The sequence below is a fragment of the Rousettus aegyptiacus genome, unplaced genomic scaffold (assembly GCF_014176215.1).
Source record: "Rousettus aegyptiacus isolate mRouAeg1 unplaced genomic scaffold, mRouAeg1.p scaffold_m13_p_8, whole genome shotgun sequence".
Lineage (NCBI taxonomy): Eukaryota > Metazoa > Chordata > Mammalia > Chiroptera > Pteropodidae > Rousettus > Rousettus aegyptiacus.
Window position 1 is genome coordinate 53,725,405 of NW_023416311.1, and position 243,793 is coordinate 53,969,197.

Here is a 243,793-nt window from a genome sequence, read left to right on the forward strand (position 1 = left end):
TGGTCAGAGCAATCGCAGGGCCCACCCAGGTCAAAAAGGGTGGAAAAATCATCCCTAATCCCTGATAACGGATTAGCAAATTCCAGTTGCTTAAGAGCAAACAGAATAGAGATTGATGCTGCTGTCTTTGGAAAATACAATCTGCCACAAGACTCTCTAGAGCACTACTTCTCAAACCATTTGCGTTGAGGGATGAGTTTCTTTTTTTCAACCTATCACGGATCCATAATTTCAAAAATTTCAAAAATATGAAGTAATTACCAGAAAAAGGAAATAAACTGATAAAATGTAGGCAGATTCCTTATTATTAGAGTTGAAGACGAAATAACTTGGTCAAATTGATATAAAGATTTTTAAACTTAACCACTTCATTTAAGTTTCTGTATCTTGTCACAGACTAGTAATAACCATTCATAGATTAGTATCAGTCTGAGTCACACTTAAGTAAAATTGCACCGGATTAAAAATACAAATTATAGGAAGAAATACCAAACTTGTAAAACTGGGTAGCTAATCTTTCAGCCAAGATTTCCCATTTCTAAATTATTCTCATGACCGGAACTGATGCGATTTGGTGGTACAATATAATTAAAATATGGTCTTTCTCATTTGCTTTTGTCTAGCTGTCCAGGGCTATCGGTTGACAAACGCAGGCTATGATTACCTAGCTTTGAAAACACTTTCTTCTAGACAGGTAGTTGAGTCTGTTGGAAACCAGATGGGTGTTGGCAAAGAATCTGGTAAGTGCTAACAGTACTATTAAATGCATTGTCTTTGCTTTAGTTTACATTCCCTTTGAGAAAGCATTCATCTTTTATTTTTTTATTTTTTCCAGTGGAACAGTAAATTTAAAAGTTGTTGAGAAACAATACAGATTATGAAATTACCCTTAGTGTAGTAGATTATTGTTATGTTATATCGCTAAAAATTCAGCATACCAAGAATTAGTTTTCTTCTAATAACCAAAATCTTTGGCAAATATTTTATTTGCTCTTATTTTCTATCTGATAAATTACATATTTGTAATAGTTAAAATGTACAAGGAAGTACTAGAAAGTGAATATCTAAAATCCACAAACATATTTTTCCTTCACAGCATTATGATCAACAAGGCTAAATTAGATATGTATAAAACACAGAAAAAGCATTCTTAAACAGCACCAAGCAAATACTTGTGTATTTATTTTTCATGTGGAAGACAGAAATGAAGAACAGAAAATGATTTTATGTATACTATGCTCTCTTATACACTGCTTTTTATCCTGTAAATTTATCCCGTATAGTTATATTATTTATCTAAACTGAGGAAGCAAAATTAAATTTGGAATTAAAAGAATTATTAGGAAGCCTACTCCAAGGGAAGCTGCTATGTATTTCAGATGGTTTGTATGTCTTTTGTTTTAATATCCAGATTATGGTGTATATTTAATAAGTAATAGAAGAGTGCTAAATATAGCAGTGTGTATGAAATGTGTAAAATGAGAATATGAAACACTTTTTGAGATAATGCTTCCTCTTAATTATTTTATGTCCAGTTTTTCGCAATTAAAAAAAATAATGGCTTTTTCACTTTAAGAACTGTATTACATACAAAACAATAAATAGTACAAAAGGGAGTACAATAGAAAGACAATGTTACCCCTAACCCAGTTCTCTTACTTCCTGTTATTACTTCCCAAAGCTATCACTGTTATTTGATGTCTTACATATCCTTCTAGAAGTATACCATGTAAATATAAATATATAATATACTGAGGATACATGTATACATTCACATATCATTTTAATCAGAGATGAAAGCCAACAGTACTTATATTCTGCACCTTGATTTTTTCCCACCTGATACATCTCTGGTATCACATTGTATGAATGCTTCTTATTAGATTTTACCAGGCCCAGTTGTTACGCACATTTAAGTTACTTCCAGTCTTTTTTTTTTTTTTTGTAAGTAATATGGTGAACACTCTAATACAGGTGTCTCTGAAGTTTCTTATGAATAACTAGGATATATTCTAAATGTCAGTATTACACATAGCAGCTTGTTCGATAGTTGGAATACTTATGGGAAGATCTGCTCCATTCTGATTATCGGATTATATTCCAACAACTGAAATTATTATTATTAGAGCAATTGAAGAATTGAACTTCATGTTGTTGAAAAGGAAGAAAACTATTATATCACTTCTCATACATATAGGGCACTGAGGAATAATTGAATGTTTTTCCACTATATTGAATTAAGCATTGAGTACCTCTGGAGGCAATAACCTTTGACACATTACATTCCTATTTTTTGTTTTTTTTGTTTTTGTAGTAGATATTAGTACGTCTTCTTGTTTTGGGTTGTAGTTAAAGAATTTTGCTGAATAGTAAGTAGTCCTCATTATTAGGAAAGATAAAATTTGGTACAAATAAAGTCAAACAAATTTAAAATTGTTTAATCTTATTGTCATAAAAATATAATAATGATCTTTTTAAAATCTTGGCTCTAGATATTTATATTGTTGCAAATGGAGAAGGGCAGCAATTTGCATTAAAGCTTCACAGACTGGGAAGAACCTCCTTTCGAAATCTGAAAAACAAGCGTGATTACCATAAACACAGGCATAACATGTCGTGGCTTTATTTATCTCGTCTCTCTGCCATGAAAGAATTTGCCTACATGAAGGTATTTTTTAAAATAATTTTTCATTTTTAAACAAATAATACATGTAGCTTAAAGGTTATAGTGACAAGCATCATTCTGTTGTCTCCGCATCTTCCTACCTTCAATCTTAATCCTTATAGTCACTTTTAACTCTGTTAATTCATTTTCTATTATTTGTTTTTCTGGTGATTTCTTTCTTTGTAAAAATATTTCTATTGTTTTAAACATATAAAGGCAACATAAAATCTACAATATTAATAGGATGTAGTAGCCTAAAATAGTAATGTAATTGCCTCACAAATATGTATGTGTTAATGTGTAATGTGTATCTAAATTATACATATGTACATAATTAAAAACACCAGATAATTTCCATCTGTAGAAACCTCGATGTCTTAGCAAGGTTGATTAGTGTTTTTATTTCATATAATACAAGATATGGCAATTTGCAAATTTATATGTATATTAGAAATAGTGAAAACTTTAGTTTTTAAATTTTCACCTTCAGTAAGTTCAGCATAGATTTTTAAAATATTTTAAATAAATTATCTTCACTAATATTTAAATTAAACAGAAAATAACATTGCGTTTTTATTACTTTCAGTAGGAGTTAATTGTTATAACTTCATTTTTTTAAAAAAAAATTCGATTTAGTAAAAGTCAGTGTATGACCAGTCTTCCTTGGGAGTCTCAGTTTGGTATTCTTCAAATAGGTTATTTTAATTTATGTGCTTAAATTTTTAGTAATCATAGGGAAAGAATTCTCAACAGTATAAATAAATGATACTGATACCATACATGTTTTGTATTTCATGTCTTGTACTAATGGTTTGTGTCCTATAATGGTTGGTATCCTATAATAGTATGTAAGCAGTTTGGTAGGAATCATTACACATTTTCCCAAAACTATATTAGGTGTTTTTGGGGGGATTTTGTATGAAGATACACAAATAGAACTTGGTTGTGCTTCAATATGCTTCTTAAATACATTGATACTTTCGTAGCAGAGAATAAGATAAAATTGACCTATACCTTAAGGGTTAAGCTATGGCACAAGGCCTAGAGCACTATGATAATATTTAAAGTTATTATATACTTATATACCAAGGCATGCTCAACATCACTTGCATTGGGAAAAAAAAAAATCTTAAGCCAAGCAAACAATCTTTGAAGAATCGAAAGTAGTTCATTTCTTGTCCAAAGAAGGTAGGAATTAGACAGTCTTTTAAAATCAGCACTGTTAATAAGTATATATTGAGTATCAGCTGTGTGCCTAACCACTGTATGAAGTACTGGGATAGGCTTGGGTATAGGAGTGGATAGCAAAGGAATAACCAGTGAGTCTGTGTCTTAAAGTTGGGAGGATAACATGAACACAAAGCAAAGAACAGTTTAAAAATAAAATTATAAATGTTAAGTTTAGAGAAACTTCTGTAGAGTAGAAGAATAGTTAATAAAAGGTTTCATGAAGTGAGAAAGAGTTGGGTAAAGTTATGAAGCATACATATGATTTGGCAGTAAAACTGTGTACTTTGCAGAGGAGCTACTTTGGGCTAAAATGAATGTGGGTGTGAGTCCTTTGTGTCTAGGTAATAAGTCACCTCAGTGACTGTCCTGACTATTCCAGAGTACTTACTAGAAAGAATATTAGGAAAATTAAGACAGATCAAGTGGATTAAAGAGTTGTAAATATATTTAGACTAAAATCAATATTTATAGCCAGCACTGACATAAGCATCTTAGTTCACTTTTGGTAAATAGAATAAAAGTAAGGTATGGTGGCAAGAGCTAGAACCACTGTTGCAGTAATCAGATATAAATGGTAGTATTCCAAGTGGCAGAAGTCATAAATTTTGAAGGAAGTAATAACGAACTTTGTAAGCGATAGGATATAAAAAGTTAAGCATAGTGGAAAAGATGGTTGTATGGATAATCTGAAGTAACCTTTGCCTCTACTACATTGAATATGTTGGTCATGTAATAGATTTATATCCTATATTGTGGTTTGATGAAAAGGTCAGTGCTTTATAAACTAAAATGCCTAATCTTTTGGAATATTTCATTTTCTAATATACCAGAAGACAGAGTACTTCAAAAATCACTTTTCATTTTATTTTTTTTAAGCACACTCCAGTAAATGGCAGAAACTTACAAAAGAGAAGAGGATATATCCTAAAGGCAAAAACTCTTTCACACTCAGTTTTGTGACCCTAACACAGGGTATAATATTTAGTAAATGTTCAATAAATGAATGATGAAAAAGTGAATTAAGTAAACTGGTTTAAAATTTTGTTTTTATGTACAGTTCATTCTATACTGTATATCAACCATATATATAAATAATCATGTGTTAACTGTAATTTCATAAAGTCTTGTATGTTTTTCTTTTGGTTGTTGACAATTTACTTGTACTGTTTCCTAAAAATTAATGACCTCTTCATTAGTTTATACCTTTTTTGCTATATTTTAGGCATTGTATGACAGGAAATTTCCAGTTCCAAAGCCAATTGATTATAATCGCCATGCAGTGGTCATGGAACTCATAAATGGCTATCCTCTGTAAGTATTATTCTTGAGCCATGGATCCTAGTAAATTAAAGTTGTTAAAAAAAATTTTTTTTAATTAAACAAAATACTGCTTCTGGGAGGTTAGAAATTAACACATAGCAGTAGACTCAAAAGGCAAATTGAAAATTCAGTTTCATTCTAACAGTATGTATTTTATAATCTCTGTGATTCATTCAACAAATATTAACAGTCTAGTATGTGCCAAGCATTGTGCCAGGCTCAGGAGTAAACAACAAAGTTTCTGCCCTCACAGAACTTACATTCTGATGGACGGAAACATACAGTAGTAAATAGCTAAGTAAGGATTTATATATCCGATGGTAGTAAATACTGTGGATAAAAATAAAATAGGATGGGGCAGGTGGGCAGCAGGAAGGACTGAGGTGGGTGTAGGACGCTGCTATTTTACCTGCAATGGTCAGGAAAAGTCTTATCAACAAGGTGGATTTTGAGCAGAATCCTGAAAGAGGTCAGGAGAAACCATGCAGATATCGAAGAGAACATTCCAGGCAGAGGGAACAGCAAGTGCATAATTCCTGGAATGGGAAAAGTGATGTCAGTGTGGCTGGAGCTGAATGAGTAAGAGAGAAATTATAAGAGAGAAGATCAGAGAAGCAGCAGGGGACCAGGTATGTCATTTAGGGTTTGTAGGATATTGCAAGGCCTTTTAAAAAAAATTTTATTATATTTGACATGAATATTGTGTAAATTTAAGGTATATAATGTGTTGATACTTTCATATAGTGTAGTGTGATCGCCATTTTAGTGATATTTAGCACAGGACTTTTAATTTCTACTGAGATAGGAGACCATTGGAAGATTTTGAACAGAGAAGAGACATGATCTGACTAATGTTTTATTAGGATCATTCTGGCTGCTGTCTTAATAATAGACTGAAAGGAGATAAGGACGGAATTAGGAAGACAAGTTAGGAGATTATTATAATATCCAGTCAAGAGATAATGGTTTGGATCAGAGGGATAGATGTCAGGGTGATGAAAAGTGGTCAGATTCTGGATATGTTTTTCAGGAAGAACCAACATGATTTGTTTGGGATTGGACATTGATATGGACGAAGGTATGAGTTGGGGGTAATACCAGGTTTTGGACCTGAATGATGAATTAATTGGAGGGATACAGTTGACATTTACAGAAATGGGAAAGACCGAAGGGCATTTTGAAGTTAGAGAGTGAGGCAAAATCAGAGGGTCAGTTTGGGACATGGTGAATTTGAGATGCCTAGGAGTTTGGAGACGTCTAGGTTAAAGTCAGTATACATGTGGTGTTTAAAGCCATGAGCCTGAAGGAGATCACGAAGAATGATTTTAAACAAAAAGCCCTAGGATTAACCTTTGAGGAAACTCCAAAATTTAAAGGTCTGGGAGAAGATAGAAAACTAGCAAAAAAGACTTTAAAAGGAATGATTAGTGTAGAAAGAGGGTAGCCTAAAGAGTTGATATACAAGAGTCAAGTGAAGGAAGCGTTCGAACGAGGGGAAAGAGGTTAACCGACAGACCAAATATGATGGAGACTGAAAATTGACCATTGGACTTAGCAACATGAAAGTCATTGGTAATCTTGACAAGAGCTATTTTATTAGAACAAGGTGGATGAAGAAAGCATGTTCGAAATGGATTCATTAGAGTGGAGGGAAACAGTTGGAGAAAGCACATGTAGAGGAGTGTGGCTATAAAGATCAAAGAAAGGATGTGGCAGTGCAAAAAAGTATACAGAATCAAGGCAGGATATGGATTTTTTTTCTTTTAAATACAAGATAGGCACTATTATGTCTATATGCTGATGAGAATGAAGAGGAAACTGCTAGGGAGAAAAGGAATGGAAATATATATATACACACACACATTAAAATGATAAATGAGTACAAATAACCTATTTTTATACTTAAAATGCCTTCAGATGTCAGATACACCATGTTGAGGATCCTGCATCAGTATATGATGAAGCTATGGAACTAATTGTCAAACTTGCGAATCATGGACTAATACATGGAGATTTCAATGAATTCAATCTCATTTTGGATAAACATGACCACATCACCATGATTGATTTTCCACAGATGGTTTCAACTTCTCATCCCAACGCTGAATGGTATATGCTGAAATTGATTGTGAATGTGGGTGTATTTATGTGTGATGCATTCATTTTTTATTTATAATTTTCCACTTTGTAATACGGTCATTTGGGTAACTGGTTTGAAGTGTCCTTTGTTAATGATCTAAAATTTTAGTTTTTTTATTAAATGGTATCAAGCTACTAGCATTTTCCCCCTAAGAAAATCTTTTTTATTCCATTTTTAAAACATATTCATTAAGCTTATGCTCTGTATCGGAAATCTGAAGAAACTGCATGCTTTTATAAACATCAAAACAATTTTAATTACTCTTATCTGACAGACTTTCAAAAGTCAAATTTTCTTAGCAATGGAACCCTTTATTCAAAAAAGTTTTAGTTAGAAGCCCAGTTTTTAAAACAAACAAAAACCTGCTCAGAAGAAGTAGGGAAATGGAAAGGGGAACCCTACATCCCCATCCTCTTTGCCTTTCCCCTTTTCTTTCTTTTCTCTGGTTGCCTCCAAGAGGGCTTCACCAAGCATAATTCGATAATCTTGATGCCCTGAATAAAAGTGGATTTGTACTGGACTCAATTGCCACCAATAATATCTCTCATGTCATTTTAGCTTTTATTTATTAGAAAATAATATACATAAAACCTGGCAAAGAGCAGAATTACTTTATATACAGTAATAATCTTATTCCTCATTTTAGCCACTTAAACCAGGCAAGCTGTGAAATATGACAGGATATTTTCCTTTGTACTCCACAATGCAATTGAGCATAATCATATTTAGGGTGTTTTTTCCTCCACCTGTTCCAAGTTATACTGAGAGGTTTCCTCTTTTTCACAAAGATACTTGTTACTACTTACATAATATAATATGAGCAAAGTTTAAGCTCAAACCAGTTTGTGTTCAGTGACGCTCTTCTTCCTGATTCTTATTGGAAAATGTCTATACTGATGCTAGAGAAAGAAATGTTATTTAAAAATAAAGAATATTTCCAACAAAACAATAGTAATAGGTTAATGCCTGGCACTTGGGTAGTTAATGTATCTTTGGATGATGACTCATTATCTTTTTTATTAAAATGGAATAACAGTCATGCATTGAAGGAACAGCTAGGAACAACCAGAATTACAGACAGAAATGATAACAGATTATGACATTCCAAGTTAAGGCTGCAGTATTTTTGAAGACATTGTGATTTAACTTGAACTTTTATGGCCAAGTACTGGGGTGAAAGAGTTATGCTAAGCACTGGAAATTAAGATATAAATAATGCCTATTTCTGCTTTTGAAGAAGTATTATCTAGTAGGTGAAACATTAACATATATAAAGATATAATTTTAGATTAATTTATTGAGATTTTTTCCCAGGGCGCCCTAAGAGCAAAGAATACTGGCATTGTCTTCCTATTTCAAAACTTCATCTTTCTCTAAAATAAGAATTTAGTTAAAATTCAAGGAGATAGTCAATTCCATGTCACCCTGTACATTAATTCTCCATTATCTGGAAATCTAGAGAATTTAATCTGTTTTTGCTACTTTATGGTTGCCTAAAAAGCAGCCTTTTACTCTCACTCCAGATTACATGTCTTCGGATCATTATTTATAAGCCACTGCATTATTTATCTCTTTTGGATGTTATTGCAAATCAGCTAATGGGTAGTAAAGGTACATAAACATAATTCAGTAGTCCTCAAACTTTTTCTAATGAGTCACTAATCTGTTTTTATCTTCAGTTTTCCCCGTTGACTTAACAGTTCTCATGGGCATAGCCGATGGGAAATATAACCTGATAGAGTAGAGACTGAAGAGGAAAAAGTGGAAACCTGCCCCCAAATTTTCCTGTTTGGCTTACCTTCTCTTAGTATGTCTGTTAACATTATGGGGAAATCTTGAGGTTACTAACTATAGGACCTGTATACCTTTGACAGCTTAGATTCCTTGTTAGTTCCTCTTCTTTTAATTTTCGTGTTTCAAATACACTGTTGACTAGTTCTTATTTTTCCTTTAGAGTAACATCCTTTTTCATGTAAGAAGTAGAAATGTCATAGCAAATGACATAAGGATATTGGTATAGACTAATAAGGAAAAAATTGAGTAACAAAACCTATATCAAAAATGATTCTTGTTTTTGCAGGTATTTTGACAGAGATGTTAAATGCATTAGAGATTTCTTCATCAAACGTTTCAGCTATGAAAGTGAGCTTTATCCAACCTTTAGTGATATCAGGTTTGTACTCTGCAATGCTGAAAATGATTGAACTCTGTTAAAGACCTGATTTATTGAGTTCTAAAAGTTAGCACTTTTATCTAAAAATTTTCCAAATAGTGACCTTCAACATATAATCATTGTTGAGGATCATTGCTGTGTCAATATATAAATGAAACTTAAAAACTAGAAAATGCCTGGTTTTGGTCCATTAAGGCATTGTTACTGAATTTGGGGGAGGAACATACCTAATTTCTCATAAATTCAAGAACTTTTTTTTATTCAATGTAGGATGCTATGTGAATAATCCATTTTAAGGGAATCAGACCATGTTTTTCTCAGAATTTGTGTTTTTCCATTGAGAACAGGAGATATCTTTAATTGATTTGTAGAACTTAATTATGTGTACATCCGCAAAGCCATATTTTCTCATTTATTTTATATACTTAGTTAAGATACTGTTTTCTGGTTCAGGATGATTGACATAATTTAAAAGAAGAAATCTTTAGTAAATATCAAAGGTTTTATAATCTTTCTACTAATATATATTGCTTTTCACAGTCATTTTATTTATAAATGACAACCAGCACATATCTTTTACATTTGTATACTTAAGTAATTTAAGTATTAATTTCAGGTAAAGAAAGATCTTTAAAATATATGAACTATTAAACTCATTTGAGAATTATAATTCATCAATAATATTTTCCATGTCAGATGGCCTTTTTCCTCTCTCTGAATGCTTGATATTCTTTTTTTTCTAGGAGGGAGGACTCTCTTGATGTAGAGGTGTCTGCCAGTGGCTACACAAAAGAAATGCAGGCAGATGATGAATTGCTTCATCCAGTAGGTCCAGATGATAAATATACTGAAACAGAGGAGGGATCTGAATTCTCATTTTCTGATGAAGAGGTGTCAGAAAAAGCAAAGGTTTGTAGATCAGAAAATCAAAGTGAACAAAACTCTATAGGTGAATCAGTTGACCTCTGTTGCAGATCATCTGGAGATCTTGAACAAATAAAGGAAGACAATTTGTCAAAGGAGAGTGATGATACTTACAATTTTGAAATGACTGAATTTAATCAAGCTGTAGAAGAATTAAAAGAGCAAGTTGTTGAAAACAATTCTGCACCTGAGTTTTCTGGGGAGAAAAACAAAACCGAAAATGACACCAGACAAGACAGCAAAATAGATCAAGAAGGAATCTCCGTGAGCTCTGAAGAGTACGAAGATGAATGCCCTCATCTGATTGCCTTGTCATCATTAAACAAGGAATTCAGGCCTTTCAGGTATAGATCTCTGTTGATTGCTTTTTGTGTTTAATCGGGAGAACTATACTATTCAGTTCTGGTAAATATTTTTTCAAATGATGTGACAGAGTTGTATTCTGTTCCACTATGTGTAAAATGAAAGCAAATAACCCTTTTGTTAAAATTCCAATTATTCTCTATAATTGACCTGATGCTAGATAGCATATTGATTCATTTTAAGCAGTCTGTCTTAAAATACAAACTGATTACTTTCAAAGAATTAATACAGATCATGTATTTTCATAATTATACACCTAATGTATATTTAATTTATGTATAGACCAATAAATCTGCAGTAAATATGCTCTCCATAAAATATCTACTTACAGTGAATTTTCTCTTACTTTGAACTTTCTGTTCTTATTCATTTTTGTAAAATTATATAATCTTATGTTTCAAGAATTTTTTTTCTTAGAAATATTAATCAGCCTTAGCCTTTAGCAAAAGATCTAAAATTTGATTTTTAGATTTGGGATAGTTTATCCAGAATTAAAGAACTGTAGTTTAATGAAATATAGTTTTATTTATTTCAAAATAGTAATATGACAATTAAAATTAAATCCGCAGTACTGTTTTCTCAATACATGTTCAAGCTTACATCCTAAGGCTGCCTTTATTGTTAGAGTTTTACTGTGAAGCAATACACAAGAATTGTGTTCCTTTTCCATATAACCGTATCTTGAGTCTCAAAGCTATTACCACTTGAATAATAAACATGTAAAATTAAATTAAAATCAAGAGTGGCAGTGGCTCAGGATTTTGAGTAAGTAAGAAAAGAAACTGTATAAGTTAAATAGTCTTCTAAATACAGAATAATTTGTTTGCTCCGAACACATGTTGGGAAAAATTTTTAATATTCAAAGTAAAAATTAAAGATAACGTTGCTGAAAAATATTAACTATTAAGGGTTAATATCTCTGAGTTTCTTACGCATTAAACTTTAAACAATGTATAAAATAAATTAGTTTCTATCATTGCAGTTTTTTTCTGCCTTGGAGTAGACCATGTAAAGTACTGTCTTTGCTCCCATTACATCTACTTTTGTTTAGGAAGATGGCAAGAAAGTGTCCCAAGGATTTAGATTGCAAGAGACAGATTTGTGGGGAAAAGACATGAATTGTGGCTAAGTGGGAACAAATTTTGATAGCCAAAATTTTTAGGTGAGGCAACCCTTGGTTGACCTCACAGATTGTAAGAACCTTGTCAGCTTACAATGCCTTATTTTTTAGGTCTACAGCACCTGGTCTTCCTAGGTGTTCCCCCAAGTACTAACCAGGCCCGGCCCTGCTTAGCTTCCGAAATCACGAGATCGGGCTTGTTCAGGGTAGTATGACCGTAGACCTATTTTGAAATTTTGATAGTGACTATCAGAATGCTGAAAATGAAAATTGTTAATATATTTAGCTGAATTGTGGGTAGTTTTACGTTCAGTTTTATATATAGTATTTCTGAGGTATTAAGTTTCATTATCATGTAAAGTGATATAAAGTAAGCATAATTAACTATAAAAACTAACTAGATAAATTATGATTTTAAATTTTAGAGATGAAAATATGGAAGATATTTGTGAACATAGGACAAGAACTCTGAGTGTTACTTCTGCAAGCAGTGTTTTAAGCTGTTCAACAATTCCTCCGGTAACTATTCAACATTTACAAATGTTTTTGGACAGATTACTGAGCTAAGGTGCTATGAGGATTACATGATGTACAACTCAGTCTCAGCCATTTGGACCTCACATGTTAATAGTGTAAAATCATAACAAATACAAATTTAGTAATATAGGAGAGAGAGTTCGCTTTTAGTTGGAATGATGAGAGCTTTCAGGGAAAAGGCAGCATGTAACTTACCTTGAATTTGAAGGGTAAAATCATAGAAATTTAGATCCACTCTATAGATTTTCATATAATCTCATCCTTACATTTTAACAATAAGGAAGTTGAGGCCAAGATAGGTTATGTGGCTTTGCTCAAGGTTACTCAGCTGGTGACACCACTGCAGCTGAAGTGAAGGTGTCCCGGCTTCACTAGTTTGTTCTTAAATTTCAAAACAGAAAATAGGTAATTTAAAAATTTTGGGTATTGCAAGTGTTTGTTGGACATTTAGCAGCAGCATCCAAAAGAATTTCTAAGGGACATTTTTCTGGACAGGGTAATGAGCATAAATAGTCCAGCTCCTCCCTGCTTTTCTGCCTGCCAGCCTTCTCCCTGGACTACCCCAAGAGGAAGAATCAGTTTGTTTCTTTTGTAGATTTTAAGGAGAGAGATAAATTTACATAATCTGTATGTTGGGTTTTTTCCTTCTGTTTAAATGTATCATGTTAAATACCATTGAAACCAGTTTTCAGTGATAACTTAAAATGAGCAAAAGAAGAAAATCAGCTCAGGAAGTAAAAAGGAGAAAATAAAATTATATGGAAAACAAATTCAAAAGAAAAAAAATTTTTTTGCCTGAACTTCCCATTTCCAAGTTCAGGTATATTGTCATTAAGTTAAAATGTATGTCCTATGGTGGGTAATAAGGGATATTTACAAAATTAAATCTGAATTATCAAAAACAAGCTGAAAATAAGTACTTATTTTACAATATAGCATACTTTTAGAAGTTCTGAGACCGTCACTTGATAATAGAAACTTGTCAGACCAAAGACAAGTTAAGAGCTTATCAGACCAAAATAAGAGTGGAATTCTAGAAATGTGTTGATTTTTATATATTCTTTTCTGATGGGCTTGCAGTTTACTAGCTTTCTAAACATAAAATTTAAATCTACGTAATCTCTGAAACATCTATTGATTATATTAAAAGATAAAAATCTTTTAAGTATTATCACCTGTCTTTATTAAGAATTTCTTATACTTTATGGTTTTCCTGTCCACTCTTGGCTTTGATATTTTCTATACTTATTGAGATTTACCCTCCTTTTTATGATTTCTCAGATTCAAAGCATAAGCACTTTTATATATTATTACAGTGGTGTAAAATTGACAATTACATGTAAAGAAGTGAGATTACTACTTCTTTAGATTCTAATTTATGCTGTCTTCTATATATAAAGGTGATGGCACTGACATTATCTTTAGGTCTTGACTTTTATCCCATTTCCCTTGCTGCTAACAGCAGGAACTTAAAGTTTAAAATAGTGTCAAGCCTACAATTGCATTATAAAATACAAATTTGCCTTCTAAGGAGGAAAAAAGATCTCTTTACCCTAGTTTGATCAACCAAGGTTTTTCTGTAGTCATTGGGGAAAAATTGATCATCTTAACTCTACATTCTTTTGGAAATTTGGTCACATTGGGATCACATTTTATTTTGTTAAAAAAATCAGGAGAAAGTAAACTTTATTTTGTATCTTCATTAATTTCACGATAGTTGTTGTAGGGTCTGTGCAGAGGTAAAAGATTTTTTCTGTGTTCTTTGAAATTATAATTGTTTTTAATATATATGCAGCCACCATCAACAACAAACAATAATATATATGTGGGTTTTGTTGACTTTTTTATATACTCCCTGAAATGGTTCACAAGAATTTTATTTCATATTTCATCATTTAAAAAATATACAGAATGGGATATTTCTCCCTCTCTTGTTAACATGAAGAAAATTAACCTTACAAGATTTGTAAAGTGGCCTAGATTGGGACGAGATACATGCATGGTAATCCATTATCTTATTTTCTTCAACTGCTTGGTCTGATTATCTTAAGGACTCCTTGAAGTGAAGAACCCAGGGGAAATTCAACAGAATATTTGGAAGAGAAAGTGATTTTTTTTTTTTAATTAAAAATATTCTGGAGGCCTCTCTGAATTCCTCCAGTTTAAACACAGTGTATGTTCTACTGTTGTTTTCCTAGAACTTTTCATCTCCTATCTATTAGGTGCCTTCTTTCCTAGTTCCTGATCTTTTTCTTTCCCATTTTAGTTCTTTACTGGCAGTATAGGTTCTCAATATCGAGTGAACTTTGCGGAGAGTTTTTATTACTAAAAATGTTTTTTTATTCTTTCCTCAAACTTGATTGGGAGTTTAAGTATTAGAGTTGTGGTTTGGAAATAATTTTCCTTCAGAATTCTGAAGGTTTTGCTGTTGTCTTTGTTGTAGTAAAGAAGGTGCTGTCTCCTGCTAGGGTGGGGATGATGTGAGTTCCTGGCTTCCTCGGGTAGGGAAGGGTCCTAGAGGCCAGTCACTCTTATTTTAAACTTTCAACCAACGCTGCTTTCAGTTCTGAAACTTCTGGGAAACCAGGTCCTTGTAAGTTGCTGGGGGATTGCATCTCATGGACTATCAGTCTCTGCGAGAACCTGAGTTGTGATTCTTTCACTGTTTCATTCTCCTTCTCTTATCTTTACTCCCATTGAAAATCATTAGACCGAAGTAAAGAAGGATAATTAATTAAAGCTTTTTAAGTGAATATAGTCTGCTTAATGTAAAGTAATCCAGTCTACATTTAAGTCATCTGAACTCAAGTTTTATATTATATATATGCAATCCAAGAAGCAGTACATTAGGCAAACTAGTTCTTCTAGCCCATTTTTACTTCTCAAATCATCATTCTTTAATTTTTTAACGACATTTTTAATAAATGCCCCTATAGAGTGGGGCATATTAAGAAGAGACCCATGCTTCAACCTTTGCACTGTATATCTTTTTTTAGGAGATAAGTTGGATGATGTAAGATTATATACAATTAAATAACAGGCTGTAATGCTTCAGGGGAAGAAAAGGTTATTGTGAATAGAATATTCAGAATTTTTATTCACCTTGGCAGTCTTGTGACATTGGCAGCCTATGTCCTGCATAACAAGAAATAATTTAAATTTATGATTATTTATTATGAGAAAGCATTTCGCATCTCCCAAAAAATTTTATGAAGACTTTTTCGTGGGTAACTGTTGCCATCAGGTCATTTCTACACCTGTGGTTATGAGGATATATTTTAGGTATATTTTTACTAGTACTGAATGCTTTTAAACAATCTTCCACTGCACTGACATGCCTGTTTTTATCTAGAAAGCAGAGGAACAAGCAGTTTTTATCTCATTGTTTTTGATTGTTTTGTTTTTGAGGTTTTTTGGTTTGTTTTTTTTTCCTTTTCTTGATGGACACTAGGTGGCACTATGCTGTTTTTCAGACAATTTTGACTACACTTTTTGCTATATTCTATATTTCTGTAATTAGGAAGTAATTTGTTTTATTGTATAACAATTTAGTGTTTTATTACTGGTTTGTATAGTATTAGTATTTTAAAAATTCAGGCACTTAACAGAAATTTGAAACATTAGCAGTGTAAAATATTTTATTGAATGTTTACTCCTTATCAAAATGGTCAGTTATCAGTGATACTAATTCATGAAATCTTTCCAGGAATTGGTGAAACAGAAGGTGAAACGTCAGTTGACAAAACAGCAAAAATCAACTGTCAGACGTCGATTGCAAAAAGGAGAAGCAAATATATTTACCAAGCAGCGGAGAGAAAACATGCAGAATATTAAGTCAAGCTTGGAAGCAGCTAGCTTTTGGGGAGATTAATCTATTTAAGATCTTGAATATTTTTCAAAAAGTTACTATGATCCCTTTTTAAGCCACCTTTAGTCTTCTTTAGGACCAAGGCAAATCTATAAATAGATAAATAAACCCTCTTTTATGTCTAAATTTGACTCATTTAATACATGTTTTCTAAGAAATAATTATAGTAATTCTACTAAAGCAATTTAGTTTTCCAATTAATGACTGGTACATCTGCTAAACACTGTTTTTCAAAATAATTTCTTAAGAATATTTGGATATTTAAAATATAAACATCACTTTTTTTGTTATTTGTTCTCTACCAAAAACAGATATATTACTTGGTTTCAAATCTTAGCTTTTTCACTTAGTGGTGAAAACAACCGTAGGCAAGTCATATTTCTCTGTCCCTCTTTCTCTGCTTGACCACATCGGTTTTTTGGACTGTTAAAATTGGATTTGTAAAAAATAAAATTGGATTTGTGCCTACTTTCTAGGGTTGTTTTAAGGACATGAGGCAGTACACAGAAAGGATTTAAAATAATGCCTAGCATTTTATAAGCATCCAGTGAAGTGTAGCTATTGGAATTATAATTTTAATGATGTTTATCTTTCTGAAATTCTACTTAATAACAGTTGCATTTTATTTAACCACAGAAAAAATTCACTGCCATCTATTTTTTTATTCCCTAGTATTAAGAATAAGCCAGTAATGCATAATTTTTATTTTCTGACATTTAAATTGGTAATATGGTCATGGGAACAGAAACTTATGGTAGTCTCACTGCAGTTTTTACAGTTGTCGGTTTTTCTTCAGGCCCGAGTAGGGGTAGAAAAGTTAGGGGTGTGGGAGGTAAAGAGAGAAATGAAAAAGTTTGTTGATATTCTTAGCTGGGTGAGTCCAGAATATGTTTTCACTTCAACATTAACAAATACTGAGTACAGTAAAGAAAGAAATGCAAAAAACATGGTTCCTCCCTCAGAGACTTTATAATCCAGTGAGTTGTGAAATGAGTGATTAAATAAATAATATGTACCCAATGATACTCAAATCCCTTCAACATCTCCCCAGTAGGCGTGAAGGGGACAGTGACTGCAGCAGAAAATGACCACTAGATGGCAATGTCACCCCACAGTTCCTGGACAAGATGTCCTTATATACTTGCACCTGTGATGATCTACTGGGGAAATAAGTTTTCCAAGATTAATCAAGATTACCTTTCAACTTTGCAAAATTAATTGTATTGGGTATGTGTAAGACCTAATTTTATTGGCTATGTTTATTTTAAAATACATTTTCTTAAATTCAGTGTCAAAAGCAAATTGGGAATAAAATTATGTAACTTCATACTACTCAGTTGACTTGGTACACTTTTGGGTACTTACTGCATAAAATTACTATTTAGAGTATTAAGAAGGGAAACATAGATCTTACCCTTAATAGCTAAAGATTACCTGTGGGTCACAGAACAAGTCATTCAAATGCACAAATATAAACAAATGATTCAGGGTTCAATAATTGTTTTTAAAAGATGTTTGTGAATAGTTAGCTATCAATTAGAAATTAAAGAATTTGCCCTATCAGATAAGATGTAATCCTCACATTTTAAAATACTCAATGAACATTTAAGTTTAATTTTAATATTAACTTGTGTATTGTGATTCTTAACAAAAGATTTGTTTGAATCTCGGAGTTCCAAGTCTAAATCCTTGTTCTACCACTTTCCAAACCTCAAGTATTATCTGTAGCACCTCTAACCTAACTTGATTTGTAAAATAGAGGGCATTTAATAGTGTCTGTCTCAGGGTTGTTACGAAGATTAAATAACACCTGTAAGGAGTTTAGCACAGTGTCAGATACATACTATATGTTTAAGCATTGCTCTAATGACCTAAGGTTATCAAAAGAAAGATTCTGGAGAAATTTTTCCTATTTTCAAGGTCACTGATATTTCAACTTAGATCCTTTTGGAGTTGTTTTTATCAAGATGCACAGATGCTTAATAGCCTTGCATCATCATCTCGCTATTTTTATTAGATAAGCTTTTGCTATAAGGTACGCAGTTTATACTTGCGCTGATTTTGTCGTGCTGACTGCTGTTGGTCTGTTCTTTAGCATATACTGGCTGTCTTTAAACTTTCCCTAGAACCATAAAGATCTTTAAAAAGTACTAGCCAAAGGGTTAGCGCAGCTCGAGATAATCATTCTCTTAGTGAAGTACTTGGTAAATTTTCTGGCAAAACACATAGTTGCCTAATTCAAGAACTCACATGGTAAACTTGCTGCCCTTGCTGCCCTACTTCCACAGGATAGAGGGATGAGTTCATCAGGTTCTCAGGAGAGCATGTCCCGAGGTGTAGGTTTATTCCATGTCACATATTTCATACTCTGGGTGGACTCAAGCTCACCATATTCATAGTTCATCCCTCCTCAGAACATCTTGAAGAGCATCAGACTATATCTCAGTTTGACCCTGATTTGCTTAATGAAGTACTGGAACCACCTCATATCTGCATAAGACTGGGGATGAGGTAAAGTTCAGAATAGCCATGAGCTAACACAGTTGTATAATAACCATGAGTGTGGGGATAACCCCAAAGCCTACAACACTTGCAAAGACTAATGTTAGATTTTAAAGATGGCAGGTTTTTCTTTTTACCTTAATATTGTAAATAATGACATTAAAATTAATATTTTATATAGCATTAGAATCAGATTATTGTAGGCTTAAATCCATAAGTAGGAATATGCCTTAATGCAAATGTTATATGCTTCCATTATTTTTAAATAACCACTGGAAATAAACTTTTTACTGTATCTGCTGTTTGTAGACAAAGTTTGGTCTACATTAGGAAGAAAAATATATATGTCGCACATCAGTTCTCTAAGTGATATGCAAAGTGATATTAAAAGAAAGTACACATTTTTAAGATAAATTTTTGTTGGCTGAAAGCCTGCACTGCTCTGAAAGAGACAAGAAAAAACACAACTACATGGTAGTACAAAGTGGACTATACTAAAGAGCCTAGTACCATTGACTACTGCTGAGGGGACAGTTTTGAAATGAAAGGCCGGAGTAATTTGGTGAGTCATTTTGGAAAAGGGATTTGGTTGAGTAGGGAGACTGAAAAAGAGCTTGCAAAGAGGAAATCATGCAGAAAATCCAGAAGACAAACGAATGTGGTATGCTTGTTATGCTGCAGTTAGGAAATGGGTATTGTGTGACAAGGGACCAAATTAAAGACAATTTTGAATTTTTAGGTTTAACTTGATGTATTAGGAAAAAGCTATTGTAGATTTTGAGCCATGGAATGATTCGATTGGGGAGAGGAGGGAGGAGAACTAGGGGACTATTGTCGATGTTAAACGGTGGGTTGGAGAGGGTTTGGAATAGAATCCGAATGGTTGCTCAGTCGGCCTAAGTGCTAAGGTTGAGACAATGTAGAACAGAATCCTATTATACTAGAGTTATGGAGGTTCTTTATGACCTTGTTTTTATTTTAGAGAAGAGAACATATATTTGTAAATTTACTTGCCCAAGCTCAGATAGAGTAAATAAGGTTGAGAGTGAGTGGGAGGGAAACATGGAATTGCTAAGTACCAGAAAGGTGATTGGGAGGAAAACCATCATACTCAGGCAGTTTAGAGCTTTGTATCAAGCCCCGAGGTGTCTTCTGCAGAATCAGTCAGATCCACAATTTGCCTTCCAGGTCCTATGGAAGTATGAGAGGGGACAGTCCTCAACCAAGTCCAGGTTGAATCCTCCAGAAAGTTTCCTTCCTTTTCAGAAAACGAAGTTGTGGGGGTAGTTTGTTGTTGTTTTCCATAATAAGCCTTTTTACCTTCTCACAAGCACAAGAAAACCCATTTCAGTAGACCAAAGCTTAAGTCAAATATTTCTGGTTTTTCATGGGGAAGTGGGAGAGGAGCAGGGTGGTACTGGGGGAGTAGTTCTTTTGCTTTGAGATCAAGGCTACTGAGGTACCTTCAGAGGATCAGAAGAATATATTATTCCCTCCTGGCCTTTCTCCAGTTTTCAGTATATAGAAAAATAGGTCTCCTTTCTATAGAGTTTTCTATTCCTCCTCCTTTAAACAAATTTTGAAAAATATTTCTTCTGTGTCAGCATTCTGCATGCTAAGTGCAGTGCTCTGGTAGCGACTGCATAGGAAGTGAAATGGAAATTACAGCTTACAGTGTGAAATGGACAGGCACAAGGCTTTTATCTTAATGTAAGTATATACATAAGTGTAGTCTGAATTGAATTAAAAGCATTCTAATGATGCAGGTTTTACAGGAAGCTTCATCTAAAATATATGGAGCTATGAAATAACTGGCTTGCTTGAATTTAACATCTCCATTAACCTCAGGTTTAAGTCATTTGTTTATAACCAATAAAATTCTGCCTATGTTTGTTTTATTCTAATATTAATTTTTCATAGTCCAGATTTTCATTTTAATATTCTCACTATTGATTGCAAATATTTAAACATTCCACACAACTACCCCCAAAACATGATTTTATCTAAAGAAGAACAAAGTAGCTCCAGTTAGCCCCTGTCATCTGGGAGTGTCATCCCTCAGCATGCCCCTTGTAAAAGATATCATCTCTTTTTATTTGAGGAGTGGCTCAGAACTCAGCTGGAGATCAGACACCTCTTTTAGAACCAATATCATCACCTTCTAGCCACAAACTTGCATAAAGGTTTTTCCTGAACACCTAACAAAATTAATTACTGTCCTGAACAGTGAGATCCAGTGTGTTTGTGTGTGGGGCGGGGAGTGGAGGGGTTGTGAGAAAATGCAGGGGGAGAGGAACCAATAATTAGATAAATTCTTATGAAAACGAAAATAAAGGCTACTGGTAAAATCCACTCCAAAAACAAACCAAAAAGTTTTAAACCGTCCTTTTAAAAATAGATATTAAGCTGGAAGTCAGCCAGCCAGAGTTAGGGTAGTCAGTTTTCACCAAACATAGCTATTGACCCAAGGGCTTGGCATCATTATCTCCAATCTGGTAAATCTGAACATCTAAATTCTCCTACGTTTAAATAACCGAGTTTATCCTTAAAGTGTTAACCTATGAACTAGCAAAGCCTCCCCCAATGATATCTTTGGCCTCCAAAGTATTGCTTGAAGAATTCATTGGAAACAAAATACCAATACAGGCCTGGGAAACTGGTTACATAAAATGAGATGACATGGGCTCATTTGGAATCCCCAAATAAATAACTATACGCACATTATATAATTAAATATATATTAATATACATTATATATTTTGCATATATAATGTGTGTGTATACATATATATAACAAAAACTCACATAAACAAGTAAACGAAAGTTTACTTTCGTTGTGCTTTCTGGTTAATAGTGTTGACTGACCGCCCTGGCAAGGAAAAAGGGCAGATCACTACTGGTTTTATCTGGTGCAGAGGATAATTATTTCAGGAAAGCATTTTCATAGTTTTCTATAAAAATGAGGAAATGTACATTTCTTTACTCTGTAGGTAAAGTATTAATCAATTTTCAAATTCATGTAGTTCAACAGATTAGTACTTATTGATGATTTCCTAAATGTAGTGATATATTAATGAAAAAAAGTCTGAGATTAAGTTCTTTCATGTTGTCGGTGATTTTAAACTTGTTTTATCTAGTAATCTGAAGTTCCCTTTCTAACTGTCCCTCTCATTAATAGCTTGATTCAAATACCTCATTGGTTCCTTCTCAATTGAGAGTAAAATTAACACTGAGTAGCCATTTCATTTTTGTTCCCTCTCAGTTGAAAAAAAATAAAGTTGATGCTAACAAGCCATTTATTCCTCCTACTGGTCATTTCCTAGTTGAGGCTAAACAAAGCTGATACTTATCAGTCATTAGCCATTACCTCTGCAATCTATTTTCTTCCTGGCCCTCGCCCTCCTTCATCCTCCCACACAACCCTAAAAGCACACACACAGTTCTAACCCCCTTTTGCCAATCCAGCATTTAGGCCCCTTCAGTTCCCTCCACCCATTTCCCACTGAAATCTGGAAGGAGCTGCTATCAGTCATTTCTCATTGCTTTTGTAAATTACTCGCTGTCCGTATTTAACTGCATGACGCCAATTCTTTTTCATTTTATATATCTTAAGTTGTAAATTTTTAAGAATCAAAGGCAGCATTAGCATGTAAATTAAGAAATTATTTCAGAGACCTTCCTAAATCTCAATCAGTAGCCTCTCTTTCCCTCAGTCACATGATTCCTTAGAGATGAGTAGTTACAAATTGACTCAGGTTCAGTTACTGTGGGCCTATTCTTTGGAGTCTGTGTGCCTTGTGCTGAAATTTTCAAGACTTATAGACTCTCCAACTTTACTGCAGCCTCACCTACTGGCCAATGTTCTGCTTCGCTTACCCCAGTCTTCTCCACGGCAGAGCAGATTATGAAGTGGGAAGCAAGAAGTATGGTGGGGATTCTTTCCTATTTTTGACTAAAGATGATTCTTTGATGCATTTATTATGTTTCTAACATTCTGAATGTTATTTCAATTAGTGGCCCCTGCTTCCTTATAATTTTTATACCTGAAATGAGCTACTTAACAACAAAAATATTACTGGAATGATAGGAATGCATTTTCTTTTCCTTACTAGCAAAATTATTGTTTCCATAGACTTTTTTTGTTACATTGTGCATGAATTGGTGCAAAATATACCACCATTATATCTCATCTTCTCAAAGAGTTCCGTACTCGCTGAGAGCTGGGTAAGTGTGCCATTGCATTGAGTCTTCCTCTTCTAATATTGGTTGATAAGTTTTGATCACTGAATATGTCAGTTCGATGTCATTTCTCATACTTCTGAGTAGTACTCTAACAGGATTTGTAAAAACATCATTTTGGTTTTCACTGTAGTCATCTACCCTTGTTCCAATACTTTGATTTTGCTTTTGGCCTATCCCTGTACAAATGGTTAAGATTGACAGTGAAATCTAACATGTGAACTGTATATAGAATCTCTGCTAAGTAAGATAGACACATTGCACAGAGATTTCTCAGGCTCTTCTATCTCTATCAGGTGCTTTCCACATCAGAAAGAATGGTAAGAAACCATGGAGTTGTTTTTCTAGACTGTCTTACAACAGCACTTTAAGGTGAAATGTCCTTATGACAGGCAAGGAAGAAATACATAAATAAGCAAAGGTTTCAGAAAACTGCTGAATGGTAGGGCCTAATGAGAAAGAAGAACTGTACTAACTGGAATGTTGTATAATCTACCTTTCTAGAATTCTTTTTGCATTTCTTACAATATAACATTAAAATATGATATTTTTATGACATTATCTTTGCAAAGCTGTTTTGGGGTTCTCGAGTTTGCTTTCTTTAGAAAAGTCTTTGTGGAAGTTGAAGATTAGTTTTCTTAACAAATTCTTGCTTTCCATTTAAGTTAGCATTAGTGGTATCTTTGAATTCACCCAATTAATTTGTGTCTCTCATATTGGTGAATGGATATGAGGTTGACCGTGGGAGTAAAAGTGAGTTGTTTGAAGACCAGTCCAGCTTTTAGGAAATAAGTACATAACTTTCCAGAAGGCTATAAAATGTGTGTTGATATTTGTGTTTGCTTGCAATATAGCCATGGAGTCATAGGTGTTAGTTGTTAGTTCAACCCTGTAATTTTATAGGTAAGGACTCTGAACCCAGAAAAGATGAGTGATTTCTTTAAAGTTATACAGATAACAAAAACCAATCCTAGATTTTACTAATCCAAGATTCAGTGTTCTTCCACCACACTACACAACCAAAATATTTTTATGTACTACTGGAATTAAATTTAAGCCATAAAAAGTCTATTTGTTGGTTGAAATTCCAGCATCAGTCATTTCTAATTTTTTTTTTTCATCAGTCTCACTTCTTTGAGAATTCTGTATTATTTTTCGTTTCTCTGATTGGAACCTTAAATATCTTCGTTTTCAATTCAATATCACACTGAAAGTAACTGCACTCATTTATACTTTGTGTCCAATTAATATATAATAGTTTTTGTCTACAAACCTTCCAGTTTCTCTTTTAAATGATAAACTCCTAGATGGCAAGGATATCCTGTTTAGTATAGCTCGTGTAAAGTACACTTTGGGACCCTAAATAAGTATCTTAACATGAAGTGCTGCTGCTTTCAAGTTCTTTTTTATAATAATATCTTTGCACTCTGGGACAACTCCAAGTCTCTGTTGTATGTAGTATATAATCCCTGTGGGCATTTGCTATAGTCATTATAATAAGAATTATAATTATGGCCCCATTCCTCCTGTTTCTTTTTATTAAGCCCATCCTTCTACCAACTAGGTGAAAAAGCTGATCACATGGAAAACATTTTCTTTTTATATAGTCTTTAAAGGAGTGGTTTCAGTTAATCATATACTACAACATAATTTGGAAATCTGAAAATTGGAAAGCAATCTTTTGTGCCTACCCTAGAAAAATACTTTAAATAAAAGTAAAGAAGTCCTCAACAAATCTTCAACAACTAACGCAGGTTATAGCCATTAAACTCAGTTCTTTTACATCTGCTACAAATCCTTATCACTGCAATGGAATCCCGTGACTTATATTTATGTCTCCTATGAAAAGATGTTGTAAATGGTGAAGGATATAAGTAGAAAAAGAATCTCTGTTTTCTTAAGATCTTTTAATAACTACCTATACTCTTTTCAAAAATATTTTTTTGCTTCTAAAATTTTCAGTAGAAAAACATCATGAAATGAAAGGAAGTGAGAGTAGACTTCGTTAAAGACAATCTTGGAAATGATTTGCTTTGAAGGATAAATAGGGAAACAGATGTTCCCAGGCAAGCTGAAAGTCAGTCTGTGAGGTTTTACTTGCCACTGTTCATCAGAAGTGACTATAATTTGAGCAGGGAATGGGGGTAGGGGTGCGGGGAGGGAATTTAAAAATTGGCTCCCAAAGAGATGTTGCTGAATTCAAATAGAAGGCATAATCTGGTGCGTGGCTACATTCACAATCTTTATAGCACTTCTTTACCAAAGAACAATATAGATTACACTGATTCTGAGCTGTAAGCCTTAAGCTGGAAACTCCTTGGTTACCAAGGAAATTTCCTTGAGAAGTAATCTTCTTTATTTTGTAATACCTGGGGGCAGCACATTTGAAGATGGGTACCAAAAAGAAATATCCAAGTCAGGAAGTTCCATACCATTCAGGCAAAATCTGGCTGGAGAGGAAAGCTGTTCCCATGATGAGGGAGCTTCCCCAGCTGGCCTGTAGGTGGGTGTGTTTAACAGAAGGAAGCAATGGGAACCAGCCTGTCAGGCAGCCTTTAGAGCTAATTAGCTCAGCACACAACAAAGATAAGTGAGCCTGGGAGGAGGGCCCCCTGAAGGGTCTTTAGATTCTGGGAAATGTCTGATTGGCAGATGTTAAAAGGGATTCTTTGGTAATCCTGTGCATCAATGAGCTGCACAAATTCAGTCCAGGACAGCAAGAATTCAGGCATGAGGACACTGTGCAGCAGGCTCACACAGGCAGACCCAAGATGGACAGAACCTTGGAATCCCTGAGACACATCATTGCCCAAGTCTTGCCTCACAGAGACCCGGCTCTAGTCTTCAAAGACTGTAAGTACGGAAAGGGAAAAAGTTTTTTTTGACTCTTTTAGAAAATAGTCTAAACGTCTAGTCACATCTTATTTAAGCATGATTTCTTCTAAATCTCTATAGTCGTGTGCTGTGGTCTAAATGATATTTAACTTGTTCCTGACTTAAGTCAGGAGAATGATTTCATTTCATTTCACCTACGGGTATTAGCAGCCGGGTTATTTTGTCAGTGATACATCTTGCTAACCATTTAGAAGTCTCTCCTAAAATCTAAGACTAGCTTAAGACTTAATGAACTTTTCCAGATGCTTTTTAAAAAAATAAAACAGGCTGATTGCTACTAAGATTAGAATTAAAAATACCCTGAATATGAAAAGAAAATATATATTTGCTAACCTGTTTTATCCTCCCTAACATATGTTATGTTCAATCAAGTTTTGTTTATCTGAAATTTTTTGTTACAAACAAAAGTTAATAAATTGCCACTGAGCTCTTAAATTTTGATAACAAAACATAACACTTTATTTAAAAGGCCAATAAAATTAGATGTCTTCCCACATCTGTAACATCCTTCCCTCCAAAAAATCTGAACAGCTATGGCAAAGTTATTTCAAAATCTTCTTTTAATGATTATGAAAAATAATTCAATCAAGCTTTTCAATTCTAGCAATTCTATTAAACCATTTGTCATGTAACTTTGTTTCTGGAACCAATTTGATTTCCTGATGCTGCAAAACAGACTATCTTCCTGTGGTATCTTATCTACAGTGGGTTTCATATTACAAAGAGCTTCTGAAATAGAACTTTGCTATGGAACTGCCCAAAAGGTAAAATGCATATGGAATTTTTTTTTTTTTTTTTTTTTTTTTTTTACTTCAATAGGTTACAGCTTTCTTCTTTGTACATCTCGTTATGTTTGTCTCCACCAAAACTTCAATGGTTTGGATTATTCCTTTCTGATTGCTGAATAATGTTAGTTTCCAGATGTCCTTTTAGTTTATATTTCTCATATGTGTAACGAAGAAAAAGAAATGGTAGACCATTTTATTCTATAAAATTTTTCTTAGAAATTAAATTATAACCAATCTGCCCTCTATGGCATAAAATGAAAGCGCTCTCTCCCTCTCTCTCTCTCTCTCTCTCTTTTAAATATTGTCTTGAAGTATGTGTCAATAGCTATGTTAGAACTAATAAAAATTACTCTTTCCCCCAGTTTAGCCTGGACTCAATTCAGGTTTGGAATGTTTCTTTAAGTGAAAAGGGAAGAAAAGAATGTCTCTCTCCTACAATAGCATTGAATTACTAGTGAAGGGTAAAGAGCTCTTGATCTGCCCAAGGCTTTGAATAAATTGTGTAGGACCAGGGGTCTTATGCTGAGGGTTAAGATAGTGGAAACGGTAAAAAGAAATAAAGGAGAAATTTTTTTACTGAGTTCATTGTGAATTTAAGAAATTTAATCTTAAATCGTATGACCCATATTTTAAGAAAAACTAAATCTCAGAAATCGTTTATATAGTTTAGCACAGAGAATAAAATAGAAAAAGGGAAAAAGGGTTAAAGTAAAACATTATGTCCTGTCATCCAGACTTGGCAGGAATTCTTTTACATTGAAAAACAAAGAAATGTCCCATTTTATGTATTTCATTCATTAACATGGAAACTAAATTCGATCAGACTGCATTGCCTGCTTACCCTAGAATGGGCTGCCACTCTGCTTGCATTAATAGATGTGAGTATTGAATTGCTGATGTTCTTCTTTCAGGTGTATCTAATCTGAAACATGTCTAAATGGAAGTAACCCAAATGGCAGATTTCTGTACCAGGAGTTTTTATAACATCAAAACATTCAACCTCTCACTATCTTCATGGAATAAATGGAAACAGGCTTACTTACTTTCTGGGGCAGGACATCAAAACCTGGCCTGGGGACCGTGCCGTGCCTTGGCAGCCTGTGGTGCACGTGCCAGAGTTTAACACGCAGACTCATTTTCTTTGGCACACCTATAAGTTGCTGCCACCATACACCCGTTTTACACAGCCCGTAAAAAGCTGCCGTCAGCCCTGAGCGGCAAGTTCTGAGCAGCCCCCTCCCCTCCTAGTCACTCCTAGCTCCTCTTTCCCCACGCGATCCAGCCTCTTCCCACCAGAAGGAAAGGGCTGAGCCCTTGAGTACATCACTGCCAGTTCCTTAAAAAAAATTGCTACCTAGTTTTCCTGCATGATGAAAAGTCAATCCAAGAAATTTTAAACCCAGCACAGTTGAACGAAGGAGCATAAAAACAAAATACTATAAAAGTGTTTTTCTAAAATTCTCTTCTATGAACGCAAAGGCAGTTTTTTTTCTTTATTCTTTAGAAACATAATACGGGATATGTAAATGATCTTTCAACTAATTTGTTGTGTTTAGTCGGCTTTTGATTTTTTTAAAAACTAGAAATAGTAAATTAAATTTTCTCATTAAGTTGGTTAGGAAAAGCACCCAGAGCTTTCTAGTCTAAGACCAATGCACATGGGGATAGTTACATTCATTTGAAGGAATAGTTTGAATGCTTTTCTCAGCCAAAGCCCTCCAAGTGGCATTTTGCAATGCATTAAATCCCTCATTTGCTTTAGACATAATGTTCATCTGGCAGTAGCTGTGATTTGTTTTTTATTTTTTTCCCGTAAGGAAATGAATTCCATGACAGTTTTGTTGTTGTTGTTGTTGTTGTTGTTGTTTTTACCTTTTCCCAGTTTTATAACTCAAATATAAAGTAATGGAAAGACATTTTAAATAAGATGGGCTCTCGATTTGAAGTTTGCTCATTTAAACTGGCGCCAAATTGTCCTTCACCACCTAAATGTCTCCATTTTATAACAAGTAGTGCTGGGAGTCTCCACATCACCAGACAGATTTTCTTTACAAATAAATTAAGGCCTATCTCCATGTTGCCTTCTACTCTTGCCTTTGTTTCTTTTTGTATGTCATGTGTCACAACCAAATATGAGCTATCCTAAAAGCAGCCGGTAAGCTCTTTCAATGAGGGTGTGTGCGAGCTTACTATTTGCTTTCCACTGTCTGACAGTTCCGCACATGCTTTTACAAAGGAAGTCACCACATGACTTCAAGATGGCTACACTTTCAGGTCCTACTCTGAAGGTTAACTCTTCAAATTACAAGAGCACAGTATGCTTATCTGCCATGTTTGAGCTCTTCATCCACTCATAGTAATGTCAAGTACTCTTTGTGTGATGACAGGCACTGTGCTAGGAACATTTATTCATTCTTCACAGCAAGAGAGTAATGTAGGTACTATTGTTATTTATAGGTGAGGGAACTGAGGCTCTTGGAGATTAAGGTAACTTTCTCAAGGTTACATAGCTAGTACGTGATAGAGCCAGGATTCAAATTCTGTTTTCCAACTCCTCACTTTTAGCCACTATAAGACATTGCTTCCCAGAGGTGTTACATTACCACATCATGGCAATATCTGTTAGGAAAACAGAGGAGAGATTGAAGTTAATTCTGGGAGTGTGGAGGAACTCATTAAATAGGCATATCTGAACAGGAATGTGACAGGAGATTGGTGGAAAGGCATTTTTGAGGAGAGAACAGCTTGCCCAAAAGCAGATCAGTCAATGCAAGAACAATGCATTGGGAGAGGTGGATACAAGGCTGAGAAGGCAGGTGGAGTCACTCTGAAGTGCAGGCAATAGGGAGCCATTGGAGTTAACAGTGATCCTAGATTAGTTCTGGAAGTTTATGGCCTTATGTTGCATTGGGGAAAAGATTATACTGACATCTGTTGGAGGTATACTTTCTGATGTCAAGTTGGGAGACAATTACAGCTTTTTCACAGCAAGAATCTTTTTGTCCACATAGGCAAGATGTAAGATTTGTGAATCTAAACATGGGGAAACCACATCGACTAACTGAAGGCCAAATCAAGGCAAACTTTCTCTAACAGATTTTTCAAAAACTATCTTAGTTGTTACTGAAGCCATGAGAAGGTTTTGATGTCTAGCGTTAACTTATAAAGTGACATTCAATTTCATCAATATGTTTCCCCAAATTATATAATGGAAAATAAGATGGAACCCTCACGAAACATTGTGCTATTAGAAGCAAATTGCTATATTTAAGGCGCATTAATCTTCCATTTGGGGAAACATTTTTCTGCATGAAAGGTTTTATTTATATCAGATAGGTGAATACATTATATCAAAAAGTACAGTTTTACCCTTTGGAAAAATTAAACCAGACTATAGAGCTATTAAAAACATCTTAGTAATCATGACTCTGGCTGTATACATTGTCAGAGAGCGAAAATCCTTGAATCAAGTACTTTTTCCATCCCATACTTTTTAGTGTAATTATCTGAAATCTATAAATTTGATGGTACATCTATGGTTTTTGCATTTCACAGAAAGGATATAAGGGTTGATGGTACTTGTGCAGTAAAATCTCTACACATATGCATTCCACCATGTAAAATATGCCTGAAAGAACATGGTTAAAAAAAATGAAAAACCTCCACTGCTTGCTAGCTCATTTCGGATTAATAATTGTACCTTAATTACAATAATTCGAACTCTGAATGTCTCCTCTACTGAAGTTTATTCGAATACTAATTTTATTTTTTAAGAAGTTTATACTAAGAGATAATACCAACTATTTTTATTTGAATTTATACTAAGAGAAAATGCAGATTTCAGTTCAGATACCACTGGGATAAGCACTGTTCTCCTCTCCTTTTTTCAGTAAGTATACATTTGGCAGAACTTAAATCCTGAAAGTCTCAGACTCAGAGGAAAACTTTTAAAAATGAAAAAAAGAAGTGGCTTCTTCATTACTTTTTGGCCATATCTGTCCTAATACATTTATTTCTTAATATGTAAGATTTAATAAATCAAAATAAAATATGATTGACACTCATCCTGTGACCAAATCTGGTACCTCTTCATGGTCTGCTGTCTCTTCTCACCATAGGCTTTTTTTTTTAACAGTTAAGATTTGTTAGCCTGAACTCAACTTTAACAACTTCTGAAACTCATGTGTTAAGTTACAGCCCATAATAGGATACAGCTGCACAAGGGTGAGTTTCTAAGCTATGAATTTTCTGTTTAAATGATACGGTTTTACTGATTATGTGCTACAGATTGATTTAAGAAAAGTAAGACAACTTTAGAAGCCTTTCATAAAAGAATCTTCTTTATTTAATACATTTCATATTGAAGTTTTAACCCCAAAGACTCTTATTTCTTTTCCTCCGTGTTCAAATGCTCATATAAGTTTAGTCTGTCAAGGTAGTTAAAACAATTATTTTAAAAGAAATGGAATAAAAAGAATCCTATTGAAAGTTTAATTTTGACAAAATAGGCAATTGTTACACTCCCTGTATTTCTGTTCTCCCTCTGGTGTCCATGGAATGCTGTTTGGATTACATTTTTTTTTCTTTTTCTTTTTCCTGCTGCGATGATAATCAGTTGATCCCTATTTTGATCTCATCCCGTTAGGCAGCTGTGGGAACCCATCATTTACTCACCACTCCTTAGACACTTATGGCCTATACTATGTAGTTTACATTTCCCTCATGCATTATAAGTTACAGCTTCACTGGCATGTTTTTGTCCACACCTAACTTGGAAATCCCAGAAGGGCAAAGCCATAGCTTGCACTTGTATGTAACCCCTAGGGTGCCTCCCATGGGGCCAGGGACCTACAGGACCAGAGCAGACCTGTTTTGACTATTGGTTTGGTTTCCTACATCACAAAAGGGGAAAAGTTTTTCCCATTGTCAGGTATTCTTTATAATGAAATAGACATACTGAGACCTGCTAAGTTCTAATCTACTGATACCTTAATCACAACCTAATTGCGTGGAGGGTTAAGTTGACAACCAGTTGAGACAGGATGGAGCATGGATGAAGAAGGGGCTCTGAGATGAACACAGCCAACTCAGGCAACCTCTCCAGAGTACTGCTTTGGGTTTGTCTTGGTAGAGCAACCTAAATCATCTCATACAACCACATTGGCATAGTGACTTAGATTGTCAATCCTTATATTCACTGTCAGATTCTATCCTCGATGGTGGGTCAACAGAGGCCCTACATTATGCTCTGTTGGGCCAAACTCTGTGCCTTGAACATAAACCCTGGTAAGATAGCTGTGGAGGGGATGTGAAGAGCTTTCTTATAATACTGTTCCCAGCAAAGGTATGTTACATCTCTGAAGCCACATTTGCACAGATTTGACCATTTTAACTAAACAGAACTAACTGGTCAGCAACACAACCTGTTTTTTTTGTTTGTTTGTTTGTTTGTTTTTCGTTGTTTGTTCGCTTGCTTTTGGAGTTTTTTTGGAGCCTGAGTTGGTTATCTAAAATCAATAGTCCTACAAAGTTTTTTAAATACAGTGCAATGTTAGTGCCTGATGGAACATGGGAAGATATATACTTCCTGATTGGTTAAATAGATTACATCAGGTTTTTATTTTATGTGGCTTTTGTGATTATGTGACATCATCTGACCCATGGTGCACATATAAACCACACATGGGAACTTAAGCATACTGCTGCTGTTTTAATTCTGATATACTTAATGACTTTTGATTTCAATATGTCTTTGTGAGTCTGTCTCTCTTGCTTCTTCCTACTCCCTCTGCCTTCTTTAAAAAAATCACCCTGTACTTCCAAAGATGAAAAAAAATGTTATTTAAATTTCTCCCCAAATGATTTACAGTTGAGCAATTTTAAATTCTAAAGGTGAAAATTAAACCAAGAAGAATGATATGCTTTTTGTATATGTTAGATAATTCCCAAGAAAACACCAACAAGATTATAATTCCCTTGGGAAAAGTGTTCAGGGTAGAGGATGGGGACCAGAAGAGAAGAAAAGAAAACGCAAACAAAAGAAGAAACGCAACCAGCTTTCCAGCTGCTGAAGGAGTTACGCATTGACTCTCCAGCATTAGTAAAAAGAAAATTCCTCTGCCACAAACAAAGCAAGACTCCAAAGCTGTCTCAGTCCTGCTGTGTGGCTGTGGCTTCCTTTGAAAGAATGTCTACACAAAAGAAAAAGGGGCCCAAGATCCCTTCCTACATGTTGTACCCAACACAGGAGCTCTGTCAGCAAGATTCCATTTAGCTCTATCAAAACTTGGCAAAGCCTGAGGGTGGTTATAAATGATTAAACAGCCAGTTCTGTTGGTCGGTGTCCTGGAGTTCACTGAGCCAAGCACCAGAACCAAAGGGGCCCGCATTTTGCAACCCATTTTGCATGAATGCCAAATTGCATCGTGCCTTGACCCTACCCCTCAAATTATTTGGGCGTCCTTTTCCTATTTTTCCTCAACCAAAGTAGGAAATCACATTGACAAAAATAAGTTGTGCATGATTGAATTACAATAATAAAAAATACTAATAAACTTTATTTTAAAATATTATCTGCTAAGGCTAATTTAAAGACTATGTTAAAATATTACAAAACATACAGCCACCTGTTTGGAGGCAATGAATCAGTTTAAAAATATGTTAATCATCTTGGAAAGGTTAATTTTACCCAGCTAGAAATTTTTCTCATGTACGGCATAAAGAAATTTTTTCTAATGGATTTATAATACACTTTTAAGATTCCTTTTTGCAGACAAATGATTGTCTTCCATGCAGGACTTATAATAATTGAGCTAGGCAATCAACTATAATATTTCTATATTCCTGAAGCATAAGCAGTCATTAAACATTAACTTAAAAGTTAGATCCTCTCTGTGGTTTTTGCTAAAAGCAGGTCTATAGCTTTTAACATCCATTAGAAAGTAAATAATTGAGACAAATGTCCAAGTTTCCAGATTTTGAGATATGTACTGTTTCATCCATTTATTTCCTGGCTATAATGAAGTTTTGGCTTACTAATGAATAGCATCAAAAGAACTTTCTCTTTTACATCTCTGAACTCTTCAGATAGTTTGGAAATAAATAGCACAATGTATACAATTAAAGAATTTTCAGGCTTGCATACTATTTTTAGAATATTTAATGATATGGTTTCCAATCCAGGAACAATCAGTTTCAAAGATGCAATACGCAAGCATATAATCATCCCTTTTCCTTTCTTCCTTCACCTTCTCTAACCACAAATAATAGCTAACACCCTAGTGCTTACAATGTCGAAGATCTATTGTGCGCATTCTCCATGTTAAGCCTTACAGCAATCCTGCAAGTACTATATTTTACAGAGCTGGACCAGTTAGATAGGTATCCTGCGGTGGTGGAGACAGGAATCAAACCCAGGCATTCTGGCTCCAGAGTCTATATTTTAACTAGTAAGTAAACTGCCTGCCTGCTGATAAAAGGTGGAAAGACAAGATGCAGCAGAATGCATTTTAATGTTTTCAAACCAGTCAGTGCCTGTATTTGAGGACTCTCCTATAACATACTTTATAATCCATGGGACACTTACATCATCTGGATCTCAGAATTCCCAGATGAAAACATAGATAATATGTCCCTACCAGCATCTACACAGTATCTATCCTGTGGAAATGACAGGTGCTGTATTTTTAGAATAAAAATACTCTGTGCATCCAGTTATTGATTTCCTTCTCCGAAGGGATTTTGTGCTTCTTCCAACCGTCAAAAGAGCACTCTCTTGCTTGCTTCATCTCCAACCCACTTATAAATATTTTTGCCGAGCTCCTCACAGAGAGCCACTCTCCTGGGTCTCACCCCGCTAAACAAGAGCAGCTGCTCATTCTCTCCAAGTGTCCAGGCCTTTGCTCTTCATGCTCGAAGCCATCACAGGCAGCACAGCACCTTAGCAAGGACAAAGGACAAGGGACTCTGTGTCTCTGCCTTTCTCTCCCACTCAGGCAAAGCTGGGACACCAGGACAATAACTTATTTTCAATTATTGAAAGAAGTTACGTTCCCTTACTTTGTCAATTGCCTAATCATACCCCTTTCCTGCTGGCACCCTTTCCTATCGGCCCCCTACATAATTCCTCAGCTGAGGCATTGTTCTTTTTCTTATTCTTTGTCAAATACCCCCTCACAACATTGGGAGCACAACTTCTCTCCCTTGTCCAATCCCAGTCTAAATCTTATTCCTCTGAAGTGGCTCAGTTTAGGCCCTCCTTATATACAAATTTTCTCTGATCTTTTCAGCCCACATTCATCTATTTTTCTCTTTCTTTTGATTTAATTATTATTTATTATGCCATAAATTTTTGTTTTACATATTTTAAAATCATCTCTGTTCTATAATATAGTACTCTTAACATTGTGTTCACTAATTATATTATAAATATATTATTTCTGTAATCAAACTGTAAATCTTTATAGGCAGAGGTCTGTTTTGAACTTTTTCATTCCATACTGTCAAGGTCAATGTTACCAGATAGACTATGCCAGTGCCACATTGCTGGTTTATTCTGGTGTTCTGTTTCACAAGCTACTTTTTAATCCTTTTCAACAGAGTGCTCCAGGCAGTCAACATAAATGGCACTCTAAGACAAAAGTACTCATCATCCGCCATTCAGGGTTCTTCTAAGCCCTGCTTTTTATGAAGGTAAATCCCCAGCTATCAAGTGACTAACAATCACTTGTCTGTTCTGACTGAGCTCCATCTTTGCGCTCCTACTCCACCATCTCCAACTGAGGCATGGCTGTCACCACCAAGTCCATGTTGTCTGGGCCGCATGGTGGTTTATACATAAAACTTGCTATTCCGGAAGGAAGTATTGACCTCTCCTTGAGCCTTCATAACTTCACCTACCTTCCATACATTAATTCAGCTGCACTCAAACTGCTCAGATATGTAGTTTTCTTAGATTCCAAATGAATTCAACAACTACCTCTAGATAAATATTCCTGTGCTGGAATAAGGGAGGCTTCAGAGAAGAATAAACCCGAGTCCTGCTCTCTAGAATCTCACAATCTTCTGTGAGTTAAATAACAGAAACCTGTACTCTGTGAAATGAATTGTTATCACAAGGCACTTCATTGCTCTGACCAGAAGGAAGTCCAGCCAAGTCTGACTTGATAAATTTATCCAGGAACACCACATCCATTTTATTAGCAGGAGATTAAGTCCTGATACATAGGACCATTTATGGAGTATAAGAGCTCAGAAAAGAAGATTCATATGGACTGCAAACCAGTGAGTAAGGCATGATGGAGGAGGTGGTATTTCCTCTGAAGTATGGGGATAAATTGGATGAATAGAGAGTAGGGGCAGAAACAACACTCAAGGTAGAAGAGACAACTTGAACCGAGGCATGGGTAGAAAGTAAGCATTATATGTTCAAGGACAGTAAAATCACTCCCTTTGCTGAAACTGATTGAGGATTTCTGCTAGAGTGAGTCAAAGATTCACTCTAGGTGTTATACATTGTAGGATATCTTCATTGGTCATCTGTCTTCTGCGAAAACCTCAATGTTGAACTTTATAGTCAAAAAGAAAGCTTCGGGAAGGGGAAAATGAAAACCTCATTTATGAGAGACTCGCTTGGGGATCTAATTAACACTCTGAAAACTGTCATGTTCAAATTTCAAAACACAGTGAAAAAGAAAATAGCCACACCAGTGTCTGTAAACTACAAGTAAATTATCTAGTTGATACGTAAAATATTCAAAACTGCCGAAGAGATTTGTCTTAGTCATCTCAGGCTGCTGTAACAAAATGCCATAGAATGAGTGGCTTAAACAACAGAAATTTTTTCTCACAGTTTTCAAGGCTGGGAACTCTAAGATCAAGTTTCTGGAAGATTTGGTTCTTGTGGAGAGCCCTCTTCCTGGCTTGCTGAACTGCCTTCTTGCTGCATCCTCACATGGCTGAGAGAGGAAGCTCTGGTGTCTTTCTGTTCTTATAAGGGCATTACAGAAGTCACAAGTAGGAACCAGCTTTTATGCTATTATCCTAGGATAAAGACCATATTCTTCAGTGTCCATTAAGATAAAGTAGAAACTTTTTAAAAATAAATTTACTAAACTTTGGAAGAAGTCATGCGTGGTCAAAATGATGTGTTACAGACTACAGCTTCCTAACCCTGGGGTGGAAGTCACCATCAGGCCAAGACTTGACCTTGACTTTGCTCATGCCCATCTGCCCAGGAAGCCTGTTTGAAGCCCTCCTCAGTCTTTTGTCATTACCTCTTATTCCTCTTCTGATTTCTCCTTTAGCTATTTTTCCTTGAAAGAACAGATTGGAATGGGAGGCCTGATCACAGCCCCTTTGAAGAATGCAACCAGCGGTTATTTACACCAAAGTGAAGTGTTGACTGAAGACTGAGCATCAGAATACCTACTCACATGGACACAGACCACTCATTCAGTGTGACAGTTCCAAGCTGGAAACATGTCATGTCATTTGTATGAAAAATATTGGCCTCTGCTTTATTCGACTTTGTCAAGAACAGGTGTCAGAAAAAAATAGCCTCTGGGAAAAGATAAGTGAAGTGATTCTTGTGAGGAGACACCTATGCCTCCCTTACCAATAACATTGCAAATGCAGCACATCATCCATATCGCTGATGATATTCCAGTACTCAGCTAACATTGATGCTCCTGCTATGTTCCAGACATTGTGGAAAAAATTATACAATTCTTTGAGGAACACTAACTCTAGTAGAGGTAGATAGACACGCATGAAAACAACTTAAATTCCATCATAATTAGGGAGTGTCTCAGGATGAACAAAGAGTATAGACTATACTCTCAGATAGAACCAGGTTTGAAACTCCAGTACTAAGACATAGTAGTTGTATGATTGTGCCCTGAGCATCTTTTCTTATCTATAAGTCATAGATGATAAAATCTATCTCTAGGGGATGTTGCAAGGATTAAATGAGAAAATATTTAGTGCCTGGCATATAAAAGTTACATGATAAGGGAGATGAGAATAGCAACTTCTTCCTACAGAGGGCTTATCAAACTTTAATGTGCATCAGATTGCCTGAGAATCTTGTTATTAAATGCAGATTCTAGTTCAGTAGGCCTGGGGTGCATCCCAAGATCCTACATTTATTTCTAACATGTCCCAGAGTTATATCCATGCTATTTCTCGGAGGACTGCAATTTCCATATCAAAGATTTATTGCTTATTTTAGTTTTGGTTTTATTTCTATGGAGCAGATACTGGGAGTGAATCTTTAAAAATTAGTAGGTGCTATCAAGGAAGAAAAGAAGGGCATTCCAAGAGGAGAATGGAAATATGGAGTTTGCCAGTGAAATATGAAGCATGAGAGTGTGAGGGGCCTGGAAGGTGGTGACTTGAAGAGAGAAATTTGGAATGACAGAGAATTTCAAGACGTAAGGTTTTCCATGCCTTGCCAAGTTGTTATTTATCCTGTAGGTAATGAAGGGCTCACAAAAAAATTATAAGAAGGTGTCAATGATTTGATCAGCTATAAGATTCAGAAAGATTACCCTAGAAACAATTGGAGGATGGGTTGGATGGGAGGGTGACTGGAGTCAGGGGGGTGTTATGATATACTTGGTGAGATACAAGCCAATGCGGCAATGACAGTATAAGCTGAAAGTAAGTGATGATGGTCAGGATATGAAATTGACAAAACTTGGGCATTTACCTGATATAAAAAGAGGATATTAAGATTAAGGTTCTTGTCAGGTTTCTGATTTCAGCGATTGGGTAGATGATCACATTACTAGGAAAAAGAGAGACGTTAATGGGGAGAAAAATGAGCTGACTTTGGGAATATGTTGAATTTGTGCAACACCAAATGGAACTATTAACAAAGTTGGAGTTGCAGGAGAATATTTGGGAACTGTCAGTGTATATTATGGTAGATGCAGTCAGGGAGATAGATTCTGCCATTCAGGGCTACCAGTAGGGAGAGAAGAAAGCAAAGACAAGGACAAGATGCTCATGCAAATCAACATGAGGGATGAGCAAAAGGAGAGAAGCACACAAAAGAGACTGAGAAGAAATGGTGAGAAAGAGAGAAGCAGAATCATGAAGAAACCATCAGAAAAGCCTAAGGACATGAGAGTGATCAGCTCTGTCAAAAGTAGTTTGGGGTTAAGTAAATAAGGAATGAAAATAGGAACTGGTGATATTTGTCAGAGTAGTTTCAGCGGAATAATGTAGAGGAAAGCCAGATTGTGGTGGGTTAAAAATGAACGGAAGACAAGGAAACGGAAATACTAATGTAGAGTATTCTTTCTAGCAGCTTAACTATAATGTGAAAATTTTAATATCTAGTAGCCAGAAATAGTCCCAAGGTTGACTGCTTCATTTAATTGATTTATTGGTTGATTGATTCATTCATTCATCTCCATGAGCATACTTATGGCAGTTGAGAAGGAGTGTATAAAGAGGAAATATTTAAAAATAGGAAGTCAAGAAAATGACTAATATACCAATACCCAGGAGAAGCAACACGAATTCATCTGAGAGTGGAGAAAATAAGGTGGAACTGGATACTCGTGCAGATGAGTCACTAGAGGTAGGAATGGGCATCTTATGCTTGGTAGTCCAAGCTTGTTTGTAACATGGAAGGCAGGATCATCGGCTGAGCACTGATGGAGCAACTGCATCTAGAGACTAAACTGTGTAGTGAGGTCTCTCAAACTTGGATGGTTTTCTTCAGCAGTGCTTGACCCTCTGCTCGCATTTTCTTTGATACTGTCCATGAACCTTGTTGTTGCTACTTCAAAAAATTGAGGAGCATATTTTTCATAAATAGAATCTCCTCTGATTTGCCGATCTTTGGAATGGAATTCCAAATAGCAAGCTGGCCTTCTTCCCTCTGCACTATATTCATCTGGTTTTTCAGTCATCAAGAAGAGATAGAGATAGAAAGATGAATCGTGTGTGTGCCTGGACATATGTTGTACTCTTTAGAAGTGATGACATACATAGAACCATCAAAGCAATCTTCCAAGGTTGAAGAATGAAAAATATGAAAACTGCTACTTTTATTCATGCAGAAATTTTACGTAGGACATGCCTTCAAACTCTTTAGTCCACATAACTTTACATGTCAAAATTCTTTTGTTCATTTACTTAAATAATCATGAGTCTTTATCTTACTCCACTCCTCGGCTGAACATCATTCAACAATGAACTTGATTAAAACAGTAGGTTAATATGCTTTGTTGACTATCAGAGTAACAGGGCACTGGTTTTGGTTTAGGCTTCAATTTTCAAGACACCTCTGCTGAATTCTGGAGGTCAAATGCAAGTAGAGACACAAATCAATCAGCTCAAAAAAAAATCCTTATTTTCTTGGAAATGGGAGGCAGGGGAGGATGAGGAGCAGAAATACAGTTTAGGGAATAAATGTTGTAATGTTATTTTGAGTTAAATCAACTAGTAAAAAACATTATTGTAAATATCTTTGAATGAATGAAAAATCTCTATATTGACCAATCTCATCTTGACCATTTAACATGCATTTTATTTGTTAATTCAAGTGTCCCCTCAGATAGGCTTACATGGGCCCAGTTTCTTTCTAAACAACTTCTTAAAAACTAAGCACTGCAGTTTTTAAATATACACAGGCTTCCAATTCCTTAGGTGTTTCGAGAAGTTACCTGAACTACACACTGAAGCTGATGGATGACCTAGGGATAAAGGAGCCAGGTGGTCCAGTCAACAACTTAAAGGGGGTTGTCCAATGTTTTTCCCTCCAGGTCAAACCGTGTGACTCTCCTGACTCTCTGAAAAATATCAAAGCTCAGTATTTTGAACCACATCCACCCAGGAATGTATTCCAGAGAATGTTAAAGGGTATAGACACTATTTTACACAAGGAATGTTTGAAAGAACAAAAACTATTTAATCTAGAATTTGAGGAAACCTGAGAGTTGTTTGTACTAGTATACTTTCATATGCAAGTGAGAGATACCAATTCAAAATGGTTTAAGAAAAAAGCTGATGTGTTGGTTCAGGGACCCAAACTATGTCATCAGAACTTAGTTTTTCTTTCTTCATCTCTTGGTTCCACCCTTCTCTGTGTTGGCTTTCTTGTCAGCCGTGTTTCCCCCTTCCTGGGGCAGCACCACATTTATCTCCTATCCCCCCAGCGACACTAGTGAAAAAGGAGAATTTAGTCTTCCAACATTTCCTATGGAATTCTTGGATTCAGTGGCTCCAAATGATTTGGTTTTGGTTAAATCCCCACTCTCAGCCCTGAAGAAGATACAGTCAAAGGAAAAGTGGTTCTTTAAGGAAAACCTTTATACTATTCACACAAAGAGGGGAAGGAAGCAAAAGGCAAGCAGGCAAAAACAGTAGATATCCTACGCTGCCTTCAAGTTATGTGGTGGACTCTCACATGAACAAACTTCTATGAGGCCCCCAAAATGGGAGGCAGACTACTTGTATGAACCTTACAGAAAAACTGATTCCAGCTCACCCCCCAAAAAGACCTTTTGACAGTCAGAACTATTAGCAGTTGAAATGGGCTACCTCGAGATAAGCTAAGTACCAAGTCCTTCCACATGTTCGGGCACAGGCCAGATGGGCAGCTGTTAGTAGTGTTTGCAGGGAATTCCTGCATTAGGCAGAGTGTTGTCTGCATGACCTGTAGGGTCTACAATTCTATTATCCTTGTTAATGTCCACAATTCAATTTGCAGTACAGGATAAACAAACCAACCTAATTTGATCTGGAAATTCTGCAGGCTATCACAGGTTATTTAATCTAAAACACATGGCTATAGCCATTATTATGTTTTCTGAAGTCATCTAACAGACGTGGTCCTTAACAAGGCCTCCATGTTATTAGTTTCACTTATGGCTTTTTCCAGCCTCCTGCTTATTACACAATTGCCTTTCATTCCCCTTTAGGTTGGGGTGGAGAGGAGCATGAAAGACTTTTCTTCTTTCTTCCTTTCTCCTCTTAAATCTTACAATAGGCGAGTTCCAATTAAAATTGCATTGCTTACAACTTTACTTCCAAATTCGGCTTTCACTTTGCAGGTTTTAGAATCTATGAGAAATGGGAATGGAGGCCACGGATAATGTAGCTCTGGACAAAGTTTATAAATGCAAATTTTCAAAGAAGAAGGAGTGAGATTTTTAAATTTGATATTAAAAATTAATTTATAAAGTAAACTTAATATACTGCAATGTTGTTGGAATTAGGGTACCAAACCACTTGAGCCATACTCATGAAGAAATAAATACATTGGTGTTAAATAGTATTTGCTTCTTTCAAAACTAAAAGCATTCCGCAAATAAAATTTTGTTTTGCCAGGGTGTGTCCATCCTTAATAACTGATTATGTTCCTTGTCTTTTTCAGTGAATGTTGTGTCAATGTTACAGGAATTTTGGGAAAGTAAGCAGCAACAGAGGGCTGCGTCCTTAAACGAAAGTGTGGTGGTCTATGAGTCCCTGCCATCTCCGGGCCCTCCCTTTGTGAGTTACGTGACCCTCCCTGGGGGAAGCTGTTTTGGCAACTTTCAGGTAAGACGTGACCATAAACTGATAAGTGAATGGTAATTGGGTTAAAACAGAGGAAGCCCTTTTATAAAATGGTAACATCATAAGTTTTCTTAATTGCAGTGAAAAAAGTTGTGGCATTATCTTATATTAGAGTATCCCCTGATACCTCTTCATGGAAAATGAACTTTATAGCATTTTATTTGCTTGATACCTGCAGCCTTTTCCCTCAAAATATTTTGGAGTATACCTTAAAAAACAAGGGAAGTCTTCCCATCATGGCGCTTTTATCAGTATAAAGTCTTCAATTTCATGAATTTTGTAATCAAATACTAATCAACATAATATACACCGAAGCATGAACCAACCACAAAGGTTGAAACTCACAGGACTGGGTTCAGGCACCTGTGCTCAGCCGCAGTTCTGCCTCTGACTAACTGTGTATCTTTTGGAAACTAATTTAACTTTTTGATTTCCCCAACTTTGAGATGGGGAATAATATCCACAGGATTGGACAGTAGTCATGAGATATACATGCAATGTGATTATGTAGTACATAGCAAGTATTTCAACTGTTGTTTTGATAATTATTATACTCTCCTAGTTGGTTAAATATCTCTTATGTTTATGATGGGTGTAAATGATGATGCATTTCTAGTTATATACCTACTCACATAAAAACATTTGCCTACATTAACTATCAACATCTGGTTATCCAAGTGTGTGTAACAAATACTCATTGAGTGATTAGGAAATATCAAGCATTGGGCCAAGTAATGAGGATATGGTCCATATCTTGAAGACATCTATGTATAAAACTATTATAGTAATTACATAGAATTATATTTGAGGGTCAATGAAAATATAGAAAAAGGAACTTCTCAATTTACCAGTCACCTTTATAAGTACCCCTTTAGTACAGTAAATCATCTCTCAATTTTCAATAACTATAATTGCTTTATAAGACAAAATCTTTTATTTATAGTTTATAAATAATGTGAAATCACAAGTATTAACATTTCTCTCTTAGCTTTGACAACTAGGAAGCTGAGAGGCAAATTTTCAGTGTATCTCCTTGTAGTATAAGTCTACAGAACTTAATGTCATGCATGCAGTTTTTAGAACTAACCTCATATTCAGTATTATTTATATTTCTACCTTTACTCTCCTTTTGAATGTAGTGTGTCTCACTCATTTATGTTATCCTGTTACCGTGTATCTGTTTTATGTTATTTCAGCTATTTTGTGAAGTGAGGGTGAGACAAAGTTGAATAAATAGACCCACAAACCTATGTCTGTCCAGGGGGAGTCAAAAGGTTCAAGGGGAATGCAATCACTATCTGAAGTGCAGTAGAGGATATCTTTGCCAATTGGTAAAGGGAAGGTGACATTCTTAGAACACAGCATGTACAAAGGCATGGAACAAAGGAAAACCACTAGCACTTTCAGAATGCTGTCTGCGGCAGCAAAATGGTAGGAGATGATGGTCAAGCACTCACATCAAACCATCAGGGATTTTCATGCTTTGCAAAGGAGAACAGGTTTTATTCTATATCAAATCAGAAGCCCTGAAGGGTTCTGAGCAAGAGAGCCATATATTCAAATGAGTTTCAGAAAGATTACTCTGGCTGTGGCATGGGGTAATTTTAAGGCTAATCAAAATATTACCTTCAAAACATCTGACCCAGCCAGCTAACAAGGTCCTGCCGTCTCCTACACTGAGCAACGGTCACCAGTAGATTTTGCCTTTGACTAATGAAAGTGAATTGCCCAATGAGGATGATTTCAAAGTGGGTCTAGAAGCTTTCGTACAGGGCTTAATGTAAGCCCAGACACTTAAACAAGGATGAGGAGCAGGTAAGGAAGAAAGGCAGCAACTGAGGAAGCCATTCCCTAATCCACATAAATCTGCTTTCCATTATTGAGCATCCTAAGGGGAAGTTTGCCCGCTCAAATGGAGCAGATTTCCCATTTCAGGCAAAACAGACCTACTCAGCCGCAAAGCAAGGTCTTACTAGCCACCTGAATGAATCTATTTCTTTGCGCATGAATGTCAGTAGGCTACAGATCACCAAACGTGAGGAAAGCTAAACGCAAAAGAGAAAAGGTCAAGGCGAGCAAATGAAAGAAGAGAAATGATCTACGCAGCAGAGGACATAAGAGAGTATTACAATGAGTATCCTCAAAAAATTATGGGAGGACATTTATCCCTAAAATAGCTATAGAAAATAGAAGCAAGCCGGAAACAAGAAATTTAAATATGATTGTCAAATTAAAACAATAAAAATAAATAAATAAAAGAGAAGTAAACAGATGAGTGGACATAGATCACAGCCAATTTAGTAAGGATAACAAAGTTAAAAAATAAGCAATAAAGTAAATTTTCTAAAACTTACAGCGAAAGACAGATGGAAAAAAAATAGTACAGATGTGGGAATAAATCCTGGAGGTAAATATTAATGTAAGTTCTAGAAAGAGACAAAGAAATGGGAGAAAATAAATAACAGAAGAATTTTTCTTTGAGTTAAAGAAAAGCACGAATTTTTATACTAAAATGATCCATTATATTCCAAGCAGGATCATGACAAAAGAATCACACAGCTCCATAGCTGTGTGGAATTTACAGATAGTATTCTGCTTAAAAGATGGATAAAGAAACTTTTTTTTTTTTAATACAACATTTGTGTATTGATCTCAGGTTTTTGTTTTCGTTTTGTTTTTTTTAACGCACATTGAATATATATGTAGGGTAGCTTTTGGGGAGTTGATGAAATATGGCAAAACCTGACAAACGTGTCAACAAAATCAAAAACTATTTCTTCAAAAAGATAAATAAGAAAAAAAATCTTTGACATTTCTGAGTAAAAAAAAAAAAAAAAAACAAGACGTATACTATACTAAGCATGAGAAAAGGGATCCAAATATAGGAGTATACTATAAGAATACTACATAAACAATTATATTTTTAAAACATGAAAAGTTAGATGATATTGACTACTTCGTGGGAACTCTCTGTATTATTACCTTTGAAACTCTCCTGTGAGTTTATATTTAAATTTATTTCAAAATAAGACGTTTTGTTTTGTTGTTGTTGTTGTTGTTTAAAAAAAAAAAAGCCTCAATGACTACCTATTACCTTCTTATTAAAGTCTTAAAGACTTATTCTGGCAACAAAGATTTTACAGTTGGCTCCAACTTTTCCTTCCTTCTTTATCTCCCTGAATTCCACTTCAGACCCTCAGCACTTCAGCCTGACAGTTCTTCATCTTTGCCTTGACCTCTTCTAGCTACTCCCACACTCACACTGTGACCTAATCGTGAAGTCCTGTTGCCACCTTCTCTGCATGTCTAAATACTGCCTATCTTCCAGGATTCTGCTCAAATGTCGTATTCTCCATGAATTTCCCCTGACTCTCCCTGCTCGATATCTCTGCCTCTTCTTATTTCCCAAAGCAGTTATCTCTGTTTCTCTCCTAGTGTTTTTATATTTTTGCCTTATGCTACAACTACTTACGTGTGTGTTCTGTCTCTGTAATAAAATGTAAGTGCCTCAGGGACAGGGTCTGTGTTCTTATATGCACAGCACTGTGCTGTGCATATAAGTGTTCAATAAATTTTGTTGAATGAATAGCTAAATGAATGAATCCCCAAAATTAATGAAATTAATAAATCCCAAGAATTCATGAAATTTATATTTGTCCTTTTTTTGTATATAACCACTATTGATTGATATATAACATAGTATATATTATTATATATAATATGATATAGAAACTAAGATATTTCACTTAAAAGTAGTGGGCTGGGAAGGAAAAGTCAGTAACATTAAAATCATCTGATTTATTATATTCCTAACTTTGCTTAAAGTTTTGGAACTAGATTAATATGGAAGCATTGATTTTCAAAACCTTTTATTTCTCCCTGCATTTAATTTATGCATTAGTAACTTCACCTCCACTCTATACCCAGGTTTGCATGTATTTGTTCATATTAATAAATACACTTATTATAACTATTTAGAATATAATGTATTTGACAGATCAGTGAATAAATCTAGAGGATATGAATCTAAGAAATTCTAGAATTCTTGTTTTTGTTTTTGCTATCTTGAGAATTATGAATTTCCCAATTCTCTCATAAATTTCTACCCAAAATGATAGGGCTTCCCTTAGGTAGTACATGAAACATCCTCTTTGTGATCTTTAAAAAATAGAAAACGAAATGCAAAAATGAAACTCTTCAGCAAGAAGGCCTCTTGGGGATCTCTATGATCATTTCAGGGTCTCTTTTTCCTTATGTTTAAATCATCATATTTTAAGGTTCTCAAGAGCATTGTTAACATCCTTGTTTTAAAAGATTCGGAATTTCCTGAATCAAATATGTTTTGAAAATGTGTTTGGGTGATTGGCTGCCAAATCTGGCCTCTTAACCTTTGGCCTTCCACAGTATGATTTTAGAAAGGAAAACCAGAAAGTAAAAAGAAAAAAGAAAATTATCCCTAAAGCAATATCCTTGCACTATTTTTTATCAGTTCAGAAACATCTTAAATGCTATTTTCACCATATAACATTTTATCACATTTTTACCAGCAGTTAGTCTGTGAGAGCCTACATGCTCATTCTTGCAATGCCTTTCACATAATCAAATGTCACCTTTGTGCATTGCAAATCATTTCATGATGGATTATTAATGCCCAGACCATGTGCTGAGACATGAAGAAACCATTATGCCAGCAGTAGCCTTCTTACTGAGCCCTGGACGTCACCTCCAATGGTGCCAAGTAATTGAAAATACTTGAAGTGGAGTATGAGACTGGATTGCAAGATTAATCCCTCTGGTTTCATGGAAACTGTAAGAGATTATGCTCATTCATTCTTTAGAAAAGTGGTATTCAGACTGAGTTCTAGTTTTCTGATTAATCAAAGGAAAGCAGTCAAAAGGCTCTGATGGACATAAACCACTGGTTTCAGGGAAAGGAACCTCCTCCTGAAGTAAATGGGAGGCTGTATCTAGGAAGACTAAAGAATTTTCAGTTAATCTTGACACCACAACCCACAAAACACAAAGGACTGGAGCGAAAGAAAGCAGCCATAGTCCTGCCTTTAAACCATGCCTTCATAAACTGCTATAGTATAGGAAAAAGATAAATAAAAATACGATTCATTTTTAAATTTCTAAACGATAAATAAAATGATCTGTCGATGCTAAATTATTTTTCTTTTAGAAAGTTATATCGAAACACATTGGTACTTATTGTGCCTTTTATGAAAGAAACTATCTGCTATTAAGTAGAAATTCATGGATTTTAGACATATTTTCTTATGCCTTTTTTGTCTAGCCAATTAATCTGTCCCTGGCAACATATTATGGCCATGAGAACTTGCAGTAATTTCCGTTTTTTACAATGAGAGCAACACACGTTCCATCGGGTCAACGTCTGGCTCCCCTCCTGATAAACTCAGGAGGAAAAGGCCGCCCGTTGCTTCAGCCGCTGTTTTTGTTTCCAAATCCAAAAGAAGAGCTTAATTGAGTATTTTCTTATTTCACATTTTAATTTTAAAAACTTAATGAAAAGGTTTGTGATTCAAATCTCATTTTCAAGCTGTGACATGGTCTTCTATATACTCTTCTAGAGTGATTTGGATTAATAAACTTTATTCCTATTTGAAAAAGAAGGAGAACTTCCCTTGGGTATAGTACTAGACCGACCATGAGATTATTTAGGTGCATGAGTTATGACTGAACAAAAAATGTATCCCTTGGCTAAAATTGATGCCATAACTCAATTTATTTGAAGTATAGGACACTAATTCATTGGGGTATTCTGTCTTTTTCATATAAGTATTTTGTCATTAAAATTGCTTCACAGACAAATAAATACGATGGTAAACATTGGGTCAGGTACTTAGGCTATTTGTACAATGCCAGGCACCACATGAAATGGAGATGTGTAATATTTCCATAGATAAGCTGTCGATTGATTTGTTTTATTTTGTTTTGTTGTCAGCCAATGTTTGGTGTTGCGTAACAGGGCTTCACAGGTGGGAGACATGAGATGGATACTTAGCAGATGAATTCCTTGCAAAGCTCTGTTTCTAAAGGGCCTTTAATTTTTATGTCACTTAATTTTCAAACCAAAGCCTTTGCCTATAAAGATATCTAGAAAACTACTTTTTACATGTACATTCTGGATAAAAGAAGAGTAGGAGATTTTAATTTTGCCTTGTTTTAGTTACTTAAGGCAGTAAGCACACTTCACTTACATTATCAGATATAAAACACATGTTTTATACTTTCTGCACTGAATGATTCTTTTTTAAATCTAGGGAATTAAAAGTATATTTAAATCACTATAAACTAAGTTTATAAAATTAAGTTTTTCCCAGGAGAGAAGGACTAAACGAAAATTCGATTAATTCATTGACTTGACTAAATGGAATTGTAGTGCTTTCTTTTTACCGATTATTTAATAAGATCTAGCCTTAACATTCCATACCCAAAACAGAGAGTTTCTGCAATAAAATTGCACTGCACTAATGCTGTTTTAATGTTAAGTATTTCTATTGTAAATCAACCTTGACCTCTTTCTTCTCTGCCTCTAGAATTGACTCAGATGCATGACCCACTATGCAGTACAATTTAACTTTTAAAGCAGGTATTTCCTGGTAGAAATCTCCACAGGAAAGCATTCAGTTTTGTAACTAATAAGACTTAAAGATAGGAAGATTAGTTATAACCCCTTCCCATTTGAAAGTCATATGTCAGCTAATGATCAGACTCTAATGACTTGCTCATGAAACTGGGAGTGCATATTATTTTAATGAGACCTCATATTTATTCCCCAGACCTTGACTCTGTGTCTTTTCTTATCAAGCAACGTGAATAAAGGGCTTGGCCTCCAAATAAAACAACAGTGTAGTGAAAGGAAAAGGCTCCGTAGTAAATAAAGATTTGGGTCTACCTCCGCAGGAGTCTCCCAGGCCTGAATTGATAAGCTTTAGGAAGATGCTCACTGTCTCAGGAGTTGCTGAGTGAGGAAGAAAGGCTGACTCCATTTTTCCCCAACCCCTCTCTATTCCTCTCAGTGCAATCAGAGCCAAGTCCTTTTACATCAAAGCAACTGTAAAAATAAACCAAAATTTTGAGCCCTGATCAATTCATCTTGTCTTCACCTTAACTTGAAAAAAGAAAAAGAAAAGAAAAAAGGGAAAAGAAAAAAAAAAAAAACCTCAAGGAGCAAAACACAACATGGTTTTGTAATAGTTACCAGGGACCTTGGTCTAGGTATGTGTATAGAATAGCATTTGCGGCAGAGGTACATGAGGAGGAGGCCAGGTGGTTTATATTATAAAAATAACATTCTGACCCACCATGTGCATGAAACATTTCTTTCAGTTGACAGGAACTGCTGAGTTTTCTCTGAAAATTGGACTCCCAGACCACTCCCCTCCCCCATACCAAGCAAAGACCCCCATTCCCAGCACACAGAGCTCCAAATTGTTCCCAATGTATTTACAGCCAGCCCGACCTATGAAGAAAGAGACACGATATCAATTTGGGTGACCGAGTTTCAGCAGTTGCCCTTTTACACATTCCCATCTGGAAGAGGGGAAAGAATGCTAATATATCAACAATTAGATAAATTGGAACACATGCAAATGTTCATGCTTAGACCAGGGCAGTCAAGGTCTTAAAGGACTGAAAGAGGCCTTAGCAGCAGAGCCTGGTTTGTGGCATTCTTTGTGCTGATGGCTTTCTGTCTGAATGAAACTGAGGCGCTGGTGACGCTGACCAGAACAGGCAGGCCGTAGACACCAACTCTGCAAGTCACTTGCTTGCAACTTGGACCTAAGTCACAAAAGCGAAACATTCCCTGAATGACAGACTTGACAGCCTAAAGGATTTGGGCAAGAATTCTCACCTCTCATAGAGTCAGTTTATTTGTTTTTGCCACCTGCATAGTCCCAGTTCTGGAGATCCCTTTGGGTATCATGTGCTGCTGAGCAAATGCCACTTAAATAACGCTGACCTACTCTTGACCCCAGAGAGGACATCTTCAGCTTTGAGTTTGCATGTAGATATAATCTGTTACATTTGCTATTACATTCCTATTCTTATTCAAAAAACTCACTCCTTGTAGACAATTGGCTACCGTAGGTAGGCACTGAGTGAAGTATGTCTAACTTGGTTTTATACATTTTGGATCTGCAGATCTATTTTTTTCTTGATTCTTTAAAATACAAATACGAATAATTATAAAAAGTCTGTCCGTTCAAAATGGAGAGAAGTTATTTATATAGATGTCTTTCCATGTGCTTTCCTCTTTTAAAAGCACTGTAGTTGGGAGGTATGTACAGTAAAATCTTGATGTTCAGAAACAGCTACTCAAGGCATGTATCCTGCCCATTTTCTTATACAAAGCATGAGAAAAAAATATTAATCAAATGAAGACTACCAGGAAAGTAATTGTTGAGAGTATAAATTGTGTCAGCCTGCCTATAAGGTTTTCCTGTGAACACATATCATGCATGGTGTATTAGCTATGTTTTAAAAAGAAGCTTTAAGTTAATAAATTCTTGGCTTAAAAATAAATAATTAGTTAACAATAAAATTAGTTTCTTATTAGGCATTTCTATTTTTATAACATGTACGTGGATACCAAATTTTTATTAATGTAATAACTTTTATACATCCTAAAAAATTGACTACCTATTATTCTATTTTGGGACAGCCTACTGACCCACAGATTAATCTTGGTTGATTAATTTTATGTTGCATGGCATGACATGTTGGAAAATTGTCATGGAAGACATAAAACTACTGAGCACTGACATAAAAACTACTGATAACATTTAGACATCAGTTCAGACAGCAATGTTTATATAAGTCCTAAGGGCCTAATTATAGAATTGTCATCAAGGATTTTTTTTTTTAGCCCTAAGACTGCTTTTTCTTGACCTGTGTAGAAGCAATTTCTCTAATAAGAAATTAGCATATTTGATGTTCACAGAGGTGGGTTTACCATTGCGCTATTGTGATTTATAATAAGAAATATATATTTGGCCTTTAGCCTGTTTCCTGGCACAAAGTTCCTAACACCCTTGGAATTCCCTAACTGATAAGAGTAATAAAGAGATCTTTTGTTATTCATAACAAAACCCCTTTCTACCTTACCTGAGTTTATGTCAATAAAGTGACTTTCGGGAAACCCCTAAAGATGGGGATTGGTTACTAGAAGAATCAACCCTGAGACTTCCTGGGAGGGGAGAGGGAGTGAACATTAACTTAATCACCAATGGCCAAAGATTTAATCAATCACACCTACATTAAAAAGCCTCCATAAAAAAAATGATGGGATTTGGAGAGCTTCTAAGTTGGCGTACATGTGGAGGTGCTGGGAGGGTGATACGCCTTCACCCTCAGGGGCTGGCAGGGGCTCAGAGAGGGAATAGAAGTTCTGAGCTCCTTCCCATATTCCTCGCCTCATGAATCTCTTCCTCTGTCTGTTTCTTTTATAATAAATCAATAAACTAGTAAGTAAACTGTTTTCCTGAATTGTGAACCATTCTAGCGAATGACAGAACCAGAGGAGGGGGTTGCAGGAACCTCTCATTTTCAGCTGGTAGATCAGAAACACAGGTGACAACCTGGACATGTATTGAGTGCCTGAAGTTGGAGCAGTCTTGCCGGACAGAGCCATTAATCCATGGGACCTGATGCTATCTCCAGGTAGTTTCAGAATTGAGTTAAACTGTAGGACACCCAGCTCATGTCAGAGAAGTGGGTTTTCCCTGAAATAATTGGTGATCATAAAAAATTCAAGCATAATAGTGTAGCAGAGAAGAGTTTTCCTTTTCAACTGTGAAGCCAATAAAGCTTCTGCATATTCTCTTTCCAAATCAGTGTCATTTTTTAAATTTATGATTTCATATTATTTTTCATAAACAAGATATCCCAAATTGCATAAGCTTCAGATCCCACAAAAACTGGTTCTGTCACCGCCAAATTAGAAATGAGATGGAAGGGACAGAAGGTAGAACAACATTCCTCTAAAAATAGTCCTGGGCTTGCCTGCCTTCGAATCACCCGAAAAGCTTGTTAAAATGCAGATCCCCTACCACAATCCATCTGAGGAGACTGATTCAGTAGGTCAGATTGGCACCTGGGAATGTACATGTTTAACAACTTGGCAGTCTTACTATGAATACTAAAATTTTCTAACCATTGTTTCATAATCCCGGACTAGGCTTAGCAATGATCTTCATAGTGTACTCAATGGGCTCCTAGTCACTTGTTCGGTGATCTATCATCCAAAATAAAATACAAGGCCAAATGAGCTGGTCTTGGGAGAATTTCTTATCTAGTGGAAGTTGCAACATTTAATTTTAATCACTTTTGCTCTTGAAGAGTTATGAAGTACTTTTTTTTTTTTTTGAGCAATCTTATGTGGTAAAATCCCAAATTCTCTTGGCTTCATATTTAATCAAGGGTCACTTCCAGCCAGCACGAGAAACTTTCTGCAGAAGATGACATTTGATCTTCTGGGCTAGTCATAGCTGGCCTTTCTCCATGTTCCTACTTCCAACAGTCTAGGTAGTGAAAAGCATGAAAAGGACAGTAGGAGGGAAGGGGATATTACAGTCAGCACATCACCCTCTTCATTGGGCACAGTTCCTTCTAAATGAAGTTGAGTTCATCAGGCCGAGGTGTGAGGAGACACTGCTGGAATCTTATGTCAGAATGATCCATGGAGCATCAAAGTTGAAGCTTTGGTTAAAGTAATCACTGATTTGAGGAACTGAGAGACTTTAGCCAAATTATATATTCTTTCCATCCCAGTGTGAGTGACCGTTTCTGTGAGAAGAAGAATAGTATAGTGGTTAAAAATCTGGACTCTCAAGTCAGACAGACTTGGAGTAGAATCTCGTTTCAGTCGCTTTTTAAGTTTTATGACCTCGAAATATGTAATCTCTCTTTCCTTACCTGCAAAATGAGGGTAACAACAAAACCAACCTCATAGGATTGTGGTAATAACTGAATGTGATGATAAACGTGAAGTGCTTAGTTTAGCACCGAGCACATAGTGTCAGCAGTGAGGTTGACTGTTATCGGACTCTCCTTCAAGGGTGGACGGAAAGAGTTCCTAATTACCTTATGTGAGCAAAGCCTTTATATTAGTTATCTATGGCTGGGTAACAAATTGCCTCAAAACTCTAATGGTCTCACAGCATTTCTGAGGATCGAGAATCTGGAAGCAGCTGAATTGGGTAGTTCTCGAGCCATGGGACCTCTCAAACCGTAAGGGCCTCCTGAAAATTTCAGTCACGCTGTTAGTTGGAGCTATAGTCATCTGAAGGCTTGTTCGAGTCAGCAGGATCAATTTTCAGTGTCCCTCAGATGGCTGTCAGGAGAAGGCAGTAGTTCTTTACCATGCATGCCTTTCTGTAGAGCTGCTCACATCATGGCAGCTGACTTTTCCCAGAGCAAGTGATCAAATGAAGAAAGCAAGTGTGACCAACGCAGGAGCCATAGTGTCTTTTATAACTTGATATCAAAAGTGACATAGCATAACTTGTGCCATATTCTGCTGGTTACACAGACCAACTCTGGTACAGTGCGCAAAGAGACTGCACAAGAGTGCAGGGGACAGAGATGACTGGGGGCCATAACAGAGGCTGGCCACCACGGCCTTTATATAGTTTTCCTGAGTCATGCCACAGACGCTCTTAATTTTTTTTTTCTTTAATTTTAGATTAGAGGCAGGAGGCTTTGAAATGATTATAGTGGTTTATAATCTACCAGCAAATGAAAGTCATCTGAGCATCAAGATAAATGTCTGAGTGGGGTCTGCTAGCCACTTGGAAAGCATGTGGCTCCACATGCCTAAGAAATCCACAGCTGACTTCAGTAAAATCTCAACTATTAAATATTCCAGCTCTGCACTTTCACAAAGTGCAAAGGACAGAAGCTGTCTCTCTATATTAACAAGTAAAAATGGTTAGTGGATAAGGCACGGTTTACAAATCTGTATTTATGATTGGGGTCTGGCTGAAAAACAGCAAGAATAAACCATACAATCTGGGAAGTCTAATTCTAGCAGGAAGTTGCTTTGAAATAACATCATACTTCACTCACTCCCCAACCGATGTCTTTGATGACCAGTTTGGACACATTAATAAAACGTCCTGTCATTTACTATATTTTATTTTCTTGCAGCGTTTCCCTCTGTTTGATGGTAACTCTAGTGGTGCCTGTTCTTACAGAAGAATCCACACTCTGATTTAGATTTGCCCAGTGGATTGCTTTTGGCTAAATTTTCTTGCCTAAACACAAGTCCTTATGGCTTGAGAAGTCCCATTAAAAGATCCCTAAAGAAAAATATGCAGCTTTTACTGGCTTGGATTTGTAGGTCCAAAATTTGGAAGAAAGCAGCTGGTTAATATTATAAACATTTTGAAGTACTTGTCTTTCAGAAATACGGAGAACAATAGCAAGAAAAACCCTTTGATGGCTCAGAATTTATTTTATTTTATGTACTTATTAATTGGTATAATTTCTCCCCTATTTTAACCAAAGATTCTGTACATTGAAACAATAAAATAAGTAAAGACATGTGTCTGCTTTAAAATTTCGATATTGCTTAAGTCTCCGTAGTTCTTTTCCATGCATTCTGAGTAAAGGCTCTTTCTGTTCTGTCAGCCAGGCTGCACTTTGATCTCAGAAGCAGTGCCATTTGGTTGTAAATGTATGTGGCTCCTTTGATCTAGTACTTAGCTGTCTTATTTAAAGTAGATAGTTTCTTTTATCTAAGTAGTGTTTACTAGGTCTCTCCCTGTGAAAGATGATGTAAATTGATATTATTTAGATAGAAAGTTATATAAAGTTTCCTAAAAGTACCTAGATCTGAATCTAATTCTCTAAATTCTAAAACCCCAATGTCTCTATTATAGATTTTATAAAGCAAATTCCTATTAAAATGAGCTGTTCCTATAGATGTCAGGTAATACTTGCAAAAATTCTGTTTGCTTTTTAATGAGAAACTGATTTTTCCAAAGTATAATAAACATATTCTACATTCAGGCAAAAGTGGTAATCGCAGAATGTCTGAACTTAATGGCCAATTATCCCTCTGAAATTCAGGTATTAATATATTTTTATATTACTGGGTTAGGCATACTATACAGGGTACATTGAAATGGGACTTTTTAAAAATAATAAGTACATAGCTTTAATTTTCCTCTTTAAAGGATTTCTTGAGCATTTTATCACGTGCATTAGTGACTTGTGTTTGAATTTCCTAGGCTGCAGTCAGTTATTCATTCAACAAAACATGTTGCAGGTGCAGAGACACAAAGATAACTGAGCCACAGGCTCTGCCCTTAGCTTGCTCATGGCCCAGGGTTCAGGGGCAAAGCACTAGCAGACAATTACATGGCAGTGTGCCTCTCATGGACAGTGGTCCTCTCAGCTTGGCCTTGGGAGTGATCAGGGAAGGCTTCCTGGAAGAGGTGGCACCCGAGCTCAGTGAAATACTGCTGACTCAGAATTTAGTGTCCCATAAAATCCAAGCCAAGTCCACAATGTAAAGCCAATGCATCTGCCCAGACACCCCCTTCTTCCCCCAGTTTAATACAGGTAGCCTAAACCTTGAGAGAGGTCTAAACTTAAACTGGCTTTGCTGCTTTCTGAAGCTATCCCAAAGCCTTCTTGGTCATCATTCAACAATAGGGAGAAAAAACCCAAACTACTTTTCACTTACATTATAGACCTTTAGCTCAGTTCTTTATTTGCAGGAGATATTGGAAATATCTTTGTGCTGCAAGTTAAAATAACTGCTTTTAATCGTTCTGCTTTGTTACACTCCTGACATTTTATTTCCTGTCCTCTTTGGTATCATGTTTCTATCATTTCAGAAGACTTGTCATTACTTCATTCATGGACTAACCATGTATGAGCACTATCAGGCACTCTGGAGGATGCTCAAGAGGAATATAAGGGCCTTTCTCAGACCTGGAGGTTGGGAGATGGGCAGGAAGAAGTAAGCTGTAGTCAAGCATAGGATTATTACAATAGCAGTCACGACTGTTCTAGTAGGCAGATTGCAGAGGGGAAATCAGAGGGGCCCGGGGCCTGACCTCAGGGCACTCATTCTGGGTTTGTGGAGATAAAGAGGCAAGGTTGACTTCTGCAGGACACGAGAGCATGAATTTGGAATGTTCCTGGGACAGTGCAGGAATCATTAGCACTAGGCAGGTGAGGTAGGGGTAGGATATGCTGAAAGAAAACTGGAGGGGTCTGGCTTTTACCTAGTGGTGCTAACAAGCCACCGAGGCCGAGGAACTGTCCAGTGAAGCAGGATCTTTGGTACTTTCCCTGTTCTTTCACTTCAGTCACCAACTACTACTGATTCTGAGAAGCATACATTTTAGGTAAGTAGAAGCCTTGAAGATCAGAGAGCCTCGCCTCCCATTTGTCCAGCTCCAAAATTGAGGCAGCCCAGGGCTCGCAGTCGGTGGCTCAGCCAGGGGTTTTGGCGGCCCTGCTGACCAGGACCTGGGCCTGGGCTTCTCTTCCAGGGGCTTGTTTCCCTCTAGGAGTCCTGGAGTAGAGCCTAGGATCCTAGAGAGTTCACAGGAGTTGTGGGAGAGAGATGCCATCACAGTCTGGGATCCTCCAACAGGAGTGGACTCCAGGGACAGTGCAGTTCTCGTAGAGCTTCATCCCTACTTATCTGGGCTGCTGGGATCCATGCCAAGCAAGAACTTGAATAAGAGGAATTGTCATTTATAAGAAAAGAGACAAGAAAGGACAGAAAAGAATCAGGATACAATAAGCAGAGCTGTATGAGCCATGAGAAAGCCAAGCTAGGAGGATTGGGAGCAATGTTACATTTGGGATAAATGACTTTTTTTTTTTTTTTTATGAGTTACTAATCATAGGCCTCCTGTAGCCCCTAACTTCAGAAAAGAAAATGGAGCATGTCTCACCCAAACCGCACAGCCTGACAGCAAGATGGAAGGGTCCTCAAGAAAATTAGGAAATTGTTATTAGAAGGAAGGTGAGGGATAAATGCTGGAAAAGCAAAAACAACAGATATTGACAGTCCCTCTCATTCTAACCTGGAGGTAAAAAAGTATGAGATTAGAATGTTCACATGGAGTGTTACACGTGCAAAGCATTCTCACCGCTTTATACTAACTAATATAGTTTGAGCCTGTCCTCGAACCTGTGACACAGGGACCACTATTATTCTCATTTACAGAGGAGGAAATTGAGTCACAGTAAGACTAACACCAAAGATCTTTCAGCTGCCGCGTGCCAGAGCTGGCATCTGAAACCAAGCACTCTGACTCCAGAAGCTATGTTCTTGAATTATTGTGTTAAATGTATCTCCCACTTTCTTTCTTTCATTACATTGTTTTCTTCTGAAATAAGGATCTGAGGAAGGCCCTGATAATGAATGTCATCACCTAGCATGCAAGAGTAGCCATTATTACTTTTGTTACTGTTTGTTAACAGAGTATGAAAAACCTCTGGTGCATGGTAGACATTCAATGACTATGAAATAAAACGAAAAGCATTTGAAGAACAACCAGGACATTCACGCGGGATCTAGAGCTGAAAGAAAATCTATGTGATCTTCAGAGGATTAGCAATAGACATAAAAGAATAGATACAGAGAGTAAATGTATGAATAGAAATGCCTGGAGACCCATTGAGGCAGGGACAAAATGGTGAGATGGTAAATCCTTTACTGACTCCTCTCCTTCCTTTCTCAAGTACTGCTTAAGTAGAGCTGAGGCCAGACGGGATGCAGCTAAAGTGGCCCTAATCAACTCCCTTTTCAATGAGCTGCCCTCTCGCAGAATCACCAAGGAATTCATTATGGAGAGTGTGCAGGAAGCCGTATCCTCCACCAGCGTGAGTACCCACCAGGGAAGGGAGGGGCTGGCTGCACTCAGAATACTGAGGCATTTGAATCTTGGGAGATGCAAAGTGAGCACATTCTTTAAGAATTGTGCAGGTTTAATTTTTACCCATCAAATCATTAATTTTCAGCAAAAATAGCACTTGGATTGGAAATCACAAAATTGGAGCTGGCTCCCTATTCCTCATCTCGGTAATGTTCTTTAACTTCCCTGGATTACAATTAATCAAGCTTTAAATCAAGGTAGATAATCTGATCCACCTTGATTCGTTTATTTGACTGTTTGCTGTATTGATTCTTTTAGGACCTGAGAACACATGCAATTGAATGCTGCTTTAATCTAGAGATAAGCTATCTTTTTTTTTTCCTAACCTTGACTGATCTTAAAAATTTTCTGAAGTATTTATTAAAAATGCCAGTTTCCCAGCTAGCGTGGGTGCTGCAATCTTTTTTAAAGAAAATCCTGACTGCTTAAATATGGGAAAAGCCATATGCCCAGTACTTATTAACTATTATAAGTGTCATGCTTAATATCAATTACTTCTTTCAGGGAGCTCTGAAAATTTTTATAATGGACATACTTAAATTTAAAGTGCTTTAAGAGCAAAAAAAATTTTGTCTTGGAAACTAAGATAGGATTTTTCTCGGCAGTCCAGGAGTAGATGATTTGTCCCAAGAATTATGTATAGCTCCTGATTCTTGTTATCTCCAAACTATCAGCCATGGAGGAAGCCTTGGGTCCCCACTGTGGCAGGGGTCTCCCTGTGGTTCCCCCAAGGGCAGGAACTTGGCATTAATCAGAGGGTTTCATCAACGCCTGGCTTGTCTTTAGCATGGATAAACCCCATCTGACATTTTCATTCTCTGATTCCCTTAATCTAAAAGTTCTGTCATTCTAGAGAAGCTTCTGATAATGAAGGAGACATTATCACACTAGCAGTTACATTTTTGCTCCTTTTCCTCTCATAAATGCTCTTATCATGCAGAAGAGAGTTAGAAGAAGGGGCAGAGAGTGGTTGACCTGGCTTGGAGACATCAAGGACCTCTATTCTACATCTGCTCTGAGGATGAAAGATAGCCTGCTTTCCTATTCTATAAATTATGAGCACCTTTGAGAAGGAGAACTTAGGAAAACGATGCCTGGTTTCTACGTATGGTATTTACTCAGGAGCAGGGAGGAGCCCTTAGTGTAAATGCAATTTATCATTTTTTATGAAAATTTCTAAGGAAAAAGAATATATAAGGTTGGCAGGCTTCTGGGTGGATTTCCTCTGGGATATTTAAAAGCCAACATAAATATTTCAGCAGCAGTGTGTTAATGTTATTGCATTCAAAAGCTATAAATTTGCTGCTATCTGGTAGTTATATGTTCAGTATCACAAAGCCATTGCCAACTTTCCCAGGAATCTAAGACCATGGGATGTTGAAGGGCAAGCCCCAGTCCCATTCTAGAGCTTGTGTTAGCTTTTTTCCTGCCAGTCTCTCTAAACAAATTAAAGGAGAATCTCATTTCTACCCATCACCCATCCACCTTGTTTGCTAAAGGTTAACTGGTTCAGAAGTAAAAAAATATAAACCAAGATCCATGTCTCCAATACAAACACCAGCATATTATGAAAAGTTCCCATTAGGAATCATAGCAGTAGAATGAATGGTCCATACAGCTGGAGAATTCTTTCCCTGTCAGTTACATCATCCTGCCTGGTTATCATCAGAATCGGAGCAAGGTTGTCATTCCAAAAGTTCAATAACACATGAAAGCATCCTCAAAGGGCAACCATTCTAACATTAACGCCACCACAACAAAAATCTTGTGCAAGGGTACGGGAATTTCTACTTTGGGATAATTATTCTTTCAGTGAGTATATAATCAGTTAACATTCTAATCAAAAGCCAGATTCAAATTGATCACAAACCTCTTTACTCTGAATCATGGTGAGATTAAGGGTTTTATCCCAAATCAAATGAAGACTGACTTGGTTGTACAATGCACATCAGAAGGGTTAGGACAATAATAGAAAGATATCTGCGGGACCACAGTGTTTATTTGTGACCACCCAAAGAAGAGGAGGAAAAACCATAATATTTTCCTTTTTTGCTTCCTTCTCAAGGGCACTTTGGATGACGCGGACGACCCCAGCACCAGCATCGGAGCCTACCACTACATGCTGGAGTCAAATATGGGGAAGACCATGCTGGAATTTCAGGTACCTGACTTCCTGCCACTTGTGTATTTTGCTACACAATTCAGATGCCTGGGAGAATGACACTCTTATCATTAACATCTGTCCCTCAAATCTACTTTGTGTTTGTTTGTTTTGGTCATTTAATCTAACCCTCTTAGAGTCCAGCATGATAGCTCCATCTTAGCCACACTTCAGTAGGCTAAAATAAACAAGACACAATCTTCGCTTTCTTAAAGGGAAGTAATAGACTTAAGTCTAAGAAACAGGGAACACCACTGTCTTATTACTGTAATTTTCCACCAGCTTTTCAGTATAAATGTCCCCATTAAACCAAATCGAACAGTGAAGTGTTGGTTGTGACTATTTGGTTCTTAATTTTCAGAAGTCGTAGACGAAGGTGCCTGCAATTTGTATTAAATAATGACCCCTTGGTTCTGTTATTTCTATTGAACAAAATCTGTTACCTCCTATCGTTAACTAAATAAAAAAACTTAGCAGGCTACAACCCTTTTTTCATTCACTGCAGACAAGCAATAATAGAGCCGAGGAACTATGCTATCTATTTCCAAACCAAATAATTATATCAATAATAAGGACAATAATAGCTGACACTTATTGGATGCTTACTTTTTCTGGCACTGTGCTAAGTATTTAACAAATATTATCATAATTTAACCCTCACAATAAACATCTGACTATTTATTATCTCTATGTCATCATTGAAGGAAGTATGCCATATAGCCTAGCCAATGGCAGAGCCACATTTCAGACCTGGGCAGTCTGATTTTTGAGCTGATGCTCTTGACTGTCATCCTACACTGGCCTTGGCAGATGAAAATTCAGTAGTAATTAGTTATAAAATCTTTGCCCTATAAAAAACTAAATTTGAATGCAGTTGAACATCTATATACATGCAGTGCTAGTGGAAATCCATATGCAATGTTATAATGAATAGACTTACCCCTAATATTTCAACTTTTTTAGGTTAGATTCCAAGAAGCAATCAGAGGTATATAGTTTTATTTACAAATCTATTCATCATGAAACAATTTACAGTGGTGTTCTAACTGACCCTTGAAGTCACCTACTTTCAAACACCTCCTTTGGTAGCTTTCAACCCCTTTTCCTGACTACAGTGACATAGCCACTTCTCAGGTAGATATGTCCTTCTTGCCCATTTTTTTAAATAATATTTTCCTCCTCAGTCCCTTGTTTGTTTGAGGCAAAAATGTTCTTTCTTCACCCTGTCCCAGGAAGATCTCAGTCATCCAGTTTTCTCCTTAATTGGCAATGGTCTCACTGACTTTGATGTTGCTTATCTGGTTTGGAAGAGGCCAGGTAGCCTTAAAGCATCCCCTCCCGAGTTGGCAGGGACATGCGTCGGCTCAGTGGTTCTGAGCCCAGGCTTTGGAGTGGGCCAGTCCCTTTCCACTTGTCTCTTCTCCTCACTTCTAAATCTGTTTCCTTGTCTGCATATAAATCAGGGAGTATAATAGTGGTGGACCCCACAGCACCATTGTGAGGATTAAATGGGATAAGAGTCCAGGACAGTTTCTGCCATGTGGTAAATACTCAGTGAAGGTTAACTGTTATTATATGTATTTCTGAAAAAAGACCGCTTTACCTGTAATGCCTGAGGCTACTGGATGAATTCCCTTGACAACGTTATCTTACTAAAGGTTCCAGATGAGGACAGGGTAGCTCCCTGCCCTAAACATTTCAGGACCCTTGCTGTAGAACAAAAAGGTGAAACTTATAAAGGGTCCTTTTCCCCCCATAACAATCTAAAGTCAAACAGCTAAAAAATAAATAAAAAAATAAAGGGAGGAACATAACACAAGAGAAAGAACACAAACTTTCAAAAATCATACAGACCTGTGTGTGAAGCCCGCTCTACCACTTGCCACCTGTGAACGTAATCAGTCTGAGACTCAGTGTTTCCATTTATAAAATAAAAAGCATAATGCCTGTTGCGTAGGAATTTTGTGGGACTCTCATAATGTTTATAAAGCATCTAGCATAGTGATTTCCCTAAAGAACCTCACTTTTTAAGATTTCTCCCCTCTCAATCCTGACAAAAGAATATTATACTTATTTTATTATAAAAAGAATGTTGCCTGCCCCACTACATAGTAGCTTGTATGTGATTTAGTTGCGATTTTCAGAAAATCAAGAATGATTTTTTAAGGCACTTGGGTTAGTGTGCCAAAGAGGGGGAAGGCAGGATTTGTTTAAAATCTTAAAATTCCATCTCAGTACTATGAAAGGCTGTACTTACTAACACTTTAATTGTGTTGGTATGGGCTGTATGTTTTCTGTGTGGTCTATGTAATAAGGTATTTAAATACGTGACATAATAATTTAAATCATAGTATGGAAATACTTCATAAATTCTTGTAGAGGAGGCTGGATGCAGGTTGGAGGACAAAGGAAGAGGAAGATGTGAGGGCAGGAAAAATCCAAACTCCCTCGCCCCAGTAGAGATGCTGGCAATCTAGGAGGAGGGCCTTGGAGCACATCCCTTTTCCTTTTGCCAGCTTTAGTTTGCCTACAGAGTCCGGGTTCCCGCACATTTTTTGGTGGCCTGGATTAAATGCATCAGCTAGCTTCTGCGCATAATGGGAATTGACCACAGATCTTGTCTGTTTGCAGCTGACAGCAATTCAGTACCCGCCCCTGGTGGATAATAGATGTATGTTTGTATCTATGGATGCCTATAACATATTAAAAAAAAAGACTGGTGTCTCCTGACCGCAGGCAGGCTTTCCAGGGGGGCCCTCAACAAGTCAGAGCGCAGAGGAAACGTGATAGGCTTCTGCTTACCTTCACTTCGTGGGAGGGAAGCCTGTTTTGAGGTAGCCTTGCCTTGGAGAAAACTGCTTGATGTTTGAGGGGGAGGGATAGTGACAGCACTAGCCACTGGGTCTTGTCAAGGTCATATTCAAGGCACTTTGACTGAAGCTGGTTAATATATTTATTCTGAAGCCTAATGCAATTTAAGGATGAGTTGTTTATTTACATCTTTGCTAAATTCTCCAGGTCGCCTTTTAAAACCTCATCTCATAAACAGATTTCCTTTTAAATCCATTCTCTTGGGTGGGGAGATGGTGCCCACCTGTTTTTCAAGTTCTCCATTTACAGTGTTTGTTTTTCTTATTTCTGATGAATCACAGAACCAAGCCAGTTTCCCAGACATAGTTCCAGAGAAAAACAGTGTGCATTTTCTCCCTGCAAAGTAGCTGAAAGGCCAAACATTGTTTCTAGTAGGAGGCAACACCAAGAAGCACTGTGAGGACAGAGCCCAGTTGTTGGCTTAAACTGAACGAATGAACCAAGAAAGCTGTGCAATGAAAGCTGCAACTGCAATTTTTCCTGATGAGAAAGAAAACACAGGGCTTGATTTTCCATTTGATTTTAAATTACTTGCTATCAGGACTAGCTACATAATTTGTGCGGGCCATTGCAAAATGAAAATGTAGAGCTTTTTGTTAAGAAATCACTAAGAATTTCAACAGTGGAACATTATATCGAGCTCGGGGTCCTGTGTGACTGCACAGATGACAAGCTCGTGAAACTGGCCTTGTCTCTGAGGCAGGCTCACGAGAAGGGCCCAGACTAGGAAAGGGGGATTAGACGTTCACCTCAGCTACAAAATTTAAAGGAGTGTCAAAAAACTCAGTAATCAAAACAGATAATATTATAATACAATATCGTAAAAACTCAAAATTAATATGTAAATTTTCATGACAAACAAAATATCAAAATTTTAAATAAGGGCAGACTTTTAAATGAAACGCTGAATGTGCATGACTCACCTTAGACTTCGTTTCACTCATGTCACCTTAGTCCTAACTCAACCTATAGGCCAGCTTCTTGTTTATCTTTCAGTGTACCCAGACTCCCCAGGGTTCTAGATCAACTCACATAACAAAGACTCCAGTGAGGAGCAGGACAGATAGGTCATATAATAGACTTCCTTTAATGTACTAAGACTTCGCCAGGTAGAAAACAAGACTAGAAAAACAGGCAGCAAGGAATCATGGCGAAACTAGGAAGTGCATCCTTACAGAAGTCCGCAGAAGCCCTCTCCTTGCCAATCTGCAGTAATGCAAGGATCTCCGATGGACTCAGTGGATTTCCTGGGGTTGAGACTAAGGTTCATACAGTTTGGGAAGATCTGAAGTTGGTGAATTTCGTCTTATGAGGGGAATTAAAGAAGTGGGACAGGAAGAATGCGGAAATATTTCAATATATTTTATGTGATGAAGGTAAGAGTACTATCTTCACAGAGGAGGGCAAGAACTAGCTCAGGACATAATGTAAGAAAGCAGAAAGAAGGCCATCTTCCCTGGGGGATTTTAGGAACAAGAGTAATACTCAGAAGAGGTCGTTGTGTTACTATAGAAGAAAGTGCTTGATGATGGAATAGAAGTTCAGACAAACCAGCGTGAGCGAGGATGATGACCGTTCTTCATCAGGCTAACACAGTCCATGTCTCTGTGGGGAAGCTTTTGAGAGATGTAGTTTGCCAAGGGACATGAGAAAGATTTCTGGTTCTGTTCACAGCAGAATTGTGGGTTGTAAAGTCTAGGGAAATTGCTGGATAGAATGACCGGCATTTACCTGGAGAGGAGGTTTTGTGTATAGATGATAATGAGAGCCTGGAAGACCTTGGAGGCAGAATATGTTACTGAGGCAACAGTTGTCAGAGGATGAAATTAAGAGCCTGTTAGCAGTAAGCTGTTTCCCAAACTGGGCCACAGGTGTGTAAGGACAATGCAAAAGGGCTATTGGAAGCACAGAATAAATTCAGTATAGCTTCTGGGTCGTCAGCTTTACATGAAGATTTGGTTGGGGGCAGGTGGACAAGTGGAAGTGGTACTTTTTTTAAAATTGGATATATACAATAGAATACAACATTCAAGCAGAGTTAAGATAAAACAGGAAACGAAAGGAAATATCCAATTTGTAAATATTGGCCTTCCTGTAACACCAGAGACTGTTTCATATCAGGACATAAAGAGTGTTCTTATTCATTTTTATGGCTACAAAGTATTCAGTGAATAGACTTAAAGGTAAGGTGAGAAGGGCAGCACAAAATTACCCTCCTCTGTCACTCGGGTTTCTTAGATAAGCACAGTGGTGAGAGCCAGATTAGGCAAAATTTAGTTATAAAATGAATCACTCTCACTTTTCCAAATTAACATAGGGATGTGACAGAGCAGAAATCTGCATGGGGAGACGTGGTAGAGAGCAGGCATGAGAGGGGTGGAGTCCCTGGCCACTGGACCCAGGACCCTAGGCAGACAGTGGGGTCTCTGTTTGGGGCAAGAGTAATTCAGCTGGTTTCCAAGTTGTATTTAATTAATGGAAACAGATGGTTTTGCTTTTACTGAGGTCTTTGTGACCTCTTGGGGGTGCTTACTGTGTAGTAGAACATAGACAAAATCCCAAACTGGATCCCAAACTACAATGAAGAAAAACATTACTTTCAGTGGGAATTTTCAACATGATAATAGTGCTATTTTCTCTCCTGATCATCTTATAGCTTTAAAATTTACCTAATAATTTTAAGATGTCTAAAATATCAGAATAACTTTGTGTCTCCTGATTTTCATAATGAAAGCGTTTTCCTGAGCAAGCAAAGGTAGGTTCAATAAAAACCATCTTTTTAAATGGACACTAAGACATTTGTCTAAATGTAAGGTTTTCATAACTAGTTTCATGACCAGGAAGTTCCCTAATTGTATTATTATTTCCTAATAATTATATGGTTGCTGTTCGTGTTATTAATCCACAATAAATGTCTCTCTGACCAAAAAAGAAAAAAAGGAAGAAAAAAAAGAAATGCAGATAATTTCAATGGAAGACTGATAATTCTAATCACATCAGAAAAATAAAATCTTCAATATGTTGATACACTTTAGCTGACGCGTGATATCAGGCAGGGAGAGGGCGATGCTGATAGAAAGCCTCAAGGCTATGCTCAGCCCTAACCATTGGATGTGGAACCTGTGGGTGGGTTTTAATATCAATGTAACCTTATTGTATATATTTTAAGGCATTTTGTTGATCGAATTTGTAAATCGAGGAGTATTTTATGGTTTTTATAGTTGTCCCATTATGTTTTATATTTATTTTGGGCCTAAATTTTTAAAAATTTAAAAATTTTTCTTTAAAATGGAAAATCATTACATGATTTAAAACTCAGAAGGTGCAAAAGACTGTCCGAGGAAGGTCTCCCTCCCACTTCTGTCCCTAAGGCCTTCTTTTTCTCTCTCTGGGGACAACTAATGTTGCCCAATTCTTTTGTGTCTTGCCAGAACTCTTCTAGGCATTTACAAGCAAACATTTATAGGGACCTTCTCTTTCTTTTTTTTAAAATCAAATAGTAGCACACGGTATTCATGTTGTGCACTTTGCTTTTATTTTATTTTAACAACACATCACAGAGATTATAGTAGAACCTAGAGAACTTTCTCATCCTTTCTTTGTGACAGCAACGTAGTCAGTTGTATTAATGTATTGTCAGGGAGGAAAAGTAATTTCCCTCTACCCTTCCAGTTCTTAGCTGAGATCCCTGTAATAAGAGACAGATTAACAAGAGCAAAACCTAAGTTTCCCTGCATGTATACCTCATGTATACATGAGAGATACCTAGGGAAAAATGAGTTAAGGTGGCGAAGGTGGCTTAGAATTCAGAATTAAATACCATTATAATAGGGAAAAAGGAGGAGGGATGTAGGCCTCTTAGGAGAGAATAAATGATTTTAAAGAAAGATGAATGGGAAATATAATCATTTGTGACGAAGTTTCCCTGGGTGTGGTGTGGACTTCCAGTTTCTTCTATGATGAGTCAGTCATTGCTGGTTGATGAAATTCCCCAGGAGGGGACTTATAACAATCGAGTTCCTTTTGGAGGACCTGTCTTCAGACAGATAAGAGGGGTTCAAAGAAAGCCTCTCCCTGCATTTGCCATTTTTCTAGTGCTTCCAGCTTAAAATAACCAATATACCAAAGTGCATATTTTGATGTGGCGTATTCTGATACCTTTCATTTAACCATTCCTTTAAATATGAACATTTAAAATATTGTCACTCTCAGGCAGTTTCAAAGATGATGCAATGTATAGCCTTGCCTATACATTACTCTGAAATGCACTAGTATATTTAGATAACTACTTGGGTAGTTATATTTAACTATATTTAATGTGAAAGATTTATCAATTATATAGTCATTTAGTGTGCAAAGATGGCTACAGCAGAGGAGGAAAGGAAGAATGCTCTGGAAGCCTTGGACTCTGGTGTTTGAAAAGTCTCAAAGCGTTCTGAAAATATCGTATATTCTATTTCTCTGATATAGTCAAAGATCAGAGTTATGCCCTGCTCAGCTATCACTGAGGCACTTTCTATGAGACTAATAACAGACATTTGTTTTGTTTTGTTTTGTTTTTTAGGAGCTGATGACCATTTTCCAACTCTTACACTGGAATGGAAGCCTAAAAGCTCTTCGTGAAACAAAGTGTTCACGACAGGTGAGATTTTTCAATCCGGAATGTGTTTGTGTTCTGTGGACTGAGCAGATGACTTGTCATCTTCTGAAGAAATTTTCTTTACTTGGATTTTTTTTTCTGTTTAAATTTGGTACTGTATTTATTGAGTAAAAGCAAAGAACACATGAAAAAAATATGTATAACAGTCCAGTTGAGTCAGGGACTAACCAAATATGCACACTAAGAAGAATGTTGGCTGGGCAGAGGACTGATTTAGATTCTTATACTGAATGCCAAAATGGAGAGATCATGAAGACAGACTTTGTTTCTAAGACAAACGCTGAATATATTCTATGCACCTGTCCTGCTTAGAATCTGTGCCCTCCTCCACTATCCAATATGGAGAGAAACTTAAGAATGCACGGCTTAGGAACCTCCTCACTGAGGGAGCTAAAGCTGGTTATAGTGGGAGGATTCTTCTCACTCCTACCAAAAGTCCCCAAAGGATGACAGAAGTGATTATAAAGATGGGCGAGCTGGCATTCAGTCACTCCAATTTTGGGGTTAAAATTTTCTTCCTTATTTTTCAGAGTCAGGATCTCACTATTTCTTTGCTACCTATGAGAAGTACCCCTCCCCTTTTTTAATGGCAAAGGCAAACCCCCTTCTGTATATGTAATGGTTTTCACCTACTGTCCTCCAAGATTTATCCTTCTTTTACCCACAATTAGACTTTGAAAGATGGTAGTTTATTTTTGAGAATTTGCTAACAGGAATTTAAATGAGGAACAAAGCCTCGTCTAGTCAGCAAGATGAAGGTGTATATAAGAGTTTTCCATGTACCAAAGCCCCAGGAGTTTCTAGTTGGTTTTTGCTTAGAAAGTCTGGCTTTCAAAATGTCAAAGATGGAAAAGAAATGAATAGTTGACAATGGCTTTGGTTATTTTTTTTTTCCTTTGATTTTATAAAAGGCCTTTGAAATATGCCGGGTTGGTTATAAACACTGTTCCATGATTGTTTTTAATTTGTTAAGGTCATAAATACCATATGTTCTTAAAAATAAAAACAAGCAATGCATCTGCTCCATAAGATCTTCTTAAAGTGTCTCCATCAAACCTATACATCATGTTACAATGTATTGGCAATTTTTCACGTGAGAATTAACAGATAGTGACTAATTTTTAATTATTTGCAGAAGAGACAATGTACATAAAGGTACCATTATGATATCAATAATGATAATGCCTACATTTCATAATAATTTTTTTAAGTTTTTACTGTTGTTTCTGCAAGCCATTTGGACTGTCATATTTCTTATGCTAACAACACATATTTTCTAGTGAGGTCAGAGTTCTGTTATGTGAACATTTTTGAGTGTTCCTGGTATTAGTGTTTTGACTCACCCTGGAGTGACTTTGCTTTGCTATACCAGTGTAACCCTTCATATCCTTTAAGAAGTATGTTATGGGATTTGGCTTCAATTTGTGAACATCAGAGAGGCTCAGTTGTAGGTAAAACTCCCATGGATATGGGGGTGGCAGAGGCAAAGGAAACAACCTGTCGGAAATGCCATGAGCACAGGTGCCTTTGTTGCTCTTCACTGACACTCTGGGCTTTGTTTCTTGGCTCCCAGGAAGTCATCTCCTACTATTCCCAGTATTCCCTAGATGAAAAGATGCGCAGCCACATGGCCCTAGACTGGATTATGAAGGAACGGGAGTCTCCAGGAATTCTCTCTCAAGAGCTACGAATGGCCCTGCGGGAGTTGGAAGAAGCCAGGAAAGCAGGACAAGAACTACGGTTTTACAAAGAGAAGAAAGAAATCCTGAGTTTAGCCCTGACTCAGATATATAGCGATCCTGACACTTCCTCACCCAGTGATGATCAGCTCAGTCTCACGGCCCTTTGTGGCTATCACTAGCAAGGGCAGGTTCCAACTATCCCTGGGAACAGTAGAGGCCAGATTCTAACATTAGAAAGCTCTTTAAAGGAAGTCTTTGGAGGCTTTGGCACCTATCTAGCTAATTAACACCTGAAGGCTATACTAACTCTCCCCACCTGTTCCATTCGTAGAATCTGAGAGTAGCAGGACCCTTACGGGACCAATATTCCACTCTATGTAGTTTTCTCCTCATGCTCTCAATAGAATAAAAGGATGGAGACAGGATGACTTGAAAATATTTTCCAGGCCTGGCTTCAACCCAGTTGACATGTGCCTTACTGGATTATATGTGTTGTTGGAAAGAATGGATCAGTGTAGCATCTCTCAGAAGAACATCAGCCAGGACTGTGGAAAGTAGCATGATAGCAAACTTTTAAAAAATACTTGGGATTAAATAAACAATGTAGATTGTTTTTGAAAATATCCAAGAGTCAGAGTTTCTTCTTAAGCTTTTTAACTTAGGAGATAGCTGATACTCTACTAACTGTAATCCAGACTATAGTGGCAATTTTATCTGGACATCCCATTATTAAATATCTTGAATTGGTAATAGTATGAAAATACTAGAAAAATTTAATGTGGCTTAAAATGCTTTTGTGATATTTTTTTTTTTAAATCCACACTCTTCTATATGGGGAAAAATGTCACCTACAATAGAAACCTCAAATTCTTCAGGAAGATTTAATATCCAGATTTTATGAGTCCTGCAGTCAGTCTTATTCACTGATATCTATTTGCAAATAGATAACTTGAATTGATTTGTTTTTATTTGTACAACCGCAGTCATATATCTGCAATAAATAAAATTACTGGTATTGTAAAGGTTAAAACATTTTGAAAAATCTTTAGCATTTAGCAGTGCTTGCATTTGACTAGTTTCTCTTTCATTAGTGAGAAGGAATCTTTGGCTGTTTTTGTTGTTGTTTAAGAACATAAGCCACCAGTAGCTCAAATCGTTCTCCCTTTGAACATGACCCATGTCAAACAACTGATTAGCAAACCAAAAGCAAATACACACTAATTTTTAGATGGTTCCTATTCACTCAGATTTAAGAATGGCAGCAATGACAATTTTAAACACTTGTAGGTATTTCCATATCTATAACATGAAAGAGATTATTCTACATTTAGTCCAATAATTCAAATTAAAGAAAACAATGTTCTCAATTTTATATAAGATTTCTTTTTCTTCTTGTTTAGGCAAATGCAAACTAAATTTCCTGGAAGCTAAAACCATTATAATTACATTAAAGTTTACAAAAATATGATACATAAACCTTATATATAAATATGTACAAAAATATTCGTCACTCCTTAAATCCCCATAAAAACTACTTGGTACTGATTATATTTTGGAATTAGCCTTAATAATAAAAAATCACCTTCACATATTACATTTCTTGTACTAGGGGAAATATTTAGCTACATAGCTGCCCTACTCTAATGTTTCGAAAGGTAATACTATATAATATTAGATATATTGTGTTTAAAAATATAGTTTTAACAAAAATCAAATTCCTCCTCAAAATGAGGCTAAATGTCACCCAGAAGAAATCTTTATTCCCTTATATTCCCAAAAAGGAATCAGAATTAATATTTATAACTTCAATAAAATTTGAGAAAATGTTCTATTTAAAGTAACTTTTTTCATAAAATCATTACTCTTTATTATTTCAAAAAAGCCACAATTTCCCATGTCGAGTATAATTAAAGGTAGGACCACCATTACTGCATTTTCAGACTTTGACAAGGACCACCTCAGGCTGACACATCTACTCAGAAGCAAGAACAGGAATCAGCTAGGAAAAATACCAAATTTACTCTTCGCCCTATAATTAGAAAACTGCAATCATTCTGGAAATGGAAAATAGACGTTCTCCCTTGGCCACTGTCAATGTTTTCTGACTAGTCAAAACTGCCCACTCTTCCTGGAATGGCAAGAAGTCTACAAAAAAAGAAAAGTCAGAACCTTGGCCACTGCTAGTCCCTTTGATGCTCATTTATAGCAAACCAATTTGAGCTAAGACATAATGGTTCAGAACATCACATAAACACCTATAATTCTGTCCCAGAGAAGAGCAGGGTTGAAGAGCAAAGTTGAGTATTATTATTTTTCCTTTCCTATATCTTGTTCTCAAAAACATACTGTGTTTAAGGGGACTAGAATGAAGGAATCTCTGTTTAAATATATGGAGCTCTGGGGCCTAAACTTCTGTGGTTATAAACACTTTGAGAATCTAATAAAAACTATGGACTTTCTCCTAGGAAAATAAAACTAAGCATATACATTTAAATTTTTACAAAGTTTCAGAGAGTATGTGAACCTCCCCAAATTCCATGGATTGCTCTGTCCAAGACCTCCCCCCCTACGTTCCCCCACCTCCCACCCCCGCCCACTCCACCACCACCCATTTTAGAACTCTTAATTTTGAGCACATGCTTATAGTCTCTTAAACGTTTCAGTAGGGATCTAACCTAGTTCAGACATAGCCCCACAGAACCTATTTCTAAGATAAATGTCATCATCCTTAAATACAGAATTGTACCATATTTAGACAGGAGATGTTTAATTTTCACAAAATCCAAATACACCAGATTATTATGGGAAAAAAAAAAAGCTTGAAGCAAACTGAACTTGTGTGAACATATCAGAATATCACAGATTTAATAAAGTCATTTTTTCTCGAGTGATCAGAATTCAGTTGTCCATTTCTTCAAAAGCTATAGCCCACTGACATATTAGCTGTTAAATTCATTCACCTATTTCTAGAAAAGAAAAAATAAGTAAAGTGATAATATTCTTAAAATACTGTACCTACATCAACTGTTAATCAGCTCAGCTAGGTCTCAGGAAAAAATTGAAATACAGCATAAAGTTTCAACACATTCCTGTTTCTTTAGGGAAAGCTTTTAGAGCCATGAGTTTTATTGTGATTGACTTTATCTCTGAAATGCTTTAAAGAATTCTATCATATCATGCCCTGTCTTTCATTCTTGTCAAAGGATGAAAGAAGACATGCTAAGACTGTTTTCAGTACCCTTGACTATGTTCACAGGTAAATACTACCCTTAATATATTGTTGATTTTTTGTTTTGTTTATTTTTTTCCTTGCAGAAATGCAAATATCAAGATTTCTTCTGTGTCCATCATGTTAAAAATGTAATATTAAGACTGTTTTTAGCCAGGGCTCCAGGAAAACAAGAGTCATTTTCCCTCCCACAGCAATTCTCAACTTTGACTGCACATTAGAAATACCTGAGGAGCTTTAAAAAAAAATCCAAATGTTTAGACTATACCCAAACCAGTGAAATCAGACTCTCTGGTGGTGGGCCCCAGGTACCAGTATTTTTTAAAGCTCCTTAGGTAGTTTCAAGGTGCAATACAGTTGAGAACTACTGCTCTTACGCAAGAAGTTCTGGCTCGGAGATCTATGGCTTAACTAGTGGGAGCTATGACTCACTTGGTCATGGCCCCAAATTCAAATGTTGAGCTCTTCTGAGGAAGGTAGGGGCAAATTCTTTGGCTTGGGCAAGAGATTCTCCTGGAACCCAGAATTAAAGCAGGGCAAGTGTGCACGTACACACACACACAACACACACAACACACACACACACACACACGTTATTTTAGCCAGAAAGCCAGACTGGCCCAGGGTCTAGGCTTTGTTTCCCAAATATGATACATGAACTCTCTGTACCAGAATCATCCGGGGGCACTTGTTTAAAAATACAAGTCCTGGGCATACACCCCAGACCTGCAGACCAAATTCCAGGAGAGCGACTGGATTAGTTACCACTTCACCAGGTGTTTCTGATCATACTTAAATTTTAGTTCTTTTGGCCTAAAGCTACCTAACACATTCTTTACCAGCCTCTTGTCAGGGGTGGAGTACAGAAAGGAATAAAGGTGGGAGAGGAAGGAAGGTTGCCTTTCTAACCCCCCTGGAAGCTAGAGAGAAGCAGAAGGGGCAAAGAGATACGGCCACTATTTCTCTCCCAAAAGAGCAGCTCCTGCTCTTTTATCACTTTGTCCCCAATATCCAGGGTTACTTTTATCCCTTTACAAGAAACCGTGAAAATCTCTATTAGCTCATGGCATAAGTCATTTTTAAACCAGACTGTAACCCCTGTTAGCACATTCTCCCTTGGAGCAAAATAGGTTGTGGGAAATGCAAGCAGAAGCTTCTTTCTGAGAGCTGTTGATTCTCTAGTGATTATTGGTTCCCAAGTGAAAGTCCCAGATTGCTATCTATTTATAGGCAGTTCCCAAATTTAGTAATAATTGTATTCCACAAGTTCATTTGTAAGTCAGTCAGTTGTTCAACCCTGGGAATGCATTTTTCTATAGGAACAAGGCCATAAATGATGGTAAATTTCCAGACTGGCCTATATAGGCAATAGGATACCTCAAGTATTGATCTATGGGACCTCATACAGCTCTAGGTTGCAGGTGGGGGCAGAGGAGGGTAGAACAAGGAAGGGGCAGCTGTAGGTCCAGGGTGTGGTATTGAAAGACCTCCTTGGGGCACATTTCTCATCTGAAACTGGTTTTCCAAGTAGTCCCCCATAGATTAGCTTGCCAGTACCATCGCTTGTTGCTTTTTTTGACTATGGTTTCTCCTACCTGCTGACTTACTGAAAAAGTAACTTTTTTCTGCCTTTCCTACAACATTTGAAAGTTTCTAAGAGCTAATATCACTAGAAATAGGAACATTTGTGTGACCTACAAATGGTAGCTAGTAAGCCTCTCTACAGGGTCTGTTTTCACTAGGGCCTGTGGGGCAATTCACGGGCACATGAAGCAGGCCTTGGAAGAGCTGCCCATGGAAGCTGTTCCGCTCACCCACCCCCTAAGGTTTCCTGCTTCTTCGGTGTTCTCATTTGGTTCCGCGTGGTATCACCCCATTCTAATCACAGCTGCCTCATAGCTAGACAGTGATTCTGGGTAATATGGCACAAAACTACAAACTTGACTGATCAGTCTGTCCCTCTCAAGAATGGGAACTAAGAAACCTGGAAGGAATTTGCCAGTTCAGGTTGGGAGATAAAGGGGAAAGAGTCGTGTCTATGAGTGTGTATTTGTGCGGGCTGAGGTGAGGAGAAATTAGGAACCATGGGTCAACTGAGGAAGCTGGTCGGTAGTAAGAGAAGCTAATCAATACAGATGCAGAGAGAGGCAGAGGCACAAGAAGAAGGTGAAGGCATGAGGTCCATAAGGGGATGATGAGAACTGCAGGCCCAAGTACCCTGCAACAAATTCATTTGTTCTTTATTTGTTCTTTAAGTGGACCACACGCCTTTCAACCAAAGAACTCTCACCTTGCTCATTTCAGAGCAAAGTCACAATCGATCATTCTGGACTTTTCATCCTTAGACCAGAAATAACTGACCTAAGGAAGAACCGAAGTGATAGCAGTGCTGCTAAGAAAACTAGACTGAGGACTGGTGACAGAGTTAGCTTTTCCCCCTCTCACTGCCCTTCCCACTCCAATGTAAGGTCTCACACCAGCCAGGGGTCCTTCCCAACTCTGAAAAAATGTATGTATCATATGCTAACCATCTTGTCCTTCCTCCCCTATGTAGAAATTCTTCTGTTCTCATGTTCCACAGGAGGTATAACCACAGAGGGAAAACAGGATTCTATTTTTTTTAAAAAAGATAAAAGTCAGACCTCAAATAATTGTTTTCCTAAAAAATTAATCACTTTGGGAAACTGATACCATCCTGACAATGCTGAAGAGTGCTATCTCTGCCCAAGGCATTTTTGTCATAAACTTCTCCTTTGAAATGGCCCTCTGAGTCCAAGTAAATAAAGGAAGAAAATGTGCACTGAAAGCACTTCGCCATCCTGAACTGACTAGTTTATTTCAGCACTTTGACTATTAGGCTTAATACTTAGCCTGCGCTCAATGAATGTTTGAATGGAACTTTATCATTCTTGTCTTGGTGCCTTCCTTACTCCTTGCTTGGTGAGTTAATTCATTCATCACACCTGGCTCTGTTCCACTGGATTAGTTAGAACTAACATCTCACTTGGTTGTAAAGCAGAAAAGCAGATCAAACTTACTGGCAAATAGAGTTTATTGACTTGTGACACGAAAGAACACCAGGATAGTTTTTGCTCTAAGCACATCTGGATCTAGAAGCGCAAACCAAGACTCGATCTCTCTTATTGTACAAATGCATAATTATGTGCACGTACACATGGATTGGTGCTTATTTCTCAAATCTGCTTTCTTTTGCATTGGACCCATTTTTAGTCAGACTCTCCCCTGGACTAATAAGATGGTGGCCATCAGTGTTATGCTTACATCATAGCAGGATTAGAAATTCTCTTCCCAACAGTTCAAATCCAAATTCTAGAACTGAGCGCTATAGTGGTTTTTTAGATGAATCAATCACAGTGCCAGTGTCGTATGTCTATCCCCCTGGAACTGGTTGTCAAGCCAGCCCACCTAAACAATTTAGACCTGCTGGAGGAGGAGTAAATATGAGGTAAATATGGGTTCAGTTACCAAAATGGGGAAAATGTGACCATTTCCCAAGATATTTTTGAAACTACTCCTTAAAGGCCTTCAGAAATAGAATCAACAATAGAAGAAATTCAGTCTCTCTAATCACATTCACCAAAGGACAAATTTTGTCACCATTAAAGATGTTCAAAAAATTTTTTTCCTACAGGAAAATCCAAAAGTGTTTCCAGACCAATCACGTCGCTGTAATGAGTACATAGGTTCTCTGAGGACCTGCGTGAAGGGATAACACTCACTTACATGTAAGAGGTCTGCTGTGTGGAGAAGCCTAATCATGCACATTACTCTGCAGCCACACTTCATATATCCTCAGTGCTGATGAATGGCTGCTATACAAGTCAGTCAGGAAATTTCCTCTGGTCTCTTTCTGGTGGGCCCTGGCTTTCATTATCAGTGGCTGCTAATGCTCCTTAATAGAAAAGAAAACACTCGAACCCAACAATTGAAAACAGTTGTGGCAAACTGGACCATTCAATAGCTCAGGTAATTTATTTATCCCTACTTATGTGACTGAGCAACTCACAAACCTTAAGTATATCTCCACCCTGATGATCCCTGAGTCATGACAGAGGCAGTCTTAAAATGATTTTGCAAATTTATTTATTCTGAGTCAATTCATTGTGTATCTGCCAGATATTTTCATGTTTCCATATAGTGATTTGTTATATGCTGTCTGGAAGTAAATAGGCATTACTTGGTGCAAAATTCATAGGGAAATAATTGAAAACACAAGGGACCCAATAAAATACCAGGAGAATTGAAATGCCAACCTGAAACCATAATAAATTGAATTTAAAAAGTAGAAGCTATTTTACCCTTCAGTTAATCTGTTCTCAAAGGATCTAGGAATTTTATTTATCTATTTATTTATTGTAGCTACTTGAAATTTTTAAACTTTGTCACAAGGCCACCAAAGCAAACAAGTCCAAAGAATGGGGGAGGGGATATCAATTCTCCTAAAGGCTGAAACATAGATCCTTTAATCTTAAATGATGGTTGGGTTCATTAAAGTTGTGAATTTAATTTAGACAGGTTTTCTTCATGCTGCCTTCCACCCAGAGCAGTCTTATTCACAACATGTTTTTATCCTTTATATTTTCTTCATAAAAATCCAAGGAAAGTATCTCTTTGTCTCATTTACCAGTTATTTGTGAAAAGCCAAGGGGGCTCAGCTCTCAGTCTGCTGAAAAGAAGCTTCGACAGGCTGCATCTTACCACCTGGATGACTCTGTCCAAAGGCAGCAGGTGTCACACACGTTGACAGTAGGATTTACAGTAGGATTTACGGGGCTTAAAATAAACGACCTAAAGGAAAAACTATCAACCTATCCATTTCTAAGCCCAATTTCAGTTTGCTCATGTTATTTATCCCCATAGTTAGAAGCGGAGAATGTCAGAGTTCCAGATGAAACTCAGTTGAGAAAACGACTCTCTGGAAGAGGTGGGAGCAAGTCCACGGAGGACGAATCATACCTATTAGCAAATAGCACCTTGCACCTGCCCCTCCTTCTCTAACTCCCCTTCGTTTTCCTTTTTCACCTGAGGAGGCATTTCCTCCCTGGATTCAGTCTTCATTTCCCCCTTATTTCTTGTCTTTATCTGCATTCGATTCATTTTACTCAAATTATTCTTAATTCACACTTGAGAATTAAAGTTCTGCGAGAAGTAATCAAAAGGAATTGACTTTGTGGTAATTAAGTTCTTCTCATTTACACTGAATCTCAATAAAGCTACTTTTGGCTCCAGACTTTCTTTATAGTAAACAGGCTTCTTATATGCTAATGGCATTTAAAAAAAGCTTCCTGGTGTGTTCTGGTTAACCTTTATAAAAATGGAGAATTGAGGTTGGCAATGTGTGTGCCAAACAATGTCAATTTTCGTATAAGGCACCAGAAGTCTGAAGGCCGCCTCGCTCTCTCCACCAGGCTGTAGAATGGGCTTTTCTGCAGGTTCCCAGATGCAAGTTGTGAGGTGCCCCACTGTGTAAGAGGAGGTAAGTCTCCAGAATCTAGACTCACAGAATGAAGGGTTGGTCTTACCTCCATTAACCCAGAAAATGAAGACAGGTTTATTCAGTTATGAAAAAGATTCAAGCTCAACAGGCAATTTACAGAAGAAATTCTATTTTCAATCTCATTGCTTACCAAACAATAATATTTTCACCAAGCAGACTGGCAAATAATAATAATAACTATTATTATTATTTTATTTTTTATGCCTACAGCACCTGATCTTCCTAGGTGATCTCCCATCCAAGTACTAACCAGGCCTGACTCTGATTAGTTTCCGAGATCAGATGAGATCGGGCTTATTCAGGGTAGCATGGCCGTAGACTCAAGAAATAACTATAATATCCAACACTGGTGAGTTTGTGAGGAAAGAACACTCTCATACCCTGTTGATGGGAATGTAAATCAATAGTCTTTTTTGGAGTCTACTCTATTAAAATTTGATGTGTTCTGTTCATTTGAACCAGCATTTTTCAATTCTATGAATTAATTCTGTAGAAACAATTCTACAAATACTCAAAAATATGTTCAAAAGGATGTTCTTTATTTCATCATTTCTATTAGTAAACTTTGGAATGTTTATCATTAGAAGACCAGTTAGTTTCATGATACATCTCTTACTGCATTATTCAATACAGTAGCCACTAGCTACATGTGGCTATTGAACACTTGACATGTGGCTAATCTGATTTGAGTACACACAATGAAATTTGAAGATTTATATTAAAAAAAGTAAAGTGTCTCATTAATAATTTTTATATTGATTATATGTTGAAAAGATGACATTTTAGATAATTAGGCTAAATATATTATTAAAAATAATTTTACCTGTTGCTTTTTACCTTTTTAATTAAAGTGGCTACTAGAATATATATTGACTATGTTGTTCATATTTAAACCTCATATTGTGTTTCTTTCAGACAGCATTGACATATACTATGCTGTCATTAAAACGTAGATTTCTATGTACCACCTTTTATAGAGTAATTGAAAAATAACTTTCAAATTAATACATAAATTGCATAAATACATAAATACATACATACGTTTCTGAAACCAAGTGATAAACATTTTTTACTTTTTACTTTGTTTTACTCATTTGTTTTCATTTTTTTTTAATTAAGCATATGTAAAAAACAAATTTAGGGGAATATGCCCTAAACATTGTTGAGGAGGTGAGGGTTGGGAGTAAAGAAGGAAAATTTTTTACATTATTTTAAATTGCAGTTTAAGAACATTTAGGAAAAAAAATAAAATTAAAGCTAAAGATTAAGAACAAAGTCAAGGGAGAAAAAAACATGGTAGTTTTAGGAATTCATGTTGGTTAATGTGTTTTGTTGACTTGGCATTTATTATCTATGGAACTCTATTTTGATGATATATTACAAAATCATACAATTTTTTCCCCCAAATACAAATGGTGACTTTTTTGTTTGTTTGTTTTTACTATTACTATTTGTTATGTTACCTCAATAAAGGAAATAGAAAAAACTAAAAGCAGATGAAATTTCTTGTCCTGGTAATGAACAGCAAGCCAGATTTCAGTTTCAATAACTCAGTTCCCTCAGGGGTTGACAACAATGGACAAAGATTTCAAATCCATCTCCATTTTAACCATCTGATGCTTCAAGTACTAAAAAGAAGCCATGGTTGAAAATTACTCAGGCAGGAGATGTTCTTCACATTTTATGAAACTAAATTTAGAGGGGGGAAAAGACTTAATAAACATTAAACTAGTTTACCTCACATTTTATTGGATGCTTACATATATATATTTATATAGATCTCATATGTGTTCATATTATTTTGTGTTCTATTTTAGTCATTTAACATTGTTTCATGTAAATCCATGTATTACCATGTCTCCCAAACTTGTTGTGAATGGTATTTCAGCAAATTTATATGACAAGTTTATTTGCTCTTCAGGGGAATTTTCATTGTCTTTAGTAGCATTATTGTGAACATACTTTTATAAATTAATTTTTAAATGTAATTTTATTTTCTCTAAGAGTAGTTCCTTTAAGTATTTCTGAGTCTTTAAAATAAAATCTTTATTCTGAGTACTTTTATGACAAATTTTAAATATAAATGTTCTCAATTCTTTTTCTGAAACCAAGTGATAAACATTTTTTATTTTTTACTTTGTTTTATTTTATTTTTTAGTTAGAGGGGAATTAACAAATGGTCTGAATATTTTAAAATCATTAACACATAAAAAATACTTAATATATATTACCAGATTACTTTTGAAAAATAGAAAACCATTTGCTATATTGTAACATATATGGTACAATTTCTGCACAATACCACCTACCACCTTTTTAATATATTACAGTTATTGTTCTGCTACATTAATAGACATTTCTTCTTACAGACCTATACATGTTCTCATTACTAAAAAAAAAAAAAAAAAAAAATCAGGCGTTAGATTTCAAAACCAGGCCTGTCATCTGTACTCAGGTAAGAAGCTTTATTTCTTTGTTCTTCTGTTTTTCTATTTTCACTAATAAATTTTACTAAATCAAATACAAAAATAAATAAATAAAATTTTAGACATGCTTAGAGATAGGAAGCAATTATATAGAAGTAATGTATATATTTACAAGGTGACTAATGTCATCGATGTTAAATAAAAAAATAGAATAAAGAGAGTGCGATCTAGATTAATGAATCAAGATTATTAGCAACTTTATACAAAGACAAAGAAGGCATAGTCCTTGAATAAAATGGCTATATAAATATGTAATAACAGATCCTGGTGTCTGAGCTATTTCTGCCAAATGCAGAATTCATACAAACATATTCCAGTTCTCTGTTTATCAAAAGGTTATTTTAAAATATTCAAATCAGTCAATGAGTCTCCCTCATATCCTTTCACCATACACCAGAACAAGAGCATGTTGCTGCCATAGAGAAGGAAGATACTAAAACATGTACATATCAACTACTCAGAGGAGGATCCCCTCCTCTGGATGACAGCTCTGCCTCTGTTAGAACTGGCTACTGCAGAAGGAACACTTGAAGCTTGTAAATGTCCCATTCGAATAATAAAAGTAATTTCTCTTTTTCTTTTTCCGTGCCTTTCTTCTTTTCACAAATCCATTTGTTTATTCCACTGGGTGTTTTTGTTTCTATTCTTTGGTTCCTATCAAACTATTATGTTGTTTGGCATCATGTAATGCAGATGTTCCATACGTGTGTTCTCTCTCTCCCTCCCTCTCTCTCTCTCTCTCCCCTCTCTCCCTCTCTTTCTCTCTCCATCCCTCCCTTCTTCCCTCTGTCTACCAAGGAAAGACGTGGGGCCCCAAAGAATAAAGTATAAAGAAAGAGACATGAAAAGAGAGAGGCTCACATGGTGCCCATGTGCTGGTTACATACTTATTTTCCTCCCTGGGGTTGGCAAATGTTGTCTGAATCAACGTATCATTAAACAAATGAGCTCCTTCACCCTCATGACAGATGTCTTGACAAAATCCACTTGGTATGGCAGGAGGGCCAAGGCACACAGCTGTGCCTCGTCACTGTCAACACAGAGGTACAGTTGGCAGTAAAGGTGAAGTTTTAAATCTGTTAACACCAAGGAACAAAGGAAACTGTGAGAATTTCCTCCCCCCTCTCCTCTCCTGGTTTCCCCTGGTACAAGTGAGCTATGTTATTCTGATTAATTAGACCTCAAACATTTAAAACAAAACCATTTTCTGTATTTAGGAGAGTCATCCCAGTTTACCCAAATAATTAAAAGAGAAAGCTCCAACATTTTGATGTCTGAGCAGTTCAATTTGAGCAAACCCTGGTGTAAGAAAATCTGTCAGAGATTTCTTATCAGCAGAGGACATTTATTTCTCATTGATTTGGTTACCTCTTGCAAATATTAGCTAGCATATAAACTAAATTCATTAAGTGTCTGCACAATAACCTATACAATCTCCCCTTAAATATCTAAATTATGTGTATATATGAACTTGTAGAAGAATCTCTACTATGTGAACACTGAAAGGAATTAATTGAATTTATAAAGATGGAGCAGATTTAAAAGACATATTTAGGTCAAATTGAAACCAAATAATCTACTTCGGTTAATGATAATTAATGCAGGAGGAAAATTAGATTAAATTGCAAGAATAATCAAATAATCATCTATAGCTTAGTACTACAATCTCACAAAACATCATTAACTCAAGTTGTACTCATTCTAAATGTATGATATAGAACTATTTAGGGTTTTTTCTCTTAATCTACTTAAATTTTCCCAACTCAACAAATTAGGGAATCTAATATTATTCTCTTTTGTATACCTTTTATGTGTACCTGTTCTTCTGCCCAACTAAATTGTCACACGATGACACACTTGTTAATCACGGCAAATTCAGATTCTACAATACATATTTTAAAGTTAATTGGCAATTAACTTTATTTTACTTGCAAAGAACATTTTACCAACAAAAAATACATATATGCCTTTATTTCAATTCCTAATTTACCTGCATCTGTATAGTTCTTTTATACTGGTCCAGTTGTTTATGTCCAAATCAGAGCTATACTAGGTCGATTATCAACATGTTAGAGTAAAATCAAATTTCTCTGACAAACATAGGTGAACAAGTAGAGTTGTCTATGGTAAATAGCATCATAAATGCTGTTATTAAAGACATATTCTAGTTCCAACCTTATAAGCAACAGTCATTACAACTACTAAAATAGACCTTTCAGTTTTACCAGGAGGCTCCTCTGCCCTTCTTAGCAAACAATAGAAACTCAGGTTTATGATAATAAAAGATAGAAGAAACAATAATTTAACTCAAATATTGGTATACAATAGGTATGTCAGATATTTGGTGACCTATCCCTATCTATCTGATAAGGTGTCATGGCTGACCTAGAAATTATGTTTTTAAAGCCACCTCTGTATCGACATTTTCCCTCCCTCAAGATTCTTCACTGGCAGAACCTCAAGTGGGTGGTCTTTAAGTTAAATTATTATGATGCTTTTAATTTCCTGTTTCTACTCTGTGTGACCAAGCTGAGTATATTAAGCTTTATCATCATCATCATCATCATCATTCATAAAACAAGAATACTTAGCTCCCTTACTATGAATCAAGTATTCTAGTCTAAGTACTGTATATTTATTAACATATATACTCTTTAACAGTCCTGTGATCTAAGAACTATTATTATTTCCAGTTTACAAATGAGAGAATAGAGGTTAACTAGGTCGCCCAAAGTCACAGGGCTGGGAAGTTAAAACCATCTATTGCCACCCTACTGACCTCCATTGAAGGTTAGATCGAAGCCCAAATGCTGCCTCCACGTGCTAACTCAGCACTTCTCGGACTGTAATGAGCACAAGAATCACCTGAAGATCTTTGGCAATGCAGTTTCTGATTTAATAGGTCTAGGGTAAAACCCAGAATTCTTAATTTCTGACAAGTTCTCACGTGATGCTGACACTGCTGATCTGAGAATCGTGTTTGGAGTAGGAATTTTTCAACCATGTCCTTGTCAAATCTCATGGCTCTGGGCTGCATTGTGGCACACGGGCCATGATATTAGTTGCCTAGCATAAATGTAAGATGTGCAGGGAATAACATTAAGATGCTTGTGAAGATTTTATGTGATCACCTGAGTCTTACTCTGACAATTATTAGCAATTTAGTGGCCCATTAAAATTCCTTAGAACCTCAGGACGTGAGCTGCTGGTCTCCTGTCAGAGCCATTTCCATCATCAGTGGAGAGAAGCAGAGTTACATAATAACTTTAGTCTTTTTCAATTGATTTCACACAGCTGTGCGCAAGAACTGAGGGGACTTAGCCAGTGTAAAAATATGCTTCTGCTCCTCTGGGAAACATTTTAGCTCAAAAGCTATTGATACGTCCTTGAATCCTCCAGACAATTACCCAGGAGCTGCTATCGGCTAACAATTGCACTTTTGACATTTGCCCATGAGAGAAAAAAAGCATTTTGTAAAAACGCAAGAACTTCATGGTCCTGTAGTCAAACGTCAGGACACTAAAATACCTTTTCTTTAAAAATGCTCATTGAGCTAAGCACTCTGCTACATGATTTCAAATTAAATCTCATATTTTAATTCTCACAAATGCTCTGTGAAGTAGCTTTCTTATCCTTGTTTTATAGATGAAAAATATGAGGTTTGAGAATTTTCCATGACTTAACCAAGGTCATACAGATGGTGTAAAATAGACCTGGGATGTGGCTTCAAGCCCAGTGTGTTCTCTCCACTATATAACTTGGATGTCATGTCAGTCTACCCAGGACCACGCTGTCAGATTGACCTGGATTTGCATCCCTGTTCTTGCACTTACTGGCTACATAACCAGGGACAAGGTGCTTACATTTTCTAAGGCTCAGTTTTTTAATATTCATACTGGGGATAATATCCTCCTTTCAGATTTGTTATACAGATTAAATGGGATTTATTTTATCAGATTAATTTTAGGCGATGAGAATTACACATGATACACAATAGGTGCTGGACAAATCACGGCATTTTAAAAAATCTTACAGGCTCATTGAAATTATCAGGGTTAAAAAGACTTAGTAAAACCTTAGACTGGGCTAAAAGAGCACACTCTCCTTCCTAGTATCTTATCTTATCTCAGAGGTCTCCATATAGATGATGTTTACTGAAATGACCTATCCATAGGTCTGTTTTCTCCTCCAGACTATAAACCCCAACATGTCTTATCCACAGTCCTACCACAGTTCTTAGAACATAATAGGTATGCAATACATGTGTATTGACAAATTACAGCACAATGGAAGAGAATTTTAATATGAGCAGCGCATTGCACAATAGTGCTGATAAGTAAAAGAACCAGCTCAAGAAAGTCAACATGTTCCTCTGGAGTATGGTCATTCATTTTATGGTCATTTTATGGTCATTCATTCCCTTTACTCAGTAAATATTTATTAAATAATACAGTACTAGGCACAAAGACAAACCTTATCTTCAAGGAGCTCAAAACACAGTGAGAAGCCAAACCTGTGCACAGTGGCAAGACAAGATACAGTGATACAGGAAGGATTCAATGGGAAAGCAAAGAGGCAGGTCTAGGAAGGATTAGGGCAAGAAGTTCAGTTGAAGCTGAGCTGAGTCTTGAAGGGTAAGTGTGAACTTTCAAGGCAGAATATAGGATGGAGCAGGTTAAGAAAAGTGTATTAATGGAAACATTGTGCAAAGACATAGCAACAAGAGAGCATGGAGCTTCAGGAGATAACAAATATTTCAGGATTACTGGCTCATGAATCTTCCTACCAAATGTGAGCCCCCAAACAGCAAAAATTTTGAATCTCTTACCTAACCTATTGTAAGTATTTAATGGTACATAGTGGGTAGTCCAGAAATAACAGTTGAATGAAATAAATAAACAATGAAAATATTTAACACCTATAGCTAAACTAGAGCAGGATCACTGGTCATGTATTGGGTCATAAGCTCCTATGAGGTTTAAGTGTTTTAAGTCAAGCAGAAGCATTAACTATACCCCCAAGTTCTCCAGAGAATACATTTACATCTATATAAATCACTTAGTTATCTGGCCTCTGCATGGGCTATGATAACACAATACCATAGACTAGATGACTTAAGAAACAGAAATTTACTTTCTCACAGTTCTGGAGGCTGAGATGACCCAAGTCAAAGTGCTGGTAGATCCCATCCTGGTGAGGGCCTTCTTCTTGGGTTGTAGATGACCACCTTCTTGCTATATTCTCACATGGCCATGAGAGGAAGCTCTGATGTCTCTTCCTCTTCTTATAAGAACAATAATCCCATTATGAGGGTTCATCCTATGACCTAATTACTTCCCAAAGAGAGTGGTCCGCTTGGCTGCTCGGACACTCTGGGCCCCTTCCGTGCTCCCCAGAGCTACTCTTTACCAATCAGGCTGCAAAGCTGTGACAATTTGAGTTCCGGCTGCCTTAGTAGACATCCAGGAAATAGCCCTTCTGGTTTTTACTCAATTTTTCTGAAGTCTTTCTCCCAAAGACAGAGGCATGGGTCCACTGATGTTAAGTATTAAACACTTCTCTCTTTAACACTGACCTGTTGAGTTGGGACCAAAGCTCTGTTCCTCTCCTCTTTTCTATTAGAAGAGACTAATTCACCCTCCTGAGCCAGCCAGACTGTGGCTGAATCCTGGTGCAATTCAACTCAGGCTGAGGTTGGGATTTCTGCTGCAAGAAGCTCATTACAGGCCAAGTCCATACTTCTTTTGTGCTCTTTCTCCACTCTATTATACTGGACATATAACTAATACTTGATCATACTTTTTAAATTAAAAACTGGTGGCATAACAGTGTAAGGGAAAGAGACTCCTAAAAACACTGTTTCAGGTGTATTGCAAGCAGCCTGGTTCTGTATGCTTAGCTTAACACTGTGTCTGCTTAAAGCCAATCCTCTATAAATACATATTAAATGAGCAGCCATTTCCAAGGTGTCCTGTGAAACAAAACAAATAAATTTTACCTGTGGCGGGTGTGGGCCCCAGGACATCATAGAAAGCCATGATCTTAAAAGAATGACTCTGAAGACTTTCAACATGTAACAATTTGAATCTTAAAGAAAATGATGCTCTCTTCTCCATTAGTATTCTTTTAAAAGGAACATGACATGATCTGAGAGATAATAGGAAGAGAAAAACAGAAAACACTGGATTGTTGTCAACCATCCTTCCTCCCGCTCTAGCCCTGCTGCTCTCTCGGCTATTTCTTGAACATTCCAGGAGTGTTCCCTTCTCAGGACCTTTGCAGTGCTATTCCTGATGCCTGGGATACATTTATCTCAGATAATTCACATGGCTTGATTCTTGGCTTCATTCAGTGTCTGCTGCACCTTTGACCTTTCTCGGCCACCTTTTAAAACTCGAGCTCCTTCCTTATTTCCTGTCGCCTTATTCTGCTCTATGTTTCTTCATAGCATTTAATTACCACTTGGCATAATACTATTTGCTTATTCTTCTCACACTGTGGTGTGAAGTGCACTGCTCTGTCCCTAGTATCTGACACAGAGTAAGTGATTTATAAATTTTTTTAAATTAATTAATTTATTTTTTATGGTGACATTGGTTAATGAAATCTGATGTTTTTTAAATGAGTTATGTGAATATCTAATGCAGCATGAGGTGCTGTTAATTATAAATATGATTAAGTAAAATATTTTAAAAGAAGTAAGACTTCTACTTCTGGTGTAATGGAGTAGTTTACAGCAGGTCAGTGTTCACTGAGAACAACTAGAAAGTTGGATTAAAGAATCATGTCTACAAGTGGTTTAGAGGTATTGGAGAGTTGCTGAAGTTAGAAAGTTCAAGATTTAGAGAAGGATGGGGGCAGAAGATCGTGAGGAGGTGGACTGTGATTCTGCTATATTTTCCCAGGGGGCTATATGCTGATTTCAGGAATACACAAGAGGCTGAAAATATAGACTCTGTGGGTAAAGAAACCAGAAGAACTGTGTCAGGCTCATAAGGCCGAAGCGATGTTAGAGGCCATGATCCGGGTGAAAGGGGATGGTAGAGAATTTAACCTGAAATATGACCTGCCTTTTCCTCTAAACATTTGCCGAAGTCTGAAAATGCTTGAGACAAGTATGGTTAAACAATGAATCATAACGTCTTGGAGAGTTTGAGTGGAATTTTTGAGTTTTGCCTAGCTGGGGAAGCAGATTAGGGTTTAGTCTCAGGGGCTTAGGAGACAAAGATTAGGGGAAAGTCTTCAGTGAATAAACTAGGCTATACCCGTGGTTCCTCAGCTTTGCTGCATCTTGGAATAAACTTGGGATTCTTAAAAAGTGTGGATGCTTTGATATCCATACTTTTTGTTTTTGGAAACTTTGAAACAATTTATTAAGTTGCTTTATACAAGATTAACAATTTCCACACCACTCCCAACACCAACCTATTGGCTGCGCCAAAACCAAGGACAGCCCCTTTCATACCTAAGAAATGGCCACCAAGGAAAGCCCGAAGCCCGCAGAGCTACAGCCCTCAGGTCTGGAGTCCGCCCTGCCTGCATATTTGCCTTGCCATGGCTGTTTAAATCATTCACTCCTTCATTACCACAAATAAAGCATAAACAAGAAAAAAATCTCCCCACCAAAGAAACATTTCCCTGAGGCAAGAGGCATCACTAGATTCCTACAAATGAGGATATTCTGCTCCAGCTGCGCACTCAACGCTACATGGGGAGGGGGGCATTGTAGGGGAGAAACTGGGTCTCTGGCAGAGACCTTTGTATTTAATGGGGATAAAGTGAGACCTGAGTAAAAATTTGTTGAGGAAAGTATACACCTTCTCCAGAAAAAGAGATCATCAGCTGAAGCATCTAAGATATTTTTATGCACAGTGTCCTGGTTTTAATATTTAAAAACATAAAAAATTCCAAATACAGGGCTATAAGATTTAAAACCAAGAGAAAAAATAAACCATAGAAATAGACCCTGTAGGTAATTCAAATACTGGCATAAGAATATAAGGTTTTTAATTGACTAATCTGTTCAATAGAATAGAGTATTATACAGTAAACGTAGATAAAAAGATGCAAAATTAAATCAGAGTTGGATTTATATACACATAAAAAATTGAATGGAAATTCTAGAATCAAAAATTTAATAACTGAACTTAAGAACTTTATATATAAATTTAACGAAAGATTAGATATAGCAGAGAGGGAATTGCTGAACTATCATAGGGGCTAATAGGCATCATCGAAATTGGGAAGGTAGCAAAAATATATATCCAATCTTTCATTTAAATTGGACAGAAATTCCTGAAAATTTATGACTCCTGAGTACATTTTTTTAAATGCCAAGACTGAAGTTCTAATTGGCTCCTTGTACAACAAAAGTAGTATATTAAATAATTATTAAATTATCTTAACTTACTTTTCTTATGAGTCTATCCCTCTCTCTCAGTCAGGAAAAGTGAGAAGGAGCTAAATAAATCAGTAGGCTACTATTCCTGTCACCATTCGGAGGCAGATCTTGTTTGGCTCAACATGGTAGCTGTGTGTTTGGGAGACATGGCCCTTGGGGGGATGGGGTGGGGGCGAAATTTACCCTTGGGCTTGAATGAGGTATTGAATCAATTGAGAAGCTCTGATTCCCTCTAGAATTGGGTCAAGGTTAACAAGAATCTCAGTACTCTCCTAAGCTAACTTACATAAACCTTACTGTCTAATGAGTATCCCAAAATATATGTTTGCTATTATTATAAGTGGAAATGGAGCATGGGTTCTAGCACTGCTTGGTCACGAGTCCTCAGGTGATATTATTTGCCACTTCCTATTTCTTGTCAGCCCAGTCCATGGATTTATTTTGTCCATGTCTTATTAGGACAACTCCATGTCCTTCAATGTGGTTTTAAAGGACTATTTATCAGAGGAGAGCCTTCAGATTATCTGATTTGATACTATCAAGAAACAGAGGTTCTCGTTTTCAAGATCTCTAAATCGAAGCAATAGGAAATAAGAGATAATGGGCAGAAATCCCAGTTATAACCATAACCATTTTAGGCATGATATGTATTTATAGCACTGTGTCCTTCAAAGCTCAGAATGTGTTTCCGTTGTGGTTTTCAATAACAAAGACTCTGGTATGTAAAGATTGGAGTGCCCTGGCGTTTAGATGATTCCAGTACCTCGAGTTTATTGGGCAAGTCTTCTGAGATTTCATTCACAAGCAGGGACCAAAAAATAACTGATACAGCATAGTTGCTATTTCTGGTAGGTTAAGATGTAAACTAGTTACAAAGAAAAAGAAAGCCTTTTCTCACACCCATCTTTCAAAATAAAGTAACTGAATAGCTTTAAAAATAACAGCAACAAACAGTGTATCACCAAAACCCAAGCATCGACTGAAACAATAAACTTCTTTACTCTCTCAGTGGGTGGGAGTCAAAACCAACTGTCAGACTCACATATCTGCTTCTTTTCCATTTTTAATTCAATTTTACCTTCAAATGAATCATGATATGGTCTTGGTTGCTCTGAGTAGCAGAGAAGCCAGAAAAAGAGACTGCTGTATACAGATACCAGTACAAGGAAACACCCTTAGATAATTTGCCTCTTTCCATGATTGCACAATCCTTCCTCCTTAGTCTGCCTTGAAGTCTCATTCTTCTGCATTTTAAAAAATGCCTTTTCTGCAATAGGAACCATTCAGCAAAACAATATATGGGATAAAATATATTCTGGGCTGAATTAAAAACATTAGCCCCTTGAAAAATCACTCTGAGGAAGAGAAAGGGAACAGGCATTTAATAGATGCAGAGGAAAAGGGATGCTGGGTTACCTGGGAATCCAATTAGACTTTAAAGGCTTTTCAATTTAATTATTTAATAACTTGAAAGAACAGAAGGATCATAGGTTAGAAAATGAGTCTACTTATTTTAATCAGGAACGATAAGAACAAATGAACCCAGGTTTTTAGCGCTGTTATTTTGCATAGGTTCTACTTCAAAATTTATTCTGGAAATCTAACAAAATAAAACCTTTAAGCACAGCTTTTTTTTCTACAAGAAGGGTGCCAGAGATAAAGAGGAGGGGTAAAAAAGTTAGGGAGAGTGTGTGTATAAGGTTCTTTGAAATTGGGTGGGCTAGGAGTATTAAAAAAGGACATAACAATGAAGAATGAAGATTTTAATTCCAAATAAGGTCACTATGGAAAAGATATACCAAACTCTTATTTTTTAATGTGCCTTTTGAGTACATTAACTGTCCTGTTTTGATAAATAATAATAACAGTGATATAATGTACCCTATAGTTGATTAATTTAATGGAGAAAACTTGGAAGAAGTAATGGGTAAAAATGAAAAACAGATTCTCTCATTTCTTCTTCCTCTTTTTTTTTTTTCTTAAAGGTGGTCTTTTCCCGTCCAAAGTGTAATTGTATGTGAAACTCCATCACTTCCCCCGTGCCTTTCCAGCCCCAACGCGCTTCATTATAGTCACCATCATGCCATTCATCTGACGTCTTTCACTAACTACCACAATTTAGTAGGTGTTTGGTTGTCCTGAAGGTAGTGTTTTTCATTAAAAGGCACATTTAAGCTGGTTCTCTTTACTCAGTTGAAGTAAAGGCTTGGTAATGAATCTATTGTTTAAATTAATAAACAGTTCTGGTACATTATTTTAAAATATTGATCTTATTTTAGAATTAAAGTGAAACACGGCCTGGTCTATTTTTCTTAAGAAAAATGTTTTATTCACTTTACAACATAGTTATTTGCATTTTTCTTCATCCACAATTCACTAGACTGGGAAAAAAATAGCAGGAGATTAAAAATGAAATAGGAAAATAAATATCGACATGTTAAATCTTTCAAATAAATACATACATACATACATACATACAACAAACAGGCCTGATTAGTTGAATATTTGGAGGCAAAGAGACATTGTGTGTAATGTCAGCAAAGTCACATCAGCAAGAGACCCGGGACACCGCTGAAGGGAATGTTTATCAGACAGATGTGTCTCAAAGATTCTTGTACTTGGAGGCACCTTTCCCACCCCTTTCCTGTTTGCATTCCATGGAGTCCTATTTCAGCTAAGGGAATGGAAATTAAATAAAGGTGCATTGGAAGAGATGTAATTAGTCCTTAAATCATAGGATCTCAAATTCGTGAAATTTCATTGAAAGTTTAGCTAGAAGTCTTTTAAAAAATGCCTCTGGGGCAACTTCTGTGAGTTTTTTTCCCCAAGAATTTAACATTAGCATGCACAAGTAATTATTACTCAATATTGCTTTTTGTTCCAAGCTAAGAATTTCCTTTAGCAGTCTTCTCTACCTGTGGAATAGAATTCATAGAAACATATTCACCCAAACCTGTTCCCATGTGAAGTTTGCTTCAAGTTTTCTCTTAGAGCATCCAAGGCTTCTCTCAATGTTTCTTGCAATGGTTCACATTGGTAAACACATCACTGAACAACACGTTACCAATCTCAGATTATTCTCAGATGTAAGTCCCTTTTATGTAGGAACCACCCTGTGAAGACAAAGGACATAACGTGAAGAAAACCTGAACTAATTTTGAGAGAAGCATAGATTTCAAGTTGTAGCATTTTTAGGATCAATTAACATTGTGGAATAGCTTAAATATGTACCAGTTTGCCCCTCTCACCATTCCTCTCTCCCAAAAAAAGACAGGAGAAGGAGAAAGTAATCTATCATTGTCTACTGAGAATTTAGGTTCAGTTGTAGAAAAGAAAACATGATTTGAAAAAAAGTCCTGAAAATCCTTATAAAGAGTTATAGCTAAAAGCTCTCAGACTCTTTCTGCTCGAAAGCCACTAGATCGTGAAGAATCCACAAGGGCAGGAATTAAATTCACCTCCATAGACCCAGAAGTCAGCCTAAGACCCACACACACATGGCATTCCTCAGTGAACACCTGAACAGGCAGCACTGCACAGAGGTACCCACACACAAACTGCACTTGTGAGAGTTAGAACCATAAGGGCCTGATGTTTCTGGTGGGTATTATTTTGCCATGTTTCTAAATAGATCACAAATAATTTTAATAAAGCATTTTATAATTCTCTTTAATGAGAATTTACTTCAAATCAAATACTAAATATAATTTTATAAAAGTCAAAACTTTTACATCTTTACCTTTTCTGGCACTCAAGGACAACTTTAGATTGCAAGGGGAGGAGGCTCTTTAGCAGTTAAAAAAAAGTTACCTATGATTTGGAAACTATCAAATGCATAAGGCAAATGAAATCTGTCAAAGGTAGATTGTGACACATGAAGTTTCAATGCAATTTCACCTGTAGAAAACATTCCAGAGCTCTGAACCTTCCCTCACTTATTGTACGTTAATATCGTGTGGATTTCCAATAGCCCACTCAGCCAGGCAGTGTGCATGGTGCTGAAGTAAGCAAGAATGTGCGTTTTTATTCTTGGCACTTCCCTATCCTGCTCTGGGAGGAGTCTCAGACATGGCAGCTAGGCCAGAGGCGAGAGGTCATAGACTGTGAAAAATATTTACTACTAAAGAAGATAAGGGAACAAACACCACCTACCAACGAGAGCTGGGGAGGTCAAGGGGAAAGGGCATGTGAATGCCTCCTATGTCATAGGGTCATATTTTGGAGCAACACTTCCAAGAGGGAGAGCCATCATGTACCAATAAGTTTCGGTTGCAGGTAAGAAAAATCATTCCAGTTACTTCAAGCAGAAAGAGATTTAACTTGAGGAATCATTGAAAATGCAAGAAGGATAGATTATAGGCTGGGCTTTCAGGAAGGACTTTCAGAATAACATTGCTAAGGGATCCATTGCTCCAGCTACAGTCAGAGAGTTAGGGATCTGAATGCTGTCATGGCAACTGCTGGCTCCAGGACCATACTTCCTTAATCAAGACCTAAGAATCAAGAAGCTGCCTCTGAAATTGTGCATCCCAGAAACACTCTGCCCTACTATAAATTCAGGGTCTACAAGTCATCACTAGAATTCTTGGTTCCAGAGTCATTCTGTATCCACTACATCTGGACTAGCTAAATGGATACCTCATGCCCCACTGCCTCTTGCCCGACTTAACTCAGTTCTGGACTCAGTCTTGAAATTAATTGATGACATCTACTTCCTATTAGAAATAATAGTGGCAAGGGAATATACAAAATGTAGTTTTTAGCTTCCTTAATATGAAAGTTCTAAATATGACCAATGTGTATCATCAGTCTCCAAGAATGGAACACTGGGCACAACAATCTCACAACTTAATTGACCACTGGCCCTTGTTTTCAGGGAGCACATTGCAGGACTGGACTAGAACTCTGACTCTCAATTTCTGGCTCTATGATCACACCATGCTCTGCAGAAGAAAATATATATCATGTTCAGGCTTTTACCATAGCTATCTTAGCTAGAATTTAGTCATACTCATAAATCACATTTGCCATTTACATTTAAGATAAATTTTGCTTTTAGATAAACTTAAGGCTTAAAATGATTTTGTCATAATTGTGTGTGCATTTTTAAATAAAGGAATGGAACAATTATCAAAATAAAATACCCTCAGAAATAAGTCTCATATATTTTTTTCTAAATACTGATTAGATAGTATCTAGTGATGGTATTAATATTAATAATAATAATAATAATAGGAGGGAAACACGCCATTATTTTTATTTAGATACTTTTCTTGTTTTCAGGCCATTTTCCTTCAAGGAACTTTTTGTAGAATAATTCTGTACTCTATGGACCACAATTCCTGGACACAATGAATTGTCTTTAAATTAATTGTGAGCCCATCAACATAGCACCTAATTACTTCCACAGGCAGGTTGCTCAGGCATGAAACAGGGCCCTGGGGACAGGCTCACCTCCTTTGCCTGGAATTCCCTTAAGCATTTGCAAATATCGGTGGAGTGTGAGCCAAGTCCTTGGCCCTGCCAATGAAAAGGCACTTTCGTCCCTTGGGCAAAAATTGCCAACCTTAATGGGTTGCAGCTGTTTCCCGGTTGAGTGCCTGCTCCACCAGCCTGCAGGCTGCCCTGGCATTTCAAAGGGCTCTTAGCAGACTTAGCAAGCTGTGTCACCCCATGCAGAAGGCAAATCTGGCCTTTGAACATGTGGTCCTGTGTGGTTGATGTACATTACCTCCAAGAGAAAGGAATGGCTTCCTTATGGCTGCACGGCCCAGCCAGGGGGCTGGGGGCTCAGATTACCTGGATCGCTCAAGAGGCTGACACAGGAAATCAACCCTGGATCAGCAAGAGCAGGGTGCTGATTTCAGCCACACAAGCAGTGTGCTGGGAGGACCTGAGGCAGGGCAGGGTTTTTCCTCTGCAAATCTCTGTAGCTCTTGGCGACTTTTACACTCCCAACATTATGAGGAGAAAATCCTGTGGACAATTGGGTTTCATAGGGAAATGATCAGTATTTGATATTCACTGCACAGATATAACTCTGTGTGTGTGTATCTGTGTGTGCGTGCGCGCGCGCGCGTGTGTGTGTGTGTGTGTATAAGCAAGAACATAATTTTGTATGCAAACTGGATAATCACCAGGACTGCCTTGTTTTGATAATAGGGAGATAGATTCTCTGCTGGTACAGCATCAGGTGAACCAGCACACTTCCCTCCCTCCACACTTAGCTGACATTTTAATCCTGTGTCTCTATAGAGAAACGGCTGAATTTCTTAGAAAACTAAGTCAGATATTCTTGTGTCAGAAAAAAATCTTTGCTCCAATCTATTAGACTATTTTAAGTTTCGAAATGAAAAAATATATATGTTAACAAGTTTTAATAAAATTATCCCAGGGTAAAGAATTCCGAGGTAAGCCATTTGTTCTATAGGTCTCCAAGTGTCAGCTCACGAGCCATATTCTGCCTGCAGAATGTTTGGTTTGGTCTGTATAGTGCTTTCAAAAAGGAAAAAACTGAGCCAGCATCTAGAAATCAGGAGATAGTACATTCTTTAAAAATGGAGACATCAGAGGTATGTTGTTTGTTTGTTTGTTTGTTTTAAGCCAGAAGAGCTAATAAGACTGACCACACTCTTCACAGGAAGGAACTGAATAAATGAATTGCTATGTTCAGTGAATAAGGCATATGAACTAAACTGAGAATAGATTAACAAGAGAAAAGGCATACAGATTTTACTGATGTTAATATATTTTTTTACTTTTTATGTGCATAGGGTTCTTCACAGAAAAGAAATGAAAACTCTAAGGAGCAGTTAGACTCGGGAGCTAATACCATTTTAACAGAGGACAAAAAAAAAGTGACTTAGAAAGGAAAGGGGTTTCGGGTATCTAAGGACAAAAATTGTGGGAACGTGACTAGGAAATATGGAGAGAGAACTAATGGAAGTAAAGGTTACCTTAGGAAGGTTTGCTTATCAGACTCATGTGCCGCTCTGCCTTCAGTGATAAGGGTCGCTTTCCTCAGCCTGGCACAACAGGAGAGGGGAGTTCATGGCCTACTTTTAGGCAGAAAGTGGGAGGGCAGAGAGTTCTTACACCTGCTATTTCCCAATTGCCTTCAGCTCAAAGTAATCAATATGCCAAGCTGACATTTTTTTGAGGGGTGCCATATTTGGATCCCCTTCAACAGCAAAGAAACTGCCATAATTTTTGCATTGGATGGATTAGGAAGAAAAAAATCCCTGAGAATCTGTAATCAGAAAGTGACCCTCATTCAGACTTACAGAAAAAAAATATATTGCTGAGAATTAATTTTAGAGAGACCCCAGGCTACAAGAGAGCTCAAGTACCTTGAAGATGAATTTACTAATTCTCTCCGAAAATAAACTTTCAACTTCATCTTCCTTTTCAAGCACATATGAAACATTCGCAAAAATTGAATGTATACTCAGCTATAGATAAAACTCAACACATGTTAGAGTTTATATTCCCTGACTACCATGCAAATAAATGAGAAATCAAGAACAAAATAACTAAAAAAAATCTCATACTTTTAGAAATTTTAAAAACACATACTTTAAATAAGTCATAGATCACAGAAGAGATCATAATGGAAATCAGAACATACTCAGAACTAAACATTAATAAGAAACTTTACATCAACACTCAGGGGATACACAGCCCCTTGTTTAATTTTCATCAATTATGCCAAATTAACAGATTGGAGGGGTTTTTTTTTGATACTGAATCTTTTGCTTGAATGTAATAGTTGACTTATATATTAGTTTCTCTAGAGACAGTTCATCAAAATTTGTTCGTTTTTCAGTGACATACTTTGTATCCAGAGTCAATTATTGTTTCCTATAAAAAAAACTAATTTATTAAAAGAACTTCAAAGCATAAAAACCAGAGAGTTTAGAAGACAGATCATAAATATGAGAGAGAAATGTGTAATATCTTAGTTTTATGGTTATTATTGACTCGGATAGATCATAACCTAACTTCCACCTAGATTCCGGACACTCTGCCTCACTTCTGACTGGAAGCCCCAAGAATTGTGCTTCTAACAGCATTGTCTCTTTGAACAATGCCTGAGTTTCCCAGGCTCCTCCTCATATGTGGTTCTGCAGAACTATCCTCTGCCCCTGCCACTCTCAGAGTGAGTACTCTCAAGCTATCTCCTGGTTTAATCTCTTCCATCTCTATTTCCTGTCCTACAATGCCTGGCACTGAGGGAAAACCAAAATATGGTTTCTATATTGAGTGAACATCCACAGAGAAAAGGTGCTGGGGATCTCCTTTGCTTCTTTTACTGGCTGTGAAGGGATGCACTTGCATTTTGTGGTTCTCACGATTAAGGACTGTTCCAAAGTGCCTAGAACACATCCCACAGGTTTTTTATATTTTTGTAGCCATATGTTTTATATTCCTATCTTTTAAATTTTCAGTTTAGCTCGTGTGTCTCTGTGGTTGACTGGTCATGTATGGACTGAGAAAAAGTAAATACTTAACACAGGAATTACAAGAGTTATTTAAAAGATCCGCTGGTCTTCGTTAGGCCTCTCACTACGTGCTCTCATTCATGAGCACAGAGAATTCTTATTCATAGAAAAGTCCATTAGTCCTTTTGATACAGATGGAACACTGTTCTCGCTTAATAAAGCAATCAACTATGAGAGGCATAGTGTTGAAGAAAACATTTTTAAAAAAAGCACTAGGTTTTGTTTTGTAAAAATCAGAAGAATGAGATCCTAGTTCTTTTTGCAAGGCCTTGGTCAAATCGTTTAACTTGATTGAGTCTTTGTTCCCTCATTTGTAAAATAAGGAGGAGGAAGGAGAGACTACATTAAACTACGTCCCAAATCTCCTTGTAAGTAGAAAATTCTAGAATTGTAAGAATCCTATCACTACACAAGCACTTTGGAATAATAGTTACAATCATAGCACCTGCCCTGGATGTGATGTGTGTGTCCAAGGAATTCTGGGAATTCCGTGTCCTCCATTGGAGCCTTTACAAGATGGGCCCTTTAAAGCTGAGGAGACACAGCTTTAACCACTGCATCCCACTGCTTGTTTTAGGGCCACCAATTTTGTTTTATTTTCAGTTTTCTGTTAATAAATTTCCACAAAGAGAATTAAAAAACAAAACCAACAAACAAAAAACATGGGTGTTTTTGAAAAAGTGCAGAAAAAAACAAAATTTTCACCTACTTGTACCTTACTGTAATCTTGAGGCTTCTTCCCCAGGACTTCTTGGCCACTCTTTTCACAGTGAGCTTTTCCAAAATGCTTCTGTCAAAAATGACACTTCAGAGCCATGCGACTGACAAAATCGTTCCCACAGCGGTCACGGTTATAGGATTAAAGAGCCCACATCCTTTCCAATGAAGTATTGGATTTAGATCCTATTGATGACAAAAACAAAAAGCATAAGCCCTTTGAAGAAAACGTAGTTTCTCAGTTAACTAGAATGAAAATAATATTATTTCTAAAGTACTAACCTATGCTCCACCACATGAATGTTTTCTAAGAAATTTATCCCTCACTAAAATCAAATACGACATCATGAAAATATCCATTTAGATCAGCTGCTTCTAACTTGGGTTTATAAACATTAGGGAGGTTGTAAAACCAATAAAAACAAATGTAAAATTGTGTGTGTAGGCATGTATATGAATTTTTCTAAACAGAGCTCAAATGGGTCTGTGACCCCACAGATGATACCTGCTGATTTAGATATTAGCTTTACTTACGGATTTTCCGAGAACCATTGTTTCTTCAATTTTTATCACCCAATGAATTTTCATATTTGAGAAAATTATCATGAGTGAGGATTTCTACATATCTTTTGAATTATTCTCTGAATATAAAGTAGTTAAGACAAAAAATGAATAAGTTTGTATCAAGAGACTGATTCTGGAAGAAGATATTGGCAATTCTAATCCCCAGCTGGCTGCTTCTGAAACTGTTTATTTTTCTTGTTGCCAAGTAACTCCACCTGTATTTGTAATAACTCGTCTAAAGCTTAGCGCTTCTTCCTCAGAGGTAAAAATTATGGAATTTGTAGTCACCAGTTTTTTAGCAAGTGATTAGATTCAGTTTTTCTAACTGATTCACAGATTATTTTGCATCTGCTGCTGTAAAAAATTACCACAAACTTTAGAGGCTGAAACTCAAAAAAATCATTATCTTAAACTGTGTGGACCAGAAGTCTCACATGGATCTCACGTGGGTCTCACCAGGCAAAACAAAGCCTTGGTAATGCTGCGTTTCTTTCTGTAGACTGGAACAATGCTCTCCCTTGCTTTTTCCAGCTTCTAGAGGCAACCTGCATTTGTTGGCTGGTGACCCACATCTTCAAAGCCAGCAAAAATAAATGGAGGCCTGCTCACCTCACATCACTCTGACCTCTTCTTCTGTCTCCCTCTTCCACTTTTAAGGACCCCCGTGACTCTATTGGGCCTAATTGGACATCCAGAATAATCTTCTAATTTTAAGGTCGGCTAATTGACAACCATAATGCTATCCGTAAACTTAATGCTCCTTTGTGATAAAAGATAACAAATTCAAAGTTTCCAGAGATCCGGACATGGACATCTTTGGGGAACCTTTTATTTTTTGCCTACCACACTGTAGTTCTAAACTTCAGTCAGAAATAGAAATGAATCCAAAATGCATCTGTATAAAATGTAAGAAAGGCAAATTGTTTCCACTTTTTGCAAAAACATCTGTGCTTAATTGGGTTTGGAGGGTTTTTTTTTTTTTTTTTTTTCCCAAACAAATTTAGAGTTGCTGGATAATCTGCTACTGAGCATATGCACTTTTCACTGAAGTGTGCAATCATTCTTTAGTTTTAGGTCCTGTCACATTAGGAAGATGTGAAAGCAATTTAGTGAGTTGTGACTAGAATTTTAAAAAATTAAATACAACAAAACTAAGGAATATCGAACATAATAAAGGTAAATAATGCTCTGTGAAACATCTGTTACAGTTAAACATGTGTGTGTGTGTGTCTCTCTGTGTGTATGTGTGTCCTGGGCTGCAAGGTAAAGTGGATTTTTAAAAAAAATCTCAATTACACTAATAGGTTTATTACATATCTTTACATTGGTCAGCATAATTCCTTCTCATGTTTTATTTCCCTTTTCCCTATTCTCCACGTCTATTCACCTCCTTGTTCCCAAGCAGTGTTTAATATATCCTTTTTTGTTGTACATATGTTTTTGCAAAATATACCTTACTGTGGATGCATGTTTTATAATTTATGTACAATTAAACAAATTAAAATGACACTATACTCTGGTCCAATCTTTTTAATTGCTACAGAGTAATCCGTGGTGGTATCTACTACATTATATGTCTTTCTCTGGGTTGAAGTCAAAAATGTTTGAAAGCCCCTGGTCTAGTACATCCTGGTGCATCCAGGTTTCATTGCAGAACTCCTGGAACAACACTGAAAGTTTTCTCCATTCAAGGCATGTGTCTAAGGAACCAGAAAATCATTAGGAATCAAGGCAGTTGCTTTCAGTGACTCCGGTTTGGCCCCATGATCTTATGTCTCTGCTTACATGTGTCTGCTTTCCTTGTCTGTTTCTGGATGGATGTGTATACCTGCTCTACAGTGATGCCCTTCTAGGGTGACCAGTCACCCAGTTTGTCTGGAATGAAGGGGTTCCCTGACACAGGGCTTTTAATGCTAAAACCAGGAGTGTCTTAGGCAAACTGGGATGAATTGGTCACCCTACATTGGCTTAGAAGTCACCTTAAAAATCAGCTTCATAAATCTAGCCTTGAAGCTCCTTTGAATTAATGGATTGAGTTCCTCCAAGAACAAATGTCATGAAGTTTGGAGAATTTCATTGTATCTGTCTAAACTGTGATTTGCTTCCCCTGAACTAGGTGTTTATCCCTAGTCCAATGAACCTTGACTGAGATACAGTAAAGGGGATGGGTAGGCACATAACTCATCCAAATCCTATTGTATCAAGTTCTCTAAGAAAAAGATGTTGAAGCAATGTTGGGCAGTTATAGTTCACGGAAGTGACCTAGCATGTCATTCAGAGGTTCCCATCATGAGCTATCCAGCCAGGATAAGAAGGTAAAGGAATGAGAATAGTGTGTTTCTCAAAGTGAGATTGTTGGGTCCTATGGTAACTCTATATATAACTCTTTGAGGAATAACCAAACTGCGCCACATTTTATATTCACACCGGCCAACGTATGAGGGTCCCAGTTCCTCCGCGTACTCACCATTATTTTCCACTTTTTCATTATGATCATCCTAATGAGTATAAAGTTGTATCTGGTTGAGTTTTGATTTGTATTTCCTAATGACTCATGATGTTGAGTATCTTTTCATATGCTTATTGACTATTTGTATACCTCTTTTGGAGAAATGTCTATTCAGATCTTTTGCTCATTTTTTAAATTGGGTTTGTCTTTTTATTGTTGAGTTGTATGAGTTCTTTACATTTTCTGGATATTAAACTCTCATCAGATATGTGATTTAAAAAGATTTTGTGCCATTTGTAATGAGTCCCTTCATTTTCTTGATAGTGTCCTTTGATGCACAAAAGTTTTAAATTCTGATGAGCTCAAATTTATCCATTTACAATTTTGGTGTCTTCTTTAAAAAAAACATTGCCTAATCCAAGGTTATGAAGATTTATACCTATGTTTCTTCTAAGAGTTTGTTTTAGCCCTTACATATAGGACTTTGATCCATTTGGATTAATTATTAATTTTTTGTATATGCTGTGAGATAGTGGTCCAAATTCATTCTTTTTCACATGGATATCCAGTTGTCACAGCATTGTTTGTTGAAGAGACTATTCCCACCTCCCCCACTCCCACTTTGGATTCTCTTGGCACCCTTGTCAAAAATCAACTGACTATACATGTATGGGTTTATTTCTAGCCTCTCAATTCTATCCCTTTGTTCTGTATTTCTGTCCTTATGCCTATACCACATTGTCTTGACTACTATAGCTTTGTATAGGTTTTGAAATTGTGTAGTGTGAGTCCTCCAATTTGGTTCTCCTTTCAAGATTGTTTTGGCTATTCTGGGTTCCTTGCATTTCTATGGAATTTTAAGATCAGTTTATAAATTTCTACAAAGAATCCAGCTGGGGTTCTGATAGAAATTGTGTCTAATCTTTAAATTAATTTGAAGAGTATCGTCATCTTAATAATATTAAGTGTTACAGTCTATGAACACAGGAGGTCTTTCCATTTATTAAAATCTTAATTTCTTTCAGCAATATTTTATAGTTTTCAGTGTATAAATCTTGAACTTTTTTTGAATTTATTCCTAAGTATTTTAATTTTTTGATGCTATTGTACATTGCATTGATTTCTTTTTTTTTTTTTCCCCAGGCGAGGCAACTCTTGGTTGACCTCACAGATTGCAAGGAACTTGTCAGCTTATGGTCCCTTATTTTTTTTACTTTTTACTCCAACAGCACCTAGTCTTCCTAGGCGGTCTGTTATCCAAGTACTAACTAGGCCTGACTCAGCTTATCTTCCAAAATCAGATGCGATCGGGCTTGTTCAGGGTAGCATGGCTGTAGACGGAATTGATTTCTTAATTTCATTTTTGGATTGTTCATTGTTAGAGTTTAGAAACACAACTGACTTTTGAATATTGATCTTTGTCTTCTGCAAATTTTAAACTCATTTATTAGCTCTAATAGTTTTTTTTTTTTCTCGATCCTTTTGGACTTTCTATATATAAGAGAATGTCTGCTACGAATAGAAATAGTTTTACTTATTCCTGTCTAATCTGGATGCTTATTTATCATTGTTATTGTTATTATTATTTTATTTTAACCGAATTGTCTTGTTAGAATCTCCACTACAATGCTGCATAGAAGTAGCAAGAGTAGACACCTTCATCTTGTTCTTCATCTTAGGAAAATGTTCCAATCTTTCATCATTAAGTGTGATGCTATTAGCTATGGGTTTCTCATAGATGCCCTTTAGCAGATTGAGAAAGTTCTATTCCTAGTTTGTTGTGTTTTTTATCATGAAAATATATTGGTTTTTTTTTTTGTCAGATATTTTTCTACATCTGGTGAGATGATCATCCTTTTCTTTTTTATTCTATGATGTTATTGATATGATATTTTACATTTAATTGATTTTTTTTTATATATTAAACCCATCTCGCTTGCATTCCTGTGATGATTTCCACTTGGTTATGATGAATAATCCTTTATATATGTTGTTGGATTCAGTTTGCTAGTATTTAGTTGGAGATTTTTGCACCAATAGTTATAAGATATTGGTTTGCAGTTGTTTTTCTCTTGTGATGTCTTCCACCTCTACTATTTTGCTAGGGCCATATACTTGAGATGTTAGAAGCCTTGACCTACCTGCTTTTCTCCATCTCATGCTCAGACACTGGCAGGCCTGCATGAAGCAAGGGAGAGGCTGCACTGCTCTAGCGATGGTTCTTGCATTCCCAGGAGGGTCTGCACGAGTGGATCATTAGTGTGTATGGAGCATCAATAAGTATAGTACTCTAAATCATAAAGCACTTGTCTCGAAATAGCATCACCTTGAACAAACACTTATGAAGACTGGAGCTGCAAAAAATCATACAAAGAATGTTTGCCAGACGGCTTTCTCCCATGAAGTCTAGAGCCCAATGCCTTCAAATACCCATCCTTCTTATTAGGTTAGTCTGGTCTGAATGTTCTTTCTATATTTTTCTGCCAATAATTTGAAGGGCTGTGTTGGTACAGCATGAAAGAGGACATCCTGGAGCAGCTGTAAGCTGAAGAGCCTTAGCTGCATTTCTCTTTTGTATACTTGGGGTGTTGTCATTTAAAACCATATTTTATGGCAAACTAGTAGCAGACTTGCGGGCTAACTCGGGACAACCGTCTGCTAGGTAACCAAGGAACACCTCTGAGGATCAGCGCTCTTCCTTCCATCCTGCCCTTGTTCCACAGATCCTAGGAAAGATCCCTTGCCTGCAGGGACCTGGTAGTATGTTCCCTTCCCACCCTTGGGATGAGGTGGCCTCCAGCCAAGCCCATGCACTGCCTCTCCTGGAGAGGATTCTGGCTGCCCTGGAAAAACACCACCATCCAGAGCTCCTGCTAGAGCAAATCTTGCTCGCCACAGCTCAACTCCCTTCCTGGTTGTTGGAGATTTCTGGGCTGCCTAAGTCGAACCATGGCTCTGCCCAGACAATTTTCAGGAAGGTGTAGTTACCCTTTAGAGCTAGCTAATCATCTCTCTCAAATTACAGAGGGAAATCTTCTGCTTATGGCCACTCTACCTAAAACTATTTTTCTTTAATGTTCCCTCACAAGGCACACATTTCCCAGGATTCCTTCAATTTCATCTGACTTTCCCCTACTACTGTGAGTCTGGGGTCCCTCCAATGAAGGCTGTGTGGACCCAAAGCCATCTCAGGACAGACAAGTCTTCCCAGCTGTTCTTTGCCTCTCCTGGTGAGCACTGGGCAAGAAAAGAGGCCACCAGGGTTTTTCCGCCACACCCCAGCTGACACTGCATCTCAGGCACATTCTCAAAGACTTCTGCAGACTGATCACAATTTAAGGCCAGGACGTTGGCAAGGTCAAAGATCAGAAATCCTGCTCTGATTACTAAGGCTAAAGGGCAATAATTGAAATAATTGATGCGGGTGCTTGTCATCTAGAAGCCAAGCAGCCTAGCAGTGCATTTCCTGTATGACACATTTCATTCATTATGCTCTGGGACGTCACCTACGGGTTTTCAGCGTACAGGCAGCTATAGACCCTCCACCTTTTATTGAATTCAGGTGTAAGTCAAGACCCCATACCTTATAAGTTTATCATGAAACACTCTTCTCATGCTTGCTTAGCCACACTGAGAGACTCGGACAAGAAATCACTTACCGCTCAGGTCAAGGGGAGATAGGCTCATTTATTGCTAATTAGAAGTTAGGAGAAACCTGGAGTGAAACTGAAACAGGCAATTAACTTGCCGCCTCCTGTCATTATAACACTCTTAGGAAGGAATACCTGTGAGGTTTTGGGCGAGATTCAAAGCACCTCTAGTTCCCAGTGACACAGGTATTAAATGTGGGCACTTAAGCAGCATCTGTTGCAAGGTCTCCATTTCTCACATTACATTGCACCCCTAGATGTGCAGAGAGAATTCTGGCTGAGGAATGAGTGTTTGCAACCCCGTGGCTGCAGCACTACCAGCCTCAGAGCTTAAAACCTCCCACTGTGACACCCTTTACTTCTGTTCCTCATAAACCAAATGCCCTCGACGATCTACCACCCACCATGCCGGCAGTGTTTATAAAACCCAGGTGGCATTCTCCCAGCTGCAGCCAGCTGCTCACATTATAGAGTCAAGCCTCATGTACCCACCTAGCCAGCACAGGGCCTGGTGCATAGTGGATGATTACAAATATTTATTGAATGAATGGCCCACGAAAAACGTTTAAAATGTATAGCCTGGCTTCCTTTTTCCACTGCTTCAATTTATGGCTGTTTCTCTCATCTAAAGCCAGTATGCTCAGATATTGTAAGCCAATTTTCATATTAGCTTAGAAAAACATAGTTAGGAAGAAGTCGGTTGCCAATCCAAAGAGGTACACAAAGTTTCCTTTTATGAGAACAATTATTTATTTGAAATAATTGATATGTGCCTGAAGTAAGGGATGAGACTCCAAGGAGTATGTCCAAATAGCAAAAGGCCACAGACCGGTCCTCTAAATCATGAGGCCAGGGGCTAACTACAGGCCGTTACTTTCATTGAGCTCCTGATGCACTTGGCCACGGGCATGTAAGCCAACTGTTCAACTCGCACACAAATTTTAGTAAGCATTGTATACTTTTGTGTGTGTTGTTGTTGGGGATCAGGGGAAGGCTTTATGGTAAGAGGTGAAGTAAAGCAAAAAGAAAATATAATCAGATCGAACCCTTCTGCACCATGAGCTCTAAAAATAATTTTGAAAAATGGAAAATGGCTTATTATTCTCCATCCCAAAAGTCCATTGGAATCAAAGTGGTCTACTCTACATTATTGTAGTTTTTAGTCTAATTGTTTACTGCAGATAGACTGAATTAAAAAGTATCAAAAATTTAAGGAAAAGCTTTTGATCAAAATCTTTGCAATTCCTAAGACCACCTTTTCCACTATACTGTTAATGACCTCCATAAGAGATTTTTAAAGGTTCTTTTGTGTACCAAGAAATAGGGTTTTGGGTAAGGGGATTAAGAGACACAGTCTGCCCTAAACTGCCCACATTAAGCCCTAACAATTACTATAAAATAGTGGTTCTATTTCCACATTTGGAACCCTCCCTAAGTAATTCTTGATCCTGCCTCAGGACTATTCATAGGGACAGAACAAAGAAGCACCTTTTGTAGACCTGACTAGGAGTGTGATTGGCAGTGCCCCTTAAAAAACCCTGTGCACTCACACTCCAATCAGATGTGAATCAAGGCCAGGGGTGCGCCCTGGTAACAGCTAACGTCCTTTCATCTTCGGATTTAGATAGTGAGTGTTCCTTGGTTTCACTGGCATAAGAAGTTACATGTCTTATACTGATTTAGATAATGAATTATTACAGTATCAACTGGCTACTCCGGTGACCCAGGGTTTACAAGAAGCACTTCAGTCTCGAAAGTAAATAATTGCCCCAGAAAGAGTTTTCATCTGTTGCTGAGCTCCCTGCAACCATGCACCTACTAAAAGTTTTAAGCACCCCCGTCACCCTCTGCTCTTCACCCCAGGGGACATTTGGCAATGTCTGGAGACACTTTTGGTTGTCACACTGGAGGTGGCGGAGTTTCTATTGGCATCCAGTTGTTATGTGCATTAGAGGCCAGGTATGGTAATTATCATACAATGAACAGGACAGCCAAAAATGTCAATAGTGTGAGTTTGAGAAACCTGGAATTAATTTGCAGTAAGGATACTGGGGTACTGGTGAGGTAGGAAATAAGTTATGAAAAACAGTGAAATATGGTCATTTGTAATCTGAGAAGATACAGCATTTTACTTATGTAATTTTTTCCATCCAAATAGTCCACACAGTATTTATATTTAAATACTTTTATTTTCATTTCACACACACAAAAGCAACAGTGTTTGCAATTACACATGCCTTTCAGTCAGTGCTGGTCATATGCAAAACAAGTTATCAGGAGTATAAAGAAAAATAAGCCTTTTCCCTTTACAAGTGACACAACACAAAATTTGCATACATAGTATTATATATATACATACTATTTCCAAAGTCTTCCACAAGAGACAGATTATGATACAAATTTAGAATTCCACCCTGGAGCTCAGATTCAAAGAATTGGAGATCTCTATAGGTGTTTAAATGCAAAAAAATGTAAGACCTTTACAAGCTTCCAAGTAATTACTTTTCAAAGTGTTTGAAAGAGACTATTCTTCACAGCAACATGGAACACTTGGCTTGAAATGAGACACCTGTAAAATTAAGTTTTGTCTCAATGTGAGTTTGCTGATTAATGCTAAAGCTCCAATTATGATGTAGTTCTCATTTTATATACGTTGAGCTCGTGTGCATGTGCGCGCGCGCGCGCACACACACACACACACACGGATATACACGAGTCTATTATTGTACTGATAACTTATACAGTTCAGCTTCTGGAGCATTTCGTTCAACTAAACCATGACCTTTACTTCCTTTGAAGTATTTCAAATTAAGAACTGCTCAGAAATATCACCAACTACCGTGACTAACTCCAAAGAGGTGCCCCCTTCTCTTTTATTTGTGATCAAAGTTAGATGTGTCGTGAATAAAACTTTTATTTTTTTATACAGCAGCAGGTATAAGTAACAGCGATGTATAGGCTAACTTTTCAACACTAGAACCTGAGAATTTGATATGGTAAATAACATCTCTGCAAATTTTCTAGAGTCTTATCAACGTTTCTAAAAAAAATAGTAATATGGCAAATCTTCAGCATTATATTCATTATAAATTGCAGAACAAACCAATAATGTTCAGAAGCTCAAAGGAAGGAAACAAGGAAGGGAGGAAGGAAGGGAGGAAGAGAAGAACAGAGGGATGGATTTTACACACGCATTCTTTGATACAGACACATGTGGAGTCATATTATTTGCCATGTGGTAGATGAAGAGTCAATATGATACATGATTTGAGAATGCTGAAAGCAAACTACAGGTCTGCATGCATGAAATGAATGCAAAAACATATAGCTAATGAGGCTTACATTTTTGTAAATGGCTTACATTTTTGAGTGCACTTGAAAATAACATCTAGCAGTGCGGGCACCGAAGAAAAAAGGAAAACAAAACAAAACAAAACAAAAATGGTCCAGCTAATGGAGAACTGAGGAGAGAGATGCAGCCACATAGAAGAGCTCTGGGTAGGAAAGGACCAATTTGTCCTTACTGTAAGATAGAAAGGTCTTGTCCCCAAATTCTTTTAAGATCAGTTTTTTGGCCGATGTTATGATTCACTGGAACCACAGCGATAACTCAAAAGATTCGTTACAAAAGTCAAAATAATTTCTACCAAGTACACAAGAACATGCTATTGATGGAACTGCAACAGACTTCCATAGATGAATCAGAATTCCAGGACTCAACAGAAGCTACTCACAAGGGTCTTTCATTGGCTTACCAGTCACTAAAAGATTAGTCAGCAATAAACTTCAAACACTATTTTACTCAGTACTGTCCTCTTGCCTTTCTGGAGCTTCCAAAGCATTGGTCCCTTTTCGTCATTTCATTCAGTTAGAATGGACACAGGAAATGCTGGATCTGATTAGCTTTCACAACTCAACCATATCCAAGTGTCTTCTCTCATCTTACTGGCTACATGCCTGCTGCCATTGGTGACACCATCACAATGCTACACTTTCAAGTCAGATGGCAGGGGTTTGGTGAGACTTTATTTGTTAGCTATATTAAGAGCCCTGCAAGGGACTAGTATTAAAGAAAAGTAATGGGAAAAAAGCAAATTATATATGTGCATATATATTTACATCTTTAAAGGCCTATATCCTAGAGAATAAAACAAAATGACTACAAAACAACAACTATACTAGCTACTGCTAAATGAGGAAATATGTGGGAAAGGAAGAAATGATCTTTCAATTTATGAAACTCAGTTTTCATCAGGTCCCTACATAGTCATGCAAAAGACTAAATACAAATGAAATAACAAAGAAAAACATATTTATATGTATTAAAAATATTCCCTTACCAAAAATATAAAGCCCTCCCAAACAATCTCAGTGAACAGCAGACAGCTATTCTGCTCCCCGTTGCCTACACAGGCAATAAGGGGAAGGGTGGCGAGGAGATCTGTCATACACTGATCCTCGATTTTCACTAGGTACATATACACCCATGCAAAGAACTAGGTACAAAATCAGTAACAAGAAAACATTTATATACATATATTTTAAAAGTTCATATCCTGTGCTTTTCCCTTAACTACTACTCACCCAAATAATCCATCTCCACAGAAAAACAAACCCAAGTTATAAAACTATTGCCCATGCAGGCAGTGAGGGAAGGGGAACAGAGGAGATTTATCATACATCTGGACCTCCATGTTTTACTATGTACCTATAAGTCCCAGCAAAGTACTGGGTACTAAATGAAATAATACACAAATGTAGCAAACATTTATATACATTAGAAATATATACATATACACAGATACACACACACACACACACACACCCCCACACACCCAGACCTCCCCCACCCACCCCCACTCTTACAAACACAGCAGCCAAACATCTATTCTACGATTGCCTACCAGGCAATAAGGGAAAGGGAATGTGGGAGATATTTCATAGAATCAATCTCAACTTTCATTAAGTACCTAAATAGTCATGCAAAGACTAGAGTTAAAATGAAGTGAACAAAATGAGGTAAAAACATTTATATACAATTAAAAAATTACATATCTTGCTTAACAAGCCCATTCCCCATTAAAAAATCTCAAAAACAAACAAAAACTAAAACCAAGCCCTAAAGTAATATTGCCTGTGAACACTGGTTATAGGTAGCAGGGAGAAAAGATTTACCACACCTCTGTATCTAGGCCTCTGCATTACATTTGATCTCTACAAGTCCAAACAGAAAACTGGGTTTGGAGTGAAAGAACAAAAAAAGTAGCAAACACTTATATACAATTTAAAAAATACAAACCCAGAAATCCTCTACCACTCTGCCAACAAACAAAAACAAAAACAAAATACAAAAACAAAATCCCTCTAAACAACTATGCTACTAGTCATTGCCCAGACAGGCAATAAGGGAAGGGGAAAAGAGGAGATTTTTCATAGAATGAACCTTAATTTTCATCGTGTACCTAAGTATCCATGGATAGGTCTAGGTACAAAATGAAGTAACAGATAAAAGAAGCAAAAACATTTATATACATTTTTTAAAAAAGTACATATCCCCACCCTCCCAGGAGACAGAGTGGTAGAGTAAAAAGAAAAAAAAAATCTAGACGACTCTAAGACTATTGCCTCCAGAGGCAATAAGGAAAGGGGAAAAGAGGAGATTTTCATACATCCGGACCTCCACATTTCATTAGGTACCTACATGTCCAAGCAAGGGACGGGGTACAAAATTGAATAATACAACATAGTAATAAACACTGTATATACAGTTTTCAAAAGTATGTGTCCTACCCTTAGTCCCTTCCCACCTCCCCAAAACTTCAAAAACCCAAACTACTTTAAAATTATTGCCTACGGAGATAAAAAGGGAAAAGGAAAAGAGGAGATTGCTATACAACCAGAACTCCATGGTTCAATAGGAACCTACGTGTCCAGAGGAAGGACTGGGTACCCAATAAAATACTATAGTATGAAAGTAAAAACATCTACATATATTTAAAAAAGTATTTTTTCCCAATACCCACAAAAGAACTGAAAATGATCAACTACTCTACTACTAGCCATTGCCCACACATGCAAAAAGGGAAGGGGACCAGAGGAGATTGTCATACATCCGGACTTCCACGTCTCATCAGGTACTTTCATGTCCTATGAGAAGGACAGAGTACAAATGAATTAGCGAATGTATTTATATACATTAAATACATATCCCATTCTCCCCCACACCATCAAACAAATTACTCTATAAGCTACTGTCCAAAGAGGCAATAAAGAAAAGGGAATTTGTTCACACTGAACCTCAAGTTTCATTAAGTACATATGCATCCATGCAGAGGAACACATATAAAATGAAGTATAAATAAGTAGTAGAATATGTATTTACACTTGAAAGAACGATAGATAACCCCTCCTCCATCCCCCTAAGACTAGATCTAAACAACAGCAACTACAACTACTGTGTTATTGTTTATGCACGCAACAAAGAGAGGGGTCAATGGGACATGTGTTATACTTTTGGACCTCGCAGTTTATTAGATATCTACATATCTATGAGAAGGATGACTGAGATATAAAAGGAAACGACACCCACAAAACAGTAGTGAAAACATTTGCACACATTTTTAAAAGAAGATACTCTGGTCTCCTTCTAATATCACCATCTCCTTCTAAAAAAGGCAATCATAGATAACTGCTCTATAGCTGTTGCCCACACAGGCAATATGGGGAGGCAAAAGAGATTTTCATAGGACAATTTTTCACTTTTCATTAAGACAAAATATACGAAATGAAAGAATATAAAAACACATCAAAAATACATAAGTACTTATGTATTTTTATTAAGTATATACCCCCCAAAAGCCACTCAAAGAAATCAACAAATTATTCTGTTAGCTATTACCCATGCTTGCAAGAAGGGAAAGGGAGAAGAGGAGATTTTTTCATGCTTTCGGACCTCTACTGTTCATTTGGTACTTACTTGCCAATGTAGAGAATGAAGAAAATAAAAGAATGCAAAAAAAAATTCCATCAAAAATATATACATCATTTTTTAAAAGTACAAATGGGGGTAGAGGGAGCGCTTTAAAAAGAGAATTAATTCCAATAAAAACAGATAACAAAGGTAAAGGGGAGGTCTTGTTTTGCAAACTCAGGCCAGGAACTGCCGTCCTCGGTGATGATAAATCTCCTGAGATGCACGCGCCTTCCCTGCAGCCTCATGAAATACACAGAGATTATGTGCATCTTCAGCCATCTGACTGTAGATTATGGTTGCAGATGCTTTAGTCTGAGTAGACTCATAAAAAATCAAACTCAGTAACGGGCTATCTGTAATCCAGCAAACTCAGCACTTAAATTTCATTTCTTACTTTCCAATATTCAGAAATAATTCTGTTCTGTACCTAGTAAGACTGATGTACATACCCAGGGCTCTTCTGCCAGCTCTTTTCTCCTACAGTGGCTAAAGTACAACAAAATTAAAACAAGAATGGCAAAGGATATTAGAGTTAAGTAGAACCTGTGATAGTAAGAAAGTTCATGAACACTGAAACAATGGCAAGCAACATAATTTCACTTAAAGAGAGTTATATACAACAGTGAGATGGAGGAAGGCACAAGTCTATGGTGGAAGCGGACGCTACCTGCAGTTTAATATATCCAATCACTTAATATTAACAAAACAAACTGGACTCTTTAGATTTCTACCTTCATAGCCTTTCAGGTCTGCAAAGCATATGTTTTTCTTCTACAATTCCAGATTTCCAGTTCTAACTTTCCTAATAACCTAGTGTAATCTGTCTTTTATTATTACATTCAGGTAGACTCTCTCTCTACAATGAATATAATACTTGTCAAACAAGTACTCAGTTGTGTCATGGATCTATGTGCTTATATGAAAAAGCATACTGTGATTGCTGTGCTTCAATCTATTTGAGTTCTTAGAAATACAATGGTTAAGATAAAGTTTGGGGGGAAAAATTTCAAAAGCTACAAATATTATACTACATGTTCTCCCTATTACTTAACCATATATTCCTGACTTACAGTTAGTATTTAGAAGTCCCATATACATGGGTTAGCATAACATTAAAAAAGCATGAAATTTGGTGGGAAGATTTGAGGTAAGGCCTACAAACAATTGAGGTGAGGCCCACAAATAAAACTAAAAATAGCATAGATCTGGTCTCATGGGAATGAATGGCTTTTGAGTACAAAAAGAGCAATGGATTGTGAGTTACCTTTTTGAGCCAATGTTTTGATAAGGTTTTACCTATAATAATACCCCCCACACCACATATACTCTCAACAGGAAAAAAATGCTGCAATTCAAGACAAGATTTGCCATATGCAGAGTTAACATATGTTACAGAAGCAATGTAAAGATGGGCAGGGATAACTTAAGGATATTAACTGATTTCGAGAAGTAGCAAAATTTAAACTCTGTATCAAAGTGGAATTTAGTAATATGGTAAAAAAAACAGCAACGAAAAAGCTCCTCAAAAGTTTAGTATTTTCCCCACTCTAGAAATATAAAAACACACTAACTTTCAATATCAACTAAATTATCATTCATTTACTAAAGCACAGGAGGAAAAAAGACTTACAATTACCCCAGTTTCAATAGGACATCTTTAGATAATTGTGTGATTCTCAGGATATAATATTTTCTACTCTAAAACAGAGAGGTAAATGTTTAGAAAAGACTAAATTGGGCAAAAAACACACTAGGATTAAAGAAAGCTATCTTTTAGCTTGCCAGCCTTTAAAATTTTGTTATATAAAAATATTTTCATAAAATAAAATATAATTTTATACACAATCCCACATATTTTCACTTTACACCTGCTGAATAAAAAAAGGTGACCTTTCCCATTGTCTGATTCTGTGGAGTCTTTTTAAGTACTTGAAAATGGGTAAACTACCCTTTTTATGTACATAGATGATGTTTTCAAACAAAATATGAAGTACTGAAGAATTATTAGGAAGAAAGCTTTTCTCCGAAGAATCAAAAAAACACAACGATCTAGGTATAAGTCTGCATAGCTCAAAAATTCAAGTACAGAATTTCTCCTTTAGAAGGAGTAAAAATGCCACACAATTTTGGATATCCTCCTCATTTTTCTTTCTTTCTCTCTTTCCTTGGCCACTCCTTTCAATCTGTTAGTTTGGCCATGAAAAAGAAAACTATAATTTTTCAACTACAGAAAAGTACTGTTTTTGATTATAGAAAAAATTCAAAGCCCACCATATTAAACCTGAATCAAGGTACTCCTGTCCCACATTCTCTTTATCCCTTTAAGGTACTATGGTGAACTTCAAATAAAAATGTTCAATTTCTCAAAGGCCTTATTTTAAAATATGTTTCTAATGTGCTACTCTATCATATAAAATGAAAATCTACCCATGGGTATGAGTAAGAGAATATCTATAATCTATCGTGCCAAAAGGCATCTTAGTAACAGTGATAAAGTCATGATAAAAGACACCAATATTAACAAAATGCTTGCCATAAATGTAGAAATACTTATTTATAACTATGGCAGGGAGTGATAAAGGTGTACAGATTTGGAGAATACTGAAATTTGTGAACAAAATAAGTATAATTAAAGCTAACTTGGTACGAAACATTTTCCTAAAAGATGAAAAAAAAAAGTGTTAAATATTTGGAAAAGTTAATCTTTTGGCCTTATTATTTAGCTTTTCAATATGACAAAAATTAAAAAATTCTGTAGCACCTGGCTATTCTGCAGAAAAAAATACAATAGTTATAGATCTTATTTAAACCTTTTGCAGGAAATAAAGGATTAATCCAAGCCCAAATCAAAGTAGATCTGCACACCTGAGATCAGTTCTCCACAGTCTCATGCCTCATCAACTTCACTGCCGTACTTTTTGAAGCTAACTTCGTACCACATTCAAATAACCTCTATCAACAAGAAGCAACAAATAGCTGACAAACCAGCAGCCCGCAAAGGCTCCCGTGGCAGATCTTTCCTTGTTTCACTGCGTCAGTACTTTCCAGTTATTGAGAAGCAGAAGAGAATTCCAAACCGGATTTTTTTCCCCATTTGTGTATCTTCGAAGTAGAAAAAGTACTCATTGTTTTTGTAGATGGTTGGCATTTAAGTGAATATCATTTTGTAATAAATAATTACACACTGCCCAAAGACAGTTCAGAAAAGACAGATGAAAAACACAGACAGGCCCTGAGCTAACTAGAACTCCTAAGAGTGCAAACAACTCGGCAGCGATCCTTGGCTTCACCTTGGCTTTTGCAAAAGCAGCAGAGCCCAAATTAACAAGCTCTCTGAATGGGCAACAAAATGAGGTGCAGTTGTGCATGCTACAACCACCATGTCAGAGTTTTAAGGTTCTTCTCCATCCACTGGATATTCAACTGAATGACTTCCAAAGCCTCCTGGACACAACGAAGCTGAAACGTTGCCTCTGACTGATTTTCAAAGAATGCCTGGACCTGTAAGTTGCACAAAGAAGTATTTCAAAAAAAAAAGAACAGAAAATCTCAGGTAACTCTGACTATCCTTTCCAAATAAGCTTTCACTTAGTGACAGCTACGATGGTGTCCAAAAGCAGCAGCGACAAGAAGTACTTTAATATTTGAGGTATTTACATCGAGTTACTGATCAAGTGCAGTGAAATCTGAAGTGATTTTAAAAATAAATTCTCCTCACTCCTACAATGATGACTTTTTCAAATTTAAAATAGAAAGATAAAATGGCCATGTACCAGCAAACGAGGTACAGTCTAAAGTTGGACTTGGTGCCCAATTTTACCTTTAGAGTAGACTTCTTCAAAATAATTTCATTACCACTTAAAAGGAAACTTGGCATATATTGGTCTTAATTAAAAAATTATATCAGGGAGACAAGGGAATATTGCTGAGAATAGAATCAGAATTTTTCATCAGATTTTTTTTCTCATTGCTGTGTATCTACCCTTTAGAAGTAATCCCAATGCAGAAACTTTAGCATTGTTGAAGGCAGACGGAGGGGGAGGACAGGAATTGGCATGAGAAGCCACCATCTGACTTAAACTGAGCAGTCGAAGGGGAGAGGGTTACCTACTCTCCCTACTAGCATTTTATACAACCAACCTCAGACAAATGAGCCTTCGTCGAAAACAAGTGAGTTGATCCTGCAACAATACTTTGTATGGTATAGGACCCCAGATGGAACCTGAAGAAAGACAAATAGAAGGGCATAAAGAACAAAAAAATAAGACAGCTGTTGGTGAGCCATGTTTCTGAGTGCAAAGGCAATGCTTTACTATAAGCTACATATGCCAAAGGCAGAGCAGAGCCCTGCTGCTGGGAACCACAGCTCCATACGTCGGGAGTCATCCTAGACACACTTACCGCCAGGGAGAAGGAAAAGTGGGCAGGAAAAGGCAGGAGTTAGGGATACCCAGAGGAACTGTTAATCCATTTGATCTATTCAAAAATCATATCAAACATCCGGAGATGTCAGTCTTACTTAAAAAGAAAAAAACCTACATGTGCTATCTACCTGGGTGTGAATCCTTTGACTGATCCCTTGGCAATGAGGAGGCATTTTTCAACACACATACTAGACAGCTATTCTGAAACGGTCTGTGGCCATGCTCAGCTAAGCGACCTGGTGTCAGCATGGTTGGGCTTGATTAATATTCACATGAAACACCACTGTTACGTGACTCGCATTATGGAACTGTGTCTACAAATGTGAAAATTTCTGGGTGTTTCAGTTAAACTGTCACTGAAGAATTTTTCCTCTCACAGCAAATCATAACTCCTGTAAACCATGACAATGCTGGGAACATTTTTCAAATGCAGAGCCTGAAAACACTAAAAGCCAGAAAATCTCGAAGAAACTTACTTCTGTACAAGCTTATTCCAGTTCTCTTTGACAAAATCCCACGCCAATAAATGTCCAGGAAAACGTCGGCCCACTGTCCTAATGATAAACGACAGCTTTTGTGTCCGGATGATGTCTCCGCTGAGGCTAGTTTTCATTAACCTGAAGAGCAAAGCAGATTTAGCTTCCAAAATAATTGTTCATGATGAAGTGATGATTAAACTTAAATTAGCGCTGGTCTCCTAACTAAAGCTCTGTAGCAAGTCAAGGGGCATAAGGTTCGGGTTACTCTAAGATTGATCAATTGATTGAAAGCTTGTCATTTTTTTAAATGAAGGAATAACTCACCAATGAGATAAGCACTTAAATATACTGTCACATAATAAAAAATAGTTCTTGAGGTAGTAAGGGCATTTGAGAAATAAATTCTGGTAGAATTTATTATAATACTGAAGAAGCATTTTTTTTGGTTAAAAACTGTACTTGATTTGAGTAGGCAGGTATATTAGTACTCTTAAAAAATGGGCTGTTTGAATGTGAAAATGCAGATACATTTCAGAATATACTTGTTATTAATACTTAATATTTATTGATACTTCATACATACTAGATAATGTTCTAAATCCTTAATACAACAAAGCTTAAAACAGGTAACTATTACCTGTCCCCATTTTATAGGTTGACTGAGATTATATAATTGCCCCGGTTACACAGCTAGTAAATACTAAAGCCTAGCATTTTAACATAAGCAGCTCTCACTTACTATGTTATAAAATCTATGTAGATTGAGAAAACACATACCCCCAAAAGAATGCAGTGCCCATCAAATGTGATGAATTGAATAAATGACAGATTAAAGACATACTATGGAATACTAGGCAGTCTGAAAAACCAGTGAAGTAGGCCTTATGAACTGATACGGCAAATCTCAGAGACTGATCATTCACCAAAAGGACCTTCACAAAACACTGGGTATAGTATAAACTTATGTTGATGTAGATAAATACACCATCTAGGACTGACGGTGTTAATAGAGGGAGTAAGAATGGGAGTGAAGAAGCATATGAGAGATACTTTCACAATATTCCATTTCCTTAAGTTTTGTTTAAATACTTTCTAATGAGAATTGTAGTGTATCGCTAGTTTAAAACAAATCATTACTAGTTTACAAACAAAAGCTTTATTTGCTTGGGTCAGAGGCGGGCTACTGCTTTAGAGAACATGATTATTTATAGTATATCCTTTGGGAAGTGGATCTGGGCAGGTGCTGAGCAAATGTCTGGGACACTATTAGGATTTATCTGAGCAAAATTATACAAGAGAAGCAGTGAGACCTAGGCCACCCTCTGTCCTTCCTGGTATTTCCCTTGGTTCCTCAGAGCTCCTCTACCTTACCGCTGACTGTTCTTCCTGTGAGGAGGCCCTATTCACTGACTGCCCTTCTTTCCCCATGTGTAACTGTCATTTCCAGGTCTTCATCAGCTGAATATTAAAAAAGGGCTGACAGATTCACATGAAGGTGAGCCTATAAGCTTTTACATGTTACCTTTATCTGAAGTGTCTGCATTTTCAAAAGGACAGCTTGGAGAGAACGATGCCTTGATCAAAAAGAAAGAAGCACTAACTACGGAATTAAAGACAGCGTGCTAAGGCGATAAAGAAGTGGTTAAGCAGAAAGTTAGAAGGGGGCTGTGATTCCTGGCGTCTCCCAATCTCTTTTGGGCAAAGCACCTCCTGTCTATATGTCCAGTCCCCATATGTGTGAAGCCCAGCACATGCGAGCTCCTCACCGCACTGTCCCCGTCAGGTCTGGACTGTGAGTAAAGAGAAGAAAAGGGAGATCCCAGAGAAAACGAGCTCCCCACCCTGAGAGCATGATGCTTTTATGCTTTTGGTTTCTACGTATCATATTCCTTGGGTGGTTTCATACCAGTAAAGTTTCCATACATCCTCTGAGCTGGCAAGAGCTTCAAGTATTTTATTCTTCTCTGCTTCAGAGCTGATCGAGATGTACTTGCTTAAGAGGAATGACCAGCCTTTTTCAGTTTTTGCTCCCACTTTGAACACAGTAGTCATGACATCGGTAGGCAGGCTGTAAGAGAGGCGGTTGAATATGAGAAGGACAAAAAAAAAAAATCCTGAGTACAAAGGCAAAGAGTTGACTAATGGTGGTATTTAGGGGTCAGAGCAGGTAACAATTAGAAAAGTTTTTACTGTACAACTAATAGTTAAGAAAATGGTTAATTCAGTGGCTGCCACTTTCCTCATGGTGGGACTATAAGGAATAGAAATTCAATTTGACAGAATAATTATTTGCTGGGAATCCATAAAGAACCAGGCAGGCAACTGTCTGGATGCTGCAGAGGCGGAGAGATGGTCTCTGCCCTTTAGGAAGGTGTGGGCTATGACATGGTACAGAACAATAAATACGTGTATTACAAAACTGTGTGGTGAGTTCCATGGTAGAAATATGAGGAGATGGATGAGAAGAGGTGAAGAAGCAGTTTTCTGCCTTTATTAAGATCTCAGAGCTGAAAGGAACCTCAATAAGATTATCCCAACCCCTGCTCCAAATCCTAACTCTTTATCTGATGCTTGAATTGTTTTCCATAACACCCAATAAGGAACTTGAAGAGAACCAACAATTTCTAATTGCTAACTCCACCTGTTATGTTTTATTCCTAAATAAATTAAAAGAGACATTTTTTTTTGACACCTCACACCCATTAAGATGGCTGCTATGAAAAAAAATCAGAAAACAAGTGTTGGTGAGGATGTAGAGAAACTGGAACCCTTGTGCACTATTGGTGGGAATAAAATGGTAGAGCCATTATGGGAAACAATATGGAGGTTTTTCAAAAAATTAAAAACAGATCCACTATGTGATCTAGCAATTCCACTTCCAGTTACATATCTGAAAGAACTGAAAGCAGGGTTTTGAAGAGATATTTGTGCAGCCATGTTCATGGTAGCATTATTTGTAGGAACTAAAAGGTTGAAACCACCCAAATGTCCATCAATGGATGAAATGGTTAAGTAAATGTGGTATATTCATTTGTATAATGGATTATTCAGCCTATAAAAGGAAGAAAATTCTGCCACATGCTATGACCTAGGTGAACCTTGATCATATCATACTTGAACTATAATCATATTATGTTAAGTGAAATAAGTCACTTGCGAAAAGACAAATACTGTATGGCTTCACTTATATGAGGTCTTTAGAGCAATAAAACTCATAAAATAAAAAGTAGACCAGGGCTGGGGAAAAGGAAAAGTGGGGAGTCGTTTGGGTGAAAAATTCAGTTTTGCAAGCTAAAAAAGGTCTGGAAATTTGTTGCACAACAATGTGAATATACTGACACTACTAAACTGTATACTTAAAAATTGTTAAGATAGTAAATTTTATGTTATATGTATTTTACCACAATTAAAAAAAAAAACAGTTTTATTTGACAAGTTCATAGAGTTCACCTATATTAACACCTAGTTTTATAACATTTATGACCCAGGATCAGAAGATTCTGGTTTCAGTATATGATATGAGGTAAAGAAGAAAGAGGTCATTTGAATAGAAGCACACGTCACCTTAGAGTTCCATTGGTTGCCACCCAATCGTCAAACAGCTTCATGGCAGTAGTGCTGCAGTTATCTAGGCTGTGAGTGCAAGCAAATTCTAGCAGGACTGACCGTAGCTCTCGAGTAGATGGGGTGCCCTCATCAGTCCAAGTTTGCTGTTGAATTTGGCTTTGAAGCAATTTAAATACCCTGGTCTAGAGAGACAAAATGGATTACAATAGAGTAGGACAACCAGAAAAAGGACAACTAGATCTCTTTTTCCCAACATTTACCCAAAGAGAGAGAGAGAGAAAAAAGGGAGGGGTCAATATCACTAAAATCAAGTGCCCACATACAGCTGAGATGAAACCATTCAATAAGAAGGCATACGTAAGGCTGCTATAGCCAAAGGGGACTTTACATGACATATCACAGAAAGAATTAATGACTTCTGTGCAGTAGGGAACCTTTCTTCTGTGTGTACTCAGCCAGAAGTTATTTTCCTGCCAAAAAGTATCACTTAAAACCACTGCTAGAAGGAGGTTGGAACTTTCTGACCTTGTGACTTTAGAATCCATAAATCCATAAAGCAATGAGAGAAAAATATATTTCTTTACTCATGGGTATATGCTTAAATGTTTCTGAATCCAATATTTAAAAAAATATTTTAAATAACTAGTTTGATGCTGCAACAAATTAATGTAATCAAATTACCTAGAAAATGGGGATTGCAGGAAAGCATAGTTATTTATAGTTATTCCCCAGCCCAACTTTTTATTTAAAAATGTTTTGAACCTACAGAAAAGCTATAAGAGTAGTACAATGAACATGCATATGCTAGAATCACTGTTTATTTTATTTTATTTTACTTGCTTTGTTTTTATGTATATATAATGCACATATATACACATTTGTTTCTCTGGTTTTAGGTGAACCATATGAAAGTAAGTTACAGATATCATGATATTTCATTTATGTATTCTTTAGCATCCAACTCCCAGAAATAAGGACATTCTCCTATATAATCACGATACATTATCGCACTTAAGGAAATTAATAGTTATTCAGTAAAATCATGTGCTATACAGTCCGTTGTTTTAGTCACTTCTGAATAAGATGTCATTCTTAAATGTATACTTATGGTATTAAGAAATCAACAAATCTCATTTCCTTTTCATATCTCCCCAACACAAAAGCGTAGAAGCTGTTCATAGCAATATGGAAGTATTTCTATATTTCAAGCTATGGTACACAGGCAGGGGTGAGGACATGTGGGATTTAAAAAAAATCATCACATAAAATATGCCACTAAAAGGAACAAAAATTCAAATTAAAAAATGCTTACATGTATATTTTAGAAAACCTTCATGGCTATAAATAAAGTGAAGCAAAATGAAAAATATCTACAGACATACCCTGCCCACAAGGTTCTCGGCACAGGGTATATCTTCCCACTGTTTCTTTACCACCACCACCCTTATCATGTCTCATCTCAAGTAGTGAAGGCCCACAGATGACCACATACAAAAACGCTTGACCCCAGAATATTAGCTCGAGTTCTTCACAGAACTTAAATTCTTCGAGAATACCACTGTCAATACCTAAAATGATTCCTAGTTGGAGATTTTTAAAATGCTGGGGCCATTTTCTCAGAAGAGCTTCTCTAAATAAGGCTCTTGTGAAGCCGATGACAAGGATAGAAAAAAGAATCTGTGCAAGGAGAAAGACTCAAAGTTTGTGATGACATGTCAACTCACTCTTGTCTGTTTGCTTCAAAAGGAATAGAGAACACAACATACACTTTGTAGAATGTGTGAGTAACAAAGCTTGCGAGTCATTTGGAGGACATGAAGTGGAAAAAAAACACTTGCCATGCTGGCTGGTAATGCAACGCAGGAGATCCTACTGGATACACATGACTGCACTGGTACATAATGTTTTTTACTGGCCTAACCTTCTCAATGGCATCACGATAGCAAACCATCCCAAATGAGTAAAGCATAAAAGAAATTTAAAAGCTACTTATAACTCTCAAATAGAAACGAAGGAAGAATGAGGAAAAAAGTTACATACTTGAAATACTATTTTAAAAAAACTCAGTAGAGAAAAATGGCAATGTTCCTCGACAGTTTACTGCAACAGAAAGAAGCCATTATGAAAAAATGTCACTTGAAAGTACTGGAGGCAAGGGGAACCTGACACGAAGATGCTAAGGCTAATTCCTGAGCAGTTACCCCATCAGAATTACAGGTGCAACCTTACTAGTTATTCCCTGTACCAAATAGTCAAGAGGAATTCCCCAAATAGCTTTAAATATATTTCAAATGATAACATAATGGAGAAAAATATTTCATTTAAAAAATAATAATTTTATTTAGAAAATCCCTGCTGTTATAAAATATCATTTTTTGTAAGTAATCCCGGTTATATTTTTAATATTAAAAAACCATAGCAAGCACTTCAAATCATCTTTCCCTTTTAGAAATAAAATTAAACCTATTTTTACATGGTTCTTAATTAATTTTGTGAAATTTAAACTCACTAAACAATAGAATATAATCCTCTGAATTGGATTTCACTTATGAAATCAAAGGATTTCATAAAGTAAAAATAACGAGTGGGAGAGAAAATGAACTGGTGGGTTATACTAGCTACCAACACTGGATATGCAATAAAATGCAATAACAATAACAAAATGACTTAAAAAATAAAACAGGGAGAGATGCTGGCATTTATGTTATATATTACATTTTGATTTATTGCTTTAATTTTATACTGATATGCCCAGGGAGTTCTTTCTTGGGTCAGCTGAGCTTCTTAAAAGTGAAGTTGTCAGCTTTTATTGCAAAAGGTTTATCCCACCAATCCTGCATATGTAAAAGAATGACAGGCTTATAAGTGATGAAATAGGAATGTGGTTGGGATTAGATGTTGACATTAGATGTGAACGATTTGACACAATTCAAATGCACCTCTAGACTATCCACAGAAACACCACAGTAAACATCAAAAAATGTGACATACGGGTATATGTTATGTAGGTATGTACAGCCTACCAAACAAAATGACCAATAAATATACACACTTCTCTGGTGACAATGACATAATGAATTAAGACATCAGTCTTAATCACATATACTATTTGAAGACTGGATCCAAGGACTCAGAAATGTTGGCCATTCCAATCTCCAACTACAGTGGGTCAGATTTCATATTATGAGAGTTTTGATGCTATCAGAATGCCGTAAGGTTAGAACAAGAACTAAAAAAAAAAAAAAAAAAAAAAAAAGGTCTCTCTCCTGACAAACTGAAGCTAACCTGCCTTTTAACCAACAATCGAGTGTATGAAGATCCATCGCAGTAAAAGGGCCATGGTCTTCCACGTGCACACTAAGCCCCCAGCCCTTGCTAACCATCAGTCCCCTGGAATCCACCCAGAAGCATGTTCTGAATAAACATATATCTGCCAGATAACTCGAAATCATCATCTGGAATGAAGATGCGTAGTTACTTGAGTGTCACGACAGAAAAATATACAAAAGGTTTAACTCCTTGAATTGAGTTTAGTATATATATTCTCAGCATGGGAAGAGTTTGAGGTGTCAAGTGCTTCCTGACACTGGGCCTTGACAGAGTTAATGTAGAGAGGCAGGAGGAAGAGTAGCTTCTGCTATCCTGGAATTCAACTAGTTGCATAGCTTCAGAGTGGACAGATATTCTGCCTCCTCTTAGGGTACATTCAGTTCCGACACTGTCCTTTAATAGTGAAAGGAAGTGAGTGATACATACTGATGTTATTTACTGCTACCTATACTGTGTTGAATAGTGTCTCCCCAAAACTCGTATCTGCCTGGAATCTATGAATGTGACCTTATTTGGGAATAGGATTTTTGCAGATGTAATCAAGTTAAGATGAGGTCATACTGGATTACAGTGGGCCCAAATCCAACGACTGGTGCCCTTATAAGAATAGGAAAATTTAGACAAAGAAACAGGTAGAATGCCAATGGAGACAGTGATGCAATCCATAGACTAAGGCATGCGAAGGATTGCTGGCAACCCTCTGAAGCTGAGAGATGCATTGAACAGATTCACTCTTAGAAGAAACCAACCCTCCCTGCCAACACCTTGATTTAAGGCTTCCAGAACTGTGAGAGAATAAATTTCTGTTGTTTTAAGACACTAAATTTGTAATTATTTATTATTGTGGCTCTAGATAACTAATATACTACCCCAAATGGTGTTGATTTGACATGGCCCTAATAACCCCCAAAGTAATTATAGCAATTCTATAATAAAAAATATATGTATACAATGAAGCACACTAGTACTGGATCAACTAGATATCCATATTGAATAAATATAAATCTTTGTCTACTTTGCACAGTATATAAAATCATTTCCAGATGGAGCATAGATCTAAATATAAAAGGTAAAATGATAAAGTTTTCAGAAGAGAACACAGGAGCATATCTTGGGTTAGGCCGATTTCACACATTAAAATCAAAACTTTATACTAATCAAAGAACATCATTAAAAGAGTGAAAAAGTAAGCCAGAGGGAAAGAAGATATTTGAAAATACACATGAGCAACAAAGAATTCATATATAGAATATAAAGAACTCCTACAAGTCGATAAGAACAAGACAAATAATCCTATAGAAAAACAAATGAAACACTTGGGTACTTCACAAGGGAGAACATCCAACCGTCAATAAACATCAAAAAGAACTAATCTTCCCTAGTCATTATGGAAATGCATATTAAAGCCAAAATTGCAATACCACTATGCACGCATCTGAATCGTTAAAAGGAAAAAGATTTACTATTAATATGAACTGTTGGCAAGGCTCTATAGAGCCAGCATAGAACTTGAATTCTCATACACTGGTGATGGAGCATTAAATTGGTATATCTTTGAAAAACAATTTGGTAGTACAGTATTAAGCATACATATGTTATGACTCAGCAGTCCCACTTCCAGACACATATCTCAAAGAAATGCATGTAAACATTCACCAAAGACATGTATAAGAATACTCATGGCAACACATTTGTAACAGCTCCAAACTGAAAACCACCCAAATGTCCATTTACAGTAGCTGAACTGGCTAACAAATGGCCTTCACTTAAATATACTAACAGTAGCGAGTCTGTGTTGTATTCTAAGTTTTCCCTAAAGAGACCAATAAGTTTTGTTTCTTTGTTCTCAATGAATGTAGGTAAATTTTAAAGTGCATTAAAGCAATGGTAAGAAAAATAAAGTGATGCTGTACCAAAAAAAAAAAAAAAAGAGAGCGAGAGAGAGACCAATATGTCATTTGCATACTTTTTGGAAGTTTATATAAATACTATAAGAACTACTGTTAGTAACATTTTAGATATAAAAGTAATCTCAAAAGGTAGTGGAAAACTTCATTTTCAGGAGAGCAACTAGATATGGGTCTGTCATCTTAAACCTTAAACACAGAGTTGACAAGCTTTCAAACTGTTTTATTTTAAAATCTTAGTTTAAAAAATAAAAAAAAATAGCAAGGAAGAAACAACTGATTTTTCCAACAAAAAGGTATCATTGGAAAGATGACATTGCTAGAATACACATTAATTTAAAATATAGCAACATACAAAGAATAGGCTTTGGAGTGAAACTAATCTGGGTTTTAATCTCAGCTTTGTAATTTATTAGTTTAGGTAAGTGACTTTGAGGAAGTTATTTAGTCTCCTCATTTATCTAATGAGGGTAGAAGTATATATTTAATACTGTGTAAATATTTAATGAGGCACTCTACATCAAGTACCAAGCACAGTGTACAGAATATAGTAAGCACTGAAATGTATTTGCTCTGGTGTGTTTCACTCATTTAGTCATTCAACATTTACTGAATGTCACTATGGGCTGGGTCACATTCCAGGCATTGGTTTTTATTAAGGTTGGGAATAAAAAGCCTTGTAAAACAGAAGAATGACAAAAATCTATAAACTAGAAGAAACTTCAGAAATCATCTAACTTAAGCATCTCACTTATGGGTAGGAATAGGGATAGTTTTTTTGGGGTCAGATCAGAAACTTGTGAGGAAAGGTGCTTTCCATGCTCTATTTGACTGATCTGCCCTGCGTTCCCTTCCCCCACTGACAATCATGCATGTGATGAAAGAATTCATCGTTGGAGAAGCAAACTAGGACAGTAAGAGAGGCAGAAAGGAATTTTTTTTTTTTTTTTAAAGATGTAATCCAACCCCTTCCTTTTACCAGGGAGGATACCAAAACCCTAAAAGACTTATTCTAATTCCTGGTCCAATAGTTTCTTCCTTTTCCTGAAAGCTGCCTTTTGCCTGGTCCCTGGAAAACGTGACTAGTTTATAAAGAAAATCCCTGTTGTCAGAATGTGCTGATTCAGAGAACTGGATAAAATAAAGAATTCATCATTTTCTCTTAAGCTTTTAAAGACTTGGTTGACAGTTTAATCCTGAAAGTGTCTCAAATAACGACTGTTAAGATCAGGCAACTGTTTTTTTAAAAAGGTAAGACAGTCTCCAAACACCAAGACTCCTTTACTGCTTTGCAGAGAAACTTATATCCACCAATCGTCATCCATAAGACAGGCGAAAGGCCTTCTAAAACAATATTCTCAATATGAATATACATATATTAATACTTTATATTAACCATAATGAAATCAATGGAGAGCACTAATTCACAAAAAGGCCTACTTAAAGCATTTATTATATAAAAAGAAAACCAGGATTTGAATTGAAAGATTTTTTTCATGTGACAGTATCAGAAGTCTATATTTTGATACTCAAACAAGACCACATCATCCTGAGCCTTTATCAGCTTTCCATAGTAAGCAATGACATTTTGACTCAAAGATTTCACAAGCAGGAAAGTGAAGAAAACGGAATTTAACTAGTTGCTTTTTTTTAACTACTGTTGAATGAAATTATTAGTAACACTATTAAAGGCAAGTAACAAAGAGAAGCTGGTAAATTGCAGACTTACCACTAGTCTTGAGGCCAGATCCATGTATCCCAGTTTGTCAAGAAGGTTGAAGATGAGGCTTGTCTGGAACAGGGCTTCAGTGATGGGTGCAGTATAGGTCTCATTTCCAAGGTAATCAATTAAATCAAAGGCCCTCTGAAGAGGCACTTTGCCTAGGCTAAAGTGTTAAAAGAACAGAAAAAGTAAATATGGCGAGAAAGGCAGATGAACTCTATGCATGCTGAGAAATTTTATGGCCAAGTGATGAGTCTTGAAGACTAAAATTTAAGCTTAGAGAGTCATTCTGTAAAGTTAGACAAAATATTATTATCTTTGATTAAGTTCATATGTGTGCTCCAAGGTTAAAGACACATTTCAAAAGAAAGATAAACAATAGCTCTGTTTTTACTCCATAAGTCACCTATAAATTGCTACTGAATTAGGAAAAGCATTACAATGTCTTAGGTGAGAAAAACTGAAGAGTACTAATTTTATTTATTTTTAATTACTTATAATTATCAGGTGAGAACGGGTGGCATAAAGAGGATCTGAATCAGAAAGAAATTTAGTTATTTGTATGAGAATTTGTCAAACTTAAGGTGAGGCCCACTATAAATTTACAATGAGTACATTTTAAAAATTAACCATTTTATAGAAAGCATAATAATGATGGCTGAGATGATACAAGGTCACTTCATAGAAAATGAAGCAAAATAGGAAGGTCGGGAGCAGTCAGAAGGAACCCTTTTAAATATTCTTTGTGTCTCCCGACCCATGAACAACCTACACTGGTAATCTTCCTATTCAGAAGATATTTATAACAAGGTCATTGCCATTCTTGGCAGTGGAATTCTGTAATGCACAGGGCGGTTGGGGAGGTAAGCAGTACACAAATGAGGCTCCACCTATCACAGATGCCCCTCAAACCAGTGAGGAAGTACTGTGCATCATGCTTAAACTAAATGCTGCTGGGAAAGAACTGTCTCAAGAAATAAAACAAAGCCTGAACTCCATCAATTTACCAAGCACCCATGTCTTGATTTTTGGCATGTACGATCTTGAAATATTGTTTAAACCTTGTTATTTAACTGTTCAATGTTTGCAGCTGATATTTCCATATAGATTATAAAGCCCTGAAGGCCAGGAACATGTCTTACATTTTCCCAATCCTCAAAAATAAATCATATCTAATAGGCAATATATGCTAGTTCTTTTAAACTGGTTTTCTAAAACGTTTTCCTCAATACCACTTTTTTTTTTTAAAGCACCCCAAACCAAGCATACTCTACCCTGCAAGTTCAAAGATGTTGTTGATGAGGTTGGCTCGGTCTCTGTCACTCAGGACATAAGGATTGATTTTCAACTGTTTGATTAGTGCTTCCCAGTCATCATCCGCATAGTGTACAATATAATAGCCAGTCATGTTTGTATTGACTTTGATCCACTGCACTTCTTCTGTAAGATTGATGACATCTAGTACAGACCAAAAAATGAGAAAGAGAGAGAGGGAGAGGGAGAGTGGGGCGGGGGGGGGGGGGTAGGGAGTGTAGGAGAAGGGGGGTGGGGTGGGAAAGAGACAGGAGAGATAATAGGACAAGAAAAATATTAAATGATGTTTTGTTTCAAAGTTAATATGGTTTATTTTTATATTTAATTCTACTATGAAACTAAATCTCTACCTTTTAGCAGTTATTTTCATTTTAACAAAGACTACTATCTATCTATCTATCTATCTATCTATCTATCTATCTATCTATCTATCTATCTATGAATCTATGAACAAGGTAGATATTTCCCTTCTCTCAGAGGTCTTAAAGTCTAATGTAACCAGGCAAGAAGAATAGCATATAAATGTTATTGACTGAAAAATAAATATGGTATTCTATGGGAGCACATATAAGAAATGCTTCACCCACTAGGGGAGATTAAAGGTTTCTTGAAAAAAGAAATGGCACCTAAGTTGAAACTTCAAGGTATATATAGGTCTTAGTCAGGTGAAGAGGGATCCTAAATGTTCAAGGCCCAGAGAGAAAGTATCCATGCATTGAACTGGCTCCCGATTTCATTGCAGCTAGAGGAGAGAAACGGGGAGAGTAGGGTGAGGCAGGAGAGGAAGATCATGACAGAACTATGTACATTGCATTCCACTCAGCTTTTGGATTTCATTATGTTAGCAAAGGAAGAACAAGGCCACTTAGAAAAGTCACATAACGAAAAGCTAGCAAAATAAACATCGGAGTAGAATTAAATTCTCATTTGGCACAAATAAATAATTCAGTTAAAATAACAGAAAAACGATATGTACTTTTTTGGGCCCTACCATTACATATATAAATGCTGAGAGAATTGTTAGAAATTTATATGGAATGATTTCAATTAATGTACAATCAATAAGGAGCTACAAGATATATGACTACAAAAACTGTATTACTACAAAAGCTGACTACAAAATATATGTAGGAATTTTAAAAATCCTGTAAACTACTAATCAATAAGTATTCTTCAAAGTTGGCAACAAAAATGTGAATATAATAGTTAAGTGTATGCTTCTAAGCACCTTAGAATTTACTATTTATTTGGATATAAACTCCATGAGCTTACTATGTTCAATGTTAAATTAATCCTTTAGAACCTAGAACAATGTTCCTGGTAGGTACTCAAAAAAAAAAAAAAAACTTCACAAATTAAAGAATAAACAAAACAACTACTATAAATGGTTTCAAAGCAAATCTAAATAAGATTTATAAATGTTTATAAAGTTTGGTTCCCCATTTTAAAATAAAGAATACCAATTCTCAAAATTATAAGAGAAAGAGAAATAGAGAGATAAGAAAAAAAAATCTAAACTCAAGACAATGACAGCATGCATTGTGGGGTGTATTTCCCAAGATTTTTCTATACACATTTTAATTAATGTAATATTCCATACAGTGGATCTATATGCATTCATTTTAATACTGCCTTTTTACCTCTCAGATACTACCCCCACCATTTTTCCATTGTCTTCATGTTCAGTGTTCATATAGTTTCATCATATTCTATTTCATGACCTGCAACAATTTAGCCAAACTCCTATTTGAAAACATTTTGGCTGTTTTAAAATTATCACTATCATAATAATAATTCTGTATGAAGGCTTTTGCACATATGTTTCAGAAACACATTTTAAACCTGAAGTCTTAGGGTCTATCAACTTCAAAAGCATGAATTATTAAAATTTATCAGATTCTCTTAATAACCTTATTTCCTCCAATTCTACTGAAACTGTAAAAGATTTTTAAGATGAAAAAGACATTCTGATGTCTTAACATGATGTCGTTTTCATCAAAAAATCCAATACTAATTTCCATTTTTTGCTGATTTAGGAACAGATGGGAAAGATCAATTACATGAATATAGTTTATACCTTTTTCTAGAGCAAAGTTCTAAGGAATCATTGTGATGGCAACAGTAGTTGCTTCAAGTTGGAGACATTTTTAACAAACCTATGACTAAGGAAATTAACTATCATTAGCTCATGCAAAAATATCAGCACTCTCCAGGTCACCAAATACAATTTCCTAAGGAGCTTTTATTAAGAAAGGACATTGGGAAGAAGGACTAAATAGCTCAAAATCTCCCTTTCCCATAAAAGGAGGCAAAGAATGATAAGTATGACAATTTTTTCCACTGGATAGATGCAGGAAAATACTGAAATACAGAGTATCTTGGCTGATAAACCTAGATACTTGCCATGTTGTAAACCTAGCCAAGTCCAGATGGTAGAAAGGAAGAATGCAGCTGGGAATGTACTTGAAATTATTACTGTCATTTCGATGACAGAATATAAAGCAGTGTAGCCAACAGCATGGAGAGGAAAGTTATCATTTAAAGAGTCAACACGTTAGTCTCTTTCAGGTCTTCTGAATGATCCAGAATGGAGATCCTTAAAACCACAGGTATCACAAAATAATAGCTTTGCTCACAGGGGAGCTTACTACATTCTGCGGCTCAAATGTGGATGAGGCCACTTTCATATGTTTTCAATTTATTATAATCATTAACAGATTAACAGTTCAATTTTCACAGTCCATTTAGTAAAAAAGAATGAGCAACTCCAATCTTCAATGGCAGAAGCCCAGATGAAGTAATCTAATATTGATTTTAAAAAGCCATTTGTCAATGAGTTATGAAGATCAACTACTGTTTTATAAAGAAACATTAAAGCATAGAAAAAAAACATGTTTCTACTACAAAGTTGCAAAATTTTCTGTGTGGTTTGCTCCACACTTGCTCTTAGCCAAAAGGATTGTGTGAAACGACTGTGTGTAGTTTGCTCCAGAGAGCTAGCATGAGACATGCAGTTGAACTGCATTCCCTCTTGTTCAAAAGCATTCCTTTCTGCAACACCCCATTTCTTCACCTTTATATTGTTGGGGGTGGGGTAAAGAAGGCAAGAGCAGAGAACAGCACATGGTAAATATCTTAACTATACGCTTGTCCTTTTTTCCAATTGCCTTTTGCTCTAATGACATGTCTTTTTGTTTCAGATACAGCCTTCAGAAACATTAATGTATCAAGTTGGATTTAATATAAAAATTCTTATAGTTAAAGAGCTTAGATCTGAGTAAGATGTGGAAGAGAGAGCGAGAGAAAGAGAGAGATGGGGGGAAGAGGAGGGAGGGAGGAAGAGGGTGGTGGAGGGAGGAGGGGAGAAAGAAAGGTAGAGAAGGGAGGGGGAGATACTCGCTTTTTAACATAATTTCCTCAATATGTAGCTTGAAAAAATGACCCCTTTCAGCTCTTCTTCTGCACAAGTCTTAATTGTTCAAAATTCACGTATGTGGGTAATAGTGACAAAGATATTGACCAAATGTAACTCCTATATCTGACTGAATGAATGGAATAACCCAGCAACCCTGGCATTAGAACATGTGGAATATACTACAGTTAACAAACCACCAAGATAACACACTGTACTAAAGTCATATGGCATAAAATAAGACTCTGTAGTCACAGCCTCTGCTATACTTCTTTTGAGAACAGAAAAAAATAAAATGCAATTAAAATAAAAGTGATTCTCACTGGAGAATCAGGAGCCAAGATGACCCAACTGTCCTTAGGGTCAAACAGTTCTCGTTGAGGACAGAACATTTTCAGTAGAGACTCTCAAAGCCTGAACTGCCAGGAATGAAAGCAGCAGCAGCAGCAGCAGCAGCAGCAGCAGCAGCGGCAGCAGCGGCAAGGTAAATAACATAGTGGAAAAGAGGAGGTAACAGACACTGCTTTCATCATACATTGGCTCAGTTCCAGCTCTAGGTTAAACCAATTGTATTTTAGTGCATTTTGTATACTCACGTTTACCAAAAATATTTTCAAATGAAAGAAAACAGAAGATATCATTTCATCAGGCTTTGAATGTTCTTTTCCTAAAACTTTTTACAGTAAGATTTCTAATTGAGTGACTTCTTTATAGACTAAAATATATTCATCGTGCAATAATTTTTTGTGTGCTTACTGGGTGCTAAGATTGCAAAATAGTCATACAACCATGATATCTACCTTCAGTAGGGGACATATCTAATGTGGGGATCGATATAAATAAAACAGTACTTACAGTATACGAAAAATAGAGAAGTAGAGAATGTTATTAAAGCACATAAATAGGGCATCTAACCTGTCTTAGGATGAGGAAAGACTTCCTGGAGCAAGCAATGGGTGACTTGAGATCTGAGGAATGAATAGGAGTAAATCAAGGGAGTGAGGAGCAAGAGTGTTTTTCTGGGAGAGAAAATAGCATGTGCAAAGGCCCAGAGACATGAATAATGACATCTTTGAGTTGCTAAGAAAACTTTTGTGCAGCAGAGGTATAGAGAGTGGCAGGTAAAGACTTAGAAAGAAAAGGCTTAGCAGAAAAATACGAGCTAGACTTTGGGGTGTGAATCTCAAAAAGAGTTTAAGAAGTTCATATATAAACTGAGCTAAAAAGTAAAGGGCTAATAAAAGCAGTTTTCTTATTGTCCAATTACTTCTAATATCACCAAGTCTTACATACTCTAGGGAGGTGTGCAAAATTTCCTTATTGGTCTCTTTCAAATAGGGAGATGAGATTATTTGTTTTCTCTTAGGTCAGAGACTATCCTTCCAGGGCCCATGTGATGTATGGAGTTTTGTTTTTATTAGACAGCACTTCCTTGTACTTCTAGCTATGCTATATTAATTAAAAATATGTTGTCATCATCATTGTTCTTAGTGTTTTAAATAATGAGATTGTTGTTGTAACATTTCACTCTAGTTAACTGTAATGTAACTGGTATCCACATATTTTAGTTACCATACAACAGAAAGGCAATTTAGAAACATACATTAAAGTACAGACTATACCATAGTCTTCATTTTGAGAAGCATTCCTATGAAAAAGTTAAAATAATGAGAAAACATTTAAGACCCCAATTTTTTTTACTGAGGCTTTCTTTTTTAGAGATACAAGTGGTGAATTATGTCCAACAGTAAGAAAAGATTAAGTCAATTACTGTATATATCAAGTTTCTTTAAAAAAACAAGATACAATTTCACATGTACACATATTTTTAAAAATGACTAGAAAGAAATAATCAGAGTAGTTATGACAGGGTGATGAGATTTGTTCTCTACTTTCTAGATTTTATGTAATGTAGATATATTACATTTAAAGACTTTCTCATTAATAATAGTAATAACAATAGCTAACACTTACATAGCACACAATGTATATAAGTCGTTCTAGGTGTTTCATATAAATTAACTCAATTAATTCTCATCATAACACTAAAAAGTAGGTATAATTACTATCTCCGTTCTATAGCTAAGGGAATGAAACTCAGAGAGGTCATATAACTCACCTAAAATTGTACAACTCAATCAGGCACTCTGGCTTGAGTCCATTCCATTAACCACGAAGCTATACTACCCTCTCAAAAATATAGGATTGAACACTAGATGTAAATTCAAACAAGAAATTTTCCCTTTCTATAAATCTAAAGTATCACTACTAGTTCCTACGGAACCCTCGAACTTTATGTTCTTTCAGGATGTAAATTAAGAGGCTACATAGTATGGCATTCATAGAGGTATTTAACAGATGGTCAAAACTATATTTCATTTGTGTTTTACAGATTCCTGTGGGTCAGCATATACAATCTTTACGTTTCATTATCCTCCTCCTTGCAATTATAATTTCTTGCCCCATTTTATCATTACTAAAACAATATATACTATGTCTATGAACATTTTGTAATAATTATTTACTGTGGATCTAGGTCATGAATCAAGAGGCCTAGATTATGCATAAAAATCATCTAGGGTGCTTGTTAAAATGCCACTGCCCCAGCCCACCCCTAAAAAGCAGAGAGCAGAGCATACTTTAAAAAGCTGCTCTGCTTCTTACTTTGTAACATAGAATATTTATCTAGGATATAAAAATACAGGACTGCTAGCACATTCAGTGCAGCTTTTTATACTTATATTACATGACGAAGAAAGACCAATTTTATGCATGAAATAAACACTTACTGTCACTTTAGTCAAGTCATACATTGGTGACTCAGAAAACCAGCCCAGAGAGTATGCACACTGGAAAGAATAAACTTCTTTTGATGCTTGGTCAGATGTTTTTAAAATAAGCTGTTTCCAATTTCTAATCAGAAAAGTATTAATTATAGTCAAACCTGATTTCTTGTCCAGTAATAATACTGATGAATATTTTGAATAGTTTCTTCCCTCGGCGACAAAGGACAGTGGAATATGCCACAGATAGCTGTAAAAAGAAAATATTGAAAGATTATTACTCTTTCCAAATTTTAGTCAGTCAGTTACACATAATTTATTGTTGTTGTTGTTGTTGTTGTTTTGGCAGGAAGGTGAAAGTTTTTAAGACAGTCCTAGAAAGGGATAATCTTGTTAGGTTCCATACGAACCTAAGATTATAAAACATTTAACAATTCTTTAAACTGAGAGTATGAAAGAGATGACACGGAGGGAAAGAAGGCGGGTACCTTGCATCCGAAGGCTGAATTTCAGGCTTCATATTTAAAAAGAATCTTTCTTGTTGGACAAGAAGTTCCTTTCCTTTTCTTTGAACAGTCACTAAAGGAAACCCTTTCTGCAGGGTCCAGGTTTTCATCATTTTCTTTACATCTAGGGTTCTGTTTGTGACCTATCAATAAAAGAATAAATTATTTTTTCTCAAAGTTTATAAACTTTACAATTTGTCTGTACCTTTCCTTACCACATTCTATGAAGGCTACATTTAATATTAATATTAAAAAAGTATGAATGTTGAGCTGAATTTACATTTCTAATCTAGGTAAACGAGCTAAGAGGAAAGTACTAAGTGATAACTAGTACTTTAAGTGATAACTGGAACATAACTAAGTGAGAATCAAAGAAAGTGCGAGAGGCACTATGTTGAAAAAGCACCAGATATATCAATTGATATCAGCTTAGGAGTGAAATTAGTTTTCTAGATTACAAAGGATTTGAATTTCAAGCAACTAAAATTGAGTACTTAAAATGTTTAGTAATATCACTGCACTATGGTGGGCCTTACCTCAATCGCCATACCCCTATATATTTAAAGCAGAAAAAGATGGAGAATTTGGAATCTTCCCAAATTCTCTGTGATATTAATCACATTTCTCATGGCTCAGATCTATTTATTTCTGGACAAGGAATTGGGAAGAAAACAAACCTTTCCCCAAACAAGGTACTTTTGCGTCTTTGAAACAGAACTGAAATGAAGAGGTCAGGGCATAATTTGATGTGGGTGCTGGAAAACCAAGGGTAACCTGAGGGTCCAGGTTGGGACAGGAAAACATCATGATGCGAAAGCTGAAGTCAGTGAGGAAGGGAGAAACATATTCCAAATGTGAGGAAATAATATAATGAATATAAAGGCAATAATGTGGCTTTTAACTGAAATGCTATTACATGATAAAAGTAAAAACAATGACTTGCAGGCATCTCTTAGGTAATAAGGACTGTAAGATATACCTTCTGAGCAAAGGGTTAACAACCAGAAAACAGCAGGTTTCAGATAAAGCAAGGAAGCAAGAATTGTGTATGGAAAAGACCCAGAGTGGGGTTCTTAACCTAGATTCCATAAACTTTGAAATTGTGTGTGATATTGTGCATATATGCAATTTTTCTGGGAAATATGTCCAGAATGTTCATCAGATTTTCAAATATGTCTATGATATCAACATTAAGAACTTTATCTAGATCAGGGTAACAACTCAAATGCCCGTAAGGGTAATACGATGAGCCTACATGCACAATGCAGCCTGGGTTCATTCACTGCTGTGAAGCATAACGTGTACCTAATTACACTGCTTGTTAGAATATTTGCAGGCACAACAAAATCAAAACAGCAGAACAATGGAAGGGCAGTATGGAGCCCATGGTAGCCAGCCTGTGATCTATAATCTTTTCTAGAGGAACATGGCCCAAAAGACAGGAGAATTCACAGGCCAGAGTATAGAAAAAAAAAATCATGAATGGGAGGTGAAAAAACTGCAAAGGCATAAGAATAGAAAAAGATGTCTTAAGAAAAAAAAAAATCAAATAATGAAAATACGGTATTACACATTGATTCAGAAAAGAAAACTTCTCTACAAAGTAGAAATGGAGATTAAGGTATAGGAGAAAAATGATTCACAAGGCCACACACGATTTCTCTGCAGTTAAGACTAGTGCTTGCATTTCTTGACCTTTATTTCTGTACTCTATTCATAAATATTTATATTCTAAGCCCCATTTCCCTCTCTTATATAACTATCCTTGGTACCACAGCTTATTTACGTACTTAATAAAAATATAAATAAAAGAACTCCTCTCTTCTTACTGTAAAAGCTAAATAAAATACCCTAGTCACTTACCTCATTAAAACTATCCCACAGATCATCACTTTGAATGGATGAATAGCTGTGATTATGTAGATAAAGAATTATAGCACGTTGAAATACATCTTCACTAAGATAAGTCTTCAGCATCAACAAGAGAGAAGCTCCCTATTCCAAAAAAAAGAGAAAAGAAAAAGTGAAAAAGGAGAAAGGACAATAATAGAATACAATAGGTTTATAGAATTGAGAACTATAATTCAAAATATAATCACTCTAAACATATATTTTCATATACAAAACCTAGTTATAACACGGTTATTTAGTCTAGTATAACCAGATGTGGACTATGTTTCAATTGTCTTAAAAATTATTTTAGGGAATTTGAAAAAGAATTAATGGAGTAGATTCACAAGTTAACTAATTCTACTATGAGCTATTTTGTGTAATCTATCAGTTACTCACTATTTCAGTGTTAGTGTTAAAAAGATAAGTGTTTATTAATACATTTTTAATAGAAAAAGATGCCAACTTTTGTGTGGCATCCCGGCTCCAGTCCCCAATGTTTAAAGTGCCAGGTGAATTCATGGGCACATTGTTGTAGACAACAAACCAGCAGAGTTCTCAAAAGTCTCTCTGCTGGGGAGTACATTAATTTCCAATTTTAGTATATCATGTTGCTGAAGTAACTAAGATCTCTCTTTTCTTCCTGAAGAGTTGCTTAAAATATGTTTAGAACTAATGTATAGGGAAATAGCACATACTAATAATTCAGAATCAGGCATGAAACTATTAAGACCACACTATATTCACTGATGCACATGTCATCATTTCCAATCTTGAGAAAGAACCACCTCTTCTATGAAGCCTCCTGTGATTCAAGACAGAAATTATATTTCTCCATCATCAAAAGCAATATATCACTTCCTGAATCTGTTATAGATGTACATTTACTTCCTTTTCTAGACTATATGCTAGTTAAGGGAAAAACTGAAAAACTCAACTCCGATGACTAAAACGATGCCTCTAGTACACATTAGGGATTCAAATGCTTTTTGAATGAATTTCACTTCTGATAAAAATGCAGCAATGTTAAGTCATTGAGATTATCATATATACATAACTAAATTTAATGTCTATTACTTTCTTATTTCTATATAACACTTTACAGTGTTACTTGTTCTATAAATTTAAGTACTCATTCTTTTCCCAACAGTTGCCCTTCTTTCCAGCATCACCAACTTCCGCTCTCTACTGTAACATTCTCATTAACAAACCAAAACTATATAACAGTCTTCATTTTAACAAATAAGACATGCCCTTCCTTTCCTTAACCCTATGGCTCCTCCAGTTGTCACTCTATTTCTTGTTCCCCTTTGTAGTAAACTCCTCAAAAGAGTTTTCTGCATTTGCCATCTCCATTTGCTCTCTTTCCATGTTTTCTTCAGCTATCTTCCAACCATCCCTCCATTGGAAATGTTTTTATCAAGGTTACTTCAAAGTGAACTTCGTGGTGTCAAATCAATATAAATTCTTAGACTCATCTAATCAATCTACTAGTAAGAAGCATTTAGGCTAATTGATCAGACATTCCTCCTTGAAAGTCTTTTTGCACTTGGCCTTGAGACACCACTCTTGATTCTCTCCCTATTCACTAGTCATCCCTCTTAGTCTCCTTTGCTAGATCTTTTTAATCTTCCCAAAGTCTAAACTGATGTCCCCTGGCATTTAATATTCTGATCTCTTTTCTTCACTCTAAATTTTCTTCCCAGTTGATCTCCTCAACTCCAGAGGTTTTAGATGACTCCCAAATTATTATATTTAACCATACTTCCCCTCTGAATTCCAGACTCATATCCAGCTGCGTAACAAATACTCACTTCTTTAAAAGGACTTTTTCTCTTCTCCTTCTCCTCAATTCAAACTGGTTCTGTACACACCTGCTTCTTTTTTTCCCTTATCCTTCCACATATCATTAAGCTCTCAAGTCAGCAGCAAAAAAGTCTTAGGAACAAAACCTCAGATCTGTTGACCACAGAGATTTGGTCAAACTAAAGATAATATCTTGACCTCAGTTGTGTTTCAGCTCCAGACCCATGAAGGAGGAACAACCAACCCTACTGGTATTCCCTCAAAACCAGACAGAATGGTGCCTGACACAGGACCTGACGTAGTGATCAACTGCCTCCTACTCCAATCAGCCCTGACCAATCAGTAGAATCTATGACCCAACTTCCTTAGCTACCATGGCTAATGACTTTTCCCCTTGATAACCTATTCCCTAGAGGCCATCGGGGGACCAGGTCTTAAGAGCACTAGCACACCTGTGTATCTCAGCTGGTGCCATTTCCTTATATAAACTTCTACTTTCTTTGCTGCTAACTCCTCTCCATGTCTTCTTTGGCTTTGATGTGTGCAGGCAAAACAAACTCCTTGAGTTTAGTTACAACTACCTGCTTGGTATCTCCATTTGTGCATCTTAAACTTACTCAAAAAATGAACTTTTTATTATCTTCCTTCTCCAAATCTACTCCTCCAATAGTCTTCTCCATTGCATCAAATAACAATTCCATTTTTCTAGCTGTCTGGGAAAAAATCTTGAAGTCATCCTTGACTCCTTTCTTACATTCCACAAATCATCCATTAGCAAAGTCTACTGGATTAACCTGTACAATATAGTCCAAAACTACTCACGGATCATCACTGAGACTACTATTACCCTAGTCCATGCCAATCATCTTACTAGTGTTCTATTACAATAGCCTCCTAACTAGTTACCTAGACTCTATATGATATTAAAGGCTCAGTGATGATCTTTTTTTAAAAAAAAAAAAATAAGTTATACTATAGTACTTCCTTATCCAAATGGCTTTTTCTTTCATTTACCATAAAATCAAGGTCCTTACCATTTCCTGTTAGACCAAAAAAAAGATCTGGCCTCCTATAATCTCTCTGACTTCACTGACTACTTTCCCTTTCGTTTATTCCACTCCAGACACATTGGTTCCTTGCTGGTGCTTGAACATGCCAAGTAAACTCTTATCACAAGCTGTGTGGGGGTCACCAAGACAAGTCCCAGGTTTGCTGATGTGTTAAGAGGACTCACAGAATTTAGTATGTAGTCTTACTGACCACTATAATTTACTCCTGTGTAATGATACAACACTAAATCAGCTAATGAAAAAGGTGCATGGGGGACCAGATAAAAGCATCCAAGAGTCCTTTCCAGTGGAGTCACACAGGATGCACTTAATTCTCCTAGCAATAAGTTGTGACAACACATATGAAATGTTGTCTACTGGGAAACTTCAGTAGAGACTCAGTGCCCAGTATTTACATATTAGGGGGTAGTCATGGAGGTATCCCCTGTCCGGCATGTACCAAAATTCCAAACTTCCATAAGAAAAACAGATATGTAGCATAAACCATGCTGTTCGTACAAATGGTTGAGGCACAATGAGTCACTTTTATCAGGAAATGATGAAAACTTCCAAAATGCAAGTTCTCAGAAACCAGCCAAGAGCTAGCCTTGCAAGTAGTCCTAGGTCTACTACATGAACTAGTTTCTGCACAAGTCTTACGCACTGGCTACTTCCTCTGCCTAGAACATTCTTCCCCCAGAAATCCACATTTCATTCCCTCATATCCTCCAGATGGTATCAAATATCACCTATCAGTGGTCTTCCCACCATCTTACACAAAACACATGTCCTTTGTCACCCGCATTTCCCTTACCAGGCTTTATGTTCCTATTAGCACTTACCACCTAACACAGTATCTACTTTTTTATTCACTCATTTGTACAGTGTCTGTCTCTGTCTCTGACACCTGAAATGGAAGCCCCATGGTAAAAGCAACATAGTCTACTTTGTTCCCTGCTGTATCCCCAGCACCTAGGACAATGCCAGGTACATGACTTGTAAGATTGGTACTTGTAAGATTGCTAAATGAATGAATGCTCACATGACAACCTGCATCAGAATTAGGTTTAAAGATGATGAAGACTAAACTGAATATGTCTGTCAAACATTTTCCCTACTGGCACTTACTTCTTCTTGCACATAACATTAGTAAATTATCCAGTGTCCTACTTTTCTCAGTTATGTGGGATATTTGCCAGATTCTCAATTCTGAAATAAGCGGTTACCATATCAACAGGGGTTAGGTATGTTGTGAAGACCACATGATCAGAAGATCCTGAATTCTGGGTTTAGAGGGTAGAAGTTGGAGGAAGACCGAGCTCTGTAACAATGAATCCTGAAATAACTGTTCTATATGATAACAGAACCACAAGTTTTAAAATTTTCTTAATTGACAGGTCTGGTATGGCCTTTACAAATTCCAGCAGGGGTGGCTCCATAGTGCAGTGGTTAGCACATCTGCTTTACATGCATAAGGTCGTGGGTTCACACCCCAGGTGCTCCAGGCCCCAAGTGCGCCAGGTCCCCCGGGTGTGCCAGGCCCCGGGTGCATGCCATGAACGCATGGGAGGAGATGCCCTGTCTTCAGAGATCCAGTTCTTAAGGGGAAATGGCAACCTCTGTAGGTAAGGGGTGGAAATGGGGGGAGGTGGTATTAAAGAGGGCGGGAAAATCCCAGCAGCAGCTCTAATTGGAACATATTTAATATTGCTAATTAAACTCCTGATTTCCTTATTGGTTAACAGTATTACCATTCTCCCAGTCAGTCAGGCTTGATCTTAAAAATCATTTCTGTCTCCTTCCTTACCTGCTTTTAAGTACTTCCCTCTACCCAGTGTTTTTCACACCCATCACTTTCCTTCCACTCTCACTACCACTCCTAATTTCAAACTTTTACCATTTTATGTTTGGACTTCAGCAGCAATTTGCTAACTTCACTTAAATCCATTGTATAAACTGAAACAAATGGTAACTTTAATTAAGTCATTCCTCTGTTTGAAAAACTTCTAACGCTTCCTGTTGCTTACTGATGGCATTTAAAACCTTCCACAAGTGGGCTCCAACCTACCTTTCTCATCTTTCCCCTACTCCACAGGCACTTCCCTTGCAATCAAACATTACTCCCTAAACAAAAATTACTCGCCCATTAGTATTCCTGACTTTTTCTTTGCAGACCTAATTGTTCTGTCCCTCTTCCCATCAATTCTTCCCATTTCTTAACCTATATTCTTCTTATTTATTTCAATTTCCATTTTCTTCCAAAAAATTTCTCTTCATAATCCCAGGTGAAAATACTCTGTACCACTTATTTAGCATATATTATTTCTTTTTGCTTCACAAGTAGCCACCACCTAAACTTTGAATTTCTTGATGATATGGACTGTATCTCACATATTCTGTGTATTTTCTTCTCTAAGACAGGAATTCAGTTTATTAACCAATTAATGTGACAGCCAGAGTGAGGAGGCAACGAGGGCGTAGGACCCACCACTCTCCCCCAACACAAACGTGAGTGGCACTGATATCCCTATTCTTCTGACCTATGGGGATCACGAAATCAAGTGTCAATTTTTCTGTTTTTTGCTCTACTCCCAAGCCTGAAGTGTGTGTTTCTGATCCTGCAATTTAACCTTCGCTTCTTAAAATTGTTTTGTTTACTTGTTTTGGCAGTTCTTGGAATATGCCTCAATCTTGAATAACACAGCCAAGGGCTTGCTTAGAACCCTCCCTGGATATACGCTACCTGCAGATCTAAAGAGTGAACCAACTTTAAAAAATACATTGCTATAAGGTCTAGTTAACTGCCCAGAATACTAGTCAGAGAACTTAAACGAGAGACAGAGAAAGAATAACTCAGAAAAAGTTAAGAACAAGACTGAAACAGAGGCAAACGTGTTAAAGTTTAACAGGATATCTGAAAATAATACTTATTTTATCTTTAAAATAATCAAAATAATGCAACTTGCTCACATATGAAATTAATTTTAAACCTACTCCAGGTACTTTTTTTGTACATAGCAATACCTTGAAATACGAGAGAGAATCAAACATTTCTTCAATCTGTTCTGAAGATTGAACAGATGATGATGATATTGGATGAGACGAATTCAAGGAATCTTTCTTCATGGTTTTAAGTCGCGCATCTAAGAAATCTTCATACTAACAAAAAAAAAAAGGAACAGATTTGGAAATCATAAATAGTATCCAAGGCAAAAGCAAATATAGTAAATATTTATATGAATTAGACTATTTACTGCTTAAAGTCATTATAAAAAATAACTAGCTTCATGAAACTTCAGAACATAAGTTTTTGAAGGTATAGGAAAAGTGTGATATTCATGCATGTTCCTTACATTTAAAAATAAAATTATAACCTCCTGGACACATGAAAAACAGTGTTTCCTAAACAATGGGATAAGGATAAATTAAGAATCCATTACTAAAGCAACAAAATGTCAAATCCTGATATTTGAGATGAATAATCTAAAAAGGCTAGTAGATATTTTTAAAATAAAATCTGAAATTAAAAAAATAAAAACTGGACGTTAAGCTGATTTCTTATATATAGTCCAGTTTTTCTATTAATATACATTTCCCTTAACTGAGGTTCATTTGAAATAAAATATAACTCTTAAAGAGAAAGAATTCTTAGGAGCTCAGCAGATGAGCTCCCCTAAAACACATTAGAAGCTTCTAAACATTCTGGGCACCACCAAGTGGTGAAACTGTATATCTCACTGCTTAATTAAATAGCATACACCGATTTAAAATACCTGTTTAGTCTTCCAGCTAAAAATGAATTCCTTCTACCACTCGAAATTTTTGAACAGGCCCTACACAAAAATTTCAAATTGAAAGCTCTAAGAGTACTCTTGTTTTGAAGCAGTCTTGGATCATATATCCAGGTAGTTTAACAGAAAGTCTCAGAATTTTAGGGTTGAAAGGGATCTTTATATTTTCCCATCTACTGCTTGAATTATTTGGCAATATCGGTTACATCATGGCTTGGTATACTCAAATATCTCTAAGGACAGGAAATATCTCTAGAGAGTCTAGTAATATAATGACGACATTATCACACTCTCTACAACAGAATGGTGTTTCAAGTCTTTGAAAAGAGACAAAATATGGTTTGTACCTAAAAAGGGCAAATTATTTGTCTGTATCAACCTATGTATCACTGCTACAAGCATGATCACAGTGATAATAGAGACAACGTTGCAACAAAATATCTTGATTTTTTTCTCTTTATGCACAGGATAAAAAGTTTTACTTTGCAAAAAAAAAAAAAAAAAAAAAAAAAGCTTTTCAATTTTAAATTCCCCTAAGCAGAAGGGCCACATTTATTAAAAATAAAATGAAGCAAATCAATGTAAAACATTCGCCTTAACAAAATGTAAAATAATTCCACATACTTTCAGTTTTCAATGGAATATGTCAGTAAATAAAAGCACAATTTTCATTGTCAAATCTCAAGAGGTACAGACATAAGCAACAGGGGTCAATTTTATTGTATCTTTCTAGAAATATTTTTATTACTTCAAATTCACAGAAAATACATGGCTAATATAATTTGACTATTTTTCCCCCTAGTACTCATAGTAGGCCTAACAAACATGATACTTACACTGGAGAGCTCTTCAAATATTTTTTCCAAAGAGAAGTACTCCATGAAAGTAGCAAAACCTTCATTTAGCCACAGATCATTCCACCACTGCATTGTTACCAGATTACCAAACCACTGTGGGAAAAAAAACAAACTACTAACCAACACAATATTTACATTCTTAAAAATTTTCTAATAATTGAATTGTTAGATTAATTACCTAAAACTGAAAATACAGCTATTATAGTTAAAACCATATTCAAATTAAAGACTTACAAAAGCTGTATATACTTTCAAAGTAAAATAAAAATTTTAACATTTTACCTCAACTGAATAGGAAAAAAGCAAGACAGACAATTAGCATATAGTTAGCACTTTAGCATGTTATGTTATATACTAGGTACAAAAAAACCCCCAGTTTTTAGACATCTCATTAAAAATGAAATTTAGATAATCAATTCTTCTTTCTTCTAACATCAAATTAGTAAGATTATTTTGCATTGTATCTAAGACAATCCATGACAATTAAAAAATAAATTTCTGAGAGTTTTTCCAACAATCAGAGAGCCCATACTTCATGTTTCTCTTCAGTTACTCAAGTGGAAGACAGTATTTACATGATTCAAAACAGAATTCAAACAACATTCCTTAAGAAAGTTGGCATGCATGTAAATAAATGAAATCAGAGAGGATCCTAAATGTGTCCTTCTATGAGATAGTAAGAAGAAGGAAAAAATGATGAGACTCTCCTTAAAAATGTGTCTAAAAAACCCCCGAAGTAAGGAGAGGTAACAGAGTATTAAATTTAGTCGGTGTGGCCTAGGGCTTGTCTCAAACCAGCGGTAAAATAAGGTTACAAAATACTGAAATTACAAGGGCATATTTTTCGAAGATATTTTAAAACTTGTTTCAGATGAAGATGATTTATAAGTTCTAAAGAAGAAGCAACAGAGAAATACTTCTCAAGTAGTGATGGGCGGCTCCAGAAATAACGGACCTAGAGGACATCCCCAACATCAGGGGTCCCCAACTCCTGGGCCTCAGACTGGTACTGTCCGTGGCCTGCTAGGAACCTGGCCGCACAGCAGGAGGTAAGTGGCAGGTAAGTGAACGAAGCTTTATCTGTATTTGCAGCTGCTCCCCAGTGCTAGCATCTCCATCTCAGATCATCAGGCATTAGGTTCTTATAGGAGTGCTGGTCCCTAATGCCAAAAAGTTTAGGAACTACTGTGACTACATGCCTTGTCTACTTGCCTAACACTAAAACAATAATAGTAAATAATATGTGCTTCACGTGCCAGCTTGTCATGAAGTCTTCACAAGGGATATAGAGTCATTCGGATTGAGTTTCAGATAGGGAGTAAACTACCCAGAGCATATCCTACTCTTCTTCCATGTCCTCCCATCTTCATGAAAACCTAAAACCTTGCCCAACACTGAAAAGCACCTCATCAAGAGCACAGGAGAGACAAGGTGCTGGAGAAGACAGAGGGAGGTTCATGTACCCATATGATTTTCTTTCTTTTTTTTTTCTATGTAATACAAAGTGTAACTCTCTCAAATTAATAATAATAATAATAATAATAATAATAATAATAATAATAATCTAGTCCTGGTAGGAGAGGAAAAAATAATTTAATCCTGACAACTACAGTCCAAGAGTTGTAAGAATACAATTTAGGAAAAAGATTTTTTTTCACCGCAAAGTTATACTGAGCAGCTGTCATTTGTCAGAGGCAAAACAGCTTTGTATTATTGGGGGAAAAAAGAAAGAGAGAGCTCTTGATGAAACAGTGGTTCTTCAGGGCCCAATGCTGCCACTCATTCGCAGTGTGACTTTGAGCAAGTCATTCACTTAAGCTGAATCATATCCACATCTGTAAATGGGATTATCACCTACTTTATAGTAGTTATAAAAAGTGAGATAACAGATATGAAGATGCTTTGTAAACTGTAAAGTCCTATACAAACATTAGATAGCATTTTCATTTGAAATGTGTTAAAATGCACCATTTTATTATGAAAGAAGGAAATACAAAAGTGAATTATTATTAGCATCTAAATCTATTCTAATAACCTAGAATATGAAACAGACCACAGTAAAGAGATAATAGTCTTGGCTGATGATTGATACCTGATGGGCCAGCTCATGAGCAATGATTTTAGTAACCAGTTTTCTGTCCGCCACTGAAGAAGTATTATTGTCATACAGCAGTGTCTCCTCTCGGAAAGTGAGCAAACCCCAATTTTCCATTGCTCCTGCTTCAAAGTCAGGAATAGCCACCAAATCTGGACATAACAGGAAAAAAGTGATCAACTTTTCCTCATCTAGGGCACTCTCTGGTTAAATAAAAATATTTCACCCATTATTTTATCACTGTCGATCAGGAGGCAGTGAGTTCACTTTATACTAAGGAATGGAGCCCTCCTTAGTCCTGCACGCGCCTCACCGACCCATCAGCTGAGGAAGACCTGACCGAACCCCTGGAGCATCACTGTTTCTCTGCCCCTTGCCCGAAGGAAGAGACACCTAACTCCACAGTGTGCAGGGCCAACATTCTCCTATCCAGGGCCAGCTCCATGTTGAACAACATTTGTTTTCCTAAGCTTCCATTGCTCAGTTTTTGCTATCTGAATCAGGAATTTCTTAGAAAGTTAGAAATAGTCAAAAGTCCAGACGAAACCCTATGCCAGTTCTCACTTATATGGCACATTTGTAAGTGCCCCATAAGCTTCTAGGTGTTTTAAGCTCCATGTTCAGATACATTCATAAAATTGAAATAATTTTAACAAATACAAACAGTTTTAAAACATTAACAGTATTTCTTGGTTTTCTTTTATAATAACTCTGGCAAGAGTTCTTTCTAAAAAACATTTGCAAAATGAATCTAGGTTATGATGGTAACAATGGTAACCTAAAATCTAGGTTACGATGGCACTGTTTGATTCTTACCCAATTTCTTAAGTGGGTATTGAATTTCAAAGTAGTTTTGATAAAACTCAAGAAGCTTCACAGTTGTTTCCAAAGCATGGTGAACTTGATCAATCTTTTCTGGTACAGCATATATAGAAACCTGAAAGAAAACATTGTACATGATGTAAGCACAGGTATAATTCAAATGTCATGCTATTAAGGTGAACAGTGTCAAGATTAGCATGTGTCAGAACTGCACAGAGTTGTGAGAATGTTCAAGACAGAAGCTCTTGCTTATAGTTCTTTTAGCCCCTGCAGAGTTTAGCAAGTCACTTCCATACAAAGAACAGTGTTTAAAAAGCTTGAGAATTCCTTTTTTTAAACTATTTTGGGTCACACTATAGCAATTTATAAACATTTGCCTATTTAATTTTATAATATTCTTCTCTTCCTCTCCATTACCTACAGTTGCCCCTCCTTGCATCTGAGATATGAAGATTATGAATTACTTGGACAAAACTAGATTTTCATTCTTTTAAGACCCATCACAGTGCCTGGTATCAAGCAGGCACTCAACAGAGAAAAAACACAACTTAAGAGGGAGTTAGTTCTAAAGTAAACGCATTAGGCAGAAATTTCATATTGGTGGAAATCACCCTGGAAAACCTATTTGAGACCATTACATTCCCTTTCAATAAGTCTGACACAGCTAGTTTTAATTCCAGCCTTGGAAAAAAAGACAGTTTACTTTTTCCCAGTTGTTGGCTTGTTTTTATGAACCATGCTGTATAAAAAAATGATCATACTCAGTGAGTGGCACACAGTAACTAAAACTAAATTCAACTTAAGGGGATGGTAATTCATGTCTCCACTGTCCATTCACTCCAGGACACATGCTTGCTCAGGAGGAAGGCAGATGCAATTGCTCACATTATTTAAATTATTATTCTTTTCTCTTTTGCTAACTGTATAAGTTAAACACTTATGATGTGACTAACCATAAATGTCTTATTCAATAAATATCAAAAGGCAAAATTTAAGCAATTATATTAAAAAGCAATGGATTTTAAAAAACAAGATTATGTATTGTTTTTTAATTGATTGAAAAATAAGCCCTCTATAGTCACCTGGAAAATAGAATGTGGATAAGACACAGCAGAAAATAAAAACCTCAAAATAATGATTTCAATAGGTGGGGTATGGAGACTTATTGAATAATTCATCATTTGGACAAAATATTTTGGTGTACTCTAACTTTAAATTAATTTTAGTTTCCCACTAAAGGACTGAAAGACTTAACAATTTCTAAGAGATCAACTACATTTCAGCCATAATTGCCTATAGGTGGGGCTTTCGTCTACAAAACATATGCATTAATCATGGAAACATGGGAGAAACATGGCATACAATTTTTGAGGAAATAAACAACAAAATTAAATGCATATGCTTTGTAGTTAGAGTGCCAGGTTCAAATCTCAGGTAGCTACGTGATCTTGAGCAGATTAGTTAAACTCAGTCTCTTTATCTATAAAATGATGATAAAAGTAGCTCTTACCCTCACATGGCTGCTGTGAGGATTAAATGAGCTAATACATTTACAGAACTTAGAATAGTAGGGTTCAATAAATGGTAGTTATTATCATTACTATCAACAAGACTCCCATCAGAAGTAGCCAAAATGTATGAATAGAGCATTTGTAGCAACAGTTAATGGAAAAATGAAGTATCTAGAACCAGAGTTAGTCAATTAAAAACATGTTGCATTCTGAAGTAACTATGGAAGAAATGTAATCTCTCACATCATGGGGCCACATGTACCGGACCAGCCCAACATGCTACCGTATGCAGCCCTTGGTACATGGCTGTGACCACAGCTTACTGAACTCAGCCACCACCTGCCAAGGGAACCACAAGCTCATCCTGCTGACATGCTTGCTCTTCCTGTATCCTTCTCCCTCTGAAATTAGTGTTAGCACTAAAATAATAATAAAAAAGAACCTGACATACTCCTTTTAAATCTCTAACTGCTATTATAAATGACTGTACCAAGATTACTTGGAATTTGAGATGCCATTATTATATCTGTCTGTTCTTTCCAGATATACATATTTTATGTTATAGCTGATGCTTTCATCCTGAAAATGCTATCCCAATAGAAAGACCACCTATATGCTCCAGATTTCTCCTCAAACATCCTTCTGCCAGGCATACCATTTGGCCACTCCCATCACGGTGTGTGAAAGCACCTTTCCTCAGAAGTAAAAAGAAGGAAAAGAAGTTCACGTGACACTGAAATTTGACCGAAGAGCCACTTAGTCCCATTTCTGGAATACAATAATTAGGATAAAAAGGTACTGCGGTATTTTCTCTTTCCTCTACTTCTTTTTTCTTTAAAAGAACATGTACTGTGAGTTGTCACTAGAGATAAATCATCTGGTTGTTATAACTATTATTGAACTTGTTTTAAGAGCAACAGAAGCAATAAGAAATAAACAAAGAGAGCAATCTAATTTAACAAAGAAAGTCTTGACCGACTTTTTGCTCTTGGTAAGGACACTCTAAACACTGCTCTTAGCTGGCACTCATACCTTGAGACTTAAAATTTTTCTTGCAAGATCTCTTGCTAAGACCTTTGGAAGATTTCTTAAAGATACAACCGAAGAGTCCTGGTCAACTCTCAGAGCAAAGTGTTCTTTAAGACTCAGGAGTAACAGATTTATTAGATTTAACTAAATGTGTTCCTTAATTTAAATAAAAGCAAAAGCTAGTTAAAACAAAAGGAAAAACAGAACTAATCAGATCCCCCTCTCAAAGGATAATAACATAGTCTGCTCTTCAAAAACATGAGCTTTCCTAAACAGACAGCTGAATACACAAAAAAGCAGTCCTTAAAAAAAAAAAAAGAAAAGAAAAAAGAAAGAAAAAGAAACTACCAGTATAAAGTCTATCCAGAATAACTGATGGGACTTTAAGAGAACAATATAAACTATGCACAATGTCCCTGGCTGGTGGAAAGATAGTTGAGGTAGAAATGTTGTTAGGAGAAATTTGGAAATAAGACATATTCCTGACTGAATATGAATAAATTAAAATTATAACTTGACATCGATTATTCTGTTGAAGGTTCTGTCTGTTAAAAAGACATGGTGTCCACATCTGACTAAACACCACTGGATTCTGATCCTACCTATGGTAAAAAAAATCAGGTAATCACAAAAACAAAACAAAACAAAAACCTCAAGACAACAGATAAAAGCAGTGCATTTCAAAACCAGCCTAAATTTTCTAAGTAAGTCTGATATTATTAAAGGCAGGGAGAGGTTTAAGGAATACTGAAGAATGGCCAGAAATAACAAATGTTCCTCTTTCTTCAGGCCTTTGACAACTGAACACAGTAGTCTTTGTCACTGAACACGACAAGTTTAACAATCACTAGTCAATTGTGACATCTGAAGTTGTTTGGTAAGAATGACAATAGTAAGTAAAGCCCTACTGCCTTATCCCCGGAATCTTGTGAAATAGGCCTAATGTCAAGTATTACAAAATAGAAACCATCCTAGAGATTACCACATTGTAACATAACAAAAATCCATGTCTGAATTTCTGGTCACCATACCTACATAAGTTATTTATATCATTTGGTATAAGACACAGCATATTGTGGTGAACAGTACAATTCTCACTATCACTTACTGGTTATATAATTTTGGGTCAACTACTTAACTTCTCTGAGACACTGTTTATTGATCAACAATATTGGGCTAATGCCTCCCCCTTATTTGATTTATAAAATGAAAAGATGTTTATAAATGAGTGCCTAAGACAGGTGCCAGCACAGAGTATAACTCCGTGTACGTTAGGATCGTCTACATTTCCTACTGAAAAAAGGTAAAATTAATAAAATAATTGTTTATTTGTATAACATTAACTTTTAAAAAACATATTTACTACTGGGTAGCATTAAAAATGATAAAGATTTTTATATTTATAGACATACAAGGCATTTATGATATATGTGCATATGGAAAAGAGTGTACTTTCTGTGTGTGCATATTACCATCTGATCATTTTACAGGAATTTAAAAAATTTAATCCTTGAGAGAGCAGGCTAATATAGGCAATATAGTGCTAGAGTTGTAGAAGGTGAGGTTTACGGAGGATTACAAAGGAGTCTGCCCAATGACACATAGCTAATGGGCTACAGAGGAAGGATTTGAACCCAGGTGGACTCCCGATTCCATGAGTAACGATGTTGCATCCTAATACACATAAATAACAAGTACAAAAAGTCACCTGAAATTTCTGTCTCTCAATATCTATCTATCTATCTATCTATCTATCTATCTATCTATCTATCTATCATCTATCATCAATCAGAATGAGGTATAATATCTGAGTAATGGATAATTCCACTTGCCTACATGGAAGAATCCACACCAAGGAAATTGGAAATATAACCTAATTTATAAGAGGGCCTTGAATTTCAAAACAATGAATTTGAATGTAATCCTACAGGCAGTAAGAAGCCAACATAAAAGCTGAAAGAAAAACAGTGGGATGGAGTATGGGACAGAGGGAGGGAGAAAGGGAAAGAAGGGAGAGAGAAGGAGAGAGAGATAGAAGGACTGAGGGAAAAGAAAAAGCCAAGTCTGTACACATTTTGAGATAAAATAAAAAGTGCTGGGGGTTTTATATCAAAGAGCGTGATAAGAATTACAACAGAAATGTAACTAAAGTGCTGTGAAAGATCAGAGAGGGATGATTAACCCCAGCTGTGGAAAAAATGAAACACTTTAAGGAAAGAGAGGTCTTCGGCTGGCATGGGAGAAGCAAATCTGACTTTCTAGACGAACTCTTTGATTTCATCAAGGTTGCAACATCTAAATCAAGGGCTAAATTTGTGGTGCAATGCTTAAAGAGGAATTAATTTTTTTTTTCCGATTTAAACCAATCTTAATACCCTTTTGAAAGGTTTCTGAAAAATTTTTTGGTTTAGACTTGACAAAATCTCTTTGAATCCAAAAGTGAGTAAATCATACTGAGCATATTCGATATGCAGTCTACACTTACGCTTGATCACTTACTTTACTTCTTGAATATTTCATCCTTTAACACTGGACATAAAGGCATACAGTATTATTACCAATATATAGCCAGAGAGTCATTATTTCTGTCCCTATTTCTAAGAGTTATGGGGTGGACATGATAATCTTTTTAACAGAAGTATATTTTTTTAATTAGCACAATAATGATACAAGTATACTATGATTAAAATAAAGCTCTTTAGTCTAGAAAGGAAACCTAAATCCAATTGAATGTGTTCAAAGGGTAGACAATATATATAAAAAAGAATTCCATCATATTTCTATCATAAAGAATAATCAGTATTAGCTTTAAAAGACCATTTTCTTCTATACTGTCAGTACATGAAAATATTAGTGTTATTAGGTCTCTACTATAAAATTAAAGCATAAAATCTATCAAAAATCATTTATAGACAGGTACTCATGACAAAAAAAAAAAGCAGAGGAGCCTAATTAGATTAATAATCAATTTTGAAAAATGACAGATACACCAGACCCTTAAACAATCTTGCTCAATACTCTAAAATGGAAAAAATCAAACAGGACTTGCTTTTTTAAAAAAGGAGTGTTTCTTCTAAGTACATTTTTACACTATCTTTTAAGTCTGCACAAGGTTCTAGATTTAATGCTGCCCAATAAAATTTTCTGTATTGGTGGAAATATTCAGTATTGGTGCTACCCAGTATGGTAGCCACTAAGTCACAAGAACACTAAGAATGTGCCTACTGAAACTGAGGAAGTAAATTTTAAATTTAATTTTTTTCAACTTTAACGATGTAATATATAACATTGTGTGAGTTTAAGGTGTAAAACATGTTGAACCTCAGCAGCATTAGTTAATGCCTCCATTACCTCATATAATTACATTTTCCTTCTTATGGTGAGAATAGTTAAGGTTTACTCCTTTAATTTTCACGTTGTATAATAAATAGCATGATTAACGATCATCATCATGCTGTACTTTAGGTCCCCAGAACGTGTCCGTCTTATAACGGGAAATCTGTGCCCTTTGACCAACATCTCCCCATGTCCCCTGGCCCTTAGCTCCTGTCAACCACCATTCTACTCTGTTTTTATGAGTTTGATTTCTTTTAGATTCCACATATAAGTGAGTTTTTGTCTTTCTTTTTTACTTATGTCATTTAGCATAATGCCCTCAAGGTCCATCCATGCTGTTGTAAATGGTAGGATTTCCTTCTTTCTCAAGGCCAAATAATGTTCTATATATTATTATTCATATGGTACATATATACACCACATCTTCTTTACCCATTCATCCATAGACAGAAACCTAGGTTATTTCAAAATCTTGCCTATTGTGAATAATGCTGCATTGAACAAAGGAAAGTCTCTTTGACTTTGAAGTTCTGATTATGTTTCCCCACACATTTCTGATTTTATATATAAATGTAATTATTTATATATAAATCTGTGTGTATGTGTGAGTGTGAGTGTGTGTGTGTATGTGTGTGTGTAAATGATACAGACATCAAATCTCCAGAAGTGAAATTGCTGGATCATATGGTTACATTTTTAATATTTTGAGAAACCTCCATGTTTTCCATGGTGACTACACCAATTTACATTCCCACTAACAGTGCATAAAGGCTTCCTTTTTCTCCACATCCTCACAAACACTTGCTATCTCTTGTTCTTTTGATGATAGCCATTTTGACATGTGTGAGGTAGTATCTCACTGAGGCTTTGATTTGCATTTCTCTCGATGTAGAGCACCTTTTCATGTACCTGTTGGTCATTTGTACATCTTCTCTGGAGAAAGTTCTATTCAGTTCCTCTGCCCATTTTTTAATTGGATTGTGTTTTTGCTATGGAGTTGTATAAGTTCCTTATATATTTTAGTTATTAATCCTTTATCAGAAATATGATTATAAATATTTTCTCCCATTCTGCAGGTTGTCTTTCTGTTTTGTTGACTGTTTCTTTTGGTGTGTAGAAGTTTTAGTTTGATGTAGTCCTTGGCTATCTTTCCTTTTGTTGCTTGCACTTTTAGTATTATATAAAAAAAAAAAACCCCAAAACATTGCTAAGACCAACATCAAGGAGGTTTCCCCTATGTTTTCTTCTAGTACTTTTACAGTTTCAGATCTTACCTTTAAGCCTTTAATTCATTTCAAGTTAACTTTTGTGATGGGTGTAAGAGGAAGGTCCAATTTCTTTTTTCTGCGTGTGATTATCCAGTTTTCCTAGTACTACTTACTGAAGACACAATCCTTTCCCCACTGGGTAGTCTTGGCTCCCTTGTCAAATATTAACTGACCACAGATGAGGGAGCTTATTTCTTGGTCCTTAATTCTGTTTCATTGGTCTATGTGTCTATTTTTATGCCAGTACCATACTCTTTTGATGATCATACATACTGTTTTCATTACTACAGCTTTGTAGTATAGTCTGAAATAAGGAAGTGTGATATCCTCTAGCTATGTTCTTTCTCAAGACCCCTCCCCATATGGTGCTGGATCCCACAGCTTTCACAAAGGCATTTTTATACATGTATAAATGCCAAATTGTTGTTGTTAGGGCAGGGGAACATGAATGAGGGACATCTTATTTAGCCATGGTCCTGTTATTGAATTTTAATTTAAATCTAAATAGTTGTACTAAGCTAGTGACTACCACAGCATACACCACAGTTCTAGAAGTTTTATTATATATATTGTCTTACTGGAATTCACATTAAAAGAAACTTGAGAAATACTGACTTTCAGGTATTCAATTTATAACAGTAAGTAACAACTAAGCAAAAAGTAACATTTCTGTTATAAAGTATGAAAGCTGTGATCCAAGAGCTTGTTTTCCTTCATAAAGCAGTTACCAGAAATCATTAAAGAATTCCTCATAACCTCTTTCTAGATAAATACCAGAACAACATACCAGGGTCCCATTTATGTCCTGACTCAAGTTCTTCAACTCCCCCACAACGAAAGCAACCAGGTAAGTGCTCATCTTCACACTCTCAGAAAACTCATCCTGAACAAGTCCATCTTCCATAGCGACTGATGACTTCTGTAAGCAAAGGAAAAAGATGACAGTTCTGCAACTATGGGAATAAAGGACAGTGAAAAATAAACTGAGAAACTTAAAATTCAAAGAGGAAATAAGCAGTAAAGGTGCTGGCATATTTTAATCCCACGGCACTGGTATCTAAACAGAGCAAGGTCTTTAGCCTCAGTCTGTTCTACTATCCCTCATCATGAGGATATGTAACTTACAGTGAAGACGCTTAAGGAGTTTTTATTCTCAAAAGATGGCTTTAAATAAATGTTAGTTAGAGGTAGTAAGTAACAGTGGTTCTGTTTCTCCCCTTTAATACACCATCAAAACCCAAGTCCTCCCTTACTGACCTAGGAGGGCTCCTCCTTACTACTACAAATAGAAGAAGGAGCTACAGTGGGATATCCCTCCAAATGACCTGAAACAGCTACAGAAAGGTTTAGCCCCAAAAAGGTTTAGTGGGAGCAAAGGCAATAAGTCAATATAGAAGTCTTCAGTGGACAGAAGATGAGGGAATACATTCAACCTTACAGGATTTTCTGACTATGAATTAAGACATGTTTTGAGATAGTAGGCAAGTAAGCATTCCTTCTCTTTTAGAGGAAGATTAAGGTGAAGAATGTGGCTGGGAGTGGAGCTGTTGAAGTGGCATTCCTGCTGAAGGGCAGATCTAGTCCTCTCCTGCCTGCCAGGGTCAGCTCCACACTGTCGGATGTGGTTGCTCCTCTTCCCTAGCTGCTTGTGTTCTGAGAGGCTCCTGTGGGGCTGCTTACAGCCCCGAAGGTGTCAACAAAAGGACCCTCAAGTTCTGTTTACCACAAAAACAACTCTGCTTGATTTCACCCTCCCTGCCTCTCATGCAGAGGTCATATCCAAGAAAGACCTTTGTGTTCTTATTAAACCTCCACATTACGACACTCATTTTTCAATAAATAAAACACCAAGGTCAATCATGATTTAACAGTATCAAATGTCACTGTTTATAGGCCAGCAAATTCACCATGTCTCAGAAAATATCACTATGATCTTCAGTACTCATTCACAGTATTAATAATTTTGTACAACTTTAGTATATAGCACACACTTCACGCTTCCTGACCATACGTTCCACATCCAGCAGGTTTTCCTCTTAAGTGCGCCTCAGTCCAACTTCCCAATCGATTTCAACATATATTTCAACTTTTATTTATGTATTTTAAGAAAGAATAAGAATGTATGAGATTTAAATCATTCTCAGCAATATGGCAAAGAGGAATTCGAGTATCTGTAACAAAGAAAGAGACCTGTTCAAAGATTTTATAATCAAGGAACAGAACAGTACCTTAGGCATATTTGATAAAGCAGTGTAGTGTTCCTCCCTTATGATTCTGATGATAAATGTGGCTTTAAATGCTGGTTCATCAAAACAAGGAAATGCAGATCTTGCTGCCAAGGGTTCAAACTGAGTTGCTGCAAAGTACCTAAAACAAATGAAAATTTATCCAACAGTTATTGAGCACCTACTATTCAAGGCACCTTGCTAAATAGCAGGGGTACTAAGATAAACATCACATAATTCCAATCATTAAAGGATCCAGAACTGACTGGGAGAGGCAAAGGTTAACCAAATGACAGAAACTTGTCAGGATGCAAATCACATCATAATGGTGAAACCAAAGCTTTGGGAACAAAGAGTAGGAAACAAAGGCTGATAGCAGCTCAGATACAGTAAGGAAACTAGCTGACAAAATCTGAAGTGAGCCTTAAAAAAGGAGGACTATTTGAAAAGGTAGAGAAGGGGAGCGAGTACATTCTAGGAAGAGTGGGAAGCACAAGGAGGGAGCAGTGATGTTCAGGGACTAGAGGTGGCTATCCAGTGTTGCCGGAGATGAAGCCACAAAGGTAGACTGTGTCTGGCCAATGGGGTCTTTCAAAGGCTTCTGATAGAAGATCAGAATGAAGGGTAGTCATTAGTTGCCATTACTCTCATCTGTGCAGACTCTGGCTTCACAACCTAACCCTCAAAAGCACAAGGTGCACTTTCATGAAGATAGAAAAAATTAGGTGTCCTGTAGTACGCTGGTTTCCTTTACTCTCCTTAGAAAAGAATCAAACATTCCCCTCCCCATCCACAGCACAGCAATAACACGTGAGAATTTGACCCATATACAAGTCCTCAATTAAAGGTAGGGAGAAAAGCGTAAAAAGCAAAAGAGGAGAAATGCAGATGTTCAATTAAACAAAGGAATAAAACAGATTTGCACTTGATAAATCATCCAAAAACATGGCCATAGCGTGATAAGGGCAAATGAAGCCCTGGTGTGCATATTTCAGGTACCAGTCACTATGGTACATATACAATAACCACATTAGACATGACAGCCTCACTTGCTTAGGGCTTAGTTTCTACTTTCAAAAGAGAAATGCAAAAGAACATGGGATTTGGAGTCAGAAGATATAAACTCTGCAATTTACCAGCCATATGACTTCAGGCAAATCAGTGACCTAAGTCTCAGTTTCCTTATTTATTATATTAGGATTGAGGTAGGATCCCCTGACAAACACCTAGGGCTTTTGTTACAATCAAATAAAACTATTCATAATAATAACTACTTGTATGCTATCAAGTCCTACATAGATGTTTATTAGAAACACTAGATAGTCATAATTCCTCTTTCACACTTAAAATTATTATACTTTTTCCTGGTAAGGATTTGCTCAAATAACTTTTTCTATTGGGTAAACTGCAAGAAAAATAACAATCAACATACACAAAACAATGTGTGTATTACATTTCTAATATTCCATTTCTTCGCCTTACTCCCAAATTTTTACCCAGTTAACAGAAGATTTTAGAAGAGGGCCACTAGGGACTGGGGAATAAAGTTTGATAACATCTATACAATTCATAAAAAAAAGAGTTTACTTGGACCATCACTTTGGATAAAAACTGCATTGTGATGTTCTAAGACAAGTAATATCTTAAATTATTGTTAAAAGAGATGCAATGATAACTAGACCACATAAAAGTCCTTTTGAGGAGGCTGCTGCTTGATGATAATTTATAATCTATCCTACCTATGTTGAATATCTTGAAGCTTATTCTTGCATTAGTGACTGCATTTGCTTTTAGAAAAATGCTAGTTGCAGTCTGAGTACTACTGCCAGTAGTGCTGAAGATAATTATGAATTAGCTGGGAGTCAGGTAAGAGAGTTCAAAGCACTGATGATATAATGGGTAATAGGAAAGAGGAATGAACTAGGAAGACCATACACAACAGTGGTTAAGAATGTGGCCTGCTAGTTAAAATGACCTTGGGTTTGAGTCCCTCTCTGCTACCTGCTAGCTATAAGATGGTGAATTAATTACTTTATGTGCCTCTGCCTCCTCATCTGTAAAATGAATTAATTAATATTTAATTTTTAGCAGATTTGATAGAATAAACAAGTATATATATAGAATACTTCAAACAGTTTTTAGCACTTCAGTTTTCAGTAAATATGGGCCATTATTATTGCTAGAATTCAGGAAAGTGCACATGAAGTTCATCATGGCAAGGGAGGGCTGTGAAAAAAACAAGGGCCAGATCTTCAAAGTATCTTGAACTAAATCCTGTTAGAAATGAGGAACTGCTGTAAACCAAAGACTAGTAAGGTTAGAGCTGTACTTCTAGAAATACGAGTTTGGCCGCAGTGTGGAAGGGGCAAGAGGAGGGGGAAATGTGGTAAGATTAGAAGCCAGATCAGTTAAAGAGAATGCTTTAAGAGCTCAAGAAAAATACACTGAGGATTTAAAGACAAAGAAATAAAACACATCCTCATCCTAAATTTGTTTACTAGTCCCTTTCATATCAGTTTGTTATCTAGAACCTTAGTCAATCATCTGACAGCTTCTAGATTTAACTTCAGATCAGTGACCATCTCCACCTCTTAGATGACATCTCTGACATTCCCTTACCACAAGAAGTGTCAATACATGTTTGGCCTTTACATATATTTTTATTTTTCAATCAATAAAGAATATATTTCTTAATTACTTTACCTACCTGTTTAAATATTTATTCTTATTATGCCTGGGGGAAGGGTATAAAAAACTTCTCTAATAGGACTAAGCTAAAGTAAAAGTGGAAAAAAGACTGAAAATTTGCTTTGAATTATAGTCTTCAGACATCTTAAAAGGTATAAATAATCTTCTAAACTGTTATCTTGCATCAAGACATACATTTATATGTGTACTCATTTTACCATATCAGACAGGCTCATGAACTTACGTATTTTTTGTAACAGCAGAGTTTCACAAATTTATTCTAATAGATTTTAAAATACTACTTTTAATGCTCTATTTATTAATTTTAAGACACTGTCTTCCATTTTTCCAGAATTCCCACAACTCAATCCAGCCCATGGCAAGAGTCAACAAGTGACCATACCAAAATCACCTTATTTTGCCACATAACATTTTAAAGAGATGATAAAATTTTGTCTTAAAGGTTTGTTTGTATACTAAGAACAGTTTTTGTATATGTCCTAAAATTTCTAGATATGGTAGAGATTTTGGAAGGAGAGGTAAGAAGCTGAGCTGCTATTGCAATTATAAATTTACTTTTAATGTTAGATCTCATGAAAAGCCAGCATGTCATTTATTTTAAAAGTATTACATTAAAGAGAAAAGAGAAAAATTACTTATCTGAATAGGACTACAGATCCTGCTTTTGTCTTTTTCTCTATTTAAAATGGCTCAAAAACTTCAAAGAGATTTAAAATATTCACTTCTATTTTTCTCAATATGCCAACGCACATTAGCCATATGGCCAGCATCAGTAATTCACATACTGGCTTACAAAGTAATATGAGAGAATTTGCACTAAACATGTCTAACAAGGACTCTGTGCACACAAAAGAACTGACATTATTGCTACTTAAGAATAACCTGTAAGCAGTGTGCATTACATCTTTTCAGAAATTTGAACCATGTGCTATTTATACTAAGATTAAAGTACAAAATACATGGTCTGAATAGGGAGCTGAATATTTTATGTTTGAGTTGCTTTTTTAAAAAAATCAATTTAAGTCTCCCCTAGATTTTTTGAAAATTTCCATCAGAAATTCAAAATAGAGTGGCATTTTAAAAAAAAATAAACCAGCAAAGGTTAAGGATATGAAAAATGATATATGTAAGCATACATACATCGCACCCTCTTTTTCACAACTCTTTCTCCATCTCACTAAGCACCTCCTAAAAGTTCCACACATTAGGAAGATAGGTCTTAAAACAGTAATCCATACCCTTCTTCACTCTGCTTCCTGTAGAGATCTTGTGAGGTGAAAGAAAACTAAATTCATTTTATAAGATATAAAAAGCTCAAGATAACACACATTTTTGTGATGCAGACTGTAAATGATATCATCTTTATCCATTTCCTTCCATCAGCACACCCCAACCCCACCATGATAATATGATATATGCTCAAGGCTTTGACTAAGAGATAAATAGCACATTCTTCCAAATCACCATTCTACTATTTTACACATATTGGCCTAAATTTTTTTAAATTGTAGTTAATGTCTCTGGTGTGGGCAAAGGAATCCATATTGCAGAACTCATCACAGAGTAAAGAAGGAGAATCATTTAAGAGGGCTACATACTTTTTCTCATTATGTTCATCTGTGTAGGAAGTGCCATAAAACCCATAGTAAGAGCTAGATATATTTGCTGAGTACTCTATCTTCAAGGTATAATTGTACCCTTCAAGGAGGGCTTCAGGGACAATAATGGCGATTTGTTCATGAAACGGATACTCCAGGACTTCAATTTGTTTTTCTTGGTTCGAAACTGCTGACATAAAGGTCACTCTTGAAATATTATGGCCTGTGCTGTGAAGAATGATATTCCAAGTGGCTTGAAGAGCCTGAAGTGAAATCGTCACAGAACCCTTGAATGTCATTGAGGTTAGGTCTGGGTGGAGGTTAAGTTCATAGCGTAGTGGCATGATGGCAGTGGGAAGCCTGACTTGTGCCCATGGAAACAACTTCCCATTTGTTGCAACTGGCTGAATTAGTTTCATAGATTGGTTTTTCTTATGGCAGCCTTCTTTGGTAAAGGTACATCTGGGCAGTAGATAAATCACCATGATTACAGAAATGGCAACCAAAATGATAAAAGCACAGACCATCATGGTCCTTATAGATGGTACTGAACAAGTCCCATCTGGGCTCTGCCTGTAGCCGGCTACACTGTTCCGAAGGCCTGAGCTTCTGTTCATGAAGGACATGCCCAGCAGCTTTGCAGATGACTCATAATCCTCTTCGTCCTCATCCATCTCATGCTCACCAAGACCCCGCACCAGCAGCCGTGAACCTCGGGGCTCATATTCCACCTCATCAGGCTCTAGAGGATGTAAACATGGCTCTTTGGCTAAATCCACCACGTCTGGTTCTTCCTCAAACATGCTGTTTTCAATCATATTCCGGGGGAGCTGAAGCCGATCTAAATAACCGAAACATAAGAACAAGGCACAGAATTAGAAAGAAAAGCTCATAATAAAATATCTACTAGCAAGACCACATTTAATCTAAGAATTTTTTTTATCATCAAGACTTATTTCCATCTCAGAGCTAATGAATTAAATAAGATGTTTATAATTTTCTGGTACCCATTAAAAACTCAGGCATAAATAAAAGTGTACCACCATCATGAAACAAGAAAGCTAAGTAAACAGGCTAGTATAAAAAAAAAAAGTAGCCGAGATCAAATATTAATTTCCTTAACACACTCCTGCCCAACAACCCAGACCCCTGCCCTGAGCTTTAGAGGGCTCTGCTTTGGCCTGCCTCCAGCCATGCCTGTTCCCATAGCGTGAGGCCTCAAGATCAAAGAGATGTGCCCACCCATAGTCCATGTCCCTCTTCTGGGGTCCTGACACCAGAACTTCAGAATTCCTGCTTTTAGGTCTTTTGTGGGTCTCTGAGCTGAGTCTCATTCTCCCTAGGGAGGACCACAAACTGGTATGCCCGTTTATAGGCTTGAATGATGGTCAAGCAATAGGCTGGGTTGTTTTTTCCCCCTGGAAGAGGGATGTTCCTGTTCCATAGCGAACTGAAAGTGGCAAATAATATAGAAAATTTTCATAATAAGAAATAATAAAAAAATAAGATAAAACTATAATCCAACCTGTTTTTTCATATGTCCAGAGCATTTAGATGTACAACATATTCCCCTCCATAACAACCAAATTATATATGATGTGTATAAATGGATCTTGGGGTGGGGTAGTGGTGGGAGCTTTTACTACAAAGAACCACATTCTCCAACTTGCTAAGAGTCACTGAGAAAAAAAAAAGACTTAAAAGTAGATGTGTAGGATCAGATCAATGTTCTTTAAGAATCATAAAATTTTAGCTTTTAAGGAATCTCAAAAGTTTGGTAATTGAAACTCTCATTAACCTCTCCCTACACAGTACATATTTCTCACCCTCACAACAATTCTATAAAATGGCAAGTAGCATGACTACTTCGGACAAGAGAAAAAAAACAGAAAGGGTTAATTAGCTCTATAGAGTCACAGTTATTGTCACAAAACTGATATTGGAGCCTAGTTCTAAAAATCTGAATCCAAATTTTAGACTCTTTCCACCATTATATTGCAACCCTTTAATCAACTAATTCAATAAAAGATGAGAGCCTATATCTAAATTATTTATTTCTTTTGTACTTGACATGAAGCTGCTAAAAGTATTATTTCACCATCAGCAGAGCAAAACTTATATAAAATTACTTAATATCTAGTTTAACAGAAATGCCATGTATTTTGTGCTATTCAACAAATACTAAATAACTAAACATTGGCAACTCGTAATCCATTAAATTATCGATAAATGTTAAGATAAAAGTTACATTCTTGCTCTGTGGACCAGAGCATCTGCAAAACACTGCAGTTTTTTAGAAGAGCAGACTCTCAGGACCTTCCACTGAATCGGATGATTTACCTGCCCATAAGTTTGAGAAGCACTAGCTTGAGCCTTCTCCACAGTCAGCACTAGACACTCCATTCCTGGGTGTGTTCCAGCCACGCCAAACTCCTATTTCTGAGATCAAGCCTAGCTACTACTTCACGCTATCCTCCACACGTCTACTTTCTCTCTGCTGCCCCTGGCTGCAGTGCCATCATTTCTCCCCTCCCGTCCCAGTCCACCTGGTGAATTATTCCATAATTCAGCTTAACTTGCTACAATGTAAATTTTAAAAAGTTACTATTTTTATTACTTTTTACAAATATTTTTCCCCACTTCATCTCACCTCTTTTTGCTTTGGGGAGCACAGAGACCCCAAAGAGGTTGCTTTTTCCTATTTCTTCTCCATCCTCAATTTCATAAAAGCTATGCTACTTTAAAAGTTTTCTTTGAATAAAACATTTAATCACTTTCTAGGTGTGAGTTTAGCAAGCTGCCATCTATCCATCTCCTGTGACTTATCTGGAAATAGAAGGGTGATAGTTATAACATCCTGCTTTGGAAATTTAGTCTCCTGAACTTCCTACAGTGCCCCAACATCTTGTGACAAAGCTTTGTTTTGTTTTGATGGTTAACTGTGCTTGGGGGTCATTTACTTCATTAACAGAGTAACTATTGTTATAATTGAACTTAAAAAATGTTTTTAACTCTTAATGAACAGTTAATGGTTAGAAATTTTCTGTGCTAGCTTTTACATAACTGGTACAGTGCTGCTATAGATTAGCTGCTCAATTTGCTTTTTCATTTTAAAATGTCTATGCGGCTTTTTATGACTTTTATCTCATACGTGAAAATTATGTTCTCTCAGGCATCTGCCCGTGTGTTTTCTTCAGTGTTAGACCTGATACAGACAACAATGGAATCTGAGCGATATGTTATTTAATACATTTCTAAACTAACTCGAGGTATGATCTCAGCATATTATTTAGAGCATTCCCATCCTTGACTTCTATCACCCTAGAACTTTGTTTTTGTGTTTTTAGATTCCTCAGCTATGCTGTGTTGAATGCCAAGGGGTAATCTACAGTCTGACCATTTTTGCATCTCCTGTCTGCAATTCAGTAACCAAATCGTTGACAAGAGCTTACTTAGTCAGATGCCTGCCAAAATCCAAATAATTTACTTTATTTATCACACAGTCAGATTAATACCTATGTAGAATTTCAATCTTTCATAAATTGAACACATCGACCCATCTGCTATATTTCACTGCACATCAGAAACAAACTTTTATATGTGTGTTCAGTCATATCAAGTTAAACGTATTGAACCAGGAAATATCACTATTATTGTAGGTAGCCCATGAAGATTCAGTGTACTTCAAGCCTATTTAAGAAAATGTTGCTTTGGATTCTCAGGTCAGTACACTACACTTTGATCTTAGTATTAAATTGTAATGTAACACATGACTACCCCTGCTCTCATGGGATTTATCTGTATCGAAAGAAAGGATCCTAAAGAAACAGGAAATTTTCTAAAACCTCTTAAATCCACATATTCAAGCTATCTGTAAGTCAAAAGTAAAGAATGGCTTAGTTGAAATGTTTCAGTTTTAAAAAACATAGGCCCATGTGGTTATAATCTAAGAAAGCTAAAGACATTTCTTTTCATCAGATAACATGAACTGGTGCTCCTTGTGTTGTCTGTGGACCACTGCCAATCTGCAAACTGTTTGCTACTTGTCTGTGACAGGATACACATAGAAAATTAGTATTTAAAGACTACTATATCAATGACAGTAATTTTATGCCTATTGAACTTAATTAAAAAAAATTAAGCTTACATTTTGCATGGGTTTTTTTTTTCATTTCAATTTTCCAATGATTCATTTTTTTCCTACAAAATTTCTGTAACAAATTAAAAATTAAAAACAAGAAATGTTGATTCTTCATCTCAGATAATGTGAAAAGCAATGTTTGGATTGTCACTATAACAGCAATGGAGGTAGATGTAAAGTTCTTAACTATAACAGTAGCAGTGGAAGTGAAAAGGATTACAGGTCATGTTAAAGAGGGAGAATACACAGGAACTGATGGTCCCTTGGACCTGTAGGATAGAAAGACAGAGGGAAGTCAATTCCCTATACATGTCTGGCTTTGATAACTGGAAGAAGGAATGCCATTCATTGAGACTGAGAATATATATTTTCATATTCTATTTATTTTTTTGGGGGGGAGGGTAGGGAGTAGTGAGAACAGAGTTATGAGATGGCATTTGGTATGAGATATGACAAATTTAATATATATCTGTCAGATAGCCAGGTGAAAAAGTTTGATTAATAGCATGTTATAAAGTCAGACAAAGATTTAGACAGAGGTTGACATCCTGGCTCTTTCACTGACTGCTTGATCTCAAACAGGTTATCAAACATGCCTTAGCTTCAATTTCCTCACCTATAAATGTGGAAAACATTACCATTTTGTAAGACTGTTATAAAGATTATATTGTGAGTCTGGACTTAAAAGAGGGATATGGGTGGTAGATTCAGATTTTGAATTCACCTACTATTTAAGTACATGATCATTAAAATCATGCAGATGTGAGAGACTACCAAAAAGGAGATAAGGGTCCCATAGCATCAGCGCTAAAGGGGGTGGGCAGAGGAAGAGGGGCAGGAAAGGAGAATAAGACAAATGTCCCAGAGGAAGGATAATCTGGACAGTAACAACCCAGAGAGCAAAGGAAGAATTTTATGAAGAAAGAAGTAGTCAGCATTTAACGTCCTAGAAAGATCAAGTAAATGAGGCCTAGAAAGGCCACTATATTTGGCAATCAGGGAATTAGTGACTTTTATGAGGTGGAGTAACAGGAACAGAAGCCTGACTTTAGTGTCCCAAAGAAAAAATGAAAAGTTAACATGGGAATACAAGGGCTATAGACTATTCTTTCAAGGTATACAGTTATGTCTCAAGAGAAAAGCAAAGGGTCAAATTAAAAGATAATATGACATAAAGAAGAGTTAAATCTTTTTGGTTTTTGTTTGTTCATTTGTTTGTGTTTAAGATGGGAATAATTTAAGCATGTGCTGATTTGAGGAAGGAAAAGTAAAGAATGACAAAATGTGCAGGTGGAGAAGTTGACCAGAGAAAATACTGCATCCCAGAGAGAGAGGGAGACATCATGAGAACTCCAGTAGAAATATTAACCTCGATGGGAGCCAGGCACTCTCCTCTTCCAAGCCTGGAAGACTGGGAGGTAAGGTAGGGAAGAAGCACGTATATGAGCATGGCAAGTGAGGGTGTGAACAGCAGAGAGCCTCCATTTTCTCTGTGACAGAGAAAGCCAGGCCATCGGCCCAGAGCCAGAGGTAATTGTGGGGAAGGTATAGGTGACTTGAGGAGAAAAATATGAATATATGCTATGAAAGAGGGCTAGGGAGGGGTGACCCAAGGACAAAGTATGGCTGAGAAGTTTAGTAACAAGTCCAGTGGAATATGTCTGGCCACTAGTTTCCATGTGTCTAGCAGTGCTTACCAGCCCAGATCTAAAATAAGAGAAAGCATGTTACATGTATTTTACCACAATTAAAAATAAAAAATAAATGAATAAATTAAAAAAAAAAAAAAACACGTCGAGAAAGCAGATGGTCAATCCAGGTTTGAATATGTAGGGAGGCTGTTCTGAGAAGCTAAGGGGAAAATGCGTAGAGAGTACTGGCAAGAGAAGAAGTGATTAACTGAGTTCGATTTTAAAAAATGACAAAAAGTAAAGTTATGGCAAACAGAGTGAACAACTCGAATTAAAAGGAACAAACTTCCTACCGACTTAAATCCCTTTAAACTATCATCACATTTTCTGAGGAAATGAAATGAAATGAAATGGGGTGTATTTCCAAATCAACAAGCTGCAACAACTTTAAAAGAATAGGCCTAATCAAAATAAGCTTCTTGGGCAGATATGAAATTTACTAAATTCTATTAAATAATATAACAATTTGTTATATTTAAGTTAGGCCCTAAAAATGAAGAATTACTCTTCTGAGGCCCTTATCACACATTTAAACGAAGCTAGAAACTCCAAGCATGAGACAGCATTCACATCTTCTAGATCATTTCCAAATGGAAACTCCATTAAATTTCTGAAATGATGGCTAATTATCAAATAAAGTAACTATTTCCCTATGAGCAATCCTCTTCCATCAAAAAGAGATTTTATTTTTAAAAAGTTTAAGCTTAAAAATAAAAGACTAGAATTTAGAACAAAAAAGTGATTTTCTGAACAGCTCTAATCTGATAAAATATGATCCACCCCATCATCCCGATGTTCATGCTAAGTTAAAAATTTAGATATCACTATATAAACTGATAAGGATACCTAAATCTAAAAGGCAGTATAAGAGAGAAAAAGTTCTGAAGATGTCCTAGTGGTCCCTTTTCCTGACACGTCCTACTTCCTTACATCTCAATGTATGAGCAGTGTCATAAAACACAAAGACAAAGTCTTACGTGCATTCCTACTTTTACCCCTGATATACAGTGCTTTTTTACAAACCACATGTAATTTTCCAGTTGACGGGCCCAAGGTCATAATCCGGGATGTAGGATCCAAGCAAGGTCATTCTCTCTTCTGTTCCCCTCTCCCCTCTTGTCTCTCTTGTGAAGAGAGAAGAGAGCAGTAAATGGATGACTGGGAGTGGGAAGTGGGAAGATGAGGGAGAAATGATTCAGTTCATAGAGCACTATAAGCTCACTTTACTCTATTTAGTTATAAAAGAATCTAAGATATATTTATTTTTCCCTTTCACAAACCCCCTAAAGTTCACTTTGACACATATAAAAATGCTGTGGGAGACTTTCACTTCCAAAATGACAGAGTAATTGGTACCAGACAACTATTACAACTATTAAAATGATGCAACTATTTTCAGCTACTGGATAACACAGCAAGAATGTGACCTCTAAGCGCAAGAAAAGGTGAGCTCACATTTGCTCTGGTTCTCTCCTTAAGACAATTTCCTAATTGTAGTACAGTGAGCTGGGGTCCAAGGAGAGCAGGGCTGGTAGGCAGAGACAGGGCACCAGAGAGAAGGAAAATGTTCAAAGAAGAGACAATAAAAGTTTGTACAAGAGTTCCCTGAGAGTCCTTAACCAGTGCTGGACATAACTACAGGAGGCTTACAAAAGAGTGGTTGTAACAAAGTTAATATGGAATAGAAAGGCTAGCGGTTGAGCAATATAAGGAAACATTGGCAGTCTAACGCAGCCTGAACAGAAACTCACTAACACTCTAGACATCAACTTGCAGCACAAAGGCTTCACTTTAGGAGCAAAAGCACAACCAGGAATAAAGTCTGCTTGAGACCCTCACTAGGTAAGTCTAAAACCAAGTCCTATTAAAATTCATAGGGGATATAGAATTTGGAGGATGGGTCTTACTAAGTTAGAGGGGTCTGAGGAAAAACCTTGAGCTCTCCCCAGATCTGCCCTAACAAAGTATAAAACTAAGCCCACAAAGGCAACAGCCAGTAACTAAACTCAACATATATCATCAACACTCTCCAATACACAATAAAAAATTACTAGACACTCAATGAAACAAGAAAATGTGAACCATAGGAAAAAATAAGTCATTAGAAACTGACTTTAAGTTGACCCAGATGTTACATTTAGTAGAAACTTTGGAGCAGCTATCATAAAAATGTCTCAAAGAGTAAAGGAAATGTGTTACAACAACAACTACAACAACAAAGGAGAATCTATGAACAGATGGGAATCTCAGCAGAGAAACTGAAACTATAAAAAAGAACCGAAGGGGAGAAAAACATGAAAATTCTAGGACCGAAAGGTTTGATAACTAAAATGGAAAAAGTCACTGAATGGATTTAAACTAGAGATAGCAGAAGAAAGAGTCCATGAATTTGACAGATCACTAGCAATTAACAATTTCAGGAACAAAGAGAAAAACAGAATTAAAGAAAAATGATCACAACATCAGATATTTGTGAGACAATATGAATGGTCTAACATATATGTAACAGAGCTCCGGGAGGCTGAGAATAGGCAGAAAAAATGTTTGAAGAAATAACAGTTAAAATTTTATTAAGTTTGTTGAAAACACTATTTACCAGATCTAAAAAGCTCATCAAACTCCAAAAACGATACAAAGAAAATCATACCTGGCTACATCATGGTCAAACCATTGAAGACCAAAGATAAAGAGAAAATCTACAAGGGACTGAAAACAATGTTACATGTAGGAGAAAAAACAATGAAAACAAACAAACAAACAAACAATAAACCACCAACGTCTCATCGCAACACTGGGGGCCAGAAGATGACAGGCAACATTTTTAAGAGGCTTGAAAAAAAAACTGTCAGCTCTGAATTCTATATCTAGTGAAAACACCCTTCCGAAAACAAGATAAATACATTTTCAAATAAATAAAAGCTGACAAAAGTAATCTCAAGCAGACGAGCACTATAAGAAATTATATATAAAGGAGGTTCTTCAGGCTAGGGGGTAAATGATACCAGACAGAAATTCAAATCTTCAGGAAAGAAAGAATAATATCAGAAATGATAAATAAGTTGTTAAAAATAAAAGTTTGTATCCTTTAATCTTCTTAAAATTTCCTTAAAAGACTATATTTTAAAACTACTTGCTTAAAGTGAGAATGTTAGCAGTTTTTAACATATATAGAAATAAAAGACATGACAAGAACACAAAGAATGAAGAGGGTAAATAGGGAAGTTACATTAAATTATATTTGTGAATTGAGACGGAAATGGTTAAGTATAAAGTGAAAAGTAGGAAGTGTGAAGTAGAAAGTGAGAAGGGTCAAATGTAAAATGTGAAATGGTACAACACTGACTATAAACAGACTTTAATAAGATAAGAATGCCTATTATTAGCTCTAGAGCAATCAATGAAAAAGTAATTTAAAAGATGGATAGCTAAGAAGCCAAAAGAGGAAATAAAATGACGTACTAAAAAAATACCCAAAGAACCTTCAGAGGAATAGAGAAACAAACAAAAAAGAATGAAAATAATGGCAAAATTATAGACTTAAACCCAACTGCACAAATAATTACATTAACCGTAAGTGAATTAAATATTCCAACTAAAGGGTAGAAGTTGTCACATTGGATTTAAAAAAGCCAGATTCAACTATATACTGTCTATAAGAGATATATTTTAAATTTAAATACACAAATAGGTTAACGAAGTAGAATGAAACAAGAAATTCATCAGGATATCAATCTTAAATATGTGTGTACCTAATAATAGAGCTTCGAAATACATAAAACAGAAAATGGCAAAACACAAGAGAGAAATAGAAACATACACAATCATAACTGAAGATTTTATCATCTTTCTCTTCATAATTGATAGAACAACTAGACAACAAATAAGTAAAGCCATATAATATCTGAAATACTATCAACCAATTTGGCCTAACTGAAATTTATAGAACATTATACAAACAATTGCAAAACACATATGGAACATTCATACATATATGCTAGGCCATAATATAAACTCAATAAACTTCAAAAGACTAAAATAGATTTTTTAAAGCCTATATTCTTTGACCACAATGGAAACAATTAAAAGACTAACAGTAATATATTATCTAGACAATCTCTAGATTTTTGGAAATATAAAATAAACTTCTTAATAATCCATGAGTCAGAGAACAAACTACAAGGGATGTAGATAATACTTGAAATAAATAATAATAAAAGCATAACATATCAAAATTTGAGAGAAATTTGCTGCTTTAATTTTATGTATTAGAAAAAAGGCTTAAGATAAACAATATAAGTTTCCACCCTAGGAAGCTAGAGAAGAATAGCAAATCAAGCCTAAGTAAGTAGAAGAAATAAAAGAACAGAACAAAAATCAATGAAATGGAAAAGAGAGAAACAACAGATATTAACAAAGTAAAAAATGCTGCTGGAAGGCAGGAAAGCAGTGTTATTGGCTCTAAATCATATTCTCCTAGAAAATGGCCTAAAAATCCACATATAAAATCCTAGCAGATTTCCAAGATCAATTTTTCACTTCTCCAAAAGTCTAGTTAGGTTCATGAAAGAGACAAATCAGAATTGGGTCCCTGGCTAGAGACAGAGATCCTTTTCAAAAAGCCCAATAGTCTTATGTCTGTCTCTCTTTCAAGAATATCTGGCAAACACAAAATCATCTAGCCAGTAATAATGCTAATTATACACAAATTTAGAATATACTTATGTTCTCCCCCTACTCTTAAATAAAAAGCTAGGGAAATGGGTTTTGTTTTGTTCTTTTTATAAATTCAAGTATTTAAAATGAATCAGAGAGCTACTATATAAAGGAAACTTCTTACGATCTCTTCAAAAGTATTCTTAAGCAAAAAATCTTTACCTAACTCATCTATTTCTATATTTAGATTTTTGCATTTTTTTCTTAAAAAGGGAAACCCTTTTTTAAGTGTGCTTTTCAAACTTTAACTGAGTACTTCTCAATAGAAAAATCCAAAAGAAAAACAAAGGCTTTATTTTAAAGCATTTGACTTGAAGTGCTTACTTTATAACTCTGAGGCTCATTTTACAAAAATATAACCACCCTGCAGTAGTTCAGGTTACAATTATATGAAACCAATCTCTATAGCTAGCATCTTTGTTCTGAATCTCAGTGACCCAATGGCCAAACCTATATATAAACTGACTAAATCAGTCCTTGGCTCTCAGCCACATTTCCACAAATCCCTAAAGCACACACAACCAAGCACAGTGCTTTCTCTGCCTCTAAAGACACATATGTTGTAAACATCTCTGTTTCTCTCAAGCATGCATGGCTGTTGTGACCACTTCATCACTGTACCTTTATCCCACCCTTTTCACTCTCCTCCACCCACAGGCTTGTCTTTTCTCCCTCGTTATTATACTACTCCAACATAATCTTCTCAAACTCCTTGTTTCTTTCACCTTATTAAAATCAATTCAACTATTAATGGAAAAAAATGTCCTACTCTGGCCCTTTCCTCTACTCTCTCTAAAAGAGTACTCCATAAACATTTAGATGCCTGTTGTTGCCTTAGGATGAAAAGGTTAGAAGGACTGCAGTAAAGAAATGCTTAGATAGGCCCTGAAAAAAATAACCCAGTGAGACTTCCACAGATATTATTATTATTCCCCCTATAGTAACTCCTTGGATAATCTAGGAAAAGCAACTTGATTCATAGTAAACTTGACATAATCTAGTCATCATTCTAAAGTAATTCAGTTGGAAAATTATCCAGTACAGGGTTGCTTCTCGGTAGCCACTGTCCAGAGTTGTGTTTATAATTAGCCTGTACAGTGTTAATTATGCTGGCCACCCTGCCAATGTTCTACAGAAACTACAGGGAGAGATCAAAACAATCATTCCCGAATTATGAGTCACCTCACTCTCTTCACACTACACAGCACTGGCAGCCTCTCAAACCTGGAAAATGGAAGTTGTGCCTACCACAAGCTTACACAGGCTTTCACTTTTAGAATGAAATACTGAGTTCCAAAGCCTGCTGCATATACTTTTCTAGAATGATGAGCACATTTAATCCTGTTAACTTTTTGTTTATTAAAGAATTACAAGCTGAAGGAGAGAAGGTTTAGGAAAATTTCAAGGCCAGATTTACTCTTAGAGGGAAGAAAATTTCTACATAAGTAAACCACGATTATAAATTTTGCTTGACACTTAGATAACTCCTCCAGACAGGCTCTTATCTCATTCCTCTTTGTATCCCTGGTGCCTAGCAGGGAAGAAGCCTGCAATAAATGCTGAAAGTAGAAATATCTAATATATTAAAATGAAGTATTAATTAATGAAAGTTACCTCCACGTCTGCTCATAAACTCTTAAGAGGGCTGCATCCAGGTTTACTAAAGCTTATAATAAGATAGAATTAATAAGCTACCTATGAGGTTCCCAAGGTCCTTCTAACACCTGCTGTGGGGCGGGGCTCAGTAGCACCCCTGTGGTTACAGGCTCTGAGCCATTGCATTTCATTTCTACTGGTCACTGATTCTTTACACTTCTTACTCCATTTCCTTTTCTCTCTTTAAAGTCAGTGTGTAATTTAAATCCACTATGGTTTAGAAGGCATAAAGTATAGTAAACAGAAAACTGGGGATTCTAGTTCAGGCTCTATCACTTAAGTTGTGTGTTGGAATCTCAGTTTCCTCACTGGTAAAATTGGAATAAGTGCCCTATCTGCTTAGATTATCATAGGTGTCAAATAAGATAAGTGGGTCATGATACTCTGCAAACTGTGAAGTGCTATGCTAAAAAAGATTCTGTTGCTAATATATTAAATAATTAGGGTAGGAGCTTCAAAATAATAAGCAAATAAACGCAGCTTTTACATTTCAGCCAAGCACATTAATATTTCTTTTTAAGATCCATGAGTACAATTTCCTCCCTCACAATTTTTACTATAAAATACGATGCTTAACTATTGCTCACAGGATTTATCACTAGATAAATTCATAAAATAAGAAGAGTGCAGAAACCTCATTTTGTCTTCTGTGCCATAAATATCAATGATAACATAAGCAACAAATGGCCTCTTGATTTCTTTTATGATAAGCAACGGTAGTGTCCATGCACGATTTCAGCCAGCGTGGAGCAGAGGAACTTTAGACAATACTATGTTTCACAGAGTTTAATACACAAGCTTTATGTTTTAAGTCATCTGATTTCTAAGAAATTTGTCAAATGGCCTCCCCGATTATAAAAACATTGCAACTATTCCCAAAATATCCTTAGAAATTAAGTGTATCTGAAAGCCAAACTCATTTGCTATAATTGCACTTACACAATAAAACTTATTCAATGACAGCTAAAATATGTAAGGAGGCAATTTACATAATGCTAAACATTTTCTGGTTGAAATAACCTAAAAGGCATCATTACATAGACATCAATACTACTTTCACAAACTAAAGCATTCAGTCAATAAAATTTCCACCATGCTCAAATTCTACACTGCATTATATTTACTAATCATAGCTGCTATTTTCTATGCAGTTTTGTAGTCCTGTGAGTAAATCAACATTTTAGTACTGAAGGGAAAATGGAAAAAAGATAAACTACTTTTTAGTTTAATGCTGCAGCAACTGAAGCACATTATCTTAAATATCTATCAAGAAGAACATTGAAGGAAACATTCTACTAGAGAATGCCAATGACCAAGGAGAGTATCAAGCAGAAACGAGAATTATCTTGCACATAAAGAATCCTGTCAGGAAACGCATCAGATATAGAATTTAATGTCAAGGATCAAGGGAAAGGACAAATAAATAGCTGTATTTTAAAAACAAACCTTAATTTGTAAAATAAGAAAAGAAAAAAGAGCAGTCATTTCCTTCAGTAAAGGAAATGTTTTACCTCAACAAACAGGATGGATGTTCTTTTAACCTATATCCACTTTACGAACCTCCAAATTAACCAATGTTCTCCATCCCCTCTGTAAGACATTTTCATACGCTAAGTTCCAGTGAATGCCTACAGCTAAAGGGTTACTCTGTAGAAGTTCCAAGTACTTATACTCTCAGCAAAGTAGTTGTATTCTTACCAATAATTAGTTGTCTGTTCTTAAACCAATTTATGCTAGTTAAAATGCAACTGTAGTTATGTAATAAGTATTGTATTTAAAGAAAAAATACAAAAAATAGTTTCTATGAAAATTGAGTTATACATCAGAAAAGATCCTACAGAAGTGAGACTCCAAAATAACACTTCTGCCAAATTAAGTATTAGCAAGGAAAACAAAAAGACTGGGATACAGGTCCTAAAAGGAGTTTTGCACCCAGGCTTTGAAGTGCGTAAGTTCTCAAACTACTTGGAAAAAAAAAAAGGACCTTGAAATTTTGGTTGCATCATGGAAAGCACATTATCACATATGCGATGTAGAACTCTAATCAGTAAACCAATATGGAAAATAAAAGCTTTAGTAGATAAGATGATATTAGCAATTAAGTTTACACATTTTGACTTGAAACGCTAGAGGAATGTACTTTTCTTTATGGTTTCCATTTTTAACTAGGTTTTAAAAATCATTCATTGTGTTCAAGATATGTTAAAGGGAACTGATGTAAGTGTAAGGCTCACACCTAAGAGTTCATCTTGACAGTCAAGAGCATACATTTAAGTTCCCCTAAACACGAACCATAATGTGTACATTTACTTGGGAATGTATAAAGGACAATTTTACTAAAACACAGAACCTAGCTCTGTAAAGTTATACTCACTGATGAGTTTAAACCAATTTTTAAAATCACGTCCCATCAGTACACGTCAAAAGCCTACAATATGTTCCTTGACCAAGTAACTCCACAAGAGGAATTTATCCTAAAAGAATCTACACACATATATGTACAAGAATGTTTACAGCAGTATTGTTTACATAGCAAGAAAAAGGAAACAACCTAAATGTGTAACAATAAGGGATGGGTATGTTCATATCCAATGAAATATTACGCAGACATAAAAACTATTTATATCTACTTTAACCATAGAAAGGTGTTAAAAATATAGCATTAACAGGCAGGTTATAACATTTTAAATAAATGTTCATCCAGTTGGACATAATGTTAAGAAAAATGGTAACAGTGGTTATTTCTGGGAGGTGGAGTTATGGGTATGTTGGATGTTTTTATTATATTTTCTATTTTTACATGTAAAAAGTAGGAAAACACACTCAAACATGTACAGATCATGTTTTAATCAGTCGAGATCTAAAGTTAATAAATTAATGAAAAATTATCAACACTGTCTCAGAAATGGTCCTGGTCAGTGAAATCAGGAAACCTCCATACCAACAGAGAATTTGCTAATTTCCCATAGGACCTCCTATTAAGAGGTGGTGTCTATTATCTCCACTCCTTGAATCTGTGCCGGCCTTATAACTTGCTTTAATCAATGGAATTCAGCAGAAGTGGCACTATAACATTTCCAATCCTTGCTTTAAGGAGCCTTGCGGCTTTCACTATTTCTCCTTTGCTGATCTGAAAGCCTTGTGAGAGTAAATCTTGAGTTAGCCTCCTTGTGGATGAAGAACCACATGGAAAGACAAGCCCAGCCAACAGCCAGCACCAAAGGCCAGATATGCAAGTGAAGCTATCTTTAAGTCTTCTCTAGCTCCAAGTTAAGCTGTCAGATGACTGCTGCTACAGGTAACTTCAGGCAAGATCAGTGGAAGAAACATCCAGTTGAGACCAATACAAATTACTAACCTACAAAATCATTAGCAAATAAAATGATGGTCGTTCTAAGCCATTTGAGTTTTGTGATTTATTATGCAGCAATTGATGACTCATTTATCCCTCATCCACACAGTATACTATCACTATTTCAGTGTACATACTATTCTTACAGACTAATTTGTCCCTTAAGACAAAACTGAGGTTATGCTATGTATATCAGTTCTATGATTCCGTGACATCTTTGAAATGAGAACACACGCAGGGAGGGCCCCAGTTATTCTGGACTTCCCACTCAGACCCATCAGGAAAGAATGGAACACCTGGCATTCAGAACATTTTGCATTCTTCATACAAAAACTTCGGTGTGCAGCTGTGGGTTTCTCCCTCCAAAGCCCAAGGGGCTTTGTGTACATGATCTCAGAGCCTCTCCGGGCCTCAGCAATGAGGTTAGACATTGAAAAAAGTTAAAGCCAAGTTCATCATCACCAACACCATCATTTTAACACCACCACTAATAATAACGATGATAAAAACCAACATTCAATGAGGGCTTTAGCATGCACTAACAATGGGCTGATCACCGCAGAACAGTTCAGAATATCTTTTGAACCAGACAACCCTGCTATTTCCTGTGTAACTTTAAGCAAGTTGATTTCATCTTTCTAAGCTCAGTCTGCTCATTTGTAAAATGGAAATAAAAACAACACCTACCTCATTGAATTGTGAGAATTAAATAATACATATAAAATATTCAGAGCAGAGCCCAGCACATAGCAAGTACTCAATAATTATCAGCTTTCTGTATTATTAATTAGCATTTAACATATGTCATCTCATTCAATTTAATGTCCACAATGTTTTACAGATGAAGCAATGAGAGTGTTAGAGGTTGAAGAACTTGCTAATAAGTGGCACGGCCAAGTTCTAAACCCACATTTTTGCCTGTAGTAGCTAAACCCTCCAACACCATGTGATATGATTTAAAATAGCCCAGGAGTGTCAAAGTAGGCCCCTCTTGCCAGGGAAATGTTTCATCTCTTTGCAGCCTCTGGGGCTGGGGTGGCCACAAAGCTACCTCTCAGTCAGAGCTGAAGAGGTATATGGAGGTGTAGGATGGCCTTAGACATTAACACAACTACCACAATGTGTCTGACACGGACACTGTGGTCTCCACAACTCCCTCAGCCAGATACTTAGTAGATAATCAAAAAGTTCTCCTTGATGTTGCCCAATTACATTCACTGTATTACTCCTCCATTGTGGGCAGTAAATTGGGCTTTCCTCCTCATCAAGATTATGAAATTAATCAAATACAACACAGTAAGTGCATCTAATGAAAGCTTTATTTTTTGCTATTTCAGAAAACTAGAAGCTTTTTTAGAGACCCTCTAAACTTATTTTTGTTTTTTTACATATAAAAGAACTAACTAAAGTTTGTCCAAAGTTATTTGGGTGGTTAGTAAAAATGACTAGAACCAAGGAGATTTCTTTTTTTAATATTTGCATTTTAACTTCCCTACAGGGAGATGGAAGTGAGAGAGTTTAACCCACAGAACCACTCCGCTAAGTTTAGTTCTACCCAACTTGAGCTCAGTAATTTTGAAAACAACCACTTTCTCAGACTTACAGGAAATGGTTAAGTAACCTCAGAGAAGCCATTTGTCCTTGCACCATAGTACACAAATTAAAAAAAAAAAAAAAAAAAAAGTCCTTTACAGATAATAGAACATCCTAACATTATCCAAGTACTGAAATAGCAAATCTATAAGGTGTTACAAGTTATTACTCTATTCTACATACCCTTTTTCCTTTAAAAAAAAAGAACTATGTTTTTTAAATGAGCTTTTACATTTTATAATAAAATGAATTCTCAAGACTTTAAGACCAAACTAGAATAATAAAATTCAGTGCAGAAATAAAATGACAGTTCAAGACTGAGCAACATCATTCCATCCTGATCTTGGACAAAACAGAGACATGATTGAAAAAATTATATATTTGGAGAAATTTCTCATGTTGTTGTTCTATAGTTGATTTTTTGGGGAAAGAAACATGTGCTGTCTTTTTTTATCTTGTAGTACTAGTTAAATCCTGGTACAGGAATATGTAGCACTTGGAATGAGAGACTCTATATAAATATTACTATATTAGTTTTCTAGCTAAGTGATAAAACTTTACTAATTTTTAAAATGTATTTTTGATGCAAATATTTCTAGCACATTTTATTACTTTCCCATCAACATACGATCATCATTGTGGAAAAAAATAAACTGCACAGCTACTCGCTGGGACACTGAACTCAGTGTCTTGGCTGATGAGAGTAATAATACAGGAAATAATATCTCCATACCCATACCCCAGAATCTGGCCAATTTGCTTAAAAATGCATTTCAATGAATTTAAAATTACAGCGAATCATACTGCATGGGATTTTTTAAAAGTTATAGCTCAGATTTATTCACTGAACCAGTGTTTCATTGAAATCAAGTTTTACTGCAGCCATTGACTCCAGTTATTTTTCAGGTGATTTATAAGTTCAACCTCTGGCCGATTTTGATTATGATTCACATATAAGACAGTCATCATTTCTTAAAGATAAACAGAAATTATTCATTTTGAATAACAGAGAGAAAAGATTGAGAAAAAAATGAACAGTGCCTCAAGGACCTGTAGGACAGTAGCAACAAGACTTACATGTTAAAAATATTAGGGCAGAAAAATTATCTGAAAAAACAATGGTCTAAAACTTTGCGAATATGATTTAAGAAATTCAAGTGAACCTTAACAAAAGAACAAGCCCAAAGAAAGCCAAACCAAGACACAAATAATCAAACTGTTAAAAATCAAAAGTAAATAAAAACTTAAAACCAGCTAGGGAAAAAAATGCATGTTACACATAGGGTAACAATAATTCAAATTACCACGGATTTCTTAACAGAAAACTATGGAGGCCAGAAGTTGCTAAAACAGCATATTTAGTGTTTATATACACATATATAGAACAATTATTACATCTATCTGTGCAATACATGTAATACGTGTAATATGTTACACAAATATATCTTTGGGTAAAAGTGAATCGAGAATACATTAAAAACTCTTACAAATCAGCATATGAACAAAGAATTTGAACGGCCACTTCACAAAAGATGATACAATAATGGCCAAAAAAAAAAAGATGCTCAATAGTCCTCAGAAAAATGCAAATTAAAACCACACTGAGATAGCACTACATACCCACTGAATTGGCTAAAGTTGAAAAGATTATATCATACCAAAGGATGTGGAGAATAAGCACTATCATACACTGCTGATGGAAATGTGGAATGGTAAAACTAGTTTGGAAAAGTTGGCAGTTTCCTAAACTTAAAACATACAGCCTACCAGATAACCCAACCAATCGACTGCTAGGTATGTACCCAAGAAAAACGAAAACAACTGTCTACACGAAGACTTGTATTTGAATGTTCACAGCAGCTTTATTTGCAATAACCCAAAACAAATGTCCATTAAGGGATGAATGGATAAACAAATAATGATATATTGATATAATGGAATACTATTCAGCAATTTTTTAAAAAGAAAAAAAAACTACTGATATTATATGGACGAGTCTCAAAATAAAATTATGCTGATTGAAAAAAGTAAGGCCCAAAAAGATAGTGTATGATTAATTCCATTTATATAAAATCTATATAATTCCATTTAAATGAAATTCTATAAAATATAAACTATTTGTCTATAGTGACAGAAAGCAGGTCAGTGGTTGCCTAGGAATATGAGTAGAGGAAGGGATAAACTGTAGTGGTTTTTTTCGTTCTGCTTTAATTTTAAGTTTAAAAAATGTAACACCAAGACTTAGGAACATGCAACACTTCAGTACTCTGATTTTAATTATAAAAAAGCCAATCTGAGAGGCTTGTTCATTTGAACAATTACTGCACATTCACATGCCGTACTCCAGGGGGCTTTTTTCCACAATTACTTTTTGTTCACTCACATAAAAGAACCATAAATGGTATTCTGTTTAAAAGTATTCTTGACACTTACTATAAACACCAACAGAGTGAAGAGCTAATTCTCTATAATGTCAGCATTTCAAGGTACTTTGTATGGGTTAGGATGGTTGTGTATATGACCTACTTTTATAGGACGTTAGTTCAGTTGGCTGAACTTAGAATTGACCTACATCACTGCGTAAGTTTAAGATGTACACCATGATAATTTGAATAATGTATTGTGAAATCATTACCACCACAGGTTTAGTTAGCATCCATCATCACATACAGATACAATAAAAAGAAAATGTTCCTTGTGATGTGAACTCAGGGTCTACTATGTTAACAACTCTCCCACATATCACACAGCAGTGTCAACTACAGTCATCATGTTACACATCATACCCCTGGCACGAATTTATTTTGTAACTGGAAGTTTGTGCCTTTTGACTACTTTGCTCCATTTCTCCCTCCCCCATATCCTGCCTCTGGTCACCACAAATCTGTTCTCTTTTTCTGTTTGGTGTGTGTTCTGTTTTTTTTGTTGTTGTTAATTGCGTATTTGTTTGCTTAGATTCCATATGTGAGACCATATAGTATTTGTCATTTTCTGACTTATTTCACTTAGAGTAATGCCTCCAAGGTTCATCCACAGATCCAACCGTAGGATTTCCTTGTTTTTAAGGCTGAGTAATATTCCATTGTATGTATGTACTATAACTTCTTTATCCATTCATCTATTGATAGGTGATTCCATGTCTTGGCTATTGTAATAATACTGCTAAGAACATGGAGGTGTAGATATCATTTGAAGGAAAAGGCAGCTTTAAGTAGATCAATACTCGTCATTCATGGCCCTAAATACCCCAGGGGGAAAAAAAAAAGAGGGTTGATTCTAGTTTTCTTAAAGGTCTAGATCATTCTATAGCAGGGCAGATATGGGACGAAATAGTTTGTATTATTCTGGACTCCATAAATCAGGACAAACAGTAAAAAATAATAATTGAACTTAATCATGTAGGCCTTTAATTTATTAAAATCAAGGTAAGCCTTAAAAATCACCAAGAAGCTAAGAAGTTAAATGACGTTTCCATATTATAAGCATGTTGGAGGGAGGGCTTTAAAGAGAAGCATGTTAAAAATCCTTCAGGTATAAACACAAAATAGATAAAACTCAATTCTTTTTTTTTTTAAAGGCAGTTAAATAGTTTTTAAAAATTTTGTGTCCTCCCCAGTTTAGAACTATCAGAGCTGAAATAAGTAACTGTAGAATCCTCAAAAATAAGGCACCTGATATATGGTTTGTCAGATGTGCCTGTCTAGAACATTTCTTTCTCCTGTGACCTAGATCTATCTTAAGAAACCTGCTGCCCAATTCCAACAGCTCCACTTTTACCAGCTTTGGATTCCTAAGGTATTCTCGCCTGTCACTGTAAAAGACAGGTTTATTGTTTAGAGTAAGATGTAGTACTGGCACCTTGGGCAACCCTGAAACTCTTTCAGTGGGTCTTCGAGGTCAAAACTATTTTCATAATAAGAGGTTATTTGCTGTTTCATACCCAGTCTCTCATGAGTGAACATTGAGCTATCCATAGGCTACATGACATGTGATTATATCAGACTGAATGCAGAAGGAAATTTGAAAATCTAGTTTTTTATTAAGCCAGACGTTGAAGAGATTTGCAACAATGTAAAATTATGCCTCTCGCTAATTTTTTTGTTTTTGAAAACAGTTATTTTTCATTAAAAGACATTACTTATGTTAACATGTATAAGTTTTTATTGTTATTATGAAATTAATATTCTTAAATTTTTTAAGTGTTAGTTTCTAACAGTAAATATCTAGAGGTATAACCCACATGAACAAATACTTTTAGAGGTCCACAATAATTTTTAAGCGTATAAAAGGTGTTCTGAGACCAAAAAGTTTGAGAAGCAAAACTCTGACTTCAAAGAAAAAAAATCTCAAACTCTCCAGACATATTGATTCAAGCATGTAAGTTTCAGTATGCTGTTTGAAAAAAGCATGTATATAAACATAAAAAGTAAGGAAAATAAATATAGAAGATCTGGATCACTCTATAGTAGGGCAGGAAGGGACAAAGAGTTTGGGATCATTCTGGATTACTGGGTCCAGAAGAAAGTAATTGAACTTCACCATATGTGCTCCTTTGAGCATCCTCAGGCAGGAATGTAGACTCCAATAATTTGTTCCAGTGGAAAAACACAATCTACTTTACCCTGAGGTAAACAAACTGTCCAAAACAAAGGCTGCATGTTATGGACTGGATTGAACCCCCCCGCCCCCCGCCCGCAAAATTCTTATGTTGTAATGTTAACCCCCAGTGTGATTGGGGACATTTGGGGACAGGGCCTTTAAGGACAAAATTAGGTTAAATGAGATCATAAGAGTGAGGCTGACAGGACTAGTGTCTTATAAGAGGGAGACATACCAGAGCTCTCTACAAGCACACAGGAATGGCATGTGAGGATACAGCAAGGTGGCCATCAGCAAGCCCGGAAGAGGGCTCTCACCAGAAACCAACCATGCCTGGTGCCTTGGTCTTGAACCTGAACAACTAACCTCCACACCACAACTGTAAGAAAAATAAAATTAAACCACCCAGTCTGTGGTATTTTATTATGGCAGCCTGAGCTAACTAATACACTGCCTAGATTGTGTTTCCATGTAAGTACTCCATATATATACTGAGTTAGAGGGGGGCAAAGTGGGGTTTTTTTTTTTTTTTAAGAGGGAAGGAGGTGTTGAATACTGTCTTCACAGTTCACACACCATTATTCATGTTACGTGGTCACTAGGAAGTTGTATAGGTTCTGTTCTTCTCCAGATGTCATTTAATTTTTATCCTTGGATCAACATCAGGACAGAAACATCTCCTGACTAGTTTCACAGCCAACCTCATGCTGTAATTAACTCATACTATTAGTTATTCTGTTATAACAGCGAATAGGGAGCCCTGCCTCTCAGAGGCTTTCCTGAATTGACAGCCATGATGTAGCTTCACTTCCTTTACTCTTTCCATAAGGCCACATGAATGCTATGTATGACCAATTGGTGCCTTCCTCTCAATTCTGAGATAATTAGGAAATTCTTTTTGAGTTGAATTTAATTGGCTCGGGAATTTTTTTTTTTTTTTTTTTTTTTTTGGCTCTCTAATGAAGGGCAAACTACCCCAACAGCAGGTCAGCCAGAAGGTCCTATACCACTGCTGGACAAGAAATTGATTTAACTGCATCACTTCAGTCTCTAGCTGTGGAGTAAGCACAGAAGATAAATGAAGGGAAGAGGAAAATATGGGGTCATTCTTCGATTTTGATTTTGAAATGCTTCAGAGTAAAAGACTCCAGCTTCTTTTACCATCATCTTCTTCCTCTCAAACACTGAGACCATGTCTTATTGAGCACTTTGTACAAAGCACCTGCTGTGTCTGAAATGCAGCAAGTGCTCAAAATGTATTTCAGTGAAAAGAGAAGCTGAATGAACGCTGATAAGACTATTCCCAAAACAATTCGATTTAGAATTACTCTATTTGCTATAGAAAAAGGAAAAAAGCATTAAAATTCAACTTTACTTAGAAAAAAAATAGGAAAAAAACCTCTAAATTAAAAAAAAGTACAAACAAAACAAAAATGTTATTTAAATGTTCATTTTGAAGGTATTTTAAGTAATACTAATCTCCAATATATTTATTGAACATCTAATACATGTGGGATACTATGTAAGTTGCCAACTCTAGTAGCAACCAAATACGAAGAACTGTTTATTTGTTATATGTAATTGATGGTTTCTGGCTAAACAAGTATATACATTCCTCATATAGAACTCAAAATGTGGTTTTAAACATTTAGTAAATGGAGTCCTAAACAAGTGGTACCTCTACTCTCATAAGATACCATTTATGTTTCTTTGAGCATCCTTGGGTAGAAATGCGAGCTCCAATATTTCATTCCTGTGAGAAAATACTATCTTCTTAACGCTGAGGTTTCCCAGAAACAATCATGGCCCCCAAATGAGAAATGCCTCTATCCTGTCCCCATGCAATCCATCCAAATAGCCACCTGAAGGATTATTCCTTACATCATTCATATTGCTATTGGGTCAAAAGCGCTACTTTATATGTTTTAGAAGTTCAAACTATTATCTTTGTGTGTAGGGGGGGGCAGTTTCAGAGACTCCTAGCAGGGTGTAGGTAAGAAGGTAAATGGCCATGATTCATATCATGCTCAGAGCCAAAAACTGCTGCCAAGTTACAATACTTTGGCAAAAATAATAATAATAAAATAAGGATGTCACAGTCGCCATCAGAAATACAAATTCACTAGTAAAACTAGCCTCTTATAGGCTTCCTGTAAGGAAACATAGCAAAATAGGTATGAATTTAAACAGAGACATGTTTGTTTACATTTCTGATACCTATGAAATACAGGCCTTGTTACCAGTTAATGAAGTACCCTTATTCTATATCTCCGTGTTAACACTACCCCTTTTGGTCTTAAATTCCTAACTACTTAGACCCTACCTGACAGACAAAATATATTTAATACCTGATCTAAGACTAAAACAAGTTCCACTTGTATGAATAATGAGGTGTTGCATATTACATTTGCTTAAAGGAACCAGAAAAACACATCTACACCAAATTGGATATAGAAATGAATAGTTCCTCTACTCTTACACAGCACTTCCTTGAAAGTGTTTTAAATGAATAATAACAGTAATGGAAAGAATCCTCCTATACTGGCCTCTAGCCTTTAATAAATAAGACACAAGAAATATTATTGGTTCCCCAATTTTAAAAACCTGGCTGGAATATGTCAAACCACCCTGCATCTGAAACCTCAGCTAATATTAGAAAAAGTTTCTGTTTCTGCGCACATTTTAGTTTTTAAGTAAAGACAGTAAAACGTCTTGGTACTATCCTGGAATAAGAATCCCAGAGTTAGCAACTAAGGAGTTAGGATTTGAATGCAGCAGTCTGAACTGCTCTTTTCTATTATACTACGCAAAACAGTAGTCTTACAAAATGAGATAGATTCATGGATAGATCTCCAAAATGAAAAAAGTACAAAATCAAATGTGTTTAAGGAAAGTGGTGTGGGATGGGTCCTGTGCTTCTTGAAGCCTGAGAGTTTCTGAAGAGAATGTATTATTTTGTGCTTTCATATACTTTTTAAAAAAATTAATTCTGCTGGATTATAAGCTCCACAAGGGCAGACCATGCTGTATTCATTATCTGTACTCTAAGAACAAAGCTTGGCACAAGTTAGCACACAGCGAAGATATATTTAAATGTATTTATTCTCTGAGGGGGCTATCTTTTCAAAAATTATTATCTTTTTAAAAAGAGATAAAGGGTACACGTCAAAAAGAAATTTCAAAAACACCTGTTAATTGAGGCAGTTTAAAATGGCATGCAAAAAGAACCTGTATTAAAATATTCACTCTATGCTTCTCTGAGTCCTACTCCTGACACCCCAAAAGAAGGACAGAGTAAAGAAACATGGAAAACTAATTTTTGTTTGTTCTATTTTCAGTCTTGATGATAAAAATAAGAGATGGAAAAAAACTATTAGCATAGTATAAAATGAAAGAAATTCAAAATGAAAAAAGTGGGAAAATAACCCCCAAAAAAGAAAAATAACAATTAAGTAGATTTGAACCACAGTGTTAGTAGGTTTCAATAAAACAAAATTGAGCCTAAAGCATTAATCTCCTAAAAAATTTTTTGTTCAATATAGTCCATATATACATATTTATCTTATTTTCTCTGGTTGTTACGCACAATAGAATATAGAACCAAGAGAAAATATAAAATTTACAAATATGCACGAAGTTCTAAAAATAACCATTTAGTCCTACTAATCAGTATTCAAAAACATTGTAGATTCCACAGAGAAAATACTCTAGTTAAAATTCTGGCTGGAGTATACCTAAAAAGCATCAAGTTAACAAATGAAACATAATATTCTATGGACTAAAGAATACAGATAAACAGTATGGAATATTGAGAGCATTATTTATTATTATGACAATGATCAGAATTCACATAATGATATGCCATTTTATTCACTTAAAAGTTAGTCGATTTCCTTGTGGGGGAAAAATTAAATTAGTTTAGCTTAATTTTCAATTTTCTTTTCCTTTTCTAGGCTAAATTATTTATCTTAATGTTTATATTTATATTAAAGTTGTCCTCCAGTCCAAATTTATAATCTTTATCTTATATAATACTTTAAAAATCTTTCCTCTTAACACAGGTCCCACAGTCCTTGATGATCCTCAGTGTACCCCTTAGAAAGATTCAGCTATAAAAAGCAACTGAAATTGTCAACGATGTCTAAATATTTATGCTCATTAATTTCTCAGGCAAATCTACAAAGTGGTAAACACCTAAGATCTAAGGCTAAAAGTTTATTCTTAATTCCATCAATTATCTGGATATAGTTTTCAAAAGAATCTTAACCTGCCATAATTCCTTATTCAAAATTAAAAATGCCAAAAATCACCAAAAAGTGATTTAACACAGAATGTATATCACTGAATGAGATCAGCAAAATAAATTTTTAAGAACCTTTCGATGTGCACACAATGCTTAAGAGTTAGAAAATACTTCAGTGGGTAAATATATTTGCTGAACTTGATCTCAGATGGATTTGAACAACGAATTATTTTGCTGATAATTCTCTGAAATATTTTTCCATCTGACTCATCAGACTGATAAAGCACAAGGTAATGATAGTCTTAAATCTCTATAGCAAAAACTCTGCCATCAATTTACAACTTACTGAGAGTCAGTTTGTCGACAGCCCACTTTTAAAAAAATAGTAATGATTATCCAAGAGTCTGGGATTGTAACCACATTTTTTTCTACCAGTGGTCATTGTCATTTGATTATCTGCCAAGAAAAGCTTCTATGCACGAATTCTTCAAGTCTTTTCTCAAATTGGCAATTAATTAAAACAGAACTATATACTCAACAAAAGTGGACAACTAAACTCAAAGCTAGCCACATTTTGGTGAATGTTTATTTCTAACTAAACACACACACATATTTTTATTATCTGATCCCCAAGTCAATCTAGATCCTCTTTTCTACATTTAATTATTTTTCTGTGTGCTTCCTTCAACTAAAAAGTTACCTCAGTAGCCTGTCTTGATGCAAACGAAAGTGAGGCTGCTGTTCCAAAGAGCAATTCATTTCTTATTCCCACTAATAACCAATAAATACTCTGCTCAGTCTGAGATGTTTTCTTAATCTAGCCACTCAATCTAGACTCTGCATGGACAATGTCAGTGGCCCAAAGAGTTAGGTACTTAACATTTAGTTTAAAAAAGCAGAGAAACTACTGTTAATATGCACAAGGGGGAACCATCCCAAACTCTTGGAAACGATCTTGATCAATCTGGGGAACACCTCCCACCACACCCCAAGGTGCACAGCGGCCTCCCTTACTTAACTATTGAGGTCCTTTTGACAATTATGGGGCAAGAAGAAACTAGACAAGTATGACGCAACCTCTGTCTTCAAATCACACTACCAATACCAAACTTAAATAAAGACCTTTGAAACATTTAACTCTCCTCAATCACTCACTCCCACTAATCTCAACACACTTTTTCCTCTAAAGAAAACTTTGGGATGGTATAATGCTGTTGAAATGATGAACACTCTATTTTAAATCTCACAAATTAAGTTACAGCTGTGAGAAATACTATGGCCCAAAGCCTTTTTGCCCACCAGAAAGTTCCTCTATGACACCAAATGATTCCTGAGGCAGTGTCTGGGAAACACTACCACAGAGCCCTCGTCATCACTGCTGTGAAAAGAGCACACCCAACCCACAGAGGTACCAGTTCTTTCACTTCATTTCCCATCATCCTATTCTCCCAGCTTATAAAATTCCCCCCATCCCCCATCCCAAAACATCAGGAAGTCTTCTTTTACTACCTTCAACCAGCTCACTGGCTTGGCCTCCTCCAATAATACAGAGGGACTGGAGAAGGCTTTGGACCACCCAGCCCCCCAATCCACAGAAGTCTGGACAACTGGCTTGAGTTTTGTTTTGGTGGCTGCATTCTTGAAATACATGGGAAGAATGCCCAGGAAGATCTTCATTAAGAAAACACTCCAAAAGGAAAAGCACTTCAAAGGATCTTCTACAGTTGACTTGATTCTCCACTGTTTTTTCAAAATCCCTTGTAAGCCTGAATTTTCTTTATTTAACAAAAGGAACTGGTTTCCTCATAGTTTAGATGCGAAGGTTGGAATGTAAAAAAATTTAATTGTCTCATTGTTCAAGCATCAGTAGAAAAGTGAAGTAAAACTAGGCTATAAAGAACAGGGACTGCTATCATAATGGTCCCACAAAGTCAATGGCTCTATAGCCCTCTTTTGTATTTATTTTCCCCTTAAAATCTAAAACATTCAGGAAAGTTAACAATCCTAACTTACAAGTAACTATGAAAGAGAGAAGTGCATAGTATGATCAAACTTATGGCAAATGTTTCCTAACTACTAGGGCCTTCAAATGCCTTAACTGATTCGTCCCCTCCCCGCTCAACTACTTTTGTCCAACCAGATCCACCTACCTGTCCCAACCCTGAATCTATCTTTCAGCTTCATACACAGTGTCCTGCTCTCCAAAGGAGGCTCATTTCTGAGCCAAAGATTTACAAGACTCAAGGCATGACCATTTTGAAAATCTCTGCCCATTAGACGACTCCTTTACATAAATCTATACATTTCTTTCACCTTTTTCACTAATTCTCCTAGGTCTCAATTTTCCCTGAAGATCTTTGGATTCAAAGTCCTATGGGAGCTCCCAGGACAATCACAAATGAATTCACAACAATGAATCAGGTTACAGGGGAACCCTGACCATTATTCCACAAAGATGGGGACTCTGTCACATTTATAGCACAGAAACATTAAGGTGATGAGGAGCTTTCTCAAAAAAGGCCACTAGATAAAAAAGGAACAAAAGAGCTCCAAAATCTCCCACCACTCTCTCAATCTTGAATTCCTGTGAACACTCAGAAAAAAATGCATATTGAGGGATTCAAAAAAAAAAAGACTAGTTTCTCTGGTTGCTCCAATAGCATTATGCAAAGGCCTATGTGTTAGTGCCAACTCCAACCTCCTACAGTTTTCAAGACATGAGGTAACTAATTTATAGAACATGGCTGCACCGTCCTCTTCACCTCAACTGCCAAGAGCCAGGGGCCTCATCTAATTCCATTCCAACTTCTGGGGTAATCTTGGCGAATGTCCTCCACATCTCAAATTCCTAAAGCTTCAGAGAGGGTCAAAATGCTGCTGTTTTCTAACAGGAGTATTACACTAATCAGTAGAAATGTGAGCTTATTGGTAACAGATGTTATATAAATAGGTTATAAAGACAATCCTATACATTTATTTTATAATTACAAAACTGTCTTAAAGTTTTATTGCTTTTTTACTTCTTTTGTCTTTTTCTATTTTTATATTAGCATGAAAATAAAACAGATTCTTCCATTTCATTTCTCTTATTAAGGTTAGCATTATCTGATGACAAGTCTGCGGGGTCTTTTCTAACAGTGTCTAGCAGAAAATCTTCTTGTAAGTGGGCATTCAAAAAATGGTGTCTGACTGAACTACTGAGAAAATTACCCTTGCTAATTTTCTATATAATAATTTCCTTATAATCAATCTTTCTTGGCTATAAATCTTCCAGACTGAGTTTTCAAGGATCATCCATAGATAAATAATGATCACTGGTTTTAACTACATCTAATAGAGGCTGTCTATCTTGTCCCAAGATACTCTTTCTTAGAGGTTGTTATGTAAAGCAAATAACTTTTCCACTACTGTTTTCCAGCTAAAAACTGAATTGGTTTCTAGTTACAGCCTCAATCTTAGACTATTAAATGATGTTAACACTATTCCTATATAGTTCCTATTTTCCTTAAATGAAATAAAAAACTTAAGACAGAAGGACTAAAAAGAGAATTTAACTTGCATTCCATTACATGGAGAAACTACACTTTGCCATTTTATAAGGGTTTTCTCTTAATGTGGTAGTTTATCACAGAATAAAAGAAAAATATATATAAATAAAATGTGGCAAGTTCACATTTTTGACTGATAATGCAGAAAATTTTTTTTAAAGAAATGCATACTATAGGACAATTATTATTTGTAAGATAAAAAGATGATATCAATTTTACACTGTCTTATAATCCATGAATATCTAATTTATTGTTCAGGATTCTCATTTTGGAAATTGGGAAACACTTTCAATGAGATGCCAATCTGAAAACAAAAACAAAAATAGTTTTATGAGACAGGAAAATCCTCCTTGCTTGATTATGTACCAAGCTGTAGTATGAAAATGATTTCTGTTCATATGAAAAAATCGACAAATTGTTTAAATTATGTTTTCAGTTCTGGGACTTCAAAATATTGATCCTTTTTCACTCTCTAGATTTATTTCAGGCCATACCACAAACTAGAAAGCACAGAGGTAAATATACATATACAGATACACACACATAACACAAACATATATATATGCGTGCACTCACGCACAGGAAAAGAGATCCTTCTCTGTCAATATGCTTCCAAATCCTGAATTTGCTCCCTCCTGGTAAATACTTCTAACATCCTCAAAATGAAGTTGCAGATTCCTAGGTTCAACAACCTCAGATCTACTCAGATTCTGAGGGTGAGCCCTGACAACTATATCCCTTAATAAGAGTTTAAGTTACTCTGAAATATCCCAACCCTGCATCCACATGAGGACAAATAAAGCTAGCCAGTCATCAAATAATTATTTGCCTTAAACTAGTAATATCTATCTAAAGACCTAAAGAGTTGCCACCACTTTTTGTTTGTTTGTGTTATGGTAGTATATAAATCACTACCTACCGAACAGGACATAATAGTTACTGTTAAATCATTCTTGAGTACTGGTCCAGCACATCTCTCTCTCCCTACACACACACACAGTCACCAAAGATCCAAAGCCAGAATGGATGTCCAGCCTTCAACATAATAGTCAGCAGTCCCTCTCAAGTGCAAGACCAAAAATATCTCCTGAGCCAAATGGGTATTGCTGACACTAAGATCCCTCTTTATAAGCCTTTTCTGGAGATGTGCATATTAAATAGTTTACAGCAGTATGTTACCTGGATAGGTTAACATAAGATGTTCATCAAATAAACCATTATCAGTAGGCAGAGAGGAGGGCCCAAGAAAAATGAGCCAGCAGCAAGTTTTAACAGGGAAAGTACAGAAAGATAGCTAGAATATATGAGTAGTGAAAGCCAGAATGACATAACAGAAACTAAATTTGCCTCCTTTACAAATTTATAGGTCAGAGGGTAAAATCACAAGATTTAAACTGAAAGCTATATGTTCCTGAATTAGTAAAACTGTCTTTGTTAAGCTGTTACAATTCTTTTCATATACATAAATACATGAGAAAATTTAAGTGGTGAAAATTTTGTTAAAAGAATGTGAATGTGTAACAAAAGACAATACCAAACTTTGATGATTCCTGCAATCATAAATTATATGGATAATATTCTATACCAGAATACTCAGATCTATAGAAGATTAAATGTACATATCCTTTGTACTCAAAAGGATTAAGTACAAAGATAAACATACTTTCTGCAATACCATGTCCTGTTTGAAGACACTAGAAAATTCTACAGCTATCCTTGAAAAGTTCTGAAATATAAAACCAGTCTACCTTAAACCTGAAAACACCTCAAATTGCTAGGAGCGAATCTCTTGACTTTTGAGGTTGTAGTTTCTATTCTCCTTGTTAAAGGATGCCAGATAAGGCTCTAAACAGTGATTAATACATTAACCAAAATGATGTATTGCCAAAATGTCTCCAGCACAGACTTAGAGAACCTGGAAGACAGATAGGAAAGGATTAGAAATCCAATTTCCTACATGAAATTTGAAGGATTGCTTCTTTTTTGTTCTCCTCTGTAGGACTTTTCCACTGCTCTCCTAAATGTGACAATTTACAAATATTCATATCCAGAGGAGCTTATTCTCAGAGGGGAGTAAAGACCCCTATTTTAAGACTTGAGAATGTACTTTAATTCTGTAGGCACAGTTTCACCAAATCAGCTAGCAATGATCTTGACCCAGTGGATGACTCAGCCTTGTGCGGATATTTTTTTTTAAAATTTACATTAAATTTCACATTTAAAATCCTACAAAGATGGAAGCTCCAAGCATTCTACCTAGAACAAAGAAAAAGCCTTGGAATAGTCATTTGAAAGGATTTCACCATTTGTATTTAACATATTTTACACTAAAGTACTAGATGGTCTCTAAGGTTCCTTTCCATTTAAATCTTCCTTAATTCTAGTAGTGACTTTACCAGGCTCTGCTTTGAGCCTTAGCAATTACAAATAGAACATGAGAAAGAAAATTCAGAATTAAAGTTGTCATAATTAAGCCTAATTAAACAGCACAGACAGGAAGATGGCAGTAGAATAAAGCATTCTGAATTAGGGACAGGGAAAATATAATGAGTAGTTCACAGGCCCATTCGTGAAGCACAACATACAACAAAGTCTGGATGGTGTCTGGAATATACAGTGCACAATTGTCTGTCTCTTGAGTGGCAACTTACCTACCGAAACGGGGTAGACTCTGGCTTCTATTAATGACAAATTATCTAATTAACTATTGGCAGGAAAACACATATCAACTAGAGAATGAATTCTCTAAGTGTGAGTTCTCCCTTACAGGTAGTTTTCCTACTTTTTATCCCAAAAGGGAATCCATATAATCAATGCCGCAAAATGGTAAGACATCTCACCCTTATATTTTGACTCCGGCACTTCTGTTCCAAACAAAAGCCATCGTTTTAACTAGGATGGGATTTATTCTCTTCATTCAGTAAAGGGCTGTGGCTGTTTGCAGGGCATCCTGCAGGCTCCTACTTTGACCCTCCTCTCAAGTCACATTGTGATATCACTGTGACGGACCCTCGATATTAAATAAGACTTCATTTGAAAAAGTGATGTTATCTGGAGCCAGGAAAGGAAGCTTGAACACCCTGCGGAGTGCCTCATCACCAGACAGAAGGAGGCAATGCGGGCGGGCAGGCACCTCCTCGGCACCGAGCAGAGGTTGGTTAAACAAGCTTTTCCCCAAGTTTCCTTTCCTTCCACTAAATTAACCTGCCAAGTTCCCCCCTCCCCTCCCCCACACTGTCCTATTAGGAAAAGTCACGCCAGCAACTCGCAGAAGGACAGGGAGACAGCTCCCAGAGCAGCAGAGAAGTTGGGTTTGGCAAGGGCCACGGCTTAACCCTTTCTACACGAGAGCCGCGGCCGGCACCCATTCTCCGGGGTCAAACCCGGGCTGCTAACTTTCCCCGGCCCCCACCTCCGCGCACGGCAGCCCAAACTTTGCCGTTCCTCCACCTGGCTGCGCAGCGGAGCGTGGGTCCCGCGGCACCCGATGCCCCCCCCCCCAACCCCGGGCAGGCAGTGGCGCTGACCTTCACACCAGCCCGCTGCCCCGCGCTGGCCGCCGCCCGACCCTCAGCCCCCAAGCCTGCGGCCGCCTCCCCCAGTCCTTTCCCCGCCCCCCAAACACTCGCGGGAAACCCGCGGTGGGGGCGACAGCCCGATTCCTAGTGTCACGACTGGCCCCGATCCCCTGGGCCCCAAAGAGCCTCAGCTCCGACACGTCTGGCTGCCCACTCACCACTGGTGAAGGGCTCCATTTTCCCCCCGCCGCCGCTCCTTACAGCCGGAGCACCCTAGCTTCCTACTCCGAGAGCTGAAGCGGCCCTGCCGACTGAGCATGCCCAGCGCGGCCGCCGAGGGCTGTTGGGGAGGTGCCGCGAGGGGCGGCCCCGCTCCGCCGATCTGCCGTCCCGCTGCTCCGGGTTTTCGCGACAGCTGCAGAAAATGCGAGGGAGGCCAGAGAGAAAAGCACCGCATCGCCCCAAGCCAACTCCTGGGAGAGGAAGGAAGAGAGCAGGTTTGAGCTGGAGACGGGCCCGTGGGCGGGGCTTGAAGAAGCCCTGCCCCCCCGCCAGAAAGGCCGGCGTTTTTGTCTCTTACAGCCCCCGGAACAACGTTCAGTCGTTCGGCAAAAGTGACAGCCCACTGCGTCCCTCCCGGCTGGGTCCTAGGCGCCGGAACGCAGAAATGACCGTGGGAGAAAAACACGGTCATTGCCCCATGGAGTGGACATTCCAGAAACACAATAAACAGAAGATACACGAGGCTGAAATAATGCTCCGCTGAGCATTAAATCAGGGTGATGTGATGGAGAGTGAGTCGCTAATTCGGATGGCTTGGTGAGGAGAGGCCTCCCTGGGAGGTGCCACTGTAGCCGAGATTTGAAGGCGGAGCAAGAGCCTGAGGGCGAAGGTTTCCCTGGGGAGACTGGCTCCGGGGAGCTCACTTCACCAAGGCTCACAGGAGCAGGCGCTGTGGGCCGTCTCGGCAGAGATGCCCGCGCACAGCAGAGTGGTCCCCAGTGGTCGTTGGCGGGGAGACTAAGGGACCGGCCGGGACCCCTGCGGAACCGTGAGTCCCAAGGGTCCAGTCCTCCGGCTACCGTTCCCTACATGAAGGCGAATCGCAAAACCCGGCGCTGGATTTGCAGTGGGCCGCGGGCGCTGCACAATGTGGGCAGGAGGCCTGCCCGAGCCTACTAGCCCTGAATCAACACCTGCGGCTCCAGGGGGTGTCGCCGGTGGGGTTTGTGGCCAGGCCTGGCGGCGCTAGGCCAGAGAAACAGAACCTCTCTTAGCAATCCCTGCACCCCAGAACTCGCGCCTTTGCCTCCAGTCCTGAGCCACCATTGTTTCCAGTGTCAAATCCGGGCAGACCCAGCGAACCTACAGGATGGAGCAACTAGGGAGGAGCCTTGTGAGCCCCAGGGAGGTTCCTCGCGGCCCCAATGCCACAGCCCTTGCACGGCGTGCTCACCGCCGCCACTCTCCGCGGAGGCCGCGGCCCTTCCAGAGCACTTCCACCGCCTCTTCTCCCTCTCCTTCCTCTCCTACAGTCCTGACCTCTGCAGCAACTTGGCTCCAGTTGTGCCTCACGGCGCCTGCCAACTGTCACACGCTCCTCGGAGACTGTCAACAGGAGGACGCAGGGCGTCGAGGGCAAACAAGTCCGCGGCAAGCGCAAACCGTCTCAGCGAACCCACCGCAGGGGGTCATTTGACCCGCAAGGGAATTAGGTATTAGGTTTTAAAGAAAAAAAATCGAGGCTCAATATTATATTTTCAAGTGTCAATTGTATTAAGTCACGCACTTCCCACTCCACTTTAAAACCTCCAATCGAGCTCAGAATAAAAGCGAAACTCTACCTAACTCTGGGACCTCATCTAAACGTGCTCACGATGCTGTGGCTACAAAGGGCTTCTTGCAGTTCCTGGAAGTAGCCAAGTTCATTTAACCATTTCTCTTGCATATTTCTTGTGCAAAAACTTCCTTCTGCCTGGTACTTTGCCTGCTGAGTCCTTCTTGTTATTTAGGTCTCAGCTCAAACGTCACCTCTACAGAGAGCTCTCCTTTGCTACAGAATCTAAAATAGGCATAAACATGATCTACTGCTTAATTTTCTTATAGCACTCATTACCCTCTAAAATCATGTTTTGGTTTGTAGCTTCATGATTATCAACCTCCCTTTCAAGTACTCAAGTCCCATGAAGACAAGGTCATTATCTTTTTTTTTTTTTAGGGGTTATGTTCTTAATCCCTAGACGAATATGCAATAAATAATTTTTGAATGAATATGTGAATGGATGCGTGGTGTTTAGAGTTCTAGTTCACTTGCAACGTTGAACACTTTCAGATTATCTCTATATTGAATTGTATGTTTGTTATCAGTACAGAGTAAGTGTCTATCATATGATACTTCAAAGCCGCTCTCTCCCCACCGTGTTAATAAAGATAATAACAGCCCTTAGATTGCATGTCCACCCACACCCCAGGGAACTTAAGAATCAAAAACAGGAAGTGAACCACAGGGGCTGGTGTTTCAGTGTTCAGATATTACATAGTACATGCAGTATTGATTTCTGTTAGAAGAACCCCACACATTGTATTGCTTAGATAAGAGGCTCTTCTCTGTATTCTAAGTCATGTTCCTTTGGAGTTATTTTTGCAGCCAAAGAACTTAATATCAGAGACATTTAAAACTCCACAGCTTGTTAAATCTCCTCACCTGACCTCACCTGTAAAGTAGAGTCTGTCATGCTTTTAAGTTATCCTGTGTTTTCTTAAATACTCCATTTCTGCAGAGACTTGTAGAAATACTTCACCATTACACTAGTAAATATAGGTGGATCGTCAAGCCTTTCTGAGATTTCTTTGATAAAGAGACAAATAATTTCTTTATTCTCTCTTTGCCAACCTCTTGGGTCTCATTCCTCCCATTTCTACACACACACACACACACACACACACACACACACACACACACACAGACACACTACCGTTTAAAGACTTGTGACTTTATATTAGTGGTAAAAGAGTATATACAACACCAAAACGTTTCAGGATCCTACCTACCCCCCAACAAATAATAATGAATTTTATTTTTATTCTGTTTTGTTTTGTTTTGGGGGGATATCATTTTACATCTGACTTCGTAAAGCTTTCCTTGAGAAAACACAATTTCTCAGATTCACCACTGAAACCCATTATATTTCAGTCTTTAACCTTCTCCTATCCTCCCACACAGAATTTCCTCTTTAATTAAGGGCATAAGACTTTAAATTATTATGAAGATACTATTCATTATCAGAGGACATAGTATGACATTATGTACTATACTCATCTACTATTTTCAGAATCCTTGCTCTCTACTATTTACATTTGAAAACCAAAAATTTGGAGGGCTAATTATAATATAAATAGCATGAAAAGAAAAGTAATGAGCTCCCTGAATAACAAGCAGCATTTATTTATTTATTTATTTATTTATTTATTTATTTATTTAAAAAGCAACAAACTTGGCTAATACATGAATATAGGAACATTTTCTTTCATTCAAATAAAGCACTTGGTATGCCATGGATAAGCTAACCCAAACTTCAATTCAATAAATGATAGAATTGAAGACTAGAGAAGTTAGAGGGTTTACTCACAGTCCAGTAGCAGACATAGTATGGAATCCAGGTGATATGTGTTCTAAGTCAGTGCTCTGGAATTTGCTGTTGCTTCCCTATTCCCACAGAGAAATTAAGGTCAATGACAATAACTTAAGAAAAGGATAGGGTATAAAGAGAAATGTAGCTGACTTCAGGCTACTAGAAGTTTGGCTAGTCCAGTGATTACTTAATTGATATTCCAATTTAATGTATTGATAGTCCATGTCAACTTTAGGTTTAGTATTAGTAAATATTCTAATTATTTTGAAATGAACAATAAAATACACTAATTCAGTGTACACATTTGAAAAATTGTTCAGCACTCTTTTTTGGGGGTGGGCATACTTTTTAAAAAAATTTATTAAAATTAGTTTCAAGTGTACAGTACATTGGTTAGACATCTATATAGTTCATAAAATGATCCCCCCAATTGTTCCCTCCTTCCCCTGGCCCTCCACCTAGACAACATATTAATGCTTAACTGCATTTCCTCTGCCATGCTCTTGAATAAATGGAGGATGCTACTTACTGCCAGGACAAACATGACCACCATGAGGTTTCCAGCTACTCCAGACTCTGCTCAGTCACCCCAAGATTGGAGGAGTCAACATCTCATCACTAATTGGCAGCAATTAGTGACTTTTGAAGTTATACCAAATTAAGCAATGTTTAGAGCTCTAAGAAAAGCAGAATAATTACCCAACAGAGTTCTTGTACAGTTAGACATTAGCAAAAAGATTCAGCCAAATAAAGTGAAAGGTTATCAGGAAGGAACAGTTATATACGAGTTCAGATGCTTTAAAATACAAAAGCAAAACACTAATAAACTAGTTTAAACAATAAGGAAATCCATCATCTCATAACAACTCCAAAGATGCAGTCTCCAGTCACAGCTCCCCAATCTCATCAAGAACCCAACTTCTCATTCTGCCCACTCTAAGCAATTTTCTGAAAAACTGTATGCCCTGTGGTCAACAAGGCTGCATCAAGGGAGGAAGAAAGAAGCTTTTCTCTGGTGTCTCTTTCTTACGAGCAAGGAAACTTTTCTCAGAAATCCCCCATTAGAATTCTCCTTAGGTTTTATTTGCTGAAGCTGTGTTTTGTATATTCCTAAGCAAATCACTGGAAATGAAAACAGGGTTACCATGATCAGTTTCTTAGACAAAGCAGAATTTATGAATGCTAAGTTTAGGGTTGCTTCCCTTCTTTCATATGGAGAGGAAGGGAGCCTTGGACAAAATCATTTTTCTTATTCAGAAGGAAAAATTGGGGTTAAGCAACCCAAATGGCAGGTAGGCAACCTACATGTCCGCTAAAGATTATAAACACTGATATATTTTGATAATATTTTTAAACCCTAAGATATGGTACAGGAAAAATTAAAGTAGAGCCCAATTCAATGTAATTTTTCATGTAGCCAATCGATGTAACTAGGATTATAAACCAAGAAATGGTATATCATTAAACCTCGAACTTTGAACTGAAAGTAACTACTAGAGTGGAAAAATTAAATCTTAAGCAGTTATATAATTTTCTAGGGCTGCTGTATAAAACTAATACACACTGAGTGGCTTAAACGACAGAAATTTATTATCTCATAGTTCTAAAGGCTAGAAACCCAAGATCAAGGTGTCAGCAGGGCCTTCCCTCTGAAGGCACCAAGGAAAGATATGTGCCTGGAATTTCTCCTAGCTTCTAGTATTTCCTGGGTTTGTGTTAGCATAATGCCAGTCTTCACATGGCATTCTCCCTGTGTGCATGTCTATATTCATATTTCCTCTTCTAATAAGAACACTAGTCATACTAGATTGGGGCCTACCCTACTTCAACAGGGTTTTAACTAATCACATCTGCCACAACCCTATTTCCAAGTAAAGTCCCATTCTGAGGTGCTGGAGGTCACAACTTCAACACATGAATTTTGAATGGACACAATTCAACTCATAATAATAGCATCTTCCTAACAGAAATAAGTTTGAAGATAAGTATCAAGAAAGATTGACATCCATGGATAGCATCAAGAAGTGAAAAACCAACCCACAGAATGGCAGAAAGTATTTGAAAATTATTTACCTCACAAGGGGTTTGTACCTAGACTATATAAAGAACTCTTATAATTCAATAATAAAAGACTAGTGATCCAGTTAAAATGGGCAAAAAAACCCCATTCTTCAAACAAGATATACAAATAAACACATGAAAGGATGTTCAATATCATTAGCCATGAGGGAGATGCAAATCAAAACCACGAGGTACCACTTCATGGTATGGCGAGGTACAGGCCTAAAATGGCTAGAGTAAAAAAGCCATGTAATAATAAATATTGTCAAAGATGTAGAGAAATTGGAACATTGATATACTGCTGGTGGGGATATGAAATGGTATAGTAATGCTGGAAAACAGTCTGACAGTTCCTCCAAAGGCTAAACATAGAATTGCCATAGGATCTGGCAATTCCACTCCTAGTATATTCCCAAAAGAATTCAAAATTTATGTTCACACAAAAACTTGTATGTGAATGTTTATAGCAGCATTAAATAGCATAAACAACACAATTATCCATTAAAGAAGCCAGTTATGGAAGATGATATTTTTGCATTACTCTATTTATATGAAATGTTCAGACTAGGCTAATCTATAGAGACGGAAAGTAGATTAGTGGTTGCCTAAGACCAAAGGGAAGGAGGTCTAGGAAGTGACTGCTAGTGGGTACAGGGTTAGGGTGATGAAAATATTCTAAAATCGAGCACATAGATAGGTGCACAACTCTGAACATACTAAAAACCGTTGCCTCTGTGACTGGGACAAGTTTTCTCTTTTATAAACTGAGGACGAGTACCCCCCTCTTAGAGTTATTGTGAGGACAAGATGAATTAATACACCAGAAATGCTTTCAACAGAGAATGGCACAAAGTAAGCACTAAAGATGAATTTTTTATTACTATTAAATGTGAATTGTGCAACATTAGCACTGTGTAGATTATATGCAAAAAAAATTTTAAATTCACAAAGTACAATACTAGAGAAAAGAAATGTTTATAATGCTGACATATTCCAACCTGATAATTTAAAATAATGATATCCTGAGGAAACCAAATTTTTGTGTTGAGTTGGTATCTAAACTCTGGGTCCGATGGGGCCTAGCTGGGTCAGAAAGTGTCAGGGATGGTGGGCCTGGTCTAGCCATGAAAACCAATCATAGGTTCTCTTCTACAATGTTAGAAGATTTAAAAGATGGTTTTAGAAATAATATCTAGCTGGAATTTTTGATTAACTTGCTCTTTCTAGGGAGATGTTTACAATCCTGAAGATACTGATTTGGTTTTGCTTTCTCTTTGTTTCTTAGAGCTATGCTGAAATAGAGTCTGTTTGAGGTTCATTCCTGTAAAAAGTATCCTTCACATGTTTGTTTGTTTTTGAGCATGAGAAGTTCCCGTAATATTTATGCAGAAAATTACACTTGACTGTGATTCTTGGCTGTCTCTGGGCTGACTCAGATGCTTTTTTTCCTCCCTCTGGCTGATAGCTGCCAACACAGGCTGTCAATCAGCAACATTTGTGATGTGCCCATGGCGTGCAGAGCACCAAAGAGAACAAAAAACAAAACAGGAGCTGTAAGTTATGCACTTACAATACATTGGGACACTCAGGACAAGCACAAAGGATATATCTATAATGCATAATACATGTCACAGAAGCATATAACCATGCATTAGCAGGACCAGCCTGAGACAAAACTGTCAAGTAGGCTTATTTCTTTGTTCTACTAGGTCTCATTTTTTTTCCCTTCCTTATTTCTAGGTGCTGCTTTAAACAGTCAACAAATATTTATCAAATGCCATCTGTATGTAACATCCTTGAATAAGTGACAGATACTGCCCTCCAGTGCTTCCTACCCAACTGTACTTCCTGGGGTATTGCTCTCCTTCCAGAATCAACCCCACCCCCACCCCCACCTCTTACTCCTCAATCCTCTCTCTCTCCATAGTGCCCTTTTATCAGCTAGCTGTAAAGAAATAACTATTAACTTAAAAACTCAGTCATACTAAAGCATGACTAATGAGCTACAATTTAATATTTTAACCTTTTTTAACCCAAAGGAATAAATCTGTAATGGTAGAATTATAGAAGAAAAGACACCTGGATAAGAGGAGATGTATTTTGAAATGAAATCTACGATGTTTCCTTTTTTAGTCAACACTTTTTAGATTTGGATTTGCAAGGCCAGAAATAGTGTTATTTCTTTCTAAGTCCTCAAGTGAGACAGAGGAGCTGACAGTTGGTATATTCCCTTGACCTTAGGCTTCCCAAAGAAACAGTTTTCTGAAACCAGAAGAATAATATTCTTTTTCTACCTGGTAATGGCTTTTCTGGAATATAGAACATTATTTTTAAAATAGTTCTTTGATCAGTAATGTCTTAACTGTTATCTATAGAAAAGGCACAATTTACTACAAGAACGAACAAATACAAACCTTTAATTGTTATCCAGCCTCTCTTAAATGTTGCTTAAGTGACCCCAATCCAGTCTCTAAATATGAGTTGAATTAACTCACTCAGGACATAGGATATTATTCCTATGGGTTCTATCTGGTTCACATAGATTGTGTATAGCTGTTTCAGACTAGAACTTTTCCTTGATCCTTATTTCTTAGTCTCCACCTGTTAACCCCTTACAAGCTGAAAAGTTCTGTTTGTCCTATGATTTCTGCTTTTTGTCTTTGGGTCTATATCTGGAGGTATAAATAGAGAATAAAATTATGCGCCAACAGCCTTATGCCATGGAAACAACTTATTTCTCTTTTAGATAAAGTTCCCCTGCCATACTTCTTTCCATATTTGAGTTTTTAGAATGTTTTATTTAATGTTAATGTTTTATTAAATGTTAATATTTAAAATATTAGATGAGTTAGAATTTTTAAACTCAGTTTACTAGAAAACAGTTTCTAAAGGGGGATAGGGTGTTAAAACTGAGAAATAATGTCCTTTGTATGTTTTAAGTCTGAGACAATTTACTCTGTCTACTTTAAAAACGAAGTTTATAATTATAACTGAGGTTTTCTTTAGATGACTAGAGGGGCATGGCAGATGGTATTAACATGGGAATTCCTTACAGAGGTATGAACTTGAAATGTTGTATTGAAAGTAAGAAATATGGCACAATTCAGTAGAAGGCCAGGCACATAAACTTCAAAATGTGAGAAATAATGTGAAAATACCTAAAAGTGAGAATTGTTGAGTCATATATTGAGAATAGAAAACTGGTTTTCCAAACTTATCTGGGAGTATGGTAGAAGATAAGGACTTTTAGGGAAAGGAGAACACATTAGCAAAAGATCTTAAAGTTACAGCTGCAAAGCAAAGTTTGTAGAAGTGATTGAAACATAAACGTTTTTCTATCTTGTTAGTTAAGTCTGCATTTCTCAGATCTTCTAACCATTTCTCCCTAAGAATATTGAAAAATTTTCCTGATTTAAGTTCTGAACAAATGATAAGTTTATACTGCTAATTTCCTAAGTATGATACAGTCTTAGGCATTCCATAACCTTATTTGTGAGAAATCGATACTACATGGCCAATACTGCAAACCAATTTCCATGCTAAGGAGCCTCATATGTAGAAGTGTCAGGCATTTGCATACTGGGAAATAAATTTTTGTGGCTTCTGAAATATGCTAGACTAGGTACCCTGACTGACCTTCTTACTAAAAATAACTAAAAATGTAGAATACAGTGTATTTTAAAATGGTCTTGCTGCATTGATGTACTGGAAAGTTAGTAAGGATCACTCGTGGGTCAAAAATGAAGTGAACTTAGGAACCCTGAGGAGTAAGCAGAAGGCCGAAGTCTGCATTCATGTTGAGGGGATCAGAAGCTTCAGTTTTCCTGCCCTTGAGACTGGAGGGTATCAGATGACAAAGCCTGGGCTGGCCCAAGTTGGGGAACATAATAAGAAACAAAATTCAGGTATAGTCTGTCTACAAAAGATTCATCTGAAACAAAAGCAAACAGAAAAATTCAAAGTAACAGGATACAAAAATTTATCAATAGATACTAATCAAAATAAACTAGTGGCATAGCTAAGTAAATATCTGAGGAAACTGTACTTTACCATGGAATATATTACTAGGTATAAGAGATTAACATTTGGTACTGACAAGTACAGGATATAGAGCTAAGAAGAAAGTATATTAACACCCTCTTTCAGAAAAATAATTTGTCATTATCGATTAAAATGTTGGATTATATATAATACACATATGCTTTAGCCCAGCAAACCTACTTCTTTCATAATCCCTTTCATCTTTTTTTTTTTTTATGGTATGGAGATATGGCTTTGAGGAGATTAAGATTTCAGGAAGCAAACAATATAATAGATGATTGATTTAAAGTCTGTAAATGTAAAAGTTATAAACCATTATGTATTAAAATAAAAAATGGTGACACATGGTCAAATGAATATAGGTTAAGGGGGTGTTGCAGAATAAAGCACGGAGGCCGTTTTAAGCAACTTCGCATTTGGTAGACATTAATGTTCATGTAGAAAACTAGCTCCTATAACTATTTGGTGGTCCCCCTTGCAGTTTGATAAATCCCTCTCCAACTATAAACACAAACAAAACAACAAAAAAAATAAAACAAAGCAAAACAAAAAACCCAAGAACTTGCCCCAGAAAATCAAGATTTCTTGTAGTAGTTCCTCATCAGGCTTGGTTCTCTGCAACCTTTAATGGACCCAATGACACAGCAAGGAATAAAATGCAGAAGTATGTACATGAGGCAGGACAAATTCTTGTCATGGTGATAAGCTGGAGCCTTAAGGACTGACGTGCCCATTCTCCCCCACGCAAAGCCTAAAAGGGAGCAAGCTACTAGTTCTGCGCCTCCCTAGTATGGAAGGTTTCTCATTCTGAGAGGACTGTGGAAACCACAAAATTCTCCCAGGGACTCTCTGGGGAATCAGGGAGGCCCAAAGAAGTTGTGTCTGCTCGCTCCATCATTTATTCATGATCATGTACTTAACTTTTTCGCAACTTATTTGTTCATTTGGAGTAAAAAAAAAAGTAAAAGTAACTTTAGTCAAGTCTTAGTGTTGGGGGTCTGGCATCCACTGTAAAGCTTTTGAAATACCTCGCATTTCTTTTTTAAAACTGTATTTGCTAAAACATTATGGGTACTTTAATTTTCATGTTCATTTTTATTAAATAATAAAATTCTTTCTGTACTCAATTTTTAAGAATCCAAGAAAGTACAAATGCATTTAAATGAGGAACTAAAAGGAAGAGAATTAAAAACTTGGAATTTTTGGTAGGTAAGGTACTACACAAAAGAAAACTTCGTTTATTTAGGAAAATTTTCTTGTTACAGTTCTGTTGAAACTCACGCACATTTTACTACTTAATTTACATATTATCTTGGTGGGGGAAAAAGTATTCTTTTTTAGTTTTCTTATGCTAAAGTATGTATAATTCTAGACTGATATCACTAAGTTGTTATACAGACCTTGGCAGAACCCTGACCAGGTCAAATCTAAAGCCAAAGATGCTTCAAAGATTCCAAGAAGTGATTTGAAAACAAACAACAAAATATATGTTGGGCCATGGCCAATATCCATCCAAACTGTATTCTGTCTCTGACTGAGAAAGGTCTATAGATCTTCATGATATCGCTCCAAAATGGAGGGATAACAGCCTCACATCGCCCCTGCTCCGACATCCCCAGCTTCCCTTAACAACCCAGATGAATCAATCATTTGTGTATTGACTCAATTCTATCTAGAACTTAATTACACTTTCATACTGATTCATATGCGGGGTTATGAATTAATTAAATATACTACCTGTATTTAAATGTGTGTTTTCTTTATTCCAAATACCTCATTCAAACAATTAAGAGAAGTATCAAACAAAGCATTTCAGAGATCAAGAGTTTCTCTTAAAGTATGAGAAAATGCTAAAACTGGATAACAAAATGTAATACATTAAAATATTTACATTAAAACATGATGTACCCCAAATATCCCAATATAATCTAATTTTGCAACTCTCAAAGGATTTATTAAAAATGCAGTAGCATGTAGATTTAAGTGTGGCATCCACCATAAAGCTTTTGAAATATCACACTAATAAACACAATTTATTTTCTGTACCTCCATAACTGCAGATTTTACTTCATTTGGAGATGACCTCAAAAGGCTATCTTTGAGGCTCTTCATGAATGGTGAGCCTCATGCCAACAGGCCCTCCTGGTCTCCCTGATAAACCTTGACATATAGTTTTTAATAATCTGGGATTTGGTGACAAATCTGAGATTTGTTTTCCTAATTCTTATGCTTCATATTTGATTCAAATTTTCCATGAATGGTAATAATTAAACTATTCGGGCTGAGCTGAAGAAGGAGGCAGAGTGAAGAGATGGCAAGATACAAATGAAAGCTTTTTTTTTTTTTTTTTTTTTTCCTAACGAATTGGCTATGTTTCCTTGGAGGTAAAACTGGCTGGGCAAACACCAGGATACTAAGCAAGGTTAAAAAGCAGCAACATAACAAAGGGATGGCATAATGTGAGACAATGCAGATAGTCTGTATTGTGGCTAAGCGATTACAGCAATATCTCGATGTCTATATCCGTATCTCCACATATCCCCATTACTCAGAAAGTTTACTTCTAAATAGGTTATTGAACTGGCCTTACCCCATCCCCAGCATCACACGTCGGTTGACTAGAGACCACAGCTTAGAACACGCAGCTGCACTGGATGATTTCTTGAGGCTTCTTACTGATTAGACAAAATATCTGTAACGCTGACTTGAGCTTTGACAATTTCATGCAGCGGTAGCCCACATCTGATGTGCTCTTTCTACTGACCATTTAAATCTTAACCTGTAGCCAAGTCCTCAGTGTGGGAAGATTCTTCTCCATCCATTTAATGTTTTTGGTTATGGTTTCCAGAACAATTTGAAAAATATCTAAATGTGATCCTTGGGCCTTAAGAGAGTCAAAGAACAGTTTTACCTGAAAAATAAGCAAGAAAAGAATTACTGATGTGGTTCATAAAATAGTTTCTCTTCTAAAGGGTTCCAAAACAGCTTGCAAATTATACAAACACAGGTGCAAGCATTTCTCTGCCAACCTCTAAAAGGTTATTTTCTTCTTCTCCTCTATTTTTTTGCATAATTATTACTTTATCTTCAAATAATAAATAAAGCAAGACAGGAATAATAAATCTTAATCTTACAAGTGAGCACACTATGGGTAAAGAATTTGTGGTTAAGCCCAGTCATAGAGTAAGCAGTGAGCCAGATTTAAGTTTTAGAATTCTGAATTTGCTTAAAGGGTAAAATCAAAATTTATTGTAGAAAGAAGATGTAAAACACTAAAATGCCTTAAAAAAAAAACAAGTAGAATTACCAATAAACCAATAACAGTAATTTTGTTAAAAACCTTTACAAACTGAACTTCAGTATAACTCATGATTCTACAATATGAACAAAATAACACAAAAGGACCATCTCTCAAGGGTAATTTTCATTTTGAATGCTATGAACATGTATTTTAAGAATAGTCTAGTCCTTTGCCTTCTGTGTACTTGCTATGTGACATTGGACAAACAACTTATTTTCTTTTAATAAAATGAAAACTTCAGATGTGATCACATCTAAGTTCCCTTTCAATTCTGTCACTTGAAACTTTATTCTCGAATTGTTATCACTAGGGAGTCACAAACCTCTTGTAACTCATCCTTGGAAGAAAAATGAGATGTTGTACCAGAAATGATGAATCTCATGGCAAATGAGTCCAAGTCAAATCTGAAAATGAAAAAGATTTAAATAATAGGAAGACTGGTCTTATGTTTTTATTATATCATATACTGTAAAAATATGTAACATTAATTATATGATAAGCTTATGCATTATGATAGATAGCATTAATTACCATAAAATAACTCATATTCATCTAGTAAAATCTCAAAGCTGTGAAACTGATGAAATTTGACCATAAGATAAAAATGTAGATAAAGCTCTTTTAGGAAATATGACTACTTTATTCAGCAATGTTTATATTTAAATTTATGTTTATGTTTAAAGCAGCATTCTCCACATTTGTTTGATTATGTACCCCACTAGTAAGATTTTTGATCAATAACTTCCCAAAATTTATTTTTATTTATAAATTATATATGTATTATATTATAGGTAAAAAAGAAAATTTAAATAGCATAAGACAAGAAATAATATAGGTGGTAATGTTTTCTTTTTGCACTTGAATATATTGTCATACACTTCTCCATCCCACTGTGTTTAAGCATTGTATTTATAGGGCTATGTTACTTGGTTAAACTCTCATTCACAGCCACAGACTGCATTCTTCACCTCAGAGTCTTATATAGAGACTTTGTGCCATAGGTCAGAGGGATTCATATTGAAAAGCAGAGCACAGATACATCTAAGACATGGTTCCAAGTCTAGGCTATGCACATGGCTCCCTAGGAGGATAATTTCCAGTTACAAGGGAAATCTAAAGTATTGCAGAAAAAGTCTGATCATTTAAGAAGGGAACTGACAGTCATACAAACAATCAAACCAATGTTTCCAGTAGGGTCTTTAAGGAAACACATTTAAAAAAAGCAGCAGTTTCTAATTGTTTGATCTCACATGGGAGCCAACCCTTTGAAAGTCTTGGTGTTTTTTGATTACACAAAGCTGTCTGTGAGGACTTTGAGTTCTTTATGGCTGAGAAATGAAAGAAAAGAGGAACGGCGGATGACTGACATTAGAGATGCTAACTGACACTAAGATAAACAGCAAACTGCACAGTTCTCTCATTCAGGTTATTTTCCATATTTAGTTGAGGGAATTACTGAGTATCTTAGCAGGGAGAGAAAGCAATGCCATCTTGTACATTCCAATGAAATCTAATTTTTATTGTTTCTTTCTGGGGGAAATTTTAGGCCCAGGAGTGTACTAGAATGAGCTCCAGTTTTCCCAAAAGTTGAAACTTTGGAACAAACTCAGAACCAATCCAATTCTGGAGAAGAGCTCCCAAAACACTTCTGATGGGAATTTCTTCAGCTTCTCTAAGCTCCCCTCTACGCCATCTCCACAGGATAACTGGGGGTGGGAATTAGCTCTCATCAAAATTCCTAAAGTTTCCTCCCCAGAACAAAACTGCATTAATAAAGCAAGCCAAATATGTTTGATCAGTGTATGTGGGTTTGTTGAATTCCTCTGGGCTTGTGAGAGAGCCAGAAGTGAGGGGGATGGAGCTGATGACTGGATTTAACCCCCTAGTACTTGCTCCCAGAAACCCTTTTCCTGGGCTGAATGAGAAATCTGCTTCCCATGCCCTTCTTCTCTTTCCTCTCCCTTACACTTAGACAGAGTAACTTATGCTAATGAGTTTTAAAATCGACAGACTTTGTCACAACATTTGGGTGAAATGATATTTATACGCTTTGGGGGACAATTGATTACGACTAGTTTTAGGCAACTGAGACAGCTGGGTGGAAGGACACACATTGGACATAAGTGAATACCAACTTTTTAAGGAGGTGAGTCCAGTTTTCTCTTACAAAATTCCAGGCCAGTTGCTGTCCCTGTGGATTTCTGGCAATTGCATGAAGAAGGCCTGCCAAGTCCTGTGCCTTGATAACCTTTCCTTCCATTCCTAGTTCAATTAATCTGAAGAAATAAAAACCACATGATTTTTCATGGTATGTGTTATGTAATAAAAGTAACTCAGGTTATCAATATTTTAAAAGAATAGAAGAGGAAGAGGCATGATAAAAGTATAATTTACCAAAAACAGTAATAAATTCTCTCCTGACTAACATTCTGAATGTTCTATCTAGTTAAACTTTTACCTTTCTTTAGCAGTAATTTTATTCACTTATTATTTTAAAGACCTTGGATAAGATTATACAGCATTTTATACATGAGAATATATTTTTACAATAATTTTTCTCCAAGCTTCTGAAAATGAAGCTTAGCCATTTGTTTAGTATCAGTCACATGATTAGGAACTAAGAAATATCTGCTTTCACTATGTATATTTTGCCAACATATGTGTTTTTTGACAGTAGAGTAGATGCAATTCAAATCCTGATTCAATTATATGCCTTTGTAATTGGTGGCTAAAATTTTATTGATTTCACTGAATTTGTGTCAGTTTACTTTTAACAATTAAATTAATGAACTTACTTCATTAACTTTTCCTGATGTTTGCTTGTTGACAATGCATATAGAATTTTGTTTTTCTCTGCACCTGACATCGACAGTTCATATTGCTCTAAAAGGTAATTCCATCCTGCTGTTGTCTGAGCACCCACGGAATACACAATCTTTAAAACATCTGTTGGGATACTGTGATATTAAGCACAAAAGTAAAGAAAAAAGTTATGAGGAAGAAGAAACTCTCTTATTTTTTATTACAATTTTAAATTGCTATACCAGAATCACACCTGACTAATTTCCACTACCTAGCATATTAAACCTTTTTTCTGCCAAACTTTTATAAAATTATTTTATGTAATTTTCCTTTGTAAATTATTTGCGTTTTGTTCCTACTGATGATAAAAATATTAGCAAGGAGAATAATCAGAAAATTTTAGCCTACTCAGAGATGAGTATAAAAAATTGATGGAAACAATAACTAAAAGAGATGATTTCTAAAATTTAAAAGCTCTGGTTTACACAGAATTCTATCATTAAAAACCTATATTGGTGCTATATAATTTTTAAAGATGATTACTTGTTGCTTTTAAGTCACTTTATGAGTATATTCTAACAGGCCTGTCTACAGGTCATCGGACTCTCTAGGTCTAGAGAATTGTAATTCAGCACAACTGTTTGGCATTCAGTCATTTTACAATTCTGTAAAAGTTGTCAGATGCAATAATATTATTTTCTGTCCACCTAAAGAAAATACCACAATATTTGTTTTTTATTGGCCTATGGGATATTAACTAGTTTTGATTCTAATTTGTTCTATGCTTTTTAATCCCAAATATCGTTAGATCAATAACAACCAATATTCATATTGATGTTGTGGAAAAACAACACAGAAAAATGGGGATGGGACAGGAAATTTGCAGCTGTTGTGCATTGATTATATGGTAAGGATTGTACTAGCCTCTATACATTTTATCTGTCAAAGCTACCCAGTGAGATAGGCGCTATTCTAATTTTTAAAAAGTGGAAACAAAGCTCAGAAAGGTTAAGTAACATCCTCTGAGGTGATATAAGTAGCCATTTTGGAGACAGGATTTAAACCTGTGATTCTAATGTTTGTGCTATTTCCACCACACATACTATATGTACTTAAATATTCCAAGTTCCATTTGAATAATAAAGCAAAGATAAAGCAATTAAATTATAATCCACATTGTTTTGATTTAGTGTGTTTTACTGTATACATTTATAAAAATTGGTAATGAATGTATTTTAAGTTCCTTATAGGTAGGACACATAGTTGTTTCGTTAGCACAGCAGTTCCTGGCACGTAGGTGCCAAGCAAAGAATTATATTTTGAATTCATGAATGAATGAAGTAATCAATTAATCTATGTAAGGACGTTCTTCATTAAGATTAATACCAACGATCCTGAAATTTAGGAAAAACACCCTACGATATTTAATTATGTATTTTTGATTATAAGCATAAATGAGCTTTACCCAGAATATTTTAACGGCCACAGTATCTTATTGAACATGTCAAACCATCATATCTATTGTACATAAGATCATCCCTCTTGTAACCAGCATAAAGACTGAATAGTAGTCTATTGTGTTATGAAGCCGCAGAATGTTTACATTTTAGCTTTACTCATATAACACATTCAAACATGAACAAAAGAAGAGAAAAATAGAGCTAAAAGATATTTTTTCTAAAAGTGATTTTAGGCTTAAATCCTAAAGAGCAGACAAGTCCAAAAAGAAAAAAAAAAGGAAGAATTAAAGAACAGATTTCAAAACGCTCACTGAGATTTAGTTATGTGGAGAGAAATTATGACAGCGTATCACAGAGATTTTGCACAGGAAAAATTGATACCACTTCATTACATGGTACTAAAGTTAATTTTTTTTCTTTGATTTAAAAAAATAAATGTTCCTGAATTTACATACAGATTTGATTTCTCAAGACATCTAATTCTAGAGTCTGAGTTTTAACAATAATAATATAAAATCATGTGTTGGACAGAAATCAAGGCTTACTTTGAAATGATTGCGCCTGTGGGTTGTAGCCGCTAAACTGAACTGTAACATAATCCATTTGATCACTGGGCATCTTTCTGATTATACTAACCACAGAATCACTTTTACTGCCATGTACATCCTTTAGATGGCCCAGATCATCCGTTTTCCATCAAAGCTGTAACTTGGGGCCAAGGCTTTGCCTATGGTATTGATTAATGAGGAAGTAAACACATTTTTTTAAAAAGGCAACCCCCTTTTTTTGTTTTTTTGAAAGTTTCATCAGATGATCACTAGTGTTTTAATCATTTGTACATTTTACACAACTTTTTATTTTCAAAAGATACTACTTTTGGAGATAGGTACCCTCTACTTCCACCCCTGGCTATCTTTCTGTTACCATGTCAATGTTTATTTAATTCTCCCCTGTAAGGACTTAAACCTCACTTCTTACAAAATCTGTTGAGGACTTACTATGCAAGAGCATGAAACAAGGTATGTAATTCGCAGCATTATTTTTTCTATCCTCTCTAAAAAGTTTCAGCTCTAATGTCCTGCGCGATCAAAACTTTTACATTAAAGTGAAAGGAAAGAAGAATAAGATAGAAGTCTAGATCTACTTTAATTTTCCATTGGATTCTGTCCACTGAGAGAAGAGTTCAGTTGCCTTCCGGATACAAGGAGCATGGTTCAGGTGACAGGTCAGCTTCAAGAGGGCTGAGCGGAGCATCCTGTCCCGAATAGAGCCCTCGTCACTCCAGCTTTGCTTGTCAATCACTGGCTTAAAATATCGGAGAAGGTAATGCTGCAGAAAGCACAAGGTGGTTTACATAGAGGCTAAATTTAGTTCTTAACACAGCCTTTATTTACCCGGCCAAAGGCTCATCTCCAAATTATCTGTACGAACCTTTCCCAAAACACAGAACTACTTATCATTATGTGTCTTCTCTGTTTCTGGCCCCAACTCACCATGTTTAAAAAACAGAGTTAGTTTCTCCATTAAAAATATAATTTAGTTTCCTGAGAGGGGCTATGAATTGATGTAAGATAAAATCACCTTAGAAGAAATGTTTTGCTCATGATCTTGGTGGGGCTCTTAGGGTGATGATGACAAGAAACAAGGGGTGTCCAGCCATTAGATACTGCAGTGTTAACTATGCTATCAGTCAGTCTCCTCAGCTTCTCAATTATTTAATCCCAAGAGTCCCACACAAAACAGACCAAATCTCACCGATTCTCCAGACTCTGTATTTACTTAATGAATTTTCTGAAAATAACACACACCTTGAGGTTTTCAGTGACATCTGAAATATTCCTTCTGTCCATCATATGGTAAAACGATTCTAAGTACTCCAGGCCTTTGAGAAGTGCAAGGACACTTGTTTCATGTTGGAGATAGTGAGTCAGGTCAAGGGCTTTGTCTAGGGTCAGCCTTCCTGCACTGAGAGGTATAAAACAAATGTTGATGGTTTGTGCATATCTTAGAGTTTTAATATTCTCAATGTTAATTATGATATAGAAAACAATGATAGAAGTTCATTATAGCTAGATCATTTGGTTTAAATACTAGCTCTATCACTCACTAGCTGTGTGACCTTGAATAAATTACCTAATCTCTCCGGGCCTTACTTGCCTGCCCCTACACAATGAGGAGAATAATAGTATCTTCTTCTATTGTAAGGATTAAATAAGATAACATATGTAAATCACTTAGAATAATGCCTATCACACAGCAAGAGCTTTAGAAATAAAATAAATATTAGCTAATATTAAGTACCAAATAATATCAAAGCATTCATCTATTATGCCATTCTCTAATTGTTTAATTCATGGTTTTGAATTCTTCCTCTAAGTGAAGGACAGATGCCAGGTCTTTTCTTTTTTTCTCTCTCTTAGAGCTTAACAGAAAAGCAGTCATTATTGTGAGTGAGACAAAAGAAGTATTTCCATCTTTTCTTTTTAGAATCTACTTAGATTCTAAAGTTATATACCTTCTCTACATTTTCTTGTAATAAGAAAAACAACAAAACTATTATTGTGAATACCAAAATGTTAGGGTCTTCTTTAGAGGAAATAAACCATTGTAAATGTCATTTTTGTAAAGCAATTTTTGAGAGGATCTGTGTCCCCACATGATCTGTAAACCATTCTGTAAACCAACATCTGACTCCCAGATTGAGCATCACAGTTCAAGATGGAAACAGATTCCAGAGCAAAGGATGTGTCCATTGAATTTTTTATTAACATAATGCCTTACCTCCTTTGGGCTTAAAAATTTTTAATTATTATCTAAAAAGAGGGAACTGAAACTAGAAGTGAAATTTAAAAGAATCAACTTTTGTTGTGACTTTTCTGAATCACAATGATATACTGCTTTAAAAAGACTTAGGGAAAAATTTTGTCTGAAGACGGAGGGTTGGACCATATGCTGTATTGAGTCTATGATCTGCTTTATTTTTTAGAATACAAATCCACAAAATATCACTATTCTGTCTTACCTGTGTAAGTATCATAATATACAGTGTGGTTAATGCCTTGGAAGATCAACAACAAGAAGAAATTGGGTATTTTTCTATGGTCACAATTTTAAAAAGAATTTTTAACACATAAAAATTACTTAATGTTAATCCTGTTTTTGTTTTTTGGCCCAGACTAATTTATTTGTTAATAAAACAAATGTCATTATTAGAAACTTTTATGTTTGCCTACTTTAAAATTTTTTAACCTTAATATTCATTTAAAAGGAATTCCTTTCCTTTTTATGCAGTTACTAATTATTTAATAAAAATTCAGCTTCTCACCACCTGCCCATTGCTTTAGTCAATTCAAAATGTTATCTGAATGTTTGTTTACATTAAAGACTAAACACACACACACACGTGTGTGTGTGTGTGTGTGTGTGTGTGTGTGTACAGTTCAGCCAAACAGGAAAAATCTGCATCTACTTATTTGTTTATAGTTTAAGCTAACTGGTGGTACCTTTATGAAATAAAATTATATTCCTATGGAACCAATTTGGGGCTTATTTTTAAGGTACAGAACTAAAAGAAACAAATAGTTTTTCTGTAAGGATATTAAAGTTGGCATTTTAGTTTGACTCAACTCAGATGAGATCAAAGTCTTAAATTATATTTAGTAAGTATAAAAATCTAATTAAAATAAATATCCATTCCTGGGTCAAATTTCGTCTCCAAGCTAAATGTAATCACTGAATACTTCCTTTAACTCTTAAGTTGATATTTCATGAAGCAGAGAAGGAGGATATATACATTACTGAGAGCTTAGCAAGTAAAAGTATTTAGACTGATTAGGAGAGTTTTAAATTGTTTTATTATACAATTACTTTTATTACAAAAGTAATATAAATAAATTACAAAATAATTGGAAGGGGGAAATACTCAACTCAGTACCCTACACACTCAATAATAGCACTTTAGAATATTCCTTTTCTTTGCATGCTTAACTTTTTTCCTATGTAGCAAACATAATATACAAACATTATTTCAAATGCATTTTTAACCACATTATTTGAAATGCATTTTTCTATGTTATCACTTCCTCTCTCTACGCATCATCTTTAAAACTATTTATATTAGTTAATACTAAGAATGCTAACTGCTGATATTTATTGAGCAGGTACTATGCTAAGTGCTTTATCTGCCTTATCTTATGCAACCTTAGAACAAACCAATGTAATAGACATTATTATTTAAAACTGGAGTTTTAAAGACCAGAAAAGTTTTAAAGGCTAGAAACTTTAGGCTTAAATGGTTAAATAACTTTCCCAAGGTCAAACAATAAATGAAGAGGTAGTATTTGAATTCATCTAGTTTAAACCAAAATTTATACTCTTAATTAACTTCATTAACCAGTCCCTTTAGTGAAGAAAAGATCATTGTTTTTCCACTAATGTATCAGTAACTGTAGGGTTCCTTCTGCTAGTTAGGCTGCCCAGAATTTTATAGGCTAGAAACAGAAAAAATAAAGACTTTGTAACTACTTGAAAGATTGGCTTTTATTTGCTGAGTTATCAATATTCTTCATTCTTCCTAGTCTTAAAATTTTAATTTACCTTCTCTGCAATCTGCGAGTTCCTTTATTGAGCAAATAAACCTTGAAGTAATAGTGGCCTACTTCTTAGCTAGTCTATCATGCATCTACTCAGATGTAGGATGATGTTTTTCTAATCCTATCTTCCAGTGTGCTATGATACCATGATGTTCCTGAGACCTGTGGGGCTGAGAATTAAATGCTCAAACCTCTCCTTTTTCTAAATAGGAAATTCAGTTGTAGGGAGAAGCTTTGTCTGAGAGATGTTCTGCTGGTTACTTTGACTCAAGTTGACCTAAATAAGCATCTGAAAAGAAATAATATGTCATGCTGAATAAAGTGAGTACATTACAGTAATTCTCAGAATAGAAAAAGCTTATGATGCACAATACTCTACCTGATCCCATTTCCCCCCATTGGTGATCTTGTGACCTGATTTATTCTACACATTATTTTGTTGATGATAAATGGGAAAGAAAAGAAAACACTTTGTCTTTCTAGGAAAGTCTAAAGAGGAATAAACATAAGCGGTAAATTCTTCCTTCATATCCCTGACAATTTCAAATTTATTTCTCCAATGTGAGCAAAGTAATGTAGGGGCTTATGTAGTAGGCTAACAACTCACTTAAAATTGTAAAAGTCAAGACCGTATTTATACTTTTTTGTTGTTCAGCAGATTACATAGGTATTTGGTAAAACAGCAAACTACTAGCATAAACAAATTTTAAATCTGAGGTCAAAAGCTTAACTACCTAGAGGTTTCACCCTAAGTGAGTAAAGAAAGCTACTCACATGTACTGTCTGAGAATTTAGTGCCTAGTCTAAGGGGGATCTTCCCACTGCACCCTCCTCTATGATTGCCCTGTGGGAATAAAGACTCACAATTGCCAAATCTTCTTGTTTTTAAAGAGATTCCAGAAGTCAGAATTTTTATATGAAATTCTTTACATCTAAAAATGTTGGATTAAATTTTTAAACACTGCATGGGTCAAAATAGCTCTATCAGTGGGTAGGCTTTGGCCAAGTGACCAGTATTTGACCTGCATTCAGATTCATATCATATAAATGATCAAGACTGAATGTTTGCTTTTGAAATCTCACATATCTGGTTATGGATCGGTTATTTCCTATGCAGTCAGATGAAAGCTTACATTACCTTACTAGCTGAAATACATCATGAATCAGACCTATTCTGTCCTTAGGTCTGAAAAGCGTGTGGTTCTGATTCAGCTGTGTAATGAGTTGGTCCCATCCATGACCCTCATAGTGAACGATGTAGTATCCATTTAAGTCCACATTGAATTTAACCCAACTGGTTTTTTCAGGTAAATCCAGTGTATCTAAGAGAATGAAATTGGCATAAGCATTTCATTATCAACATACACACCAAGAACATCTCTAAAACTGTTAGTTTCTATATCATTATTAACAAAAGAACATATTTAATTTCAGAATTGAAACACCTGTTCAGCCGATTAGTTCATTACCTGTCTTTGATTTTAGAATATGTCTGTGAACCACATTAGAGGAACTTGTGGAGTAGGTCAATGGGATGTGCCAAAGGTACCTGTGTTAGAAAGTAAAGACCGTGATAGGTTAAATGAATGGCCATTTCAATTTTCACATTATAAGACTCAGACAAACTGCAAAAGGCACCTAATCATCTATGCTTTATGTTATCGATGGCCCTATAAATTTTATAGGCCAAGACTAGCAGATCCTTGGGTATGCAAAAATTCTTCCACAATGATTATGAAGGTACAGCAATATATACCTAGTTGAACTCTGTCATAACTACTTGTGCCATTCGTTATCTAAATCTCATACCACAATAAGTTTTGTTGACTGTTTTCTTTAGGAGAAAAAAAATTCAATCTTCCTTTCGCATTTCCAAACACTCTGACAGCCTGATACTAATTCAAATAGCTGAACGAAAGCTATAGAAAAAAAAAGACTAACAGGTATAGATCTTATTCTAGTATGGTTTTTTTTTTTTTTGTTCAACAAAGCTACCCACATCCAACTGCTCAGCTGTTAAATGACTGTGAGTTAGTGGTCAACAATGCCAAGTCCAGGATTTGCAGGTCAGCCCAGTCCAGAGAGCAAAGAAGCAGAATGGATTGGAGCAAAAGGCTTCAGTTACTTCTCATTGGCCCTATTATGGTAAGCATCAGAAATTAGCTATTTTTTCTGACTAACTTCCTAGCACCTTCTAGAATTTATTTCCTCTATCGCATCAAGCCATATTAGCTATAGTAATCCTGCACATGTAAAATCATATACTTGAAAATACCAACGAGTGTGAAAAGGAAAGAAGAGTAATGGAAGATATTCCCATTAGTTCTCAAAAAATGTAAAAGAATGTAAGAAACAATGTAAACAGACTCCATCTAGTAAAGGATCAGAAAAGATCATCTACCTGCTAACTCACAAAATACAGATAATTAACAAAGCAATTGAAATACTTATACAAAAAGGTAAAAATAGACAATAGATATTGCCAAGACTTAATGGATTGAGATTCCTGGGTAGATTTTGGCTTTAGAAGGAAGGGGATTTTTCCAGATAAACATATCTGGGAATTTAAAAAAAGGGTGAGTAGTATTTCCTTAGTTTGGATAGGCATGAATCAGGGAGTAATCATTTTGTAATAGTACTCTAAAAGCTCCCTTAAATAGAAGAAAATGTAGATCATTATAGATCTTTGTTATTCTGGGCCACCCACACTATCGAACTCTCTCATGACATTTTGATAAGTTACAAAACTGTGAGTCCTGTTTTCCCAATAATGAATCATATGTTACATTTTTCAGGCAGTGTTGCCAAACTATAAATTGTCTAATCTCTCTGAGGTTCAGGCTTCAGGACCTACGAAAAATTGGCAAGATGTACCTCACATAGGGAAGTGGCATGAGAGTTGCTGTTTGATTGGAAATAGGTAACTGATGAAACAAAAAGAGAAAACATCCTCTTTCTATTTGTATATTTTATGTATTAAAGACCTTGAATTTGCTTCTAATTCTCAGAAAAATTCTAGACTTGTTATTAGACACCTGGATCCTTAGAAAAAAGAAATAATAATCATAAGAGCCAGTACAGATTCACTTGAATTGTTTCATTTGAAATTAACCTAATTCAAAAAAAAAAAAGAAAAAAGAAAAATAAATTAACCTAATTCATCTTATTAATAGGGCTAAAAGAACAGAGAAATGTAAATAGTATTATATGTCTTGATTTCAGTAAAGCCTCTAAGCTTCCTTGGAATAGGCTGGTGAACAAGGCAACAGTGTGGTTAATTGGATTTGCCTTTATTATTACCGAGAACATCATGTTTTAGGACATTACATTTACAGTCTATTACTGAAAAACAAAAGGCAACAGGAGGTCTTAGAATCCAATTTCTCGCATAGGGAATATCTTTTCTCTTTTGATAATATGTACAGCTGTCATAACACGTCCTAGATATAGGCCAGTTACACAATTTATTAGGGTCTAGAAATCTAGTATTGAGAAGAGTCTGGGGATAGCCTAATAGAAATAGAACTAGCCACCCTCTGCATCAGAACCGAGATTCTAAAAGTTGCTGCAGAATTACTAAGAACACAGCCATGGAGCAATGCAGTCTGCACCACCTGAAGCTCTTGAAACCTGCTATCGAGGCTAGTTTAAGCTTTGATTCCTGTATAGAGAAATAGCAACCCACAGTTGCCAGAGAAGCCGAAAGAAAGCTAATGCAGTAACAAGCAAACTAAGATGAGGTAAACTACAGCAACAGAAGAAAAGCAGCCACCTTTCCTGCAGGGCCCTCCAGCCTGGGTCCTCTTCGAATACCCAACTCAGGAAGGGTTCCTGTCGCAGTCTGAGTGAATGCCCCTCTTGGCTAACCACTACCAGAGGGATTCCTTTCTGCAGAGTCCATGTAGTCATCATCTCTTTGACCTCCACATTTTCCCCGGGAAAGGTGAGCTAAAATGACAAGTGACTGTGGTTAACTCCAGGCAAAGGAAGAGAAAACAAAGGGAAGTGGCACACTTAGATCTCCTGGGATGCCAAAAACAAGGCAGGGGGAGGAGGAGAGGTGGATGAGGGCTGGACCCTCCAGCCTGCTCCCTTTCAAAACAAAGAGAAAAAAAAAACACCTCTCCATTTTAATAGTGGTAGAATCCAGGAGGGTGACTGAGGAGAGAAATGTCTGTCTTTAGAGGGAAACTTTAAATATTCTAAGAGAACAATATTGTATTGATAGAGATATTTCGAAAGAACAAAACCTCTAGCTTCCTAGCTTCTAGTATGAATTTCTGATCTCTGAATGATGCTGAATTTTCCTTTAGAAACCATAATTTATGCGACTACTGGTACTCTTTAAAAAAAGAGCTGTTTTTTTTTTCTTGATGACCTTCTTTTCTCTCTCCTAAAGTGCTAAAAAAAAAAAAAAAAAAAGTAAATGAAAAGACAGGGCCTGAAGAAAGCTATTTACTCTATTTCCAAAACAAACAACATATTTGGTTTGACATTTTTCAGAGCCTAGAGGATGCCAATGCAGCAGTAATCACTCAGGGGAATTTGGCACTAAAATATTTTTAGTTAGCAGCGAGCTTTGTGGGAAAGCTGAATTATAACAAAAATATAATAGTAACAGCAGCAGCATCCCCCTAAATGGTCCAAACATTCCTCCTTCAATCAACGATATTTCGAAGAAAATTGTGGAGTCTCTCTTCCTCTCCAGCTATTTAAAAGGACAGCTGGGCTACTCTACACACTTGGGTCAGGTGATGGGCCAGATCTCTTCTACTCTATAGGCCTCTTTATACTTACTGTGTTGCTTATCGTCTTGGAATCAGAATAACAAAATCCACCAGATGTAAAATCACCTTCTAAACAACCCTATAAAACAAGAAAAAGAGTACTGTTATTTGGGCTTTGATAGTTGGCTGAATGTGCATATTAGACATGAATACAGACATTTATTAGCATAGCTATATAAAAATTTAATTCATCTAGATGTGTTAACGCGCATAGCAATTCACAAAATGAAAAAAAAAAGGCATCTTTGCAGTGATACACAGGAAATACACAAAAGTTACTTCATGAATTACCATGCTCCTTATCCTGTCTAGATGAAGTTAATATTTATATATATATATATATATAGAAAGTTTGCTAAAGAAGTTCAATATGGCAGCATCAATTTGTTTTAATTTCTTTTCATTTATTTCCTTTCCCCTGGGAAAGGTCCTACTTTATTCCTTTATTGCGCATGTTACTCATGCCTCTATGGGCAACTGTATCTAGTATTAACTTTCTCCTATCATATCATAAACTCCTTAACAGTGAGGGAAACACCTTTGCTTACCTAGGTATTCCCAATGACTACCACAGAAACATATAATGAATGAACAATAAATTTTGAATTCAGAATTAACATGAGACCTAAGAAAATCACCAAGTTGGCAATCGACACTTGAATAACTAGGAGTTAATGTTCTAAGGGGAACTGTAGATGGAAAAAAATGACATAGACGCTGCTTAAGACTTTCAAGTGCTATTAGATGACTTTACGGACATGAATTTCCTGATTTCCAAGTTGCTATTGACATGTATTAGAATTGACATATAGGATACAATGCTGAGTAAGATATTTTCAGGAATTTATCATGTTCATACCAGTTTTATTTGGTATCAGAAGGGAGTCAACTAGAATTTAGGACCTTTAATGGTAGGTTAAATAGGAGACTTTCCTGATAACTAGGAAGAAGCTGTGATGTAATTGAAAGAATGAATACTGGAATTAGAGTTAGAAGACTCAAGTATTGACTCTGTCACTCACGTAATATATGATCTTGAGCAAAATCTCTCTGTTAGTATTATCTACAGTATTTTAACAGTGTATTTACACTATTTTTCCATCTGTAAAATTGAGGTAAGAATGCCTGCCTTATCTTCTTGGTGGTTATAAGCATGATGTGACAAAAATTAACATAGGACTGTTCACAGTTGGCCTAAAAAAATCCTCTTGTTGTTAGCCAAATTTCTCCTTTAACCTTCCCCTCTACACACACATCCACTACATACACTAGAGACAATTTCTTCCTTGTTGAAGAAAGGCCAGGTTGATGTTTAAACACACACACAAGCACACACACACACTCAAGCATACATGAATAGCGAAGGAGAGAGGAAAAGAGAGGGATGGGAGAGAAAAGCAATGTGAGGCTTGCTGGGAAGCTCAGGAGGACTTGTAGAGAGTGAGCATCTGGATCTTCTGCAGGAGGTGATGGAAATGGATAAAGAGTATTTTAATAAATATTACTAAGGAATCTGTATTTCCATTCCTTTTATGATTTTCAAGAAATGTGAGTAAAAGATATGAGTCACCTCAAAAAACTTTTTAGTTTCTTGACTTCGTTTCTTGACCACAAAGTGACATGCAGATTAGACCATGAGGGGCAAGATTTTACAAAAGCGCACACACACACAAAATAATCAAATGAGACAATGCACGTGAATTTTTTTTTTTAACTGTAAAGTGCTACACAAATATTGAACAATATTATTACTTTCCCTGGGACACTTACTTATAAAGAAAAGAGAAAGTCTTCTGCCTGTGATGGCATAGAGTTCTTTTGTCTGGAGGCACAAGCTCTGCCAGCTCAATACTTTTATAAAAGATTTTATACTTGAAATATCCATGCAGTTGAAAAGTTAAAAAATTTTTTAGTGTATAAAGGGATTCTATTTTACTTATTTATTTATTTATTTATTTAGTTAGTTAGTTATTTATTTAGTTATTTAGTTATTTAGTTATTGTGACATTGGTTAACAAAATCCAGTAAGTTTCAGGTATACAATTTAACAGTAAGGTACATATATATATATATTGTATTGTATCTTCACTGCCCATAGTTAGATTTCTTTCTGTCACTACATATTTGACCCCTTTTACCCCATCTACTTCCTCTCTACCCCTCCTCAAGAATATTTTAATAATTATTAAAATCATTTTATCTGAGTTTCCTGTATGTTTTCTGCTTTGTCTTACCTATTATACTACATAAATCTCAATGACAAAGTTACCATGTGTTCTTTAATCAGTCATTAACTGTTTATTAATCACAGTTATTGACTATAGGGTCAATAGCATGCTAGTTCAATGGCATAAAAAGAAAGAATAGGCATAATTCTTGCTCTTAAGCAATTATATTATTATTATTATTATTATTATTGTTATTATTGCATTGTTATTGGACCCATACAAACCAATTAAAGAAAATGTCACTGTGTGGAACAGATTCATAGATGCACTTCTAGTTATTTAGCAGAAAGGCAAACCAATAAGGGCTGAAGCAGTCTGTGAAGAGGAAATGAAATCTCAGCTAGATTTCAAAAGATGGCTAGCATTTGAACCGTTAGAAATAAGAAAGGGCATTTCAGGTAGTGAGATCACTAGAAGCGAAGTCATGATGACAGGGATTGGGAAGGATTTCTTCCTGTGAAGGAGAAGGTGTGTTTCACTCTGTATAGAATTCATGCTGGGAAACAAATTTAAGCAAGTAGAGCTCACCGTTAAAATTAGGCACATTAGGTGTTACGTGACTAGGTGTTTGAAATTACGAAGTTATTATAAATTCTGGAAAACGAGAGGATAAAGTATATGGTTAATCATACAAAGAAAACTTAAGAGAAAGAGGTCAAGTATCAAACCCATACAGCTAACCCAGTGTGGCATCTTGGTTTATCATGGTGCGAGAGGAAAAAGGAAGGTGCTGGCTTCTACGGATCCTGGCAGTGAGGCAATGGAATAAATATTTGTTGACTGACAATGTAACAATTTATAAATATTCATGATTAGCCTGTCACCTTGTAGGCTTAACGACAGTCTATTTTAACAACAGTCTATAACAATAGCCTATTGTAACAATAACAACAGTCTATTGTAACCCAACGCATGACTTACATTTGACAGACTGCTCCACAAATCATCATTCTTAGCATTTCTATAACTAAACTTCTTTAAGTAGTGAATAATTCCTTTCTGAAATTTTTCCCCATTCAGGAAATCCTTGAGCATATTCAAAATACAAGCTCCCTAAAAAAAAAAAAAGAAAAGAAAAGAAAAAGAAAGTGAAAATATAAAGGAAAAGATAGTACGATATATTTTTACAGGAAACCTTAATTTTATAGAACATGTATAATGTCTGAAAAATAAGTAGCAAATAAAATAAAAAGTGAAAGAGGTGGCAGTAACCTGGCACCCAAAACTTAACTTGTTGATCTTATGGACCTCCTTATATTTCTACTGAAAGCAGAGCTTCCACTGCCCACAGTATTTACTACCTTGTTGTAGGAAACTGTATCAAACATTTCCTGTATCTGAGTAGGAGTTTCTGCTTGATTGGAGATAGGATGGGATGAATTTAATGAATCTCTTTTAATTACTTCAAAACATACACCCAAAAAGTAGTCCTCCTAAACAGAAGAGAAGAATTATTTTTCAATTTTAATTTGACACTCTCAAAACAATAGAAAGCACTCTCAAAACAATAGAAAGCATACTAGGTTTAATACTATATATATATATATATATATATATATATATATCTTATATGTAATATATATATTTAATTTTATTAAATTTATTGGGATGCCATTGGTTAATAAAATTATATAGCTTCAAGTATACAATTATATAATACATCACCTGTATATTGCATTGTGTATTCACTACCCAAAGTCAAATCTCCTTCCCCTATTCTGAGAAGTAAGTATTCAATCAATATTTCCTACAATTGATTATAAGTTTCTTTCCCTTTACATATTCCCGATCACCAATTCTCTCCAATGGTATAAATCCACATTCCCTTAGACACTGCATGAATGTTTACCATGTACCAAGCCTTGGATACAGAACTAAAACTAATGGCTCCCATTTAGTGAATACTTGCTATATGCCAGGACCTTACATCCATCATCTACCAGCCTTTCAATGCCCTGCATGTGAGATAAATGCATTACATGCCTTTTACTAGAGAGTCTATATGAAGCTTTGAGACTAAAATACAGATTTAACACAGAGCAAATAAGAAGATACTGACTTTAAATCCATGTCTGTTTATATTGTACTGAACCAATTCCTACCTCAAAGAGCTAATTAATCTGTACTAACCACTTTGCTAGGTGGTGTTCCGACCTACTTATGCCTGCGAAAAAAAGCATGTTTGAAGAAATCATTCCACATATCTTGGGGAAGTAAATAGGTCCTTTGGAACTCCAAGAGGAGTGTGCCCCCAATCATGCCTAAACTCTGCACAGGACCTATAGACATGGGTGTTGTCTCGTCCTACATTATTGTATGGGGACAGTGAAGTTCTTTCCTCTCGTTCTTAATATACAGCTGTATACATGTGCTATTTGAGCTCCCTGTTCACAAATTTTTGGGTGAAGGATTTCTGTTATGAGCTGAATTGTGTGCTCCCTCCTCCCACTTATATGTTGAAGCTCTAGCCCTCACCACATCAGGATATGACTGTATTTGGAAATAAGGCCTTTAAATAGGGAATTGAGTTAAAATGAGGCTGTTAGGGTGAGTTCTAATCCCATCTGGCTGGTGCCCTTATAAGAAGGGAAATTTGGACAAACAAAAACATCAGGAAAGACCACATGAACAGATAGAGATAGGGAGAGAGAGAGAGAGAGAGAGAGAGAGAGAGAGAGAGAGAGAGAGAGAGAGAGAGAGAGAGAGAGAGAGAGAGAGAGAAGAGAAAGAGAGAGAGAGAGAGAGAGAGAGAGAGAGAGAGAGAGAGAGAGAGAGAGAGAAGGCTATCCGTAAGCCTAGGAGAGAAGCCTCAGAAGAAACCAAGTCTACCAATACCTTGATTTCAAACCTCTACATTTCTGTTTTTTGAGCTAGCCAGTCTGTGATATTTTGTCATGGCAGCCCTAGCAAACTAAAACAGTATTTTGTACATCAAACAAAACACCACAGGCTCAAAAATACCATGCTATACTGTTTTCTCTTTAGCATTCATTAGAAATTTTAACAGCAAATTGGTGATTCCTTAGAGTATATGGTATGACATACAAAGCTGTGAACTTACAAATTGTAGTTCTGGATACGTAGCACTAACAGAGATAAGTTCCATGTATGTTGCAAAACCCTCATTGAGCCAAATGTCGTTCCACCATTCCATTGTAACCAGGTTGCCAAACCACTAGGAGGGAAAAACTCGATGTTATTGAAAGTTAAAAAAATATAGATAATTGTTAACTATAGTAAAAAATATAATAGATGCTAACTCTTTCCTTTAGGTAAGGCCTTTCCTCTACCTTTGCTTCCCTTTTCTCTGCACAGCTTCCTCCTGCTGATACCCTGGCCTTCTCATCTCACCACCACATTTTTCTTGCTTCACTTTTCTTTGTGTCCTTATTGCCCTTAACTCTCCAACTTCCATTTTATCCTCCAAAGATTTCCTAGTTACTAGATTTAATGTTAAGGAAGCAAATAAAAATATTTTGTAGGGTAGTCTTTTCTTTCTTGCACAATAAGTAAAATCTCAGCCCGTCCTTGATGTATGGTGGTGATCTGAGGCAAAATATAAACCAAAATATCCTTGGTAAAGTTTTCTCTTTATATTAAGTAGCAGCTATTTAAGAGAATCACAAGAATTCATTCAGGACCTACGTAATCTTACTGATGAGCAAATTTTGTTGTTAACCTCTGCCCTAATTTATTTCCAGGAATTAACTTGGCCACTAAAGTGAATAGAGGTCTGAGATTTTAAGTATAAATAAACAAAATAAAAAAAAATGCATAAGGATAACCTAAATAGAAATTCACCTTTGACCTATATTTGTTCTGTAACACCAGTTTTAAATATTACTATTTTTTCATGTACTTTCACATTTAATTTATTTAGCCTATGTGCCCAATACCATACATTTAGCTCATCTGTTATAGGATAGCGATTTCCAGAAGGATAGGAAACGTAAAGTAAGATTCAGAAGAGCCTTGTTACAGTTTAGAGCAGAATAGCTGTATCTGTAGTTTCTAGAAACTGAGCTCTATTCCTTTTATAATGAGCCTCAGATTATTTTGCAAGTGGACATCAATCTTCCCAAAGGCATCTATGAGAAGAGATAGAAGCTGTTTTCTCAAATTGAGAAGTGATAAAAATGAGAAATACAGGCTGAGCTGATTCTGGTCACTTTTCCAGTTAACAGTAATGGTTTATTTATTTATTTATTTATTCATTCATTTATTCATTCATTCAGTGACTATTGAGAACCTTTTATGTTCCTGGCACTGTGTCATATGTTAGAAATATATAATCATATAGTACAGCTCCTGCCTCAATACAAATGATGGAGGTCCACCAGCAGACAGATAAATGCAAGAAAGCATTATTGATGACATGATCAATGGCTATACAAGGGACAGAGAAGATTCCAGGACGAAAGATTCAGTTCTGCTTGGAGAGTTGATAGATTAGTTAGGAAATGATTCATTTCCCGAGACTTGCAAGTGGTCCTCAAGTATGTTTTGAGTGATGTGTGCTCTAGGCAGATCACGTAGCAGGAGTTAAAGCATAGAAGTGCAACACAACCTGGCATGTTCAGGAAATGGCAGGTAGTCTTGGATGGCTAAAGTTTAGAGCGATGGTAAGAGATGAGGCTGGAGAGGTGGAAGAAGCTACATCACGGGGACCTTGCATACCTTGCTAATGGACCCTTGACCTACCCAGTTGGCATTGGGAGTCTTTGTCAGGGTTTTTAACAGAGGAGTGACCTGGTCATATGGAGACAAAACAGTCAAGGCAAAAACCACTGTGGCCCGCTGCTCTAGCCATATATTCTATATCTGTATGAAAGAGAGGCTATTAAAGGAAGGCTCAGAGTTCAGCACGGAGCTTCCGAGGTAGAGCTCTCCAATTTCCTGACGAACATTGGGTAGAAAGGTTAGGAATTCCCAGACAGTGTTAAGTAGTTTAGATCTACCAGTGACTAATCATCAAAACCTCTAAGATGAGCCAATGGGGAGATTCTAAACCAGAGGAGGCCGCCCATATATTCTTATGGTACAATACTGAGCATGACTCTTGTGTAATTGGGTACTTAGTTTACTGTTTCAAAAAAGAAAAACAGAACTCATTATTATGGTGATGATAAATGGTAAAGGTAAAAGTTAAACTTAAGAGACATTACCAGATTCTTCAATGGCATGATATTTAGCTACATGGTGAAAGAGAATTTCTGGGACCCTTAATTATTCACTTTGTTACTGAGGATTATCAGAATGGAAATAGAGTAGAAATCATCTCTGATATCTATATTGCTAGTTTTACAGTTCCATATTTGTATGTAAGACAGTGTTGATAGATGGCATTTGGAAACCTTATCATGCAAGAAATGGTAGCAGTAGCAGTGGTTATTGTCGTCATCATTAATAACTAATACTTAGTGAGCCTACTATACAACAGGCACTAACAGCTCCCTGTAATCCTCACACCAGTTTCAAGAACCAGGAGCTACTATTAACTTAATTTTATAGGTGAGGATCCTGAAATTGAGAGAGTTAGGTGTAGTGTCCAGGGCCAGCCGCCTGTGAATACTTAGACTGGAAGTACTCCATCATGTGCTTGCATAATCACAGGTTCCAGCTGAAGGGAGGTTGATTTGGCCCTAGAGATTGGAATGTCACGGTTCTAGGGGTTATAAGGAGAAATATTTTTAGTAGAAATCTCTATTTGTAGGGTTTCCAATTCTGTGTGTTACGTATATGCACAGTCCACACTATTCTGAAGGCTTTACTTTGAAGAGTTGTAGAGACTATAATGACTGCTTCTCTTATGATAAAATTCCTTTACAAGTCCCATGGTCTACAGCTTGAGACCTCTGCTACTTAACATATTATATTGGGTTTGATAATCCCTAAGGTCTCTTCTAGAGGTAAATGATACGATTTTATGTTGTTTCAAGAAGATTGGTGGTGTGCTGTATAATGCTCTTTAGGACTGATACTAAGAGAATGTCACGAGTGCCAAGTACCTGGTGTGCCAGTTCATGGGCTATGACTCTGGTGACCCACAGTTTATCAGAAGCAGAAGAGGTCTTGGGGTCAAAGAGCAGTGATGTCTCCCTATATGTGATGAGGCCCCAGTTTTCCATGGCTCCAGACACAAAGTCAGGAATGGCAACTAGATCTAAAAAATAAGAACAACCGCACTTATCATTATGATTTCTATACTGGAACTGGGGTTTGTTTTCTTTTCAAATACATATGATCCTTTCAGTATATATATACAGACTTTCTAAAAACATCAAGAATATCTTAACATTGACATAGTGTCTTGCAGTTGCAGTAAAAATAATCAGCACCCATGTCAAGTATGATCAATTTTATCTATACAGTTTTGATTGTAGATAAAGTAACCTTTTGACATTTAATTTTTTTTTTTTTAAGTACTGGATTCTGAAAATACCACGGGTGTATTACTGCTAAGAAAGTAATTCCTTTAAAAACACTAATATCGTATTTGATATTTTTATACTGAAAAGTTTGAAAATAAAAGGTATTGAATAATTATGTTTGAGATCCATCAAAGCAAAATGAACTCATTTCTACAAAAAGAGAAAGATACAAGATTTTAATTTCAGGAGAACAACACATTGATATTTCCTCTACCTCTTAACAAAGTCTTAGGTGAGTAAAGTAAAACTTAATTATCTTTACAGAACTCAGGTATAATGAATATTAATTTATATTATATCCATGTATGTGTCTGTGTGTGTATGTACATCCTTTGCCAATGACTTCATGCAGGTTAAAAAATTTCCAGCTAATATTTAATCTTGGAATTCTTTCTTTTATTCTGCCAGGACATTTTGGAAGAAGTACTATTCAACTGAAAGAAAAGGTAATTTATTTTTAACTTTGAAATAAACCAAGTCACTTGGTCTGTAATTGCATTACCTAATTAACTAACTAATACTAGTTACCTCCAGTGTGTAAAAGCAAACATTTATAACAAAATAAAACACTAAATTGGCACAGATAAATATTAATATTTATTAGCATTTCAAATGTGGGAATGACTTCTTTTCTAAATACAGTGATAATTTTATGTTTTGGATTATTTCCCATGATTATGTTATGGATTATTTCCCATAACCATTAGAGATGCTTATATCTGCTCTATTTTTCTTAAGCTGCATGCTTATTTTCAGTTAGTTTTGAAACAAATTTCATATAATCTTTAAGGCTGCATTTTTCAAGAACAACATGAAATTATTGATGGCTGTTATTTGATCTTTCTTCGACTTTTGACGTAGGACAGCAGTGGATTATGGGTAAATTGAATTTAGTAGATCTGTGCTAAGGGATATATAGAACTAACATTCTAATAATACAGTGAGACTCAGGCACTATAGAAATAAGCACCTGGAGATGTCTTTTGATGGCCATTTTACCTTCTCTTTAAAAAATTCATGTGGAGGTTGGGAGTGGAAAATGAGATGAAGGATATAATAAGGAATATTTCCTAACATCCCAAAGGAAAATAAATGTTTTGTCACTGTCAGAAGCACTAAAGAGTAATCTATATGAGTTATAAAATTAAGTCAAAGTTCTATGTTCTGAAATATTATAAAAATCACAACTTTTAATATTTAAGATAGAAAATTAAAACCAAGAGAGACTATGTGTATTTTCTTAAATAAAGATCTACTGCTACCATATTCAAATGATCTATTTTCTCCAAATCTTTTTTTAAAAATCCATGCTACAATCTTTTCTTCCAACCTCAATTGCACTATGGACAACAGATGAAGGGACAGTTTTCAGCTGTTTATGTAAAGCTTTAGCAACCTTTATAAAGATTGCTGGTATAAACTTTTATAATGATTGCTGGTATAAAAAATTATGCTCTAGAAAATCCATTTAAGCAAATCTAATATGCAATACAGCTATTTTAACATTAAACCTGATAATAGAGAAATGATCCATTATGTCTTCTCATAATTCTTTATTTTCTACACTCAAGGAAACACTCAGAGGTACAAGTTATTGCTTCTGGGGCTAAGTGAACTTCTTTTGTGCTCATTTAAATCACATATAGACAATGATGTGGCATTTTAACCTACCCAGTTTTGGGAGTGGATAGTTGATATCAAAGTATTGTTCATAAAAATCAAGTAGCTTCAACGATGCTTCCAAAGCGTAATGGGTTTGACTCCACTTGTCTGGGGATGCATAGATGGACACCTGGGAAATGTTGATCAGAAGTGGTTTTTGAATGATAGCTCTTTGGCACAACTCCATTCCTAACAACACTTACCCAAAGAAAAGCAGACTGCATTTCAAGAAATTCCATAAAGTATTAAAGCAAAAGCCAGTCTTGAGAGTTATAAACAATCCTCATCTTCTGTAACGATTCATTCTCCAGGTGCTAATCTATAAATTTCAAGCTATATTGCCCATTATATCATGAGAATCTATTTGAGCTCTTCACTATCATATACTCTAACGCTTGAGAACTAGCTTTCCAAAATCATGACTACTAGCACAATTTAAATAAAATGTAGTTTTATGAGGTAAGGACAGCTTCAAGAACTTACTAGATCCACCCCTTTCCGCATCTTGCTTACTTTAAATAATTACTCAAAAATGCCCAAATATGTTTATTGACTTCCTCCAAAGTGACTAGCCATTAAATGGAAAGAATAAAGTTAGATTCTGGTTTTCTTGGGTTTAAAGTTTAGTGCTACTTTCCTTTTGTGTTCTGCTTGTATGCTCTGAATAAACTGATGTCATTTAGAACTTGTATAGGAACGATATATTAATGGCCATCATGTTTTGGTGGCTTACCAGGCACCATGCTAAATGCATACACATAAATTCTAATTTAATTCATTCAACAACCTTACGAAGTAGCTGCTATTATCTTCATGGAGATTAAGTAACTTCATCCAAGGCCCCCATGCAAAATACTGTAGAGCTGGGATGTGAACCCAAGAAAGCTGACAGCAACCTGTCCTCTGAAGTGAAGCGCCATCCGACCTCTCACACATATTTACATCTATGCACATGTGAACCTATGTGCAGAGATGCCACATACGTAAATAAATACATTGCTCATAATATATCTCTACATATCTATAGGTATAATATGTATATAAACTGTAATCATTTTATGGCTATATTTCATAAGCATTATTTTATGGTTCTTTGAATATGTTTTTATGTTGATCATTTGGTTCCTCAAAGTAAGGAGTTCTTTTTTTTGGTTTTATTTTTAATATCTCTACTGATCAGTTTACAAAAATTTATAAAATAATTATTGGGTATTATAAATTTTTTCAAATAATAGAGACTCTAGAAATTATGAATACCTTTTTTCATTGAGAAAAAATTATAGGAAACAACTGGAAATAATATGAAAATCTAAAAATAAGGTGCTCATTAAAAAATCCTTATGGTACCTCCATGCAGTATAGTGTTGTACAATTATTAATATAGTACTATAGGAAAATAGTGACATTTGATTTTTATTATATATTATGGTAAAAATTAAGTGGAAATAGTCATATATTATTTTGTAAAAAGTATATATATACACAGTATATAACATTTCTTTAAATACTGTCATACTGACATGCATAGAAAAATATTCAGAAGATATATGTTAATATTATTAGTAATTATATCTTGGTGATAGGATTACAAATAATCTATTTTATTTTTTACCTATCATTAGTTTGTAAAATAAGCATGATACTTTGATAATAAAGAAAAAAGTTTAAGAAAATAAAGAAAAGCTCATTGTCCTCTGGACACTATTCTGGGCTGTGTACAAAATTAGATCTCAGTCTCACCTTAATTCCTGATGAAGTTGTCCCACTCACAAACTTGAAATCACAAACTATGTAAGCTACAAGGTATGTACTCATTTTTACAGTCGTTTCAAAATGATCTTCCAAGAGGCCTCCTTCAAGTTCAATTGTCTTAACCTACAGGAAAGGAAAGAATCAGTATTTGAAAATTGGACTATTTTACAACAGTGCCTATGACCTACACCAGGTACGTTAGAGGAAAGCCTGACATTCTGAAGGACACTTGATGTCCTTATAGGAGATCAATGGCCTCTCATAATATTCTGTAGCCTCTCCTCCCTAGATTTCTTTTATTCCCGGACTTCCCTGAAGACACAATGGACTACTTTTGGAATCTAAAAATGATGCTCAATCTTACTTTGTTGCTTGAAAGTATAAACGCATTTTAGATGTTTCTACTTTTTTGAAATGCAATAATTTTCAAACTGGCATAAATATGAGTTCTGCACTTCTAAGGAAAAAATACCAGACAATGACTCCTTTCCCTTTGTTACATAATAAATAAATCTCTGCTGCAGAAGGAAACAGGAAGCAAAACTGTGCTAGATGCTTTGCATTATCTTTTAATCCTCTTATTATTTGTACGTGAGGTAGGTGTTATTTCACAGGTGAGAAAACAGAGTCTATGAAATGGTTACTGAATTACCGAAGATCACACGGCGAGTTCTATGGCAAGACCAAGATGTGGATGCGACCATATGACTCTAAAGACATTGCTCATTCTTTCACTCAGTGTGTGACAGCTTGAGTCATAGTCTTATTTTTATCTTTGCTTCATTGATTCAGCAATGAAAGCAGACAGGCCAAAGAGGTCATTAGTAATTTAAGCTTCTGCCTATGTTCTGAGGAAGCAAAAATTTTAAGCCTACAGACTTGTCAGCTGCATCTATCAAATTCACTGAATAATTACTGAATTTTATCTTCATTTGCTCTGGATAGCTTGTCCCAGAGATGGTCTCCACCATGATACAATACCCCTAAATACTAAATGGATCAGATTTAGTAACCTAAAAATGCCACTTTCTTCAAATTGATAATAACTCTTAGACTAGCTTGCTCCCACCCCACCTACCCCCCTTTCCAAGGTGTCAGGCTTGTGGCAGAGCTAACTATAGCTTCTAGAGCATGTTTTATGTGTTTGGTTAAGATTTCAGTTTGCTTTGGTGAGAGATAATAGTTTGAAATATTACCATAAAGTGCCTAGTCTATTTTTATGACAAATATTTTTGCTATTAAATTCTGTAGAATTTATATGAATCTCTATTTAAAAAAATCAATTTGTAAGTTCCAATAGAGCAGAAGACACTGACCAAATACTCTAAGAAAGTTAACAGTATATATAGGGGCTGTAAATTTTACCTCTGTACAGCAAATTAATTTTGCCCAACAATAATCTCTTTATTTATGAGTCTGATTCAACCAGAGTTCTATGGGTACATACTCCTAGCAGAGAAGAGGGTTGTGGTGGGGGCCAGGGAGAGAGTATTATGATTGCAGTCTTCTGACCAAAATCCAAAACAATTTAGTCAAGTGTGTAAAGGGGTGAGGGAAAAAGAGGCAAGGCTGTAGTAATATGGAGAAATGAGAGTCTGTGACACTAGACAGCTGGTGACAGAGATGGTTAGGAGACAGATGGGCATTCCTTCTGATCCACAACGCGCCATCCCCCGCCCCCCCGCCCCTCGCTGGCCATAATAAAAATGTAGCTCTTGGAGGCTAAATTTTGTTCAAGAACCTGGAGAAGCCCTTGTAGACTAACAGTGCCTTATAGTGAAGTGTATACGGTGTTAGCATAAGTTCATCCAGGATGGTAATATAAGGTCCAACTATAAAACACTCATTGCTAGGCAAAGATTTCGCTGTTTTCTTAATATTGACAGGACTCTTCTGCTTGCACATAGCCAGTGTTGCCAGCAGGTGTATTTTCCTTTAAAGAATGAAGAGGACAAAGACATGCCCAAAAGTTATGCTGTCTCTACCAGTGCTTGGCTGGCCACCTCACTTCTCTTGAATTTTGCATTCTTAACTTAAAAAATTGAGAACTTAGTATGTGTTGCTTCACCCCACCAGTCCATAACCCATCTTAAGTGCTACAGTTACTATCCAGAGAGCATAATTGTAGCATTAGCCTGGCTGGGTGTGTAAATGAGAAGCAGCCAGCTAGGCCAGTGTTCGCTAACAATGGCATGATCCAGACAACTGGTCTGGTCAACTGAGGCAATGCAAAGATTCAAAGATTGTATAAAGTATTTTCAAAGTGTTCACTTATTTTTTCTAAATATGAGAAGTACTGGAGGTTTCTAAAGATAGAAATTTAAATTCTACTATAACAAAATGTCAATTTATGTTTGCATCTCATTTTAATTAAAAGGCTTTATGAACCGTATTTCCACTTTACCCTCTATGATTATTCATATGAACAATTCTATTAATAAAGAGCTGCCAGGAAAGAGACCGAACCACTCTTAAATGAACATGTTATTGAAGAGAAGACTTTAAGTTAAGGTAGCAGACCATTTTTACCGCAAAATGAGAGGGGCAATTAAATTGCTATCTTTACAATCAAGGAAAATCTGTGAGATATGTGTCACATAGAATGTTGTCACTTTTCCCCTTGATCTGCTCTGCTAGTGTTTCAGAGCAAATATCATTTCTAACATTAAAGAAATCTGGGGGGAATTCAGTGTCTAGCTTATCAACTCATTTCTCCCTTTCATCCACGGAGGCCAGTCACTGTGAGGGGCAGAGAGGAAAAGCAGGTAGGGCCACTTGCTGGCTAACTGTGACCCGGCGGCTTTCTGTGCTGCTCATCCTACTGAAGCACTTTCAGAAGAGACTCTATTTTTGTCCTACTTTCCAAGCAACAGTGGAGAAATAGTTTACATTTTGTTCAACAGCACAAATGGTAAGTACATCATTAGTGAGGAAATATTAAATGAAGTTCAGGGTCTACTGTATCTTTCAGAGTCTCTGCATTTTGAATATAAATGTGAGCCAAATAAAAGTGTTAAAAGATCTCTTTCAATTAAAAAAAAAAGTATATAACTGCAATAAATAATTTTTATAAATAATTTTAAGAACTACTTATGGAACTTAAAAAAAAAAAGGATTCTTAGTTCCAGCACAGAAGGCCAGATCAGAAATTCCAGGGTGGCCCTTATCACTCCTAATGTGATCCCTGGACTAGTAGCAGTGGCATCACCTGGGAGCTTGTTAAAAAGGCAGAATTTTGGGCCTCACTCCAAGACTGACTGAATCAGAACTTAAATTTTAACAGGATCCTAAGATGACTCATCTGAACATTAAAGTTTGAGAAGTGCTGCTCTATATGATTTCATCACTGGCCAAGTACCCCTGATTTAAAAGAATAATGTTTCCATATAAACATAAAGAAACTGTAAATCTCTTTAAAAAACAAAACAAAACAAAACCTCTAGTGTAACAATTTCCCAGAGTGATGTTAAAAAATCTAGAAGGATTAAATTAAGTTTGTTAAGTACTATGTAGATAGATAAAACAAAGTAATGGCTTAAGTCCTGAAAACAAAGGAAATATTTTTAAAAATAACACAGCAAAGACCAAAGCTCAACTTGAGAATGATTCTCCAATGTTTCTGAGAGTGGCAATACCTTTGGCATGTTGGATAGTGCAATGTGTCCACTTTCTCTTCTTATCTTGATTGAAAAGTTGGCTTTGAACGATGGTTCATCAAAGCAAGGGAAAGCCATTCGTGCATCAGTTGGCTCGAAATCTGTCACTGCAACTGTTCTGTGAAAAGAAGAAGTACCCCCAGCCAAAATACACAAGTGAAACCAAGCAAAGAAATAAATGTGTACCTTCAGAACACAGCTTATCAGACCTCGAGGTGACATACTTGATGTCTCACACTATAATCTTAGAGAATCCAGGCTTCCTTTTTGGAAAAAAAAATAAAGGTAAAATTTTGTTTAGTAGCTGCCAACTGGAAATAATGCACGGTGATGGGCACTCTACTTATATGATCTTCCTACTCATCATGGACATGAATATTAAGGCTCAGAGAATTGGAGTGACCTTTCCAGGATCCTTAGTTAGTAAATGGCTGAGGTAGGGATGCCCAGTCAATTTCAGGTCAAAATTGACCAGGAAATTAGTAGTTCAGTACCACCCCTCAGCCTATGGGGACCTCAACCATACGTCTGAACATTGTGTGTATGGGAAATGTCTTAGGGTGTGTTCCTAGGAAGCAGACCCTGATTCATTTAGAACAGGCTTCCAAGAGAAAAGGGAATGAGAGAAGCAAAACAGGGAGGAGGAAGAAGCCGGACCAGGTCCCAGCTTCAGCCTGTTTCCCAGGGGGCTTTGGAATAGAAGCTCCATCTTCAAGTTTTCCTCTACTGGAAGCAAGAAACTGAGTTTTCATATTCCTATATAATAGTTGGCCAGAGTGCTCCATGGGGGACCTAAGACCCCAAACGCTTCTAGCTCCTCCTGCCTACAGGCACAGCAGCTCCAGTCTTTAGACTATAAGAGGTAGATAGATACTCTGACAAATCTCTATATCACATCACCTTAATAATGCCTAAAATACTATAACTACAGGTTTGTCATTTGGATTTAAAATTTCAATTATAAAGCACAGCTGGAGAGTAGATTTTGATTGGAGAAGAAGGGGAGAATAGGAAATCTCGATGGTCAGAAGAAGGGTGAGAAAATCCAGGAGGGAAAAAAGAGAAGCTGTCAGGATAATTTTTCTTCGATTTGCTTTATTTCTGTAATTCAGACTGGAAAAACGAGGCTGGGAATCTAAATGATGTGATTGGGGTCTCTGGGTTTTATTTGGATTTTGGTAGTAGGTACTGCAAATGTAAAGAAATTCCAAGTGGCTGGAGTAGTTTTCACTAACAAGAAATTTTGATTATAGTAAGTCTATATGGAAAAGCAAGAAAATTAAGATTTTCTTTCCTACTTAAACACAATTAATTTTACTTCTACATGCAACGTAGTGACTTTTTATTTCTCAAAGAACTATTGCTGACTTCATTATTTCTGTATTTTAGGTTTAGTTGCCTGTGTGTGTGTGTGAGAGAGAGAGAGAGAGAGAGAGACATAAAATTCTGTTGATATTTTCTCTTAAATAATCCTACATGTTAGACCTACTAGTATGAGGATGAGGAGAGCTGACTAATCATAACGAGAGTCAGAAATAGCCTGCAGCTAATCATGAGAAGCATGCTGGAAGTCCTCCAGCTCTAACACCCAAAAATCTCCCCCTTAAGTCTCCCACATCTCCAAAATGATATCTTTAAAAAGTATTTCTTTTGGGTAGAGACTTTGTCACTCGAAAACAATGAAAAGAAAGTCAGGACTGGTCATGTAGTGCCTTAGTGGGAAGAAGTTGAAAAGTTTTCTATTCAGCACTATGCTGGACCTGAGGACAGGCCCCATAGAATTGAAACTGCAATGAGGGGGAAAGAGATGGGACTGGGGAAGGGCTCTTTTAAGTGGACTGCTGGGGCTGTGGAGGGGTCCATGAGCCCCAAGCGGGCGGTACCTAAGGTGGGGAAAGAAAGAGGAGGTATATAGCAGACGCTGCTGAAGTTGTCTACTAACATTCCTTCCCCTTCTGCAGTTCCAGTGGCATCCTGGTTTTGTTCAGGAAGACAATGTATCCAGATAAACAAATACGTCTTTAAACTCCCTTGCAACTTCGTGTGTTGGACTAGTTGTGATCTAGTTGAAGCCATTCAACTAGAGTGGGAAAGCTTTGTACAAGGAGTCGGACTCAGCTGAAATGTTTCCTTTTGCCTGTTTCTCTCCCCCTTTTTCTTGCCTGGAATGTGAACTTGATGCCTAGAGGTACAAAAAAATCATGGCTGAGCAGAAAGATACAAGGAGCCTGGGTCCTGGATAACACTGAGAAGCATCGTAGCAAGTCTGCACTGCCCTGCTCCTGGACTTACCGTTACAAGAAAAATGACTCCGTGTGTGTTAAGCCATCATGTTTGGGTTTTTCTAACTGGCATTTGAACACAACTGATAAAAGATGGAATAGCCCTGAAAGCAGGTCTCTCTTCCTTCCTAGATGGTCCTTAGCACTGACCAACCAAATCATCCACTCTGATTCCTCTCTTTCTCTCACTTCACAAAACCAACATGTCAGCAAATTCTGCCTGTTTTATCCTCCAAAAGAAATGCCAAGTTCAATCACTTCATTCCACAAGCACCACCACTAGCCTGACACTAACCATAATCACGTCTTGCCTGAACTCCTAAATGATTACTCTTCTAATTTTTCCTCTCTATATCAGATCCCCAACATACACTTGGTCTTTATAAACACAGATCAGGTCAGAACATTTCAATGACTTCCCGTTGCACTGGAGTAAAAGCCTAAACTCCTTACAAGAGGCTTTAAGTCTCTGCATGATCTGATCTCTTTAAACTACTTCTGTCTCCTGCTCATGCTCTTCAAGCCACACTGACCTTTTTTCCCCCTCAATTGGCCCTGCCTTACAGCCTTTGCACTTGCTGCTTCCTTTAATGGGGACACTTTGTCCTAATATGTCCTCATGACTATTTCTTTAAAAAAGAAAAAGTTAGGTCTCAGTTTAAAAACACCCCCTTGGCAAGGACTTCACTGACAACTCAGCTAAATTAGTGCCAATCCCCAGCTACATTTACTCTCAATTATAGCACCTTTTTTCTATTTCCTTTATAGCATTTATTATTTATCTCGTCCAAATCTCACCATTACACATTCAAAGTGTAGAACAGTGCCAAGCACAGAGTACATGCTCAATAAATGTGAGCTGATTTAATAGACCATATTTCTCAATTCTCCAAACAGGCTTGTTCCTGCCTCCTGGATTTGAGTGATGCTATTTCCTGGGCCACCTACATACTTTCATTTCCTTTTAACCCAAACCTCACATTTCCTCTGGTCTCAGATCAAGGCTCGCCTCCTTTGAGAAGCCTTCCCTATTTTAGCTCTCTCTGCACTGACCACCCATTTTTATAGCACACAAACATGTCTGTCTTATCACAGTCACATACTGGCCTCTCCTCCAAGTTATTCTCCCTTCGACTGTGTAGGCCTCTGCATTCTGTCTTCCCAGCTTGACTGTGACTTCCTTAAAAAATGGTGGAGCTTTTCCTTCTTCCTAGTTTGCCAGTTTATTGGACTTTTAATAAGTGACTGCTGAAGCATGCTCCTGGCAAAGAGATGTAACACATAAGGAAAATATCACAAGAGACTGTAAACAGCTGGAACAATGTCTTACCTTGTTTCACCACCAAGAGTTCTGTATGTGCTTTTATAAAACCCTTCAAAATGATCAGCTAGCTTGGCCTGGAAGTCAATTGTCACATAGTATCTCAGGTCAGCCATGAGTTTCTCTGGAACCAGCAGTGCAATTTGTTGATAAGCAGGATAACTCAAAACATTTAGCTTTTTCCCAGGTTTCCTGTATCTCAAATCTTCCTCTGAATGAAGAGTAGCATTAATGATTTCAAGATCTTTGCTGTGCAAGATGATAAATTCAGTGGCTTCTCTGACTAAGACTTCAATCATCTCAGATGCAACAAAGTCCAGGGAGGTGAGATTTGGATGGACAAAAAGGTCATAGTGCAGGGGAATGACCATCTTGGGGAGTCTTAGCTCATGCCAAGGAAATGGTTCCCCATTCGTGGCTACTGGGAAAGCCCTAGGGTCACTAGATGGCATTGAGAACTGAGAACAAATGCATATTTGGGGTAGGATGATTGCTGAGCAGTAAAGTCGTATGAAAATACTAAACATTTGTTTTCTGAGTAGATGAACCATTGTAGAAGAATGGAATACTAAATCTCTTCTCCAGGAAACAAGTTACTGTCCAGGCTAAATCTCATAGTTCTTCATAGCACCATACTGGCTCCAGTGATGTCTCACAGGATCTGAACAATGTTTTAATAAACTGATTTAATCTAAAAGGGAAAAAAAAACATTTACAGCATAAAGAAAAAGATTTTAATTTATAAATAAAATCTTAAAAAAAAATAAGATGTATGCGAATGGGGAAAACATGCTCTCTCTCAGAATCAGGCCAAATATCCACAAAATAAAGTAGAAATTGAGCTATTATCTGGTTATTACAAATAAAAATTCTTTAGAGCTCAAATGAAGGAACTCTGCCTTAAAATTGTATGTAACAAATCCCCTCTATTACTGTGCAATGAGTAGAAGGAAAGAGTGTAAATTCGTCACATGTTGAATGCTTCTAACATTTGGCTACATCATTCTAAGGGTATCCCAAGCACCTGAAAGTGGACTGCATAGTTATCTCTATTTTGTCTTAGTAAGTCACAAATAACACTCCATATTCTTTGTATACGAGATATTATTATCATTAATGGCATTGAACTTTACCTCTTTCAATAAATAACATCATCTGAATGGCCTTATTATGGCTACTGGTGTAAAGGATGCTGGTCAAGCTCGATGTTTATCTTCAGATTGTTTCCAATATATCAAAAGCTATGGAAACAAAATTTGTGTTTATAACTTTCTGAAGATATCTAAAAAATGATTTTGGTCCTCTTCACCTTAGGCTACCTTTGAAAACGTGACTTAAACTGAATTCACTGCCTCTGTAAATAGAACTAAGATGATTTCTTCTTATGAGAAGGTAAAGCTACCAAACAGACGCTATTAAGGCAAACGATGTAGTTAATATAGGTTAATCAACTCTGACTCCCACCCTGCCACCTGCCTCTACCTATCTCCTTCCTGCTCCAACTTAAACCCATGAATCGTTTCCTTTCCTCTTTTTTTTTTATCATTAACAAGTTCTTCAGAATTAATTATCTGAACAATCACTTCAATTTTCCAATTTGCAATATTAATACAGATCAACAGGTATTGTTAAAGGACCACAGAAAATAAGAATAAAATAATTGTTAAATAATGATATTTCCCTCTTTCTTAGACAAGCATTAAATTAAGGCTACCAAATCTCAATGTTTCAGGAACCTCTGATACATAAAACTAAAATTGCTCTATTAGCTCAAATTTCTGATGGTTTAAAAAATGAAATTGTTTATTTGTTAGGTCCTGGCTTGGGAATCAGAGTGTCTGGTTTCCAATACTAAATCATTCATACCTGTATGATCTGGGGCAAATTTCTAATTTTTTTGAGCATTAGTTTTCTCACATGTAAAATAGTGTAATAATCATACCACCTCACGATAAGGGGCTTAAATAAAATAAATCATGTGAAGAATTAGGCACAAAATAGGAACTAGCATATAGGAAGCATGTAATGAATGTTGAATATTACATTGTTATTGCAGTTATTACTACTTGCATTCTCTGGCCTAAATTCAGAAATATTTCTGTCTGAACTTGTAGCAGACAGACCCCAATAAAGGTATATATGTATTTTTTATAAAAATGGAAGGAAAGGCCTTGATATTCATTCACAAGAGCCTTTAACTTTAGAACCAGTAAGGACTTTAAAGGCCAGATAAGGAAACCAAGGGGGAGTAACTTTCCCAAAGTCACACAGGAAGGTTGAAGCAGAGTCGGTACCAAAACGTAGCTCTTTGACCCTTGGTTTAGTGGACTTTTCCAACATGCTATACTGTCCCTTCAGTGACACTGCAATGAACAAAACAGCCTGGGATCTAAGACACAAGAATTGCAGCAAACATTTGGGAAAGGCTAAAAGATTTCCAAAATAGAGCGAGTCAGTTAAGCAGAATGATTCTTAAATCAAGTCTCATCTTTAACTGCACACACTTTTCAATACAGTAATGTCAGATTCACTCCCTTTCTCCAGAGCCTCACTTTCCATTACCAGACTTCCTCAAAACAGCAGTTTTATACCTTAAGTTACAGTCATTTTTCTCACTGAAAAAATTTAATTTAAAGATAAATTCAAGAGAAATGTTAATGTGTTACCTTAATCCACGCTGCTGCAGCTTTAAATGGAGGAGAATGTATTTTTGCTTTCACTTTCTATTTGGTAAGGCTCAGAACTTCCTGATTATAGCACGAGCTGGTTCATTATCACGTAGGTATAAGTAAAGCTTAGCACAAAAGGTTTAGTTGTGGAAGCACAAGAAACCAACAAGTGACTTCAGAGTAAAAGTCACACCATGACAAGTCAGTAAATGCCAGAGCAGCATTTCAGTAGCTGCTGCTCCTGATGTTCTATTTTTCCCCTTCCTTATGCCCACGTGTAAAACCTCAGAAGCTTGTATTTTAGTACCAAGTTATTTTAAGACATAGTCTTGAATTCTTCACTACGCTGTGCCCTTATTGCCATTCAGTCTGACCTCGGTCCATCCACCCTTGAAAAGGTAACTCCAAGACTACCAATGGCCTCCCAGTCGGCTTCTACAGCCTTTATCAGAGGAGAGCATCCTTAGCTTTTCCATGCCTGTAAACTCTTGCCTCTTGAA

General features: G+C 36.2%; 4 protein-coding genes and 2 pseudogenes across 5 annotated transcripts in view; 2 read left to right on the forward strand and 4 right to left on the reverse strand.

Moving 5' to 3' along the window:
* Nucleotides 1-17,672, forward strand: part of RIOK2 (RIO kinase 2) — a 21,111-nt gene extending 3,439 nt beyond the window's left edge. The window contains exons 3-10 of the mRNA XM_016122526.2: nucleotides 624-740; nucleotides 2,493-2,668; nucleotides 5,118-5,206; nucleotides 7,133-7,324; nucleotides 9,436-9,528; nucleotides 10,272-10,796; nucleotides 12,361-12,454; nucleotides 16,179-17,672. Coding sequence (XP_015978012.1) covers nucleotides 624-740; nucleotides 2,493-2,668; nucleotides 5,118-5,206; nucleotides 7,133-7,324; nucleotides 9,436-9,528; nucleotides 10,272-10,796; nucleotides 12,361-12,454; nucleotides 16,179-16,343 — 1,451 coding nt within the window. The 3' untranslated portion in view covers nucleotides 16,344-17,672. The remainder of the gene's footprint in view (nucleotides 1-623; nucleotides 741-2,492; nucleotides 2,669-5,117; nucleotides 5,207-7,132; nucleotides 7,325-9,435; nucleotides 9,529-10,271; nucleotides 10,797-12,360; nucleotides 12,455-16,178) is intronic.
* LOC118607539 lies at nucleotides 12,046-12,158 on the reverse strand (annotated as a pseudogene).
* A 4,214-nt stretch (nucleotides 17,673-21,886) lies between the features above and the next one.
* On the forward strand, nucleotides 21,887-71,992 carry LIX1 (limb and CNS expressed 1). Its single transcript, XM_016122527.2, has 7 exons — nucleotides 21,887-23,066; nucleotides 25,789-25,934; nucleotides 42,156-42,319; nucleotides 58,076-58,216; nucleotides 60,335-60,430; nucleotides 67,866-67,943; nucleotides 69,535-71,992. Exons 1-7 carry the CDS (start codon nucleotides 22,996-22,998, stop codon nucleotides 69,820-69,822), a joined length of 984 nt encoding a protein of 327 aa, XP_015978013.2. The 5' UTR covers nucleotides 21,887-22,995; the 3' UTR covers nucleotides 69,823-71,992.
* A 6,599-nt stretch (nucleotides 71,993-78,591) lies between these two features.
* On the reverse strand, nucleotides 78,592-78,710 carry LOC118607096 (annotated as a pseudogene).
* A 28,617-nt stretch (nucleotides 78,711-107,327) lies between these two features.
* On the reverse strand, nucleotides 107,328-194,942 carry LOC107518277 (leucyl and cystinyl aminopeptidase). Its single transcript, XM_016159775.2, has 18 exons — nucleotides 194,835-194,942; nucleotides 161,563-162,403; nucleotides 157,259-157,397; nucleotides 155,818-155,949; nucleotides 147,881-148,001; nucleotides 147,062-147,216; nucleotides 144,949-145,062; nucleotides 143,346-143,480; nucleotides 137,440-137,571; nucleotides 135,559-135,719; nucleotides 135,232-135,320; nucleotides 128,836-129,019; nucleotides 127,568-127,724; nucleotides 120,599-120,783; nucleotides 118,941-119,102; nucleotides 117,032-117,172; nucleotides 116,272-116,353; nucleotides 107,328-115,632 (listed from the first exon to the last, which is right to left on the reverse strand). Exons 1-18 carry the CDS (start codon nucleotides 194,851-194,853, stop codon nucleotides 115,501-115,503), a joined length of 3,081 nt encoding a protein of 1,026 aa, XP_016015261.2. The 5' UTR covers nucleotides 194,854-194,942; the 3' UTR covers nucleotides 107,328-115,500.
* Nucleotides 194,943-202,033: 7,091 nt separating this feature from the next.
* On the reverse strand, nucleotides 202,034-243,466 carry ERAP2 (endoplasmic reticulum aminopeptidase 2). 2 transcript variants are annotated; one of them, XM_016159787.2, is made up of 19 exons: nucleotides 243,291-243,466; nucleotides 240,634-241,315; nucleotides 237,001-237,139; nucleotides 233,354-233,488; nucleotides 231,623-231,743; nucleotides 229,529-229,683; nucleotides 226,582-226,695; nucleotides 224,822-224,953; nucleotides 224,442-224,573; nucleotides 221,303-221,371; nucleotides 220,278-220,453; nucleotides 217,975-218,054; nucleotides 217,644-217,827; nucleotides 213,722-213,878; nucleotides 213,058-213,242; nucleotides 210,447-210,608; nucleotides 209,787-209,927; nucleotides 207,974-208,055; nucleotides 202,034-207,261 (listed from the first exon to the last, which is right to left on the reverse strand). In XM_016159787.2, exons 2-19 carry the CDS (start codon nucleotides 241,173-241,175, stop codon nucleotides 207,118-207,120), a joined length of 2,850 nt encoding a protein of 949 aa, XP_016015273.2. In that variant the 5' UTR covers nucleotides 241,176-241,315; nucleotides 243,291-243,466; the 3' UTR covers nucleotides 202,034-207,117. The 2 variants fall into 2 exon arrangements, with proteins under 2 accessions (XP_016015273.2, XP_016015274.2); XM_016159788.2 differs by lacking the exon at nucleotides 243,291-243,466 and adding an exon at nucleotides 241,758-241,865.
* Between the last annotated feature and the right edge of the window lie 327 nt (nucleotides 243,467-243,793).

Bases quoted from the DNA above. Each gene is read 5' to 3' on its own strand.
- LOC107518277 (XM_016159775.2), bottom strand. The intron at 155,950-157,258 runs GTACTGTTCTGT...CTTTGCTTACAG, and splicing joins CTTTATCAAATATGCCTAAG to AAGTCATCAGTCGCTATGGA. The intron at 143,481-144,948 runs GTAAGTATCATG...TTTTTTTGTTAG, and splicing joins TATTTGAAGAGCTCTCCAGT to TATGAAGATTTCTTAGATGC.
- LIX1 (XM_016122527.2), top strand. From the start codon at position 22,996: ATGAATTGGTGCAAAATATACCACCATTATATCTCATCTTCTCAAAGA. The intron at 23,067-25,788 runs GTAAGTGTGCCA...GCACAAATTCAG, and splicing joins CCGTACTCGCTGAGAGCTGG to TCCAGGACAGCAAGAATTCA. The intron at 67,944-69,534 runs GTGAGATTTTTC...CTTGGCTCCCAG, and splicing joins AAACAAAGTGTTCACGACAG to GAAGTCATCTCCTACTATTC.
- ERAP2 (XM_016159787.2), bottom strand. From the start codon at position 241,175: ATGGTTCATCTACTCAGAAAACAAATGTTTAGTATTTTCATACGACTT. The intron at 224,954-226,581 runs GTAAGTTCACAG...TCTTCTGTTTAG, and splicing joins CGTATCCAGAACTACAATTT to GAGGACTACTTTTTGGGTGT. The intron at 221,372-224,441 runs GTAAGTCATGCG...CTTGTTTTATAG, and splicing joins TGTGGAGCAGTCTGTCAAAT to GGTTGTTTAGAAGGTGATTT.